This window comes from Centropristis striata, chromosome 16 (genome assembly GCF_030273125.1).
Source record: "Centropristis striata isolate RG_2023a ecotype Rhode Island chromosome 16, C.striata_1.0, whole genome shotgun sequence".
In the NCBI taxonomy this organism is placed as follows: domain Eukaryota; kingdom Metazoa; phylum Chordata; class Actinopteri; order Perciformes; family Serranidae; genus Centropristis; species Centropristis striata.
The window spans coordinates 32,099,035-32,329,957 of NC_081532.1; the positions used below are offsets into that span (position 1 = coordinate 32,099,035).

Consider the following 230,923-nt stretch of genomic DNA (forward strand, 5'->3'; position numbering starts at 1 on the left):
GGACACACATGGAATTCATCTGGGTTGTATTTAAGGGCCCGGATATAACACTGGGGCTGCTAGAAGTGGGACCTACATGGGACCTTCAAGCCACACAGGTGGGGCTACATGAGTCTCAGATAAGTGCCCAGTTGGGCCCCACCTCGAGCCTGGTCTGATCCCACTCCATGCCCATATGGGCAACTATATGGGGCTTACATGAGTCTTATATAAATCACTGACCTGGGCCCCACCTTAAACCCAGTTTAACCCATATAACACAAGGGCCACCATGGAACTCATGGACAAACCCTTTTGGGACCAATATTTGCACCCCACAATTAACCCATATGGGGCCCACATGGACATGTTTGCTGGGCTGAGCCACTATCAGACCTAGAGGGAAACAGCAAAATAGATCGATAGATGAACTTTATTGATCCCAAAGTGGGAAATGACTGTGTTACTGCAGCAAAGATTTAAAACACCAAGCACACCATACAAAAAATAGAAAAGTATTTAAAAAATATAGAAAAACAAACTATCCAAAAACAACTAACAAACAAGTGTACATACTAAAAATAAATAAGTTTCAGTTAGTGCAGTTGTATCAGGGTCAAGTGCCATCTGTCAGACAGAGGTGGAGTGTTATACAGCGAAACCTGTTAACCCATTGAGGCCTGAAAAACCGCTGGGCGATTTTAAAATAACCCTCTAATTTTCTGGAAATTCTGGATAAAAAAGTGTGAACTCTTCTACTAAATAATAGATTTTTCAGCCTCTGTAGCAGATAGAAATGAAATTCAAAAAGTATTTGAGAGCTTATACAAATACTACAAAACGACGTAAACACTTTCCAGGCTTCAGTGGGTTAAATAAAAAACAATTGAGCTGCTCTCTCCCGGCCACCTGATGTCTGCTTGCCTCTCAGTCCACATCCTCTATCTCCTTCATACCTGTCCTCACATCCTTCACATTGTTCTGCTGAAGTTTGGCCCCCAGCTTCCTCCTGTAGGAATCTTAACACTCCCTCAGCTCATGCTGCACCCTCCTGAGTTCTTGTCTGTCCCCTAACCTGAAGCCTTTCTCCTTCTTGCTCAGAATAACCTTCAGGTCACTGGTAGTCCACCGCTTATTGTTTGGTTAAGCAGCGTTCAGTCCGGGTGTGCATGGTAGTGTCCTCATAGAACTTTATGTGATCTGTGATACAGTCAGACATGTTGTTGATGTCCTCCCTGTGTGGTTTACATTGCACGTTCCTCTCTGTTGACTCAAAGCAGTCCTGCAGTGCCTCTACGGCGTCCTGAGACCACCTTTTCACAGTCCTTGTATGGACAAGAGGAACATACTCTGGAGTCAGCAGGATGAGGTTGTGGTCAGATCTACCAAGTGCGGGGAGGGCAGCGGCACTGTATGCATCCTTAGCATTAGCATACAGGAGGTCCAGTGTGTTATTGTCTCCAGTGGGGGAACCGACATACTGGTGAAAGTCAGGTAATGTTTTCTCCAGTGTGACACGCTGAAAACATTAGACTGATGTGTCTGTATCCCCACAACAGAAGCATGTATGACGTCAGCAGCCAACCTGGTCTCACAGAAATCCGTGAAATAGCCACGGATTTCGCTTAACTCAAAATCCGTGAAATAGCCACGGAATCGCTCAAATTTCCGTGAAACTGTCACGGATTTCGCTACAATGCAAGTTAATGACAGTCATATCCCGTGGCTATTCCATGGATATTTGTTCCTATTGGTTTGTTCCAAGTCACGTGACTTTCAAGGTTCCGGCGGTCAGAACAAAAAACATGGCGGACAGTTCTCTCATTTTTAGTGATTAAAATAATATTTTGACTTTGTTTCTGCATAAAAATGGATTTTGATCACATTTCTAGCGAGAAATATATGTTTTATTTTCTAAATATTCACTCAGTGAATGTTCATAATCACTCTGTGGTGAAGATCTCGCCAGAAAAATATGACTGTCATTAACTTGCATTGTAGCGAAATCCGTGTCAGTTTCACGGAAATTTGAGCGAATCCGTGGCTATTCCACGGATTTTGAGTTAAGCGAAATCCGTGGCTATTTCACGGATTTCTGTGAGACCATGTTGCAGCAGCTGGAGGGGAGAGACTCGATCTTGATTGTTCCAATCAAAGGACTGACCTGCCCTTGAGCAAGGCACCTAACCCCCCCACACAGCTCCCCGGGCACAGTAATGTGCTGCCCCCTGCTCCTAAGCATGGTGTGTTCACTGGTGTGTAAAAACGATGGGTTAAATGCAAAGGTTGAATTTCCCCATTGAGAAACTAATAAGGGAATCTTAATGTTTGGTTTAAAATAGTTAGAAAATGTTAAAACATGCTATTTATTAATTATTTACAGGAAATACGGGAGGAAATATCTGCTGTTGGTAATTTGGTATTAATATGAATTAAGTTAACAGGAATACTTTATTCATTATTAAAATGTGTATTAAAAAATGAAGAGCAAGATGTAATCTATTAAGAGCTTGAGCCAAAATTATATGATTGCAAAATTTCAGATACAAGGCCCCGTGTTGTCTGCTTTTCTGTATTCTCCTTTGTGAAACTGCAGCATATTGGAGAGTAAAATGTTCCATTTGAAGCCCGATTTGGTCATTATTTGAACAACATACTCAAAGCCGCCTCTTTGTACTCCCTACAAGGATCACTCTTCTACTCCCCATACAAACACACAAGGGTATTCAAAAATTCATAATGATCTTTGAATAATGCAACTGAGGCAAATTTCCACATGTTTGAAGCCACATGTAGAATAATTAAGAGGAGGAGGAAGCCAGGAAGAGTTCAATGTTAAAATAAAATAAAGAAAATGTTTTTCAAATTGTCATACCCAGGGGCAGGCAGGCTGGCAAACAGAGAGCAGGTAATCTGAAACACAGAGGACACTGAACACCAGGAAACCACGGCTGTAACAAAAGGCAGTGGGTGAGACGATGAAATGACAATGAAACAGAGGGAACCCAAGTACCAAATATACAAGGAGAGCAGGGTAACTAGGAACGGGCAAAATAATAAGAATCACTAAGGCGGGAAGGCAGACATGAATGGGAAGTAAAACAAGACATGACAAATGAGCTGTGTACTACAAAGAAAGGCTGGACTGATAAAAACAACTTGATAAATACTGATAAATCATAGCCACAGGCCACAGTACAGGGTAGTGATAGCTCCACAGTTCAGAATAAAACGAAATAATTTTAAGAGCAGAACTATAGCATTTTCAATCGAATAAAACAGTTTAGAAATTATAAATGGTGGTAAAATATGAGGGGCCATAGAGGCTATAATTCATTCTTCCCTCTTAAACTAAATTTAATTCACAGTTTTACCTCTCACATACACAAAAAATACCTCTCACATTCACAAAAAATACCTCTCATATTCACAATTTTACCTCTCACATTCACAAAAAATACCTCTCACATTCACAATTTTACCTCTCACATTCACAAAAATACCTCTCACATTCACAGTTTTACCTCTCATACACAAAAAATCTTCTCACATACACAAGAATACCTCTCACATTCACAAAAATACTTCACATCCACAAAAAATACCTCTCACATCCACAATTTTACCGCTCACATTCACAGTTTTACCTCTCACATTCACGAAAAAATCCTCTCACATTTACAAAAATGCCTCTCACTTTCACAATTTGACTTCTTAGAAACACAATTTTACCTCTCACATTCACAATTTTACCTCTCACATTCACAATTTTAACTCTCACATTCACAATTTTACCTCTCACATTCATAATTGACCTCTCACATACACAATTTTACCTCTCACATTCACAACTTTACCTCTCAGATACACAATTTTGCCTCTCACATTCACAATTTTGCCTTTCACATACACAAAAAATGTTTTTTTTATTACAGTGCTGTGAAATATACACCACAAAGCTGTAGGGGGAACTCCAGGAGCTCCAAACTACCAAGTATGGCTTTAACATGGGAAGACGATCCCAAAAGGAAAGATAAAGAATGATCTGATGAATTGTTAATACATAATTTAAAATAAAGTGTATGAATGTGATTTTCACAATCAGGGAAATTGGCAAATGACCTCATAACAAGGTTAGCCATATCTCAACTTATATTTAATTTCCTTATCATACTCCCACATACACCCACACTGTAACATGTGCACCTGGCCTGAACTGTATGCAAGGTGTGCACATTCTCACTGCATGTTCTTTCTTCAACGTGAGTCTTGTCCCTTTTTGCAATTTTCTCCGAGCAAAGTCACACTGATAAATCCACATAGGGATTGCACAGCTTTGACAGACACTAAACCTGCACAAATGGATAAAAATAAACTGTGTAATTCTCAAATGAAATGTAGCCCTAACTGCTAACTGCATAGCTAACATCATTATGGTGCTCGTATGCCATTTTCATGTGCTCACTTGTTTACATTATCATTATTTCGTTTGCCAGTCAGTGGTCAGTCGCAGCAGACCATTGCAAAAGATAACCTTGAAGGACACGTTGACCAGACGTAAAATCAAATAAATCTCATTCACACAAAATAAATAAAAAGATCTCTGCTGTTGATTTCCTGTCTGCCTTATAGCTCTGTGTTGTTTCTATTTATTTGGGTGTTTGCTGTCTGTCTGTCCTTGCAGACGGGTCAATACTCCTCTCATACTCTCTGCCAGTGACCTAGCCAAACAGTGTAGATCATGTGATTTTTTTTTTCCTTTTGCATGCCGACCTCTAGCATAATCACAGCCTCATGAAGCTTTACAACCGCAAACTAGAGACCTAGAGCATTCAGAGGCTGGATGGCTTTCCATATATAGTGACAAAAAGGGGCAGTTTAGAGTACAGAAGTGCTTGCTATCCAATTGCCAAAAAGAGAAAATCTCTGTCAAAAGTTCATGAAACCAAATGGATTTTCTATGATGTTGCAAATGTTTGAGTATATTAAAGAATATTCTGGAGGGGTTTTTGACCATTTTTATCCATTCTTAATATAAAAAAATGTCTTATTCTGAGATGTTTGATTATTAATTAATTGCAATTATTAATGGAAGCATGATATCTTTTTTTGCAGGTGGACACATTACAGAGGGTAAAGAGTTCTTCTCTCTAAGAACCGACTGTCAACAACCTCCAAGTCTGTACAAAAAGGGGCGGCATGTTAAAACGTTAGGGTTCATTTAGATGTTTTTTTTGGCGTAACATTGGGTTCTTTTGTGAGGGAAGATTGCTGCTTTCGTAGAATATTATTGTTACGTTATGTATCTGGCCACTGTGCCCTTCATCTCTCTCTTCTCCAAATCCCAATGCTCTTTTAGCTTGGACACATTTTACATTGTACCTAAGTTATGGTTAGTCAAAATTTGGGTCAGAGAGGTATAGCTTTAGCTGGAACGCCAAGGGATTAATCAATCAAGCTGTGTTTTTCTCATTTGAAGGGGCGGAGCAGGAAACACACCAGCGGGTGAATGATCATATGAGGCTTTGTAAACCCTGGATAGGGCAGGTTTTTCATTCAAATGTCAATAGCAAGGCCAGGGGTACAGCAAGAGTTAATTCTCAGCTCAACGGATAATATCAGACCCTGGGGGGCGCTAAATTATAGTAAGTGGGATGCTGTTTCAGACTGGAGTGGTACTGGCCAATATCCACACACCAAACTGGGATAGTTTCATAACCTTCCCTGCATCCTGTTTACCTAACCTGGACACACGCCGCTGCATCACTATCTACCATCAGGAATCAGATTGGCTGCGTTGACCCATGGCAGTTTCACAAAGCTCAGCCTCCCCTTAGTCAAATTAACTGAATATTTGGTCTCTGCAATCTGTGAAACACTTTCACCAAACCTAATACTAATTGCAACAGTTTTTTTTATGATTCAACTCATGAAACCTTTCCATTTAACATACTAAAAGTCCATAAAAATCCAACAACAACATTGTCAAAATTGGCATTATTTGTGCGTGGGTCACAACTCGTAAAGCTGTACATTTTAATCATACACAACAGTTTATTTGTTCTGAACTCCAAATCATTCCCTATATTATAAGGTAAGCTGAAACAAGAAATACATATTTATTTGTATAAATCTGTAGTTTAACTTTGTAACTATTTTCTAATGAGGGGTTTTCATCACAACATGAAATGACAGGACATCACCAATTTGGATCTATCTTTTCAGGGCAGACAGTTCAAGCCAGGTAATCCAGCAAATTCCATGGTATGGGCATCATAGCTGGAGTTACTCTAGGGACCAAAGGGACCAAACCAGTGCCTTGGATAGCTGTGAAATCAGATGACATAGCAGCAGTTGGTTGCATCAGTATCAACATTTGGAAATCAGAGACTCCTGACCTTTAATCTATGATTAATGGGAGGTTTGAGAATGCTACTTATGTCGATACCTCATATAACCTACAACTAACTCACAAGCACCCAACTGAGCACCGCTGTGTTGGAGTTCTCCCAGAGGAACGAGAGGGTCGCCTCCATGCATCTGTAAGTCGCAAGAAGGTTTCTCACTGTTGTCTGTGCTTAGGCAGCACACAGCAGTTAGGAGTACGCGGCCTTCTTGGAGTCTTTAGGAACCATCTTGGAAAGGGTACCACCCAGGCGGCAATCTCCGTGTCTAAGCATGGAGGCCAACCAGGAAGTGCCTTAAGCCTGCAATCCACTGAAAATTCCAGCAGGGGGTGCTAAGCTTGGCTGCAAAAAGAATCTGCCCATTCATTTCAGTGCAAAATTTGAAAACTTCTCACTTGATTTATTACCTCAGAAATTTTTTTCAGGACAACATTATGGTCTCAATCGCTAGTAAAAAATCATCTTCAAGACAATTTGATGACAATAGTTCTATTAATGGCCCCATTTAGAGGAAAATAGAAGATAAAGAATCGTATGATTTGGGTCGTTTCTAGCTTTGATTGACAGGTTACTGACAAGGCGAGCCGTCACCAGGAGAGAAGCAGAGCAATGCGTATCCACGGCAACGAGTCCATAAAGTTATATATAACATTATATAGATAGAAAAGAGAACGTTTACCGATTTGGTCTCATAACTTCGACCCTTTCACTGTATTTTCACTTAATGACAGTTTATTTGAATGTTTTGTTCAGTAAAAATGTCTTGTTCAGCGTTTGGTTGGACTAACAGACACTCCAAGGAGTCACTGCTGAGTTTTCTGAGGTCAGTAACATACATTTTGTTTTTGTTTTTTGCTAGCCAAAACAAACATCCCAGTTAATGCTCCAATTAATGCTAACATGAATTAGCAGCGGCTTCTCTCAGTCAGGTTGAGGTGTAGAGAGGCTGTAGTCAGTGATCAGATCCTTCTCCTCCTCCACAGTCCAGATATGGTCTGCTCCGCGTATCGGAAACAAGATGGCGACGAGTGTAACGCTGAACTCGAGGCTTCCAACGGGCCACAAACCAATGGGTGACGTCATGGTGACTACGTCCATTATTTATATACAGTCTATGGTACCACCTGGGGACTCTATAGTTCTTCTGGGAGACTTCAACGCTCACATGGGCAATGATGGTGTAACCTGGAGGAGGGTGATTGGGAGGAACGGCGCACCTGATCTGAACCCGAGGAGTGTTTTGTTATTGGACTTCTGTGCTAGTCACCGATTGGCCGTAACAAACACCATGTTCGAACATAGAGTTGTTCATTAGTGTGCTTGGTACCAGAGCACTCCAGGCCAAAGATCGATGATCGATTTCATTATCGTATCGTCAGATCTGCGGCCGCATGTCTTGGACACTCGGGTGAAGAGAGGAGCAGAGCTGTCAACTGATCACCAGCTGGTGGTGAGTTGGATCAGGTCCCCGTCTGCAGGATCTTCATCTCCCACCTCTGGAAGAATTTCCCCTGCATCCTGGGTGAGGTTGGGGAAATGGAGTCCAAGTGGGCCATGTTCAAAGCCTCTATTGTGGACGCGGCTGGCAGGAGCTGTGGTCTGAAGGTCATCAGTGCCTGTCGTGGCAGAAACCTGAGAATCCACTGCTGGACACCAGTGGTGAGGGAGGTTGTCAAGCTGAAGAAGGAGGTCTTTTGGACTCGGTTGCCTGAGGGGTCTTCGGAAGCGGCTGATGGGTACCATTCAGCTAGAGGGTCAAAGTTCAACACTCAATGTGACTGAGATATCTGAATAACAGAGTCCCCTCACAAGATGGCCACAGATAAACAGGACTGCCTTGCTCTTTTTTTTGTTGCTTTTGACAAGTACGTCTGTCTGTGTCTGGGGCTGGTTAGAATGATCTAGAATGAGCTTATCTCCTGTCTAAAGGGTGAAAACAAGTCTTTGCCCCTGACGCATGCCCTCTGTGCCAGCAGAATGGTGGCCATTCAAGTGTCAATGTCTTTGTGCTTGCATGTGTAACAGATGAAATTTCTCATACATCATTTATTTTTCACTAAATTATTTTTCATCTGTATGATTATTATTTTGACTATGGTTCAGACCAGAAGGAAACAAACTGAGTCATTATCACAGATGGCTGTCTATATAGCCTTCATTCTGTTTTGAAACATCTAAATGTATTGGTTATATCATTGTTGTTACCTTAAGCAACATATATTTCTGGTAAAAAACTGATGGATGCCTCTGCCTATAAATAAAACATTTTGTGGAACATCACCACAGGCCAACAAGCTTTTATCCACTTTTTTCCGCTTTCACAGTTCCTGCCATCATTGTGCAGCATGCAGAAGAATATTCTTCTATATCTTGGTGAAGATACCATGGAATATTATCTTTGAGGAGCATATGGTTAGTGTTGTTTAGAACAACTGTTCCATGACTTGTTTTGTCCCTGGAGACCAACATACATATCAAGCACAACATGCATGCCTAGATTCTTCTCAAGCCTTCCTTCAAGAGATTTCCTTGTATATAAACTGTATATGCTATATAAACGGTTCCATGCATGGCTCATACTGGCATTGCATGCTACATTTGGTTGGCATTTGAATGGACAGCAACCTCTGAAGGGGACCAGACACTTGTGACTGTGAGTTCAGGGCCTGGATTATAGGTGAGGGGCTAGGCACTCCAACCACTTGTCCCAATGGCTGAAGATGTGAAGAAGGGTTTTTTCCCCCACCCTTTGTTTTTGATTCTACTTATATCCTGGTACTTTTAAAGCTCACTGCTTTTCTGTATAATTGCTGTTGCATTCTTACAACCTGTTTGTACGGAAGAGGATTGGGGCCAGGTAGGAGAAAAAAAAATATGAGAGGAGGATTTCTTTTTTCATTAGGCAGTTTGAGAATGAAGTCGATATGTCGAGAAAATAGTTGAAATACAATTTTAAGAAAATGGATGGTAAATGGTCTGCACTTATATAGCGCTTTATCCAAAGTGTTTACACTACAGACTGCACTCATTCACCCGTTCACACACACATTCATACTGGTGGCAGAGGCTACCCTACAGCGGTCCCACCTGCCACCATTGGGAATTCATTCACACACCGATGAACGCAGCATCGGGAGCCATTTGGGGTTCAGTATCTTGTTCAAGGATCCTTCGATATGTAGGCTGCCACGGTCAGGGATCGAACCACCGACCTTCCAATCAATTAGCGACCACTCTACCAACTGAGCCACAGCCGCCCATGGAAACTTTTTTGTGTTTGGCAAAGTAGAAAGATCTTAACAGATTCATCGTTCCTGTGTCAATAAGTCATGAGAGGATAATTGTTTTCAGAGAAACGGACAGTTAGGTAGACTGCAAGCTACAAACCTGTCATGTCATAAAATGAGCAATAACCACAATATTTAAGGTGTAGTAGTACTAAAATCTACAGAAGAGGATCAGTGCCAGGTAAGAGAAAAAAATAAATCATTAAGTTTGAGAAAAAAGTTAAATTGACGAGAATAAAGTCCAAATACAAGAAAAATCTGTATAAATATAATATATAAAATACAATTTTTGTCAAAAAAAATTCACATAAATTACACAAAAGCTGATTTTTCCCAAAACAACAGTTATAGTAGCCTACTACCAAGAATAGCTCATTTATGTGTTTACTCTATACTTTTTTTCTCAAAATCGTATTTCAACTTTATTCTCGAAATCTTGAATTTATTCTCATTATTTTGACTTTTTTCTCAAACTGCATAATTAAAAAAAACCCTTCTCATTTTTTTTCCCTACCTGGCCCCAACCCTCTTCTGAAAAAATCCCCCGACATATTAATGAGCTGTTTTAGTAGTAGGTTACTACAACTATTGTTTGCGGGAAAATCTGCTATTATGTAATTTATATTAATATTTTAGACAGATCTTAGATGTATTGAGGAAAATCAGATGGTAGCTAACAGTCTATTTTACTGAACTGAAAAAGTTGACTTTATTCTCGACATTTTGACTTTTTTCTCGAAATGCATAATAGATTTTTTCCCCTCCTCTCATTAATTTGTTTTCTCCTACATGGCCCTAAAACTCTTCCGTATGTTTGTTATGTTCAGCTTTCTTATACTGACGTGTTTTATGGTAGCAAACAAACAATGAATTGACCGACTAACCTTTATACCTTGTCATTTTTATATAACAATGTTATAAAATCTCTGACAGCCAAACTACCAGCAAGGTCAAAAACACACAGCAAACCTTTCATGGATGAACTCTCTAAATCCAACCCAGCTCTTTCGTAACATTATATAAGGTTATGCCAACTGCAGAGAGTTACTCATTGTTACATATTTGCCCAGTTGAGGGTTGGGGTGATGGGGGTGGAAATAGAGTCCAGCACACTGTGTTACATTTATTGATCGCTCCTCTTCCAAGCACAATCTATCATAAACACACTGATCTCTTCCCATAGTATTCTGTTGGGTAGTGGACAAAAAACACAATATCCCAATTTACTTTTAAACTTTTTTTTCCTGCAATAATCATATTTAATTGACATAATTGCACACATTGTTAACACCTATTGTTATTTTTTCATTAGAATTGCATCAGGTTCAACTTAATTTTGAAAATGTTTTGGTTGGAATTTGAATTTTAGTTCAAAGGTGCCTGTTATTACAACCTTAATAATCACCATGGAGTTGAAGCGACACGTCTCTGTGTTCAAGGATAACCTCATCTAACATTGCATAATCCCACTCTGTCAACAAATCTTGCTGCATGTTGCCTCTGGCTCTTGTGAGGGAAGACCAGTCAGCTGCAGCCCTCTTGAAAATGTGCAGGAATCAACACATAATAATGAATTTAGTTAATAAACTTCAAGTGCTTGTCAGAATTTAGGGATATGAATTTTTCAAAATCACACAATTAAGAATACTAGCAAAATGAATGTGTAAATCAAGGTTGTACTTGTCCTAAAATTCAGGTTGGAGGCAACCAGAGGTGGAAAAAGTATCCAGGTCCCTTACTTAAGTAAAAGTACTAATACCACACTGTTAAAATACTCCACTACTAGTAAAAGTTCTGCATGCGAAACTTCCTGAAGTAAAAGTACAAAAGTATCAGCATCAAAATGTACTTAAAGTATCAAAAGTAAAAGTACTTGTTTTGCAGAATGGACCCAGTCAGATATATAGTCTAAATATTTTTATTAGAGTTTTTGTTGTGATATATTTTCATGTAAGCATCGTTTTAATTGTGTAAAGATAGGGCTCCTTTAAACTATTTTTAAACATGTCTAATCATATTAAATTGATCATGTTTTTATGTTAAATCTCAACCTGAAAAGTAACTAAAGCTGACAGCTAAATGTAGTGGAGTAGAAGTATAAAGTTACATAAACTAGAAATACTCAAGTAAAGTACTTCAAAATTGTACTTAAATACAGTACTTAGTGCAGTAGTAAATGCACTTTCCACCACTGGAGGAAAAAGTAACTAAAAGGTTTTATACACCACACCAAAATGCTCTGATTTGTGCCCAAACAAGCTGCATGAGGTGTTCAGGTGCCGTGAGAGTAGAGAACCAGATAGCCCAATAAGCACGTCCAGCTGTTGGTTGCCGTAGTTAAATAATTGATGCTTATTAAAGTTTAAGGATTAACAGCTCAGAAATAAAAACATCAAAGAGTTTTAAGTTCTACATGCGTAAGCAGGGCTTGTGTTTTTCAAAATTAAGAGCATTTTTTAACTAAACCCATTGCTCTAGGTACTTTCTCCCACTTTTTTCCCACCTTTTGGCACACATGTAAAATTCAGTTAAGATGTTGGCATACAGTGCCAGTCTTCCTGGTGATGGTACCTTATACATCAGCACACTCAAAGTCTGTTATTAGACTGATAGGGCCTGTTTACTGAGTACACATCTGGCATTGGTGTGTGCTGTGGAAAATTCCAGTTAAGCCATTCACAGAATATATGGCATACTGAGAAGTTGAGCCATACCTGGAAAGGAAAGTTGGCACAAAGTGAAAGGATTGTCATCTTTGATATGAGGCACATTAGAAAACATGCTCTAGGCAGGATTTGATAGTAATCTGTCATCTGACTTTTTTTTTTGTTTGATAGTGGGATGCTTCTTGGGTGAAACCTGAAGCTCTTTTGTACATGCATGGGGCTTCCCGGGGTGCAGCTGGTAACATATTTTCCCTCACGGATTGCTGATCAACCTCAATTTTGCCTCAAACCTAATTTAACCGTGTCATGTGATATTCTTCTTTAGTACACTGATACCCTGGCAAGTGCTGGCTATGACCAGTGGTGGAAAGTACATTTACTAAAGTACTGTACTTAAGTACAATTTTGAGGTTCTTGTACTTTACTTGAGTATGTCCATTCTATGTAACTTTATACTTCTACTTCACTACATTTTGAGGCAAATATTGTACGTTTTACTCCACTACATTTAGCTGACAGCTTTAGTTACTTTTTAGGACATTTAACATAAAAAACATGATACATTTACATTTTAATTAAACCTCATAACATCATATTAAGTAGATAAAATGATCTACCTCTTTACCCCTCTTTACAAAATGATAACACTGTTTACATAAATGCATCAATAAAAATAGTCTAATAATATATTTAGTGTATATATATATATATATATATATATATATTCTCTCAATTCTCTGACTCAGACGTGTAGACTTGCGTACACGAGCTGAGAGCAGACTGAGATCTGATCGTACCCTCCACTCACGTCCAAATTGATAAATGCCGAGGCTTGCATAGAAATGATCTTACGCCCACTTTATGCTCACTTTCTGTCGTACGCTCGTTTGATAAATGAGGGCCAATGTCTGCTCCAAGGTCCTACCGGGACCTTTGCTGCATTTTCACACCTTCTCTCACTCATGATTTCCCGTCTAGCGTCTAGCTCTGCATTATCAGCTGGAGGTTTTGAACTTTTCCTCCAGGCTACTCCCACAGTCCAAACACATGCAGCTTTTGTTAACTGGTGACTCTAAATTGTCCATAGGAGTGAATGAGAATGTGAATAGTTGTCTGTCTCTATGTGTCTACCTTGTTATATCTGGAGACCTGTCCAGGGTGACCCAGCCTCTCGACCGATGTCAGCTGGAATTGGCCCCAGCCCCCCACAACCCGAGTTTCAATAAGCAGTTGTGGATAATAAACAAATGCTGCTGCGGTCTCAGTTTAGGTTGGAACAAAAGCAAAAATGCAAACCTTACTCCTTGCCTCAAGAATTGAAGGCAGGATAGATCATGCACATAACTCCAAACACTGTTACTATGGGTTCTTTGTTCTTTGTTTTTTGGGGGTTTTTTTTAATTAAAGAGAAATCTGAATTCTCATTAAAACGACCAATACTAAGACTGTAAAACTACACCTCCTACTGTAAGAAAACAACACCTACATCAGGACGGCTGTCAGGGAATCTTCATTGAAGTGGTTCCTTTTCCATTAGTGCAGTAAATATTTTTGATTTTACCATCTGGTTACACCTATAACATATCTATCTATGATGAGTTCTCAAAATTCTGTTGCACAAATCATAGAGAAATTAATTATATCAAATTAAAAATGGCATAATGAGAGAGAGGAGAGAGAGAGAAAACTCACATGAGCTCTGCTGTGGGTATGCAATTTTAAGCATTTTATGATATGGTGAGTATTGTTATACAATAAGAGAAAATTCTCAGTCTATTCATCTCAGTCTTTTTATTTCTCCACAATAAGAGTCAAACCCACAGACTGACCAACAAAGTATTCAGTCAAACTGAACTGATATCAAACATGTATGGACGACAACAACTGCAGCATTTTATCAAACTGTCCTCAACTTTAAGCTTCACTGCTCTGAATTTTTTTTAATGAAACATTAATAAGGCTAACTTTGCAGAGTTATTTCAACAACTTCCCGACACGATATCCTGACATGCATGATGCCTATAGATTCCTTAGATCTTAGTATCTCCAGTATATTCCAAAAAGTGAGCCTGCTATGGCCTCCAAGAAAAAAAAAGAAATAAGGGAAAATACTGACAGCCCATCGACCGTCAGAATGCTAAATATCGATACTTGGCAGCCATGAATCGATATAATATTGCCATGTAAAATATCGCGATACTATGCTGTATCGATTTTCCGCCCACCTCTTTGTGGCAAACAGTCCGTCATGTAGATCAGGTATGCAAATTATTTGCGATAATTTGCATGCATTGAATTATATTCAAATAAAACCAGTCAAACTGAGGCCCTTGTTATTTCCAACACATCTAACATGCTCTGAAATTTTACATTAAGTCAATTGCACCAAAAGCTGTAATGTCAGTGGTTAAAATAATTTCATAAGTTCTTTTTGTAAAGATTTTTTTTTTTTTGGGCATTTTCTGTCCTTATAATATTGTACAGAGAGAGTGGTATTTGGAAAGAGAGAGAACAACATGCAACAAAGGGCCGCAGGTCGGTATCCAACCCACCACCTGTTGTCACTCCTTGGCGCAGCATGGGGCTAAGCCTAAAAAAGACCCAGGTAGCTCAGTCACATGTCCTGAATGCTGGTCAGTGATCGCAGCAGAGGAGGGAGGAAGATAAGTAAAGAGGGATTAGAGGGGAGGTCTTCACCAGCTAGTGACTGCACACCACACCCACATGTCTGACCCCAACACACTGCAAAAAAGCCATCTTGTATTTTTTGGCCTAAAACAGTGATTTAAGTTGGTAAAACTTGGAAATATAAATTATTGATATTTAGGACAATAATGTAAGTTAGCACAACCAAGGAAGCCAGTTGTATGCTTAAAAACAAGTTTGTGAGTTGTTGTTACTTATATCTTTAAGTTGGGGTTCAAAACAAGGGACAATAGATCTGCTAACTCTTATTTCTTTGTTGTGAAATGCGGGAAAGCGGTGAAATTCGATCATTAGCGAAAGCTATGCGCTAACTGATGCTAATGGCTAATTGATGCTAGCCGCACTGCTTGTTACAGCTACAAGAGTAGCCATTAGCGTATCAAAGCTAACTCAAAAGTGTGGTCGCAACATTAGCTGACATTTCATAGCGGCGTTACAATCGTGCCAATTCAGGACGTTGCAGAAGTAAGGATTAAAAGTTATTACAATGTAAAATTATAAGTTAGTACCACTTACAATTGAGTTGACAAAAACCTGAATTCAGAGTTGAGCAAACTCAAAAACAAAACTTGAAATGTTTAGTTTAATTGTCCAACTTAAAATTTTATCGAAGTTTGTTGCCTTGAAATTTTGAGTTCACCCAACTTTTCTTTTTTTGCAGTGCACCATGGGGAAGATACATCTTCTGTCTGCCACAAACCAAGTAGGGGTCAAATAGCATCATAATGTAAGGGTAACGGAAGCTGCTATGTTGGAGGGTTATAGTACATGGTGCATGGATTCGGCCCAGGTGCTCATTGACTGTGCTCGGCCTGACAGAACCAAGATGTTCAATGATCCTAAACCCTGTATTGAGTCTATCAGCAGGTGCAGACCAGAGTTCACGGTGCATCAATAATATGATGCCATTTGACCCTTTGACAGCTACTATTTCTCCTCTGTTTTCATTTATATGTAACGACTAGATTACACACCCAAACATGGAGATTTCTCAGTCCAATGAGAATTTCTTGCTAGCATATACACCAAAAATGCTTTTGGACTTCCGATTTACTTTACTAAACATGTGCAGTATTGTTTCTCCCACTCTCCCTACCAGCAAGGTTCCACTCAGCCAATAGACCTCACATTGCAATGACATCACAGATTTTAAGTCTATGAACTTTCATGGATCACAAATTCATAATAAAGAGTCATAATTCACCTTTTTTTGAGGTGTCCTGTCAACAGCTTTATAGACGTGTGTACTCCTCATGTGGTCTGAGGAGAAAATGCTTTCTAGGCCGTAGGGGGGTTTCTAGCCACAATACTACTGCCCTTTCCACTTATTATTATACTTTCATGCATCTTTGCCATAAAATACACAAACAAACTTTCAGACACACTTGTTCCCACAAGTTGACTGGTATAAGACATTCCAATAAAATGATCACCGTGTTCATGTCTGGACATAACACCAAATGCACTCATAGCCAGGCAGCAACCTGAGCAGTGAGGCAAACCAAGACGTGCCTTAATTCCACCAGAAAATCCAACGGGGGGGTGGGGGGGTGTTCTGTGACGGCGGTTGCAGAAGCATTTGGGTCCTATCTATCCTCCTACAGAACAATCTTCTTGATCCAAATCAATCTGGTTTCAAAGCGGTCACTCAACTGAAACTGCTCTGTTGTCTGTGACAGAAGCCTTAAAAGAAGCAACAGCAGCAAAGTCCTCGGTTCTCATTCTGCTTGACTTGTCAGCTGCGTTTGACACAGTTAACCACCGCATCCTCCTCTCTACTCTCTCTAAAATGGGCATCTCTGGCTTGGCTCTGTCCTGGTTTGATTCCTACCTGAAAGGACGCTCATTCAGTGTATCCTGGCATGGACAGTTGTCTACTTTGCATTGCCTCTCCACAGGGGTTCCCCAGGGCTCAGTGCTGGGACCCCTGCTGTTCGCTATCTACACCATCTCTCTGGGTCAGGTTATCCGCTCACATGGCTTTTCCTATCACTGCTATGCAGATGACACTCAGCTCTATCTGTCATTTTCTCCTGATGTCCCATTGGTCTCTGCTCGGGTCTCTGACTGCCTCTGAGACATCAACACTTGGATGAAGGCACATCACCTCCAGCTGAACCTTTCAAAAACTGAACTGGTGGTCCTCCCTGCTAAACCTACAATACACCACAACATCAATATCAACATTGACTCCCTGTGTCTTGCCCCCACCAAGGTGGTGAGAAACTTAGGTGTGATGATTGATGACCAACTCACCTTTTCCAGTCATGTCGCCTCAGTTACCCGGTCATGCCGCTTTGCACTTTACAACATCAGAAAAATCAGACCTTACCTAACTCAACATGCCACTCAACTCTTGACACAAGCTGTTGTCATCTCAAAACTTGACTACTGTAACGCCCTCCTGGCAGGCCTGCCAGTCTGCACAATAAAACTGCTTCAGATGATTCAGAACGCGGTGGCGCGCCTGGTCTACAACCAGCCTAAAAGGTCACATGTCACTCCGCTGCTCATTGAGCTCCAATGGCTACCTGTTGCAGCCCGCATCAAATTCAAATCTCTAATGCTGCCTATAAGGTTGTCTCTGGTACTGCTCCTACCTACCTGAACGCCCTGATTCAGACATATGCTACCTCACGACCGCTGCGCTCTTCCAATGAACGGCGCCTGGCTCTATCCCCTGTTGGTCCAAGGCAATCCAGACTCTTTGCATTTCTTGTTCCCCGCTGGTGGAACACACTACCAGTTCCAACCAGAGCAGCGGCGTCCCTCTCTACCTTTAAAAACCTCCTGAAGACCCAGCTCTTCAGAGAGCATCTTCTCTCCTAGCACCACATGACAACTCTACTCCTTAAAGAATTGTCACTAGCACTTATTGATGCACTAATAGCTCTTATTGCACTATACCTTGATTGTTTGCTTTTATTCTTCCTGTAAATCGCTTTGGATAAAAGCGTCTGCTAAATGACTAAATGTAAATGTAAATGTACATGATGCCACTTTCAAATGTCAGCAGGAGGCATGGCATTAGTTTCCACAGCTCTGCTGATGACATGCAGGGTTACATTGCATTTTAGATATCAAGTTATGGATGGGGGCTACACCGTGGTGTAGTGGTCTTGCCAGCAAGAGGTTCGCCGGTTCGCCTACGGCCTGCAGCTCTTCTGTGTAGTTTGCATGTGTCAGCGTGGTTCTCACTGGGTACTCTGGCTTCCTCCCACAGTCCAAAAAACATGCATTTTTATATGTCAACCCCTGGATAGTTTGGCGATCTGTCCAGGGTGTACCCCGCTTCTCGCTGGGATCGTCTCCCGGTTAACGATAATGAATGAAGTTATGGCAGAGAACTTCTGCAGCTCAACCAGGAAAACAATTGTTGTGGGCAGTGGGCGTTTGTGTGAAGCCCTTTGTGTTACATTTATTTCTATGAAAAGTGCTATATATATGAATATATATGGAATGATCATACATAGCAACTCTCTGCTTTGGTATCGAGTTGGAGACTGTTTCCTCATTCATTTTTATTTACCCTTACCTGAACCTGAACTCAACCAGTTCTCTCTGCAGTCCCATTACATTCTTAACAGTCAGTAACCTAGATATTGGGGATAGTGGGAATCAACTTTGGAAGCATAGGTATAAGTCATGAATTTCTTTATCACAAATAATGGGCTCCACAACTGGAGATTTTTTTCTTTAAAGCCTTTTCCTTGTGTGTATTTTCCCCACAAATCCCAGTAGATTAAGTAAAGTTAAATATATTTTTCAATTATGGCCAAATGAGGTTGTGTGAAAGTGGGATGTACAATGAGGTGTAATATTCTTGCGTAGTGTTAATATACAAAGTGTATATTGGGTAATACATCGTTGTACATTGAGATATAAAGAGACACAGAAATAGTTATTTTAAGAAAAAGAAACTTAATCCTTCAACATGGTTAGACATACACAGACACAGATATATGCAGACCACTACAATGTCTGCAACTCCATAAAACACTTACTTTTCAGAAGGTACGCACACCATCCAGCACATACACATTGAACATTGATATTCGCTGGAAATTATTTGAATATTTTTGGAAAATCAAACCTTGTAGCGCACTTTAAAACTCCGAAAGATAGGTAGGCTTAATAGACTTCCAGATGAGATGAGTCAGTCAGTTAATTACACAAAAATTGGCAAAAAATGTCATTTAACTTCTTGAATCACAACACAAATATAAATGCAGTTGAACTACCACAAAGCTACTGCAAAATGTTGTATCGTAGTATAGTAATGTAGTATGTAGTATCATTCACCACTTTTTGTTTCAAATGTTGATGTATGGTGATTTTATAGCAGTTGTTGTGTGCGTGGACGTTTTTGGCCACGAGGGTGGCGAGAGCGCAGTAAATGTTTTATCATTCACCACTTTTTGTTTCAAATGTTGCATCACTTACTCCACATAAAATCCAACCATTACACAAATTTTTATGCTAGATAACAGTTTGCTTATTTAATATTCTACAAAATGCTTTTCACAGGACTTTTATTATGCATCCAATATCCAGTGTTGGGGAGTAATGAACTACATGCTATTGAACTAGTAGTTTAAACATGCTGCTGTCCTGCATCTGGCATGTGGCTACTAATGGCAACTAATGGCTGTGGTGGTTATGGTCGAGGAAAGAATGAAGTTGCATCTAGACTGGGATTATTATAATTTTTTTGTTAAATATTGAATTGATTTTTTGATTTAACCATGTAACCAACCATTGTATTACTTGTTGTTAATTTAAAGGTCATTATTATAATGGCATAATATTATTCAGATTATTCATTCTCCATTAAAAAAAGTAATAAATAATACAGGGCAGTGGTGGGATGTTACTAAGTACTTTAATAAAACTCAAGTACTGTACTTAAGTACAATTTAGGGGTACTTGTACTTTACTTGAGTATTTCCATTTTATGTAACTTTATACTTCTACTTACATTACTACTCTACATTTTGAGGCATATATTGTACTTTTTACTACATTTAGCTGACAGCTTTAGTTACTTTTCAGGTCAAGATTTAACATAAAAAAACATGATCAACTTAAAGTGATTTTTTAAAATTAAATCTTATAACAGTATATTAAGTAATTAAATGAGCCCTGTCTTTACAAAATTAAAACTATGCTTATATAAAAGCATCAATACAAATAATGTAATAATATATTTAGGATATATGTAACAGTCTGAGTGGGTCCATTCTGTAAAACGAGAGTACTTTTACTTTTGATACTAGAAGTACATTTTGATGTTGATACTTTTGTACTTTTACTTCAGTAAGTTTTGAGTACAGGACTTTTACTTGTAGTGGAGTAATTTCACAGTGTGGTATTAATATTTGTGCTTGAGTAACGGATCTGAATACATTTTCCACCACTTATAGAGGGTGGCACACAAAAAGGAGGAGGCAAAAAGTAACAAAAAAAACTGCAGCTTGGTGAGGAGAGGAGGGAGGGGGCAGAGGGTGGTCACTAAATCTGACGTCAAATTCTTCAAACATAGCCCGTGAGGCTTGATATGAAGTTTAATGTTAGTCCTTTAAGAAAGAGTGATGCACTCCAGCTGCCACGTGTAGGTGCGCGCACCGCACCTGGAGGGTAACACAACAGACAAGATACGAGATCTGATACACCTCCCACATTTTCTGCACAGATTCTGGAGCTATCCGAAGGGGCAGAGCAGAGCAGAAACTATGAAGGGAGCGACTGAGACTTACAATAGATCCACGGCGCTGCGCGTAATGAAGGGCAGTCTCAAATAGTTCGCCCGCGGTCGTATAAACGCAGAAAGACAAAATGGGAATAGCGAGCGAGGAGCTGCTCGTGACACTCCAGATAATACCTGGATTCTTTTCAAACTGTCTCTTCCTTGCCCTATACGACTCCGTGGTGCTGGTGAAACGCGCCGTGTCGCTGCTCAGCTGCTCCAGGCTCGCCGGGTCCGGAGAGTGGCGCCGTATGTTGACCTCAGCGGGCCTGCGCGCAATCTGGAATAGCTTTCTGCTAGACGCCTATAAACAGGTAAGGCGCTGCCAGTGGAACCTGGTCGAGGAATGTGGAATAAAGTGCTTTGAACCATCCCTTGATACATTACCAACAACCCACTGAACTCTATAGACATGCATACATTTAGGTGGGTTTTTTCCTCTGTATCGTTTAGTTGGTGTGTGTGTGTGTGTGTGTGTGTGTGTGTGTGTGCGCGCGCGAGAGAGAGAGAGAGAGAGAGAGAGTATGCGCGCATGTGTGTGTGTGTGTGTGTGTGTGTGTGTGTGTGTGTGTTCTGCTCTCTGTGATCACCTACACTGTGCTTGAACGAGGCAGCTGAATTAACGACATCGTTTATTCATATTTCAACCTTTTCAGTCTTTATTGTCAGACCATTGTATGAGTATGAAAAGTTTATGACAACTACACACAGATATATGACAAATATATGATTTAGCTTTTGTTATACGGTCGGGTAATCCCCCTGGGCGTGCATAGCCAGAGCAAAGGCGACCAGACATTCTACTGATTAACCAACTCATGAACCAAACAACAAAGAGAGTAAAGTTTTTATTTTCAAATATTTTTATTTACGTTAAATCAATGTCAAACTGTCAGTAAACTATTTTATTGGAGGATTATTACAGAGTTGATAGTTTTTTTTTATTATTAACAATAACTACATACAAGTATGTCAATATAACTGATCCTTCAGTGATGATTGTTAGAGCCCCTCTGGCACACCCATTCAGCTCGTCCTCAATTTTATTGCACCTGCTCGGGCAAAAATCTTGACAATTCTATTAAGTTCATGGAGTTTGGCGATGTCATCGAAGTCCCATCTCAATGCTGCATTCATGCACTGTCAGCAAGAAAAGAGAGAAACAACTTGGCTGTTATTACCACTTGGGAGGTTTTAGGCTTCATCCCAAGGTGGTGAGCCAAACTGCTAACGTTGTAGCCACTAATCCTTAGTTAGTGTATTACATATGGTAGATTGTGGTCAGCAGACAGAGACAGAAGTGCTGTCACAGAGGCAGAGCAATGCACTGCTGTGGATGGGGCTGCAGCAAAAACCATTGAACCACCTTAAAATTATATTACTTTAAATGTACTCTGTATTATGAATATTCTACCACATTCTCCTTCCCATCAGACAGTCCTGACCCTTGGCACTAAATTTTGTAAAACCAAGAACATGGTTATTGCTACACATGATTGCAACTGTGCCAGACACAGCTTTAGACTGCAGGTCAGCTGTTTAGGTTTAGTTTCTGCAGTGTATGAAAGAGCAGTGAACACAGGAAAGAGAAGGAGATTATAACATCAGTGATAAAATGCTGTTCACTGTGGAGAGAAGAGGATACCTTTAAAAACCTGAGTATACAGAAGAACTTTTGCACTAAAGAGAGAGAGAGGGAAGACTTGAGTTGAAACTGGAGGCAGAGAAATAGGCAAAGTGATGAATGATTTTTGATTGATTCAGGTTGGCCTTTCTTTCTGTGTCTCTGAATACATTTTACTACTGCCCCATCTACAGCAGTACATTTCTTAGCTACTGTGCTGGTAGGTCTGCTTGCTTCTTTAAACTGGGGGCATGCCAACTGCCATCTACTTTTTAATTTTATTTTAAATCGCTTTTAAATGTCTTCTAATGTGTTTTATGTATTTTAATCTTGCCCCTGTAAAGCACTTTGAATGGCCCTGTGTCCGAATTGTGCTATATAAATAAACTTGCCTTGCCTTACTGTGTCGGTAATACACTGACTATTGATAAGTATACAACCTCACTTTAAAAAATCTAAAAACTATCTTTTATATATTGATTTGATTGTCATATAAGTGCCAGCTGTGGTGTATTTGTTTGAAACTTAAATGGAGTCTGTAAAAAGGAAAAAGCAAAGCCCACTTTTTTTATTCTTTGATATGTGTGAGTCAATATTAATCCCTGTTTTTTTCTCCTTAGGTGAAACTTGGCTGCGAAGCACCAAACTCGAAAGTGGTGAAGGTTCCTGATGGCTCTCAATGGAGCAGCAATCTCAGTAACATGACCAATGTGCCACCTGGTGCCACCAGCAGAAATGGAGATGAGTGCCGTCTTCTGGATTTTGAGTCATCAGACCGCCCTCTGGTGGTCAACTTTGGCTCAGCCACCTGACCCCCCTTCATCAGCCACCTGCCAGTTTTCCGGCAGATGGTTGAGGACTTCAGTGATGTAGCTGATTTCCTGTTAGTGTACATTGATGAGGCTCACCCGTCTGACGGCTGGGTGGCCCCTCCTATGGGCTCTCGCTCTTTCGACGTCCGGAAACACCAGAACCTGGAGGAGAGGTTGGCAGCAGCACGCAACCTCATTGAACACTTTTCCCTGCCGCCTCAGTGTCAGCTGGTGGCAGACTGCATGGACAACAATGCTAATGTGGCTTATGGTGTGTCCAATGAACGAGTGTGTATAGTACAAAAGAGAAAGATTGCCTACCTGGGCGGTAAGGGGCCTTTTTTTTACAATCTGAAGGATGTGCAGCAGTGGCTGGAACAGAGCTACGGTAAACGGTAGGGGGAGGCTACTGGAGGACAAGTACAGAGGAGGATACGTCCCGTGTTTCAATAAGGAAATAAGAGATCATTTGGTTTTGTATAAGCATAAATGTCAAAATTAAAATGTGTATTATGGTGATCTGCCAAAAAGATGTAATTCATTAACGTCCAGAATTGTGTTCTTCATTTCTTTTTCTTTTAAATCGAGCAAACTTTTTGCACACCAATTCATTCAGACTGTGATGAAAACATGTTAAGACCTGTGTTGGTAACTAGGCAGAGAAAGTTTAGGACGCAACATATGAAGTTGACAATGTATGTGCTTCATCTGTATTTATGCCCACTTTTGCTGCTAAAATAATGTTTTATATGTTTTCCATTGAAACACAGACAGACAGACAGACAGACACACACATGCAAGCACACACACACAAACACACACACATATGCAGTGGTGGAAAAAGTAAAAGTACTAATACCACACTGTGAAATTACTTCAATACAAGTCCTGCATTCAAAACTTACTGAAGTAAAAGTATCAGCATCAAAATGTACTTAAAGTATCAATAGTGAAAGTACTCATTATGCAAAATGTACCCACTCAGATTGATTTATATATTCGAAATATATAATTGGATTAGTATTTTTTTCATGCATTTCTGCAAGCAGCATTTTACTTATTGTCAGGGTAAGGCTGATTTTAACTACTTATAGTATACTGTCATCTGGTTTAATTTATAAACATAGTGTAATAATTTTCAATTGATCATATTTTTTCATGTTAAATCTTAAACCTGTAAAGTAACTAGTGACTGAAATTGTCAGCTAAGTGTAGTGGAGTAAGAAGTACAATATTTGTCCCTAAAATGTAGTGAAGTAGAAGTATAAAGTTAAATACGTCGAAATATGTAGAAAAAGTACAAGTACCCCAATATATATATATATATATATATATATATATATATAGTATAGTATGTATATATATATATATATATATATATATATATATATACACACACACACACACACACACACACACATAGATACAATACACAGAATACAAGTACATTTTGATCTTGATTTTTTGTCATTGTGGTCAAATGTTTTTATGCACTATGTCAACAACTTAATTTTATGTATGAATATGCTTATATACCCTCCCTGGATAAATGTCCATTCATACAGTACATACTGGCCATTGCTCTCCATCTGACAGCTCTCTCTTTCTCCATATATATGTTTGCCTTTCCATTCTGCAGTCTGCATCCCCTTGAAAGTGTTCGTTTTTACATGATTGAATCAAAGTAGATTGAATGTTGCCCTTTTTGAGATTCTGATCAACAGAAAAAGACCATTTAATGTTAAAGTGAAAACTCATCTTTCCAATGTGATCTAAGTAGTATTCACCCCTCTCTAAGTCAGTATTTAGTAAATGCACCCTTAAGAGAGAGCCCTTACAGCCCTGAGTCAGCGTGGCTAGGTCTTGGTATGTTATGCTTTGCACATCTCTGACAACAAAATGTTGTCTTTGGTGGAGTGCTGGGAAACTGATAACCATTATCAAGTCTAATGCTGTGAAGAATAATATAAGAAATTTGCCAAATCTAATTTAAATCTAATGTTTTGTCATTGCTTCTGCCCTTGTCAGTGTGTCTGACTGTATCATCTGTCAATTATTTGTGTAACCGGATCGATCTGGACCTGGGCAGAGTGTTTTTATATGGGTCAAAGTTCATGGGCTGCTTTCAAGTGTTGTTTTGTAGGTTTGTGCATAATTATGTGTGTGGATTTGGAATTCACCTGCTGACACGTTGTCACTCTGTCATCTTTTCTGCCAAGTAAAGCTGTGTATCCCCTCTTTCCATCAGCATGCAGTAAAGCCTGCCTCTTTCTGATCAGTTTCCTTCTTTATGTCAGTCAAGATTTCTGAATAACACCCTCCCATAACGATATTTTCACACATTAACGGGTAGAAATAGGGCCAAATTCATCTCATGAAGTGGTGAGTTTGTAATACTTGTGATTAGAGATGGCGATAACTTAAACTCTCTCTCTTATTCTCTCTCTCGCTCTCTCTTCCTCCGTCAACTTTAACTACTCTCAGGTGATCTCAATTTTACAAAAACTGCTGCACCACTGATGATTCAGGTGTGTCCAAAAGGGGGTAGGGCTTGATACAAGTGGATAAAACTCTATGTTGCAGTTTTTATTTAGATCATTTTGTAGATACCTGTTTTCACTTTGACACCAAAGAGTCTTAAAAACCCCACATTAAATCATCTTTGATGTCCTTTTTGCTCTGGGTCTTGACCTGACTTGTAAAATAACACGTGTAAAGAATGCCTCGGTTTTTCTTAGAACTACACAGATCAGGACCCTTCTCAGAGTCAAGTACCTGGAACATAATTTTGGGTCGAGGTGATAGGGACAAAATGGACCTGTGACCAATGCTTTTCATATTTTATAAAGAAGGTTTAATATACTTTCAGATGTGTTTTATGTCTTAAAACTTAGTTTAATGTAGAATTCAGCTCAGGTTCATGACATCATTAAATAACCTTAAATATTTAAATATTCTCAGCATGTTAAGGTCAGAAAATGTTGAAAGTCAGTTGGTTTGTGTTGTAAGTGTGGTTCAGATGGGTGCAGAATATGTTGAAAGGTTGTGTTGGTCATTATGCTGAAGCGATTTGAAGCATTTTAGCTCCACAGGACTCGCAGATGGTTTGTTCTGGTTGCATGGACGAAGGTGTGCTAATGAAAACCTTTGACGAAAGAGTCCCTGACTCGGTCTCTGGTTGGATAGTGAACACCTAGTCGACTTCACACAGAACCATTGCATCTGTTTTAACTTCAAATTGTGCTAAAACGACTTATGTGTCAATATCTTTGTTTTCCATGTCATCTACTGCACTTTTTCACAACTGTTTAGTGCAATGTGTATTTTTCTAACATGTAAAAAAAAAAAGAGAGAAATACAGTGGAAAATAAAGGATTATGTGTGCTGCTGAAACTGCTTTATATGTTATCTTTATGTCCAGAGGGCATCTTGGGTCTAGAAAGAAAATGCATGGCTACCCAAAAGATGGGGAAAGGGTGCTTTTCATACAAATAATCTTGTAAGCCCCCAAAGCTGTAAAAGCTGCTTGTGTTTTGTGTCATAACTACAGCCAAGGGCATAAATTCCCACCAGGCATGTCACTTCCACTTTGCAAAATCGTGTTCTCGTCTTTTTTTTTGTACTTTATGTTGATATTTTTACTAACATCTCGATCAACATTGTTCTCTTACTATCCAGTCACCACAATCTAGATCAGAGAAGAAAGGAAGTGATGAAAAAATATTGATTTAAAAAAAAATCTAAACCTGTTATTACCCTTCATTTAAAGCAGTAAATGTCAAGGAGGTAGCACAGAAGGCAAGACTCAACTGCACAACAAGGATCTGGTTAATCCTCAAAAGATGTTCATTTGAAAAAGGGTTGGTACACAGGCAAAGGTATCCAAAATGAGAGGCAAAAGGCAGAATCAAAAAAGCGAGCAAGGTTTCAAAAACGACTATGGGCCTGTTTACACGACAACGCTCCCGGAAGAAAACGACAAAATATTTTATCAAATGTGCCTTTTGGTTAGAAAATGATGACTTTTTTGGGGCTTAAAAATGCAAAAAAATTAACCCACCCTACAGAGTGGAAATTTTAGAAATGCTCCACCATTGCGTTTCCGTCTAAGGGGTTTAAACGCAGAAGTGTCTCTGATCAGCTCACGCTTATGTAACATCCATGTGCAGTCCAGGCAAACAACAACAAACATGTTGACATTCAAGTCGCCCCTATCATTCAGGAGTCATTTCAGCAGTTAAGCAGAATTATCACAGATAATTGAACAGAGAAGGTGCATTAATTACCTAGGGCAATTTTTTCCATTAATATTTCTATTTTGCGCTCCTCGGAAGAGAAGTAGGAGAGGAGAGAAGAGAAGTATCCTTACTGCGTGAGCTCTTGGTGGTGTTGTGTGGCAGTGCTTCATAGTACCACCTAGCCACCTGGCGTGCATACTACATTGAATTTCACAGACTTTTGGTCAATGTATCTTATGGACGCAGATTTCCCCCTAAAAACACTCATCTAAACACAGAATAAAAAGTGAGAACGCAACGCCACTTTTGCGTTTTCTGTCCAGATTGTCTCCATCTAAACAGGGCCTATGACTATGAAATGCTGGAAGGTGAGCTTGGAAGAAGAACAAACTGGCAATGAGACAAGACACAAAGAGGGTTATATACAGGGCTATGGGAGCGATGAGGAACAGATGGGAGAAACAATCAGGGATCAGGTGCACACAGACGACAGGAACCTGAAACAGAGACAGGGGTGAGTGATCACAAAATAAAACAGGAAACACCAGACATGATACATGAAGGGAAAATAAAACACTGAACAGACAGTGGAATCATGACAGTATGAATATCAAGCAGCAGCGAGTGGGAAAGCATCAAACTTGAAGACTTATTTTGCCCTGTGCGTAGCCTGCCAGGCTACAAACAGACACCGTATGGAGCTTGCAAAGAAGCCCCAATTGTTTGTTTTTTGGATTAAAAAATGTAATCATCTCTCTTTTTACCTCACATGAATGGGGGTAGGGATAACTGCTTCAGCAGGTGGGCACCCTCCTTCCTTGGCGTTTTGATGAGGATGGGCCCACAGCACCTCCAGAGGGCTCATCAGTGACACCTGTTATCCCAGGTGCACCCACTTCTGACTTTACCCCCGTTGTTGCACAGTAATCATCTTGCCAGTCCAGTTTGGGTCCATTCTTCCTAATTAGATTAGACATTTTTATAATTTAAGAGGGTCTGTGTGCACAGAGTAAGTGTTATAAAAAAGAACATGGAGAGGATTTACTCTTAGCTGATGGTGACTTTAAGCTGTGTCATTTTTCAATGTAAGGGTAAAAAAATCCTGTTTACAGAAATGACTGACTATGCATAAAAGTTTGTGTGTTACAAACTAATATCAGATAGTATCATGTCATATCACAGACAGTATACCTCTGCTAATTAATTCACTTTGATACATGCCGTGTGTTAATAAGGCCAATGAAGCTGGCCCTAACCCTAACCCTTAGAGCAGTGATTCCCAACAGGGGGGGCCCGACCCCCCCAGGGGGGCGCCAAAGATCCACGGGGAGTCGCAAAGCCCTCATGATTTTAAGGGATGTAATCTAATGTGTTAAATATAGATGAGTCAGCATTTAATTCATAAGTGGGACAAAAATAAGGGCTACATTAAACGTTTATTCATTTATTTTAATAGAAAAAAAAGGCTATATCGTGAGAATAAGGACATGTGTAACATCCCTCCTGCAGTATACACAGGTAACCTCACCTAGAGGTAACCTCACCTAGCGGTAACCTCACCTAGCTGTAAACTCACCTAGAGGTAACCTCACCTAGCGGTAACCTCACCTAGTGATAACCTCAAAAAGCGGTAAACTCACCTAGCTGTAAACTCACCTAGCTGTAAACTCACCTAATGGTAACCTCACCTAGAGGTAACCTCACCTAGAGGTGACCTCACCTAGCGGTAACCTCACCTAGTGATAACCTCACCTAGCGGTAACCTCACCTAGTGATAACCTCACCTAGCGGTAAACTCACCTAGAGGTACCCTCACCTAGAGGTAACCTCACCTAGCGGTAACCTCACCTAGCGGTAAACTCACCTAGCGGTAACTTCACCTAGAGGTAACCTCACCTAGTGATAACCTCAAAAAGCGGTAAACTCACCTAGCTGTAAACTCACCTAGCTGTAAACTCACCTAATGGTAACCTCACCTAGAGGTAACCTCACCTAGAGGTGACCTCACCTAGCGGTAACCTCACCTAGTGATAACCTCACCTAGCGGTAACCTCACCTAACAACAGAAACACAGGGCTAATGGAAAAATGGCGAAGCGTCAGGGATACGAGAATGCTGAATATCTCAAAAAGAAAAAGAGAGGGTACCATGAAAGTCACATTGAGTTCGGCTTCATAGAAGCAATGGACAATGGGAGGCTTACAATGGTAAAAATGTGGGTCCCTCAAGAAAAAGGTTGGGAACCACTGCCTTAGAGTACCAACACCCACCTGTAACTGCTAACACATAGCTAACATTAGCTTGCCTCTGCAGTAGGAATAGACAATGACCTCATCCTCAACATAGACAAAACCAAGAAACTGGTCCTGGACTTTAGGAGGAGAGCCTCTTATCATCAGGTGAACTGAGGTGTAGTGGGCTGACAGCAAGTTCTCTACATGTCTGAAAATCTCAACTGGGCTAAAAACACTGCAACAGCAGTGAAAAAGACTTGGCTGAGAGGACTTTTATCTATCTTCTCTTTTTTTGTATACTTTTATATTTATTATTTTTTGTCATTTGTCATTTTGATTAAGCCTTACATCAGAAATGGTGGTATTGTATTCTAATCTATTTTTTTTTTAAATATATCATCTTTATATTGATGCCCTCATTGCTATTGCTATCATTTTTCTCACCGCTTTCACTTACATAGTTTAGAAATCCACCCATTAATCCTTTAGCACAACATGCAGGATACAACCCAACCCTATGCACCCACCCTGTAAAAACATATTGTTATCAGTCCAGTATATCTGAGTAGAAATTAAATATGCTGAAGTAATTAATCTTATCTCACTGCCTCTATATCTCTCCCCATATGTGCTTTTCCTGGGTGGCAGCAGTGCTTTGCGTGGCTTGTGCTGGAACACATTAGACAAATTCCTGTGTTTGCAGAATCATTCAATGCCGTCGGAAGAAATGTTTTCTTCCGGCAACTATACTCTTTTTTGCAGCTCAGGTTTTGTAAGGATAGGCCTTAGGGTTCATGTAACATAAAAGTTTGTGAAAGTCTGCTCTGGCTGACCCTCTGTTCATCCAGGCTGAACTTTTGTTCATTCCGATTTACCGATTAATTCAAAGAGAAAGAGCATGGCTGAAGGAGGACAAAGAGTAGTAAAGAATACATTCACGAAAGGGGGGTAGGGGGGGGGGCACACTCTGGGCAATCACCCTCAATCTTTGTATTAACGTGTCCTTTTACACTCGAAAAGCACACAAAGTCCAGCCAGACAATCAGTAATGCTGGAAAGTGCAACAGCATATGACTGTGGAAGGGAAGAGACTAATTAGCTACACAAGTTAAAGCACCAAAGACCAGAGGGGAGCTGGTGTGTGTGTGTGTGTGTGTGTGTGTGTATTTTCAATCCTGTCTCCTATAAATTACATTCCCATACACCAAACTGCATTCTCAATTATGTTTTGAGGAATACATATTTTCTTCTGAGATAGGAAGATGCTACAGTATCACTAGGATGAACTATAGTACTAATAAACTGACCTGCAACTCATGATGGTTTACATGTCCATGAATAAGCAAAAAACTGGTCAAAATATATATATTATGTATATTATATAAAATGCACAGAGGAGTCAGACTGTCTCAAGGCAACTGCAAGGTTTTTCCAGGTTATTCCAGAGCAAAGGAGCGCCATCAGGCAGCCAGCTTCTTTTTAATTTTGCGGACAGACAGGAGCCCTGTATGATGAGAGTGGAGAGCATATGATGGAATATAATGCTAAAGGAAATCAAACAGGTATGAAGAGGCGTGCCCATTTATATATTTATTAATGTTTATATATACACTACTGGTCAAAAGTTTTAGAACACACCAACTTTTCCAGAATTTAATTGAAAATTATGCAGTTTAATGTCTCAGTGTACTCTGAAATTAATGCACATTTATGCCCATTTATGCCCATTATGTTGGACTAAAGGACTAAAAAGAGACACAAAATGACAAAAAAAGACACCAAAAGACACAAAATGACAAAAAAAAAAGACGCAAAATGACTAAAAAAGACACAAAATGACTTACAAAGACATGAAAAGAATTCAAAAATGGACAAAATAGCCCAAGACTCCATAGAGTTAAGTTGTTAACCCATTTCTTGTTCCCTGAAAAAGGCCTACTTGTATAATTCTGAAATGTACATTATTTTTCAGTTTTGGTTAAGCTTACCTTTTTTTATTTACCTCTGGCAGTTCACCACTTACCTTTGTACCCTTTCAAGCTGTTCATTTGACTTGAACTGCTTGAATTTCAATAAAAAACTGGAAAAATTGGGGTGTTCTAAAACTTTTGACCGGTAGTGTATATTTTGCAACCCTAACCCTTTCAGCAAGTCACAAAGAGGGCCAGTAATCACCAAAGCCTACTCCCTGTTGAATCAGACAGCCAGCTCATTAGCGCGGTACTGTAGCTGTGGGTGACTATAAAGGCTATAGGTTTAGCTTCAGGCCCTTTCGGACTGTGTTTCCACAAAGTCCTGCTATATTGCCGTAATGGCTATTCGTCTTAGGACATTCATAGTGATACTGTGACAGTGTAATATAAGCGTCCATTCACATCGCTTTGCAGAACAGTAGCACACTACAGTATGTATGTGCGACAGTAAGCGCGGCAGTTTGTTTACAATAAGAGGCAGCTGTATCTGTACAATAAGCCAATCAGCCAAACAGCTGGCGACTCCCACCCTGCGTGGGTCAACTTCCCTCAGAACCACTTCCAGACTTTTCTCTGTCTTGGCTCCCAAATGGTGGAACGAGCTCCCCACCGACATCAGGACCTCAGACAGCCTGTACATCTTCCGCCGCAGGCTGAAGACCTACCTCTTCCAACAATACCTCGGTTAAGCCATGGTCACCTAACACATATATATATTAAAAAAATAATAATAATTGCTCTTCTTCTTCTTCTTCTTTTCTATTCTTTTCTCTTTAACATATAGCACTCCTGTAGCGATGACAGTTCGCTCTTAAAGTTATGTACTTACTTGATTCCTATGGTCTATGTCTAGTACCATCAGGTTGAATGCACTTATTGTAAGTTGCTTTGGACAAAAGCGTCTGCTAAATGACATGTAATGTAATGTAATAAGCGGTGCAAGTGCATTCAAAACAATAATGGCTAAGAGCTGCCCATCTTGCTGTTTATCGCTGTAGAAATTCTACACACTCAAGCAAAGTTGCATGAACCGTCGGACTCAAGGTAGAGGTGTGTTTCTGATGGTACGTCATGTACTTTCCGTCTTGCCTGCTCCGCCAGTTCACGTTGATCCCGCCTCAAACAGTCTCACCAATTTAATGCCTCTGTTACAACCTGCATAGATACAGTATTTTCACACACAACACCTATCCTCCGCTCCCTCCACTGGCTACCAGTGGCTGCGCGGATACGCTTCAAGACTCTAGCTCTGGCGTACACTGCTGCTAACGGTTCAGGTCCTACTTACATCCAGGACCTTTCAAACCCTACACTCCTGCCCGTCCTCTCCGCTCTGCATCAGCCAAACAGCTGGCAACCCCCACCCTGCGTGGGTCAACTTCCCTCAGAACCACTTCCAGACTTTTCTCTGTCTTGGCTCCCAAATGGTGGAACGAGCTCCCCATGGACATCAGGACCTCAGACAGTCTGTACATCTTCCGCCGCAGGCTGAAGACCTACCTCTTCCATACCTCAGTTAAGCCATGGTCAACTAACACATATATATATTTAAAAAAAAAATTAAAAAAATTGCTCTTCTTCTTCTTCTTTTCTATTCTTTTCTTCTTTAACATATAGCACTCCTGTAGCGATGACAGTTAGCTCTTAAAGTTCTGTACTTACTTGATTCCTATGGTCTATGTCTAGTACCTTCAGGTTGAATGCACTTATTGTAAGTCGCTTTGGACAAAAGCATCTGCTAAATGACATGTAATGTAATGTAATGTAATGTATGTAATGTATTTAGGCCCCGCCTCCCACCATAGCAGAGAAATCCAATCCATTGCTCTCCATTGACTTTGTATTGAAAGAAGGTGCCTCCTTGTCAACTCTGTGTCTTAAAGCTGCTACCAACAGAGTAAAGAACCCATAAGTATGTTTCAAATGGACAAACGTGGATACAGACATATACGGACATGAAGTCATATATCCAGGCTAACTACATTTCTTAGATAAATCAGAAAGCTATGCAGAATTACGTATGGTTGCAAACTTGGACATGATTAGTCTGGCCACAGGTTTTTTCTTCAGCTGTCTGCTCTTAGAGATGCCTTCTCACTTACATCACCGAGCACATAAAGAACTTGACCTTGTCCATTTTTAAGTTGATGAATTCCATCAGATTTTTCAGTGACCTTGTGTTTTTATCAGATTTCCTACAAAATACATTAATGATACAATCTACTACTCTGATGCAGCTGCCTGCGATGTGATTGTGACCACATGTGCAGAAACCCCGGAACGATTCATTTCACTTGTTTTGTGACTTAAAAGCAGATCACAATTATTACATTGTGAAATTAACTGAGCCTATTTAGGCAGAAAAAGATGAATGGGTTTGTATTTCATTTATTTCTTTGACTGTCATTCATTTCTGTTAAAGTGGATGACATATGCTGAACAGTCACTGAGTCTCTCAGTCTTCTTTTTGTCTGTTTTTCTTTTTGCTGCTATTTCCCTAAATGGATAATTCATGGTTGAAGAAATATCCCATTCTTTAAGGCGTAAGAATGTGTGGTTTCTGGGAGTTGGCTCTGGAGGGGTGAAATCTACACAACTGTCCCTCAAAGAGTGTGTGGAATCTGCCCAAAGTCCTCAAGCTCACTGTCCTCACTATCAACTAGAAAAGAGCCCACTTGATCAGTTTACTTTTGTCTCTTTGGAACATAAAATGTGCTCGGTCCATTACTGCCCGTGAGTATTGGTAGATAGCAAAGGAAGTGAGAGGCCGTCTGGATGTGGGCGAAAGATGTGTTATGGATCATGGATGTGAGAGATCCATGACCAGATTATCACAGTTTATGAAAATATAGTGCTGTAACTATACATTAATATCATACACCAGATGTACATTAGTATACTGCAGACCTGCCAGTGTGCATTCACATGAGACTTCAGTCTGCAGTGTAGTTGATACAGTTCACTGATAAGCCAGAGAATTGCAGAAGTTTATACAATAGACTGTACACTCAAAAAAAGAACTTGTTCCCAGAACGAAATAAAATTATGGAAATAATTTCCACCTAAATAAAATGCTTTAATTTAGCGAGAAACAGTTTTGTTGAGTGAACAAAATGTAAATATGTCGGGTCAACATGATGTATTTGCATTACTGTTAATTAATTACCAGTGGTCAGTCCAACTAGATTTGTAAGGGTAATTGTAACATACTAACATAATTTTCTTGGGCCATTTAAACATATATGACATTATTAAGAGTTACTTTATTTAATAGGGTAGTTACAACTACTTTTTAAAATAGTGAAGTACAGGAATTAATTGTGCTGAACCAACAAAACAAAGTTAGGTTGAAGTGGTTTAGCCTAAAAGATTACCTTTATCATATGAAAATTAACATAATAGTAATTATTCAGGAAATAAATCATTTTAAAACAGAGTATTATATTCAGCAATTTAATTAGGTTGTTTTAACATAAAGCATTCTAGTAAATTTTAAAGTGTTGCATTTTATGCTAAAACTACATGTTTTAAAACTGTTCAACCACAAAACATCATTTTATTTAGAAGAAGCTACTTCTAGATTAGAGATTATCTCGTTAGACTAAGGAGAAGGTAACAGACACCCAGTTTGCTTTTTTGAGTGTATGTAATGATGGATCGCATGATATCTCCCCACAAGTGAGGCCAACGAATCTCGATCGCCCCCTGGTGGCTGGCTGCAGTATAGCTTATAAATCCTTCCCCTCCATGTTCGTGGATGAGCCAAAGTAAAACTCACGAGATAAATAAAGTTTTCCAAAACATGTTTCTGTCATTTTAGGTAGTTCTTAAATTTTAACTAGTTACTAAAAATCTATAAAACAGGTTGTACATGACAACAATATGCGCATACTCTGGCTCCAAATTGCATCATCACAAGATGGCAGCACCTGTGTCCTGGAGATTTTGGCTTCAGTGGGAGGAAGAGGAGACACGTCATCCATACCATATACAGTCTATGGTTTCCTACTCACTGTACACCAGCAGCGATATGGTTCCCTTATGTAAGTAACCCTATGGCGGACTAGACCGAACCCTCTCCTGGAGTCTCTCTGGATTTAGTGGGAGTCTTCCAAAACTTCACTTCAGTGTTGCTGTGTGAACGTAATACTGCCTTTCCACACATGCAAGACCTCAAAGAAAAGCAAGCGAAAACATGACAAATTGCCCCTAACTCTGCCCATTATACACCTTTGTTTTCATCGATGAAACGGATGAATTTTAGATCCTGCACGGATGCCGAACCCTTCACTGCATTCATTGAAATAACCATGCTGCTATTGCATAATTTGGGTAGGAAATAAAGAATATTTGCAAGTAGACACTGTGTCAAAAAAAGACTGTCCTTCTCAAGAAAGTTACCACAGTATTTGTGCAAACAGCTAATTTGGACCCACATCTCCTGTAACTCATGTACATCAGTTAACTTTTCATTTGCTCTGTTCTCCTTAACACAAAATGTGAATAGTCTCACACTACAGTGCACTTACTTGAAACTTTTCTCTTTAATTTGTCGCTTTTGCTTCAAAACTTTCAACCTCTGTAGCACCATTGCCATTTGCAAATCATATTTATTGTTCAGCCCTGCTGTAGAGGTTTTCAGTCAGTGGGGTTTTGGTTCCACTTACACAGTTTGGTATCCTTTGATGTCAGTTCACTTTGCACTAGAGGTGTGAATCAGCAGAGGCCCCATGTTATGATACTTGAGTCACTATACGATATTATTGCGATTTTAAGCATTTTGTGCTATGGTGAGTATTGCGGTACATTATATTGTGATTTAACTGTTTAATTGCATTTTCTCAAACTTCCCTCAACTTTAAGCTTCACTGCTCTGTATAGCTTTGATGCGGCTGCGTCCCTAAAATAATGTTGCAGCAGAGTCACAAACCTGGCTTCCAGTGTCTTTACCATGTAGCTAAAACCATCGTAACTTTGAAGCGTTATTATCGACAACTTCCTGACACAATATCCTGACGTACATGGTGCCTTTAGATTCCCTAGATGTTCTATTTTCATACGATACCAGTATCTCCAGTTTATTCCTAAAAGTGAGCCCGCTACGGACCCCGTAAAAACAGAAACGGCAAAAATACTGCTGCAAAATAATCGCTAAAAAACCTAACGGCCATGAATCGATATATTACCATCAACATGGTCTCACAGGAATCCGTAAAATAGCCACGGATTCGCTTAACTCAAAATCCGTGGAATAGCCACGGAATCGCTCAAATTTCCGTGAAACTGACACGAATTTCGCTACAATGCAAGTTAATGACAGTCATATCCCGTGGCTATTCCAACATACAAAGTGATTATGTACATTCACTGAGTGAATATTTAGAAAATAAAACATATATTTCTCGCTAGAAATGTGATAAAAATCCATTTTTATGCAGAAACTAAGTCAAAATATTGATTCTTTCACTAAAAATGAGAGAACTGCCCGCCATGTTTTTTGTTCTGACCGCCGGGACCTTAAAAGTCACGTGACTTAGAACAAACCAATAGGAAAAATATCCATGGAATAGCCACGGGATATGACATCATTAACATATGGGTCATTAACTTGCATTGTAGTGAAATCCGTGTCAGTTTCACGGATATTTGAGGGATTCCGTGGCTATTCCACGGATTTTGAGTTAAGCGAATCCGTGGCTATTTCACGGATTCCTGTGAGACCAGGTTCATTGCCATGCAAAATATCCCGATACTATGATGTGTCGATTTTGTCCCCCACTGCGACTTTTCACAAGTATCCCCACTGAAGAAGCCTCTAGCTTGCAGAGAAGACAAAACCAACCTCATCTGGAATCATCTGCCTATTAATGTTTGACACATTTATGCAAAGGGAGTTATGTAGGCAGGATAATGGTATGGTCACAGGGTCACCCATCTCCTTCATTGTAGATGGAACATTTTGAACAGATTTCCCCGACAACGGCCTCACTCCCACTTGACATCTGGTACAAGTATGTGTTACATGTTCACTCAGCTGCACTATTCCAGTATGAACAGCTTCATATTGATCCAACACATCAGTAACATCAAGCCACACAACTCATCAAGCCTCGACTTGAGCTGCTGTTGCTATACATCATGTCAGTGAGGAGGAGGGGTAAAGACACAGCAGCAATGCCTTATCGTTGAGTCTAGAGAAAATTTGAACACAACAATACCTCATGATAAAAAATAATAGACATGTGACATTAATTAAGCAATATTTGAATCAAAATATGATGACAGTTGCAGTTGTTTGCTCATGTTGCTCTAGGCCACTGTCACACCACACCCAATCGGCCCTGATGGAACAATAATTAGCTGAACATTATTCATTTAGTCATTCATATTTAATATTGTAAAGAAAAACTAAAGATTTGAAACCAAGTTTTCAAAGTCTGAATTATTCTATGGTGAGAATGAGTGCAAATATTAATTTTGGTACAGTATGACCATGAGTAATTGCATAACTGGATTTATCCAAAGACTACAGTATAATTTCAGAGAAAAAGAGAATGTTTTATTTGTTATCAAACTGATGAAAAAAAGTTATGAAAAGTAACAATTATAACACAAAAAATGTGAATTTCAGGCAAGAAAAAGACTGCACCTCCACATCATTAAATGACGCTTGGCAGATAATGTAAACGTAAATGGACAGGTAAATATTGTTAACAAATGATAAAAAAAAATGTGACGAGACAATGATTTGAGGTGACCAGTCCCACTTAAAAAACAAAACAAAAATATACCATTTTTAGCTCTTTTAAACTACCCCATCCATTATAGCCTCGTTGTCTTTCTGTAATAACTCTGACTTTATTCTCTTCCAAAAAGAAAATATCACTAGTGTAACCCAGAACAAGAAAGCCATGATACAGAAGGAAGGGCACCTTGTATTTGTTGGACAACTGCAAGTAGTTAAATATTCATGCAACTTTAGAAACATCTCTGGTTAGATCTCTAGGCTAACAATACATTTTTATTCTTTATGAAATATCAATATGATTCTCCACATTCCGATTAAAGTTTTTCTCCATGTAAATTAACAGTTAATAGATTCTGTCATGAAATACGCTGATAAACCATATGCTCAGTCTGTACAATAGAGGTACTAAAAATTACAACTGTCATGGTATATGTACAATTTCCTACCTACAAAGTACAACAGCTAGCATGTAATAAAATATGTAAACAAATTTCTTGTTTTTTGACACAGTTTACTGTGACAGAAGATATAATTCACACTTTCAACATTTGATTTATTTCTGTATACACATTTGTTAACAGTGTTGTAGTACTGCATTTGTCTTCCTCCTGACACCTTCATAGAAAAAGAGAACGACAGGCAATGAACCAACATACAGTTTTCTAAAAGATAAAACCACCTCCGGCTGTGCATCGATGATAGACCTTTTTTTAAGAGATGCTTTTTTAATGCTTAACATTTCCGAGGGGTTCGGAGGAGGAGAGGGGCTAAGTTCTGATCTGATAAAGAAGAACAGTTTGGCCTTGATTAAAATAAGTCGGTCCAAGTTAAACACTGTATACTGGACTTTTACTGTACTGGACTTTACTGTAGAATTAGGATGGCATGCATTTTACAATCAGTTGCTTTTTACCTAGAGAACCAGCCACTTCTTTCCACAAAGTGAGACACTCTGCCAGTCGAAGAATGAGAATAATTTAGATGAATCAGATGCCAGAGCAAAAACAGATTTTAGGAGAATTGCTGTCAGCAATTTACTCACTTGGTATCATTTTATACACAGAAATAGTTTTCTTTTCTTGCTGTCTTTTTGTCATTTTTTTCCCTTTTGCTTAAAGCAAAAATAAGTTAGACACCACACCTGTATTATGTATAAACCATAAAAATTTGTCATACTCTGATACAACAAGAGTCCTTTTTTACTTTTACAATGACGGTGTGCCTGACCCCCTCTTGTTAAGCACTACATGTTGCTTACATGCTGAAAATGTGTAAGATTATGAGCCTTTTGTAATTAAGAATTTTACAAAAAAGTTTTTTGTTTAATGCCAAGGATCACATAGCTCTAAAAGTCACTTGGGAGAATGATGTAGTTGTGAAATATTCTATACTGATAACGTCTCTGACCAGATAGAAGAGTAAGGTCTCTAAAGTTTCTATTTAGCCTTGTCTTTATGCTTACAATAGTAAGTGTGCTTTATATTACAGTACATATCATCAGTTCAACTACTCAGCACAGTATAAGATTATTCAAGTTCCATGTTATACCATCATTTGTCATAGCTCCTCGCAAGGAAACAGATAAGTAAATGTTCTCTCAGTGCTTTATTTCTTTCTTTCTTTCTTTCTTTCTTCACTCTCTCATGTTCACGAAAGTCTCACAGTCACACATAATACTCCTTATCCTTATTTTTCTGTTTCTTGTTGCTGCCTTTCAAGCTCTGCTGTTTGTCCTTCATGACAGCCCCGTTGCTCTGCACAGCTGAGTTGGTTATGTAGTTTCTGCTCTCGTCCACTTGGTAGGAGCCTTCATCCCTGTTCCTGTACTTATACATGGCATACAGAAGGATGAGGATGCAGAGGGCAGCGGCCGCCACTATTCCGATGACCATCCCGGTGGTGCTGCTAGATTCACGGACCACTTCCGAGGGCCCTGGAACTCGCCTGACGCCCGGCTCTGTAGGGAGTGCTGTGGGTATATTACGGAACATTGGGGAGGTTATTAATGGGCCCCTCAGCTTGGTTCTGTCTACCTCAAAGGATGTGGGCAATGGAAGCAACACTAGGTCGGGCTGGGGTTTTAGCTCGCGGTTATTCATTTTGCCAGCCGGCTCTTTAGCCGGAGCATTGTGGAGGGTTGCGGTGGAGGCAGAGGTGGCGGTGGTGCGGCTCTGGTCGGCGGTTAGTAGTATGGCGGTAGTGGTAGTCCTACCACGTCTGAAGATTGAAGGTTTGTTAGGTCTAAAAGTCTTGGGCGCGTGAGCTTTGTAGCCACCTTCAAAGCCTGATGTGGATAAGGTCTTATCTGTTACCAAGGAGAAGGTCGTGTAAAAATCTTCATCATCAGTAGGGGGGCAGGTTAGACTTGAACGCTTCCCCAGAGCCATACCCCGATATCACCAAGCCATCATCATCACAATCATCGCTGCCTCGGTCCGACAAGCAAGGTACCCCCGCCTCAGTGGCCTTGGACAGGGACTCTTTGGTGGTCTCAATAATGGTGAGGAGTGGGTGGTGGGTTGAGGGAGTGGGAATGAAGGGTGCACGAGGAGCTACAGAGGGGTGCGCTAATGGATCCTGAAGTACTGGGATGACTAACTCAGCTCCTGGGGTCAGAGACAGACAGGCAGGCATGTTAGAGAGCAGCATGGGTGGATTATTAAATATATTCAATTAAATACAGTACCAGGCAAAATTTTTGGCTCACCTTCTCATTTAATGTTTTTTATATATTGTTAACATTATAGATTAATACTGAAGACATCAAAACTATGAAAGAACACATATGGAATTATTAGAGGTGTGAATCAGCAGAGGCTCCAGGGTACGATTTTATCCCGATACTTGAGTCACGATACGATATTATTGCGATTTTAAGCATTTTTCCATATGGTGAGTATTGCGATAAAATATATTGTGATTTAACTGTTAACTTCATTTTTTCCCCACAAAATTAAATTCAATCAAGAATTGTTTTGTCAAATAAAAGCCTAACTTTGCAGCTTTATTTCGACAACTTCCCAACACGATATCCTGATGCCTGGATATTCATAAAAGTGAGAAATAACGGCGAAAATACTGACGGGCCATCAACCGTTGGAGCGATATCGATACTTGGCAGTCATGAATCGATAGAATATCGCAAAATATCACGATACTACTCAGTATAAATTTTCCCCTCACCTCTAGGAATTATGAAGTTTAAAAAAAGTGTTAAACAAACCAGAATATGTTTTAGATTTTAGATTCTTGGAAGTATCCACCTCTTGTTCTGATGACAGCTTTGCACTCTTCTGTTATTCTCTCAATCAGCTTCATGAGCTGATCACCTGGATGGTTTTCAGTTAACAGGTGCGCCTCGTCAAGACTTAATTAATAGGATTTTTTGCCGTCTTAGGCCCTGTTCACACGAGGACGCTCGCGGGTAAAAACAACAAAATATTTTATCGGAAGTGCCTTTCGTTTAGACGGTGACGGCGTTTTTGAGGCTTAAAGACGCAAAAATCTAAAACCACCTTCCAAAGTGGAAAAGTTAAATACGCTCCGCCATAGCGTGTCCGTCTACACTGACAAGACGCAAAACTCTGATCTGATCTGCTCACGTCACGTATGTGTTTACGTCACATACATGCTCCAGTACAGGAAAATAAACAAACGTGGGATTATTTCCATGCGTCGGACCTTCAAGCTGCTCTGGCAGCTCTAATAAACTTACAGGAGTCTTTCCACCAAATGTACAGGATCTGTACAGATAGTATTAGTGAACAGAGAAGGATCTGTAAAAACCTCTATCACATTTTGGATGCAGCAATTCGTCGGAGGCGAGCCAGACGGCTGTGAACGAGACCTGGGAGATCTAGTGGATGGTGGAGAACTTTGTGGAAGGAGAAGCTGATGAAAATGTGTGGCGTGAAAACTTCTGCATGCCCAAAGATGCTCTTATCGCTTTAAGTGATGCCGCCTGGCTGCATACAATCCAATTTCACACACTTTTGCGTCACCGTATTCACGCAGATTTCCTCCCGAAAACGCTCGTCTAAACGAGGAACAAAAAGTGAAGACGCGACGCCACTTTTGCGTCTTCTGTTCAGACCGTCCTCGTGTGAACGGGGCCTGTGGCCGCGTTCAGACTGCCAGCCAAAATCCGATTTTTAGCCCATCCAGATTGGAACTGGATGGCTCTTTTGAAGTCTGAACAGTCACAAATCACATGAAATCCGATTTTTGCAAACCGGATCGAAACCACCATCGGGAGGTAGTCTCAGATCGCATTTGGACAGATGCGTCTCAGTCTGAACCTCCAAACACTCAGATCGGTTTTGACTGTCCGTGACGTCACTCTACGCGGCACGCGTAGCGCCGGTAGCGCAGAGACGAGGTGTCCACCGACAGCCGCGCCCGACTCATGCGGCCCGACGGGGGCGTCCATCCGCCCGGTTTCTCCCCTGGTGCGTCTCAGATGTTCTGCACCTCTACTGGACAGTGATAAGGCCAATATACTGAGGTGAGGTTTGTTGTTGTTGTTCTTGTCGCTGTCGCAATTATATGACTCTCTGACGCCGTTACTATGGCAACCTGTCAGATCAGTCAACAATGTGGCCCAATCTGAACAGAGCCATATCCGATTTGGACACTTTCTTAAAATAGTGTGGACAGTCAGCCCTAAAAATCGGATTTGAGTAGGAATCTGATTTGAATCAGATTCGCCTGCAGTCTGAACGCAGCCTTTATGTGTTTGAGAGCATCAAAGCAAAAGGTTAAAGGATACTCTGAGGTATCTAAAACATAAAACTGGTTTGTTTGTCACTTTTTTGTTCACTCCATAATTCCATATGTGTTCCATCATAGTTTGGATATTTTTATACCATTGAATGAGAATGTGTGTCCAAACTTTACCTCTGGAAAGAACAATACAACAGGCAACAACTCAACCCAGATCCATGACAATAAAGTTAGCATATCATTTTAAGACTACTAAACTAAAACAAAAGAAAGGAAAATCAACATTAAATATTTCAAAAGGCTTAAGACAAGGATGAGCCAGGAAAATCAAGCATTAAATTCAGTGTGCTCGCTGCAGTAAAGTAGACTTCCTCATTTAAATTGCTAAATTCAAATAAATTAAAATGTATTGAGTCAAAATAAACATTAATAACCTTTCAGTTCACAGCAGTGAAATGATGCAGTATAATTAATTTAGATCAAATCAAAGGTATTATCCAAACTACAGGTTGCTATAGCAACGTCAGCCTTGCTGCTTAACGGCTCTCCAACCTTCTTAAACCTGTTGCTTTATTACAATAGTACAGAAAATTGTAGTTATAGTTCTACAGGAATTTCTTAGCTGCAGAGCTGGTCTGGACGTAAAAGTGATCTTAAAATTATATTTCAGTGAGTGGAAACAAACAACCTGTTTGGGCACAAGTTTTAGCCACCCTGAAGACAGAACTATGAAACCTGAATGAGATAAAAATAGATATCTCCTCCATCAGTGACTTCGATGCAAATAAACTGTGTCAACAAGGATCAGATTTATGCAAATTTCATGACATTTACCATTTCCGTTTCATTATGCTGCCATTCAAATGTTCTTTTTTCAACAAGGGACGATGATTCTATGGTAAAAGAAGCTCTGTGACCAAGAAAAAGCTGTCGAACTATAATAACTTTATGTTTATAATCTGACAATGGAAGTCAAAGTCCCCTGAATGTTCACCCCTTGTAAATACTAATAACTGTAACATATCAAGTAGTTCTTCAATAGTTTGCCAATCACTGGCAGTACTCTATTTCCAACATGGTCTCACAGGAATCAGTGAAATAGCCACGGATTTGCTTAACTCAAAATCCGTGGAATAGCCACGGAATCACTCAAATTTCCGTGAAACTGTCACGGATTTCGCTACAATGCAAGTTAATGACAGTCATATCCCGTGGCTATTCCAACATACAAAGTGATTATGTACATTCACTGAGTGAATATTTAGAAAATAAATCATATATTTCTCACTAGAAATGTGATCAAAATCCATTTTTATGCAGAAACTAAGTCAAAATATTGATTTTTTCACTAAAAAGGAGAGAACTGTCCGCCATGTTTTTTGTTCTGACCGCCAGGACCTTAAAAGTCACGTGACTTGGAACAAACCAATAGGAAAAAATATCCATGTCATTAACTTGCATTGTAGCCAAATCCGTGTCAGTTTCACGGAAATTTGAGTGATTCCGTGGCTATTCCACGAATTTTGAGTTAAGCGAATCCGTGGCTATTTCACGGATTCCTGTGAGACCAGGCAGCCTGTTAAACATGAAAGTATCACTGTATTTTCCATATTTGCTAAAATAAAGAGGATGTAACATCGAGGTGTGGCTGCTTCTAGCCCTTTACATACTCCACAAGAACAGAGGAATTTGTTTTTGTTCTTGAGGTAGTAAGAACAAGAAAAAAGTTCTTTCTGGCCAGGACACTTCACACTTCATAAGAAACTCCACTGCAGAACTCCTGGAAAGTTCTCATAGGGCCCTCTCACTGCAGTGCAAGTCTCATTCAAATTAAAATTTCTGACCAATCAAATCATAGTTCTTGGACACCACAGAAGAACAAAGTTCTGCCCAGATGATGTGTCAAGAACAGATAAATTGGTTCTCTCTCTGCTGCTCTGCACTTTATATATTTATATAATTACAGTATTGTTTTTAATGCATACAATGGCACTAAATTGATGGTACAGTGAATGAATGACATGAATATATTAAGTGCTGAGAGAATGAGAATGTATCTTTTCTATTTACTATTTATTGAGATGAGATGATAAGAATGTATCTTGTTATTTACTATTTATTATGCTTTTTTTATATGAGTCCAGTACCTGAGTGCATTGAATTTCGTTGTATTTCTGTGCAATGACAAATAAAATCTAATCTAATCTAATCTAATCTAATCTAATCTAATCTAATCTCCAGGGCCCTGGGAGAGAGAACCAATTTCTCTGTTCTTGCAAAATATGTATTAGCCTTTAGAATTTAAATGCGCTTTGACAGAGCTGGGCATAGTAACCTACCCAACAGAGATTATTTATGATTAACAGTACATTAACAGTACATTTCAGCACAAACAAACAACAAGAGAAGTAGATGTTGTGACATGGGAACTTCTTTTACTTTTAGGGAGAGCAGCAAGTATCACTGGAGTGAACATTCAAAGTGCCATTGACATGAAAAGTATCCACATTCTGAATCTTTGATGCATATTTGTTCAAGCAAACTGTTATCACAAACACCAACATATACATTCACAAGCACACATAAGATATATAATCAAGGCAATGTTACTCTATTGTTTCATCACACACACACAATTAAAAACGCATTCAGTTTTTCCTCAACTTTATTGGAAATGCAGTTTGTAAGATAAAAGGTAGATCGTACATGTAGCAGTTTAGTGAACCATACGATACCTTAGGTAGTCGTTTATTGTTTTGAATGTATTTAATGTAGTTAAAAGAATGAGCAACATAAGCATATGTGCAGTGGTGGAAAGTAACTGAGTCAATTTACTCAAGTAGTGTACTTAAGTACAATTTTAAAGTACTTGTACTTTACTTGAGTATTTCCATTTTGCATAACTTTATACTTCTACTCCGCTACAATTTTAGGCGAATATTGTACTGTTTACTCCACTACAGTTAGCTGACAGCTATAGTTACTTTTCACATCAAGATTTAGCATGAAAACATGATAAATTAAAAGTTTTTAGACTTTTTTTAATGTAATCTTATAACAGTATATTAATTTACAGAAGTAAAATGCTGCTCACATAAATGCATCGCTAAAAATAATCTAACATTACTTTTTGAATATATAAAACAATCTGAGTGGCTCCATTCTGCATAACAAGTACTTTTACTTTTGATACTTTAAGTACATTTTAATGCTGATACTTTTGTACTTTTACTTCAGTAAGTTTTGAATGCAGGACTTTTACTTGCAGTGGAGTAATTCTGCAGTGTAGTATTAGTACTTTTACTTAAATAAAGAATCTGAATACTTTTTCCACCACTGCATATGTGGCAGATGTTAGCTTAATGGACAGAAATCTAAAATCCAAATTAAGATTATTTATTTAGCACCTACCTGTTTACAAATGACCGTTTCCTGTAATGTGAAATTGCTAAAAATTGCTACATGTAGCATCTACCCACTTAGGATTGTTTTCAGTTTGAGATAAACAAGACTAAACATTTTGAGATCCTTTATTCTTCACATTTTACAAACTGCATCTTCAAAAAAAAAAGAATTTTCCAAAGAGAGTGTAAACATACATATTGTATTGTGTCAACTTACATCAACAAATTGCCCGCATGATTTAGGCATGAAGAAAAGAATTTATAAAGGAAAAGTTGTGTAAGAATGTTGAATAGCCACTTGGTACCGTTAAATATCATTTTTATCCATTGTAGATTGTGTTCTATCTTAAACACGACGGTACAGGGAGGCAACAACACATACATCCACAACACATAACATAAAAAATAAACACCATAATTCTGTTTTTTTATGTTTTGTTTTTTCCTGGTAAATCATTTGTTTTTACAAAAAAATGTGTTATCTACATTTTTTTCATTTGCAATAGACTTCAGTAGTATCTAAAATCTATTCATGTTACAGTTTTTGCTTAAATTGTAATTTGATCTTTAGTGTAGAATGAATGGATGACTTTATACTTTAATATCTCTAAAGACAAGGGAGAAGGTGAAGAAGGGGCGGGACCTATGAACATACTACATAGGAAATGAGGGTGATGAGGGTGACAGTGTAAGTCAGTTGCCATGTCCATGTAAAGGCAGTACGGAGCGGTCGGGCGGCATTAGAGCTTTTGGCTGTAAGGAAGGGATGGGGATATACAAACAATGAGCAATATACATGCCCATCTACAGAAAAGAACAGAAGAACTCTAACAGTGACAAGTCTGACAAACCCTAAACTGCAACTTCTTAGCCATGCAATTCATTTGTTTTTGTCTCACAGTCAAAATATTATTCAGCAAAGATGAATTTGTTTGGTCAAAATAGAAAAAATCTGAAAAATGGAAGATATGTGAGAAGTGGATCTGGAACTAAACCTACTAATTTGTGGGCTTTTGCATAAACATTTCCAAAATGCTTGAAGTTGCTTGTGCAACTTTTGAACATTTACTGTTTTTATTTGCCAGGAAAGAATACCAATTGAAAACACACAAGTTAGTCACTGAAGTAGTTCCAAATTTAACAAAAAAAGTCTAATTATATATATAAAAAAAGTTCACACTGATTGAAATAATTATCTGATTGCTAAAAAAAAACAAAAAAAACAAACATACTTAATAAGCCAAAAACCAGAACCAAAATGCCAGTGATCAATTGGATCAATACGAAAAAAATATGACCAGTTAAAATTATCAAATGAAAAATGTTAAGATGAAAGAACAAAGTCATAATTTTGCACACATTACAACCAGATGCACACAATATAAAACAGACACTGTTGAGAGAGGCACTCGACTGGAGGTAGGGCTCCTCTCTCATGACAATCTATCTGTAATGTTAGTCTTTAAACATGAACCGGCCGTGCAGTCTGGGTGTACATCAGAGAGAGACGGTACTGGCTGAGAATGGGTTATTGTTATCATTTTTTGGTTTTGTTTTAGTCGTACTGCAGGATGTTGATGCATGCTTAAAGTAAGTTGCATTTAGGGAAAGTAGAAAAGAAACAACACAGCAAAATAGGAGCAGGTAAGACTGACCAATGTTAGAAAAATAGGAAACGGACACTGTGTCCCAATCCCTTACTATATCAAAAAATAGTGAATTAAGTTAACGTGACAGTTTGTACTGGCAAGGAACAACATGTGATACTTATGATACAACATGTGTGCAGACAAATGTCAGTCAAACTGCAACTTTGTAAAGCTACAGCCAATTCTCCTCTATTTCTGTTGTGCATTGCATTGCAATGTGCATCACCACACTCAACATCAAGTGAAGTCAGTATGCAAACTGGCATGTTTGAGTATGCATCATTTTGTCACTTTTCCCTTGTGAACAAACACCCTGCCCACCTCCCACCAAAAGCAAAACAAACAAAACAAACAAAATAAAACAAAAAACGGTTAATATTAGTGTGTAGTATGCAATTGGGACACAGCTCAAGTTTAACTGATAGCATTGGGGAAGAGGAACAAAATAAAAACACAAAACATATATCAATAGTATTTTATCGTGTGCTATATGTGAAGTGCAATTTAATTAGGATTCAAGTATGATAAAGAGTCAAAAAACAAGTTTGAAGCTGATATCCATAACACTGTGCATGTTCTCACCCTTTGCAGTGGTGGGAGCTGCAGTTTGTATGAAAGCTTGCAGTTGATTCTAAACCTGCCAAAGTAAAAGTTTTTCCAGCTAATGACATCACATACAGATGGATTTAAAATGTTGAATTTGATGAATTAAAATACACCTTATAGTATGTGACACCTCCATTGTTGGCATTGATGATCATGACAGGCGTGCACTGACTTAATAGCAGTTTATAGTGGGTCCAAGGGTTCTTTCACATGGCATATTAGGGACAAGTATGAGAAGAAAAAAATACGGACTGGGGGACGGGGTAATATTTCAAGAAAATAGTTGCAAATTTATGAGATTAAAGTGACAAATTAAATGACAATTAAAGTGGCAAATCTAGGAGAAAAAAGTCACAGATTTATGAGATTAAAAGTGGCAAATCTAGGAGAAAAAATTAGCAGATTCATGAGATTAAAAGTGGCAAATCTACATGAGAAAACAGTAGCAGATTTATGAGATTAAAAGTGGCAAATCTAGGACAAAAAAGGGGCAGATTCATGAGAAAAAAGTGGCAAATCTATGAAAAAAGTAGCACAATTATGAGATTAAAAGTGGTAAATATACGAGAAAAAAGTAGCTCTATAACCCTTTAGTGTTGTACTGCCAGAGCCTACGACACTGAGCTCTTCAAAGCTCCACACCATGAATATCTATTAATTTGATGATCTGTTGTATTGTATCCTGCTGGACCACAAATCCCATTTAAATTGCCCGTAGACGTAACCAGCGATATCACTGTATCTGTCCATTGCGTTGTAGTTCTTGATGCAGAAAAGCTCTCACCTCATCCACATTAGTACGGTATTTTCTTCTGAATAGGCCCAATTCACGGCAATGTGCTTCAAAATCTTTCCGAATTATTTTCTCATGAAACTGCTACTTTTTTCTCTTAGATTTGCCGCTTTTTTCTCTAAATATTACACCCCTCCCCCAGGTCTGTTTTTTTTTGTCATACTGGGCCCTAATAGGCCGTCATAGTTTTTTCTTTATATCTCACTAACATAAGAACTTAGAATTACTCTCAAGCCCAACTTGATAGCACTCAATGTTTTTTTTTTTTTTACCTAGGCACGTAGTAAAAAGGGGGCACTTGCTTTATATGTATTTGGAGGGTTGGGTAAGTTGTGCACACATTGCTCTGCCCATATACATACACCAAAACAGCCACCAATGGTAGTAAATATCTGCACTTTGAGGAAAATGCACAAATGCACCATCAGAACAATTAACCAGATATTGCAGCTACTGAAACTAACAACCCCAGTGTGTAAACAGCGCACTCCACCACTCAGAAGGATGATGACTGATAAATATTACGGATACCAGCTTAAACCTCATGAAGTCTTTTGACATATGAATCAATATTTTGCCTAATGCAACCCACATGTATTTTCCATGTGGGTGTAAGATAACTGAAGAGGATTTCCATAAGATGGCACATGTCTTACTAGTCAATGCTCAAGAGAAAATTAATGGAAACCAGTCGTTGCCATGAGGGCAAGAAAATGGTTTGAAAACATATAGAAAAAGGCGATTTGTGGTTAATTTTTAGAACTTTTGGTCTGTTCATTAATTGTGATTGTGAGTTTTCCCACAGTTTTTTTTTTTGGATTTTCATTGTGGTCAGATATCTTTATAAATTGTGGATGGACTTTTCAGAATTATAGCTGGTTAAGTGTGGACAAAATCTATGTCTAATAGATTATGTTCTCTATACTTAATAACTTTCTGACTTGTAAAGGGTGAATTTTGACTAAGAAACTGAAGATCTAGAAGTTTAGCTAAACACAATTGTAAGAGTATGGTTTGGGGATTTATGAGTGAAACTTTGAGCTTTAAGGCATTATCTGGACATTAGTGGGAAATATATATACATTTATATGATTAATCAGTAGTTTTGTACCAATATCATGTTGTATCAGTGAGAATATTTATGGTCTCCATGGAAAAACGGTAAATATGTTTCTTGCCAAATACCTAACAGTTATTCATAAAACCTTTTTAATTGCCATCTTATGAAATGGATTGAAAGTCAAGGAGACAGGATAGATTTACAACAGAGAACAGAATCACTTGATAACTTCTCCAAACAAACCAGACAGACAACAGCCACACTGACAAAATAAAGACGGTGTGGGGTAAGATAGACGACATTCGATGGTGTTGCAACCGTAAAAATGCTTTCCAACTTCAACACAAATGCAGACAAAGCAACCAAGTTAGTCTAAATACAGGGGCATGGAGTCAAGGATCAATGAGAAAGCATGCAAATAAATGATCAAAGGTCAACCCTGGAGAATGATTTGAAGAGTCTGCTAAACTATGTTACAAATGATTGCTTACGAGAAAAAAATAAATTGTCAAGTACTAGAATGTGTGGCAAAAAAAATCTTTTTATACCTTCTTTAATCAAAAATAGTTACAAATTCACTACAGGACTAGGTTGGGAAAGGCACTGGAAGGCTGACTAAAGAATCAAGACAGTTACATATGTAACTTTTCCTGTTCAAGATAAAAAAGTTTATGGTAAGAAAAGATTTTTTTTGCCTTTTCATTTGCTTTCAAATCAAAATAGGGATCTTTTTTATCAAAAGCTGCATGGTACAAAGCCACATGGTACCCTCCATATATACATATATGTGGAAACAATTATCACCCACCAAAACGTCATGCCACACATGATGAGGCCAAAATACAGTAGTGTATTTTTGGATGATTGGCGAATAGACGAGAATGATGTCTCAATAAAGAAAAAAAAAATAGGAAAGACAATACAAAACAGGAAATAGCATTGACTCCTAAAATAAATACAGAAAAGGAAATTTGAAATAAAAGCATGCCGCTGTAAACGTCTAAGTGATGTTCGTGTTAGGATGGTGTGAATTTCTGTGTAAACACATGATTGGATGACTGGGGCCCTGTCTTTGTCTTTCTTCACAAATCCCCATGAATCTCAGGCTACACAGCACAGCGTTAAACCCAGTTACACCACAACCTTTCACATACTTTTTGAAAAAATTTGGGAATGACCTTCAAAAGTTAGAACCTACTAATCCTCACCAACCATGCTTGTAAATGTTACCATTTGGCATTAGACTACAGATTTTTCCCATCCTGATATTTGTTTTTTTAATGAAATGTCATCACTCAAACTCAGTTCACCCAGGTTTTTATTTGCATAATAGCACATCATCATTTTAGATGAAAAGACTCTTGAGTAGGGATGGGAATAATTAACCGATGATCGATTAATGGACGTTAAGAATTTGGTCGATCACATGGAATTTCTTTTTTTTAATCTATGACTGCGTATCAGTACTCACTGAGTACTGTTCTGCAGCCGTATGTCAATAAGCCAATGAGCTGAGAATGAAGTTGGATAAAGCTACAGTTTGCAAACTGAAAGTTGCAATAACAAGTATAAAACACACATAAATACAAGAGTATTAATTTGAGCTTACTGTATTAAACCTTGCTAGCATGAATTACTGAGTTAAAATTTTTTCCAAAACTAAACTTAAACACAAAACACATTTAAATATGAAGATTACTGTAAAAACTAACTTCATGCCTCTTCGGGGGCTGAAACATAAAACATTGAACTCCTGGTAACACTTTACAATAACCATCTAAGTGATGTTTATAGATGGTTTAAAAACCAATTATTATTAACCATTTACAAAATTCTATATTTAATCTTTAAATGTTTTCAAGCAATTTATGGTAAAGTAATCTATTTGGCATAATTTAAATTATAGTTCAACATTATTACATTTTCTATTCACCATTCTAAACGGCCTATACGGTTTATAAATGATGATTAAACATTAATAAACTATCTGTTTACCATTTATAAATGGTCTATTTACCATCTATAAATGATGGTTATTGTAAAGTGTTACCGAACTCCTTGATGTTATCTTTACAGTTTAATCTCACTTGAGTTAGTTTTACGATCGACAGGAATTTAGTCCTTTTTTTAGTCCTTTCAAAGTAATAGTGTCCAAGTTCAAACAGGCTTTTGCCCATATATGCTGGAGTATGTATTACAACATAGCGATTTATCTATTAATTGATAGTTAACAGTATAGATGCTAGAGTTGGCAGATATCTTCCAAACACCCATCCCTACTCTTGAGATAAATGTATGATTGTATGGTGAAAAGGCCTTAATAGAAGAAATACAATGATTTGCTGACAATGTATTGTGCATGTTTGTTAATCAGAGTCATTTACTGTGTTAATTGTGGTTTGTATAATATTCCATACCCCCCTATGTAACTTAATTGGAGTGGAATGTGAGTAATAACTGTAGCAGAAAGGGTTTTTTTTCCTACATGACTTGGAAAGCTTTTTTTTCCTCCCCAACATGAAGACAATACTGAAGCTGACGTCATTTACACCCAACAGCAGCACTTCTGTTTGCTGTCGGGTTGGATTATAAAGGTAGTGTTGTATTGCTTTGCATGGTAATACATATCAACACAAACATGTTATGAACATGTTCAAACTAAGACCCTTTAGAAAAACAATCCATCTAAAATATGGAAATTCCCAAATTCTTTCAAAACCGATTCTCTGAGTTACCACAAGGCTTAAACATTTTGGAATTTTTAATATTTAGATACAAAAAAGACAGAATAACAAGTACACCTAAAAGCAAAAGTATGACCCAAACAAAGAAAAAGAAAAACTCGTACACAGAAATTCAATGATATCTGTTCTCTATTACATGTATGAACGTAAGCCAATATGGAAAAAACACAAATGGAAACAAATGAAAACCAAACAACACACATTTTAAACAAATTTAAAAATAAAGAGTGTTAAAATGTTTCAAAATTAAGTGAATGGCAGGAGCAGTGAACACGATGTGATACATTTTGCAGCATCAGTGCAGAGAACATGGTTCACCATCATACAAATTTTGCACATTTGTGATGACATGTACTAACCCTTATTATTCCTCTCAACAGACAGAATTTGTATTTATATTGGTGAACATGTTACCCACTTTGGAAGACCCCATGTGCAAGTGTAGCTCATCATATTAATGGTTACTGAATGAAAACTAAATGAACTTTCTGTATGACTGATGCACCAGTTCAACCTTTTTCAATTTGAATTTGAACTTTGCATTTAATGATACAGCTTTCCTTGTATTGGGTATTGTGTAGTGCAGCTCTACTTACTGTTATACTACATTGTTTATGAAGTTACACTTTGTTTCACCATGGGGATATGATGCTTTGAGGACACCTTGATCCTCTGCTGCAGATGAGTGAAAGCACAAAAAAGCAAGCAAATGCTAACTAACCTAGCCCACCTGCATGGCTAGTTTCACACTCCTCCAGGTCTTCGTCATCACTCGAACACTCTGCAGATGACACAATGTCTTCTGTGTGCTTCTTTGGAAGAATGTTGGTCGTCAGGGGTCACAGCCACAGCAAAGATATCCATAATACAAAAAGAAAAGACACAAAAAAACAAAAACAAAGTTGACACAAAAAGACAAGGAAAAACGTACAAAACAAGTAAGAAGATCAGAAGAAAAGTTAATTTTTGACCTTGGAAACAGTAGTTTGACAAAAAGGTCTTAACTCAACGTTCGCTTGTTCACTTTTTTTGTCAGTGCGTGTGTGTGTGTGCGCGCATGTGCGTGTGTGTGTGTGTGTGTGTGTTTACGACTCTACAGCATGAACGACTCTAGTTCAGTATGACCCTTATTCAGCCAATGTCCTGGAGCCCACTTTCAGCAACTAGAGTCTCTTTCTCTAACTAGAACTCCTGTCAACGGGATTTCACCCAGAGAGCCATTTCTACTTTCCAGGTTCTTCTGGAGACATCATCACTGAAATGCCGACACTCAACTTTCCTTCACAGCCCTCACGGCAACAAGTCCTTTCCAGAGTTTACTACGGTCTTCCCGTTCAACCCATTCTAACCCAGCAGGCAAGCAACTTCACCCAGTCTGATCCCAAGTGGCTTAGGGGTTGATATTAGTGAGAGGTAGCAGACGACCATTTCTGATTGACAGGTTGGGGACGCTGCTTGGTCCTTTCCAAGAAGGACAAGCATGATGGCCAGGCCACGAACTTTCTAAAATTACAGGTAAACAGTCACTAAAATGTGTTCCTTAAAACATTTGAGGCGAGGGACAGGCTACGCAGTAACATAATCTTGATTCATATTTGAAGAAGCGCTGCCTAGTTTGACAGTTTAATCGGCGATTCATGAGTTGTGCTGGATGTCAGTCTTCCTATTAAACCTGATTGTCTCAGCGATGGCTAAATACAGATGAGCAAAGCAAATTCCTCTGGTTCCCAGCTTACTTAAATTCAGGTACCAGCAAACTCCAAAACTTGAAATATCGTGTCTCTGTACTTTATTCCAATTAGTGTTGGTTGCAATTGTTTAAAAATCATTGCATTCTGTTTTTATTAAAACATTTTTTTACAGCGACCCATTTTTGTGGTATCGCAGTTGTATAAAAATATAGTGGAATATAATGACTTGTGCATTCTGTGTTGCTATTAAATATTTATTCCCCTATAGCCTATTTACAAAGTGCGCCTGAATGCACCACGAAGTCCCACTGCACACTGTGAGTTCTAAAGAAATGGTGGACAGAAATAGAATTTACCAAAACAAAAGAAAGTGACGTAACTAGGGTTAGGGTAGGGTAGGGTAGGATTATGATATGGTTAGGGTTAGGGGTAGTGTTTCACACCACTTAATTAATTGGGAACATAACATGATCATTTATATTAGTAGTTAATGTGAAATATGCAGTATTTATTGATGTAATTTTTACTTCATTGGATATAATGAGTATGTCTTCTGTTTCCGATGTGTATAGTTATTATAGAAGTCTATATATCCATACCTGTACAGTCGAGGGGGATCTGTGTTTCCGTGTGGTAGTGGTGGACATCATGGTGGTAGTCTCAATGAAGGTGGTGGACATCTCTGGAGACAAGGCGGTGGTCTTGGCTGAGTCTGCCACACTAGGCACATCACCTACCAACCTCACACTTCCATTAATTATGATTTTGTGGTGGCCCTCAGCAGCCATGTTCAACACTTTGAGGCCGTTGTAATAAAGGCCAGACAGCTGACCCTGAAAAGGCCGGGAGCGGTCACTTCCACCGATAGCGACTGTTGCTTGAGTGTTAAAAATTGTTAGCTGCCGTCCTAGAGGAGGAGATAAATTTAAACAGAGAAAAGCACCTTTAAATGTATCATTTTAGCTGCATTATTGATTTATAACAAAAGTAAGGTTGTTTTTTTTGTGGTGGAGGAATGACCAGTGCACTTTATATTAATTAATATTTATGAAAACACCAAACTTTACCAGTTTGGTATTTTCCTGATCTTTACATTTTCTATCTAATATATTTCTGGTGAAATATGACTCTCCTTAATTTCTCCTGAAGAATTTATTTATCATTTTTAGCACACCTGGATTTTACTTTGAATGTTCCATGTGTAAGTTTTCATTCATGCTAATGCTAGAGTTTTGCTAGTGGTAATCTCTTTAAAGGTACTGTTAGAAATGTAAACTACAATTTTGGTGTGATATCTTTAAAATACAGTTATGAGTATCTTATGACCTGAATTGAAGTGGTATCTTCAGAATTGATGTTTCACAGAAGAAACCCGTAAATAAAATGTTTCATTGTTCTTTAAACTCAATCACACATTTCATTTAAGACATAGCTGGAGGAAAACAACAATAGTTGAATCTTCTCACTATGGTGCAGATGGCATTTTTCACATTTTATCAAAATGGTAAAAACACATAAGCATAGAAACAATTTTGTTTGGAATTACCTTTCTCTTGTAGCCACTCTTCTACTGGTCTGGCGTATTTGAAAGGAATTTTCTTATTTGCCACTGCATAGCGTTCAATGTCACTGATCCCTTTAAAGTTTAAAAAGACATTCATAAAGACATTTATTGATCATCAGGAAATATCACTTTACTACTGAATATTTACAATGTGTTTAAATGATTTTAGCTGAAGATTACATTTTTATTAAACTTGTTTTAGTTACAGCATAACTAATATAACATTTACTATCTTGCCAGGATTATTGTTATATACAAATATATAACATCAACCCTGTTATTGGACACATGAGACAAAACAGACAGAGTGTAACAATTTCAAACATCACAACAAAAAGTTTTGCATCGTGTTATATGTTGGCACAGCAAATGTCTCAACTCAGAAGCTCCAGCTAAAGACTGGAACCTGACTCCACTTTTGCTTCAGCGCACCATTATAGTTCGGTTATGTTTTGTCAGTTTGTATGTTCAACGTAATAATTGCCCACTGAATATACGTGAACTGAATAGTAAAGTATATTTTAATTATTACTTGAGAATGCACTATTTAAATTTGTGAGTAGTGAATTAACATATTTACTGTATGAAAGTGAGAATTAATGTAATAGATATGAATGTAATAACTTATTCGGAATGATTTCTGATGACGTATATAATAATGTCTACAATGTTTAATTGTTAAGTGATTTTTGTTTTGTCTTGTGGACCCCAGGAAGACTAGCTCGTCCCACTTTTGGTGACAGCTAATGGGGATCTTTTTAACAATAAACAATAAACATCAGGTCATAAATGTGATCCCTCACTCACAAGTTGTATTGGAGACCAGCGACTGTTTTTAACTGGCTGGTTTGGGAAGGAGGTGGACCATTCTGGCCCTGTCCCCAAACCAGAGACACAACAAATCCACAAAAAGAGTGCTCAGCACGCTCTGTCAGGATCTGTGCCTGGCAGCTCCTCCTTCCCCTTCTGTTTGCTGTTGTCTTCCCTGTTTGTCTGATCCTCCTGTGTCTCCTCCCCTGTCTGTTTTCTGTGTTTGTGAGTAAATGGCCGTGACTTTATTCACAGGCAGGACCCAGTGTACCAGATCCAGCAATCAACCCTCACAGTATAAAACCCCGGTCTTCTCTTCACTCGTTTCCAGATCGTTTCGTCACCCATTGTGGTAGAGCCTTATACCTTGGCCTTTTTAGTGTATTTGTTATCTCCACATGTTCATTAGCTTGTGTGCTAACCATTTCTGTGTTTTTTTTTTGCATTGCTTGAGATCTGTCGCTTGCTACCATGTGCTCCTCAGTCACGTGAGTTTACTGCAAGATCAGTTCTCTCTACGTCAGGGGTGTCAAACTCAAATACACAATGGACCAAAATGTAAAACTTGAATAAAATCGCGGGCCAACATTGAACAAATAAACCTTTTAATATATACCAAACATGTTTTGCTTTAACATTAAATATGGAACCAGCAATGCTTATAAACATACAATATATAACTAAATAGTGCAGACATGCAAACTCAAATTTCAAATAAAAAACACATCAATGTCATTAATTTATAAATAAAAATTAAATAAAAATCCAATGCCTCTTTTCTATTTGCATCCTTCTGATTTAAATATCAAAATAAACTTTTTCAACAGGTTAATAAATTCTGCCTTTCTTTTCGCCATTTTTGGGAAGGGGTAGCTCGGAGACAGCTCTAGCTTGAGGTTGCTATGACGACTGTCTCTGAGGAGCGCGTTTCTGGGTCCTGTTCCTGATTGACACGCCAAAACAACAGCAGGGCATTGTGGGATTTGTAGTATTAGCTGTAAATGCGCCGTATAATACTGGCGGGTCAGCTTTTATAGTACAATATAAGAATTTGGTATTGCCTCGTGGGCCAAATAAAATTACACTGCGGGCCAAATTTGGCCCGCGGGCCAGAGTTTGACACCTGCTCTACGTGCTGAAGCAGCCTCGCCATTACCACATGGAGGACGCCAAACAAAAGACTTTGTTTTCCTGAGCTCTTGTCACCTCATCTGCCACAGTTGGATCGTGGGAAGACACTCCACCCATTCCTCCTGCACATTACCTCAATATCAATAAAGACTGGTTAAACTGTTACCTGCCTTCTGAGTTGTGCATTTGGATGGCTGAATCAACAACCATTATGAAGCTGTTTTTCAAATAGTTAAGCTACAAACCGAGGCTGGACAGAAGGGGACAGACAAAGAGCCCTGTGAACAACTTGAAGTTCCAAGGAGGGTAAGAGAGGTCGCTTAGGAACTTCCGGTATGGCGACGTGATGGGTGGTCATGTGTCTCGCTCCTCAGCAAAACCTTTTAAAAACAATTCTACAACAACCTAAAAATGTTGTCACTAAAATGAGCAACAGCATCGCTGAGGACACTCTGATGGTGTCTAGTGTGGACAGACAGAGTAAAAGTCATGGCAGACCTTCACAGTTGAAAATTGAATTCAGTTTAACCAAAGGAGGAGAAGCTAAAACTAATGTGGCTCAATGGAGGAGGAGACTGCTAATAACACAGAAGATGAAGGAAAAAACTACGGTCTGATTCTTGAGGCAATCGGAGATTTGAAAACTAGCTTCTCCAAGAAGTTTAATGGAGTTTTGACAGCAATTGGAGAAATGACAGAGTGTAAAAAGTGTCCTTCCCACTTATCTCTGCACTAGTCTCAAAACACCTTCCACTTTCTGCTGTAGTATAGTAGGCAGGCCTTCAGGAAATCCTGTTCTTGTAATACATGACAAAGTAATGCATTGACTCTTCCAAGCACTGAGGTGAGCAATTCAAAAAGCTTGGATCGCAGGTTCTGTCTCAAACCTCTCTCAAGTTTTCAGAAATTCAGAACTGTTCCATAAAAACATGGATGGTGACGCCTGCCACACCTCTCTGGGGTATTGTATTTGCCCCCTGAGCCTCAACCAGTGAAACATCTACTGCAGACCGGAGGACCTCACCAGGAGTTAGTCTGGTCTCCAAGATGGCTGCCCATGCATCTGCCAATCAATACTTGTGCTAATGAATTACCCAGAACCTCTTGCATCCTGGTACTAGTACTGTTTCTTCCTTTGAACCAAAACACACTGATGAACATTCAAAATGCTGTAACATCAGTCATATACTGTCCAGAAAGGGATTTAAAATGGACCAGACCGGAATATATGACAATTTGCCTCAGAAACCCAACACTGTCTACCTGCTGAAGACCAACTGAGGTCCACAGAATTCACAGTTCACATAATTACCCTTTACACAGGCGAAATTATGTCTCATGCATATTTAAGTCACTCTATAGCTCAGAAAAAGAAGAGTACACAAAGTAGAGAAGTAAAGACCTGAGTGTGCCTACTCCCAGTGTGTGTGTGTGTGTGTGTGTGTGTGTGTGTGTGTGTGTGCTCCTTTTAAGGCACAAGGTGTGAAAACAGTAGGAGTTGAACAAAGATTGAATAATGTTGCTCTTGTGTTGGAAGCACATGCTGCCCATTGACCATGTCAACTATTTTTTATAATGACACAGTTCCATTGCCTTAGTGCATTTCAATTTAGCAATAAATCCATTGTTAATTGCCATATTTGTTAATAATTATCATTGCTAACATGTTTGTACAGTAAAGATTATTAGTTTGAGATGAGATTGATGACTCAGTGTCGTACCTGATGGGAAGTGTTCGTTGATCGACCAGTTATCCACCTGCAGCGTAGCATTGCCACCATTCCTGGTGAAGCGAACAACATGATACTTCCCATCATTCACTGGCGTACTGTTCTCCTGCACACTGATATCCACTGTGCCAATGTTGAATGTCACTCCAATTTTGCCTTGTTGCTGAAATGAGAACACAATTATTCAATTATATCACTCAAACTTTGAAACATTTGAACTTGTGAGCCAAACAAACCTTGCTATCACTGTTTAAATTAAATTGTCCTGATCGAAGAATCCACAGTGTGGTATGATTCAATTATTGAATGAACTGTGATTACTGTGTGGGAATCTGATGTTTTACAACATACAACAATTATCATGTCAGATGCCAGTGAAGGCTTTCACTGATGGCTACTCTCCTGCTGGACTGGACTGTATGTTAGTGTCAACATGGTCTCACAGAAATCCGTGGAATAGCCACGGAATCGCTCAAATTTCCGTGAAACTGACACGGATTTCGCTACAATGCAAGTTAATGACAGTCATATCCCGTGGCTAATCCAACATACAAAGTGGTTATGTACATTCACTGAGTGAATATTTAGAAAATAAAACATATATTTCTCACTAGAAATGTGATCAAAATCCATTTTTATGCAGAAACAAAGTCAAAATATTAATTTTTTCACTAAAAATGAGAGAACTGTCCGCCATGTTTTTTGTTCTGACCGCCGGGACCTTGAAAGTCACGTGATTTGGAACAAACCAATAGGAAAAAATATCCATGGGATGGCCACGGGATATGACTGTCATTAACTTGCATTGTAGCGAAATCCGTGTCAGTTTCACGGAAATTTGAGCGATTCCATGGCTATTCCACGGATTTTGAGTTAAGCGAAATCCGTGGCTATTTCACGGATTTCTGTGAGACAAGGTTTGTTAGTGTAGGTGTCAGTGTTGCCAACTCTTTTCCAATGAAAGTAGCTGACACTAGCTCCAAAAGTCACACACACTTGGATAAAAGGGACTCCAAGGCGTGCATGAGTTTGAATGAATCCTTTACTTTGTTACTGGAAATACAGAAATACAAGCACATCAACTAACGTGGCTGCACGTCAGGATCCGTCTACTGTGTGAAACGCACTATCACTCTTCAGTTTTACTCATTAACATGCATGTAAATACTAATTATAGGCTTACAATATGCTTCTCCAAAATACAACTACACTGACGATATCTTGCACCCTTAAACAACAGATACTTCAGTAGGCTACAGGTGGTTACATTGCAAATTTTCCTTAATGGTGAATAACAAGGCAGATATCATTTAATTAAATTAACTTGCAGACTCCGTGTTAAACTCATATTTAAATTACGAACAGTCTATTACTCTTAAGCACACACAATATGTCTGTGTTGCTGTGTATACACCACTTTTGCTCACCTGGAAATACAGAAAATACAAGCACATCAACAAATGTGGCTGCATACATCAGGTTCCATCTACTGTGTGAAACCTGGACCCACTTGTATCTTAATGACAAACCCCTTAGCTGCAGAAACCTAAATGTATGTCCATAAGCACTAACTTGAGACTTTTAGTCTCTATCTGCACACAGGTGCATCTCAATAAATTAGAATATCATAGAAAAGTGTATTTATGTCAGTAATTCAATTCAAAATGTGGAAATAACAAATTATATAGATCCATTACACACAGAATGAAACATTCATGTCTTAATTCATTTAATTTCTTCTAATTATAATGATTATAGCTTACATTTAATGAAGACCTAAAATTCAGTGCCTCAAAGAAGGGGCTATTTGACTTGAACTACTGGAAATGGAACCTTCCATGATATTCTAATGTATTGAGATGCACCTGTATAAGTAACAGCACATAGTGGAGATGCTGTGGGAAAACATAAAAATAATTGATTGTGAATGAAGCATACTGGGGCCCAAAACACATGCAAAATGCATATGCCGCTATGGGAACTGTGCAAATAAAAAGTGAATTGAATATGGCAGAAGCACAGCCCTATCCTCATAGCCAGAACAAGGATTTTAAGGATTTTCTCGTATGCCCTTTTTCTAACTACTTATCTCTGCTACATTTCAATATTACTGGTAGTGAACCAAGGTTATAATAGTTTTGGATTTTTCATTAGTTTTAGTTTTAATTTTGTTGTGAATTTTTGTTTTCAAATTCAGTTAGTTTTAGTTAGTTTTAAGAGTGAGTTTTCTAGTTTTAGTTTAGTTTTTGAAAATGCTTAGTTTTAGTTTAGTTTTTATTAGTTTTAGTGTTAGTTTTTTTGTAATGGGCTATGTGTTGGGTGCGAGATTCAAAGAGGTCATAATAAATTTTGCCTTTATTTCCTTTGGTTTATCATCTCAGCCCCAATAAGGTTAATAACTGTTTTGAATTTTGGTTCTAGTGTAGACATCCCAGTCTCAGTAAACATATTCACCATGTGTTGCATGTTCCAATAGAAACACTGAATTATGAATGAAAAAAGTTGACAAAAACGAAAACTAAGGACATTTCCACTATAATTTTAGTTAGTTTTAGTTAGTTTTGTAACCACGCAATACAGTTTCAGTTAGTTATCGTTTTTTTAAAAACTCTAGTTTTTATTTTTATTTCAGTTAACGAAGATGTTTTTTCAATTCTAGTTTTCGTTATTTCGTTAGTTTTCGTTAACTATAATAACCTTGTAGTGAACTCCATCTTTCAACTGACACTGTAAAGATAGAGCAGTTAGACAAAACAAAGGAAAGATTGCACTTTGACAAACATAAATGAGACAAAAAGAAGAGTGTGAGAACTTACTATGTGCAACATGAGATAGTCCCCAAGACCAGCTGCACTGTCAATCCTGACCAGGATACCATCTTTCAGGGAAGTGCTAAAACCAACCGTCAGCCTGTCTGTCCTGGTGCTCGGTCTCTCATTGGTTGGCCAGTTGAATGTAATGAGTCCTCCTCCTTTCCCAAAGATGTACGTCGTCCCAGCTGAAAAAAGCAACAGGAAGAGGTATGAAGCATGAAATAAGAAGCACAACAGTGAGCTCATGTCAGTCACGGATGTCATGTAGCGGTAAGGTGTTGTAACAGCTCAGTCATACAAGGATACTGTAATAAAAATTACAATAATAGTATTCATAAGTATTCATCAAGTTATGAAATGTCAGTGTTTAGGTCATTAATATGCATATTATTGTCATTCATCTTTGCAGCTTAGGATAACATGCATTGGCAGGTTAAATGGGAATATTAAATGTTTTTAGACTTTTTAGACTTTCTGCAAATAAATCAAATGCTACCTTGAAAAAATCGAAAGCCGAAGGAAGACAAGGACCCTGGATTATTTTGGAACTTAATATCTTACTACTACTACTACTACTACTACTAATAATAATAATAATAATAATAATAATAATAATAATAATAGGTAGCACTTTACAATAATCAACTAAGTGATGTTTATAGATGGTTTATAAACCAATTATTAGCCATTTACAAAGTGCTTTACATATTTAATATTTAAATGTGTTTTCTTAAAGGTATATGAATCATTTCAAAATCATTAACATACTTAATATGGTGATAAAAATTTTAAAATGAGTGCAACTAAAACTATTAATAAACTATTAATTATAATGTATTGTTTTCTTAATGGTAAAGTAACTATAAACTTACATTAATATACCATCTATTTGTAATTTATGAATGATGGAGTTAGTTAGACATTAAGAAATTATGTATTTACCATTCTAAATGGTCTATATACAGTTTATAAATGCTGATTAAACATTAATAAACTATCTGTTTACCATTTATAAATGATGGTTATTGTAAAGTGTTACCTAATAATAATAATAAGTCTCTTCAGTAGGAGTGATAAACCATGGGCTAAATTGTCACACAGAGAAGATAGTGATAGAAAAAGATGAGAACACATAGACAGTTGATGATAATAGGCCAGGTCATGACCCATAATGCTGAATCCAATAACGGTAAAGAATGTCTATTTAAGAATTTTACCCCAAACAATTCTGTCTTTGTGTTTGGCCTGATTAAAGCACCCTGGCTCACTCTCTGGTCCAGATTCCAGTTTCACTGCAACAGTAGCAGCAGTTATGATCTGCTTCTCTTCCCATTGATTATCCTTTTAGGCAGTTCCATCATTTTCATACCATTTAAAACCATGTATTCTTGCATGCTTGCTAAAAAAAAAAAAACATGTTAAAAAAACCCATGCAGTACTTTTAACAATAGAAATACCCCCCTTCTTTTGAAAGTAAACCAATTATGATAGGTGTGCTGTAACAAAAAACGAATGGATTCCACTTATTAAATATGTTTTTCCTGCACTGTAAGCCTGTATACCTCGATATTCACCTCGATATGACATGTTGTTTCTTTATGAAAAATAGATTTGGGTTTTAAAATTCAATCAAGCTGCTTTATTAAAGGGGTTTAGTAAATGCGGGTCATTTTTAACTTTTAGAATAAGTGGTGCAGAAATGTTGCCGGAAAGAGATGCCTATTTGAAAAACCCCACTTAGCCACAGATTATATATACTGTCTACTCTGCCTGTTGTCATAATTATCAATACTTCTGACATTTTATTTCTTTGATTGTCTAAATATTCAACTATTTATTTTTTATTTATTTACAAGATTAACACTAACTTTCTAACTATGTTATGTCAGAAATACTTATTCCTGTATTTAATTTATTTATTGTAATGTCTTAACACTTTTTTCTTGTATGATGCTCAGGATGTTTATTGTGATGTCTCTTACTTCAAATTCTGTCAGGAAATGTTCTGTAAAATTATTAAAATGGTTAAATAAAAAGTAAAAAAAAAAAAGAATAAGTGGTGCATACAGAAAGTTAAGTTAAGGGTTAAATGTAGTCTAAGGTTATTTTAAGAATGTGCTACCTAACATAAAGACAAGAAGTAATGTTGGAGAAGTAATGCCCTCTAAAGCGAGGTAAGAGCAGGTATTTTAACCCTTTTGATGGCATGTCCCGAGTAAAAGAGGTTAAAAGCCAATACAGAGGTTCCATGATGCCGGCATAGCAGTCCACATCATTGAACTTTGCGCCACAGCATTGAAAGTTTCAGTTATTATCACACCCTCTACATTGTAATAAATTATTCTGTAGTCATTTAATTTTACTTAATATATTTGATAAAATGTATTAAATATAAATGCGTCCTTGATTTTGAGGCAGTTGTTTAAGTAAATTTAATATAAAAATGTTTGAGATTGAATCTACTTATTTTGAACACATTAAATATAATCTTTATGTGTATGTAATTCTAAATCAAGAGAATTCTGAATGAATCCAACAAAATAGAATTAGTCCGTTTTTAATTGACAGGCACTTCCTGTTAAGTTGTTATTAACTCAACTTGTAATGTAGTTAGATTTAATTAATAATACTGCTTGCAATCTGTTGCCTCAATTTTATTGAGTAGCTAATATTTATCTTTTTTTACACTCTAGGGTACTCTCTAGTGTTTCTGTGGCACATATTGAGCATGAGGATCGATAAATGCACCGCAAGCTCGGCTAGCTAACCGAGTGATTGACCAAGAGATTCAAGAAAAGTAAGTGATGAAAAGCTGAGCCCTCTATACCAGCTGCTTCAGGCTTACTCGCTGGAGCTGCAAAACTGTTTACAAACCCTTAAAAATACACATATATCCTCCGGCCTGCAGGTAATTCTATTACAGTCCGGAAGGAGAGATCACTCCTGTCTCGTCTTCTGCACAGGACTCATAGCTCAGCTAGTGCAGCCATTTACCAGCTCACTAGCTGCTCCTCATCCTCCTTATCTCGTCTTTGTCTCTGTTTTCTCTTTAAATAAAACAGAACTTTAAAGCTACATGCAAAGAAAGACATTTTAAAGCCACAGAGAGATGGATGTTGTCTTATCCTGTGCAACTTGCAGACTGTCTTGGTGTCAGTGATGTTATGAAAAAAAAAACGCTGTAGATTTTTGAAGTATCCATTGAAATCACACTATGCCAGCAACAAGAAAAATCATATCCTTTGGTGTCTGAAAAACCCTCCTTTGACGACGTCCAATCTTGCCACAAGCACATAAACACAAGACGGCAGACGCCAATGGTCTGGACCCCAGAGCCGCCAGAGAGAGAGAGAGAGAGAGAGAGAGAGAGAGAGAGAGAGAGAGAGAGAGAGTGAGAGGGAGGAAAGAGGGAGGGAGTGTAAGATCTGGTTAAAGCGGCTGTACTATTAACTAATGTGTAACTATTAACTATGTAAAGATATAGTGAAGTGATGTGTTTTAATCTGAGCTTCAAATTGTTGTGGTAGTATTCCCCCACTTGTGAATTTTTAAGGTTTTACGTGTCCTTGAAAAGGTGGTTGGTGCTCTTGTAAACTCTTTGTAGATTGTAGATTATGTAAATTAGGCTACGGCTTCGCTAGCTTGTCAAAACCGCTGGTTAGCTTGTTAGAGAGCGTCTGAAGCAAAACGGCTGTGACGTTGAAGTCATGTGACCGCAGTGTAGTTCTCTATAGCATAACGTTAGCTTTTACTTCTGTCAGCTGCATTAACACTCCAACAATCATAAAAGTGGCATTCATTTGTGAAGATTATGTTCATGAACAAAATGCAGAAGTGTCAATGTGTGTTTGCCACTTGTGAATTTTTAAGGTTTTACGTGTCCTTGAAAAGGTGGTTGCTGACAAGTGGCTAAATGAGACTACAGTGGTTGTCGGGGACATTAAACGCCATCACGCCGGACACGGACAGGAACTCTCTCAGTAGTCCACCTCACAGCCTCTAGTCTGGTTTTCAGTGCTCTTGTAAACTCTTGTAGATTGTAGATTATGTAAATAAACAATTAATTAGGCTACGGCTTCGCTAGCTTGTCAAAACCGCTGGTTAGCTTGTTAGAGAGAGTCTGAAGCAAAACAGCTGTGACGTTGAAGTCATGTGACCGCAGTGTAGTTCTCTATAGCATAACGTTAGCTTTTACTTCTGTCAGCTGCATTAACACTCCAACAATCATAAAAGTGGCATTCATTTGTGAAGATTATGTTCATGAACAAAATGCATAAGTGTCAATGTGTGTTTGCCACAGAGCTTATTTTACAATGATCCAAAATCCAATGCAAAAACCCCATAGGTGGATTCTCAATAGACCCCATGGCGATGCTACTTCTGGCTTGGCCTGCAAAAATATGTCATTTTGTTTGCTCTCTATTGTGGGCAAAGGCTAATCTACTGCTCCACACTCCAGTCTGGTAGGCACCTGCACCTATACACTGGTTTGCCAACCGCCAAAAAGCCCAAAGACGAAGAAGATTGCATTATGCGTTCCATAAAGCATATTGGGTGCACAAAGCGAACGGATGGTACACACTAGCATCCTTGGAAATTCCCTGAAAGAAGGACTCGGCTGATTTCTGAGGATCCTTCACATTGTAACAGTCCTTGCAGATGTCGATTTACACCTTCCTGACCCACGGAGCTGTGGAAGATTAACCCCCATCCGCCAGGTCTCCCTCAGGTTAGATACACTGTTCAATAACAACTTCTTCTAAGGCTACTTTTCTTCTTAGAAATTGGTCTCTTAAACCCATCTGCTGCTGTAACTCTTTTGTAACTTTCTGATTGCGGTGACCTCATATTACCCATGACGCCTCTGTGTGCTGAGAGTCTTTTGATTCATCACCAGAGTGGCAAACAGGACTGCAAAGAAGAACTGAGTTATCCAAACAAGTGCTGTGGAAATTGATTTGGCCATTGAACCATGGAGGCCTGGCTCTGTGATTTAAGATAAAAACCTGAGAGCGGAGGAAATACTGAACTAGGGTCTGTGTTGCTCAAAAGAAAACAGAGTGAGATACTCAAATGTTTCAAGTAAGCAATCTTTTTTTTTTTTTTAGACCTATCCATCAAAAAATACTTAGACCTGGTCCTTTTTTTTGGGAAATTCCTACATCTCAAGAGGAATTACAATTGTTAACATATTTCACTATGACTCTCACAGTTTCTGTCACAGTCCTGTCCACTGTGATGCATCACTGTTTCCCCCGACCTACAGAAGAACATCAGCCTCTCCTGCCCCCACCCCAACCATTCTGTTTCTTTCTTGCTTTTTATTTTGCTTCACTTGCTTTCACTTTTTTTTAACCTCCTGCAATTGATTCATGCAAGGACAGAGACATACCCAAAGTAAATTGAAAGCTGTTCTTGAGTTTGGAGTAAATCTGTGGTTTTGGTCATGTTTGAAAGGTAACACATTCTGGAGATATTTTACAAAGAGTCAGAATAACTTTAAGTGCTACTGTTATTAAGTGATGGAAGTTGAAACACGTTATGCACATATCTTTTTTATTGTTCGCCTGAATATTTTTGGCAAATACAGCCTTGCAGATCATTACAGCTGGGACTTATGGGCTTATATATATTATATGTATATATGTATAATGAACATCCATGGTAACTTATGCACCACAGCTTTCGTGAAACCAATTCACAGCTACATATCATAGGTAATATCATAGAAAAGTTAATTCATGTCAGTAACTCAATTCAAAAAGAGGAAATAACACATTATATAGACATTTCATGTCTTAGTTTATTTAATTTTCTTCTAATTATGGAAATGTTGTATATGTCCAACTATATGACTCAAAACTTGGTTGGGGCTAATTGACTTGAACTACTGGAAATGGACTTTTCTATGATATTCTAATTTATTGAGAAGCACCTGTAAATTCAGCCATGTTAATGTAAAATCTTGTCTTAATCAGCAGTCTAGCTAATGTTAGGCAGCTCTCAAGTGGCCCTGGAATGGCAGGAGTTATGTTGATCGTCTCACGTGAGTGTGAAAGTGAGAGGGATCCTGTGGAACTGTGACAAATTGTCTGATACACATTTGATCACAAATGGAGCAAAGTGCTATTTCATTCAGCACACACCCCTCATTGCACTTGCAATCTGCTCCATCATTCATGCTTTACTCCAGGGCTCATTGACCCTCTATTAACATCCCATCACTGCTGCATGGACAGAGAAGACTATAAGAGCAATCCAAATAAATAAGACAATTAATCAATACATCTCTAGTGGGTACCTCCTCTCCCTTTGCATACACATGATGGATTCTCCCAGAACCACCCACTCACAGCTGTCATATTCTCAGTGTTGTATTGAATCCATTTCCCAGTGGCTATACCAATCTGTTATGGGAGGTTTGTTTACTCTCTTTATGGACCACTTCCTCTGTTTTTCAGCCTCCTCATCATAATCCCTGTGTCAGACTTGTGATAGGTGTAAGCTCCAGCTCCAAGAGCACCCTCACTCACTCAGACCTTTTACAGTCAGTGCACCAATATGGCAATATCATGTCAGACTTTTACTGACATTGACAGTTACATGTTCATCTGTACCCCTCTTTCAGAAACTCCAAATACTTACTGTTCATGACATCAATATTTCTCAAATATGTGTTTTTATTTTTAAGGTACATTCAGATCATGAAAACTTTCCAAAGCACTTTAAGACTTATTTTAAATTTAATTCTCAGATTCACTGTTATTCAACGCGTCAATCTTTAGATCTTCATCCTCCAAGATTTCTGACATGCAGAGGTCAATTTATTGTTCAATTTAGGGGGACCAAATTATGGAATACCTTTTCCCATCTGGCAAAGGACTCCATCTCTGTAAAATGCTTCAAAAGATGTCTAAAAGCTAATTTTTAACTGCTGTTTTAAAATTCTAATTAACACACAAATACACTTTTTTAACATGTTCATTTTTGTTTTTGTTTTTGTTATTGTCATTATAACTTGTTGATGTTATACATGTGTTTTTTCTATTATCAGTTTATTTCTTTCTAATAATTATGAAATTTTAGGTGGAGGCTTTAAATAAGCCCATCTGGGTTTTCTGCCTCCCCCTGCACTTTACATTATATGTTATCTTTGTCATTTTATGTAATTCTAACTGTGCAAATGAATAAATAAAATAAATAAATGTTTATTATTAAACTTATGGGTGTTCTAAAAGAGCTGGAAACAGCACAACCACTCAGTCTTGATGTCAATTTCTCCCAGAGGCAAGTATTGGTGTTACAAAAAAAAAAAAAACTCCGCTGTGCAGAATTTATTTTCTGAAAGACATGTAAAACTGCAAATAAGGTAAATTATTAGACTGTCTGTCATGGCCGTTTAAAAAAAAAAAAGTTTTATACTTCTAAAATCTGTCCTAACGTGAGGGTGGAGTCAGCAGATCAATGGGTGCAGATGAGTTCCTTATATTTAGTTTATATATTGTTGAAATAATAGGTATAAATAGAACAACACATTTGTGTCTTAGCATGCCGTTGAAGTGCTCTCTTTAAGCATGAGATGTTGATGTTGCTTTGCCCTCTAGTGGTGAATGAAGTAAATGCATTCAGGTCAAGGCAAGCACGTTATCCACTGTATTGCACTTGCACTGTGACATTCTTAACACCAGGTGTCAGTATGAAAACATCAATAGCAATACATACACCATTGCAATGTCATGTATTGCGTATAAAAGTCCATGTTTCCAGTTTAGATGTTGGATTAATGTAAATAAACTTATGACCATTAATGAGAGGGACCCACATTTCTCAGTAGAAGTAAGTAAAAAGGAAGAACACCATTAAAAAATGATGCTCATTCAGTATCATATTGTTATTTTGCCATGGAACGGTGATGACTTAGTGTAAGAAGGATACTCACTGGTACTCTCTAAGATACTGAAACTTGCTTTCAAGCATCGTTAACACTGATGAAACTTTCAGTGCAACAGCCTTTATTACTTGACATCACACATAATCACACACACAAAGAAGTGCAATCAACTTTTTTGCATAGAAGGAAGTTATGGATTATATACACTTTAAAAAAAAAATGTTGTTTTTACGGTAAAAACAGCAGCTGTGGTTGCCAGAACTTTACCGTAACAAATACGGTGCAACTTTTTGTAAAAATACCGTAAAATTATATTAGCACTGTTGATTTCACCTTTAAGATTGCCATTTTATTCCATATTTTACCGTAAAAAATAAAACGTTTTTCCATTAAAAGAAACACTGCCATATAATTGACAAGAAAATACTTGAATTAAAGCCACATGAATTAAATGAATTTCACACATAGGGTGATTACATTTAACAGTGAGAAAAAGTATTTTTACAAAAAATAAGTGCAAAAATTATGGCTTGTATATATATTACAGCCATTATATTTTATTTATCATTTATATTTTTTTAAATGAAAAGAAAATACTGTTTTGGCTGATATATACATTTACAGTGTTTCATTGTTACTGAAACCTAATTAACCCGTTTATCATTTTACGGCCTTCTACTGTCATGGTTTAGCAGTTTTCCACTGTAAAATCTACAGATATTTTTTACAGTGTAGATGGGTGCAAATATCCACAGTTCACTTGTAAGTCTTGTCTCTATTTTCAAGTGTGCATTAGGTGTACGGCTGTTGGTGCAGGCTACAGAAGTGCATTAGTTTAAAGCTGCAGCCATTTGTAATGCTAGTGGTATTTAGTGGGTCTGATAATCTCTACTCTCTCTGTTAAACATGTGTAACCTAGGTTAAAAAGTAAGGTAGGTACTCACGGTCGTTGCATTGTGTTCCAGTGTAGGAGGTCATGGAGCAGTCACACGTGTAGTTCTCCCACTGCTGGATGCAAATACCCATGTTGGCACAGGAGTCCTCCTGACAGGTGGTGCTGGGACCTGTGGAAACCCAGCCATCCCCAGGCACACACACACACACACACACACACACACACACACACACACACCGAGTGTAATATCATACAAACACACTGAAGGCGTTAACCCTGATAACTGATTCTCTAAAATGCTTAGTAATAACATTTTGTTTGCTTTAAGATGCTGTAAGAGCTGCAGCTTGTTTGCATCATCCACACTCATATAATAATGCTATTGGTTTCTCACCACACAAAATGCTTTGGATTTATGAGCTATTCATCACTTACACTTCTACAATGGTTTCATTAGGGTTAGACAACAGAAATGCATCTAGGGGGCTGTACCTATTTAATCTGGCAGGCTCTCAAAACACAAAGAATGGGTCATATATGGGAAGCAGCTGAATAATCATTTTTGCTTAAGTGGGTTCCTAACTGAGTAAAACGACCCAGAACTATCTAGGTTGCAGCCATGGGAAGAGCTGGTTGAATTCTCTAAATGCTGAGTAAAAGTCCTTCAGTGATTCCTTTTCTATTTTCCCTAGTATAGGGTGAGCTGGAACATTCTCTGTGAAAAAAGGAGATAATGTGTTCCCACAATTCCTTGCAGCAGCAACATTGAAAGCACCATGCCATTTGGCTGTTCATAGATACAAACAAATGATAATATGTAGAGTAATAGATTCATAGGTATACATTATGCCCATGATGCATAAACATGAACATTATTTTAATAAATAATAATGAATAAATATAAGTTGACAGGAGGGTAAGCGTGAGCAGCTGTTCTCAATGTGATTTTGTTTCACTTTTTGACTGGAAACCCTAAACCCTTTTTAAATTTGCATTAAAGCAAATGGCAAGAACACACAGGTTGAAGTATGTACAACCCTAAAAAGTTTTTGACGCAGTGTAAAATGTCAATAAAAACAAAATGCATCAAATTGAGAGAGTATATATTTAAAAAACCAAAAGTTTACCGGTTTGAACATTAAATATACTGTATTTGTACAGTTTTCAATTGAATATATTTCCAAAAGGATTAGTAAGTATCACATTCGGTTTGAGCAATGTCGCGTTTGGAACATTGTGGCAGACCCACATCAATAACACCCCCCATCACTTTATTACAGAGCTTATAATATATATTATATATAGTATAAGTGCAGTTGGATTATCTCAGTACAGAGTTGTCCTTCTGCTCAAGAAAACATGTCAAAGCATCACTATTACTATTCAACCACAGCCATGGTGTCACACATCCCTCTACCTCTCCTGCCTGTAGCTACATGACCATATATAAAGCTCCATACCTACCCTATTCAAATGTTATTTTAATGTGTGTCATTATGACCTGATAAAAGCTGAAGGCCAAAACATGTTGTTTGAACAATCACTACTGCATACTACCCATCACTACTGGCCTATGGTGGTTGTTTTTAGCTTTTGTTGGCAACAGTTCAATAGAGAAAAAGGGTTTGAGAAATGAAGAAACCTCTATCTACTCTATTCAACTCTGTTGATCTGTACAAGGACATCTATTGCATGTCTGTCCGTCCTGGGAGATGGATCGCTCCTCTGTTTCTCTCTCTGAGGTTTCTTCTTTTTTTTTTCCTGTTAAAAGGGTTTTAGAGGAGTTTTTCCGTGGCCGCTGTGAGGGTCTAAGGACAGAGGATGTCTTACCATGTACAGTCTGTAAAGCCCTTTGAGGCAAATCTGTGATTTGTGATTTTGGGCTATATAAATAAAATTGACTTGACTAACAATAAAGTTGTATTGCATCCTAAAGTTATTGTTTTTGTCAAGGGAGTGTGGTGTCTTTTACTAGAAGGGCTTCAATAACCTTGTGTGTTAATTTAAAAAGGGCAGGTGGGCAGAGACAATATTCTAAATATAGTGTAGTCATATGACATATGGATATCAATGGGTTGTTTTTATTTTAACCCATTGACGCCTAAAACGCCTGTAAAACCTCTGGGCGATTTTAAAATAAGCCCCTAAAACCTGAAGTTTTTCTGGAAATTCAACAGAAGTGTCAACGCTTCTACTAAATAATAGATTTTTCAGCCTCTGTAGCAGATAGAAATGAAATTCAAAAAGTATTTGAGAGCTTATACAAATACTACAAAACAACGTATCCGCTTTCCAGGCTTCAATGGGTTAAGTGGACCTTTATTCTGGTGTCTAAAACATGGTGGCTCACTCGTAGAGTGCATTCCACTCAGGCTGAGTCCTTGGTGTGGCAGACCTGGGTGTGAATCTGGTCCAAGGTCCCTTAGCCGCATGTCTCCCCCTTCCATTCTCTGTCTACTGGGGTTATACATTTTTAAACTTTGGAAGAGTTGGACACCTTGGAAGTACATGACATTGTATCCAAAATCCATACTCTCTTTTGTAATTGTTGTGAGAAATTTGTAAACATATCTCCTTCAATGACAACAGCAGCATCAACTCATCTAACTGTAAACAGGTCAGTGTGTTGAGAGGAGACTTACCTGGTGAACTGGAGCCGTTCAGGACCAAGTGAACTGATGGTGAGTTAGAGGAGGGGATGGAGTTTTGAACAGACAGTGGCTTACAATGCAGTAATATCCTGCAGCTGATCCGCCGATCTGGTTCATGACTTTATGATGTAACAACTGTGAAAAGCTGATGTTCCTTCTGCTGATACTGTTCTGTTAAATGTTCAATGCAATATCACCCTCTAGTGAAAGTTTGATGTATTGCCGACTCACTAACCGTTACCAGACTTTGATTAGGGCTTACTGGCTGAAGAAACACAATTTTATGTGATGAAAGCTTGTAATGAAAAGCAGGCAGTACATGGCAATATAGCTTAAATGACTAATCAACTGATCATGATACATCAGCAAAAAAAAAAGAAATAAAGTAAAGAAATCACACAGGCACACATAAAAATGAGACAGAATGCCATGGACAACACCAACAAACTGTGATTGATGACACTTTATTTTGAAAAATAAATAGTCAACCATTGCTTTCTTGCAGTACACACAGTACAATGAATAACATTGTTTTCAAACCCCATTCAGCTTGACACAGCGAGGACATACAGTACACAAAGTTAGTGTCTCTTTTGATTAAAATGATACATGAACTAACAAATTTGTTTGTCTAACATGGTGCTCTGTAACTAAAAAAAACAACAACAACAAAAAACATACAGTACACTCAGTGTCCGACTGAATGATATGGCAGGCATATAAAAAAAAACAGCTGTACAGAAAATGATTTCCATGCAAAAGGTTGTGGAGGCCCAGAACCTTAAGAGGATGACAAAAACAACTACAAAAGAATGCACAACTTGCACAGGAAGATGGAAACATTTTGTCCACGGTGACATTTGCTTTCTCATGCAAAATGTTTCAACAGCCCATTTTGATGTAGCTACATAATATGCATGAAGAATTGGAAATCAACACGAAACAAATTAAACCCTTAGGTAAGTTTTGTTTTGTCAGCAAACTGCATAGACTGGGGTCCAGGTTTAGACTGACACAGATTACTAATGCTGCTGTGATGTCATCGCCTGCTGTAAAACTGCACATCCAAAGTCATTGACCTAAAGTATCTTTTTGTTCTTTGTACTCCCTTGTAATTGACCGTTCGCTAAACCCAACCCAAACACTGATAGGCCAGTCAAAGCTTAGTGACCACAAATAAGCACTGGTTACTTCCTAAACAATGTATTCCAATGAGCAGCTTCATGTCTCTGTCAATAGGGTTCATATGTACAACGGCGTATTAGGGCCAAGTCTGAAAAAGAAAAAAAAATACAGACCCGAGGGATCAGGGGTAACATTTTAGCATAACATAGCAGATTTATTAAATTAAAAGTGGCAAATTTACAAGAAAAAAGTAGCAGATTTTTGAGTAAAAAAAAGTCTGAAAAATAGGCTAGTGTTTTGTTTTCCAAGGAATTACATCACCACAGAAGATGCTGCAGGACGTGTACTATGTCTTCAGGAAGAGACTTAATCAAATTATACTTTGCAATCAAATTTAGCAATAAGGAAATATTTGTGGTTTTAGCCCAGAATCACCATATTATCATACGTATCTGGACATTGAAGAGACATTGCTATCAATTGGGCCTATTCAGAAGAAAACACTGTACTGATTTGGATGCGGTGAGAGCTTTTCTGCATCAGGAACTACAACGCAATGGCCAGATGCAAGGATGTCGCTGGTGACATCTATGCCACTTTTTTTATCATACATCTGCTACTTTTTTCTTGTAGATTTGCCACTTTAATCTCATAAATCTGCAACTTTTTTCTTGAAGTATTACCCCCCTCCCCCGGGTCCGCATTTTTATTTTTTACATACTTGGCCCTAATACGCCATCATATCCTAAGAAATAAGGCTGTTTTAAACATATTGGTATCGTTGTGATATACAACTTAAGGTTACGCAACAAAACCACTCAAAGGTTTGGCTTAAAATCACTGAACTAATGGATGCAGTTATGTTGGTGACCTAGAACAAAAGTAAAGAAGTTTCCAAAGTGACATAAATTTCGTCTCCTGGGTTTGTACCATTCACTTAACCTAAATTTATAATTTATAGGATACATAAAAAATCATTACATTTATTTAATACGATAGCTAGGGAATTCAGTGCATTACTTTCCTGGTAATATCTACTAACTGTTGAGTGAGTAGCCTAGCATCACTTCCAATGTTAAGGCTCTAAATAAGGCATTTGTCTTATGTGTAAAAGAAAAAATATATACTTGTGTTTCACGTTACTACAGCTGTTTACATTAGTTGCGTGACAGCTCACATTTTACTTTCCTATACATGCCTCAGTATGTGTATATTTACTCATAAAGCTCATTTATATATTTGAGATGTAGTGTGTGGAAGACATTAAAGGGATGGTTCTGATGTTTAGCGTGGCTGAATGAGTTGTTTATCCATTGTCACTGTTTTACATAAGGTCGATGGCAGTGGGCACATCCCCAGTTTGGAGAAGCAGTGTGGATGAGGCTGCAGCTAAACATATAGCCATCTAAAAAAGGCTGTCTGTCATATGTATGAGGGCCCTGGCAAGGTCCACCCATAGGCTAATCAAATGAGAGTCCTACAGCATGTATGGGTGTGTGGCTTCCATTGGTATATCGAGGTGTTTCTAAACGTTTTCGAGAACACCAGTGCTGGCCATCAAATCACTGAATGATATTCTTACAGAATTCTCAGCATGGATTTTTAAGTGGTACTTCCTCCCACCCCGAAACATTCACCAATATTAGAATATACCCTGAAACTTTACAAAAGTATAAAAGATAAAAATGGAGCACCTGGCAGTGTTTGTATATGACTGCACTGGCAAAAACTGCTCTGATTGTGATTGCAACGGCACTGTTGGTGGGCGACCAATGTGGCCAATAACATGTGGTAGTGTAGGTGAGGAGGTGTTGGATGTTTGGCCTGATATTAGCAGTGGGTAAGTGAGGCAACAAGAACAGTTAATAGAATGGAGGGGCTTCCATATGGATGCAGGGCTGTAGAGCTACTGTTTGCATTGAGCAGGAAGAATGGGCTGCTGGAGCTGGAGTTGGAGTTGAAGTTTGTGTTGTAGTATCTTAAATCAGGCTCAGATTTGAGGGACGGTGTACCTTCGCATCCACGCTCAATCTGCCCACTGCGAAACAAAGCGTCATTGAGGAGATCAGGCAGGCGACCGTTGAGATCCACTGATGCCAGACAGCCCTGGAAGCCTTCTCTGGAAGCCACCAGTTTAGGCAGGCTGCCATACATGCCTGGACCCAGTCCTGCGATGAACAGATCACCTGGGGTGTAGAAAACACAAGGCCACTGCAGGAGAAGTACAGGAGGATCTTATCTCATGTTCTTAGAGACTGTGCCATTGTCATTTTTTTTATCAAGTAAAGAGAAAATGTAATTAGCTGCATCATACAACTGCAAAGCACACCCTCACAACACATTTTTGTTTTGCAGTGGCAAATGTTTTCAGGACCACTAACCCTCAAGAAGTTGGAAGTTTCACAGCACTGGAAGTAACCTGCCAACTTGAGCATCTATGACGTTAATGATCAATTAATCAATGAATCGCTATGTTTTATATATGTTCCAGTATGTATAAATGATGCATACATGGGCAAACTAAAAAGATATATATACAGGTCTATGCAAAAGCCTGTTAATATACGGACGCTTTTATTTTGAAAGGGCATAAAGAGACTTCTTGTCGATCAGATATTCTTGTCAATAAAGATAATGTCAATGAGTGCAATGTTTTATGTTTTAGCCCCTGAAGAGGCATGAGGTTAATTTTCACAGTAATCTTGCATATTTAAGTGTGTTTTGTGTTTACATAAGGTTTGGATCAAATTAAACCTAGTAATTCATGCTAGCAAGGTTTGATACAGTAAGCTAGTTTTGCTCAAATGAATACTCTTGCATTTTGTATTTTTAACTTACAGTAATTCTCAGCTCATTGGTTTATTGACATACGGCCACAGAACTGAACGCTCGTCTGTGTTTCAGTTCAGTGAGTACTGATATGCAGTCATAGATAAAATGAAAATGAAAAAATACACAGACTGATAAAAATTCCACGTGACCAAACAAATTCTTAACAGCCATCAATTATATCATTCCCATCCCACAATGTAAACAGGCATGTTTTGGCAGTTCAATACAACCCAAAACCAGTGTTAAACTGTTGCAGCTTATTTCTCTTTTACAAGATATCCCGCTCCTCCTGATGCACAGAACAAGCTCTCACTACCACTTACCAGACCTTATGTCAAGTATTTTGAACCATCTCCTGAATGATATAGCAGAAAATCAATCACAATAATTGTTTGCATGATAAATAACACTGTAGGAAGACTGACCTTAGCCTTAGTGAAATAAAAAAGGAATTACAGAAAAATAATGCAGAAAGACAGATTTTAAAGCACATCAACATCGATTGCAAGTTCTTTAATTGTTGAGTGTTACACTGGACACACAAGGAGAAACATGTAACAGGTGTTGTGTCCTTTACATACCTTTCAGGTCCAGGTTCTTGGCCCCATTGATACTCTGACTAGTGGCTGTAGCGTCTACTTTCAGTGTGTGGGTGTTGCTGTTGTCCCGGGTGATGGCCACATTGTGCCACTGGTTGTCATTCAGTGCCCTGTCACTTTTGCCCTTGATGAGGTTGGGCCCATTTCCAAGATCAAAAACATAATGGATGTATCTGCAAGAGAAACGTTATTGAGAGTTACAGACTGTTGAAAGCAGCAAGAGTTTTCAACTAGTTAAAACAGTCTCAATTTCATACTGATGCCTATGATGACCGGCATTAGTAAGGAGACGATGATAGAAGATTGGCTATTTCTATGTAGTTAACCTTAATGCCTGTGACCAATGTGGGATAAAAGAGAAGATCTTTTTTCCCAGTTTAGTGAATAAAAACATGACAGGTTGGACGAGACTATAAACACCCACTCGTACCTAAACCCTTCGGGAATTTACATTTTATTTACTTATTTAAAAAAATATATTATTAGGACACAATGCCACTCCAGATAGGATTCAGGGTTAGAAATGGACAAAAAAATGACTGGAGAGAGAGGAAATGAATAAAAGCTGTCCTGCAGTGTCTCTAGTTTTTCCCCCTCTGTGTTCTCTGTTTCCCCGTGTCTCCACCTCCGCTGTCTGCAATCAACTCATCAACTCACAGTTAAAGAATACCAGCTGTCTTTCCACTTATCACCAGATTGATTCAGCCTTCACAGTGGTAACTACTCTCCCCTGCTCAGTATTATTTACTTTACTTAGTTTTTTCCTTGTGCTATTCCCCAGTGCAACCTGATCGACCATGTTTTTCTTTGTGCTCAGAGCTCCAATGCTGCTTGATCATCAAAAGCTATTCACCTAGTTATCACCCAGACTCCATCCACTCGTCTGCCCCTTCATTCAGCTTCCTTTTTTGCAACATGATCTCACAGAAATCCGTGGAATAGCCACGGAATCGCTCAAATTTCCATGAAACTGACACGGATTTCGCTACAATGCAAGTTAATGACAGTCATATCCCGTGGCTATTCCAACATACAAAGTGATTATGTACATTCACTGAGTGAATATTTAGAAAATAAAACATATATTTCTCGCTAGAAATGTGATCAAAATCCATTTTTATGCAGAAACAAAGTCAAAATATTAATTTTTTCACTAAAAATGAGAGAACTGTCCGCCATGTTTTTTGTTCTGACTGCCGGAACCTTGAAAGTCACGTGACTTGGAACAAACCAATAGGAAAAAATATCAATGGGATGGCCATGGGATATGACTGTCTTTAACTTGCATTGTAGCGAAATCCGTGTCAGTTTCACGGAAATTTGAGCAATTCCGTGGCTATTCCACGGATTTTGAGTTAAGCGAAATTCGTGGCTATTTCACGGATTTCTGTGAGACCAGGTTCCTTTTTTGCTAAAATAACCTTAACTCTGTGAAGTTATGGATTCTCTGCATAACCCAACTCACCAGACCAATTCTCTGCAGCAGCCTCAGCCCACCTCCCCCCAAGTTTTGTCCCCACCCTCTATTCAGAGTGCTCATCCCCAAACAGCCACATATTCCTACCCCAGCACGTTATTGTGGTGAGTTGGGATTTTGTGGGCATTTTCTTCTTCAGTGTTCTCTAATGTTTCAGCACCAGCCTGTCACATATACAAATACATGTATACACAGATTGAATTCTGGGGTTTATTATATTTGATTAGCTCAGATAGCCAATTTAGCTCTACAGTAGCATTTCCCATTCTCACAGGCCTGAGAAAGCACAGATTGTGTTCTCACAGAAGTAAGACTACAAGCTGTATTCTATCATGTTTAGGCTTTGTAACTCATAGATACGCACCTGTAGGAACAACACACACACACACACACACACACACACACACACACTGTGTATAACAAACATAGGTAACTGGCCCATAGTGTTGCGTGCAAGTTGAACGTCTCTGCACAGGGTTGGCCTAACTCAAAAAAGAATAAATGTGAATTATTATAGAAATTGAGGCTCATTCTGACTGGGATCCAATCTACAAACCTGAGATCCTTCATAGGTTACTCTCAGGTAAAGGTGTAAAATGGGCTAGGATGCTTTGGGAAAGGGGATCTACTATTTATCACTACGATCTTAGTTTTACTGCAGAGTAAAGAAAAATGTTAGACCATCCGGTTTAAGAATAGTAAGCGGCCAGTAAATGTCTCTCCCTTCATCAGGGCTCCAGTTCAATCACTGAGGACTCAGTTGAGTTGAGGATTTCGTCAGCAGAGAGTGGCTGAGTTGAGACATCATCAAGTGTTTATCCATGTGTTAGGCTGGGGTCACATATATGCAAATGCAGGCGAGTGACCATCACCTGTCAAGGCGATATGGGGCAGTGTAGAATGTGACACACAAGGATATCAGTTGCTGGTTTGAACTCGGTTTTAAATCCAGTTAGATCAGCCACACACACATGCTCTGTTATTGGTTGGGACTGCAACTTCACTGTTGGTTTATTCTGATTCAAATTTGGCTGGGCCTTCAATAACAAATTTTTTCTGTGGAGTGGAAAACTCAGATCACATATATTAGCTTTTCCCGGACTTTAATAATTGCAACCCAATAATTGCAACCCAAGCAGGCATCACCCCGGAAGCAAGTCACATCAGGTAATCACAGTGAATTAATCAGTCTGCTCATTATTCCCCTAGTGTCCCTTGCACCGCAGCTAATTTTTCCACCAATCATGGTTTTCATACACTTGCAAAAAAATGCATAGCTTTATGTCTTTGAGATGCTTTTATTTTAGAAACAAAACTATACACCGCAGGAACATTGTTAAAGAAGCAAGTGGCATTTGTTGATGCTGCATCACTGGGATGTCATGAAGCAGAAGGAGCAGGAGAACCTGAAGCTGTGGACGAGACAGCAAAACCTGAGATTTCATTGCTGGGTTCATCTGTGGTTGATGCTGCATCACTACAGTGTGCTAGCCTGGCTAATTTCCCAGGTTGGGATAAATAAAGTATATCTATCTATCTATCTATCTATCTATCTATCTATCTATCTATCTATCTATCTAACACCAGACCAAATCTCATTGGAGATTAGGTCTGGACACTTGCCGTTCATTTTTCCGTAGAGGAGGTGTGGTTTACGATCCTCCGGAGCCGTTTATTGGGAGCTTAGAATGTCCATCAAAAGCGTCTGTAGGTAGCTCTTAGCCAATCAGATCAGTTATACCAGATGACGTAGTAGAGCAACAGAAATGGATGTTTGTTGTGTGAGGTCTGTGAGAGTGTTGTTTGCTGCTTTGCTTCTCCAGTTCTCACTTTCTGCAAGATTATTTATTTTCACGCTTTATTCCCCCTCATGTCATTCTGCCACACACATCCACTGATTTTATGGTCGATAAACAAGCTGCTGCGGGCCTCTCGGCGGCCCCGCTGTCCCCCGGCTCGGAGCCAGATCACCGGCAGGGACCGATGGTCTCGGCGGGACAGCGGAGCCGCCGAGAGACCTTTCGTCTTTCAACTTTCGCTCTTAACTATTTAAAACACCATCTACAGCTAAAGAGAGTTTTGTGTCTGCAGCAGCCATGTTGGATCCGGAAAGCTTCCAAGTGCCGAGTAGTACGCGTCATCGTCTCGCCGTCCCTCCCCGCTCTGTGATTGGATCCCTAAAACAGGGCTAAGAAATCCCTCTAGTGTCCAGACTCCGCCGCAGTTCGAAATTAAATTCGAGCGCGCAAGGCAGTCTGGGTATACCCAGGCTAACAATGTGCTGCAGGTGGCCCAGGAATTCCAGGGTTGGGACTAAAATATTTTAGAAATGCATCTGAAGAGAGAAGAAGAGTTTATGAGACCATCGGGTGTTTAAAGAAAGCTGCTGAACACAGACTGTAACATTCTAAAACAAAAAAAGTGAGTAATATCATGCCCAAATAATTAAAAATACACAGGCTTAAAAAAGCGAAATGGAAAAGGAAAACAATGCTAATTTACCATTAGAAGCAGGGCTAACTAGCCCAAGATGTAATATGCCTGGTCTCTTTAGGCAGACAGTAAATTACTTATTCAGTGTATTTCTCAAAGTTATGTGGTAGGTTATTCCCCTGAACAGGCTCTCCGACTTTCCCATATAAATTCAAGGTGGGAGTAACTGACGTTAACTCCAGCTATTTTTGTTAAATTAGCAAATGTTACTATTGTAAGTAAGTAAGCTAACTGTGCAGCTCACCTTAAAAAAAACTCTGTATTTCGTAAAAAAATATGTTGAGGGTTTTCACTCAAACACCTGAATGGTCATGGTAACTTTCCTTAATCAATATGAGATGTTAACTCATGTTAAATAGCTAGCTATTTATTGATGTAGTGAAGGTTATTATCGTCCATACTCAGCTAGATGCACTCTGTTTCAACAGTAACTACCTGCTATGCATAAGATAAACTATTGATTCATCATTACGTTACCTTTGTTTTTTTCGTGTTTTCCTCCTCTTCTTCAAAGTTAAATTATGGGCGGTTTGGGGGGAGAGGGTGATGCTGGGGGCAAAGATGCTATGTAATGATGGTGTTTTGTGGGTTCTTTTCTTGTCATTTTCTTTTCCCAAAATAAAAATTTTAATGAAAAATAGAATGGAGTGGCACCTGCGAGCTAGATCAGGCAGGCAACTCGAGATGTGCTGCCATACACATGACATGCCCCACTCCTCATACATCCTCCACCAGAACACACCCTCTATCCAATCTGGCCGTCTATTTAAGATGAGAACAATCCTCAGCTCTCCCTCTGCCTGCCAATGCTGCTGCCACTGCTGTATCTGTATTGCAACTTGCTTTCTCAGCCGCACCACCACCCAGCATCCACCCATAGGCTCCAACGTCTTTTTTCTACTACATCACTCCTCAATACGTCATGTAACTGCCTTGAGGAGTGATGAGGTCGGATCCTAGACGCCAATTCTAACATGTTCTACTGTTGCAACAAACACATGCTGCATAAAGTGAGTTGTCTGACTGAACTTCCTTCATTTGGGGCAGCTCTATGGGTGGATGGCCCCCATACTATTCACCCATACTGCCTATGCCATGGACTGACTCAGTTCCTAGGGTTCATCTACTTCTACGACGCTTTGTCCCTGATTACAGTGGTGTGGACTGAACGACTCAACTTCTGTCGGGCCAGGTGGGCCTTGTCTTTGGGAAGATTAAACTTCTATCTCACCTATTGACCTGGCTACTGTAATACAAAACCTGATGCCCCCCTCCTGTGCATCCCTAGCAGCTGTGTAGGAACACACACAGTACACTCAACCAGACCCAGGTAGCCACCTCCCTAACTGTATTTTGATACCCACGTCTGGTGCTTTACAGGTTCTGCAATAGGGACATTCTTCTAAGCTTGCAGGTCATCATGGTATATTAATTGCATCCTCACTTTCATTAAGCAATGTTTGATGAAGACGATGGAGAGGCTCATATTGAACCACCTCAGAGCATTGGTGAGCCCAACAATGGTTCCTCCTCCTGGATCCTGTGGAGGATGCTGTCATCTACCTGCTGCACAGATCACCTCCTCTCTCACCAGGAGAACTCAGGGAGTGCTGTAAGGGTCATGTTCTTTGACTTCTCCAACACCTACAACACCATACAGCCATTACTGCTGAGGGGGAAGCTGGAGGGAGCAGGAGTAAATGGCCCCCTGACTGCATGGCCTATTGACTATCTCACCAACAGACCACAGTGCGACATGTTAGGCACGTGTTATAAGGAAGAGTGGTGATATTGGAGTTGGAGGTGAAATGTGGGTGATTATCAGAGGGAGATAATTGGGTCTTATACAGTATGTACAGTACGTGGTTGTAATGTGATGCAAGTTACTTGTTTGTACGTGCACGTGTTGCATGACTGACGTTTGTTGGCCTGCCTCAGTCACATGTAAAGAAAGACAGAAAGATTGGAAAAAGAGAAATAATAGGTTTGCTGATGCAGTACAAAAAGAAACTACATACAAGTTATAACAAGAGCAAAAAAAACAAACGAATAAATGGGCATGGAGATAAAAGCCAGAGGAATTAATATATAAATGAACAAAATTAAAAAACACAACAAATAAGCAACAAGTGGTACTGTAGTATTAATACAAAATAAAAAAGAGAAAGACAGAGGCCTTGGAGTCTTAGCTGTTCCCAGGACTGCAGGATCTCTTGGACTCTCCCAGTTTGGGGGTCACAGCCCCCAGCTCTCTTTTACCATGGGGGTCACTTCAGTTTTGACCTTCCATATCACTGCCAGCTGTTCCTTCAACCCTTGGTACTCCTTAATCTTTTTGTGTTCCTTCTTCCTGATGTTGTTATCAGCTGGTATCACAACATCCGCTATCACTGCTCTCTTCTGCTGTTTGTCGACCACCACGATGTTTGGTTGGTTAGCCAGAAACTGTTTGTCAGTCTAGAATCCGAATCCCACCGGATCTTAGTGCTGTTCTCAACCAACTTTAGTGATATGTTCCATCTGGATTTGGGTTATAATAATACTGGGTGCATGTGTTCCTGTACATTATCCCAGCTTTGTTGTTGTGCCTCTCCATGTACACTGTTCCATCTTGCATCTTACACCCTGTTATTGTGTTCTGAACTGTCTCAGGGGCATCGTTGCACAGTCCAGCATTCTCTAGGTATTGGTAGTTCTTCTTGATGTGAGCCACTTCCTCTATCTGATGTTAGAACATACCATGTAGGAGCTTGTCCTTCCATGCTGCTGCTTGCTCTTCATTGTCCTTTTCACCTTTGTCAGGTTTGAGGCATTCACTTGATGTATTCAGATCTTTGATGTCTCATCCTGGAAAGTGGCTTTGACACTCACTAGTCCTCTGCCTCCTTATTTCCACTTGCTGGAGTTGAGGTGAAATCCTCCATGCATGGTGAGGAGCGTTCCTGTCTTGATATCTGTGGCTCCTCTTTTGGCCAGTTTATGATGCCAGCTGGGTATCTGATGACTGGTAGTGTGTACATGTTGATGGCTCGGATCTTGTTCTTGCCATTCAGCTGATTTTTCAAGACTTTCAGGACCTTCTGAAGGCATTTTGCTTTGGTTGACTTCCTTGCAGCCTCCTAATGATTGGCATTTGCCTGTGGGATCAAGGGATATGTAGCTGTCCTGAACGTCTCCCGTTCTGACCTCTCCCTCTTTTTGATACCATCCAACCGCACTCGTCTCATTTGAATGACATGCCTATCTCGTTGCTGTAGATCCTGGCGGTGTGGATCAGTGAGACGATTTCTCGCTCATTCCTTGCATACATCTTGATATGATCCTTGCAGCGTAGATGGCTGATTGTTACCCCATTTTGAAATCGGTATCCCTATCCACATTGAGCAGCTCCACACCTATTTTCAACTACGTCCGCAGAGCATGTTTGTCTTCAACCACTTGTTGTCATTGGCCTCTTAAGGATAGTGTTTTTACTTCCCTCATTTATATTCAAAGGTAATTATTAAGGCCCAAGCACCAAGTGGTGCAAAAGCGATATAAGACGTGAACAATATGTGAGCAGTGCATATTATGTTCTATCATCCAATCCACACTGACACACTGTCTTCCGTCTGGTTAAGTGAGGCTTAATCTGCACAGACTGTCTGGATTCCCTCTTTGACAGATAGAGGGAGACAAAACAAATTGTCCGAGTTATGACGGTTCTGGACTTTGTTTTGCTTATACAGCCATGTGTTTTAGTCATGTGCCCGGGCCTCGCCCATGTCCTTGTTTGGTACGTCCTGCCTTTGTTCTTTTCCCGCCATTTTCTCTGTTTCACCTGTCTCTCATTTGTGACAATCAGTGTGAGTATTTGAAACCTGTCTTTTCAGTTTAGTTTGTCAGATCGTCACAGTGTGTACCGCATGTTGTGAGCGAAACTAGAGTTTAGTTAAAGTTTATATGAGAGTGATTTTGAAAGTTTTTGTTTGGTTTAGTATCCTGCCTGTTTTTTGAAGTACTCTTCCTGCCTGTTAAAAAACCCTACCTGTACCTGGACTTTCTCCTTCTGGACTGTCCTGTTTTTTCAATAAAACCAAATCACTGCAAGTTATTCGGATGTGCTCTTGATTCCCCATCTGAATCCTGACACAGCTGTTTAAATCACACAGTTATCCTGTTATTAACCGCATGTTAATTGATGCATCAAGCCCCCCAGTCTGTCTTTGAGCTTCATGTCGGCTTCATGGGAAGAAATCAACAGTTTGTAAATATCGATTGTTTGAATCCCCTACCTCAGCTTAAGTCTCCGTTCCATCTGCCCTACTCGGCCTGCCTTGCCTTACTGCCTCGGGCCTTTCCAATCCTAGATTCCCCTTCAGTCCCATCTGCCTTCAGCTGCAAGTCTTTACCAAGGGTCTACCAGGGTCCCTTCATGAGCATTTCAAATGCAGTGTTTCCCCTGTGATGTTATGTGATGTGATGTATTGAATTTTGTAGTTGCACTCGTTTTAAGTTAATGTTACTTTACAATATTATTGCAGTTTCTAAATAGCTGTTAGCGGACTCTTTGACCCTGTAACTTTGCAAATCACTGAAAGTCGAAGCAAAGCAGCCAGAAGATATCAGAGGGAAAACCAGAATAATTTTCACCCTGTAATAAGATAGTTTTACCAATTCCTTTGTTATAGCCCCTTAAGTCTTAACTTGTCCTTTGCATCTCCCAACAGAACATAATGGTTGAATTTCAGCCTGCATGCAGTTTTTTTTCAACTAGAGCAACAGTAATTTAGTAGACTGCCCTCAAGTGCTTTAATGCCTTCTTCTGGAGACACACACACACACACACACACACACACACACACAAAGCCACAGAGAGGAGAAAAAGTGTGCCTGGAAATGAAAGCAAATGCAGTAAAGTCTGAGCTGAAATCAAAGGTGTGCCGTGCAAATTATTGGTAAATAAAACAATTTCCATGGCGTCATATTTGAGTCAAAAGTTGCGCAAGCGACAACACATCTGCAAATTATTTAATGTCACGCGTGCAGATTTCAACTGCCGCACGCACTTGTTTGATCTTCGCGCACATATTCAGCAACCGAGTGAAGCAGAGGTAGGTGTGAGCGAGTAAAAAACAACAGCAACACGCATAACAACACCCTCTCTCTCTCCTGTGCTCGCTTGCGGTGGAGCTCTGCTCCCTCGAACCAAGGACTTACTCACATTGGGGGCGGAGACCAAGGCTGACCCCAGGCATCTTATGATTGGTCATTTTCCAGCCCTCCATGTGGGTGCCTTTTAAGTTTACTGCTGATAGCTGGTAGCGGCGGCATCATGTAAACAACAACAACGGTTGTTTCATGACGTCCACAACCACAACTCTACGCTTCATCACTGGTAATAAAAAGGTTAAAAAGTGCTGTTCCGGCCTTTATTTGTTCATGTAAACATTTAGCCATTAGCCATTAGCTATATGAGACCGGCTACTTATTGAGGAAATACGGTAAATAACCATCACAATTAATGATGTAAAATTAAAAAAAACATAGCAGTCAGAAATACTTAAGAATCAATGAATCAATAAAGGCCTGATCCAAGCACAGGCCGGATCAAAACATAAAAAAAAAAAAGAAAACTGGACAAGGATATGATCAGAAAGTCTCCCGATTTTTGTGGGCTGTCTGAGAAGAGTGACGTAAATTAAGACGGCCGCCATCCTCTGCTTCAGAGAGACAGCCTGCACCGCTGGACTGCAGGTCTCTGTTCCGTGTCACGGCAAACCCATGGATCTAACACTTTAACTACTGTATGATCATTTAGAAACAAGAAACAGCGTTTTTTAACCTTTTTATTACCAGTGATGAAGCGTAGAGTTGTGGTCGTGAACGTCATGAAACAACCGTTGTTGTTGTTTAGATGATGCCGCCGCTACCAGCTGTCAGCAGAAAACTGAAAAGGCACCCACATGGAGGGCTGGAAAAATGACCAATCATAAGAGGCCTGGGGTCAGCCTTGGTCTCCGCCCCCACTGTGTCAAAAGTCCTCGCTCCGCGCGAGCAGAGCTTCACCGCGAGCAGAGCTCCACCGCGAGCGAGCACGGGGGAGAGAGAAAGAGAGTTGTTGTGCATGTTGCTGTTGTTTGTTTACTTGCGCGCACCTGAATCTGCTTCACTCGGTTGCTGAATATGTGCGCGAAGATCAAACAAGTGCGCGCGGCAGTTGAAATCTGCGCGCGTGACATGAAATAATTTACGTGCAGATGTGTTATTGCTCGCGCGACTTTTGACTCAAATATGACGCCATCAATTTCGTTCTCTTCTTCAGGAGGGGTGGGATAAAAGTAGGGGAAAGTCCAACAGCATAACTGATGCAGCACATCAGATAAACATTGGTCACTGCTATTGGTGTATGCCAACTTATTTGCCAATAGGTTGATTGCAAGAGCGAAATATCAGTGCACCTCTGTTATTTACACATGCAGTAGTTTCACAGCAACATTCATTTTCCATCAGATAAATGTTTTTTTTGTTGTTTGCAGCTGAGCAGGTAGAGTGGATTTTAAGATCCTTCTTACTGAAAGGCATGATGCTAAGAGAGCAGTGAGAGTGAACCACAACAGTAAAATAGCATGAAGCAAACAATGAACTGTAACATGTATAAGAGCTTTACATTGGTAAACAAATAGTGCTACTATGAAACCATCACATTTTCATTTATAAAAAAGCTGGCAGGCATCCTTTCAAACTAAAACTTACCCTTTAACCAGTTCTACAGCAATAAAATCATTGCCATCTCCAGAGTTGAAGATTATGAAGCCGTCTGGTGAGGTGGTCTTGAACTGGAAGAAGAGGTGCATGGATGCGTAGGCCTGCAGGGTGGCCAGGCTCAGATAGCTGCTCTTGGATTTGAAGGTGACAGGGTCGGCGATAATAGAACGAATCCCAAAGCGGGCATTGAGCTCGCAATAATCAATGTCACCATTCTTGCACAGGTCGATGTAGAGCATGCCGTTAAATCTGAGGACAGGACAGGAACAGGCCTTGAAGTTATATATACTCCGATTAAACATAAGGCCCTACTAGTGTCTACTGAACCGACATAGGTCAAGGATAATTGAAAGTAAAGAATCGAAACTTTGAATATGGGAGACCCTTCACTAAATAAATGTCTAGTTAATGTATTGTTCGCTTCCTGATAAAAAAAAACAGATGAAAACATTGACTTTTTGGGGCAGAAGAAATACACAATAAGCTAGAAAATACTGTCTGATCAAGCATGTTTAAACTGACACTGATTTTATCTTGTGTTTTACCCAGCAAGTTCTCCAACATAAACGGCAGAAGAGGTCGTGTGTCAGTACCACAAATTATGGCACATATGTACGTATCGCGGCACGCAGTACAATGGCACATTTTAAAAACAGCACACACGTACGTAAACTTACTGGTAAGGTGTTATAAAAGACAGTTTAAACAGTAAATAAATGTATGTAATGCCGAAAGTGAAGTAGTTACGTAAGTTCCGTAAAATAACGTAAGTTACGTTCAAAAGCGTGATTCACGTAACTTACTTAAACACTGTGCTTAAATTAAAAGCCTCACCTAAGCCTCCTACCGAATGCTGAAATCCGCCTTTTTAAATTTGCTTTGCCGTCAATCGCTACTACGACAGCGATATGGCGGTGAAATACGCCAATGTCACTCATTTTTCGCTGCCTGTACACACGACCTATATTGACGTTTTTGATGGGAGAACAGGCTGGTTTTACCCATTGGATGAGCACAGATCCAACAAAACCATGACACTATGATTCGGTAACTACTAAAGAAAATATCTGGCTCTTTGATTGCTCAAAGTTCTTCACTATTGCTAATGTGAAAACAGTTATTAGTAAGAAATTAAACGTACATTCAAAAAGTAAAGTAAAAGTAAGTGTTCTGAGTACCTAAGGCTCTGCAGATGACCAATGAAGCTGGAGGGTATGCTGGAAACAAATCGACGTTCTGTCATGATGCCTGTTTCGATGTTATGGAACTCCAGGCGAGTGTGGTCGCCCACCATTTGGCCTGAAGACGGGGAGGGTGAAGGGGATGGGTTGAAAAGAAAGACAAAAAACGAAAAGAAAAGAGAACACTGTCTGACACTAACACAAAAGGGCTGATTTAAGGAGAAAATTACATTAACAGTATTAGATGGATGCAAACTGTCACTAAAGGTTACATATCTATATGCTTTCTTTGTAGCAGAATGACATACTTATTCTATCATTCCCTAAGGAAACACACCACAGCATGGTATTACACCACTGACAATTTCTTCAAGCATGAACCGAGTTGATGCAGGTAAGTACCTTCTGCTACATCATCGTCAACAGTTAGCTTGTAGGTTTTGCCACGGCGCACCACTCGCACTGTATGCCATTCATTATCATTGAGCTTTTGCCCGGCATACAGGGTCTCTGGTCCCTTGCCTGAGAACAATGGTCAATCACAAAGTTAAAGACATTCTGAGCCTGAAACCAAACCTTTGTTTTCCCACCTGTCACCTGTAATCATTGGCAGATTCTTCAAGCAGCTTAGTAGCTTAACAATGTCTTTTAATGCAGTTTTCAAACTAATTCTTATACCTTTGGGAAACAAAGGTTTGGTTTACTCAGTGAAATACACAGAGAAAAAATACAAGATACTGGACATCTGTAATGCTCATAGAATACACCTGACCACGATGCTGCAGAAGAGATTCATGGCTCTCAAATAGTTTGAACGGAGAACAGGCAACCATAATAAGAAAAATAGCCTTTACTTATCATAGGTTTATAGAATAAATAACTTTCACTTCCCTTCCTTCTATGCTTTCATTTCTGTCTTTCTCTCTTTATACCTTTTTTTCCCCAACGTGGTCTCATCAATCTGTACAAATAACATGACTTTAAACTTTAACTTTTACATGCAATGCATACACCGAAATCCAATTTTGCATGCATATGATACACACAGGAGCATTTATAAAAATAGCGACCCTACCGGTTGTAGGAGATCGTAGGGTTTGTTGCAGTTTTGTTGAATTTCCATCAAAATCAAATTTATCTACAAAATCACTTCTTTAGGTATAGGGCAAAAACGTCCTTGTTAAGTGTTAGGGTTGCGGTTAGAGTAGGACCCAGAGTTCGACAGTAAAGGGTTAGGGATAGGGTTGGACCTAGGTTTAGTCAGTAAAGGGTTAGGGTTAGACAGTAAAGGGTTAGGGTTAGGGTTGGACCTAAGGTTAGACAGTAAAGGGTTAGGGATAGGGTTGGACCTAGGGTTAGACAGTAAAGGGTTAGGGATAGGGTTGGACCTAGGGTTAGACAGTAAGGGGTTAGGGATAGGGTTGGACCTAGGGTTAGACAGTAAAAGGTTAGGGTTAGATCAAGGGTATGGGTTAGGGTTAGACCTCAGGTTAGACTGTAAAATGACCCATCCACCTCCCCTCCCTCACTCCGTAAACACTCCATAAACATGTGGAAACTGTCGTGTCATATGCACGCAAAATTCAACTTTGGTGTATGCATTGCACGTAATTTGAAGGTCTAAAGTCGTGTTATTTGTTTGCAGATTGAAGAGATCGGGCTGCTTTTTTCTGCTTTGCTGTATTTTAGTGCCCTCAAGAATCAAAAGAACTCTTGTCTGGGACATTTTAACATTCTGTTACAGTAGATGTTATAACTGAAAAGTCCACCTGACATACATTTCTTACTATTAGATTTTCCCATGGTTTCAGTTTTAACATTTATTTAGTTCAGAAAGAAAAACGTTTTCAAAACTATATGAACATAAAGATTAAAGCTAAATTAACATAAGGTCTATGGGTTGGAACAATTGATGCATTGGTGGTCAGTTTAGCCATACCCATATTCAATATTAATATACTAAGTAGTCATAAACAATAGTCTCGACATAACTGTATGATCGAGATGATTAACTTATATATGGAATCATGTCAAATGAATGTTAAACTTTCCCTTAATTTCCTCAAGAATGTGTCCACATTATGCTTCTTCTTCTCTGCTATTCTCTAATTAGGATCATATTGACAATAGCATCATGTCACTGGTGTTGCATCTGTATTGTTTTAGCCATGTTACTAAGAACAAAGCTTTACAGCTGGGATAAAATTATCTTGCAGTAATTACATTCACATATAGGCTGTTTTAATAAAATTACTTTGGCTATATTCATAGTGTATGTTGCCTTTTCACCTGAATTCAACAGCCATCTAAACAACTGCACTTACATTCTGGTAGATATTTTTGATCTAATGGAATGATGTGGGTTCTTGAAGCATGAAGGAAGTAACTACTGCATGCACTACTCACCATTTTTTTAGTGCAATTTAATGAAATAAATATATTATTTACACCAATTATCCATTACTGGAAGGACTTATGTTACATGTTTGTCTTAGAATAAGGATGTTCTGCAGGATTTAAAATGGGATTAGGTTTAAGGTTAAATGGTGAGCTGGACAGTGGTGCCCATTTACACCTAAATGTCATTAGACTTTACTTATTAAGTGTGTCAGTTACTGGGACCAAAGGTGTTACAGTATAAAAGATATTTGTTGACAATCACTCTTTTTGGACTTGATGTAGCCTCAGAGGTTGGATAATGAACCTAAGTAGCACTCAACTAAAACTAACCTGTGCTTCATCTCACTTAATGTCATAACTTCTCATAAAAGGTGATTAATAGGCACTTACCTAAAAACTGTGGCAAAGTATAATACAAAATATATATGTGTATAACACTATGACTACGGTATACAGGGCAAAATGGTATGAGTATGAGAATATTTTTGGTAGCAAATATATAATGGGGACGTGTACTCATAAAGTGGTTGATTCAAATATTAAAAGAAATCACCACTAATTTGATATGACTGCACTACTTCTGTTGGTGGTCCAACCGACTGAACAAAGAGAAAGTGGAGGGCGGCGCAGGACTTACATTTGAAAAAAAACAAACAAACATTTCCTTTTAAAAGAAAACAACATTAATATACCATCAACATAGAAAGCAAAATGAAACTTGAGTGTTAACTTACTGGAGTTACAGTTTATCCTGATACAGTCTAGATGGGGAAGAATAAATGACAGATGAAATTGCATCCTTCAAGGTTACTGCTGCAGACATCCAAAAACAAAAAGTCCACCCTTCCGGGGACGTACACATGCAGAAAGGCAGCCATTTTATACATTTAGAATTCATACTTAACTTTTTGCTAAATTACCATTCTATATATATATATTTTAAAGATTTTCAAAAAAACAAAACTTTAATAGTAAATAAGATAATGCATGGATTTGCCATAGAAATGTGCTGATTGTAAAAAGCTGCATTAGAGCTTGTGCTCTCCATTACCCATAGTACCAGTTTAAATTTATTAATTGTTTAGGCACAGTATTTACAGTAAAATGGCCACTTGGAGTACCAGCTACATGAGTTTTCCAACCCAACACCAATGGTTTACACTTTAGGTTTGAATATTCGGATTAGAAAAATTGGAGTCTCTGGCTCTGAAGCCTTTGCACCAGCAGAGTGGTTGCAGCCATCCAGCCATCCATGTTAGAGCCATGGAAGAAATACAAACTGATTTGCTATTAAAACAGCAAAAAGGTTGAATTTGTAAGACAATGGTGTGATCGCCAATGAGAATCTTAAGTGTCACTGAGGCCAGATTAACTGCTGTAGTTGCAGTTGTAAAGACAGTGAGGGTTGGTCACCATGTGGCTGGTGGTATCATGTGTCGTCAACCGCAACAGAAAAGTGGGAGCAAACAGCCACGATCCAATCAGCACCAGCACCATGCAGAGGCACAGGAACCCCAACCGTGAGATCTGGAGTTCTATCCTATGCCTACATGTGTCACTATTCTAGATCAGATAGATGTAAAAATATTTACACTTTTACAAACTTTCTGTATAAGTTCCATAGGTTAAGATATCATATAATCTCTGACCATTTAGAGCTGCACAACATGAACATTTTGACTGAAATCTGGATTTACATGTATTCATATAATCAATGAATATGTTGTAGCTTGGCAAAACCAGCTAACATCTGCTAATATTGCCATTAATCTTATGATTTTTAATTAACATGTTGTATATGCAAGCTATAAATTGAGGTATGTGACTCAGTTTTTAGGATTTACAAATTCTGATTGGTAGTACTTGGGGTCGCAGCCAGCTGTAGGTTTTGCTGGGCTCTGTTCTCGGGCTGTTCGCCTGACGGGCCGCAGGCTTAAGGCCTTTGAAGGGGTGAATACCATCTTTTCACAAAGCATGATGGGAAATGGAGTTGACGGGTAAACATAAAAACAAAGAACTGAAAAAGGCATAGACTTTCAGAAAAGACACCATCATTAGCAAAGAAAAAAACAAAACAACCAACCAGTAGAACAGGAAGGTGAAACAGAAATAACTTGATGTCAGACAGAGAAATTAGGTTATTGAGAAAGTCAAGAAAAGTTTCTTCTAATGTCCTGTTCAGTGATGATCAGTCAACAGGACATCAGTCTGAGGATCAGTGGGCATACTTGGTGAAAGTCACTGCTTAGAAAGCCTCAGCATTTTTTAAAATGTTATGAGAGTGAGACCAGACTTTAAAGCCTTTTCTCTACATTATAATCTATATTCTGCATATTGTGCTGTGACTGTCTCAAAAGTTCCGTAAACAAGAATATGGATATGACTATGGTTTGTGTTTCAAAGATGGGCCAAACATGTTTACCATTAAAATAACACAAGTTACAATGTGTAACCTAAGATATTATGCAGTAAAAAGCTATATTCAGCAGTTCATGGTTAGCTGTGTGAACCAACTGCATTAACACCCATGCATAAATTAAAAACAAATCTAAAGTTGGTAGAAACCTTTAGAGGATCATAGTGATTAGTAACTGATGAAAAGACAAAAAGATAAGTGAAAGGAGAGGAGAGGTCACCAATCAATGGTGAACTGTCTTACGGTGGAGGTGGAGGTGTGGAGGCAGATGGGGTGGGGGTGGGGGGCAGGGCATACGATACCTAGGTTGACAGTGAGTTTAACGCGACCCCCGTCCAACTCCAGCCTGAGCGTGTCGGCTGAGTCTCGGGAGGTGGTGGCCATGAGAAGGCCATAGGCCCGCTGGGAGCGGAAACGAAGGGAGACATCCTCAGCTTCAGTGTGCATGATGTTTGGCATCACCACCTTCATGTACATGCTGCCATCATAGGAAAGGATGGACGCCTCTGTGTGAGAAAGGGCAGGAACATAGATACATGTTAGCCATATTTTATGTTAAATTATCACAGTTGTGTATTTCACGCGTCTCCAAGGTTGTCCATCTGACCATTTGTGTTCGGATTTCATTACTGCCTACGCCACTAGTGCTAAAAGCCGAAATTTTCCCATTCACATTATAACATCGGATAACAATAACAACTGGAGTCCCCAGTTGAAGTAGTAATGATATGAGTCGTCAGTTTTTCACTGGACTGAATCTTCTTCCCAGTCGAGATTAGACATCTGGTTTCGATGTGACCTGTTACCAAAATGACCATCAAACAGCCCGTGATGATGACATCTTATCCTGTTACGTCCTTGTACGGGAAGCATCAGGATGCATTGGCGTTTACACTACAAAATAAATGTGGTCAAATGAGTCCTAGACCACCTCTGCAAGTGGTTTGAGAGATCTGATCACGGTCCGTCTTGGACCCTGTTTATACTTGTATTTACCGATAAGCACATGTGATTCGATCGCACAAGATGCATTTCAAAACTAAGTGTTACAGTTTCAAAGTTGCTGGAAATTACAGAGGTCAGTTTAAGAATAAAACAATTACATATAGGAATGAAAGAATCCAAGGCCCCACTAAGTGGTTTCAAACAGTAATACCAAGTATGTCATCTTGCAGCACCTTGGACACCAGACACTTGATTCTAATGAGAGAAACTAAATGTTCATTTATCATATCTTTAAACACATCAACAGTCTTCCTTGCCTTATTTTGCACTTCCTGATGCACATATCTCCAATGGCAAACAGGTCAGTCTAATGGGTTTTGCATTGCATGGTAGAATCTTAGCTTGTATTCGTAGATGCAGCAACAATCTGTCTGGTTTCCCAAAGCGTGTTCAACACATGTAGTATTGTCTGTAATATAATTAGAGGATCTCTCCTGGTGCTTGCATGTCTCTAAGCTGTCCATGAAGGCCCAGCAGTATCTCCACTTCCTGCAGCATCACCATCTGGCACGAGAATCGCAAGGCATCTGACAGCAAATCCCTACAGCTGATAGTAAAGACAGCTAAAAAAAATCATAAGAACTGCTCTCCCATCCATCCAGGCCATCTATGATTCAAGGTGCACAAGAAAAGCCCTCAGCATCATGAAGGACCCCACCACCAGCACTGTGGTCCCTGTGTAACAAAAGTTTGTTCCCCTCTATGTATGTATGTATTTATGAGTCATGCATATGCAGAGATTACAATAACAGTCTAAGTCTAATGTGGGTTTTTAATGCAGTGCCACCTGAGGGATCGAAGGTCACGGGCATCCATTGTAATAGTCTGCTTGTCTTTTGTGTGTACTTCCTGTTTTATTTTGTAGCTTTGGTTCTTGTATGTTGTGTAACGATTTACTTCCTCTTTCCCCACACACCTGTGTCTCATTTGTAATCAGGCTTCCCCTTGTTATACCCTGTGTTTCCTCCTACCCCTTGTCAATTGTCTTTGTCTCCCCTGTGAGCACATGCCTGTATTTTGCCTGCCTGTTTTGGTGATTTTTTTCTGTGTATAACCATTGTGTCATTTTGGATTGTTTTTCCAATGGGATATACAAATAGCCTGAGTCCCTGTATTGAATCGTTTCATCCATTGTTTTTGCCTTAACTTGCAGAGATTTCTCTGGATTCTGTGACTTTTAATTGTGTTATGGATTGTAGGTGATGATTTATCGAATCCAATTATGCCTTGAGAAATGTTCTAAAACTGTTGGATTATTTGTCCTTGCAGATTTTCACAAAGTGATGAAGTTTGCCCCATCCTTTGTCTGTTATCTGTATTCTGAAATTGTATTACTGTACTGTTGTTAAATATATAAAATACAAAAATGATTGGGAAATTATGGCATCCTGATTTAGTCCAGTTTCACACAGCATCTTAACTTTTCAATTGGGGTTGTAGTAGTAGCAGAAAGAGTGTGGTACTATTACACAAAAGCTGCTTCCACTGCCAATAACACCTAATCCCTGCCAAACATGAAGTCGTACAGTGTACGCCTCATTTATTTGGCTGCAGGAGTTGCTGTTGACCATCCCACATGGCTCTTTTTAGTCCATGTCCTCATCTGACTGCAAACTGCTTCCACTTCCCTGTCCTTCAGATTGGCTGTTATCGTGTGGTTGTGTGCTGATTTTGCCCTGAGTTGTAAATGGGGTGTTATCAAAGACGTGGATAGTGGTAATGGAAGGCAAAATATAGTACTCAAACTCAAAAATACACACTCAAAGAACACACGGACACATAAGAAACACACAATGTGTGTTTATGTGTGTGAGTATGTTTCTAATATACATCTGTCCTATGGATGAAATCCTAAAAGCTGAACTTGAATGCGGAGGTCAAAGAAATACAGAGATACTGTAATTCTGCAATCTGCAATTTTTCCCCTCTAAGAGTCGGTAGCGGGCCATAAAAAATATACTGATGTTATATGAAACTAGGCGATAGAAGGATTCCATTGGAACCACTCACGTTATGATATCTTGTGGGGAAGATATTTCAATAAAAATGGGCCCTATGGGTACCCACAAGTCTCCTCTTACATACATTTGGGGTTCAGTATCTTGCCCAAGGATACTCCAACACATAGGCTGCCGCGGTCAGGGATCGACCCCTCGATCTGTGGGTGACCGCTCTACCAACAGAACCACTGCCATTGAGTATTTAAGTATAAGTGTAAAGGTATACTTCAGTATTTTCAGCACTATAACCAATGCAACTTGTGAGAGCAGCAACAGAGTGAGTTACCCTTTTCTTTTGTACACATTATTCTCCTGTTTTAAGTTGAAGTAGGTAAGAATTCTCTCGTTTTGTTAAATTCCTTTTCTGTGCAGGGTAAGATTGGGGCTCATAGAATCGTCTTGTTTGTTGTTTTGGGTACTGCTCCTCTGGGTTTTTTTGCGCTTGGTCTATTTTTGCAGGCAAACATGGCGACCAGGTCAAAAACGTCCTCATATTACAGCTAAACAGTACACTAAAACTGTTTCTTAAACATTTGAGGCAAGAAATGATTCGGTAGGCAATAACAGAATCCTTTTCATTCATTCATTACCATTAACCGCTTATCCGCATTCGGGGGGCTGGAGCCTATCCCAGCTGTCATTGGGCGAGAGGCGGGGTACACCCTGGACAGGACGCCAGACTATCGCAGGGCTGACAATCACACTCTCATTCACACCTATGGGCAATTTAGAGTCACCAATTAAACCTAAGTGCATGTTTTTTGGACTGTGGGAGGAAGCCGGAGTACCCGGTGAGAACCCACGCTGACACGGGGAGAACATGCAAACTCCACACAGAAGAGCCGCAGGCGGGAGGCGAACCGGCGACCCTCTAGCTGTGAGGCGAGAGCGCTAACCACCGTGTAGCCCCCAATAACAGAATGTTCATTAAAAATAGGTATTATCTGTTACTCAGTTGGTAAAAGAATTGTGCTGGTCCTCACTATGTAGAAAGTACAAGTAGACACAAAAATGCATGCAGTGTGGAGCAAAGAGACAGGTGCATCCACGGCTTCGCTGTTGCCTCGCTCATCTTTTGTGTTCTTCATGTAAAGTGAGAGAAGAGTTGTGCTTGTTTTTTTCCTTCCAACTGGTCCCACCTCAAACACTACTCTGTGTCCTCTTACCACGCCCCCATAAAGCTGTGCTGTAAAAACCACCGAGTGCTCCTAGTGAAAACAAATGACCCAATGAGCAGACTGCGGTCAGCACATTCATCTCCATGACGTGCCGATACAGTTGTAAGCTCTAGAAAATGCTAAGTGGACCTTGACTTGGGATAGTTTTGAAAACTGAAACATCAGTTTGTTGCTTATGCTGTTCTTTGGCATTATAAATTCTAATCAACATTGAAGCATTTAGAGGAAAATAGAGTGGTTTTAAATGTCTCTGCCTCTTTCAAGCTTTCAGGCATGCACTATTATCACTAGTATGATCTTTAAACACTAAATATATCTACTAGTAAAGGTTGGGAGTAGGATCAGCTGCATGTCTCTTCTCATTCTTGCAAAATACATTAATATTAAATATTAGATTTTAATGTTTTGCTTGACTGAGTGAAATTTACTTTCTATTATGACCATTTTGAATTTGACATGCTACTCTTGTCCAGTCAACATATATTTAACTATCCAAGTTTTGGAGTCAACAGTTTCAGTGTTACCTTTTCAGCAGTTTACTTAGATCCTCTTTAAAAAAGAAGCATCAACATTTGGAGTTGCAGCTGCTTTCTCTTGAATCTATCTTTGAATAATAAACCAACTGAATGCAGACCATTAAAATGGCTCGGCCTTTGCCAGTATTCCTGTCAAAACTAGGAAACTTTTTATCGTTGAGATCAAGCCCCTTCACAATAAGTTTATTACCTATGCAAGGTGTTGCCCATGTGCTGTCTCCTTTATTCTTTATAGCTCTGGGATATCACTAGGTCAAATCTTTGGGTGAGTTGCAGTTAGCCATGTTATTTACTCTGGACACATAAGAAACAACCCAATTTCTCCACTGTCAGCATGTCGTGTTTACAGAGTTGGTCGTTTTCAAGCCAAAGTGTAACTAGAAAACAGCTTAAACTGTATCTACCGCTATTACAACATGTTATTTCTCGTCAGCGGCGAGATCTTCACCACAAAGTGATTATGTACATTCACTGAGTGAATATTTAGAAAATAAAACATATATTTCTCGCTAGAAATGTGATCAAAATCCATTTTTATGCAGAAACAAAGTCAAAATGTTAATTTTTTCACTAAAAATGAGAGAACTGTCCGCCATGTTTTTTGTTCTGACCGCCGGAACCTTGAAAGTCACGTGATTTGGAACAAACCAATAGGAAAACTTATTAACTGTCTTTAACTTGCATTGTAGCGAAATCCGTGTCAGTTTCACGGAAATTTGAGCGATTCCGTGGCTATTCCACGGATTTTGAATTAAGCGAAATCCGTGGCTATTTCACGGATTTCTGTGAGACCAGGTTGGAAGAGAGCTACTATACTATAGCTACATTACATTAGTATAGTATAGATTAAAGCTATTCTTTTTCTTGCCCAGTCTCTGTTCCACTTCAACTTATATTCATTCATATGACTGCTTACAATGATACATGAACTAATAACATGCTAAAACATTATGTGTCCTCTAAATGCCCTTTGTTCCATTTTACTGGTACACTGTAGTTCTACCAGCTGCCCACAGAGTGGAGACACAGCCCGTCTGTCTGCTGGAAGTGAAGAAGGAAGAGAGGTGAGGAGATTAAGGATAGATAGCAAAAAGGAGGAACAATGTCTGGAACCAAGAGCAGCAGTGTGTTAAACAGTGTTTTATCAGACTGGTGGCTAATGACAAACATGTAACAACAATGAAAGGTGTGTGATAGAAACTGAAAAAGGACGAAACGCTTTACGCAGTAAAAATAAAGACATAAGGGCAGAGATAAATCTACATAAAGGAAGTGTATGCCTTGAAATTGAGCATAGAGTGTACCGACACAAAATGTAAGTGTCTATATGTTTAATTCATAGGTGAATAGAACATTTTAGAGGTTAAATCAATTAATTGAGATTGTATTTAAAATCTATGAATGAAAATGAACAATATCATGACACATGCCGCTCAACAGGGCTCCAGGTTAACTTTCATTTTAAAATGTATTTATTTATTTTAAATATAACACATAAATTGTATACATAACTAAAACATTTTACTTGAAAGCATTTTCTTACACAAAATACCATTTACTGAAAAAAGCCTTGAATTTCATTGTTTTTTTTTTTCTTTTTCAAATTGAGTGGCAAAAACCATTTTAAAAAAGTTTTTTGCATTTTCCAACTTTTGTTTCAGAACAGGAAACTACACAGATTGACCTTGATAAACAAATACCAACTTCCATGTACTTGTCTGTTTGTTTAGGTCTTAGAGTGCAGTACATCACTATCAAAACAGTGCAGCCTGACAGCACTCATAAACAACAACAGTTACACCTAACAACACCTTACACAAACCCCAGCCTGACATTTTTAGCTCTCTTTGACGCGCATCCACCCACACACACACACACACACACACATACACACACACAATACAAAGAAGAGAAGTATATTTATTACCAGCCTCCAACATAACAGTGCCACTGACAATCATGCCCACAGAAGATATAGCCTAGTGAGGCCTACGTCTCATGATTGTAGCAAATAATATGAAGATTTATGGCCTAACTGTCTTTTTCATGTGAAGCAACTTATAGAAACTGCAGAACAGAGTTTAAATAACTCTTCACCAAGTTAAAATACTAGTAAATCCATTGTATCCACTGTCAATTGTCCCAGAAAAAATGCTAGTAGGTGTATTTTGTGCTTAGACTTTTATGTCATAAATGTAACAAAGTAGGTCTGCTTCACAAAATAGTTAAAGCTGGCTGTTACTGCACTAAAACGGTCATTTCAGTATTATTTTAAAGGTAATGGCAGAATAACAGTGGTCTAACATCATGGCAAACTCAGAGCACAGCTGTGTGACCAACCTGGTCTCACAGGAATCCGTGAAATAGCCACGGATTTGCTTAACAATAGTTAAGCATTACATTAGTGTCTCCCGATGCAACAGAATGATATGTTGATCAGCAAATCAACCTCAGACACAAGGCATGCAATGGGCGAAGGTTTGATCCGTTAAATACACAGAGGATCAGGGAGATTTCAAAATAAAACACAGCAGATCGTCTTTTTCTGGCGAGATCTTCACCACAAAGTGATTATGTACATTCACTGAGTGAATATTTAGAAAATAAAACATATATTTCTCGCTAAAAATGTAGTCAAAATCCATTTTTATGCAGAAACTAAGTCAAAATATTGATTTTCTTTTTCACTAAAAATGAGATAACTGTTCGCCATGTTTCTTGTTCTGACCGCCGGAACATTGAAAGTCACGTGACTTGGACACAAACCATGTAATCCATGGAATAGCCACGGGATATGACTGTCATTAACTTGCATTGTAGCGAAATCCGTGTCAGTTTCACAGAAATTGGAGTGGTTCCGTGGCTATTCCACGGATTTTGAGTTAAGCAAATCCGTGGCTATTTCACGGATTTCTGTGAGACCATGTTGGTGCGTTCAAATACTGTAGGGCTGCAGAAAATAAAACTTTATCATCCTCTCATTCATAACTTAATATACCTTAAAACTTTCAAATTTATGTTAAGGTGTCTAAATCAGTGTCATTGTGTGTTCTTTGTTCACCTCGTTTTCCACATGCTCTACATGGGTCTGTGCCCAACTGTACATAAAAATAAAAATAAATGGCTGTGATTGGTCACAGGCATGCCTAGGACTAATGTCTAATTGACAAGGTGTCAGATTACAGCATGGTGTAACATGCAATTTAAACCTTCATTACAGCTCTGGGCTGGGCTGTCAGATTAACTCTGACATGTCATATTTCTTGGACATAATTGCATGTGTTAGTGTGTGTATGCATGCATGTGTGCAATCGAGTGAGATGGTCTCAATAGAGTCCATCCAAAAGATTGATAACCTTTTATCTGACCATGCCACATTAAAACTGCTGAGAAGAAGATTGATTATTTGTTTTTGTTTTTTTCACTGAACACTGTTCAGCACAGTGAAGTAGCAGAAATAATTGTTTATGCTGAATAGCTACACTGCCATGCTAGCAGGATGAATTTGAAATAGGAATTGTTTGAAAAGTAGGATTGGTTGAATGTGAATGCAATGAAAAGTTGAATAACACCGATAATGCATAAAAAACAGAATATTTTAAGTTAACTAAAGAGCTGTTGCTACACCACATCAGCTCAATGGTGGCTTAAATGTTACATAAGAAGTTAAAGTAGTAGGGGTAGTTGGAAAATGGGGATTAGGTGGAATTAATTTGAATGTCATTGAAAAGTTGAACAATACCAATAATGTATGCAAAATGTTAGAGCTGATGTTAAACTGCAAAGGTGGCTTAAAGAGGTATGGTGAAGGTGAAATAGTAGGAAAAGTGCTGAGTCATGGTTGAGTAGAACTGGTGATAAAACACAATGGTAGTATGTGGAGACAGAGGTCCCAAAACAGCTTAAGAGTAATACACACATTTTTTTCTTCTTTTTTCTTTCCACTTTCACTCTCTCCCATTTATTTCAGTTGAATATGTGTCCACTTTCAGCAGATGATATACAGGTATACTGTACATATTGCTTTTTGTGTTTTTTATTTTTTTATTTTCCAAAGGATCAAAGTATAGTATTGTTCTCATAAACTGATAGCTCCATGTTCAGGGTCGGGGGGAGGGAGGGAAGTTGTTTGAAGACTTGAAAGATGTAACAGAACATTTTTGTACAAATTTTGAAGTTTAAAAATCAATAAAGATATGTGGGTTTTTTAAAGGATGTGGTTCTGAACACAGTTCAGGCAAATCTGGACCTGCTCCAATTTGCTTACAGGTGAAGCAGGTGTGTGCTACACTAATGCAATGGGCACCCTATTTAACATGATTCTGTCACACCTAGCATAATCTTTTGCAAGACTACTTTTTATTGATTTCTCCTGAGCTTTTAATTGTATACAGCCTCACATTTGAGCAGAATGGTTCGAGAGCATTCACAACATTGATCCTGGCCTAATATGTTGGTTGATGGATTTGTTAACTGAAAGGTCACAATGTGTGAAAGTTAATGCAGTTTTAGATGACATTCTTTTCTCATCCGCCTGATTGCCCGAGGGGTGCGTCCTGACACCTCTTTTACATGATTTGTATGCTAATGCTATCACTAAATATACTGATGATTCTGACATAGTGTCTCTTCCCAGCAATGCTGGCCCTGATGATGGCCCTGTAGCTACAGAATTCAAAGACTGGTACAAGCCATCGGACATGAATGCATCCAAAACCAATGAGATGAAAATAATTGTAATAATAATCCTACAGACATCTCTCCTGTATTGATTAATGACCACGCTGAATCTGTGATGCAGTACAAATATATTGGCACTGTAATTGATGACAAGCTGACCTTCAAGTTTTCGATGGCTGCAGTGTGAATTGTAATGACAAGCTTTGTATTCTGTGTATCTATGTATTATCATTCCCTTATATGGTCGAGCTGAAGACTCTACTACTTGATAGAACTCCGCTGTTCAGTGAATTTCACTTGACATTAATATGGCCCTCAGTCATTTTCCACTGTTCATGCATGCATCTGACCTTACAGCCAGACAGCTGCACCCACACACCGAACCACAGAAATGATCTAAACCAGTTCTGCTCATGACCCCTTACACACCTCTCACTTTTAGGCTAGGGCAGAGTTCCTTTTTCAGTCTGATTTCCTCAAATTTCTGTGAAACTGACACGGATTTCGCTACAATGCAAGTTAATGACAGTCATATCCCGTGGCTATTGGTTTGTTCCAAGTCACGTGACTTTCAAGGTCCCAGCAGTCAGAACAAAAAACATGGCGGACAGTTCTCTCATTTTTAGTGAAAAATCAATATTTTGACTTAGTCTCTGCATAAAAATGGATTTTGATCACATTAATAGCGAGAAATATATGTTTTATTTTCTAAATCTTCACTCAGTGAATGTACATAATCACTTTGTGGTGAAGATCTCGCCAGAAAAATATGACTGTCATTAACTTGCATTGTAGCGAAATCCGTGTCAGTTTCACGGATATTTGAGCGATTCCGTGGCTATTCCACGGATTTTGAGTTAAGCGAAATCCGTGGCTATTCCACGGATTTTGAGTTAAGCGAAATCCGTGGCTATTTCACGGATTTCTGTGAGACCATGTTGGCTAGGGCACAGGTTACTTTTTCAGTCTGATTTCCTCTGTCTGGTCATTTATTTCTTCTTACTTCGTCAGACACTTTGAACAAACTCCTTGTGAGTTTCGCCACCACACTGTCTTTTCAATTGAAAATACTCTGCAAATAAAACTTTTGAATACTTTTGCTCACCTTGAATTGTTTTGTTTAAGATAGAAACACCATTTCAGCCCACACACCAATCAGCACATGTACTCTTATCTGAAATTTTGAAGTTTTAACGTCGGCAGTGGGGTCTGCTGCGGCTCAGTTGGTAGAGTGATTGCCCACTGATCCCTGACCACAGCAGTCTACATGTCATCTTTTGGCAAGATGCTTAACCCCAAATGCCCCCAATGCTGCAATATAGGTCGTATGAACGGTTTACTGGCAACGTGTATCGGCCATGAATGTGTGTGTGAATGGATGAATGATGATCCTTAGTGTAAAATTGCTTTGAGTGATCGCTCTGACTAGAAAAGCACTATACAAGTGCAGTCCATTTACCACATACAATACCTTCATGGAAGTGTTTTATTCCTGCGTTGTTTGAATCAGTCCTCACATTCTCCTTTGTCAGCTGGTATGGGTTACTTACCCTCAATAATAGGAACAGACTACGAGGTATCATCAAAGTGTGCTGCAAAATTGAAGTCACAACCATGAATGACCTTCTTCATCTGTTGAATTCTATGACTTTGTAGAAGGCTCAATCAATTCAGGCTGATCTTAGCTGCCCCCTGTCCAAGAACTTCATGCTAGCTCTGTCTGGATGCAGATACAATCTTCCCAGGTCCAGGATCTGTAGGCTTAAAATCTCATTTGACCCTGCTGCCTTTAAGTTACTCAATGTCATCTTATAATGTGCACTGCATTTATGGTTTATTGTGTGTGTGATTGTCAGATCTGCTGGCTGTACAACAAATTGCCCCTCTGAGAAAACAAAAATCTACTTGATCTGTGATCCAATAGCACACTTTGATGTGTGTTCACCTCACGTTTGTTTGAAAATGCCGTCATGCGTCTAAGAGGAGAATGATGGAGACATAATTCAGCAAAAAGATGCACATGACTAGGTTCTATTGAGTCTGCAATGTGGTGATGATGAAAAAAATGATGATTTTAATCTTTTATGTTGTTAAAGAGTGGAGAACTTTGCACAATAGCTTTAGTTGTAAATTACGCAGTGTGGTCAGAAAGCACATTATCTCATGACACTGTCTCAGTGTCTGCGTTGACTGTCAGCAATCATTAGTTATGCCTGCCTATGTTATGGCACAGAACAACACTCCAACAAGCATAACACTGTGCAGTCATATAGCAGTCCATGCTACGGCTGTACAATGACAATATCAACCGCTAAACATTGCCAGGGAGAATTAGGTGTGTGTGCGTGTGTGTCCTGTAGGCTGCCTTTCTGGCAGTAGAAGATAATGGATTTGGACAGCTCACTAGCAAGGACATGCCTAGTTTTGGCTGCAGAAAACAAGCTCACTCTTATCCCTTCCCCTCTCTATTTTATCTTGTTCCCTTCCAATAACTCAATGCCCCCTACTTTCCTTTTTTCACTATTTTTTCCTATCCTTAGTAGATGAGAAAAAACCATCATGGCAAAAATGATAACACAACAAAATGATAACGAAAGTATCTTCAAACAAACCTGGAAACTTAAAGCATTCCGTATTGTTTATTTTCTTCCTGTTTCTCTTTCTCTCTTTTGCCCTCTCTCACTCTCTAACTATCCATCACTATCTCTTTTTATGTATGCTTTTGATCCATGTACCTCATCCCTTATAGCAATCATTCCAAGAGACTCAGCTGTGACACATGTGGAGATTTTATTTGGGTCCCGAAATAAATTAGCATAATTCCTTCCATAGTGCAATAAAAGGCAAGCACATAGGCAAAGTGCAGGGCCCCAAGATCTAAGCAGTGGATCCTGGTGAGGTTTTGGCTCTTAGGAAATAGGTCTGCCTATCAAACATTACATTAAATCATGTACCAGTGGAGCATGAAAGCTAGCTAGCTGGTTAGCTAGCTTGCTAATTTTGCCATGCCTTTATCCTACACTACTTACAAAAAATAAGCCAAACAGAGTTGTCACTGTCACTATCGGTGATAGCAATGTTCTTTACTACAATGTGACAAGAGTTTGTGGATGAAGGAAAAAGTAAATTAAATTTTAATTATTCAGTAGCTGGCTAGTTCCACAATGTTTTTCATGCTACATTGGATGAGGTGGAAATCTGGGCTCTGTTCATGTTCATCCGCATTTCATTTTATATTGTATTTTTATTGTCCCTTGAACTCTCTAATTTTGCACATTATGACTAGTTTTTAACTTAATTGTATTCTATTTTATTGTATTGGTGTTGTGCTGCTGCTGGAACTTATCTATCTATCTATCTATCTATCTATCTATCTATCTATCTATCTATCTATCTATCCATCCATCCATCCATCCATCCATCCATCCATCGACCCATCGACTGTGCTGCAGTGACACAAAATGTGCAAATGCTTCCCTACAAATATTTAAACACAGCAAGACTTGTCCAAGTAGTCTATTACTCAAATTAAAGCTCAAACTCCACCACTCAAACTCAAGTAAAACAACAGCCACACTCAGCCTCTACTCTACTCACTCATAGGAATCAAACTGTCTCATTTCAAGGGCAGCCTTATCATTACTGCATTTCAAGATGGCAACGTATGTCATCAAGACTAATCTTGTCCAAATTGGTTTTATTCTCTGTGGTGGGACATTACGACGACATGAATCAACCTTGGGGAGTATGCACCGATTCGACCTATTGAGCTGCTTCCTCTAAAGGAATTGATTTCTTGAATGGGACACAATTGGTATGTGTCTCCTAATAATACAGTCAGCGTGTAATCAAGACTTTCTTAAATGTTGCAATGACTGTTTCTCTCCTGTCCTCCAGTGTGTCTGTCGATTTACACACTACTGCCTCTTCCCTAGCTCGTATCAGTATGGTCTAAGGTTTATGCAAGAGAAAAAAGCATTTACCTCTCTCACAGGTGCGTGACCAGTAGCCAGTGCCGGTGCAATCACAGATGAATCGATTCCAGCCTTCTTTGCAGACACCTCGGTTCTTGCACGGGTAGCTCTCACACTGCTTGCCTGGTTGCTTGTTGCATGACGGTTTGATGCCAGCGCCATTTTGTGCCTCAGCAATCTGACGGATATCTTTGCTTCGACCATCAATGAAAAGATCACGGATACAGCCCACATAGCCGTAGTTGAGCATTGCCGTCCATAGCTCGGTGGGCAGGATGAGGTTGGTGCGGTCATTGGGAAGCCCCCCCAAGTACATGTCGCCCTCCAAGTCCAGAATCTCGCTCTCACCACTGGCTGTGAATGGAGTCCGTCTGCTGTTTACAGAGATGGTTCCTGTGTTGGGGATGGAGGGAGTACAGGTCAGATGATGTGTTGCAACAGTGGTACAAGATGGGTGATGATGTCAGGAAGAAATCATGCTGTTAACATAATGATAGCGATGAATCATTAGTCATCTTGAATTAGTCAGTTGTTGCACCATATCACTCAAATATGTTCAGTATTTACCATTTTTCATAATACTTTTTTTTATCACTTTGATTTTATTTTGATATTGACAACAGCAAGAAATACAAAAACAGAGTTCTCAAGTCAGGAAATACAAATCATATTATCTTTCAATTATAAATCATAAGTTGCTTTTTTTTCCCCAAAGAAAATGTAAAATGAGGAGGTGAAACCATCAGCCAAGTCCTTTATTCCTTCCAGTGTGATGTCCATTTTTCCCATTTGGCGATATATAAATCTTTTTCCAGTCTCAGGAGGAAAGCCAGTCTCTCCAACTCATGAATCTCTCTGCAGATTTCTGGCCAATTGTCCACTGTGGGTGGATCAGTTTGTAACCACTTACGAGTGATTGCTTTTTTTTATTGCTAAAGTCAGTATTTTAAAAAAAAACTTTTTAAGAAACTTTGTTTCTGGTTGTTTCTTCTGGCAGGTCCCCCAAATATAGATCTATACATGTAAATGGGATATGCTGTCCAAAAATCTGCTGCATAATTTTCCTAATACTATCCCAAAACTGATGTAACTTTGGGCTGCTCCAAAAAATATGGTGTTGATTTGCCTCCCCATCCCCAAAACCCTCCCAACACGTGTGGTCTGATGAAGATAGATATGTCTTCATTTTAGGACTGCATAATGCCCTTTTTATACAATTATGGAAGTTATTAGTAAATAAATACAATTTAAAAAATATTTAGTAAAATCTTGTACTGAAGTGCTTTTAAAAAAAAGTGTTTTTTTAATGTACTTTAGAACAAGAACCTCACTGATTCACCAACTGACCTGAGCGTCCATCTCTCTGGATGTCCACATGATACCAGGCGCCATCATTGACCTTCGTCTGGGTGGCCTTCACCTTGATAGTCCCTGAGCCCATGTCCAATAGAAGGTACAGACTGCCATCCAGTAGCTCTACTGCAAAGAAATCCACCTGGACAAGAACAAAAGAACACATAAACAGTGTTTGTAATCTGTGGAAAAGGCCCGATGACTGCTCCTTTGAATGGTTCCAGCTGCAACAACATTTATGCAGCTACAACAACAGGGCAGATACTAGGTTAGATGTAGTTTTGATTATCAATGAATGAGTCTTTATTTTTCTTTTGCCTGTAGGTACCAGGCAATATGAAGGTTCTCAGTCATGCAGGTCATAGGATAAGTATCAAGTAAATGCAACTGGATTTGCTGTTTTGCAAGTCAGGGTTCATCAGTCCTTCCAAACAGCAAGTGTAGTTATCTATTATTTGCAGACATAATCAGGATAGCATTTCATAAAGCAGAGTTGAAATTATGAACTGACCTTGGTGTTCTTCTGGCTGCGGGCAGCGTCTTTGCGCTCCTGAGGTTTGCCGTGGGTGAAGAGGATGAGGCCGTTGGGCTCGGTTGTGCGGAAATCGAAAGAAATGGATCCCATCCGTTTGGTGTTCCACTTTGGGAGGCTGATGTAGGCCTCTGGAGTCTCGAAAGAAATGGGGTCCAGAGTGGCGACATTCTCACACTTGTAGGACACGTCACCCTGGATCTTCATCTTCGGGTCCACAATGCGAGCCAGACGGGACAACTCGAGGCGGATGTCATTATTCTTATACACCACCTGTGAGAGGGCAAGAAGAGCATCACAATTATTATTTTAAAGATGGATGTTTACTCTTGTGACATAACAAAGTACCTCTGCTTACACTTACAATGATATGAGTAACAACAATGGTTAATACACCAACTTTTTTTCTCATCAAACCAGAGGGCTCTACTACGAAGCAAGATTTGTGTGTTTGCAAGGTATGAGAGTTTTCTATATCCCAGAGGTGGTTCTCTTTTAACTTGATCACCATGGAAACCTAATGGTTCTGGGCTATATTTGTAGGTAGTTTGCCGTTTCCCATAAAATACTGTAATATACCATAAATAGCATTGAATTCTGGGAGTTGTGGTCGAATCAACAGCGGTGAGGCTGAGAAAATACGGAAAGCTACTGTATTTCTAGAGGAGACATTCAGCCAACTCTGGTCTTTCCTTTCTTGGAACATCCATTTTAATCCTGCATTTCTTGAGCAAATCACAGGGTAAGTTGAACTATTATTTGTTAGATGATGTTTGCAGTGTCAGTATTTTACTGTCAAATCAAGGAGATACAGGATTGTACTGTAATTCAGTATGTGGTTTTATCAAAGTAACATACTGTAAAGTAAATAACAGTAAGGGAACTGTACAATTAACAGTAGAATGCTGGCAACCCTGCTGCCAGTATTCTACTGTTAATTTACAAGACAATTGTTTACAGTGTACAATATTTCACAAGGAAGGAAAAATGTTCCCGCTGACCTCAGTGAAGCAGGAGGATTTTAAAGTTCTGTTGTTTCTGGTTCATCTCTGAATTCAGTCATGGTTCTGTTGGTTGGAAGTTTTTGCTGCATGCTACCTGTAAGCTTTCTTTTCGTTCAGTGTGGTGTAAACAGGGACAATTTAGTGTTTTCCAGATGTATGTTGCGACACCCATCCTGAAACTGCTCTAATCCCAGACAAACGTCTCTGAGTATGTGATTTAGACGGTGGCTGCAGAGCAAACAACAGCTGTGTTGGCAATCAAAGCTGAGAAGGGAACTTGTGGACCGACTCATGTGCTTGCAACTTTTATTAATCCTCTCATGTTGCCCAAACAAAACAAGATCTATTGCTTGATGCAAAATGTTGAAATGTGATTCAACACTTAGACAGATGCTTACTTTTAAACTTCTCTACATACCACTGTTCTTTAGTGACTCAGCACCTATATAATGCAGATAAAGCCATATATTAAAATAAGTTTTCCTGGAAACTTTTTGTAGTGTTGCTAGTAAAAAACACAAAAAACATATTTTGCCAATAAGTCCACTTTTTTACGCTTATTAGTAGATGTTAGATTTTTTTCAATGCCTCAATAATATATGTATATGTTTATATGTCTGCAACTTCTCATAAACTCTCGCCCAGCAAACATTAATTCATTAATTATTAAAAAAATGACTGACCCTTTGTCACATGGAATAAATGTTGAGTTGCAATAACAGCAAATTAAAACTGGAGCAGACACATATCAACTGCTATGTTAACGCTTTTTGTCATTCCAGCGAGCTGAGACGGGACTGATTAGGTACTGGGCAAAGGCGGGTCTCAGGCTTACACATTCAAACGCCAACATATACACAGACATGTATACAGCAGTTGTGCTGTATTTCTTTTCTTTCATCTCTGTCTTCCTGTCCTGTCCACCTTTGTCATACTGTATGTGTGTTTTATACGTTTCGGATGGGTTGATGGCAAATCTCGTTGTACTAGTACTTGTTACTCTGTGCAATGACAATAAAGGCTTCTGATCTGATCAGGAGAATATCAGAGGAGAAAGATTTCCATATATATATATATATATAGTGTCAGTGTACTCTGAAATTAATGCACATTTGCAACATTTAAAATTCTTAATTAAGCATGATAGTGTTTTGAAAGTAAAAAAAAAAGATTCAAAATCACATTTTATGTTGGACTAAAGGACTAAAAAAAGACACAAAATGACACAAAATGACAAAAAAAGACACCAAAAAGGCCTACTTGTATAATTCTGAAATGTACATTATTTTCCAGTTTTGGTTAAGCTTACCTTTTTTTATTTACCTCTGGCAGTTCACCACTTACCTTTGTACCCTTTCAAGCTGTTCATTTGACTTGAACTGCTTGAATTTCAATAAAAAAACGGAAAAATTGGGGTGTTCTAAAACTTTTGACCAGTAGTGTGTATATATATATATATATATATATATATATATATATATATATATATATATATATATATATATATATATATATATATATATATATATATATATATATATATATATATATATATATATATATATATATATACATATATATATATATTATTTAGTACCTAACATGTGGGTAAGTGATGGATGGCTTATCTAAATTGGTCAATTCTTTTCTCAAACATGTGATAGCATTGCTAATATGTAATAAAAAAAGAGCAATATGTGGTTGCAGTGTATCAGCCTCCATCTTCTCCTCTCCTCCACTGAATTAACCCCACAGACAAAGCACAGATCTGTCTGAGCTGCATTCATACTCAGATATCCTGTTTCTATCCCTCGTCACAAAGCCGGCTTGTAACAGACACAGTCCTGTATGAGCAACCAGCCTGTCAAAGATGGAAAACAAATGAATGAAAACACTAAGTGGCCAATCTTTTATCACAGCCGCCCCAAATGCTATCAATAACAACGGGAGGACAGAGTCACAGAGGGGGATGTGTGTGTAAATTGAAATCTGCTCAAGTGGAAAATTGAAGGCCTTTTTTTTCTCTAATTCTTTTCGGCACATACATACACAAAGCAAACACACCCTCTCCTCCTTTTCACACTCTTTCATATTAATGTATCTGCTCCTGCTCCTTGCCCAGGGTTCTGTCTGAAAATGCAGCAATGGCTGAGTGGGTAGATTGAGGGGCCTGGCTGAGATTATCGATAATCCACCAGCAGATTTGACAGTAAATCAACTCATCCCTTAAGGTGCTTGGGGACTGGATGGAAAATTGTCTTTTCCTCTGCTTCTTTCTCCTCTCACTCTCGTTCTTTGTTGCCTTTCATTCTCTTTTGTTACATCCATCCTCCTCTTGCTCCCTCCATCATCTATATCATTCCCCCACAACTCTGCAAGAAGCAGCCGTTGCTTCTCCTATTCTGACTGCACATAAATACCCTAAGCCTCTCCAGCAGCTCCATTGCACTCATCCAAAATAAAGCCTAAATAAAAATGGGATGCAAGTAATAGTATAAGAATGTTATCATATAGTATAGTATAGTATAGTATAGTATATATATATATATATAGTATAGTATGGTACAGCGACTGTAGTTTTGTATTGTATAGTGTAGTGTAGTATAGTATACTGCAAAATAGTATAGTTTAGTATAGTATAGTATAGTATAGTATAGTATATGACAGCATAGTGTAGTACAGTATATTATAGTATAATATATTATTATAGAGTGTAGTATAGTATAGTATATTATAATATAGTATAGTTAAACTATACATATTGAACTCAATCCAACTTGTCAATCAATCCATGCACACATAATTAACAATCTGTAGTATACATATATATATATATATATATATATATATATATATATATATATATATATATATATATATATATATATATATATATATGTATATGTGTGTATATATATATATGTGTGTGTGTGTGTGTGTGTGTGTGTGTGTGTGTGGGTATATATATATATATGTATATATATATGTATATATATGTATATATATGTAATAAATTAAAAATAATTATAAAATATAATTTAATTGAATTGAATTAATTAATAATATAAATACATAATCATTTTTTAAAAATTAAAAAAATACAAAAAAAGGAAATTTAAAAAAAGTTTAAAAGATTTATGGAAAAATTTGGAACAAATTGATATTGATTCAAGTTCAGATGTTTTTATTTGTAAATTAGTTTTACAGTTCGATTGTTTAGTATTTATTTGTGCATTGTTTAACACCATACATTTTCATCTCATCATACAGATGCCTACATTTTCATGTGTAGATGATGTAAATGCATGGTGCTTTTATTTTGTTGACATCATTTTTTTATAAGCATTACTGTCACCAAAAAGAAAATAGTCACTTTTGTGGGAAATGACCATAAGGATTTGCTGCATTAACACGAATACACACGGCATTTGATGTGGTTACTGTCCACATTTGCCCCTGTTACATGCTTTCTAATAAAAGAGAGCATAAATTATATGAAATGTTGCTCTAGACGTGGAGGGGAAGGCAGGAGTGGCTGGGAGGTGGAGGTAGAACGGTGGGTATAGCTGACAATTTGACAAGTCACTTTCAGGCACCTGCCACCTCTGAACAATAATAGCAAAAGGGCCTTTCAACATGCAAAGGGAGCTTTATCAGCACGCTGCAGACACAGGCTGCAGGTTAACATGAGAATGAAGCATTAGCAGAGACTGATAGCAGGCTGAGGGATGCCCAACACACAATCCACATCAACACGCACACAGAGCATACATACATGCACACACACAAGGACATGTGTGTGTTGGTGTGTGTGTGTGTGAGTGAGTGAGAGTTAGAATAACAGAAAGCAATTGAAAATGTTTGACAATGGCCAGAAGATAGAAATCCATCACTGCATTATCTCCTCAACCAGGCCTCCACGATCCACACACACACATACACACATACACACACAATCACACACACACACACACACAGACACACACACACACACAGTCTTATCAGCGTGTTAGAATGAGCAATGTAACACAATATGACTCTGGCTTGAAATGAGGTTTTTTAAGCTTGCCAGCCAATAGTCGCTACCAGATTCTAATGCCACTACTCACTCAGAACTTCCTCAAGATCAAATCAAACTTGTTCAGCCCCACAGAATACAAAATGTATTTTTAGAGCCTAACAAGCAGAGGTAATCTACTATATATATGATGCCCATTGCATTTTGATATTTCTTCTGTGGAAGGGGGGATTTTCACATGGCCCAAAAGCCATAATTATTTGACAAATTTGCTTTTATTATGAGTATTTAGGTGTGAAGTTTATATACAACTAATTTACAATGGTGTGTGTGTGTGTGTGTGTGTGTGTCTGTCTGTCTGTGTGTGTGTCTGTGTGTGTGTGTGTGTGTGTCTGTCTGTCTGTCTGTCTGTCTGTCTGTCTGTCTGTCTGTCTGTCTGTGTGTGTGTGTGTGTGTGTGTGTGTGTCTGTGTGTCTGTCTGTGTGTCTGTCTGTCTGTCTGTCTGTCTGTCTGTCTATCTGTCTGTGTTTCTATGTGTGTGTGTGTGTGTGTGTGTGTGTGTGTGTGTGTGTGTGTGTGTGTGTGTGTATGTGTGTGTGTGTGTGTGTGTGGCTGTGTAGGCACTGTGGGACACAAACATTTATCATGCCGAGATATCTGTCTTGCCCATTAATCCCACTGACAGAGTATAGTTTGTGTGTGTGTGTGTGTGTGTATGTGTTTGTGTGTGTGCGCGCTGCATGTATGGCTATGTAGAAATCGGCCATGTAACAGAGGATTGTCCAAATTCCATAAACAAACCAGGGAAGGCATCTACTGCATCTATACCACAGACTCTGACAACATGCAGGCCCTTATTTGCAACTACAATATATTTAAATCAAACAGAGTTGAAGGCTGGTAACAGGCAAACAAACTAGACTACAATATCATATAGTATCCATTTTTGGTGTAAATATGTAGACACACATGCCATGAGCGGTTTTCCTGTATTGTAGTAAAATCAGTCACATGGTCTTGCCATGAGACGCTCCATGGAGCTTTTTGCTAGATCAGAGCTTCTGCAGTGTGTGGTCTTGTCCACAGGGTGGCATCATTTACTCTTCCAGAAAAAAAACATGAGCTGGAGTCAGTTTAGTGAAATATGTGAAGGCTCCTCTTACTGAGGCAACGGCACTTTTATACACTGACTGATTAGATAAAGACAAGCTGTAACTTGGTGAGGTGTAAAGACATGTCAGTGAGCGGTGTGCATGGTTGGAAAAAGTTGGCCCTGGCAATTTTGTCTGGACTAGTTCATGATTCCTCTCTTACCTCCTGTTCGTTTGGTTTGGTTGCATGTACTGCATATGAGGGAAGAATTAGGTACAAGAGGCCAAATGCTTAGTGGGTATACTGTCGCTATTCTGCAATGCTAAGATGCTAATGACAGAAAGCGATAGAGGAGTTATGACAAGGAGGTAACGTCACAAACTGTGAACCGCAGAAGGGCAGCCTTCTGTTTGTTTTTTTCTAATCTTTATTGAAACAGTGCCTGACAATTATGCATGGAAGTTGTTTTTTTTCAACCCAAACCCTGATTTTTTTTCCCCTAACCATAACCAATTCATTTTGGTACCTAAAGGTAACCAAGTAGTTTTTGTTTGAACTCACAAAGCTAAGCATGTGTTTAAACTATGGTTTAGAATCATAGAATTCAGTGTTTTGCAGAAACGTAAAAGGCCAAATTTATTCTGGCAACTGGGTGGACAAGCAGCTCAGTTGCAAGGATCTTAAAACCTTATATTAGCGAAATTAAATGTTTGCAAAACTATGCGATGGTGTTGGTGTGGAGACAAATTTAGTGGAGCAAAATGTTCAATGGCTACATGGTGGTGTGGTGATCGGCATGTCAAATTGTAAAATGAAACACTTTTTATGGTACATTGTAAAAAAATATAGCAATTAATAACATATAACAAAAAGAGGTTACAATTGCTGAAAAAACAAATAGTTGAATAAAAAGAACAATATTTGCATTTGGATGTATAACCAAAGAAAAGTGTTTTAAATTAAGGGGGAAAAGAATCAGACGCACGAAACTGAGAACAGCAGTCAGTGCTGCTTTGCTCATCCTCAATGTTCAGTCTGTGAACTCGTTCTTTTTGTTTCTTTGTTGGTTACAGTAACACTGGTGCAGCCAGAAGGCTCCATGTGAGTGGTTGATGGAGGTGTAATGACAATGACAATTATAGCAATTATGTGTTATTGTAGGCCATTACGTTTTTTTTTTCTTGTAGGTTTTGAGATGTAGGCTTTCTCTGTAATTGCTGGCTTATAAAAGGCATAATAATCATGGGCCAGGCAGCCACAGGGGCTACCAGGGGCGACCAGTACCATGGTAACAAAACATTTATCCATAATGCTGCTCAGTAGATGGCGAGGACAAGAGCAATGGCAGCCGGCAAATTAGCCTTAATGGCAGGGATTGGAGGATGAGAGGGTGCTGGACAGCAGACGGAGGGAGAGGTGGGTGGTGCTGCAGATGTGTGGGTGGGTGGGTGGGCCTGTGGTGAGGAAGTGGGCAGAATGTGTGTGTGACTTTATGAGGGAGAGGTATGTTGACAAGCTTTCAGACAGTAGGTGCTTTCTGATCACCTAGTACTTCTCTGAGAAGTGGACAGCACTGGGTATTCAGACATAATAACATTTCAGACTGCAGGGAGCAAAAAAAAGCTTAGATACAAGGTAACTGTTAAACTGAGAGGGGAAGCACTGAACGTTTCATCAGTTAGCTGCAAGCTGACAAGCAATAGTACCCATTGTTCATTGGAGGATCCGCCATTTTTGTTTATTTTACCTCAGAAGTGTTAAGGTAGACAATGGTGTACAACAGTCGGGTTTATGGGACCTGACATTGTTTCATGCACCATCATAATTATTAAGGATAACAATCGTAATCCGTAGCCAAGTGGCTGTAGGTGCACTATGATGTTTTTCACCAGTTCTTTCCATTTTGATCAATCTTTTGCAGTTCTTATTGCATTAAACTGTATTTGAGAGCCAGTTCTTTCTAGGACTTACTCTTTCTCGTTTTCCAGGTACTCTGCCATGTGATATAGTATGACCCAAGTTGAATTTATCACCATGACGAGTGATGTGTCCAAACCATCTCGGTTTTCTTTGTTTGATGGTGGACAGTATGGTTATGTGGTTTCCACTTTTCTCCACAATTTCATCTTTTAAGATCTTTCTAAAGCACATCATTTCAACTGCATTCACTCGTCTTTCAGTATCTTCATCCAATGTCCATGCTTCACAACCATATGTCATCGTTGATATCACAAATTCTTTGTCTTGGTTGAGATAGCTTTACATTTTCAAATGGGATTCAGCTTGATCAATGCCACTGTAGTTATTTGAATACGACATTTCACTTCTTTGACTGAGTACATGTGTGCTGATTTGACTTCCGAGATCTTTAAAGGCCTCTACTTGTTCAAGAGCTTGGTTTGAAACAACTGTTGGTTGTTGGAGCTTGATATTTTTCTCAGCAGTAACCATGATTTAACTTTTCCCAGTATTAATCTCCATCCCATATTTTGAAATTGTATCTCCCACTCGCCGTGTCAAATCTCTCATAGGATAACAATAACCAACATATATATCACATGATGATCAGAAAACAATGTGTACAATATCATTTAACTGATTTTTCTTGAACATGAAACCAGGAGTAGGGAGTAGGGGAGTAAGTTGTAGTCGATGATGGTTGAGTCTTTTCTCTCTATCTCTCTCTCTCTCTCTCTCTCTCTCTCTCTCTCTCTCTCTCTCTCTCTCTCTCTCTCCTTGCGGTGCTGTCTCTGTCTTTCTGGCATGATGGAGCTCTTTTCCATGATGTTGCAGTTGTTTGATGAGATGTGGAAAGACGTGTGATCTTCCTTGAGTGGGAATATAGGATCTGCTTGGGAAGATGTGTGTTGAACATGCGGATGATCTGGCCTGTCCATTAGAGTTGCTACTGGAGATTTGTGGTAATGATGCTGATCATGTTGCTTTTGTCCAGAACAATGGTGTTTGTGCATCTTCCCTCCCACCTTGCCCTCAGAATCTTGTAACAAGGATCTTTCATGGTATTGTTCCAGGCCTCTCAGGTGCACAATGGTCGTGGTCCATGTTTCGGCTCCATACAGCAGGCTGGAGAGGACAAAGGCTCTGTAGACCGGGAGTTTTGTTTTGCCCCGTAGGTTCTGGTCCTCAGAGACTCTTTTTCTAAGTGTGGCAAAGGCTCCAATGTGGTACTGCTTCTTTTCATGGCATATTTTCTGGAGTTGGTGTGCTGTGAATATTATCGTTACTGTACCTCTGGATGGGCTGAAGCCACACTGTGCTTCTTAGAGTACTGTGATCACAGTCGGTTTGCAATTGAGCAAGTATTTTGCCTGTTGTTGAGTGGAGCGAGCTTCCCCCTTTAGTCTCTACATTCAGCCTTGTCCACCTTCTTGATCACTATCTCTGAAATCTGAGGGAAGTTCTTCTTTTTCCCAGACCCTTTGCCCTTTTTCTTCTTTTTCCTAGACTTTGAGGAATGACGCTTGAATGTGGCACAGGACCTCTGCACCAACATCCCTTAAGATCTCAACTAAGATCCCATCTGAACTGGCGGTCTTGGTGTTTGTTTTTTAGACTCCTAGTGGTATCTTGTACTTGACTTGTACCTATTTCATGGAGGGAAGTTCCCCCATGTCTTCTCTGATATGTTTCTGAGGAATGTGGGTGGTAATATTGGGTTTGCTTGTGCTGTGACTGTTGAGGAGTTCACCTTCCATCAGGTGTTAATGGATTTGTCAACAGCTTCTACCTGTTGTAAAGGTTTCAGGTTTGTTGAAGCCCAAGAGTAAACACAACTGGAGAAAAAAGTCTGGTCTCAATGCCAGCTTTGTTTAGGTCACAGGTAAAGTAATGCATATGGACTCAGACTGACATAGGTCTCGCAGGATCCCAGTCAAGATGAGCCCTGATTTCTGTAATAATTAACATTTTATCTTCTTGGGCTGGGCCTGCTCCGTACAGAAACAGGACTTACACGCAACGCAACAGAGTTCAATTGGCCAGTTACCAATGACAACAGCTGTTCACATTGGCTATCTGAGCTATTCAAATATAACACTGTCCTTTGACAACAGGGGGTTTAAGCCACAGTAGCTTGGACCATACATGAAATAAAATCCTCTGGTGACCAGGACTCTACCAGTCTCTGGATTGAGCCACCATTTTTCTGCCATACAAAAAAAAAAAAAAAAACAGCTTTTATTTGAAATTCATGAATTCATATGTGACATATGCTGGAACACTGTTATCATATCCCTGCGGTGCTAGATTTTCAGATAACTGAATTCATAAAACAACAATGGAACTTTATCAGCTTCAAATCGTTGTTCAGACTTGTGATGCCTGAATGCCTGTTCTTGTCTTTTATAACTTGGGGTATTTCAGGTACTCTCTCAACTCTGATTTACCGAGTTTTGTGATGGACGGAAACATTTACTTGTTGCTAATGTAATGCTAACTGCTAAAAGACTGCTAACTGTGGCTGCAGTCAGTTAGCTCAGTTAGCCGTGCTGCTAACACAAGAGCTCTGGACAGCTGGCAGGAGATTTTCAACTGAAGCCAGGTGATCGGTCACAAGGTTCAGCAGCCTCTAGGGACATTCTGTCAGAGGCGAAAAAGACAAAAGAGGGAGTTGATGGAGAAAGTTAAGAAGAAAAAAGGAGAGTCACTAGGCAAGATGCAAACAGACAAAAGTTCCTCTCTGACAGGCTACAAGACTGCAAATCAGATGCCGCATTGTCAAGGAGTTTTTGATCATAATTTATGTAATCCTAAGAAATGGACATTTTCAGTCGTTCATATTTCTGACAGTGGTGTATAAGAATTTCACTCAAAATCTAAATTGGTAAAGAAATCGCAAGAAATACAGATTCTACGAGTGTATCTCCTATTTATGTGACACCACCCTTTATGCTTGATAGCTTTGTGTGTCACGATCGAGGAGGAAATAATAGCCTCAAACCTAATGTGCACGCTTGAGTGTGCACGTCTGTGTTTGTGGGTGTGTGTGGGTGTGTGTGTGTGTGTGTGTGTGTGTGTGTGTGTGTGTCCATATGTGTGTGAGAGGTCGGTTGTACAAGGGACTGCAAACCTGCCCAGCATGGCACAGAGCAGGAAGTAGGCCAGAGGGGGATTAAATGGCTAGTGCGCCACTTCCTCCCTCTCCCTTCAGCCCATATGATGCTGTGTACTCGTCTGTGTGTGTGTGTGTGTGTGTGTGTATGTGTGTATTTTGTTTTCGACCCGTGGCAGCAGCCAGGTCCCTGCTGCCGTGCCATGGAGCCCCTGGCTGCAGTCAATAGCCTGAAAGCCACACAGACCTCTACACACACCAGCCTGCTGGGTCATGACTCAGAGCCTCTTATCCAACTTTCTTTTTAGTTAAAGTATCATCTCATGTTTTATCCTTGAAATGAACTGCAGTGCAAACGCTGTTAAGCAACATTAATTGCTATTATGTGAACCAGTAAAAGATGAGATACATTAGAATTATTGCTAAAAACAGCATCAGTCCAAAAAATATAAACATTTAAACCCAATCGATTTCTTAATTTTCTTTTCTATCATTATTTTATTAAAAAGACTAGTCTTGTGGTGATGTGTCTGTGCAACTGACATGTGTGGAGCTAAAGCTTTCATGCACACACACACACACACACACACACACACACACACACACACGCACGCATCTGCATGGCTGAATTAAATTTAAACCACAAAAATCCAGATTTTAAGGAATTCTGAATTTTACTCAAGCTGGAGATCATGGAGAACATGGTCTAAAGGTCTAAAATGTATACATTTTTAAGTTTTAAATTTAAGGTTACTACACCATCAGTACAATTAGCCCAAAAAGCCAGATGAGCACATCTGGCACATGACTGGACCTGTATTCAAAGTTTGGTTTATTTCCATGCATGGTAAGGATGACAATAATAATTAGGCCCCTAATAAGTTCCATTTAAAGTAACTTTCATAATTTGTTCTGCTTAGTCTCAAATGGTATTACTGAAATTACAAAAGCATTAAAATCACAATAGCAAAGAATCCCTTTTTTGTCTGTTCTATAGACTTTTACAGTAATCCTGACTGAAATGAGTGTTACATGGTAAATGGTCAATGGACTACATTTGTATGGGGCGGCTGTGGCTCAGTTGGTAGAGCGAGTCGCCTACTGATCGGAGGGTTGGTGGTTCGCTCCCTGACCATGGAAGCACACTACATGTCAAAGTATCCTTGAGCAAGATTCCAAATTGCTCCCGATGCTGCTTTCATCGGTGTGTGAATGGAGTAGGGTAGTAGGGTAGGCTAGCCTCTGCCACCAGTATGAATGTGTGTGTGAAAGGGTGAATGAGCGCCATCTGTCGTGTAAAGCGCTTTGAGTGGTCGCAAAGCGACTAGAAAAGCGTTAAATAAGTGCAGGTCCATTTACCAAGTGCAGGTCCACTTAAAGTGCTTTGAATTACTGATCATTGAACCATTCACACACACTTCCATACAGGTGCCACCTGCCACCTTGCTAATCACCACATTCACACACCGATGACGCAGCATCGGGAGCAGTTTGGGGCTCAGACTGTTGCCCAAGGATACTTCAATATGTAGAATTTGGTTATTTACCTCCTTGAGACAGCCCATGAAGTTGTTGCTGACTGGAGATCCAGGCAGGTCAGCTGTGCTCGGGCTTCCACCCACATAGAAGAAGTCATCTGAGCCTAACATGGTGTAGTCCTCCTGGGTGTAACCCGTGGTGGTCAGAATCCCGTCCACTGATATTGTCACCTAACAGTGAGGAAAAAACAGTGAGTGTGGAAAGAAAATGTATGTTTTTCTTGACTTTTTAGGATAAAAAGTGGTGTGGTGTTTTAGTAGAACTCATTCAGGTCTGGCTGGATTGTAAATGTCAGACCCGGTGATGTGTTTCAGTGATATGGATCAGACAGGACAAGATCTGACAGCCAATATTTCTCCTTTGATAAGTTAGTAGAGCATCATCCAGGTATGAAGGGTAGTAAAATGACAAGAAGGAGAATTTGGATCGAGACAGTTACAAACATGCATTGATACCCATCTTCATGGAACACTGATAAGGCAAAATCATATGGTGTTTGTTGTTTTGATTTGATAACAGAAGTAACATGCAGGAGCAGAAAAGAAACCAACTCTGAGAAAAGAGGAGTTAGTCTGACACCAACAAAGACTGAATGCAAACATGCAGGAGTGCAGACCAGCATTGCAGAACATCTATGTCATGTAGTAAAAACCTTAGCCTGGCTAACACCAGACCAAATCTCATTGGAGATTAGGTCTGGAATCCAACCGTTCATTTCTCCATAGAGGAGGTGTGGTTTACGATCCTCCAGAGCTGTTTATTGGACACTTAGAATGTCTATCAAAGCGTCTGTAGGTAGCTCTTAGCCAATCAGATCAGTTATACCAGATGACGTAGTAGAGCAACAGAGATGGATGTTTGTTGTGTGTGTGTCTGTGAGAGAGTGTTGCTTGCTGCTTTGCTTCTCCAGTTCTCACTTTCTGCAAGATTATTTATTTTCACGCTTTATTCCCCCTCATGTCATTCAGCCACACACATCCACTGATTTTATGGGCAATAAACAAGCTGCTGCGGGCCTCTCGCCGGCTCCGCTGTCCGTGGTAGCGTGGCTATTAGCCGCTAGCGACGCTAATAGCTATTAGCCGCTAGCGGCGCTTATAGCCGCTAGCGACGCTAATAGCCCCGCCACCATAATGCCGGTGATCTCAGCGGAGCCGCCGAGAGACCTTTCGCCTTTCAACTTTCGCTCTAAACTATATAAAACACCATCTGCAGCTATAGAGAGTTTCGCGTCTGCAGCAGCCATGTTGGATCCGGAAAGCTTCCAAGTGACGAGTAGTACGCGTCATCGTCTCACCGTCCCTCCCCGCTCTGTGATTGGATCCCTAAAACAGGGCTACGAAACTGGCTTGGTTGCCAGACCGTCTGGAGGTTCGAAATTAAATTTGAGCGCGCAAGGCAGTCTGGGTATACCCAGGCTATAAAAACCTCCAATCATTGACAACATTTGTATTAGAAAAAAAGTCTCACCATCAGAGGTGAAAGGTAACCAAGTACATTGATTCAATTACTCTACCTTAGTACACTATATAGTAGAGGTGAGGGTAAAAATCTATACATCAAAGTATCACAATATTTTTCGTGGCAATATTATAGTGATTCATGGCTGCCAAGTATCAATATTTAGCGTTCGACGGCCGGCAGTAATTTTGCCCTTTTTGGTCGTAGCGGGCTCACTTCTATTATACTGGAGATACTGGTATAATAAAACTAGAAGATCTAAGGAATCTATAGGCTCCAGGATGCGTCAGGATATCGTGTCGGAAAGTTGTTGAAATAACTTTTTTTATGTTTATGTTTAAATCGCAATATATTGTATTGCAATACTCACCACATCACAAAATGCATAAAACCCCAGTAATATCTTATCATGACTCTGCTGATTCCCACCTGTATAAACTTCAGTCTCTAAGTGGAATTATTTTGTGCACTGTCAAGCCTCAATTACATGACAAAGCTGCTAGGAACATGTTGTGCAACCATCAGATTGTTCTAGACCTTTGCTTATGTGCACATCATTGTTTGACAATTTTTTCTACACGGTATCTTCCGCATCAAGACATATTAAAAAACACTTCACACACAACAATTGTGAATCAAAACTCTCTCTCTGTCTTGCATCATCATTTTTTAAGTTTAAGTTTAAAAATAATTCTCCATCCAAGATACGAATATGTACTCGGACCACATCTCTCGACAGGATTCCTAAACTGTCAGTGTGTATGACGGGGAGAGCTCTGTGACTGAAGGGGTGAAAGTCTTGAATGTGATTAGCCATGATTATCACAGCTGTGCCAGGGGAGCCTTCCCACGAGAAAATATCTGGCTTAGACATTACCTCTTGAGTTCTACCTGAGCTCTACTCATGTTACAGTATCACACATCAAAGACCAAAATCATATTATATGTTTTTTATTCTAATTTCATATGCTTAATTGGTATCGTACCATCTAAAACATTTATTTATTTTCAATGGTGAAGGTCTGTTCATACTGCTCTGTGATCTTCCCAAGTGTGTCAGTCTGTGCATAATTATTGTATTTTCAAAATACTTCAAAATTAACATACACATCTAGGGTAGTGCAGGTAAACTGAGCTATGAATGGAGCTTAATTCTGCACGTAACCCAGGGCTGAAAACTCTCATGAACTTAATCTGAGACTTGTGCAACTGATCCGCTCTCACGCCACACTTTCCATGTTCTCATGCAATGAAAACAACTTTATATCTGATACGGTAAGGCTGTGAAAAGGGAACACTGACAGTGGCAGACCTGGTCAAGCCAGCCGCCACTTGGATGGTGCTGCGTGTCTATTCCTACTTTTAATAAACTAAATAAAACTGTCAGCAGTCCTAATTTGATAAAATGGTTTCCATAATAGCATTCCTAAGAAGCACAGTGGATTTGTGCTCAGAATATGTCTGACTCTGACCAAATGATATTGCAACACACCGAAATACCCTACTTTTTTGTTCTGTGACCATGTCCAATTTTAAGCAATTTTACTGTACAGTGCTGCAGCAGTCAATGTCAGATTTCTTTTTGATCAGATCTGGCCATGGCTATAGCAGAACTGTGAAGGAAGAAGGACAAAAGTACTAATGGTACAGTAAAATAACCTTTTGGTGCAGGTAATTTTATATATAATAAACAATTCTGAGTCCTGGGGGAATTAGTAATTTTTTTCACTTTTTTTACTTCAACATGGCATGCGTTGTATCTTCACTTGTTCAGAAATGTAAGAGTCTGGTTGTAGGGAGGATAGAGTGTTGCAGTAATGGATCCTAAAACCTAGAAACGAGTTAGCATATTAACACTTGAGTATTTAATTAGATGCCCAAAATAAGCCCTGTACACAACTTTAAAAAAAATGTCACTGTTCTTTCCATAACATAACATAACATAACATAACATAACATAACATAACATAACATAACATAACATAACATATGTCAGTGAATACTCCATTCATAATTTTTTGAAGCTTTTATGTGTCTTAAAAAGTTGGTTACTAACTAGTGGCTAAATGAGACTACAGCAGTTATCGCAGATCTTACTGCAACTTAGTGTAATGGTCTGCTTGTCCTGTGTGACCACTTCCTGTTTTATTTTGTAGTTTTGGGCCTTATGTTGTGTCTAGTTTTTCTTCCTCTTTTTCCCCACATACCTGTGTCTTATTTGTAATTAGGCTTCCCCTTGTTATACCCTGTGTTTCCTCCTACCCCTGGTCAGTTGTCTTTGTCTCCTCTGTGAGCACATGCCTGTATTTTGCCTGCCTGTTTTGGGATTGTTTCTGTGGATAACCGTTGTGTCATTCTGGATTGTTTTTCCAGTTGGATCTACAATTAAAAGCTTGAATTTTTTGTACACCAGTCCTGGCCTCAGCCACTTTCTTCTGCGTCAGAGTCCTTGTTTTGAATCGTTTCACTCAGTGGTGGTGAAGTTTGTTTATGGCCTAAAGTTACATTTTTACTCCTATAAATTGCATTTTTGTTGGAGTTCCATTGTAGATTTTGTCTCACTCTTTTTTAGTTGATACACTTCCAGAAGTTTCCACCAAAAACATTTAAAATTAAAGCATAATGACTAAAACCTGTAACAAACAAAGGTTATGAGTGACTGGAAAAAAGGCGAAAATATTACAAAAAGAAAGGCAAGAAAAGTAAAGGAAACATGAAACCTGGGAAATGTAAAACCCAAAACCTTCCTTTTCCCGAAGGAAAGTCCAGAAGTCCAAAAAAAGGAAAGGAAGAAGTACACAGCAAACCAACAAATGACAAATACAGTGATATCTACCATGAAATGGAGTGTGTTTGCCATAGCGTATCCAATGCCTGTTTGCTTTGCAGAGACGGGGGTAGGTAAAAAACAAAATTTGTACAAGTGAACACTGAGTCATGCATTAAAGTAAATAAAATGAAACAAAATACAATAAAATGATGATAAACAAAGGTTCATTTCATTCCTAAGTCACCACTTATTTACAGGCAAGTGTAGAGATAAACAGGTGGAAAAGACACAAGGCTAAAAGGATTCTAAACAAATCAGGGCAGATTTGGCCTTTTTTCCCCAAAGGCACCTTAAAAGTTAAGATGTCTGTGATGTCATCTTATCGAAGCTGTGTAATTGTGAGCTAGAAGGCTCATCTTATTATGACCCATATAGATATTATTGTTAGGGAGAGACCTCTAGAGACCTTAGTCATTATATAGTATGTGAAGCAGTAAGTGATGAATGTTTGTGTCCCCTGGAAAACCAAAAGTCAACGTTCCTAGTCATAAGTTAATCTGTAAATTTAAGTTGAAAGTGCAATCACTGGAGCTTTCACAGTGTGCCATTTATGTTTCTCGACCATTTTTAAAATGTGAATTTTCTTTCTACAATGAAAACTATTACTATTTTTAATTTACATGCAAATAGACTTTTGTAGTTTTATTATTTATTATTGTTTTTGTGTGTATAAATGGTTTTTAAAAAATGGTAAATTTACATAGATACCTGTGTCTTTTGTTTGTATTTTCGGTTCCGGGCAGCTTTATACTTTGTTAATTAAAATAAAATGAAAAATCTGACTGATACAAGTTTGTGTGGAGAAAAAGGAGCCATGCATGTGATGTAAGGACAGACTGAGAGATGCTAAACAGAGACAGAAACGAATGCATAGGAAGTTGACAAATTTGAACCAACATCTCCTGGACTTCAGAGGTTCAAGACAGATTTGTTGCTCCACCTCTGCACCTTACCTGCCGAAGGTTGCGGGTCACTTTGACATCGTGCCACGTGTTGTCATTAAACTTTCCATTGACTGGTTCAACGATGGCCTCGAAGGCTCCGGAGCCCAGGTTGATAACGAGGGAGACAGCGCCGTCCTTCAGCGCCAGGTTGACATAGTCAGCTGATTTGCCGGTGTGAAGGATAAGGCCGTTGCGCTGCCACGTCTTGAAGGACAGCGTGATCTCATCACTGCTGCTCTGGATGGGGTTCTGGGAGAGATCGTAGCAGAAGTACTCCGAGCCACGGAAGGTAGCCACGTTCTCTTCCCTCGCTGTGGTGAGAAGAGAAAAGAGGAGTTCAGTCAAACAGCATGACATATTCAAATGATGTCTATTTAATAAAAAGGACACCAATCAAAATGAGCAGTTTAGATTGAAACATCTTCCTCAGCACCATGGAAGCCAAGAAACATGAGCTTTTCATTTAGGTGAAAGTCCTGATCAAGACTCAACTATTTTTTGTCCAGGTCAGGTCACAAGTCTTGACAACATGACATCAATTCATGTATTCTTCTGAAATTTATCAGGACAAAAGCTACTGGATCAACATTAAAAGGAAAACAAACAGGTCCATGAGGTAAAATAAGCCCACTTATGAAAACATAGTAAAATAAACAGTAAGCAAATAATGATCACTGTGCCTTTTTTTTTAGCTGACTCAGTCACATAAATTCAGTCTTTTTGAGCTCCCATCTACATAAATATTACATGAAAATGACATTAAATCTCTAGAATCCTGTATGTACAAATTTAATTATTAATCACAGTTTTTTAAAAATGTACTTTAAAATGTGTCTGTACTTTAAGCTACCTAACTGTGTGATTAATGATGTTCTACGTGAAGGATAGGGATATTTAGCTTAGCTTAGTTTAGCTGTAACTGAAGTGTTAAAAATATTATTTGTCAGTGACTTTGCAGAAGAGTGCTCAACGAAATGTTTGTTCCCCTTTTGAACTGCAAGTCAAGGGGGCACATCCTGCCCTCATCCTGAGCAAGGCTCACTTCTTCTATTTGGCCATAGGTTAAAGAGAGCACATTGTTGACACATTATTGAACCTTTCCTGAAAACCGGTTAGAACTAGGTCAGGGTGCAGCTATTTCAGTAAGAAACATACACATGAAACATACATGCATGACACCATAGTTATGAAAAGACATAAACCACAAGGTGCCAGTATGAGTTGGCTACTGGCATCACCATCCTAAATTGACCAATCGTGATAAAGTCCAGCCTGTTGTCGGGGTGGGGCCCACATCCAGTAGATCAGTAGTTCTCAACCTTTTTGAGTCGCGATCCCCAATTTAACATGCATGTTGTCCGCGACCCCCGCTCACTGAACACAATCTCACACGCACAGTTCAGATCATATAAAAAAGAAACAAAATGACCAAAAAAATACACAAAATGACTAAAAAAAGACACAAAATGACCAAAAAAGACACAAAATGACCAAAAATAGACACAAATAACCAAAAAGACACAAAATGACCAAAAAAAGACACAAAATTACCAGGAAAAGACACAAAATGACAAAAAAAGACACAAAATGACAAAAAAAAAGACACAAAATGACCAGAAAAAGACACAAAATGACTTAAAAAAAAGGCACAAATTGAGCAAAAAAGACACAAAATGACCAAACAGGGTAAAACACATGAACACTTTAACACAGTGGCGACAGAGCTGACTCCCAAAATGATTTGGCGACCCCCAGAAATCATCTCGCGACCCCAATTGGGGTCGGGACCCCAAGGTTGAGAACAGCTGCAGTAGATAACTGTGAATTGAGGAACTTGTTGGCACTCTGACTGGTGATCCCGGCATTGACACAGCAGGGTCCAGTGCTGGTCATTGCATTTGGCTATTATTCTTTTAATAAATTGTGAACTGTATTCAGTTATTTTGAGTCTTTTGTAAAAGCCAAGTATAGAACAAAAGAACCGGGGCAGAGTGCGGGACGCTTTAAGAGCCCCGGCTCTAACAGATGCAAGACCTCCTTAATATCTGTAAGCAATAAATGAAGTGGCAAAGACCAAATGTAAATGTATGGACAGTGTAATTGGTTTGTACATCACGCATCAGTTAAGTTTGCTCACATCTGCATCTCAGTCAATCATTGGAAAGTCCCTACACACTATGTATTTAAGACCTTTCTGAACAGAGCCTCCCTGTCCACAGGATAACAATCTTCCAAAAGGAATCATGGAATGTAAGTAATTAAGACGTAAAGGGAGCCTGCAGATAGCTTTTATCCAACAACATCAAGGTCTAATATTGCAGATGAAATTGCCATTTCCTTGCAAATAGCTGGTTTGTAACACAGTGGTTATGCTTTTGCTTTTTGGTGTACTGACTGTATTATACAGGCAGGAATGACGGAAGTGCTGAAGGAAAGGGAGGACAGGGCCCACGGAGCTGAGGGATAACAGAGAAAAATGGTCCAGTCAGGAGTTGTTATCTGTGAGATCATCTTCAATTAACTCACTGTCATTTAGGAAAAACTACCAGACTGTGAGCTCAGCCACAACACACTATTATCTGTCAGCCACCAAGACATTATGACGATCTGCATGATTGCCGCCTTCATGCTCTCTGCAACAAAGCATATGCATTGAACTGTGTCAACACCCTTCAGATTTAGGATTGAAATACTTATACAGGATAATATAAATTTAAACTGAAAATTAACAGTTGCACCAATAATTGCAGTAATTTGGAGCTCCCTCTTGTACTGGAAAAATTTCTCATTTTGCTTATATGTCTTATATGAATTTCCGATATGATTACAGGTCATGTATTGTATCTCATGTAATCATGACTGAACACCATGTCCTGTCCTGACGAAGGCAACAGATCTGTGTTACGCCTTGGAACATAATAATAATGATGTGTTCTCTTACATGGTCTCCTCTTATGAACTGTGAACAACTAATCTCTTGTTCTTGTCTTTTGCTCATATAATCCTGTGATTATTTTTCACTTTTTGTGTATAAAAACACCCTGATTCTTGATGACCGCTGCTCATTTGTGCATCTCATTCTTGTGGTGTGCTGTGAGTCCTCTGCAGAGCTTGGATTAAATTTAACAGAAAGACGTTTTGACCCTGTGTTTTATTCAACAGAAATTGCCACCACTCCCTAAATTTCTAAAATGAGGCTTTCTGGGTTAAGGTAAAGCAACAAACCGGATACGCACAATGACACTGAAAGTAATTCACAGTTGGGGGGGCTGAGAAACGCTCTGATGACGTCATATTGCGAAAGGGCAACATAAATAAATAAAGTTCTCGATAGTCTGTTACACTTGGATATTTTACCTATGCCTAGTAATCATGTGATACAGGCTATAATTTACAATGAGATGTCATCACAACCAACCCATATTAGACCTACAGAGGTTTTTGAACCTGTAGAGTAGAAATACATCATAAGAAGGCCAACTTGACGGCAACGTGATGCTCAACTCAGGAATGTGAATGTGCTTCATTGAATAACACATAGCAGAACAGCACACAAAACACACCGCTCTGTCCGTGTCTTTAAGGTAATGTAACCATGGCCATTTCAAAAAAACCACCCTGCCTTGAAAGATCTTGAAAAGTTTTCGTTTGCAAAACACCTGGCTGGGAAAGAAAAATCTTTTGGCTGAAAAGGCTCCTCAATACTCAGACTGTAGCTAGTGCTAGCTTCCCCACGAGTAGCATTAGCAGAATCCACCGACGGCGCCGCAGCAGTTAGCATCGCCGGCTCATCCAAGCTCTCCTCCTCCGGGCTGATAGGAGGGTGATCAGTTGATGCTAGTGGTATGGGTAAAGACCCTTGAATGCCGACACATTCCACATTCGCAGTTTCCCGCTGTTTGGCGTCATGACCCACAGGATCTTTGAAAAATTCGGAAATTCTTTTCTGACTCATAGCTACTCATAGCTCGCTCTGTTCAAAATGCTATCGCTAACCTAGTTGTGACGTCCAGAGTAGAAAGCTACGCCATGCTGTGTTTGTGGTACATACTTTTGTGAATCAAATCGTGCTTGTGACATTTATAGTCAAATATGTTGTTTATAATAGTATAATAATAGTGTCATTTTTTTTTTAAATGTTTTTTTTGCATGTTCAGCCTCTCGCCACCAGGGGGGCTGCAGCAGCCCCACATTCCAGCGTCCCTGGATACGCAGCAGCAACAAGTAGAGCAGATTATTAATTACAAAGGCAAGGACGTTAAAGCAGAAACACTGTTGTCGACCCATTGTGAAAGAGCAATGGTCGATAGAAAAATTTAGACTTAACTAACCAATGGTGTAACTTAATTACTCAACAACTCTAGTGACAGACTTTTGTGTTCATAAGGCTTGCACCCAGTTCAACAAGTTCTCCAACCTAAACGACAGAAGAGGTCGTGTGTTAGTACCACCCATTATAACACGCATCTGCGTATTGCGGCTCGCGGTACAGCACCACATTCTTAAAGGTACAGCCCGCGGTTGTGAAAAAAGGCTAGGTTTTTATTGTAAAACCACTGACCTAGGTTTAGAGCAAAAAAAAAGTCCTAGTAAGGCGTTATAAAAGAAAGTTCAACAGCAAATAAATGTACGTAAATGCTGGAAGTGAAGTAGGTTCAAGGGTCACGTGACTACCGCAAGTTGTGTAAAAAAACATAAGTGAAGTTTAAAAACATGATTCACATAACTTTAGTTAAAAATTGTTCACTTTTGTTTTCATACAGGATGCGGACCCTGCTCTTCCATTAGTGAAAGTCCACCATTTGTTTGACCCATCCACCCACCGAAGGTGAACATTTTTAAATATCCTTCATTGCAATCACTACTACGTCCGCAAGATGTCGGCAGGCACATTGCAGTGGTCAGTGAAATACGTCAGTATAGCTTGTTTTTTGCTGCCTGTACACACAACCTATACTGACGTTTATGAAGGGAGAACAGGCTGCCTGGTTTGGTGCCACCCAGCCAATAACAACATGATCTCACAGGAATCCGTGAAATAGCCACGGATTTGCTTAACTCAAAATCCGTGGAATAGCCACGGAATCACTCAAATTTCCGTGAAACTGACACGGATTTCGCTACAATGCAAGTTAATGACAGTCATATCCCGTGGCTATTCCAACATACAAAGTGATTATGTACATTCACTGAGTGAATATTTAGATAATATATTATATTAGATATAATAAAAAACATATATTTCTCGCAAGAAATGTGATCAAAATCCATTTTTATGCAGAAACTAAGTCAAAATATTGATTTTTTCACTAAAAATGAGAGAACTGTCCGCCATGTTTTTGGACTTGGAACACCAATAGCCACGGGATATGACTGTCATTAACTTGCATTGTAGTGAAATCCGTGTCAGTTTCACGGAAATTTGAGTTCATCCGTGGCTATTTCACAGATTTTGAGTTAAGTGAATCCGTGGCTATTTCACGGATTCCTGTGAGACCAGGTTAGCCAATAAATAGAAGAAGGAGGAAGAAATTGAACAACTTCTTAACACAGCCCCTCACGCATCTATTCCCTGAAGAAGGATCATACCACACAACACACACCATGGATGAAGAGTGAATGCTTTAGAATGTTGTTTTTAAAAAGGAAAATATGAAAATCAATTGGTGGTTATTTCTGCAAGACCCACTTATAACGCACAACAGATGAAAGCATGTGACTCTTACTCACATTGCAAATGAGCAAACACACTTCCTTTAAGGTATGACACGGGCCAAAGTGAGAGACGGTTGTCCTGTCTCTCACAGTTTGCCCTTGGTTAATCAGCCGTTTATAAATCATAGGCTGCATATCTCAGAGACCAGAGCTTCCCCAAACCCCCATGGGAGAGCTCACACATTCCTTCTAACAACACCCTGACATGTTATCTCACTTCTGGTATGACAATCTGACATTGCAGTTAATCTGACTCCCAAAACACCTCCAATGATGGGACAATGATCAATTTTTAATTAACGAGAAAGCCCCCTTCCAGACCTTTCCCCATCAGCTCTTTAATACATGACACTGGGAAATACACTCTGTGAATAAGCTGTGTCCTCATTGGCTGTGCAGGTGGGGTGGGTGTGGTTAAGTCTTTAGGTCCAACATTTAGCGAGACATTTCTGGGTGACCAAAATGTTTCATTGAACCACAATGAACGGGAGGGAGGGTATAAGCTAAGGGGACAGCTAAACTTCAAGGTCCACCGCACACGCACAACCAAAAAGAGCTTTTGTATCAGCATCTACGGAGTCAAATTGTGGAATAAGTTAAGTGTGGAAGTACAGAACAGTTTAAAAACAAATATAAAGACATCATCTTTACAAAGTACAGAAATTTAGAAAAGCCTTTGTAATATGGACATATGTAGACTGTATTTCTGTAATATACAAAGTAATTGTATTTATGTTTATAATATTTATATATATATATAGTAATTTACAATATACATGTATAGGTATTCACAATGTAATAGAATTTGTTTATAGTATATGTATATATATAATTATTTATAATACTTGTATGTGACTATATTGATTATTCACATATGTATGTATATACTGACCCGTTAAGGGGTAGGACTAGATACGTTTTTTTACTTCTTCCTACCCCCTTTCGAGCTTGCAGAAAGTGTCTGTTTTTTCCAATTTTTTTTGCTTTTTTGTATGTTATAATCTGAAACTTGAACATCATGCTGCATTAAAGAAGACATGAAACTACCAATTGAGACCATCAACTCATTAGGAGAATGTTTACTGAGGTAATAAATGAACTGAGAAGGTCATTTTCCTATTGACTTCCATACAAACAGACAACCTGTGGGCTCGCCATTATAAAGAATGCAGGTTTAAGGCACTTCTGCATTTGGGTTCACTTTTTCACATTGCAGAGAGGAGAATGTTAGTTATTAGAGGTGGGGGGGATCGATACAGCAGAGTATTGCGATATACTTCCTGGCAATATTTAGGGATCGTACACCTTTTCCAAGGTCAAAGCACTTTTCAAGCACTTTCAAGGTCCATTTGGTCAAGCTTTTCCAGCACCTTACAGCTGTGGTAAATTACTTCGTCAAATACATGCATAATGAAAATTATTATTAAACATTTTCATTTCAGGCTCTCCAACTAATTTTGTTTCTATTCGATAGGTTTTTGTTGTGAAAGAAGAAGAAAGATACAATTTTAAGCACTTTATCCAAAATTCAAAATGCTTAAAATCGCAATAATATCATATCGTGACTCAAATATTTGGATACAATCGTATCGTGGGGCCTCTGCTGATTCACACCTCTAGTAGTTATAGGAGATGGGTTTGAATAGTATTTGACTGGATTCTGAACAGAATTTACTGTAACTTACTGATGGTTCAAACCAGTAACTAGTCTGTTAATTTCAGTTTGCTCGGCTGTTGGAATTGATATATCAATGTATAAAATATTACAGAAACAATACTGTCAGGCAAGACAAATAATTCACACAAACACATTTTGTCTTCTCAGAGTAAAGTTTTCCAGGTTCCTTTTGGGCTAACTGCTCCATGTCTCCAACATGGCTCCCCTGTTGTGAGAGAGAATCCCTGTGTCTCTCTCCATCTACAACCCACTGCAAGGAAAAAGCAGCTTAATCTCTGTGCAAAAGGAACCATGCTATTTCATCCACGAGGAAGTTTACCTGCAGGGCTGGAATAAGAACACTGCCCTACTTCAGATGGCAGGCATGCAAATAAAAATCTGAGGAAAGGCAGAATTTTACCAGAAAAACACATCAGTATTGACAGGTTTTAAATGAGTTGTGATGTACAGAAACACAAAACTACAGACACGATATCCATTTGGCAGAATTATTGAATGTTAATAATCTGAGAACTACAAAAATGCACGCATTGCAGATTTCTAACAGTTGTGAACAGCGTAATGTTATTGTAATCATGCGTCCTGGGTTCATCTAACTGTATAAATTGAATGGCTCATATCATATTTTGTGTGGAATTATTCTGCAGACGCCCCGGTCCAAAATGAATCCAAAGTTATTATGGATGCTAGAAGGGATGGGTGTTTGGAAGAAACCTGCCAACTCAGCATCTATAACATTAACGATCAATTAATCACATTGTTTTTATACATACTCCAGTTATATATATTATCTCCTATAACTATTAGAGGTGTGAATATATATATATATATATATATATATATATATATATATATATATACACACATATATATATATATATTCACACCTCTAGTCGTTATAGGAGATGGGTTTGATATCATATATTCATAAATAGTACTATATAAAAGCCTGTTTTGATAACAACACTTTTATTTTGAAAGGACAAGAAGAGACTTCCTGTCGAGTAATACTAACTCACGTGAGGTGATACTGTAAAGATAACATCAAGGAGTTCAATGTTTTTATGTTTTAGCCCCCGAAGAGGCATGAGGTTCATTTTCACAGTAATCTTCCTATTTAAGTGTGTTTTGTGTTTTAATAAGTTTTGGATCAATTTAAACCTAGTAATTCATGCTAGCAAGGTTTGATACAGTGAGCTAGTTGTGCTTAAATGAATACTCTTGTATTTCTGTGTGTTTTATAATTGTTATTGCAACTTTCAGTTTGCAAACTGTAGCTTTATCCAACTTAATTATCAGCTCATTGGTTCATAGAATTTAAATGATATAACGAAATGATGATGAATGATCGATTAATTTTTTACCATTTCACCATACCAGTTTTTGAGGGATAGAATAGTTATGGCTCATTTTTAGCCTGGCTGATTGCTGGTGTTTTGACGTAACAAGTTTCCGTGTTAATTCTCCGCTGAATGTGTCACGGTTGCAGCTATTAAAAACATGAAAAGACCCTTTAGTTGTCCTCATAATCGCCTTCAATTTTTAATCGTTTTATATACACCAACTGTGTTTTGCTGTCCGATTTTGTCAATAATAATGTATTTCAATAATTGTGAACCTCCGCAAACACGGGAGGTCTTTGAGCATATAGAGTCACGATGTGCACAAAAATTAATATGAGACTATCAGCAAAATTGTATGTGAGATTAGCCACGTACGCACACAGACACACCTGGAGGAGATAATAAGTGAAACTTTTTTATGACTGAAATGAGGATGAAGTTAAAAGATTGTTATCAGCTCATAATGGTTTTAATGGCGTCCATAAGCCGTTCCTTTCAGAGGCCTCATTTGATGAATGGGCTTGGAAAAGTCCTGCAATGGGTCATCCATAAAAATGTCAGAAGGAGAAGTGGAATCAGGAAAAGTTATGGCCACAGTAAATCTCCCTTACACTGTATTGGGAAGGTGAGGAGAACTTGCATGTTTCCGGTGGCAATGAATAAAATCTGTGCTTTTCTCCAACTTTTCAGCAGAATCCACCATAAATTATGACCCAGTGTAATAAACAATTGTTTATAGTGTATATATATATATATATATATAATTGTTTATAATATTTGTATATGACTATATTGATTATTCATATATATATATATATATATGTATATAGATATAGAGACCTGTTAAGGGGTAGGACTCGATAAGTTCTTTTACTTCTTCCTACTCCCTTTCGAGCTTGCAGAAAGTGTCTGTCTTCTCAATTTTTTTTTTGTTTTGTTTTTTATTTATTCATCTATTAATATTTTTATACTTGTTGGTTTTTTTTGTTGTTGTTTTTTTACTTGCTTGCATGTTCGAAATAGAGACAATCAATCAATCAATCAATCAATTAGTGTGTCCATGTAAAACATTAACATTCTTCTTTTGTTGTTGTTGTTGTTGTTGTTGTTGTTGTAATATTTAGGTTCGGTTTGTCAGTTTGAAGAAGATTCCCAAAGGATCTTTAAACAGCTTTTTGTGTGTGCTACAGATGTTTTTTTTAGTATGACTGTAATCCAGCTCCATATTTTGTAATTACTGTGAAAATTTTAAAAATGTGTAGTTGATCTTTCCTCAAACATTCGTCAGATATCTCATCATTTTACTGGCAGACATTTTCACAGTTGGCCAATCTTGTGAGTTGTACTATTTCAAATACTATACTATCAACCTACAGATATGAATATAAAGTTAAACCCAGCTTTGTTTGTTTAAATCCTGACAACCTTAAGTCACTGTTTAGTGTATGTGTGTGATAAATGATTGAAAAGCTCTTACAAATGAATAATATGGATTGTTTTGTATAAATCATTAATATTGCGACAGGCTTCACTGACACCATGCTAATGGTTATAGTGTGAATTTGAATCTGCAATAAATAAGTAATCGTCTCATCCATAACTGAGTGACATTATGATTTATGATGTGTGGGTTTTCTGGCTGACTATGCTAATGTCATGTAATGTCTGTGTCCATGTGTCTGTTCAGCACAGAGACAAGGAGCATTATGGGTAGAAACCTCACCACTGATTTAGGAAATAGCAGCATTGTGGTTCATTTATGTAACAAACTGATTTTTATTATTTTTCTTTGTGACTAGATTTCTGGCAGGTTTCAAATGACTTTTACCTGACTGCTGGTAACTTGTCAAACTGTACATCATAATATATTATCCTGGGGGAAAAAATTCAACTAATATGTCTGATTTTCCCAAAAAAAATAAAAAAAATAGTTTTTTATAAATACAGTATATAATGCAAGTTACTACTTTTAATTCCCACTATCCACACTGTAAAAAATGTCTGTAGATTTTACGGTGAAAAACTGCTAAACCACGAAAGTAAAGTGAAAGACCGTAAAATTATGAATGGGTTAATTCAGTTTCACTAACAATGAAACACCATAAATGTATATATCAGCCAAAACAGTATTTTTTTATAGTTTCGTTTTTTGAAACATACATTACTCCACTGTAAAATACTTTATTCATACAGTAAAAAATATAATAAACTGGCAATCTTGAATGTAAAATCAACAGTGCTAATATCTTTTTACCATAATATTTTAAAAAGTTGCACCGTATTTATTACGGTAAAATTCTGGCAACCACAGCTGCCGTTTTTTTTACCGTAAAAACAACAGGGTTTTTTTTTACAGTGCAGTCATGCAAACATTATAATTCAAGGTCAGGGTTAACCCATAAAACATTAACAAGACATTACTCAGGGTGACCTCATTCTTTCTGGCTCAATGTAGAAAACGTTGCCATGGCTCCGCATGTGAGGCTTCTTTACAAAGAAGAAAAACCTGTTAATGTTAAGTTACCTTGTTCATAACAAGGTAACATTAGCTAGCCAGTAGAGGTGTGAACCAGACATTTTATCCCAATACTTGAGTCACGATATGATATTATTGCGATTTTAAGCATTTTGCGATATGGTGAGTATTGATACAATATATTGCGTTTTAACTGTTTAACTGCATTTTGTGTCTACAAAATTAAATCATCCAAGGATTGTTTTATCAAACAAGAGATTCTCAGTCTATTCATCTCACTTCATGAGAGTCAAACCCACAGACTGACCAACAAAGTATTCAGTCAAACTGAACTGAACTGATATCAAACATGTATGGATGACAACAACTGCAGCATTTTATCAAACTTTCCTCAACTCCAACTTTCCTCAGCTTCACTGCTGTTTATTTTGAATGAAACATAAAAAAGCCAAACTTTGCAGTGATATTTCTACAACTTCCCGACACAATATCCTGATGCACATGGTGCCTATAGAGTCCTTAAATCTTCTAGTTTTATAATACCAGTATCTTCAGTATATTCCTAAAAGTGAGCTTGCTACAGCCTCCGGAAAAAAACGAAAACATTGAATATACTGACAGCCCGTCGGAACGCTAAATATCAATACTTGGCGGCCATGAATCGAAAGAATATTGCAACGCAAAATATCGTGATACTATGCTGTATCGATTTTTTCCGCCACCTCTGATTCTGAGTGTGTAATATTCTATATATATATATATATATCGTTAGCCTCATAGCATATTTACCTAAGTCATATTTGAACGTTTTCGGGAAACAAGAAAATACACAATTTTTAGTAAGCCCATTGGTATTCTTAATTGATATTGCAACAGTAAGTTCAAATAGAAGTGTGAACAAGTTTGCATAAAAAAATAAACACATCGATTTCATAACAGATAAAAGTGTCTTAGGCAGAATATGCCCTGACTAAGGCAATTTTTTCTCTTACATATAAATAATGTAGTTTGGTTTGTATGTAGCCGCAAAAATGCCTAAGTCAAGGAGATGACTAAGGCAGAAAGTGATTTTGGACTCTAACAAGTGTTCTGATAGGTTGAGAACATAGGCAATAAGGCAGAAAGATACAGCAGTGGTAGGAGAGTAAAGTTAGGCAGATATCACAATTTGGCCAAAAAATGACTTAGGCAATTATGCTATGAGGCTAACGATATATTAGTATCATGCAGATCCTTCATATCTTGGACACAATTCAGAACACCATCTACCAAAACTACCAGAAACAAAAAGTTGATTTTCTTGCAGGCCATCACTTGGTGAACATCAAACAAACAATCCCTGCGCTATGACACAATGACACTAACCATAGCCACACACACACACACACACACACACACACACACACACACACATAATGCAAAGATTGAGGGAGAGCAGTGATGAACATGCTGGGGGGAGAAAGGAGGAAACGGGAAAAGAGCAGTGAGCAGAGTGAGGGGTGCATTATCTCGGGTTCTGTTGAATATGAATGTGATTGCTGGATTCTCCCTACTCTCAAAATAGGGACTGTAAATTAGAACTGAGTTAGACAGCACGTACGCTTTCAACTGCACACCAGCATATCAAATGGAGCCATGCACCCACACCATCAAAGAAGAAGGCTGAAGCAACACCAGAGGATAGAAAGTGGACATATTGGAAAAGAACAAAATGGCTGCAGTGTTCAACCGTTTGTAGCTGTCTAGATTAAAGCTTCAGTTTTAAGTTATGTTTAAAGCATTAAGGAGGAGACTGCATTATGGGAATGGCAGTTTCTGGTTAAGATCTCCAACCTGAATGACAGAATACCACCCATAATGACACATATGAGCGTTTGTTAAAATGAGCGTTTTGTGGCTCATGGTACCACGGAGCGTTCTAAAATTAGCACACACGTCATTTTACATACACGTTGGGTTTGTGGTTGTAAAAGAGGCTGCAGTTCCGGTGAATTTAGGCTAAAAAAAACACTGACAAAACCACCGCTTTAGCACTTTAGGGCACAAAACTTCCTGGTAAGGCGTTATAAAAGACAGTTTAATACAACAGCTTATTAGGGCCAAGTATAAATAAAAAAAAAAACGGACCTGGGGTATGGGGGGTATTATTGCAAGAAAAAGTCCAATGAGATTAAAGTGGCAAATCTACGACAATAAGTCGCAGATTTATGATAAAAAAGTGGTATAGATATATCCTTGCATCTGTCCATTGTGTTGTAGTTCCTGATGCAGAAAAGCTATCACCTCATCATAATTAGTACAGTGTTTTCTTCTGAATAGGCCCAATTCACAACAATGTATCTTCAAAGTCCGGATACTTGATAATATGGTGATTCTGGTCACTCCCTGCAGACCAGGCGGCAATCTCCGTGCCTGAGCATGGAAGCCACCAGGAAGTGCATAAAGCCTGCAATTCACCGAAAATTCCAGTAGGGGGTGCTAAGTTTGGCTGTAAAAGAAATCCGCCCATTCATTTCAGTGCTAAATTTGAAAACTTCTCACTTGATTTATTACCTCAGAAAAAAATTTCAGGGACAACATTATGGTCTCAATCGCTAGTAAAAAATCTTCTTCAAGACAATTTGATGTCAATAGTTCTAATAATGGCCCCATTTAGAAGAAAATAGAAGATAAAGAATCGTATGATTTGGGTCGTTTCTAGCTTTGATTGACAGGTCACTGACAAGGCGAGCCGTCACCAGGAGAGAAGCAGAGCAATGCGTATCCACGGCAACGTGTCAATAAAGTTATATATAACGTTATATAGACAGATAAGAGGACATTTACCGATTTGGTCTGATAACTTTGACCCTTTCACTGTATTTTCACTTAATGACAGTTTATTTGAACGTTTTGTTCAGTTAAAATGTCTTGTTCAGCGTTTGGTTGGACTAACAGACACTCCAAGGAGTCGCTGCTCAGTTTTCTGAGGTAAGAAAGATACATTTTGTTTTTGTTTTTTGCTAGCCAAAACTAACGTCCCAGTTAATGCTCCAATTAATGCTAACATGAATTAGCAGCGGCTTCTCTCAGTCGGGTTGCCGGTGTAGAGAGGCTGTAGTCAGTGTCGTCAGATCCCTCGCGCTCCGCCACAGTCCAATTATGGTCTGCTCCGCGTATCGGAAACAAGATGGCGACGCAAGATGGCGACGAGTATAACGCTGAACTCGATGCTTCCAACAGGCAGTCCACAAACCAATGGGTGACGTCACGGTGACTATGTCCATTATTTATATACAGTCTATGCTGCAGACGTAGCAGACGGCATGCGGCAGCTTCCGTGTTGATGAAGTTCCTTGGTAAACAAATCACGAGCCTATTTTTCAGACTTTTTTTCTCATATATCTGCTACTTTTTTCTCAAAATATTAACCCCCTCCCCCGGGTCCATATATTTTTGAGGGGCACCCACTGCTCGTTAAGAAGAGTAGGAACGAGTCTCCCAAAGTCTCCAATAACACCAGAAAATGCCGCTAAGTTTGTCGCTAGTCGCTTTTAAAAAAAAAGAGTCGCTACAGGGGTCTGAATACTCGCTAAATATAGCAACAAAGTTGCTAAGTAGGCAACACAGGTCATGGCGCTCTCTCACCAGTATGTTCAATATATGTAAATTATATGCAAATCACACCCTCCTTGTCCTGCCCCTCAAGCCCCTCTTGAACCTGAAAACCAGTGACTTCGTAAAAATTTAATCGTACGTCATTGAAAAAAGATAGACATCAAGATCAAATGTTATATATAAGATTGAAATTGAAAACCCAATCATAATGCATAAAAATATAAAAAAAATTACATGACATAACATGATTGTGATATTGTAATTTTTGTTTTTATCAGTTGACCATTTTTCAGTGCCAAAACTTGCAATTTTTATTTTCAATACCTCAGTCACTGTTCGAGCTCCGTACAAACTCAATGAAAATTGCGCATTTGTTACAAAATTCAGTTTTCTCCTGACTTGAGTACCAAATTCCCTTTTCATGTTCCCCCATGTAATACATCCCTGGCAGTCACATGCAGGTTTGGGTTTTCTTGTGTGTGTTTTTTTTCTTGCCATGACACAGCATCAACAAGAAACCTGCAAGTGACCACTGGGTCATCAAATCATACCCACAATCTGTGTTGATAACATCTATAGGAATATAACTGAGTTTTCTTGAGGACTGTTTCATTTTCATTGTTGAAAAGCAGAAATAAGGTTCCTGGTTAAAAAAGGGCCAGCTAATAATATGGAGAGTAATCCAAGGCAGACAGCTGAGCATGACCAGTTTCCCACATCAATACATTCCACACAAAGAGAAAACTAAAGCCATGATCCACGAAAGCAGCTTCGCATTAGACGATGTAGATCAATAGCACACACACACACACACACACACACACACACGGAGCATGGACACACTAAATAAGTTATTACACGCCCCAGTGAGTGCATTATGATCTTACACCTACTGCATGATGGCCTCTGGTGCTCAGATGGCAAAAAACGAAATCAGGAGATGTACAATAGTCAAGCCACAAATTAAGCATGGGATGTCGAAGTAGAAATTGGTTCTGCATGTGCACTCACACACATACAGATTATGAGAATATAAAGTGAAATTTGAAAATCTAAGATAAAACATACTCCCTAAAACCTGAATATTATTAGCTGAGGATGTTTATGTGTATGTAATGTATGATTTAGTTTGATCCTCTGCGGTAAAGACCATGCATCTCTATTGTAATAGCTGTGAATCAACGTAATCATCCAGTTATCAGCAGCTGGAGATGGAAGATAAATGGAGAGGGAATAAACAATAAGATGGCAAAGTGAAAAAACAGTAAATCCTCAGTCCTCTCTGCACTGAGAAGCCTGTATTCTGAGGGGAAGCTGATTGGAGGATGGCTGAAGGAGACAGGAGCACAAGAAAAGGGGCTGAAGGGAGGGAGTCACTAAAAACGGTGGGAGTGTGTGTGTGTGCGTGTGTGTGTGTGTGTGTGTATGTTTGTGGGGCGGGGGAGTTGTTGGGGGGGGGGGGGGGGGGGGGTTGATAGCCATCAGTAATTTCAGCGTGCTGGCGGATTTCCATTTGTTTGGTGGCTTGACCAATGATGCGTTGAGATGTCTGCACCAAACGGCGGTGTGGACAGAAACCCAGAGTGGTGGAAGGGGGGATGGAGCCACTGAGGCATTCGTTCAGAGGAATAAAAGGAGGAGGTGCTGCCATTTTGGTGGCTCCAAAAGAGTGGAGGCTGAGCTGTTTAGGCAATGGCTTCTTCACAACCTCTTTCTCTCTCTCACACACACACAACCGCAAAGATTGATAAACTAAGTTAGTTATCGTGTCCACTGACATCGTTCAGGGTCAGACGAAGCATTAACCCTATGAAAACAGACGTCCTGCAAGCGACTGTTTATTGCAGAAAGAGTAGTTTCGCTGCGGGTCAGTGTGTATGTGTGTAGTTGGATCTCAATAGGCGCATTTCCATTAGGTACCTTTCCCTCTAGTGAGCCGCTATGGGTGTGGCTTGGGAGAGAGGATCCGCCCCAAGATCTGTCCAACTTCACCGGTTAGCGGCTAAGGTAGCAGCTCAGAAAGTACCAGCCTCGGGTAGGTACTTTCTGAGCTGCTACTGAGCAGCAATTTCGCGCATGCGTGATTCATTTGCAGACTGGTGCAAACTGGACGCTGGGGGGTTAACAGCTCCTGCTCTGCTGACTGCAGCTGGGAGAGACTGCAGCTGGGAGAGACTGCAGCGGGAAGACTGGGCCGCTTGTGAGTGCTTTGGGCCGGCGCCTGCAATTCGTTAAGAAGTAGGAAGTAGGAACAAGTCTCCAAAAGTCTCCAATAACACCAGAAAAAGTCGCTACAGTTGCTGCTAGTCGCTTGTTTGAAAAAGAGTTGCTAGAGGGGTCTGATTAGTCGCTAAATATAGCCGAAAAAGTCGAAAAGTTGGCAATACTGCTTGCCGCGACGGCCTGTTACATTCAAACTCTGTTGGTTAGCCGCTACAAAAGTTTGTGTATGGGAACAGAGGGCGAGGGGAACTAACTAGTGGGCGGAGCCAAAACACACAGAAAGAACTCAGTGGAAACACGCCTAATGTGTCCTCAATGCGTTTTGGGTGCATTCACACCCGTACTTAGAGCTGTCCACATGTGATCTCAGATCACCCAAGACACATGTTAACACCATTAAACTCACCTTTTAAAATATCTCAGTGCAGAAATCTGCTTATGTTCAAATAATGGGTAAAACCTGAATTCTGAGATATGGTAGTCTATTAATGAACATGCGAACTACCTCTTGACTAAATCATAGAAGAAGAAGAGTTTTGAGACAGCAAGTGAGACATGACAAACAATGGGGTAAAAGCACCAAAAAAAATTCTAAAGTTTAATTAAAACAAGCCAATGTACTACGGCGTATTAGGGCCAAGTATGAAAGAATAATAAAATATGCACCCGGGGGAGGGGGGTAATATCTCGAGAAAAAAGTGGCAAATCTACAAGAAAAAAAGTAGCAGATTTATAAAAAAAAAAGTTGGAGAAATAGGCTAGTGTTTTGTTTTTCAAGGTACTACATCACCACAGAAGCTGTCGCATGCCGTGTACTGTGTCTGCAGGGAGTGACGTAATCTAATTATACTTTGCAATCAAATTTAGCAATTAGGAATTACTTACTCATGCATGATGTGTGTTTCAGTCTTTTATTTGCTGCAGACATTACGTTATGATACTGTACATTTCATTGTGATGGTAACACTTTGACCATAGGGGCCTGGTTACACTGCTGATTAATACTATGCTGGAATGATCTGTACAATAGAATAGAGTGACATGGAGCCGACTTCCACTTCAAGAATGATGGGATGTCATTACACACTGATACTGATGCTGAGCAGGTCTAGACGTTCCTCCTGCAACTATAACTACTGCCATCTGTGACACCAGATCAATTTGTTTGGGCTAAAGCCCTGAATGTTTTAAGTGTAGCCCTGAATATAATCTTGAATGTAAACCCCGTGTGAAGCTTGACAAAAAACATGATGTGTCCTTAAATCTGAGAAAGGCCCCTGCTTCAAATACAACTTTAAAGCTTGTATCAGAATTGACTTTGACTTGTGTGTGTGTGTGTGTGTGTGTGTGTGTGTGTGTGTGTGTGTGTGTGTGTGTGTGTGTGTGCATATGCACAAGAGGCATGTGCTTACATTCACACGTTCAAAACTTCCCACATATGAAAAGGGGAAAGATGACCCCGTTCACTCTCTCTCACACACACACACACACACACACACACACACACTGCCATAATTCTCTGAGGCATGACAGTGAGGTTGGCTTTATCCCTGGGGGGTTTTCATTTACTTCCCAACATAATGCCACATCCCCAAACTCCCCATCCGCATCCGAAATACACACACACACACACACACACATACACACACACACACACACACACACACACACACACACACACACACACGCCTTATTGGCTATTATCTGGGCTGTTGGAGCTGATGTTGATTTCTAATGAAGGGCCATGGTTGCCATTTCTCAGCTGACGGTCACCATGGTTACGGAAGAAGAGAGGAGGGGGGGGAGAGGGAGGAGGAGGATTTAAAAAAGAGAATAGTGAAATCTGATGAAGAGAGAAGGGGGAGAGGTAGTTTTGGGTGCTTTTGTTTTTACCTCTTGCCGAATAAGATATACAAACTGTTTTCCTGATTTAATAATAAAAAATAAAAAAACGAAATGTAAAGTTGTGAATATAAAATGTAATTCAACCAGTTTGCTTCATAACAAAATAAATACTTTCCTAGGACAACTAAAACTAAAAAAAGTTATACAGAAATATACAATATATATAAAGTATGTATACAATGTATAAATAGTGTATATAGAGGAATATTTGCTTTGGTTATTTTGCTTGTTGTTGAAAATCCTAATTGTTTACAGTTTTATTTGGCCTCCAAAACTATAGATGTCACACAATTTTTGTTTTTTTCCTTTCTCACTATTCTCTCTTTCACTGTCCAATTTTATTTTTTTTTCTTCCATTCTCTATTGCCTTTGTGTCTTATACACATTCCTCTCTGGCTCTCTTGTACTGTAATAATAAATATATATCTATGTAATCCCCCGGCTCATCTCTCACTGCCAGTCACCATTTCTTTATGATTTGTTGTCATGCTCGTCTGATGGACGGTTTGTCCTTTACCTCGGAGACATAATTGCGTTTTGAGAGGGGCAAAGGACAAGAAGGGCCAAATTAATCACAACACTCGACTCATTTCTGAAGGGCAGCTGTAAGTTGGTGGGCAATGATTCCACACACTGCCTCTTGTGTGAGTGTACGTCAACAACAATGAGATGTGGCAGGGCTAATACTGCATGCACACTGTGGCCTAATGAGAAGACACAGGATGATGAGATGCCTGTCAGCCTCCTCGGAGCAGCAACAGGCTCTGTCAGCGTGTGTGTGTGTGTGTGTGTGTGTGTGTCTGTCTGTCTGTCTGTTCGTGTGTCTGTCAGTGTGTGTGTGTGTGTGTGTCTGTCTGTCTGTGTGTGTCTGTGTGTGTGTGTGTGTGTGTGTGTGTGTGTCTGTCTGTCTGTGTGTGTGTGTGTGTGTGTGTCTGTCTGTGTGTGTGTGTCTGTGTGTGTGTGTGTGTCTGTCTGTCTGTGTGTGTGTGTCTGTCTGTCTGTGTGTGTCTGTGTGTGTGTGTCTGTGTGTGTGTGTGTGTGTGTGTGTCTGTCTGTGTGTGTGTGTGTGTCTGTCTGTCTGTGTGTGTCTGTGTGTGTGTGTGTGTGTGTGTGTCTGTCTGTCTGTCTGTCTGTGTGTGTCTGTGTGTCTGTGTGTGTGTGTTTGTGTCTGTGTGTCTGTGTGTCTGTCCGTGTGTGTGTGTGTGTGTGTGTGTGTGTGTGTGTGTGTGTCTGTCTGTCTGTCCGTGTGTGTGTGTGTGTGTGTCTGTGTGTGTGTGTGTCTGTCCGTGTGTGTGTGTGTGTGTCTGTCTATCTGTCTGTCTGTGTGTGTCTGTGTGTCTGTGTGTGTGTGTTTGTGTCTGTCTGTCTGTGTGTGTGTGTGTGTCTGTCTGTCTGTCTGTGTGTGTCTGTGTGTGTCTGTGTGTCTGTCCGTGTGTGTGTGTGTGTGTGTGTGTCTGTCTGTCTGTTTGTTCAGGGGTTCTTGATGAATGTGGCAGGATTTCAAATTAAGCATTTTAAAAAAGGTTGCTTTCCTCTGTTCTAACTAGGCCCTGTTCCCCAACATTAAAAGTGTGTTTGTGTATGTTTAATTATTCATTTAAGTTTATTCCATAAATGATAATTCACAAAATGACACAAGCTTGTTTTTACAGCACTGTTTGTTCCACCAGGTCACTTTACTGGTTTATTTGCACTATATCTGTTTATATCCGACCACATTAGCCCTATAATAGGCCTCTGTATTTTTTCTATATCATATACGTCACATGCCACTTACATATTTAGATATTTATTAATTGATGTTCATACTACTACATACAACAAACTATTTAACCTATTTAACATGCTGCAATATATTTTCTCCAATGTGCACTGTCTGTAAAACGCAAAGTAATTTCAGGAAATCAAACAAACACCAAAAATATATATTAATAATAAATGCCAAATAGCAGAATGTATGTATATAATGTGTATAGAATGAATGCATATGTCTTATTTTTTATATTCTTTATTCTTAGTACCTAGTTTCTTGTACTTATTTGTTTCACACATCGTCACTATGACAATCAATTAGAAATCCCCCCTACCCTGACGAGGTATCTGCAGCCAATCAAAAAATCTACACTGTAAAAAAATGTTTGTAGAAATTACAGTAAAACACTGTCAAATTGCAACAGAAACAGAACATCAAATCTAAAATTGTAGGCCTATATTACCGTAGTAGACAGATTTAATTACCATAAATCATGAAACAGTGAAACTTTAATTTTTATTGTCATAAAACGTAGAAAACAACATAGTTTTACTGTAAAAAAAAAACACATTTTGGTCGAATTAACAAAGAAATGTCACAAGCACTGGATTATTCTGTCTAAATTACAAATTTACATTTCACTTTACAGTATAAAACCATCACCATACCGTCACCATACAGCGAAAGTGTACCGTAATGTTTTATATATTCTCACTGGATTTTTCACGGTGAAGTTCTGGCAACCACAGCTGCCAGTATTTTACTGTAAATTACAAAGATTTTTTTTTAAAGTGTAGAAATATACCTGGTATCATAAAAGGTCTAACTGTCCCCTGCAGTAGAAATGAGGCATTCGACACGTACACAAAATGTGATTCACTCAAGTTTTCACAGAAGGTGAAGGTGAAACTTTGGCTGAAACATGACATGTTCTACTGCAAACATTTGCATTTTATATCTTTGTTTATCTACACACTAATGTAATCCTTTGTGTCAGTATGAAGCTGCCAGGGGCAGGGGGTGGAAGACTTGAAGAAAATAGTAAGTGATTTTGGATCGCAGCAGGGAAGCCCATCACTCAAACACACCCGCGAGCTACACACACACACACACACACACACACACAATGGGCCTTGGCAGGCCTTCCTGAAGCTAAGTGGCGTTAACCTCTTTTCCTCATGGGGCCCAGACAAAAGCCCCAGAGGAGCGCTAATAATCACCTCTCTATCTGCCCCCTCCCCCACAATACACCCGCTCCAGTCCGCACGTCTGGGCTCTACAAAATGGGATATTTTTATTCCTAGGTGGGCAAAGGCATGACCCGCTCCTGCCGTCACACTTTTTTATCCAGTCATATGTTTTTTTTTTAGTGGTGCCACCCTAAACCGTAGAAAAGAGAGTAGTCAACTTTTAGGATGCATTTCTGTTTCTAAAAAAGTTAAAGAATATTTATCATGCAAAAACAAAAAACAAAAAAAAAAAAACACATTATCTGTATTTACTTTAATAAAGTTTGTCAAAAGTGTTACTGAGTTCACATTGACTATAACAAGGCTCATTGCTGCTCCAACATTAATAAGATTAACAGTGTTTTATGGCTCAGCCAGGGAGTGGGAGGATCTTGCCTTTACCCACCTAGGAAAAAAAATCGAAGCGAAAATCTGAAAAAAAGAAACATCTGAGGAAATACATGATGTCAAAACTGCTTATCTCCAAAAAATATTGTAAAATGGTGTTGCATGTTTAGGTCAAATTGAACCCTTTTGTTTAGTTAGAGAGACACTGGTCAAGGTAAAAATATAAAATGAGGCAGAAAGACATAAGTACATATCAAAGGACAACACATGAAAGACTTGGCACTGACCACTCAGGAGGTCGATCAGTCATCACAAAAGAATAAAAAAACACATGACAAATAAGATTCATAGCTGAAATGTTTGCACGTGTGTAGATGATAGCTAAACTATTTAATTGGTAGTCCGTATTTGAAGCCCACTGTGTTTTTGTGTGTGTGATGGAGGGAACGGAGCAGCTGAGGGTGGGGGAGGTATTGAAGAGGGAATCGTTGGTGTGTAACGGCACACACGCTCCACCTTGATTGCCTCCCCGAACCCCGCGCCCGCCCCCAGCTATCTCCTATTTTCCCATTGAAACAACGCTTTCATTTCATTGGACCCTCGCGGACAAGAGCAAATGACAACATTTATATCATCTGACCCGAGCGGACCCTTGCGGACACAAACAGGGATGTGGAAAGTGTGAAGCTCACTTCACTCCCTCTGTGACTGGAGGGACAGCAGAGAGGGGAGACATTTTACCAGATAACAGATTTGTTAAAAAAATAAAAAATAAAAAAAAGCAGTTAAAGAAGTTTTCTTTTTCATTTAACACAAAAAAGTAACATGGAGTGAAACACATTTTAATGCTAGATGACAAAATGTGAGGATTTTCAGGAAAGTATGATGACATATTGAATTAATGACATAACAGCTTGATAATGTAAGTATAAAAACAATGAAAATCAAGTTTTTAACCTCATTAACATGTCCATATGCCTTTTTTTTTGTTCGTTACAAAACACGTCACACACCTTACAAACCAATCTCATCAACTTGCGGGCCTTATCATCAAAAGCTTCACTGTTTTCAAACTGACAGCAGAGGCGTGATGTTGTTTTATATTGTTATACATTTATGACCACACTTCAACATCGTAGCGACGTGTGAGCAACTGCCACTTACAAGCTAACAAGCTTACAGATGCTAACTACACCTACTAGAGGTGTGAATCACCAGAGGCCCCACAATACGATTTTATCCCGATACTTGAGTCACGATACGATATTATTGCGATTTTAAGCATTTTGCGATATGGTGAGTATTGCGGTACAATAAATTGCAATTTAACTGTCTAACTGCATTTTGTGTCCACAAAATCAAATTCAATCAAGAACTGTTTTGTCAAATAAGAGAAAATTCTTTTAATTTCTCCACAATGAGAGTCAAACCCACAGACTGACCAACAAAGTATTCGGTCAAACTGAACTGAACTGATATCAAACATGTATGGACGACAACAACTGCAGCATTTTATCAAACTTTCCTCAACTTTAAGCTTCACTGCACTGACATTTTTTTAATGAAACATAAAAAAAGCTTAACTTTGCAGCGTTATTTCGACAGTGAGCCCGATATGGCCTCCGGAATACTGACGCTAAATATCGATACTTGGCGGCCATGAATCGATTTAATATTACCACCCAAAATATCGAGATACAATGCTGTATTGATTTTTCCCCCACCTCTAACACCTACTAGTCTACGGCGCCTCCTGTGCTTCTTATGTAGACATGCATTGTTGAATCTCTTCAATGCTTCCTCTAATGGAGAAAATAGTCAGGTGTCCCCTAAAAAACATCAGTATAAGGCATTTGTACATGCAGCAAAATACGACTCGTATTTACATTTTAACTGTCCTCCACCACCATCTTGCTGATGTAGTTTACGTAGCTTCCATATCTCCTGTGGCTCACATCGCCCTTGTAACTACTTCACTTTGGGCATTTACGTACATTTATTTACTTACTGCATTAACGCATTACAATTACTTTTTCTTACACTTAACCTTGCTCAGTGGTTTTGTAGCCTAAATTCACAGAAACTTCAGCCTTTTTTCAAAGCATTAACCGTATGTGTATGTATAATGACGTGTGTGCTATTTTTGGAACGATCCGAAGTACTGTGAGCCGTGGAACGCTCATTTTGTGTCGTTTTGGTGTTGATAAACGGTCTATTCTGTCCTTTAGGTTGGAGATCTTGTTGGAAATTAGACTAGATGTAGATACACACATACTATAAAATGTCTGGATCAATCTACACAATAAAGTAGGCATCACTACAGCTTAAAGTGACTTTTAAAATTATCTTTAAATCTTGATATGACACTGTTGTGATTAAATCACTGAGCCCTACAGATTTATACTAAAGCAATCCAGTGAAATAAGTGGGGAGACAGAGGAAAGGAAATAATGTGTAGGGGCAATAGGGTGAGGGGGGAGGGGGTGGGGGAGGTAAGGGTGCAGGATCTGGAGGGAGAGAGATAACAGCGCTCTCTCTTACTGAGTTGTCATGCGAGTGGCTTGTCACAGTGAGCGACTGGCCGACAGAGATAGGGCCAGGGCACACCACAATAATCTGCTCTACAAACACACACACGCACATATACTCAAATCCACAAAAACACACCTTATCAATGATCAAATTTACTCAGGCGAGGTGTTCATCAAAACCTGTATGCTCAGTAAACCTCCACTATTTAGCCAACATAGCACCATTTGAGAAAATGAGCTCTGTGGGTGTGTCAGTATATATGTTTGCATGGAAGTTACTGCAACTAAATGGTAAATGTGCTTTACATAGAGTGCTTTTCTACCGTAAATGGTCAAAGCCATTTACATTTTGAAACTCACAATGTTCCTGTTCATGCACAAACTCTCACATTGATACCTCTGACTGACAAATCTGGGGTGCAGGGACAAGGACACTTCAACATGTCAACAGGACAAACCAGGACATGGACCACTGGAGTTGACGGACAAACCACTCCACCTCCTGTGGGACCTACACTGCTTTATCATGATGGCTGGTTCTCATCAACCCTCTCCCTGCCGACAAGATCTCCATCCTGGACAACAGAATAGACCGTTTGTGAGATACTATGCAACATCTGAAGCTAGAAAAAAGAACAAACACAGGAGGCTTCATATATCTTTTTTTTCCACTACTCAGGTGAGTTAATTCTTCTACACCTTGGAAATAGTCAAAATAATTTTGGCTCAAGAACAATTTTCCTCTTAATGTCACTTTACCCAGGTTCTCATCGGTTTAGTTTAGAGTTTAGTTTTTATGCACCAAATCTCTGGAACAAACTCCCAGAGAACTTGAGGTCTGCTGCAACTCTCAGCTCTTTCAAATCAAGTCTGAAGACTTTTCTGTTTCCATTTTAACCTGTAATTTTTTTTCATTCGCTCTTAAATGTTTTATTCATTCACTTTTTTTTTTTTTTTTTTTTTTAAATTCGCTTTTAAATGTCTTCTAATGTGTTTTATGTATTTCAATCTTGCCCCTGTAAAGCACTTTGAATATCCCTGTGTCCGAATTGTGCTATACAAATAAACTTGCCTTGCCTTTATTAATTTAAACAGATAACAGTGCTGAACACCAGACCAAAACTGGTCACTGCATCAACTAGACAGAGCTCAAAGATCATCATGGTGACATGGTGACATCTGAGCCAACTGATGGAGACAGTGGGACAGCCTAAACCCTCACAGATGGGTGGGGAAAAGCCTCAAAGTCTGTGAGTGTGGATTTTGATCAACAGGCTTCTTTAAAATGAGAAAACAGTGCCACGGCTCTGCATATGAGCACATCCCCCAATAGCTCCCCACAAACACACAAGGCTTCATCACACTCATAATTGCAACAACCTAGGAGATGAAGGAGGGGAGAGTGGATGAACACTGATTACAGATTGCCCTCTGCAATTGGGCTAATTTGGCTCCTTATTCTGTGTTCTTCCATCAACCTTATAAAGACAACCTACCACACAACACACACACATCACAGTGCATTGCAGCATCATGGAAATCTGACTCCCCTCTTCTTATTGATAGGTGGTTTGTTGAGATGAATAGTTGTATCCCTCTGGAAAAAATCACCTATTGTCTCAGAAAACGATATAACACCTTTCTGAAAATTTGGCAGCCATATTTAGACCATATCGGTACATCTCTTACACCAAGTGCTTAATGTAATCGTTTGTATTGACCTTGAACATTGACCTTTTCTTTTTTATTTATTTATTTTTTTGTTAGATTAGGGGGCTTTGTTATGTCTCTATACTGTTGGTATATTGTATGTTTATATGTTTATATTTGTACACATTACATGTATAAAACTGAAAATAAAATATTTAAAAAAAAAACTCTACTCTGCCATGTGTGTGTCCAGCAGCTGCGTACACATACAGGAAGTATGTGAGCACAAGCTCAACAAAGATCCCAGAGCTCCTTTACAGAAAACCACACAAATGTAGACAAGTAAATTCAGCTCAGCAGCGTCATGACATGTGGATGATGTCTGGACAGCGTCTGCCCTCGCCACTGCTCCCTGAAGCGGGGCTTTGACGACAGATGAAGCCACTGATACGGTCCACAGAAGCTCCACTGAGGACAGAATATTGTAAGATCAATGAAGTGGGGTTGTGCTGTGAGGATGATGGCTGACACTGCATGTCTGTCATATACAGCGCAAACTGGACCAAAAACTGGAAGAATAGCCGTTAAACTGGAGCTGGCTTTGTTGCAAGCTCAGCAAAAATTAAAGAAAAAATTATTGAAAGCAAGTAATTGGATGCTGTTCTTGAGACGATAACAAAATTAAAATAAAACAAGAACAAACAAATGACATAGCAAGCAACTGGGTCTATTACACAACCTAACCTAAAGACCTTTACACATGAGGACATGATAGAATGTAATTTTATTGTTTTTTTATTCATGCAGGCAGGGGATCAATGAACTGGCATCATTCTGTTGACTCAGAGCAGGGTCAGCCTAAACTACTGAGTTTCCTTGTAGCAAAAATATAATAATATATAATAATTATAATTAGAGTTCCTTCTGGTAAACATACATCCGATGCCATTTTAAAGAATTTCTGTAAGACCAGTGGCATAAATATGTGGAGGTAAGTCATGTACGGTTCAGTATTGTGAAACTTCACAGAATCTTTTTTACATGTAAATTTATAGTGGGCCAATACTGAATTGCACAATGCACAATAATTTTGCAGATGGATGCCGATGCAATCCCACACGACTTGGTCTTCATGAGGTTCAAGATGACAAAAGTGAGATTAAGAAGGCGAACCATCATTGGCTAGAGCTACTTTGAATGTTCCAGGCCAATGTGGTGGTGACATCACATCACATCTCATTTTGGACCAGTGAAGTGGACCAGAATACCAAATTTTACCACAAGTTGTCACACATGACTCAGCAGCCACTCCAGAGTGGAACATAATGAGACTGAGAGATCCCATCCATGATAATGCACCTCTAGGGTGGTTTGCCAACTGCCAACAAACACAGAATAAGGAGAAATATCAGGGAGTGAGGATCACTTCTTTCATCAGCTTCAAATCCAAAATAAGACCATACTGTTTTTTAAAGACTAACTCTATCATAACTGTCTCGTCACCCCCAAAAACACAAGCATGCAAATGTATCAGCAACCTGTCGGCACAGGTTGCTTTCTAATTTGGCAGGATATGCTATAATGATAGTTGCTGGGTTAGTTGATTTGCAGCCAAAATCAAACAATTTAAGCTCTTACACTGCTACAGTCTTGCAACACCGAAAATCTACCCAACTTTTAGTGCATGGTTATGAGAGCTGTGTGTATGTGGCAGTAAATGAATAGATTATTAATTATCATAGTATCACTTTATTCCTTAGAAATAAAAGATCACTTTCATGTATTAAAGGTGTAGTATGTGATCTGAAGTCTCATTCCCAGGTTGACAAATATAGACACTTTGGACTTGGAAATATGACAGCAGAATTTAATAGAATGTGTTATTTTTTATGAAATATTAATTCCAACAATAAAAAAAGCATTGCGTAATAACTCAGGCCTATGCTAACCTCTTCAGGAGCCGGCATTATTTTTTAGAGCAGACAGACACACACATGTAGTGTGGCCAGCAGTTCCTCCCAAGACCTCAGATTGTTCATTTCAAATGCCTAGAGCCTGGCAAGATGGATTTGCAATCTCGTAACCATGTGATTCTTGGATGATTTTGTGATATCGCGAGAATTGCCTTGCCCCTGTGGCTCCTCAGGCCACACCATCTGGCTACTTTTGTTGTGGTTCAAACATAAGTGCCACAGTGCTGTCTTTCTTTCTACACTGAGTTTGTCTTTCAAGATGATAATGTGAGTTGGGTGCAGAATAATATCAGGCTGATTGGTCCAGAAGTACACATATGAGAAATGAGAAACAAACAGACGGACAGATTAACACACAAACACATGATCCCCTCCAGGCATATGCCCGGTGGAGATAATGACTGTATTAGATAAATAATATTTCCTCTGAACATGTGTTTTTACAAATACCTTACTCGTCCTGTTAACCAGCTGTCCATGAAGTCAGCCTAATACAAATTACAATAATGCAGCTTAACAACAACAAGCTCAAACCTCCCAACAGAGGATTGCTTTATTTATTTGTTATGAATACCGCAGATATGAGTCAGGAAGGGGCCACCTTCTGTTTGGTGGGGTTCCCAGAAGGACATAGAGACTGTGCATATGTGTGTGCGCGCGCGTGTGTGTGCATATGTGTGTGCGCGCATGTGTGTGTGTGTGTGTGTGGCTTTGGAAATGGTCCCAGGATTTTGCCAGTTCCAGTTCTTATGTTCACGCCGTATTACCTCACCAACCGTGACATACACCCACACTAGAGCAACACAGTACAGATTTCTACCAGGCGCACACACCAAACAGCTCCGTGGCACCTCAAATAAGCAGACAGACTACAGCCTGTCTGTGTCAGTCAGACACCACATGGCAGCAGGGTGCAAGTGTGTGAATGTGAATGTAGCTGGTTAATTTGTATGTGTCTGTTGGTCATTTTTCTATTGTTCGTAGGGCATTTTCCCCCATTTTCCTCCCAGAGTTAAAAGCAAATTCCCTTTGCAGTGTAGCCATTGCAACTCTAATTCTGTCCTGGGGAGGGTACAGACCATGGGTGTCAAACATAGGGCCGCACCAAAGGGTGTAATCTGGCCAGCTGAATGGCTTTGCAAAGTTTAAAAATAACAGAGAAGTCATTATCATGAAATTAATTATTCCTGTTTGCCCCCACTGGGGGTCACGCTGTCCTAATAGAAATAACGGGCCCAATGCTGGTTATGATATTCTTTATATATTATATATATGTTATAAATCCTGTAAGCTTACATGCTGAGGCTGTTCATGCTGAAGCCACCATTGGAAAATGCATCAAAATAAGAGCACATGGATGTGTAAGCAGAGTCCACCACACAACCCTTATTCTCCTTTACAATAATTCTCTAAAATATGCAATGATTAAGATGGAATAGATGGAATAAGAATGTGCGAGAGGCACCGAATTTAGGCTTTTAGGGCAAAAATGTTCTCCGGGGGCATACTTATTTATTTAAGTTGCTGTTGCCCTACTGTTTTGCATGCTGTTTTATTTAAAAATAAATGTAAAAAATAAATGGCTTGAATCTGCTCTATTCATTCATGTTTTACAAAGGGTTTAACCTGAGCCAGGCCTTACCACAATGATAATCATATCACAGTCATGCAGGTGTAGGATGATATTTTCTTTTATAACATACTGGTATCGAATCGGTACTCGGTATCGGCTGATACCCACAGCATTAATACATTATTGCTAACAAAGTAGCATCAGCATCACAGTCATACTCTAATGGTGAGTTTGTTAAAACGTGCATAAGGAGGCAGAAATCCTGTATCCCTAGCACAAACTGTATAAAGAATGGAAGATGCATCTCCACTTTCTCCCACAGCGAAGCCAAAATGTCCCAAATACAGGCGCCGCCATCTTGCACTGGTGATGCAGTTGGAACCAGAGTTGGCACAGTAGGGTCAAACAGTAGAGCCAGCAGTCTTGAGTTCCCACCCAAACACCCGCCGGACCAATTGCGAGTCTGCTAAAAAAAATTATTTCTCATCTGCATTTGTCAATAAGAGTTCAATATAGATTGACATAAATCCTTGTTTATCCAGAAATGATTCGCTTCGACATCTGACTGATTTTGATAGAGCATGCCACATATGACACCACACCTGCATTAGAAAATAACAACTCTATTAGAAGCCAGAAGCACAGTGCAACCAGACATGGAGAGCCTATCCATCACATCACCCACCTCCCTCTGCAAATTACTGTTGTTATTGTGCTGGGGAGAGTGCAGAAATCTCAGCCCCTTTTCAAAGTATTTTCCTGGAACAGGTACTGCCTGGGATGGAGGTGAGATAGTGGAACGTGGAATGCAATAAACATCCTAATGCAGCATTTTGCGATTCTGTTTTGATATATTCTTAAGTGATTTGCACAGTCAGAAAATGAGTCTCAATTGTGGATTTTTACCGCAATTTGTGACACCTGGCCTCCTGCCCATATACAGTCAGCGAGAGGGGGAGCAGACGGTGCAGGCCGCTGTTCTCTCAATGGGCCCACTATAGGCACAATTGAACATATATTTTTGTTCTTTAGTTAAATATTTCGAAATAGCATTTGTTTGTGTATTGTATTGTATTGTCATTGAGTACGTTTACATGACACTTGAAAAAAAACAAATTATTACCTTAATCTGACTATAACTGGACAGCTGAAGTGCATGTAAACGTGTTAGCCCGACTAATGTCGTAGTTCTGCAACTCCGAGTAGGACACCCAGATAATGTGATTGGAATAGGATTTTCGCCCACATATATGAAAAGACAACGTATGTGCGCTAGCCGCTCGCACATTAACCGGTTGCATTAGCCAGTTGCATTAGCCAGTCCCACATTAACCAGTCGTTCATTAGCCGGTCGTTCATTAGCCGGCCACATTAGCCGGTCAGTAGCGACTGCACAAAGTGTTGAACTGAGTTCAACCAGAAAGGAGCCATATTAACCCACTGAAACGATGCATATCGCCACCTAGTGTTGAGGAGGAGGAAACATTCCCGTCAGTTATCCGATTTTCTCAATTGCATGTAAACTGGGACAAGGACAGAAGTCCTATTAGACACCAATATTGATTTTTAAGCATAGATAAACGCAGTCATTGATTCCACCCCTCACTACCCCTTAGCACCCCTTTTACTTGGGCTTGCACTGCCGGGAGTTCTTCAAAACCAAGCCGTCTGGCTGCGTTTGTTCTATTTCCCTCGTTGTTTTTAATAACAATAAAAGTATAAAAACGAAATAAACATCATTAGTAATAATTTTTATCATTATTTGTGATGACGCTTGTCATAGATGCTTGCCTTTTGTTGTGGCTGACCATCCAGCTGGGTCCTATGTAATCATATGCTCCATGATGATGTAGTTCATCTTGTAACACACCTAGGCACTATTTCTGGAAATAAGTTGCAATACTGTATCTGTCCAGCAGGTAGAGCAATGATCATAAAGCGAGAATGGTACACTGAAATCAGCTGTTCTTATCATATTTGATGAGCATGTATGAGGGAGTGTTCTTCCCACACAGAGCATCCTGTTGAAACTATGCAGCAAGATGGCTGAAGGAGAAGCCCCACTGCCAACTGAGCATGTTGAATTGAACCACTGACGAGGCTACAGACACTGCAGCAGAGAGAAAATGGGGTAAAATACTATCAATGTCGCCTAAACTCCTTCATCTCAAGCTTAAAATCATCTTAGACCACTTACAATGCTTGAAAAACAATTTCTGCTTTCAACTCTCTGCTGAATCCGCCATCCCCTCCTACCTCCACTCTGCCTACTCCAGACATGTTTGCCTCCTTCTTTACTCATAAGGTATCTGCCATCAGTGACCAATTCTCGGAGCCTGACCAACTCTACAGCAGCACAAAAGCACAAAAACAAAGTGATCGTAGCCTATAGTCAATAGTCTTTAGTCTTCCAAAACTACTTGAAGATGATAATGGGCACCTTCTGCAGTTACAGAACTCCCTTTATCCATCAGATGGTGGCAGAAGAGGAAAATGTGTCCGATCAACACATCTAATGATTTGCGTGATGTGGTGTGCTATTTCAAATTGATGCACTCCTCCTATCTTAAGTGTTAATTCCTCCCTGGGGGTTGAATGCTTTCAATAGCATCTGGTCAGACTTTAAGACTATCAAAGAGCAGGGAAATTCTAAAGCATGTCTCTCTTCCAAAAGGCCAGTATTTCTCTGTCACAGCTTTATGATTGCTGCAGTAATGGTTGAGTAAAAGCGATCAGATCATCATTGGGACTCAGCCATGCGGAACAATGCGAAAGCTGAAAAAGATGGGGAAGGCATCTGACTAACAGTCAGGTATGGAGCACAGAAGAACAATTATGCAAACCCTATTCTGACGCATTGGCACTGAATAGGGCTACTTTTAATCTCTGATGAGCATAAACTCAGTGGAAATTATTATATAAATTTACAACTGAAAACACTTCAAGAACTGACTAGCTCCTTCAGCTCTACTGTTGCAATCGTCATTTCCTGTCACATATTCATAAAGCTCTTTTTCTAAAAGAAGGAAAAAAGTCTGCTATGAAGTAACAAATACACTGGTGCACATTTTGTGCAGATTACTGAGGTCCAGTGCAGCACTCATCAAACTGGGGATTGTTATATAATCCCACACTGCACATCCAACACGCACCCAGCAGATAGACAATAGATGGAGAGCAAATATGCAGATCAACTATGGAACAATAATGAATCCATTTTCTTGTTATAGTCAAAGGGAGGAAATAAGCACAGATATGCCCCGGGGTTGGTCAGAGTGGATGAACAAAGATCAGCAAAATTCATTCATTCATTCATTCATTATCCTTAACCGATTATCCGCACTCGGGTCGCGGGGGGCTGGAGCCGATCCCAGCTGACATTGGGCGAGAGGCGGGGTACACCCTGGACGCCAGACTATCGCAGGGTCAGCAAAATTTGTTTTGGTTAAAAAGTCAACATATCCTGTCTATTGCTTACTTGATTTTCATTCTATATATATATTTTTTTGTTTTATTTTCAACAGAGATGAACCTCTCTGCTGCATGTCCTTGTTTCATACTTCCTGACTTTGTTCTTTTCCCGCTTTTTTCTCTGTTCACCTGTCTCGAATTTGGGCCAATCAATGTGAGTATTTAAACCCTGTCTGTCCAGTTGAGTTTGTCATATAGTCACAGAGTGTGTACCGCATGTTGTCTGACTTCCACTTGAGTGAGAGTAGAGTTTATTTAAAGTTTATATTAGAGTGATTTTGGAAAGTTTTTCTTCGGTTTTGTATCCTGCCTGTTTTTTTAGTTCTCTTCCTGCCGTGTTTTGATCATCTGTTTTCACCTGTTAAGAACCCTGCCTGTACCTGCATTCTGTTTTTGCCTTCGGGACTGTTCTGTTATTTTAGGGTGACCAAGCGTCCTCTTTTGCCCGGACATGTCCACTTTTTACGTCCTGTCCGGGGCGTCCGGCCGGGTTTTATAAATTCACGTTCACTGTTTTTCATAGGACCAGTACACGTGCACGTAAATTGACCGGCGCTTTGCACACAATTTTGCGAGACGTAATTATCAAGAGGCTGCCTAGTGGGCGGGTCAGCGCCGCGCACACACACACACAGAGCAGAGCAGACAGAGGGCAGATCGAACAGCGGAGCAACATTGCACGGGAAATGCCGAAGCGTAAGTGCAGCTTCACAGATGAACTGCAAAAAAAAATTCTGACGTACTGTCCCGGTCGGGACAGGTGTGAGGCAGAGTGCACCGTGTGCAATGCTGGCACATAATGTCTCAGTGTCTAATAAAGGTGCTGGAGATCTCAAAGCTCAAAGCTCAAAGACAACTAAAGATGAAAAATATAGATCCTTTTTGTTTGTTAAGTTAGTATCTTTGTGAGACTCTTCTATTATTTATCTTATTACAGTTATTAAGAGATATATTGTTGAAGCTAGATTTTCTAACAGAAGAGTTCATATTTAGAACATTATTTCATATTATTTATTCATTTATTTGAAAAGAGTCTATGAGAGCTATTATTTTGTTACAAGTTTTTACAGATTTCATTTTATTTTATTACAGAAGTTAATTTTGCACCATTGAAGCATAATAAAGCATGTTCATCAACCTCCGAGAAGCCTGTCTGAATTTGTGTCTCGAGGCCGTGCCGATTGTCCTCTTTTTTGGAAATCAAAATATGGTCACCCTATGTTATTTTAATAAAAACCAAATCACTGCAAGTTATCCAGATCTGCTCTTGAGTCTTGACACATTTAGTAATAAATCTGTGTTAAAAATGTTACTAATTCTAAAGCTGCTGCCACAACTTATGAGACCAAATTGCGTATGAGAATGGCGATCATATTGTTCAATCATGGTTCTAGGCCTCCATATACTAACTTTCAAAATTTAAAAAGACTCCTAATCGAAACACATTTTTTTATTAAAGATTTATGGCTAGAAGACACAAAGTGCAGAGTTACAGCTCAATATAATCTTCCAGTTCCCAGTTTAACATGATGTATACAACTTCTATTTTGCATCTACTGTTGACCTGCTACCTCCCCCAATGATCTCCTGTCCTGACTAGAAAGACAAAAAATGCTCTACGGAATTCATGTTATTTTGACATACACTACCGGTCAAAAGTTTTAGAACACCCCAATTTTTCCAGTTTTTTATTGAAATTCAAGCAGTTCAAGTCAAATGAACAGCTTGAAAGGGTACAAAGGTAAGTGGTGAACTGCCAGAGGTAAATAAAAAAGGTAAGCTTAACAAAAACTGAAAAATAATGTACATTTCAGAATTATACAAGAAGGCCTTTTTCAGGGAACAAGAAATGGGTTAACAGCTTAACTCTATGGAGTCTTGGGCTATTTTGTCCATTTTTGAATTCTTTTCATGTCTTTGTAAGTCATTTTGTGTCTTTTTGTGTCTTTTTTGGTCATTTTGTGTATTTTTTTTAAGTCATTTTGTGTCTTTTGGTGTCTTTTTTGTCATTTTGTGTCTTTTTTTAGTCCTTTAGTCCAACATAAAATGTGATTTTGAATCTTTTTTTTATTTTCAAAACACTATCATGCTCAATAAAGAATTTTAAATGTGCATTAATTTCAGACTACACTGAGACATTAAACTGCATCATTTTCAATTAAATTCTGGAAAAGTTGGTGTGTTCTAAAACGTTCGACCAGTAGTGTATATGTGTGCAAACATGCATACTCCATGCCACCTCTGCTCAAGTCAGTGTCCCACCTGTGCCACTTGTCAAAAAAGTGTGAATACGCCACTGCAGGTTTTTTATTTTTAATGAATGCTGAACAATGTATGGGGTTGATGCACCATGCAGACCCACCCTCATAGTTTACACTTTGACATTGTCACTCTTTTAAGTATCAAGGAATACACTTGACACAATAACCTTTAACCCAAAACATGCCACTTAGAAAAGTGTATGTATTAGACAGGTGTGGCTTCACCTGCTGCCCAGTGGGCCTTGTATTTCTTTATGGCTGCTCCCTAAACACTCATAAAAGATCATTTCCTTCAAATGTGACAGCTTCACCATGATTCAGTCCTGTAAAGTCCTCACTAAGTGAAGGCCATTGAAAGGCCAATAAAACATCATTTATTTCTAAAAAAAAAAAAAAAAAGCCCGGGATGTACATACCTTTCACACGCACAAGCAAAAACAAAGGCAACTGTGTGTGTGTGTGTGAGACAGACACACATTACCCGTCTGGTGTCCTTTGTTCCTGTCCTTTCTTTTTATTTCTATTTCTACACACACAGTCAAACATCATCCATGCAAACAGACACCTTTGCAAATATGCATTAGTCTTTAATGCATATCATATGTCGTCAATGTGTGAATGTAGCTCTGCTGCATTAAAGCGATGGCCAAATTGAGTCACAGCCACCATGAGTTAAAAATACAGCCTCCAAACCAGCATTACTGAGCAGACTTTCCCTTTGAAATACACATACTGCCCCTGGCAGAAATCAATAGGAGGAGGACAAAATGCACTTCCATTTAATTAAGATAACCAGCACATTCTCGCTCATAATCTCTCTTTCCCTCTCCATCTCTCTGTCCCCCCGTCTTTCCTTCTGCGCCGCTACCCGTGTCATTCCCCTCAGGGGTGTGTGTGTGTGTGTGTGTGTGTGTGTGTGTGGTGTCTGTGTGTGTGTGTGTTTTGGGGGGGGTGTTGGGGTGTCAGTAGGAATCTGGAAGTAATCATTTCCCAGATCAACGCCATGTTTTTCTTACCCTGAAGCATATTCTTACATCTCTACCCCCACAACCTCCTCCCCGAAATGTCTTCTAGAGAGGGTGCTGATGCTGTGTGTGTGTGTGTGTGTGTGTGTGTGTGTGTGTGTGTGTGTGTGTGTGTGTGTGTGTGTGTGTGTGTGTGTGTGTCTCTCTCTCTCTGTGTGTGTTTGCTCCGGGCGATTGGACTATTGGGGTTGACATTCTCAGCTGAAAGGGTTACAATTCATTGCATAGGTCTGTCTGACAATGTAGCAGCACTCTAACTGCTTTCAGCTGCATTTTGTGACAAATAAATGTTGTTTTGCTTCTGAAGATTGATATTTTAACATCACACACTACAGACAAAACGATACAAAGGAAGGTGCTTATCTTAGTGTTTATACTATGCATTAAAGCCTACAGTATAATCAAGATAAGATACACTTCCGGACCTTTATACTCCACTGGTTCAGGTTTACACGTATCATAAACTGGTATGGTGATTTTGAGTTTTTAGCCTATACACTGGGATTGGTTACACACTATGAGAAAAATGCACCTCTCACAGCAGTCGTTGTGAAGTGTGTGGCCAGGCTCATGACAGGTGGAGCATGTGACAGTGGGAAGATGTGATGCAGAACTAATGCTTTGATGGAACAAATGTTTTGACGTCAGAATCTTTTTCATGGTGGAGCAGTAGTGTGTGATGCACGGGTCGACCCTCCTGGAGGATGACAAAGCAGCACGTCGAGTTATTAATAAGTCACAGAAACATTGTGTATCCCTCTTCCTCTCTCCCTCAAACACACACACACAAACACACACACACACACACACACACACACACACACACACCATCTGACAAAGCACTTTGTCTGCCTCTATCTTTGTCTCGTTCTTCCGTAGGTCACCAATACTTCTAAAACTGTTTAGCTTTTCATTTAAAAACATACACTACCGGTCAAAAGTTTTAGAACACCCCAATGTTTCCAGTTTTTTATTGAAATTCAAGAAGTTCAAGTCAAATGAACAGCTTGAAAGGGTACAAAGGTAAATGGCGAACTGCCAGAGGTAAATAAAAAAAGGTAAGGTTAACCAAAACTGGAAAATAATGTACATTTCAGAATTATACAAGTAGGCCTTTTTCAGAGAACAAGAAATGGGTTAACAACTTAACTCTATGGAGTCTTGGGCTATTTTGTCCATTTTTGAATTATTCTCACGTCTTTGTAAGTCATTTGTGTCTTTTTAGTCATTTTGTGTCTTTTTGTGTCTTTTTTTGGTCATTTTGTGTCTTTTTTTAGTCATTTTGTGTCTTTTTTTTAGTCCTTTAGTCCAACATAAAATGTGATTTTGAGTCTTTTTTTTTTACTTTCAAAACACTATCATGCTCAACAAAGAATTTTAAATGTTACAAATGTGCATTAATTTCAGAGTACACTGAGACATTAAACTGCATCATTTTCAGTTAAATTCTGGAAAAGTTGGCGTGTTCTAAAACTTTTGACCAGTAGTGTATGTTTTATCAAATCTGCCTACAAACAATTACTTTTATTTTCTTTAATCTTTTTTTATTTTTGTATTATATATAATAATAATAACAAAAACAAAAACAACAACAACAATAATAATACTAACAACAACAACAATCATAATAATAGTGATAAAAAGAATTCCGATCAGATCAGGCTACAAATACGACAGTCATTGTTTATATTTAATATTTAATACAGTTATATCGTAAAAAGTGATGGGTTGAATTCAGAGTTGAAATTTCCCCGCTGTGGGACTAATAACTTAATCTTAATATATAATACATATATTATATTATGTGTCTTGATTTTGGGGAGGGGTACAAATACGAGCTATATTGGCCAACACATTTTTTTCTTTGTGGCCTTCTTCACACAGGGATATCAGTGCTAGTAGTCCTATTGTCATAAATATGGTTCTAATGCTATAGCAATTTTCAAATAAGTCTAATAATAAGTCTTTTAATTTAGTGATATTTACAATGAACATGTTGCTTGCACTATAACTTCTGTGCTGCTGTTTACGCAAGCCCTACGATGAGCAGTGTTTTAAATCCTGAGAGTCTTTAATAAAGCCGTCTTTGCCTCCAGGCAGCTTGACTCAGAGATGACATTTGAAGCCAGAGTGTGCACAGTGAACAGGCACTAGAGCCATTAAGGTCCTGTCTAAACACCAACATGACTCAACTGTGAGTCATTGACATTTGTCAATCGTCACACCACCTTTTTATAGCATAAAGTACCTGAAATGTACTGACCTAAAATGACAAAACACATGCTGAGGTGAACATTGTTTTTTTTAGTTTGGCCCTTACAATAACATGCAGGGAGTAAGATTTCTGACCAACCAGGGGGCTCTTGAGATTTTTGGCTTCACTTTTGGTCAGCTGTCATGTCTTCAATCTTTATATACAGTCTGTGTCTTTCAGGACATAAAGTGTCATCCAAAGAATAAATGCAGCTGGGGTTTTTTTTTGACATAGCTGTAGAAAAAAATATATATATACGATGAACATTCTTATCTTATATTATTTGGCAATATATATTGGATATATATATATATATATATATGTATATATATATATATATATATATATGGTAACACTTTACAATAACCATCATTTATAGATGGTAAATAGACCATTTATAAATGGTAAACAGATAGTTTATTAATGTTTAATCATCATTTATAAACCATATATAGGTCATTTAGAATGGTGAATAGAAAATGTAATACGGTTGAACTATAATTTATAAATGCCAAATAAATTACTTTACCATAAACAAACATAATTATTAGTTTATTAATAGCTTTACACTCATTATAACATTTTTAACACCATATTAAGTATGTAAATGATTTCAAAATTATTCTTATACCTTTAAGAAATTGCTTGAAACCATTTAAAGATTAAATATGTATAGAATTTTGAAAATGGTTAATAATAATTGGTTTATAAACCATCTATAAACATCACTTAGATGGTTATTGTAAAGTGTTACCATATATATATAATAGCAGGTCGCCTTCAAAATAAGAGCACATGGATGTGTTTTCAGAGTCCACCACAGAATGTACAAGAAGACTGTCAAAATATGATGCATTAAATAAAACAGAACCCTTATTCTCCTTTACAATAATTAAATAATTTAAATAATTCATTAAAATATACAATGATTATAATGATTAAGATGAAATCGTGGCATTAGAATGTGCGAGAGGCCACAAAATTTAGGCTTTTAGGGCAAAATTTTTCTCGAGGGGACCATGCCCCCGAACCCCCCTACTTTGTTCAGGTCCCCCCATCACAGTCTCAGAAAATCCTGTGCGAAACACTGGCTCTAAAGCTTGTTTTGCAGAGTCTAATTTTTATACTTTCTAAATTGCTGATTGATATTTACATGCACACACCATCCAGGGGACAAATAACACTTTCCCCCTGTCTCTCGGCTGAAGTGGTCTATAAGGTTGATGAGCCCAGGACTGTCAAAAGCCGAACCATAATGAATCCCCAGGTCTGCAGAGATCATTATGCCTGGTGTTTACACAGCCAGTGTCAACTTTGGATCCATTACATCCGCCCATCTGCCCTCATATTTGTTCACCTTTTTTAAAACAATTGAATGTTCACCAAAACCTAAATTAAAAGTCAAGCAAATGACTCACGATGTGACAGCAAATTAAGGCACAGAAAGACTGGAAAGACCTGAATATATAATATATCATATATAGTGAGGCAGCTTAGCTTACCTATTGTTGATTTTGTGATAAAAGCCCCAGATTTGGTACATATACAGTATAGCTTAATATATCAAGGAAAAGATTGGATAATAGATAGGACCTGGGCCACCTTCAAGCTGTTGTTCACATGTTTTCAACACCACCATTATTCATTACATAAAAGTTCAAGTGAAAATTTGTTTCATGACAATGTAAAACAACATTCCCTTTTTACAGAGTACATTAACAAGTAATACTGAACAATGAAATGAGATTAGAAAAATCAAACCAATATATAAAATTTATAAATATTTCCACGTAACAATGTTGAGTCTTCAAATTTTAGATATAAATAAATGACTTAAATTATTATTTTCTCCCCCTTGTCCCATTGGCCCTGGCTCCCTAGTATGTATCAGTGTGTGTGTGTGTGTGTGTGTGTGTGTGTGTGTGTGTGTGTGTGTGTGTGTGTGTGTGTGTGTGTATGTGTGTGTGTACTTGTTCTTCCTACATAGTGAGGACCGGACACGTTTTTAACCAACAGAGTGAGAGCATTTTTGCAAAGTGAGGACATTTCGGCCGGTCCTCACAAAACGAACTAAAATCATAGTGAAAATGTCCTTTGTTTTCGTCTTTGTCAACTTTTTTCATACATAATGAAGATTGATGAACCAAAGGAAATAAAGGCAAAATTTACTCTGACCTCTTTTAATCTCCCACCCAACAAATAACCCATTACAAAAAAATTAAACTAACTACTAAACTAAAACTATAGCATTTCAAAAAAATAAATACTAAACTAAAACTAATAAACTCACTCGAAAACTCATAAAAACTGAATTTGAAAACAAAAAAATCACAACGAAATTAAAACTAAAACTAATGAATAATTCAAAACAATTATAACCTTGCAAGGGAATTCACTATTCCAATGAGGACCCTCACAAAGATAGAAGTACAAGAATGTGTGTGTGTGTGTGTGTGTGTGTGTGTGTGTGTGTGTGTGTGAGACAGAGAGAGAGACATGTTCCTGGTAAGAAGCAGTGTATTCCCAGTGCTCATCATCTCCTGATTATCGAAGTCTCCTCATCGTTTTCAGGAGCACACACCCCTGTCATGTAATCACACCTGATTAGCTGACAGCGTACTACTTGCATAATGGCGCCACAATTCATTAACCATTGAGTGAGTTCATCGCCACTCCTCAAGAAACAATGATCCTTCACTCTACACTCTCATGCACACATTGCATACATACAGTGACAAGAAAAAGTATGTGAACCCTTTGAAATGACCTAGTTTTCTGCATTAATTTGTCAGAAAATGTGATCTGATCTGCATCTAAGTCCCAAGTATAGACAAACACAATGTGCTTAACCTAATACAACACAAACAATTATAATATTTTATGTTTTTATTAAACACATCCATTAAATATTCAAAGTGATGGTGGAAAAAGTAAGTGAACCCTTGATTTAATAACTGGTCGAACCTCCTTTGGCAGCAATAACTTCAACCAAACACTTCTGATAGCTGCTGATCCAACATGATCTCACAGAAATCCGTGAAATAGCCACGGATTTTGCTTAACTCAAAATCCGTGGAATAGCCACGGAATCGCTCAAATTTCCGTGAAACTGACACAGATTTCGCTACGATGCAAGTTAATAACAGTCATATCCCGTGGCTATTCCAACATACAAAGTGATTATGTACATTCACTGAGTGAATATTTAGAAAATAAAACATATATTTCTCGCTAAAAATGTGATCAAAATCCATTTTTATGCAGAAACGAAGTCAAAATATTGATTTTTCACTAAAAATGAGAGAACTGTCCGCCATGTTTTTTGTTCTGACCGCCAGGACCTTGAAAGTCACGTGACTTGGAACAAACCAATAGCCACGGGATATGACTGTCATTAACTTGCATTGTAGCGAAATCCGTGTCAGTTTCACGGAAATTTGAGCGATTCCGTGGCTATTCCACGGATTTTGAGTTAAGCGAAATCCGTGGCTATTTCACGGATTTCTGTGAGACCAGGTTGGCTGATCAGACCTGCACAACGTTCAGGAGGAAGTTTGGACCATTCTTACTTTCAGAACTGCTTCAGCTCAGCCATGTGGATATGGTGTCTGGTGTGAACGGCTCTTCAGCTCTGAAGACCTTCAACCAATTAGAGCAACGAAACATGACTCCCAAACAATCGGAGCAAAGAAGGGTGTGACGTAGCACTGATGCAAGTTTGGGGAAGTGTTTGATCTTTTTTTCTATCAAAACACACATGGCAGCCAGATCAAAAACTTTCTCAAATTACAGGTGAGCAGTACAATAAAATCATCATCTGGTAAAAACACATACAGCCCTAGATAAAACCATAAACTGGAGAATTTTTCACACATGGTTGTCTGAAAAAATATTAAGATTAAAATATTGAAGCAGCCAGAGGCTAAAAAAGGGTCCAGACACTAGACTGATGTGATTTTTATACACTAAGTGGTTGGTATTATAGTTTCAAAAGCAACAAACTGTAATTATCCATAATTATCTGCCTTTACAGCAATAGCAATACAGTCAGATTGTGATTCATAGTGTCAGTTCTTGAAGAGTCTCACTGTTCCTGATAATGCATGCTACCACTTGGTAAGTGAAACTAAAATCCCAGCTACAGGTAGGACTAAAGACGACAATGTCAGCCAGCTGGTCTGTCCATCCCTGTGAAGCTTAAACAAAAAAAGATTGGGCAAATCCCACATCAAAACAGTTTTCACCAGGGGTATAAAGATACATTGATATAGATATATGTTTATATGGATTCGTCGGTGAGCGATCCAACTGCATGGATGCAATGCCAAAACCTAGATGCATATCACCGTCTTTAATATACGCTTTTATGTTGACAGCCCCCCCGTTTTGTTTTGAGAAGTAAACTGAGCATGAAGACAGAACCTGGTCCGGTGACAACCAAAGCTTTTATCAAGTCTGGCATGATTGTTAACTTTTGTGTTTCCTGTGTGTGTGTGTGTGTGTGTGTGTGTGTGTGTGTGTGTGTTCTTGTACTTCCTACATAGTGAGGACCAGAACACGTTTTTAACCAACAGAGTGAGGACATTTTTGCAAAGTGAGGACATTTCGGCCGGTCCTCACTTCTTTAAAGGCTTTTTTGAGGTTTCAGACTTTGTTTTAAGGGTTAAAGGTTACATGATAATGATAATTAACTGAAACTGTATTGTGTGGTTACAAAACTAACTAAAATTATAGTGAAAATGTCCTTCATTTTCGTCTTTGTCAACTTTTTGTATACATAATGAAGATGGATAAGACAAAGGAAATAAAGGCAAAATTTACTGTGACCTCTTTTAATCTCCCAGCCAACAAAACCCCATTACAAAAAACTAAAACTAATAAAAACTAAACTAAAACTAGCAAACTCATTAAAAACTCATTAAAACTAACTGAATTTGAAAAGAAAAATTCACAACGGAATTAAAACTAAAACTATTGAAAAATCCCAAACTATTATAACCTTGTAAGGGAATTCACTGTTCCAATGAGGGCCCTCACAAAGATAGAAGTACAGGAGTGTGTGTGTGTGTGTGTGTGTGTGTGTGTGTGTGTGTGTGTGTGTGTGTGTGCGTGTGTGTGTGTGTGTGTGTGTGTGTGTGTGTGTGTAAAACTCTGACACATGGAGTAGACGAGGGGACAGAATCAGTGTGACCAGAAATGACAGTAAAATATGACTCATCAAATCTTTCCTGTTAATTCAGCTTATAGGCACCGTGAAAAAAACACTTAGGCACTGAGCCCAAGTCTTAAAATGGTAGAAAAACTAACTGCTGTTTTTATGGCATCATGTTGGCTAAATTCTCAGTGAGATTTTTATTTCAACAAATATGCATGGGCACACAATGGAGGATATTGTAGATTTTTTAAACATGACCCTGATAACTTCTGTTTTGTGTTTTGCAGTTTTGTCATCATGATATTGTAAAAAATTGCATTAAATGGGCAATGGATTAAATCAGCCCAAAATATCTTTATTCTCTTAGTTCTTCTGAAGGCTGATGCTCCATCAGTTAAATTATTAATCCTGTAGCTAATAAAATAGAAATATAGAGAAGAAGAGACACATGCACACAGCGACTCGACAGTCTTTCTTTTTTTTTGGTATTTTTTATATGCTTAGATAAGCTCTTTTGAATGCACCGACAGGACCATACTCAATTTAGTTATACACTCTGCAATAACAATAGAAGGCATTCTATTCTATTCTAGACAGGGAAGGACATGGGGAACAAATTATAAGTGTATTTTTTGTCAGTGCTGTTCTGTCTGGGTCTGTTGTTTTTGTTGTCACTGCTGTTGGTTGGCAAATGCTCTCTGCCAGCACAGGGCACGGCACAGTATGGGAGCGCAGGAACAGCCTGGGTGTGAGCGGCTCACCAGGCATGACAAGGTGTTGGCGTGGTGAATTTTCTCCATTTCCTGTGTCATGTTTAGATAGTATTTGATACCATATAGTGAGTACAGTAAATCATAGATGTACAGTACAAATAGTATACCTTCACATTTATCTCTAGAGATCAGTTTCATCTATACAAACAGCCACTAATCTCAATAAACAGTATCAACACACACACGTGGGGTGCTCTCGTAGTTAAAATGGTAGAAGAGCATGTGCACCAATACTGTCCTCCAGGGTTTGATTCCAACCCACACTGCAAAAAAGCCAACTTGTATTTTTTGGCCTAAAACAGTGATTTAAGTTGGTAAAACTTGGAAATATAAATTATTGACATTTAGGGCCATAATGTAAGTTAGCACAACAAAGGAAGCCAATTGTCTGCTCAAAAACAAGTTTGTGAGTTGTTGTTACTTATATCTTTAAGTTGGGGTTCACAACAAGGGACAATAGTTCTGCTAACTCTTATTTCTTTGTTGTGAAATGCTGGAAAGTGGTGAAATTCGGTCATTAGCGAAAGCTAGCGGCTAACTGACGCTTGCGGCTAACTGATGCTAGCGGCGCTGCTTGTTACAGCTACAAGAGTAGCCTTTAGCGTGTCAATGCTAACTCAAAATTGTGGTCGCAACATTAGCTGACATTAGCGGTGTTACAATCGTGTTGAGTTGACAAAAATCTGAATTCAGAGTTGAGCAAACTCAAAAACCAAACTTAAAATATTGAGTTTAATTGTCCAACTTAAAATTTTATCGAAGTTTGTTGCCTTGAAATTTAGAGTTCACCCAACTTTTCTTTTTTTAAAGTGCACAGGCTTTCTCTACATGTCACCAACATAACTAGACTCATATACCTTGGGGGGTAATAATAACACAATCAACAATAAATTAAATAGGTTCCAAGCAAACCCCAGTTACCAAATGAAATAAAGAAATCTAACTCCTGTTATTCCCTGTTAGTAGCCTATATGTCTGTGAGACTGCTGTCAAATCAGATCTCAAATTAAGTTCACATCTAAATTTTATAAGAACTTTTAACAATAATGGCCAAAATTATAAACAAAACCAAAATTGTCCCTTTGAAGGTGCAACATGTAAGATACAGAAGAGGCCCTAGTGCTTGTTCTACATCAGTTTATGTTGGAAATGTGTAAAGGAAAACGTGAAAATTCAAGGTATGAAATTACAGCCTGATGCAGTAAAGCTCTCTGCGGGGGACAGAATTACAATTGTTTATGACAAAAGAAAATAACTAAGAATTACAGAAACAAGGAGCCCATCAAAACCATATTTCTTTCCATGGCAACACAACTGTGTCGTTAGCTGACAGGAAGCTAACTGCTTAAAGTGAAGTACAAGCACTGGGCCGCTAGTAAATGCTAACGCTGTCTTTGTCTTGTGATGCCAATGCAAAGCTAGTGGACTGTCCATTGTTTAGCAGGTAGTCACACAAACACAAGTGAAATAAACATGGTGTTATTACATTATTCCCCAGCAGCATAGTGGTGGCGTTAGCCGACGGCTAACTGCTTGCTTCGCCTTCACTTCATCGGCCAACTCTGCCTGAGAAAATGTGGTACTTACTTTGTTGTTTATTTGGTTTTAATTGATTTCTGAGTGATCGGCATCCTGTCACTGCTCTAGTGGAGAGAAAAAGCGGAGGACCCTTGTTTGACTACCGCGGACCAGACACCTCAATAGAGTGCTATACAGTTAATGGCAGTGTCATGTTAACGGTCAAGTTCTGAAGTAGCAGCTGCAATAGTCTTGTGGCCAACCTGGTGGCTATTCCAACATACAAAGTGATTATGTACATTCACTGAGTGAATATTTAGAAAATAAAACATATATTTCTCGCTAGAAATGTAATCAAAATCCATTTTTATGCAGAAACTAAGTCAAAATATTGATTTTTTTCACAAAAAATGAGAGAACTGTCCAACATGTTTTTTCTTCTGACCGCTGGAACCTTGAAAGTCACGTGACTTGAAACAAACCAATAGGAAAACATATCCATGGAATAGCCACGGGATATGACTGTCATTAACTTGCATTGTAGCTAAATCCGTGTCAGTTTCACGGAAATTTGAGTGATTCCGTGGCTATTCCACGGATTTTGAGTTAAGCGAATCCGTGGCTATTTCACGGATTCCTTGTGGCAGTGGGCAGTGCAAACACTGTAGTAAGTCATGAAAGTCTTGCACAAGGTGAAATACTACCACATTTTTGGCGCATGTGCCAGTAATAACACAATACCCTTTTAAGGCAAACCACTATCAGTCAACAAAAGTGACATTAAAACAGTCATTTCCCACATGAAACCCAGTATCCTATACATGATGTCTTAAACTGCAGCGTTGCTTTGTTCTTAAGCAACTGATCAAACCAAAACAAAGCCTATGCAGGGTTCACATGAACTGCATTTCAACTGGACACACCCACCCACCAACGCCCCTCTGTCACTAATGCTGGGCTGCCCCCCATGCCTGGATCACTTGCCAGCACTTAGTCAAGCATAAGAAACACAAGTGGTTACAGTTGGGAGGGATCAGATATACCTTCTGGCTGACTAGCAATCCTAGACATGTATTTGAACTTAAACCAAATAATCAAAAGCCTTCTCTCACCACAGCGATGCATGATCATGTATCATTGCTGGCAGCTCATTTTAGCTTACTTCAGGAGACAAACAAACATACTTCTGTTCGTCCCATGAGCAAGTTTGTCCACTCTTTGCCCAAGAAAGTGAAATGTTTTATTGCATGAATCTCAAATGCACACCTGATAAGTATTTTGTAATTTAGCAAAATATAAATAAAAAACTTGATCAAAGCAGGACAGTGTATCAAATGTGCAGCAGTGACACATTTGTGCAGAAGTCCTGATCTTGCAACAACCTGACGACCTTTTGCATCAACGTAGAACACTCCTGCTCCATAAACGCTCTGCCGTATCAAAAATATGTTACTAAAGCCACTGTGTAGGCTGTAAACTGCTGCTGCAGTCATTTGTTGGCAAAATATCTGAGAAGTGTTTGAGGTGCTCAAGATATCTGAACATCTGCAATTCCATGATGAGGATAATTTCACTAGCAAGACTACACCATCAACAGAATGTGTTGAAACATCTGATCGGAGAAACGTGATTAAAGCGTTAGAATGGTCATTTTAATTTGCCGTCTGCATGTGAGCAAGCTTCAGCAGGTAGTCCAACGTAGCTCCCAGGCACCATGGACCCACAAAGCCTGTCTCTAGGTGCAGAGTTTCAGTTTTCAGCTATTGTTGCTGTGTCTAATGGCGTGGCTGGTGAACACTTTGGACATGGTCCAATAGTCATGCCAGTTTTGCCCACACCTGAGATAAGTGAGGTTTTCTGAATGCTCTCAAGACAGTGTTACATGGTTTCAGTTCTGGCACGGAGGAAAGATGAGAAAACGATTACGTGGGTTTATAAAGGAAAGCTGGAAGTGGCGCAGTTGAGGTGTGGTCCTGCTCCTGAAACTATACAGCATAACATTTTGTAATTGAAAGCTGAAATGGAATTTGAGCTGAAATTGTTTTTGTTTTGTACTCATGCCTCACAGCGGCTCTTCTGTGTGGAGTTTGCATGTTCTCCCTGTGTCGGCGTGGGTTCTCACTGGGTTCTCCAGCTTCCTCCCACAGTCCAAAAGCATGCACTCAGGTTTAACTGGTGACTCTAAATTGCCCGTACACCCAATGTCAGCTGGGATCGGCTCCATTGACCAGGTTAAGGATAGGGGTCTAACCAGGAACCTTCTAGTTATTAGACGACCGTCCACCTTCTGAGCCATGCTGTCCCAAATATAAACCAACCTGATTGTACATCATTACATGCATGAAAATTAGGCTGCAAAAATGATGTACCCAATATAAACATGCTGTTCACATTACACAGCTATCTACCAGGAATGTGCGACTACAGATAATTCACTAGCCAATAATAACGCATTGTGTTATCACACCATGGCTTCTTCCTTGTATGTATTCACACTAAAATGGTAGACGGGCAAAATTGCATGAAGACAGTATGCCTGTACATGGAATGAAATTCATAAAAATGGACAAGATTGGAAACTGGTAGTCATTTTAGAAAGAGTTGAGAGGGGAGAAAGGCAAAAAAAGATGGTAGAGTTAATAGGGAGTGGATGAAGAGTGAAAATGACAAAGACAACAGAGACAGGAGGGGAAGGTAAAGTGTTTACATACATAACAGAAGTAGTGGGGGCAATTGACCTAGAGAATATTACCATAGAGAGAGAAAAATGAGTATAGTTGCATACTGTTTCAGCCCATGACAGTAAAATATGACTCCTCCACGGAGAAGACACAGTTACCTATTATCCCCATCCCTCTCTGTCTGCCTGCCTGCCTGCCACCAGTGAGCTGCAATGCAAATAGAGCCAGAATGGAGCCTCTTGTCTGCCTAACGTGAGGCGACAGGGAGCCTGATGCCTAATAATGTCTACCATCTCGCTCAGGGATTAGACACAGCAACAAGAACTAGAGGCAGGTGGTAAGGGGAGAGGAATCTCCTGGAGCTCACAAGCTTTGTTTTGAGAATAGGGGGAAGCCATTGCATGTGTATTGTGCAATTTTTGCCATAAAAGCCCAAATTTGGTGGGCTATAGCATATTGTCATGCCACTGTTCCAATTATTGTATTAATTATTGGAATTATTGTAGAGGAGAATAAGGCTTCGTATATCTTTTATTTAAGGCATCATATTTTGACAGCCTTCTTGTAAATTCTTTGGTGGATTCTGTTAACACGTCCAATGTGCTCTTATTTTGAAAGCTTCATGTGTTGAGCGACAGGAAGTAAATCATACGGTTAGTAATTTATACTAACAGTGTACAGAGTTTTTATCTTTTGGGGATTAAAACAACTTTCATTGTTTGGTAACAAACGGCGTATGTTCCTCTGACCGGCCTCTAGGGGTTGCTAGTAATTAGTTCGGCGCACACACACACACACACACACACACACACACACAAGAGACCATGTGGGGGCGGGACTGATATGGACACATTGTGAATGTGTGTGCATGCACAATAACTTTATATTATGAATAGTGTAAAAGCTTGAAATGTGACATTAGAGCACCAATTTGACTACATGCACCACATCAAGTTGACAACATACTAAAACTTTTTCTTGGAGACACACACAAAACATTACGTTGACAACACGTATGTGCAGTATTTAAAAAATGCGCTGCTAGAAGCTCACAACACAATGAAACTGTTGGCTTGGACACAGCAATATTGAATGCAGCTTGCAGATCTGCTGATGAATCTAGCATTGCCTGTTGCTTGTAATTAGCCTCTTAAATCAAACAAATCCATGGCAATTTAGGAATTCAGTTTGCCAGATGCAGGTGTTCCTCAGTTTTCTTTCCACCACTTGACAATATCCCTAATTCTTCTCCCTTGCTGAACACTGCTTGAGCCAAGCTCTTTCCCCTTCCTGAGCCGTCAAACAGCTTGCTAGAACTTCCTTGAGGCCAGCCGAAAGTCCTTCTCCATGGTCTCACCAAATTCCTTCCACGCCCGAGTTTTTGCTTCGGCAAACCACTGCAGCTGCAGCCCTTCTGGCCAACCGGTACCTGCCTGCTGCTTCCGGAGACCCCTGGGCCAACCAAACCTTTAGCCTGAAGGCCTCCTTCAGTTCTCAGGTTACCTCCAGGACAGGCACCGATAACCATCCGACCACAACTCGGAGCTGACCAAGTACACTAATGAACCACCAAATGCTCGAACATGGTGTTTGTTATAGCCAATCCATGACTAGCACAGAAGTTCAGCAACAAAACACAACTTGGGCAGGCCATCCCTTCAGGCCTCTTCCACCATTGCCCACACGAGCGTTGAAGTATCCCAGAAGAACTACAGAGTCCCCAGCTGGCTCCCTTTCCAAGATGCCACCCAGAGACTCTGAGCTGCTGTTCAGTGCAAAAGCAGAGACACCTGTCAGACACTTCCTCTCTTCAACCTGCAGGTGCATGTTCACCACAGTTGAGCGAATATTTTCACATCTGTGCTGGAAGAATGAAAGTGAATGGGACGACAACGCTACATCTGTAGATGTGTGTCGGCAGCCTGACACACGGGATGAGTATTGATTATCTACTATTGTCCTGTCATTGATTTATTTGACTAATGACAATGACAACGGTGTGCACTGTGGAAAACAATTACAACAAGAACTCAAACGGCAGTCTGGCTGTATTTATTCACTAACCACCTTGCTATTTGGTGCTTAATTGGTGTGGTAATGATCATTTCAACAGTGCTTAGTATTGCGTATTAAACAACCAATTTCATCCTGACATTCAACAGAATCACCAGTAGATGATTATGCACTGCTTCTGCAGGATCTGAATGTCCTTGAATGTTTGGGAGCAGGGATGGGTGTTTGGAAGAAACCTGCCAACTCAAGCATCTATAACATTAACGATCAGTTAATCACTATGTTTTATACATAATACAGTTTGTATTAAAACATGAATACATGGGCAAAATAAAAGGGTAACACTTTACAATAACCATCTAAGTGATGTTTATAGATGGTTTATAAACCAATTATTAACCATTTACAAAATTCTATACATATTTAATCTTTAAATGTTTTCAAACAACAGGTATAAGAATCATTTTGAAATCATTTACATACTTCATATGGTGTTAAAAATGTTATAATGAGTGCAAAACTATTAATAAACTAATAATTATAATGTAATTGTTTGTTTATGGTAAAGTAACTATCAATTTACATTAATATACCATCTATTAAAAACATAAATTATAGTTCAACATTAATACATTTTCTATTTACCATTCTAAATGGCCTATATATGGTTTATAAATGATGATTAAACATTAATAAACTATCTGTTTACCATTTATAAATGGTCTATTTACCATCTATAAATGATGGTTATTGTAAAGTGTTACCAATAAAAGATATATATACAGCACTATGCAAAAGCCTGTTTTTATAACTGACGCTTTTATTTTGAAAGGACAAAAAGAGACTTCCTGACGATCGTAAAACTAAATCAAGTGAGATTAAACTGTAAAGATAACGTCAAGGAGTTCAATGTTTTATGTTTTAGCACCCGAAGAGGCATGAAGTTAGTTTTCACAGTAATCTGCATATTAAATGTGTTTGGAGTTTGAATAAGTTTAGGATAAAATTAAACTCAGTAATTCATGCTAGCAAGGTTTGATACAGTAAGCTAGTTTTGCTCAAATTAATACTCTTGTATTTCTGTGTGTTTTATAATTGTTATTGCAACTTTCATTTGCAAACTGAAAGAACTGAATGCTCGGCGTGTTTTCAGTTCAGTTCAGTTCAGTTCAGTTCAGTTAATTAAAATTTAAAAATACACAGATTGATTAAAAATTCCATGTGATCGACCATATTCTTAACGACCATTAATCGATCATCAATTAATTATTCCCATCCCTATTTTGGAGTCAACTTAGTGGTAACTCATTTGTATAATAGGAAGCATTCTCGCCATTACAAATAAACCAAAATTTTCTAACACCACAACAAACAGGTAAGGTGTAAATGAAGCTCATGAATCATAGTTTAGGACAGTACTTTTGCCAAAAAAATGTCCTGGTCTGTCATTTCTGAATTATAAAATTATAAATGTCAGTATTTGAACATCAGCAATGAGTACAAACCCTGGTTTACTGAGGAAGAGGAAGGAGAGGCTTGTTCTTGTGAAAACATGCCCAGCCTGCACACACTGTATGACATTCTAAGAAATTATAACCACACATATGCACAGTTAAAAAAGAAGCGTCAGACTCTCTCTTCCTTCAATTAAGGTTGGCATAACAATGTGCTTAATCCGAGCAGCCTTTGTGAAAAACCATTACAGAGGAGGCACTGAACACAGACAAACACACACATTAGAGCATCAAACACATTCCACTGCACTGCTCTCAACACTCACAGAGCAAGCGTCGCATTTCATAGAGGCGGAAAGTGAAAGATTTCGAAAAAGCTGTACCTTTGCTTTTAGCTAGAAGAGCAGGGGGAGGCGAAGACAGAACAGATGATCCACAGCCAAGAGACCGCAGACAGGAAGGAAGAAGAGGCAAAAAATACATCAAGTCAAATTCTAGCAGAAACACATTGTATCAGTGTATATTTGAATACATGATGTACGTGAGGATAAATCGATGTACAATAGCAACTGTAATGCAACTGTACATCATAAAACACTTACAACATGCAACCACAACAGACATCACAGGATCTTTGAATGTCACAACAACCCTGCCCTACAAAGGCAAAGAGCACAAACTGCGCAAATGGTTATTGCTTACTTAGTTGGTTATTGTAAAGTGTTACCGAAACTTGCTATTTGACTCAATATTCTAGGTTAAAATGACTTTTTGCACAAATCTTTGTTGTATTGAAAAAGAAAAAATAGTTATGATAACAAACATGCAACTTTGGCTTTTACAGGTGCAGTTTGTTGTTGGAATAAAACCACAAGCTTTTCTTTATTGCTGAATCCGATTCCAAAGTATAATTTGATTAAGTCACTCCTTGCGGACGTAGTACACGGAATACAGCAGTTTCTGATGTAGTCCCTTGAAAAACAAAACACTAGCCTATTTTTTTTCTCCAAGACTTGCAACTTTTAATTTCATAAAATATGCTATTTTTTCTCCTAGATTTGCCACAATTAATCTCATTAATCTGCCACTTTTTTCTTGTAGATTTGCCACTTTTTATCTCATAAATCTGCAACTTTTTTCTCATAAATCTGCAACTTTTTTCTCATAAATCTGCAAAATTTTTCTCATAGATTCGCCACTTTTTTTTATCATAAACCTGTGCATTTTCTTGTAGATCTGGCACCTTTAATCTCATAAAGCTGCAACTTTTTTCTCAAAATATTACCCCCCTCCCCTGGGTCCATATTTTTTTTTTCTTTTCAATACTTGTCCCTAATTCGCCGTCGTAGTTTTAGCCTTGTAGGGCAGTTCAGCAGAATGATTAAATCACACTCTATATCACAATGTATGTAGAAAACCATGCACAAACATTTATTCCACACCAACACCAAAATGTGCATCTCCACACTACAATCACAAACAAAAGAAGGACATGATGAAGAAGAGGGAAAGAGAGGCATACCTTGTTCTGCCATCATATGTGCAAGGCCTTGGGAAGATAAAAACAGGGAGAAAACAGAAGGGAAGGGAAAGAAGTAAAGAGAACACTTGAGAAAAGAGCACACTTGGTTTCAAATACTCAATAATTTGGTATTGTGATGGTATGTTTCCCAGGTGGGAATACATGAGATCTGAACACACTGAGCGGTCACACACACAAAGCTTCCTGTGGTTTTCTTCATGAGAAATACCAGCAATTTAGTAAAAGTGAGACTGACAAGCTTGGAACACTGATATACAAACGTTTAAGTTGATAATGATATATAACATGATATTAACTGGAGCTCTCGTTGCAGTGTGGGGGGAACGGAGCGTCAGATGGGCAGCGGTCCGCAGTGATGCAGGAGCAAGAAGGAGCCTATCTGGAAGGAAAGGCTCTTTATTTACTGGGCCGTCTACACACTGAACTTTACGTGTGGTTATAAGTTTTGGGTAGTGAACAGAAGACTTAAATCACAGATACAACCAGCCAAAAACAGTCTCCTTCGTAGAGTGAATGGGCTCATTTTAGATAGGTTGACAAACTTGGACATCATTTAATTTTTTTTCGAAAACTGCATTACTTTACATTTTCTTTGGCCAATATTCTAGAAATCTGGTAAAATTCAATACACATTTGGACGGAAAAGTGATACTTTCTAGTATAATCTGTTGTATTAAGTAACTTAAAATCGATTTAATAGCCTGTCAGGACACTTTCTGAATATAAGAAACATTTAATCCAAATGGCTATAATTTAATGGTTTGATTCTGCAAACTGTCTTTTTAATTTAATTTAATTAAAAAATTAACTCTTCATTTCACAAATTTAGTTTCACACAAGACACAAAGCCCTGGTTTCCTGGGTCCTGTGTTGAAGAAACTATTGCTGTCATCATAATTACTTAAGCCACTTTTTAATTGGCCTCCTGGACCTACTAGTGGGTGGAGCAGGCCTGTTTAAGCCCATATCTATGAAGCTGATTTCCACTGATCACGCCAATTCAATCCTATGAGAACACTGTAACCGGGGGTGACGGATTTTGAATTCATGTCTTTGACAGTTAACAGCTGTTTACAGTTAAGGTCGTTGTGCAATTTCAAAATCAGACTGTAAGATAAGAATAATTGTTTGATTAAGTAATCTATTACGGTGAACAGGAGGCTTTTGCGTGTGAAGTTATGTTATGGCAACATATGGCAAGTACTGCAACTGATAGCTGATTTTCATTGTATGTTTAAATTACCTGAAGTAAAGCTATCTCAGAACATCTCAGAAAAATAGCTTTATGCACTGAAATATTATTGATTTTTCTACTTCAAGAGATAATATATTGTCACAGTTTTATATACTGTTATACGTGTCTAGCCAGTTTCCTGTTACATCTTTATATAGCATGATGTCCCAGTGAATCACCTTCAGGCTGGAACGATTTAATAGATACAGACGCTGTTTGTACTGCCCAAGCATGTATGGAAATCTGCAGCTACACAAATATTAGCTATGGTTGCCATATATTTACATTTTCTTCTTTTTCAAACTCACCTGGCATATTGTTGTTGACCTCTGGAATACAGGGAGACAGAGAGAGAAAACAAGCAAACAAAGCCAGCATTAGAAACACTCTTATTACTTGCATGTTGACTGTCATGCAAAATATTACACACTTTCATTGTCCATACAGAGGGCTGGCAGTGGGCACAGCCATGTGTATGTCATGGACATTCCAGAACGTTTTAGTAACGAGTTATTAAAGAAACGACATTTGGTATGAACACATTAGTCAGTTGAGTTAGATGAAGTTCAGAGAGAAGTAGCCTCTGTGAAGAAAAAGGCATCTCTTCCTTCCTTGTATAAACACACTGATGAAACAGACTTTTCCATTATCTTTCAGTGCAGACACACAACCTCATTTGATCTGTATCCTCAGGTACTGTTATAAAGAAATGCAATGAGGAAACACAAAACCCAAAGTAAGTATATCCAACCATCCATCCATCCATTATTTGTAACAGATTATCCCATTCAAGTTCCAGTCCTACACTGCAATTCCTGCAGGAGGAAATGTGTAAAGTGTTTTTTTAGAGCCACTGTGGTATAAAAGACTTTGTTTGTTCAGAATATGGGGCCACAGACATAAATGTAACAGGTTAGTCTATATCATAAAGGTTCACACGGCCCCCACATCCTGTAATCTGATGAATAATACATAATTTTTTCCACCAAAGTTTATTTATTATTCTTTAGTTGAGAGTTGGTCAAACTAAACTACTGCTCAAGTAAGAAATAATTCCTATATCAATCATTTAAAATGGCAATATTACAACAAAAAGTGTGTGTGCGTGTGTGTGTGTCTGTGTGTGTGTGTGTGTGTGTGTGTGTGTGTGTGTGTGTGTGTGTGTGTGTGTGTGTGTGTGTGTGTGTGTTTGTAGAGAGAGAGAGGACACATACACATACGTTCTGTATCAGGGAGCTCTGAAATATGTATTTTTGTCGTGAATGTAACACATCTGTATCCCCCAGCTCTCCTCTGAAGTTTCTCCCAAAAAATAAAATTCAAACAGATTACCATTCTCTGGGGGTTGACTCACCGGTGCTTTGAAAACGTATTTATTCATCGATGGACACATAATCTAGGTAAGAGTATGACTCTCTCTTTTAATTCAATACTCCAAAGGTGACGCGAGGATAGCGGGGGATTAGAGCTCAAAGTGGATTACTTAAAAGGATGATTCATGATGTGTTGGATAAAGTGGGAGAGCACAGTGATTAATGAGGTATTTCAAATTCTGCCTTCTTTCACCAGTACTGGCTTAACTGATTGTTTCCTGCATGTTATTAACATGGAAGGTAAATCACCAAATGCACGGTATGTACACATTCCCACAGGATAAAGGATTGACTCTTTACACTGCTGATTGTTACAGTTTTCATCATTAATATCGTAACAGCCATAATCCCCTCATTGACTGATTTCACCAGCAGCCATGTTTCATGTTCATACGGACATATGGGTGGCTGGAGAAACAGCCAGGAAGGGCGGCTGAAGCCATCTGCTCCTGTTGGCATGTCAACTGCTCAGCTGTTGGGCTCACACAACAGCCGTAGCTGGTATTAGTGAGTAAGTGGCAAGAAACACTTGGTAGGTGTATATGTATAGTCTTTCCCCGCTCTGGCCAAATGCTGAGGGTTCCTGCCCCCCATCGTGCTCTGAGCTCATCTTCCTTCCTCAGCACAGGGCAGCTCCCTCCTCTCACATCCCCCGGTCCAAAAAGGAATTTGCATTATCGTGAAGGCTGATGAGACGACATTTATCCTACTTTTAGACCACTGAACTACCAGTTTACAGTGTTATATTAAACACGTCTACTTTTCAATTGACTTTGGCTTCATGTTTATGCATCCAGCAACCTGGTCTCACAGGAATCCGTGAAATAGCCACGGATTCGCTTAACTCAAAATCCGTGGAATAGCCACGGAATCACTCAAATTTCCGTGAAACTGACATGGACTTCGCTACAATGCAAGTTAATGACAGTCATATCCCGTGGCTATTCCATGGATAATTTTTCCTATTGGTTTGTGTCCAAGTCACGTGACTTTTAAGGTTCCGGCGGTCAGAATAAAAAACATGGCGGACAGTTCTCTTATTTTTAGTGAAAAAAAACAATATTTTGACTTAGTTTCTGCATAAAAATGGATTTTGATCACATTTCTAGCGAGAAATATATGTTTTATTTTCTAAATCTTCACTCAGTGAATGTACATAATCACTTTGTATGTTGGAATAGCCCATGATTTGACTGACATTAACTTGCATTGTTGCTAAATCCGTGTCAGTTTCACGGAAATTTGAGTGATTCCGTGGCTATTCCACGGATTTTGAGTTAAGCGAATCCGTGGCTATTTCACGGATTTCTGTGAGACCATGTTGCATCCAGAGCTGTTTAATTACGTTTCGACTGCCCAATTTTTTTTGCCGTTGTTGCTTTTTTTCCAGAGGCCGTAACTGGTTCAATTTTAGGAATATACTGGAGATCCAGGTATCATTTGAAACTAGAAGACCTATGGAATCTTTAGGCACCATGTGTCAGGATATCGTGTCGGGAAGTTGTCGAAACTAACGCTGCAGAGTCAGGCTATTTTTTTAAGTTTCATGGTGATTTTCAAAGTGGTCATGTGACCTCTGACATCATGCTACCTGAATGAAATTAGGCTCTCTGTGTTCCCACAAGTCTCCTCTTTACATGCCTATTATGCTGATGACATGCAATTTAAGGCAAAAAAACACATCCCTAAACATGAATATATTATAAATAACATACATTGGGTATTCCTGGGAAGCTGAGACTCCACTCCACACTTTCTTCATGTGGGATGATGTTAGCCATCAGCAGTAGCCAGTTAATTGCAGTGAGGGCATTTCTTGAGTCTTGACCTCACTGTATAAAATGAGCAGCTGTGACCTCTAGGATAATCACACCTCATGAAAGTTTACAACCACAGACTAGAGATCTGGAGCATTCAGAGGATGTGCAGCTTTCCTAGGTATATTGACAGTTAGAGGGTTTCTCAGCAGTTTGTAGAACAGAAATGCTCGTCATCCAATCGCTGAAAATACAGAAATCTCCAAAATGACCAAAGATTTTGAACCCACATCTCAGTATGGATTCTTCTGGGTTGTTCCAAAGGTCTTTGCATATTGATGTTATATTCTGGAGTTTTTTTGGACAATTTTTTTCCATTCTCAGCAGGAATAAAACTGCATTATTGAGCACCAAATGTGTGTAACAAATGCTACACCTGAATAGGTTGAAAATAAATAGATAATTAAGTCATTTTTATTAGATATTTTTGACCAGAACAACTTGACACACAGTGCTGAGCTGCATCTCAAATTAATCTTCTGGTTCACAGCTTTCAGATGATGTCACCACTTCTATGCAGCATTATTGTTGACCTGCTATCTCCCCCTAAAGATCTGCTGGAGCTTTATGATTGCCTTTCTCTTATATCACCAAATATAGAAATCCTGTCAGTTTCTAGTTCCCTCTGACTTCATCAACTATAAATAAAATGGAGCAGGACTATATTATATTATATTATTAACTATATTGGCAGTCATGGACAGCAGTGTACCATACAGAGTGTGTTTTCTACAGGTATGTAAACAGCTGGAAGGTCTAAACTCTTTGTTTCTGAATGCACAACAGTTTATGTGGCAACAGGCTTTTAAAAAAAGAGAACACTGTTCAGATATTTTGAGGGGAATGTGTGTGGGAGGAATATGTCAAAAAATAACCAAAGCCTGTGAAGTTAACCTGTACTTCTACTACAGCACTTTCTATTCATAGCTTTTAATCACAAGAATGCTAGGGAAACCTGTTCCAGCTATCCATATTCCATTGAGCTACTGAAAATGAACAGTTCACACGTGTTTACAGCAGCATACAGTAAGTTTAAGACATGCACCTACACAACACCTACCATGGTATTCAAGCTACATACCTGCCCAGGCTATACTTTGGCCATGTTTACATGCTGTATATCTGTAGAGCAGGGATTCCCAAAGTGTGGTGCACGGACCCCCAGGGGTGCACGGGCTGCCGCTAGGGGGTGCGCGAGATGAAAAATGTAATGGCGGTCTGATAATTACACAACTAAATTTTTTTCCACACACACAATAAAGACGTGTAAATAACCATTTCCTTTGTAAAACTTAAAATTTAAAACTGTAATATTAATTAATTAATAAATGCAAGCATAGAAGTTATCTTCTTCCATTTTTCCAACCTGTGTTATGATGACGGGGTTGTGTAACCTCCACGCTCATTTAAACTTGCTGCAATTTTTGTTCAAAGCGGCTCAAAATGTTACGACATTTTCCCCGACTTATGTGCTTTCTGCCTCTGATCCTGAGCCTGTCATCATCCTCTTTGCTCTTAAAAGTCGAAGGTTGCGCGTAACTTTGTTGCATTATATTGAAACTGTGTTAAGGTGTTTCAGATTAATTCAAATGCGAGAGCGATCGTTGTGATCGTGATTAGATTATTACGTGTGTGTTCTAGTCATTTGAGCATGATTAAACATGCCGCCTTTAATATGGCTATAAAAAAGCTTATTGCATTTTTTTTTTTTTTTGAAGGTGTGGGGGATTGGGGGTGCGTCAACCCGGTTGGGACATAGAAGGGGGTGCGCGGCTAAAAACGTTTGGGAAACGCTGCTGTAGAGAATCCAACGCTTTATACTGCTCTATTACCTTTCTGAGAACCATTGGATTTGGTTAAGAGGCAAACTATTAGAAACTTGTTTTCTCCATCTCTGAAACTCTCTATGACCCATAGTTATAGTGCATGTCTTGTCAAAGTAACTTTAAGCCTGCTAGGATGATGACGCCTGAAGTCGCAGTGGAGTGATAGGTCAAAAAGGTTTATTTATGCCAGTCTAAAGGCTCTCCTGACTGTTCAGAGCAATGCATACTCCCTGGAAAATACACAGAACTGTCTTTTTTACAGTTTGGTTCTAAGGGTGGGCAATATGGCCCTAAAAGAATATCACGATATTTCATGCTATTTTTGCAATAACGATATACTTGACGATATTACGAAATACTTAAAAAGATATAGAAAATATGTTTTTTTTAGTCTGTATAAATAAATAAAAATCTAAAATGTAGTGTGAAGTGCAAATCTCAACAGTTGCCAAATAAATAAAAAAATGTATGAGAAAATAATAAAAATAACCATTTAGGGGTTCCGGGGGCATATTTTAATGCCATTTTGTAAAGGAAAATAAAAGGTTCTTGTATGTTTTATTTAAGGCATCTTATTTTGACAGTCTTCTTGTAAGTTCTGTGGTGGATTCTGTTAACACACTGTGCTCTTATTTTGAAAGCTGCATGTGTTTAGCGACAGAGAGTAAGTAGCTTTTGCGATTAAAACAACTTTAATTGTTAACCTTACGCCACTACATCAAGAAGTAGGAATGTTGCCAATATCACGATATGCATTTTTTTTAACCATGGAAAAAAAAAAAACGATATTATCGTGAACGATACGATTTGGCACACCCCTATTTGGTTCCTCTATGTGCTTTACTGCACTGACAAAAAAGTCTCTCTGATCTAATAACTTAGCCTTGAATAAGCAGTAGCAGCCTGAAAATCACAGTGTGTCACCTCAAAGAGCAAAGAACACAATAACTCTCTTAGTAATGCTGCTATATAATGGCATCAGATAATTAACTCCTACAGGTTACTGTATGAAGTGTGTGGAAATGCACATGGCCATGCATAGTGATCTGCTGGGTGGGACTTAGGACAGAGAGGGGAGAGGGGAGAGATGCCGGAGGAGAGCTTTATTTTCAAATGTTTTTTGCAAAAGACATTTTTGTGTATTGATGCCAAATATTTACTTTTAAAAGCAGCAATAAAAAAGCAAAATATACTATATTATAAGGTGCTCTAAAAGTGTATATATCCATCCATCCACCTTTCCATTGTCTTCCACTTATGTGTGCTTTCCTCTCTGTCTTGTTGAGATGCAGCTTTATCATAAATATGTGGGACATAAAGCTGGGGTCTTTAAACATTAATGGGACAAGAACGGGTGTCAAGAAAGCTCCTAGTTAGTTTGGCTAAGGTTTAGAAACTGAATTCCTGCAATTCAGACTGAAACATGGAAAACAGAGGCAAGATACAGGCCAAAATATCACCAGGAGCTCCACAGTTTCATTCCAATAGCCTGGATGTATGGCTGCCATGATGTGATATTGTTCAGGTTCAAAGCTTAATAATTTCCATCCTGAGTCCAAGAAAACAAAAGTTTCTCTGAAGAAAATTCTACAGTCTTCCCAAACTGTCTGAAATGTTATTCTGGGCTAAAGTGAGTATTATAAAGTATAAATGAGTATTTCCTTATTTCTAAATTTAATTTAGTGGTATAGTTCAATTAGGTGATCCATCGTATCTTGGCCTGGGTGACAGTTTATAACTCACTCAGGACGGTCCATTCCTGTCAGTCTGAGCGTCATTTTAAATGGGTCACAGTTTTTGCTTGGAGCTGTGACAAGTGTTTTCAATGTTTCAGTCTCCAAGCCTGTTGATTTGCCTTTTTTTTCTTTTTCTTTTTTTAAAAACTCCAGAATTCCACAGACATAGACACAGAGATTTCTCTTCTGGAAACTGCTTGTAAACTCCCTTATTGCCAATATATATAGGAAAGCTGTACATCATCTGAATACCATAGATTTAGTTTCATGAGGCTGTGATTATCCTAGAGGTCACAGCAGCTTATGTTAAACACCGAGGTCGAGACTCAAGAAATGCCCTCACTGCAATAAAATGTCTACTTCAAAGACTAACATCATCACACAAGAATAAAACTGGGTTCATTGAATCCACAAGAGTGTCAGCTTTCCAGTGCAGTCCAATTTATGCAACACAAAGCCTCTTTAGGGACCTCAGTGTGTAGAATAATTCTAACGCAATAGGCAAAAACACAAATAGTCACATTTTAATGCATGAGATAGAAATGAGGTTTTGCCTTAACCCCTGTAAAATCTCCTTTAAGAAGACTTTTCAGATTTATTTTTTTCGTAGTTTGTAGCAAACACTAACTGCACGGCGGTGTAGTGGTGAGTACTTTCACCTGACAGCAAGAGGGTTGCAGGTTCAAAAAACATTTATACACAGGCTATGAAACAGGCTTCTTTTTGCAGCTAGCAGTGTCGCACCCTGCTGGCCATTGGAAAGAACGCAGGTTTAAGGTTTCACTGCCCTGGCACAGATGTGCAGAGCTTAGTTGTCAGATGATTAAAGTCCCTGTGAAATCAAAGTTAGAGCATCTGTGGTTTCTGTCCTGTGACATAATCCCAGTAAAATGGATTATTTGAGTGGTGCATAGTTACAAGAGGGATCTGACACATCTAGGTCAACAAAGTGGAACTCAAAAGTCCAGGGTTGGCAGGTCAGCAACCCTTTGAATATCTTAAATTACAACAATATTCGCATGCTACATCTGTCCACTACATTTTGTTTGTCTACGTGATACCTCGCCATTGGGTTCCACTCCAATGAAATTTTGCAGGGGGCTCTACTAATCCATTTTTGCCACACCCACTCACAAGACCCATAAAACATCTGCATTTTCAGTATGTTAAAAACCCCCAAAAGGCAATTCATTTTGCATAAGTAAGCCCTTCAATTCCAAAAGGGGGTCCTCTTCGACCCTTGGTCAGTGCTCTGGCCCTTTTGAACAAATATGCCCTATGATTCAGCTGAATACTGTCAATGTAAATTACCTTTAGCAAGGTTATTTGTAGTGTTTTTGTATATTATGCAGCTTGTTTTTCTTGTTTGGATATTTTCGAGGTGTTTTACAATGTTGTGATGCTTTTATTTTGAAAAGGTGCCGTCCAGTGTGAAACGGGTGCTTTTATTTTGAAAGGTTGTGACAGGAAATAAATGAAAAACAAACGATAAATAATAACGAGTACTTCGTAATTGATATAAAGTAGATATAAAGTATCAAAAGGCTTCTATAGTGCCTGACTGACAGGAGCACAAGGTTTGTTAAAGTTTATTTTCTTCTGTCATATATATTGGTGGCTGTTTTTGTTGTCTTAAATATTGTAAAGGTGTTTATTTGCTAAGTAGCTAATGCTAATGTTTGCTATTGTTTTCCAATCGTGTAGCTCTTATGGTGAATTCACAAGGTGGTCGAGAAATGTCCTATTTTTATTTTAATGGAAGACAGTTGTGAATCAATCTTGTGAACTATCAGTAAAAAAGTCATTCAGCCAGGGATGCTACAGTCAATCTTTAAAGACTCACAGATAAAATAATGGGTCTGAAGAAATATAAATAGTGATGAGAGAGATGCTAAACTATTGTGATCCATAATCAGCCTTCAACAGATAAGATTGGACTGGATCAAAGCAGCTAGTGGATCTTAGAGGTCTGGGTGAAGGGGCAGATGCCAGATCATGTTATGCTTTAATAACAAAAACAGAGCTTTGTCATATATACAGGAGCATCTCAATACATTAGAATATGGTGGAAAAGACCTTTACCTTTTTAACATATGCCTTTAATATTGCTTTTGTTAGAATATAATATGTTACTATAGTATTATTTCCTACATACCCTTATAATATTGGTTAACTTGTTTTTATAGCTTTTATATTTCTTTTCTACCTCTTTAGTCCTTTGTTTTTTTTAATTCTCTATATAGTGTATTTTTCTATTCACGGGCACTTTGTAATCCCTTCGTTAACTATGGTCAATCTTTGTTTTTTTGTTTTCTGTAGTATCGTTTTATTGGACAATTTTTATCATATAATGATGTGAATATTCTTAAAAAGGTTTCATATGCAGTATTAATATCACTTTCATTATATACCTTTTCCCAATTTTGTGCAAGTAAATCATTCTTAAATGTACTCATAGTTTCCTCTGTCCTCACACGTCTGTATTTTAGTTTTTCCTCTGGCTGATTTCTCTGGTAGTTACTGTTATAAACTGTCGTTAATTAATAGTCCGCTCATTGAATTTATTTTCAATATCATTGGTAAATATGTTATCGATTAAAGTGGCACAATGGGATGTGATACTAGGTCTGGTGATTTTTAAACTACATATATATATATATATATATAGTACTCATACTGTACATTGTACTGATGAATTACATTTTTTTGAGACACTGAATTTTAGCTCTTCATTAAATGTAATCCATAATCATTATAATTAAAAGAAATTAAATAAACGAAGACATGAAATGTTTCATTCTGTGTGTAATGGATCTATATAATGTGTCATTTCCACTTTTTGAATTGCTGACAAAAATAAACTTTTCTATGATATTCTAATTTATTAAGATGCACCTGTATATTTGACTGGTACTCATAGCAAAGAGGGCCGTGTAGAGGAAGTGTGGTTTATCTACCTACAGCTAGTCCTCCACTCGCCTGATGTGGTGACAAAGCATTGATTGAGCTCACAGATTTTGTTTAATACTTTACAAGACAGTAAGTATTTTATTGTTCTTGATTTTATTTTTAAAGTGGAACAAAATCAATATTTCTGCCCTCAAAGCCCACCTTCCCAGATAAATGCTCCATCCCCAACCCCATCCGACACACCCTCCCCCATTCCCCCCCCCCTCCAAAAAAAAGCAGCAGACATAGATAAAATACAAAACAAAAAAAACCTAATCTCTAAATTCCAGATTCCCTGGCCTTTTGTCTGTGTGCTGGAGATTTGGCACCAGCCCAAATGAGATGTAAATTCCATATTTGGTAGTGGTTAAGAAGAGCACTTGAAAGTCAGGATGGAGAAAAAAACAGCTGAACAAATGTATTAAAAACAAATTACCTGTGATTTGAATTAATTGAATGGACGAAAGACTTTCTTATTTAAGTGTTATTGATTATCTCATAAAGAGCCAGATTATCGTGTACTCCTCAGCGGCTGGATGCTGCTGGTTTGGAGCCTGAAGAATGTGTATTGATTGTGAATAATTAAGTACATGACTAGAGTTTTTCAGAGCACAGGAAAAAGGGGGTATGGTATGGGGATGTAAAGGGCTTTCTGTTATTTATTTCTTTTATTAGAAATCAAGTTTTATTGTATCCAGATGTAGAGCGATAGGAAAATTATCAGCACAAAAGGATTTGTTATAAAACACCTGCCATCTTGGGGATTGGTGGAGAAGAAAAAAAGGCTCAGGAGGCCCCATTCTCTCTATAGGTGTCCTTATCACTGCCTGCAGGACTGATGCCATTAACCTGGGCCTCCCTGGCTAACTGTGCTTAGATTAGCTTTCTGATTTTACAGCTCAGTCACAGACACACGTACGCACAGGGATAAAAGCAATCATTGGGAGAGCTAAGCAAGCCTACAATGTCAAACTGCCTCCATGACACACTATAATAGCAAAAACATCCCTCAGGGCTGGATCACACAGAGCACGTTTTAGCTGCCTGGGCTAAAATAAATCATTTTGCCCCATCATTTGATCAGATTAATTAAGAGGAAACACCGTACCCAACTCATCCTGAAATAAGTCTCGAACTGACCACCGTCCAGACAAAGTTCCTGATTGTTTTCTTATTTTTCTGAAGGTGTCATCTAACCACAACAATGTCCGTTTCCCTGTGTGTAATTTAAAATCAGCCTCTCACCCTCAATCAGAGCCGGAGCAAGTGCCCTCACCCTTCAATTTGTCATGCAAAAAATAAAAAGCTGCATTTCTGTGAGCTTACTTCAGAGCCAAACAAAGGTTAGCCTAAAAATAAAATAAAAAGATGCTCTGTGTGATCGGGCATCTTGCAACAAGACAGCCAGAGTCTACAAAGCACGCTCTGTCTGATGGGGCCTTCGTCTACAATATATATATATATATATATATATAAACCATATTAACACACAGAAAATACACTGAAAGCTTCAAGGTGATGTTTTTTTAACATACCTGTAAGGTAACATGAAAATGTATATCATGACAAATGAGGTCATAATGCAAAGGTGATCAGATGGATTATTGCACAAGAGGAAATCAAAAAAGCTGCATGTGAATTTTTTTTTCCAAGCTGAACTGCAGTTCTCCAAATGTGAAAGAACTCTCAATTATTTTTTCACAAAATTTTACTGGCATTGGTCCCAGACCTCTGAATTAGTGGCCACATCCTCAACTTGTTCAGTAATTCAAATCAAGCCTCCAAGAACAACAGTAATAGTAAATTGTAAGAATTTTGGCCTGATGCAATAAATACAAGTTGGAATTGCAATAAATAAAAATCTAAAATTATTAGAATACAATGACAAGATTAGCTAGTCGAGAGTCTTTTTCACAGTTGGAGTCCTGCCATAGTCCATCAGGGTGAACAGAAGTGTTTAAAGAAGACTTTAAAAGCATGCATTACCTTCATTGCAGAAGCGGCCCTTGTATTCGGTTTTGGAGCAGTCACAGACCAGCTCTCCATCCACTACTGTGCATGTTCCGCCATTCTCACACGGGTTCACCGTGCACCAACCTTCTGATTCGAGGGGCACCTTAAGGCTTCCCAGAAACTGGGGCTGTGAAGTGCCATATTTGAGGTCTGTAATTGTTCCCCTGAAGGGCTGCATGTTTCGCACCGTAGGCAGTGTGAGTGCACCGTTGCGGATATCCTGAGGCACTCCGCCCAGGAACAGATCACTGACTATTTTCATGAACAAACGCTGAGGCCGCACCTCGTCTGCTTTGGCCTGGCCGTCCAGTACGAGCACTGTGCGCAGGTTATACCTGCTCAGAGTGGCAAAGTGCCAGCTGCCGTCATCCACCCGTCTGTCTGATACGACCGTGGTCTCGGCACAGTCGATGCTGAAACTTAGCTGCAGTCGGCCCTCGACCACTGACAGCTGCAAAAAGTCACAGTAGCCTCCATCGTCAAAGTACAGCAGGAGCGCCTCCGAGGCCTCCGTCTTGAACTGAAAGCTGAGGTCACCGCGGGTGCTGGCGTCCCAGCGGAGGTAGCGTGCCCACTGACCTGGTGTGCCTAAAAATTCCAGTCCCCGACAGGTGCTGAGGAACACTTGCAGCCACATAGAAATACCTACAAGACCCATAGTTGCAAAGAATATATTAATCCAAGTGAGGCGAATCAATCAGATTGAATCCTTGGAGGGTCGGGCTGAATTCCAGGGATCCACAGTTTAATACAAACTTTATACACTACACATGTGCAGAGATATATTCTGATAAATATTTCTGATAGAAATATGTTTTTAAAGGGAAAGGGGCAGTAGCAGGAGAACAGTCATTGTGGTTAACAGTCTTCGGGTCAGTAAATTGTCCGGTAGTTGCAGGGCAGTGGTTGTATGGGGGAGTTGTTGTTTTTTTCCCTCCTGAGGCTTGAAGACAGGAGGGCAGGGAGAGAAGGGGGGAGTAGGAAAAGTTTTGAAGTGTTTTTTTACACTTCAGTACAGATGTTATCAAGACTCATGGTGCAAGGTCTGATGGAATAGACTTCTCTGACTATCAGTGCGGGTAGAATTTCCTCCTTCATGTTGACCACTGGGAAATAGAGCTGATGAGGGATCCACTGGTCTCTCTTAGTTCCATCACTGTCAGAAAAAGAGAAGCAGAGTGTTACAATGGGTCCATCCGCATCAATTTCACTACTACTAATACTACAACACACATCCTGCTGTGTTTCTTGCATCTAAATCCAGGATGGCAGCACTCACATGCCATCATGAAGTTAAATTTAAGAAGGTGCCTTGAGAGAAAAGACCTATCAGTACTGTTGCTATTGGTTACTCATACTTTAACTATTGTACTCTGTGGTAGAAAGTAACTAAGCACATTTACTCAAGTACTTACCTTACAGAAAATAATCTTGACATTCTCAAATGCAATGCATTGATATACAGTCATGGAAAAAAATTATATAAAATTTGACCATTGTTCAATTTCTTGTTAATTTTAATGCCTGGTACAACTAAAGGTACGTTTTTTGGGGCAAATATAATGATAACAACAACACAGCTCAAATAGATCATGGTTTTCTTGATAATAACCAAAATCATTATCAAGAAAACCATGGAAAATGGCTAGATATCAGCTCTTAAATTAAACTCTTATGAGCTAGTTTTGTTGTTATCATTATATTTGTCCATACAAATGTACCTTTAGTTGTACCAGGCATTAAAATGAACAAGAGATTGAAGAAAACAATGGTCTAATATGTTTTTCCATGACTTTATGTCAGACAGCGGAGGCCTTTACCATAAGGCAATGTTTAGATGTTTGTATATGCATAATTATATATGCAAACATATGCAATTATCTTACTGTTCTAATCCATATATACAGTGCCATAATAGATGCATGCTCTCAAAGCAGTTTTAAGAGTGTCTGTAAACTGTATTTCCCAGTGCCTGTGATATTGCTGCATTTTTCTCTCCTCCACAAAGGTTGTTTGGAGTTATCGGTCATCTGCTGGGTAAATTAGCCCCATTATTCTCATGGCAGTGCATAACTATCAGTCAGCCCGGCAGACTGCCCTTATCTGATGAACGGCCTGGAGAGAAAGCTTTCTGCTGAATCCTGTTAAATACCAAGATGGACAGAAAAACACACGCAGGTACTGATCATAGGTACTGATGCATCCGTATGTATTTTCAATATTTATTTAGCTGTTTTTTTAAAATCTGGTGTAGGGGTGGGCAATATGGCCCTAAAAGAATATCACTGTATTTCAGGGTATTTTGCAATAATGATATTCTTGACGATATGACAAAATACTGAAAAACATATAGAAAATATGATTTTTTAAATTATTATTTTTGAGTGTGTTTCAATAAAAATCATACCACAAAATAAAAATCAACCACAAATCTAAATTGTAGTGTTAAGTGCAAATCTCATCACTTGCCAAATACAAAACATTTACTCTTGACTCTTCAGTGCAAAATGGAAGTATTCGGAAAAAATAATACTGCGAATGTAATTAAGTACATTTACTCAAATAGTGTATTTATGTAAAATTTAGAGGCACGTCTATTTAATATGCGTATTTCCATTAATGTGAATTTATACTCCTAATCCACAACATTTTGAAGGCAAATATTCACTACATTTAGCTGCCAGCTTTAGTCACTTTTTATCAAGATTTAATGTTTTTATAAATGAAAACACATAAAAGTATATTAAGTAGTTAAATTACCCCTACCTTTCTGATAATTGGATCAAAAATAATCATCCAACAATAGAGAATATATAAAACAAACTGGTGTCAATCTGCATAACCAGAACTTTTACTTAGTTACTTTATGTACATTTTGTTGCTGGTGCTTTTGTGCTCTAACTTCAGTAAGTTTTGAATGTAATGATTTGATACTAAACAGTATTCCCTTGAAATCTTGTGTTTTATTATGTCATATTGGCAGTTAACAATCCAGGAAAAACCTCTTACAGCGTATCACAGCACAGCTGATTCTGGAGTGTGGCATACCTGGGGAGGTACAGTATGTGTTGTGAGGAGACGATAATCTAATGCTGCATAAAGTGCTGAGGGAGACAGTCTACAACATGCGGGATCAGCACTGACTGCTACCAAAATACATTCTTTACAAATAACAGACATACAGTCAGTGAACAGTTTTATAACTTGCATTAGAGAGGAACAAAGCAACCTTCTTCTGAGATTGCTGTGCTTTGTAATTAAAATTATTAGACCTTTTATTTTCTTCCTTTTCTTGTTCATTTTAATGCCTGGTACAACTTAAGGTACATTTGTTTGGACACATTTAATAACAACAAAAATAGCTCATAAGAGTTTAATTTAAGAGCTGATATCTAGACATTTTCCATGGTTTTCTTGGCAATAACCAAAATCATTATCAAGAAAAAATGTAAAATGGATAGCTCTTAAATTAAACTCTTATGAGCTATTTTATTGTTATCATTATATTTGTCCAAATAAATATATCTTATGTTGTACCAGGTATTAAAATGAGCAAGAAATTTAAGAAAACAATGGTGGGCTAATAGTTATTTCCATGACTGTATGTATATATATTGTATATATATATATATATATATATATATACACAGTACAGGCCAAAAGTTTGGACACACACCTTCTCATTCAATGCGTTTTCTTTATTTTCATGACTATTTACATTGTAGATTCTCACTGAAGGCATCAAAACTATGAATGAACACATATGGAATTATGTACTTTACAAAAAAAGTGTGAAATAACTGAAAACATGTCTTGTATTTTAGATTCCTCAAATTAACCACCTTTTGCTTACTAGAATATAGTTTTCAGTTTTTTAATTGTGTGTTAAGTGTTTCAATTTTTGTTAAGTACATAATTCCACATGTGTTCTTTAATAGTTTTGATCAATCTACAATGTAAATAGTCATGAAAATAAAGGAAACGCATTGAATGAGAAGGTGTGTCCAAACTTTTGGCCTGTACTATATATATATATATATATATATATATATATATATATATATATATATATATATATATATATATATATACAGTCCTTCCTGTGCAGGAAGCTCTCAGATGAAGCAGCAAGAAGGAGTAGAAGTAGCAGCAGTGAGCAAGCAGTGGAGGAGCAGGCAAAAAAAGTAGTGAGAGCCCTCCACTCTCTCTCCTTATCCCCAGAACCAGCTTCTCCTTTACTTTACGTCACTACTGAGCTACGTGCGTCCCCACACATCCTCAGATTCTTGCACAAGAGATTTGTAACAATAACAGTACATTTCCAGGTGTTTTTGGCCTGGTTTCTTCAAATGTGTGTGTGTAATAAAAGGTGAAGCTGAGAACTCTTTGTAGCTTTGTGCAAGTCATTACTCCTTCTGATATTTGTAAAATCACTGATTTAATATAGACTTAATGATATAGCTTTCCTTACACAATAAGTAAAGAAGAAAAGTTACTGTTTGTTCGGAACAACAATGGCAGCTCCTGAAGATGTTAGCATAGACACTGAAATAGCATCAGTTGAAGAGTGAGTGCACTTCTTTTTTACACAGTCCAGCATTAATTGTTGATGAGTTAATGCCACAAAGAAAATTTGATACCCACTGGCTGCTCTTTTGTTTGTTACTGGCAACACAGTTGTTAATGTACAGTGTGGTACACTGTAAAAAATAATCTGTTTAATTTACGGTAAAATACCGGCAGCTGTGGTTGCCAGAACTTCACCGTAAAAATTACAGTGAGTGGATTTTCTACTGTAAATTTAAATGTAAATATCAGCAAAAACTGTAATTTAGACTGAATAATCCTGTTATTTTTAGGGTTAATGTGTCATTCATTTACACATCATGGTATTTCTCCATAAATTTTGCATGAAAATGTTATATTTTTACAGCAAAACTGTGTTTCTTCCAGTCGATGACAGAAAAAAGTAAAAGTTTTGTGCTATCCTTTGATTTACGGTAATTAAAAGTGTCTAGTGTCTATTTACGCCCTGTTTCTGATGTATTTGACAGTGTTTTACTGTTATTTCTACAAACATTTTTTACAGTGTATGCAACACATTAAGCAGATCATCCAATTTATTTCCTCAATTTAAGATTGAATTGTTGCTGTGTTTGTGTCAGCTATGTAGTTGACTCCACCTACTCGGCGCATGGCGGTCATTAGCCAGCTTGGTAATGGTGCAGATACAGTATTTCTTCATTGAAAGTGGAGTAAAGAACTGAAGTGAAAGCGTGTGAGTGGGATTTGAAAGTGTCGGGCCTTTTCCAAACAGTGTTCAATTTCTAATGGACAAATGTCCAGCTCTGATGGTTCTGTGTAACAAACCATCTGCTGCATCAGGTTACAACACTGCAGGTAACCTCTATTGTTGTCGCTGGCAGTCGAGGTATTAAATGCTGTGGCCTGTTTGTGTAGCTGCTACAGCCAAAAGGCTCATCCATGTTGAAGGCCTACAGCATTCAGTCTTCTGGAAATTATGACATCACACTCTCACTTTTTGCAATTACGAATTCAGTAAATTAATCTAGTGTTCGGCCATGAGTTAGAGATCCCCTGAAGCTGTACAAGGAACGGTTCACTGGTAGAAGAAGTATTCACATCCCTTACTTAAGTAAAAGTACTCATACCACACTGTGGTATGAGTACCACATGACCATTATTAGCGCCGCTAGCGGCTAATAGCTAATAGCCGCTAGCAGCTAATAGCCCCGCTACCGCGGACAGCGGAGCCGCCGAGAGGCCCGCAGCAGCTTGTTTATTGCCCATAAAATCAGTGGATGTGTGTGGCTGAATGACATGAGGGGTAATAAAGTGGAAAATAAATAATCTTGCAGAAAGCGAGAACTGGAGAAGCAAAGCAGCAAGCAACACTCTCTCACAGACGCACACACAACAAACATCCATTTCTGTTGCTCTACTACGTCATCTGGTATAACTGATCTGATTGGCTAAGAGCTACCTACAGACGCTTTTGATAGACATTCTAAGCGCCCAATAAACGGTTCTGGAGGATCGTAAACCACACCTCCTCTACGGAGAAATACATTGCTCGTTGCCAGACTAGACCTCATTTGAGAATAGTCTGGTGTTAGCCAGGCTAACAGCTGTCTATATTCCAAATGAAAACACTTGCACGGCTCTGGCTCATCTACATGGTGTTAAAAACAAACAGCAACAAGTCCATCCTGAAGGTGTTCATAGCTGGAGACTTCAATAAAGCATGCTTAAAAATTGTACTTCCCAATATGTGAAACGTGCTACCAGGGGGAGTAATGCACTCGATCATGTGTATTCACTGGTTCATGAAGCATGTCTACGGAGCTGTCCCCCTTCCACATCTGGGACTGTCGATCATCTCTCACTAGTCCTCATCCCACCATACACCCCCCTCAGGAAAAAAGCAAAACCCATCACAAAGACCATCAAAACATGGCCTGAGGAATCTGTCTGTCAGCTGCAGGACTGCTCTACACACACTATATGGGATTTATTTGAGCATTGAGACTTGGAAACAGACACACAGACTGTACTATGTTTCATCACACACTGCACTGACACTGTGACTGTAAATAAACAGGTTTCTGGTTAGGGTTTTTCTTTACCAGAAACGTTGACAAAGGAAGTCCAGACAGGAAAATGATCTATGTTTAGTATGACAGGGCATTCAGCACATCACAAACTATAAGGGCAGCAGTATCACATCCACCAACACAAACGCCTCACTGGCTGAGGAGCTGAACTGCTTTTTTGCTTGTTTTGAGGCAAAAAACACCCAACCTGAACTCACCAACTGACCACTGGCTCTCCCGTAGAGCAAGATGAAGTAAGACGTATACTTGTATCAGTGAACCCGAAGAAGGCTGTTGGTCCAAGGGAAAAGTACTCAAAGCATGTCCTGACCAGCTCTCCACTGTTTTCACCAACATCTTCAACTTGTCCCGAGCACAAGCCGTCATTTCTGCCTGCCTAAAATCATCCTTGTCCCCAAGAAACCTGCTGACGTCTGAATGATTAACAGCACTAACACCCATTGTTATGAAGTGGAGGTTCTAAAGCACCTCCAACCAGTTTACCAACAGACAGAGAAGATCTAAGAACCATGTGAGGATGCTCTTCATCGACTATAGCTCTGCATTCAGCACAATTATCCCAAATATACTGATCAGCAAGCTCTCTGACCTTGGCCTCCCCACTTGCACCTGCATTAAAGACTTTCTAACAAACTCCCCACAGACTGTCATGCTTGGACCACACCTCTCCCCTCACTACAAGGCTGCATGCTGAGCCCAACACTGGACACATATGACTGTACACCAGCCCATTCAACAAATACCACTATCATAAAATGTGCAGATGAAACTTCTAACAGTAGTTGGGGTTGTGTCAGGGGAAGGTGAGTCTGCATACAGGGACTCAGCTAACAGGTGGTGTCGCCTCACAGCAAGAGGGTCGCCAGTCGCCTCCCACCTGCGGCTCTTCTGTGTGGAGTTTGCATGTTCTCCCCGTGTCAGCGTGGGTTCTCACCGGGTACTCTGGCTTCCCCCCACAGTCCAGAAACCAACATGGTCTCACAGGAATCCATGAAATAGCCACGGATTCGCTTAACTCAAAATCCGTGGAATAGCCACGGAATCACTCAAATTTCCGTGAAACTGACACGGATTTGGCTACAATGCAAGTTAATGACAGTCATATCCCGTGGCTATTCCAACATACAAAGTGATTATGTACATTCACTGAGTGAATATTTAGAAAATAAAACATATATTTCTCGCTAGAAATGTGATCAAAATCCATTTTTATGCAGAAACTAAGTCAAAATATTGATTTTTTCACTAAAAATGAGAGAACTGTCCGCCATGTTTTTTGTTCTGACCGCCGGGACCTTGAAAGTCACGTGACTTGGAACAAACCAATAGGAAAAAATATCCATGGAATAGCCACGGGATATGACTGTCATTAACTTGCATTGTAGCGAAATCCGTGTCAGTTTCGCGGAAATTTGAGTGATTCTGTGGCTATTCCACGGATTTTGAGTTAAGCGAATCCGTGGCTATTTCACGGATTCCTGTGAGACCAGGTTCCCAGAAACACACACTTGGGTTTAATTGGTGACTCTAAATTGCCCGTGTGATTGTCTGTATCTATATGTCAGTCTGGCTGGCAGGGTGAACCCTCCCCATCGCCCAATGTCAGCTGGGATGGGCTCCAGCCTCCCCGCAACCCGAGTGTGGAAAAGCGGTTAAGGATAATGAATGATTTCAGAAAGCGCAGTACAGACCCCCCATCCCTATTTACATGATGAATGTGTTGGAAGGGTTCAAAACTTTAAACTGCTTGGTACTTGCTCATAACAACAGGCAAGGCAGGCAACTGCTTGGGGCACCCCAGGGCCGACAAACTTTAAACTAAAGCAGTGGCAATGCGCAGCGCAAAGTTTGCAGTGACTGTAGGAGATCCCCTTAAAGGGGCCCCACCTGCATGATTCTATGTAAACAAACAAAGTCAATGGCAGGAATGAAAGCCAGTCAAACACATTTAAGAGGAGTTATCCTTCTGAGAGCAAAAAAAGCAAGACAGTGGTAGTGGATCAGATAATAACTATTAAATATTTGTGGTGTGAATCAGCAGAGGCCCCACCCTACAAAGTTATCCTGATACTTGAGTCGCGATACAATATTATTGTGATTTTAAGCATTTTGCGATACGGTGAGTATTGTGAAACAATATATTGCGATTTATCTGTTTGACTGCATTTGTGTCCACAAAATTAAATTCAGTCAAGAATTGTTTTGTCAAACAAGAGAAACTCTCAGTTCTGAATTGGGAGCCATGTATGTAAAGAGGAGACTTGTGGGAACACAGAGAGCCTATTTTCATTGAGATAGCATGACATCAGAGGTCACATGACCACTTTGAAAATCACCATTGAAAGAAAGAATTAAAAAATAGTATCACTTTGCAGTATTATTTCGACAACTTCCCGACACGATATCTTGACATGGTGCCTATAGATTTGTTAGATATTGCTCTTGTTCTATATGACACCAGTATCTCCAGTATATCCCTAAAAGCTTTCTGACAGCCCAACGTAAATATTGATACTTGGAAGCCATGAATCATTATAGTATTGCCGTGCAAAATATCGCAATACTATGCTGTATCGATTGTTTCCCCCACCTCTATTAAATATAATACTATAGAACTACATGCTGCTAGTCTAGCTTTAACTGTGGGTGATAGACACTTTAACCTAACTTACAGTGTTATATCATATTATTTATTTTGTTACCTTTTACCTTCTGCTGGCTGTGGGTCAGAACACTGCCAGTAGACTTGTTGGCTTAGTTGAAAGAAAGAATTTGGAAGCTAGTAGTTACAATATTAACATTTCATAACCAGTCAACATGCTGTAGTGCATTGTTACCAGAATAAACATGGTTTCTGACTGTCATGTTTTAGCTAAGTCATCTGTCGTTTTATGGAGTGATTTCAGAGGGGGAAATCGGCTAACTTCGATAATACTATTCAGTTTAATCTTCTGCATTGAGACTATGTTAAAACACATTGACCCTATCAAGTCAATGTACATAATAATCTATACATAATTAAAACGATGCCCAAGAAGAACATTCAAAAGTTGAATTTGAGGAATTCTAGCTATATAACATGAAAGTATTTTAACTTGACATTATTGACATGCTACTGTTAACAGAAGCAGCAGAAGAGAAGGATAAGGTGTCCCAGCACGGAGAGGGTGAGCAGCACCAAGTTCCTGGGTGTGCACATCTCTGAAGACCTCTCCTGGAGCCTAAACACTGCATCACTGGCCAAAAAAGCACATCAACGCCTCTACTTCCTCCGGAAATTGAGAAGAGCTGGAGCCTCCCCCCCTATCATGCTCACCTTCTACAAAGGAACCATAGAGAGCATTCTGACCAGCTGTATCACCGTGTGGTACGGCGCCTGCACCATGTCCTGTCGGAAGTCCCTGCAGCGTGTCGTGAGAGCAGCCGAGAGGATCATCGGTGTCTCTCTCCCCCCGCTAAAGGACACTTAAAACACCCGCCTCACCAGCAGAGCCAGCAGAATTGCAGGCAACCCCACCCACCCATCTCACAGCCTCTTCAACCTTCTGCCGTCGGGGAGGAGACTGCGGAGTCTCCGGGCCAGAACCAGCAGACTCAGAGACAGTTTTTTCCACCAGGCGGTCCGGAGGCTCAACTCCCTCCCTGCTCTGCCCCCTGCCACATCTCCCTCCCACCACTACTCACAACACTGACTCAGGGAGTGCACATTTCACTTTATTATATTATTTTTGCATTATCTACCTCACTTTGTTTGCACTATTGAATGTCTGTATTGTTGTTTTTGCTTGTTTGCATCGTGGGTACGAGAGGACTGCAATTTCATCTGTGTCATGTGTTTACATGTGGCATACTTGACAATAAAGTTGACTGAACTGAACTGAACCATCCAAATGCTGATCATGGTAACTGCAAGTTCAACATTCCACTTTAACTGATTATACTGTATATTCATTGCATTCCTTGTGCCATGATGTGCCATGTGTCTTTTTTGACAGCCAACATCTACTCCAGCGGACTAACAGACACTCCATCTCCTGCAGGAAGATACAACACCAACACAGGCAGATGAAGCAGGATTTCCAACTGCCTCAAATGACATCTGGGAGTTCAAAGAACTCCACATTACTTGCTAACAAACCTTGTTCTCTTAAGACTTTTTTATGATGATATAAGGCTCCTTTTTTGTCATTTCAGTTAAGTCAACGTCCACCTCCAGTGAGACTGCAACATCTTCACATCATGAAGATAACTTGTCACCCTCTACCTCTAGCAGTAGCATCACCACCACAACAAAAGGTTTGATCACATCACATGCCCTGCACAACGTCCAAATGTACCGAAACATGCACAATCATAACAAGAGATTCACAAAACTATGAGATGGTCATGCAAAATGGGGAAAGATATAGCATCATGGCTTCAAAAATCAATTATAACAGACTCAGTCTTCTGTTTTGCGTGCATACTTTTTGGAAATCAGGACAATGCACTTACCAAAGGGGGATTGAAAATGGTAAGGATTTAGCCAGTCATTTAAAGGAATATGGATATTCGAAGACACACATTACCAATATGAGGCTCAGAACTAAAACAGCCTTTGACCAGATCATCTGAGATTTGTTGCACCTTGAGATACATCACTGGAGAGGAGTAACACAAAGAGTGATTGACATTATATGTCACCTGGCTGAAAGGAATCAAGCATGAAAAAGGTATACAAATGTACTTTATGGCCCACAGAATGGCAATGTCCTACCACAGGTAGAATTAATAGCACAATTTGATCCTGTCATAAACAAGCATTTGAGGACGATTCAAAACAAATTAGTGGAGACAAAATACTTGTGAAGATAGTCAGAAGGATGAAAAAAGAAAAGTACTTTTCCATCATAATGGGCTCTACTCCAGCCACACGGAACAACTTTCTGTTGTCTCGAGAGTGGTAGCAGTCAGTTGGTGCATCAACCTCTGGACATTTTGTCGGATTTGTTAATTTTCAAGACACGACTGGAAAAGGTCTGTGTGATACACTCCTGGAGAAGTTCAACTTGAGCATTAGAGACTGCCATGGACAATCTTATGATAATGGGAGCAACACGATGGGACGTAAGCAAGAATATTGCAACTCAATGAGAAGGAACTGTGTCCCATGCAGCAGTCACACTCTCCATCTGGTTGTAGCAGATGCAACCAAATCTTCAGTGATCTCCATCTCCTTCTTTGGTGTTTTCCAGAGGTTGTCAAACAGTTTAGCTCCTCTGATTCTAACGCTGGTCACTGCGACAAGGACTCTGCCTGTAGCCTTTTACATACGAAACAAGAACAGAGAAATTTGTTCTTGTTCTTGAGGAGGCAAGAACAAGAAAAAAGTTATTTCTGGCCAGGACATTTCATATTTCACGAGAAACTCCACTGCAGAAGTCCTGGGAAGTCATCACAGGGCCCTCCCACTGCAGCACATGTCTCATTCAAATTCAAATTTCGGACCAATCAAACAATAGTTCTTGCACAGCACAGAAGAACAAAGTTCAGCCCTGATGATGTGTGAAGAACAGAGAAATTTGTTGTCTCTCCCAGGTCTGCAAGAACAAAATGACATCATTCTGTTCTGACAACTAATTTCTCTGTTCTTGCGGAGTATGCAGTGGTATGCACTCTACCAGGGAGCCAATGGGACACCAGTTTTTTGTAAATATACACTTATTCTGAATTTGATGCCTGCAACATGTTGTAATAGGGGGATTTTAACAACTCAGCTTTTTCTCTTAACATTGTCAGTTATTAAGGAACTGAGGACACTAATTGTTGAAGTGAAATCTTTTTCCATTCTTACTTGATGTACGACTTCAGTTCCTAAACAGTCCATTCAGTACAACAGGGCGTCTGTTGTCATATTAGGCCTTTAAAAATGTGCACATTTGCACATCTGCACACATTTGCAAAGGTTAGACAGTTCTGGACTGCAGGAGGGCCAGTCTTTACCTTGCGCAGCAGCTGGATTCTTGCGATATCACAGGATCAGATGAGAATCACAGGATCATAACATCACACACTTGATTAGGCCAGTCTAGTAAATGCACTCTTATACTTCGAAATCATGCAGGGAAATGTGGCTTGGCATGGTCTGGCTGAAAGAAGCAGGGACATCCCTGAAAGAGTTGTCTGCATGGGAGCATATGTTGCTCCAGAACCTGTATGTACCTTCCAGCATTAATGGTGCCTTCACAGATGTGCAAGTTATCGATGCCATACAATCACAGATGCTGCCTTTTGAACTTTGCACTGGAAACAATCTGGATGGTCCTTGTCCTCTTTTAACTGGATGATACGACATGCGTAATTTCCGAAAAACTATTTGAAATGTGGAATTGAAAGTCCATGGATTTCTGTTGTTTTTTTAATGCAGTGATGCCTGAGGGATCGAAGGTCAGGCACCCAATATTGGGTTTTGGCCTTTGTCCTTATGTGCAGAGATTTCCCCAGATGATCTGAATCTCTAATGGTGTTATGCATCGTAGATTGTGTAATCCCTAAATCCCTTGCAATTGTGCATTGAGGAACATTGGTTTTAACCTGCTGGATTATTTGCCACTGCAGGTTTTTACAAAGTGTTGAATGTCGCTACATCCTCGCTTGTGAACAACTGAGCCTTTAGAAGATGTCCCTTACACACAATCATAAAACTATCCCCTTATATTAATTTATCTGTTTACCTGTGTTAATGTACCAAAAATGTGTTTTAAGGGTGCCACAACTTTCCCAGTATTTTGTCGCACCTTTGCCAGCCTTTTGGCAACTTTGCCAACCCACAAACAATAATGAACGGCGGGTTTTTGCGCTAACTTTGGTGTGTTATTTCACCCTTTCTGTGATATCATGACATGGTTGGTACCAATGGATTGCTCAGATCTTCTAATTTCATAAAAAATCAGTACCTTTTCCATAGCCTGAGCTTGCTGAACCAGCAAAAAAATCTGATGTAATTGTACTACCTTCAAAACGTTGTTGTTCTAGATTACTCATATAAAGTTTTATTGTCCTATGTCGGCCACTGTATGTGCTATAGCTACATCTGAAGTACAGTTTGGGAACCGTACAAAGTATGGAACATTCCTCACGTTGCTGCAAATGTTTCACAATAAAAGCCTTTCTACAAAATGAAGGGATTTGTTCAAGTGAAATTTTTGAATTGAAACAAAAAGTATTGAGCTTTTATTAACAGGATAAGGCCATGGTCACACATGCACAAAGGCATGTGAGTGACCGTCTCAGTGGCAAAAGCAGTTTGCCTTCAATTGAGCAAATACTTTAAAACGAGTGATAGTTTGGGTATTTAAAGTAGGGTTGTATGAGGTATCTATTATCCATAGTCAGTGTATTGACTACTGGAGAAGCAGACAGAAGCTCAGCAGTATGCTGCTGTGGATGGCTGCAGCAGCTAAACATATTTTAGAAACCTAAAAAAAAAGGAGAACATAAAAAAATATATATAATCTAACGCTATATTTGGGATATTTTCTCCACTTTACCTCGCCTTGGATTTGCAACTGTGTAACATTCACAGTTATTTCATTTATCAGCTGAATATGCTTGTGTGTGGTATCTGAGGCCACTAATTCATATCATAAATATCAGTTCCTGAATTTTGTGTATTAATACATTTCCAACTTTTACACTATGGAAGAATTGATCACTGTCTTTTGTAAGATTAGTTGCAAATCGTTTCACCACAAGAAGCAACACAAGTAGCTAAAAAAGTAGTTGCATGTTATTTGAGGCCATTTTTTTCAATTGCCGGAAAATGCAGTTTTCCTTTACCACTTGCAAAGAAAGAAAGTGAACGAGAGGGGAATATATGAAAAAAAAAATGAACTAATCAAACAAAGAATCAGCTCCACATATGTTTATTTTAAGTAGCTAATCAGAAAAGCTGGATGGAATTGACAAAATTCAATTAAACGTACACAATATTTATAATTTAACACTTGCTTGAGGTGCTTTTCCTTTCGTCAATGTAGTTGATGCCACAAATAGTGGATGGAAAGTTTTTGGTGAGTAAAGAACAATGTAGCAAATACTAGATGACAGATCAGTCGCTGGTCCAATTATGGACTCTCTGTAAATGATCCTCAGCAGTTAAACCCACTGCTGCTGTAGGGTGAGTCTGCACTGTAAATCAAGACACCTGTTATTGCCACCTCTATGTCATCATCTTGCTTCAGAAAGGAAGACGTATGGGCCCTGCATTACAAAGCCAGTTTTCTGCAGCGGCCAAAAACCCAAATGACGGCAGGCCTCAAACCAAAGGGTGATGTCACAGTCTGAGGGAGAGTTTATAATAATTAGCTTCATGATGTCACTGCACACTGACTGACACAACAGCACACTGTTCTACAGAGGACAGACAGGAGGACTGATCGGCTTTACTACACTGAACCAACTAATAACCGTGAGCACAAACAACTAGAGATGTGAATCAGCTTATCGGCCTTATGATAAGATTTTATCGCGATACGATATTATTGTGATTTTTTTTTTTTTACGATTTTTTCATGCTTTTTTTTATTGAAAGTGACAGATAGAAAGGGGGAGACAGAGAGGAGGACATGCGGCAAAGGGAGCTCAGGCCGGATTCGAACCCGGCTCCGCCGCAGAAAGGACTCAGCCTTAATGGTAAGCGCTCTACCAGTGTGAGCCACCGGGACGCCCCATTATTGTGATTTTAAGCATTCTGTGATACTGTTAGTATTGCGATACAACGTATTGCGATTTTAACTGTTTAACTGCATTTTTTGTCCAGAAAATGAAATTCAATCAAGAATTGTGTTGTCAAAGAAGAGAAAATTCTTAGTCTATTCACTCACTTCAGTCAAACCCACAGACTGACCAACAAAGTATTCAGTCAAACTGAACTCAACTGATATCAAACATGTATGGACGACAACAACTGCAGCACTTTATCAAACTTTCCTCAACTTTAAACTTTACTGCTCTGATTTTTTGGAGTGAAACATAAGTATATTCAGTATATTCCTAAATGAGCCTGCTACGGCCTCTTTAACCCATTGAAGCCTGGAAAGCGGATACGTCGTTTTGTGGTATTTGTATAAGCTCTCAAATACTTTTTGAATTTCATTTCTATCTGCTACAGAGGCTGAAAAATCTATTATTTAGTAGAAGCGTTGACACTTCTGTTGAATTTCCAGAAAAACTTCAGGTTTTAGGGGCTGATTTTAAAATCGCCCAGAGGTTTTACAGGCAGTTTTAGGCGTCAGTGGGTTAAAAAGAAACGACGGTGAAAATACTCCTGGTCCGCCGGCCATTGGAGCGCTAAATATCGATACTTGGCAGCCATGAATCGATACAATATCACAACGCAAAATATCCCGATACTATGCTGTATCGATTTTTTTCCCACCTCTAGGTGGTTAGCAACTCAGTAAGCTGACCCAGGGTCTCCCAACGTAGTTATGAGCATGTTCACATACTGTATAAAGGAGTGATGTTGACAGCATATGACTGATCTCAAACATAGACAAGTCTACTACAATTTACAAATGAAGAGAAAACTCTACTATTTAACAAATGTGAAGAAGTTAAAAACATAATCCAGGCAAAGCAATTCATTTGCAGCTGCTAAATGTAGGAAGGACAGCTGGAAAGAACACCAACTGTGTAAATATGTAAATTGTTGGCCTATTATATCACTGCAATAAAGGTAACAAAGGCACATCCATTCAGACAAACATGGACAAAACAACATGTAAAAGACAGAAAGAAATCTGAAATTACATTTACATTACACATTACATTTGTGTATTTGGTGAATTGAATGTGTTGCTTGGATGTATTCTGCTAAACAGACAGGAGAAACCTCATTCAAAGTGATAATGGACCTCACTTAAATACACTGTAAAAAAAATCTGTTTAATTTACGGTAAAATACCGGCAGCTGTGGTTGCCAGAACATCACCGTAAAAAATACAGTGAGCGTATGTAAATGTAAATATCAGCAAAAACTGTAATTTATACTGAATAATCCCATTACTTTTAAGATAATTGTGTCATCGTGGTATTTCTCCATTAACTTTACATGAAAAATGTATATTTTTACAGCAAAACTGTGTGTTTTCTACAGTTTATGGCGGTAGAATTGAAAGTTTTTTACTATTCTTTGATTGACAGTAATTAAAAGTATCTGCTACGGTGATGTACAATGTTTAAGTTTACACCCTATTTCTGATGCAAATTGACAGTGTTTTACTGTAATTTCTACAAACATTTTTTACAGTGTATGTTATAAGTGCAAGTATGAGGCCTTAGTGCTTCAATCAGTCTCTGTTGTAGGATGATGTTGGCATGAAAACACAATAAAACAACTTTGACACACAGTCCATGGGACAAATAACAACGGGATTCTATAGGATTATTCACTTTTTTAATAGAAATGATGGTTAAGTAGGCAGTGATAATATCAAACATGCTGACTCCAGAGCAACATACGTTAATATGGTGACCAGTCAGATCTTAACTGCCAAGCTCCTGTTATCATGTTTTTGTTTTTAACCCCTGACAGGCTATCTAACAGGGTTCAGAAATTGAATACCTTTAGTTATTTTAATCTGTCCAAAATGAACATATGCATTCTCTCCACCATTATTGAAAACATACCATTTCCTTTTCTTTATTGTGAACTGTTATCAAACCTCTGCAGAAGCTTATCTGCAGTGCCTTGGGGTTAGAGCTATACACACTGAGCTGCTTATCAATCATCTGTTTAATGAAAGGTATTGGACAAAAATGGTGTCCAACTCTGACATCACAGTTTCCCTCTCATCCATTAGTTAAGATTAAATTCTATATACAATATACAGTATATTGGAAATAATATAAATATTCTATTATGTATTATAATTATGTATTACTATTATAGCTCTGATTTTTTGGGGGGAAGATTGTGTGTCTATATTTTATTAATTAGTGTCATAAATTTAGATACTGATCATTTTACGCTCAGTAAAATATCTAAAATTAGGCTGCTTTATCCTGCAACTCAGTGAAAAATATCAGTTAACTGCAACACAGTTCAAAAAGGTTTAAATCAAAAGAGTCTGATATTCTCTTGACATTTTTCAATATATTTTCTGTTTTACAGCTACCGAATAATAGCTTTGTATTGAAAACCAAACTGTCTAAAAATAATTTTGACACTTGACACACTTGTAAATTTCTGAATTATTTGTGTGTTTCTCTGCAGCAGCAGCAGCCTTTTTAGAACAATCCTTTTAATTAAGTATTTAATTAAATATATGTACTACTTTAGTGTTATCTGTTGATGTGTCAGCTCATCAGATATGTATCACCACCTTGGCATACAAACAAGTTCTCATCCTACTCTGCATTCACACTTAAGGGTATAAATACCGCACTGCTTGTTTACAAATGTAGACTTGTCCTGGCATCAGTGAGTGTCTGTGTGTGTGTGACAGAGAGAGCGTGCATGTAGCTGTGCGTGTGCATGTGTGTGTGTCTTTTGTTGCAGTGTGGGGAGCGGGTTAAAAGGCTAAACGGCATGGATCATTGTTCTCGCTGAAAGGCTCCTTTGACGAACCCCACAGGGACAGTCCACATACACACACTGACAAAAAGGCAGCAGCACTCTGGATCCTATTAACAACCACATGGACTCGGGTGGAGGGCGTGTGTGTGTGTGTGTGTGTGGTGTGTGTGTAAATGCAAATAAAAGCAGCCCACCGGTAGGCCTATTGCATCTGAATTGCCAGTAATTTTACAGCAGGTGTCCTGATCACACACACTCTTCACACAAAAACACACATGCAGTATTGCTGTCCAGACGCAGTGACAAAATGTCCTCCACGGCTTGCAGATGATATCTCAAAGGACAGGCTGCAGTTTCTCTGATTTGCTCGTTGCTCACATCGAGGCCTTCCAAATATGCACAGACACTGACACTGACGTTTACATCTCACAATAGATATCAAAAGGTGCCATTTTCTTTTTTCCCTGCCTTTGCTGCTGCAGTGGTAGACTCTGAAATCGTCTGACCAGGACATGCAACATGACAGCTTTCAACATGGAAACGGGGAGAGAGGGAGAGGGAGAGGGAGGGAGCAACAGAGACAGAAAGAGAACGACGTTCCACCTCATCCACTCCCACTCATGCATCACATGAAACATCCTGACACCACTCTTCCTCTTCTCTCTTCATCACATTGCAAACACACTCTGAAAGTCAATCACAAACCTTTCTAGGTACACAGAATCAGACTGATTATACGTTTGGACTCATTTAGTCTATAACAGGACCCAGGGATGGCTGATATGATAACATTTTCTATTAGACTGTTATATTTGATCAATGTTGTATACATTGATTGTGCAAAGGCTGTTAAAAAGCTACTAAGACTTCTTTTATGGATGCATAACAGACAGGAATGCAACAGTCTCATGCAGTCAGACGTTTATACGGGAAAACACCACGTTATATACATATAGCAAAATCTGAAAATACAAATTTATATTATCTGTATGGTATCACCATGCCGTCAACCTACAAAGAATTTTAAATACCATGTGTTCAGTCGGGACAAAAATACCCCAGCAAGGCGAGACAAAATCGCATTCATCAGCAAAGGGCATGCAGAAGCTGAATTTTCAATTAAAATTTCCAAATTTAGGGGATCTATCCTTTGCTTTTCTTTTTCTTTTTTTTTGCAGGAGGATTTATACCAGTAGTCCTCTTTTTTGTATTCTGCACGATTTGCTGTGTACAGCTCCTGACTGTAAATATACAGAAAGAAAAAAAATCCAACTAAAATGTGAAGATAAGTCGAACCCACGGATGGAAGGTGGTGTGTGTATTTTTATTTTTATTTTTTTGGTGTTGGCTGACGCGGGTGCAGCATGGTCACCGTGTTGTTATCCAGCTACTCCGCAGGCAGGACACGCCTTCTCTGGGCTCTGTGGTTCTGCTGCAGCACCCTTCACGGCATTACATCACCCAGTTAGAGCACCCCTCAAACGCCTGCATACACACCGTGCGCGCCCCACACACACACACACACACACACACACGACGAAGACGACGATGCACGTACCATACAGACATTTGTGCACACACCACACCAAAGTCTGCATACACACATTACACAACACATTCCCACACACATTCCCATCATGCAAAACATAAAATGACAGCAATATACAACACACGTTTTGTATTACACACATGCACAAATGACTGCAGACTCGAAAACATCACACATACGTGCCAACAATCAAAGCATGGATATATACATCTCCATCAGCCACACACACACACACACACACACACACACACCACCGGCGAACACACCCACAAATGCCTTACCTCTTCTCTCACCACCACCAGCAGTTTATATAACAAAACACTCCCTTTCTCACTGTAGCGTTGCTTTTTTTCTTCCTGACTGATCTGTTTTTCCTTTTTTTTTTTTTTAGTCGCGTTGCTTTTTCACAATATTTTAATTGGTCCAGTCATCAGAAATTAAGCAGTATATAATAGAACATGCCTGCGCATTCTTAGGCCTGAATAAATCTTTAGAAATTGCAAAAAAAAAAAAAAAAAAAAAAAATCCCTTTCCATTCCATTTTATTTGAACACATTATGTAAAAGGGGGTATATAAAGATGCCACAGCAGATATTTTTCGATAGGGAGTAGATCATATTAAGCACTGATAATGTGCCCAAGTGCATCGATACGGAATAGATAATATTTATGGCCGAGCAATGTCACACTCTATTGCACCTTTGGAAAATAGAAAAACAAAAAAGGCGGGGGGAGAGAGACACCGTCTGATCGCAGAAAAACGACCAAATTAAAGAAAAGAACATTCGGTAAAATCCGGCATAATATTTGACACAACCCGCCCAGAGGGATTAGTGTTACCTTGAGAGCCCTTGGCTTTTTGCGCCTGATTTGTCAGCGCAGTTAATCGGCTGCCAACCAGAAAAAAAAAAGCAGGACAGCCAAATTACCCAAAACAGCCTCCATCCTAACCCGAACACCCCCCACCCATCCTGCCTTAAAATGGGGGGTAAGAAAACGAGAAGGGAAATTCAATCGAGAGGGCGTCTTATATTTTGCAGAAAATACGCACCGTCCGTGTAGGCGACACAAGACTTATAGAAGATTTACATCAGAAGTATCTCTGCATATATAAAATGTCATAGTTAAAATTCACTGCTAAACAGCTGTCAATAGTGATCGCACATTTACAATCACATTAAATCCAGCATGCTTATTTTAATTCCCAGCAATGCACCAAAAAGTATTCTAGAAAAGAAGGGTTAAATAACAGCATCAAAATCGTTTGGACCAGTCGAAAAGGAAATTTTGTTTTATTTCTCCAAACATGACATGTCGGTGCTTTAATGTTGGGATAATTGTCTTAAACAGTTAAGGAACCGGTGATTTAGCACCTATGGGCCCTGTGCAGGGAAAAGAGACGCATTCTCTGGGTGGGTCACGCCCATTATGAAGCCAGTTTTGGAAAAGCCTGATTAGGAATTCCCCCTGCATAAATACACAAGAATCATTTAATCCTATTAACTCTTGAAATCCGACACATCGAAATGTGTGCTGCAGCGATGAATATAAATATAACTGTCATCCTCTTGCTTTTGTGAATTCGCACCAATTTAGACTATGTTAGCCTGCATCACTTTAAATTGTTTGCTGGTAATTTATTAGACAAGTGTGTAGATATTACAGTAGAGCGCGTTAGATAGACAGTAGAGTGGGGCCTGGACACTTTACTGCCTTTTTTTCGTGGCAGGTAGTGGATTTCAATGGCGCACTGCATTAGGCCTCGTATTTCCCTGCAATTAAATGGCCAGATCTGCTGCATAAATGGGATATCTTGCATTCGTCGCAGCCTCGGTAAACGAAAAACGTGCAGTGTTCATTTTAAATAAATAAAAAAAAATCACGTTTATAAATGGATTCAAGCCTAATCAAAAAAAATATGGAGCTCAACGTGCAGAATAAAAAATAGTTTATTGGGAGCAGAGCCGTAACATTTGAGCCCTGACGCCATTTGATCCACCAGCGAAGTGAAATTATTCAAATCATCATAATCACCCCCCCCCCCCCCCCCCCCCTCCACACACACACACACACGCACACACACACACCATCATTCTAACGTCACCTTTTACAAATTACTAAGGGATTTTTTTCGATATTTCGAGCGAATTTTAATTAAAAAAATATGTTTCCATGATTATATTTTTAATGTTGTAGTTCAATGGTGCTTTGAAATGCAACAAACACCGAAACCGTTTGGTTCATGTGGTAAACGTGTGTTACAGCAGCCAGCAGCTGGATTTGGAAAACCAGACAGAGAGAGAGAGGAAGAGGGATAATGGAGGAATGTGATGGTTATTACATGGCGAAGACGTGTGCAGCCTGCTGCTGCGTGCTGTCCATCTCCGTTAACACAGAAGGTCATGTATCCAACTGCATGTCATGCTGCTTGAATTACATCAAAATATGCATCTATATTTAAAGAGAGTACTCGCCGTGTTTGCTGGGCGGAGACGGGTGTGCGCTGTGTGTCACAGGGTGCATTTGTTTGACATTTTAACATGAAGCTGCAGATGAGAACAATACGTGGACACCGGACACCTGGCGTTCATGCTATTTATTATTCATCAACCTAAAAACAAGGTGAAGGAAATCCGCTGAAGACGTGCTTTTAAATGTGCGATACACAAGCGTGTTTTAATCTCTACATGGTCGTAAAGCCTATTTGTAAGTATATATAAAACACAATAGTATAGGCCTTTGTATCAAACAAAATATAAAACATCGCTTCAGAGAAACGTGTGTAATTCTATACCCCTCGTCACGGTGCCTCACGGTGCCTCTTTTCCACCGGGAGAATTTAGAGGCCACAGGCAAGTAATTCGCATTTTGAATCCCCAAACCCCGCTGTTCGTTCAAGGAGACTCACACCTGCTCCGGTTGCATTATCCAATCGTACAAACTGGAAAAAGTCCTGTAAAAGTGGTAAGTTCCGTGATATCTATGCGTTGGGAGTGAAAACTTAAGCCTTTTATGCCTCATATTTCCTCTGGCACCAGGTCCCGTTTCACTATATTCACTGCCTAAGGTTTTTCTAAGCGGACAAGCATCATGAACAGGTTGGAGTTAAAAAAAAAAAATCGACGCTACTGACCTTAGTTAAACACATCGACAAGAGTATCCAACTGCTAAAATCCAGCTGTAAACTCCACAGAGCCGTTATTATTAACATCCAGGATCGTGTTAAAAGCAGCACTGTCTCCGCTGCTGATGGTGCTGGTGCGGTGCGCCGGGGCGGTGAACACCAGGCGGTACCGGGCTGGATTTATCGTTCCTCACAGGTGCGTCGACCACGGTGCCACATACGCACAAAAGCCGCTGTGCGACTTGCAGCGGCCGCAGGCAAGAGGCGCGCGCACGCACACAAACGCGCACACGCGCGGCACTCAGGTCCGCCCTCTTCTCAGCACACGCCATTTAAAGGCGTACGGCTCGTAACCAGGGCCGACACACACACACACACACACACACACACACGTGACTCTATGCATGCTTCAGTGCGCTTTAGGCTCCTAAATTAAAAGTGTTACCATGATTTGCGCACAAGAGTCTGTGTACCAATTCAGTTTCACTATTTGTGGAAAAAAATTCCGAATGTGTTTCTAAATGTCTAATTTAATTTTCCTTTAATTAAAATAATATCATAATAATTATTATCATTATATGATAATGATAATAATAATAATTATTATTATTATTATTATTATTTTACTTACAGATCACCCATGAAGTTGGAATAATTTTGTTTTCAGACACAATCCTCTGTTAATTGTGGTTTCATTTCCATTGTGATATGTCTGGAAGAGATTGATAAATAAAGTTTTGAGAAGATATACACTTTATCTGTCAATAATAAATCACATCATCACAGTCATATCATGGAAATAGGTTAAAAAAAAACATATTTTATTCCAACTTTATGAGCAACTGTGTATGTAGCACATTCACGCTAGAGCCACAAAGTTCTTCACATAGACAGCATACAATCACAATCAATGAGGCTATATAAACAAAGACAGCAGGTAAAAGCAGTTACAAAGAAATTAAATGAAAGACATGATAATAAAACAAGTGAGCATAACAAAATAGGCTTACAATTAGATGACTGCACAATAAGTAATAAGTAAACAGATAAAAATGAGTTAGACAAAAATGCAAGTGTGTAATCTGTGTCTTAAGCCTGGATTTAAAAGCAGAGACAGTAGATCAGCAGATCTAACATGAACAGGAAGACTAGTCCACTAGTCCATCAGCCTTTGACCTTAGTCTGGACCCTGGAACTGCTCCGAGGCCTGACCCAGCAGATCTCCGAGGCCTTGAGGAGCAGGAAGGAGTGAGGAGTTCACTTAAGTAGTCTGTACATTTCTCTGTTTTACAAAACATAATATTGGTCTGACTTTATAAATGATCCTGAGTTGTAGTAAAGCTATTTCAATCAACCGGTGAGGTCATTTTTAAAAAAATAACACATTTATTAACAATAACATATGGAATTATATTAGCACAGATATAGGCTTACATATTGTCCACAGCCTGTAACTTTTTTTTTTTACTGCAGGACATTGTTTACAGTCTAATATGAAAAATGAATAAGTAACAAAAACAAGTTGTGGTGTCTAATAGGTGTGTCACTCAGGTTGAAATAATTAAATATATAATAATTAAATTAAATTAACTTAAAATGAATAAGATACATAAACAAGCATACCCACATTAACTGGCTTCAAAATTGAACTTGAGGGAGTTGCTATGTTTCCACCTGTACCAAGAACTCTCTCTGATGTAGGGTTTTGCCATGCTTGGGTTTTTCCACAACATTAGTGCATCCTCCTCACTGCCAATAAGATCCTGCTGCAGATATCTTCAGATCTCTGACGCAGCCCTTAGTGGTGAGGGAAGCCTGTAGCCCAGCAGGCTTTCAACCACCACCTGAGCTTGGGCTTGCTTGGTGTTAATAGGACGTATGATTGGATGGTGGGAAATTTGTTTTCACCTGGTCGGAATCAGTGCTGGAAAGTAACTAAGTACATTTACTCAAGTACTGTACTTAAGTACAATTTTGAGGAACTTGTACTTTACTTGAGTATTTCCATTTCAGGTAACTTTTTACTTCTACTCCACTACATTTAGCTGACAGCTTTAGTTACTCTGCAGGTCAAGATTTAACTTTAAAATATGATCAATTTAAAGTGATTATGCATTTTTTTTTTAAATCAAACCACACAAAGTATATTAAATAGTTAAAATGAGCCCTACCTTTACAGCAGTAAATCACTGCTTACATAAATGCATCAATAATATTATTCTAAACATACATTTAGAACACATAAAACAATCTGAGTGGGACCATTCGGCATAACAAGTAATTTTACTTTTGATACTTTAAGTACATTTTGATGCTGATACTTTTGTACTTTTACTTCAGTAAGTTTTGAATGTAGGACATTTACTTGTAGTGGAGTAATTTCACACTGTGGTATTAGTACTTTTACTTAAGTAACGGATCTGAATACTTTTATAGTGAGATTTTAAGTCATTGGCAAGCCAAATCAGACTTTACTGTCAGAACCTTGGTATCCCATCACAGCTTTAGAAGAGCATTTAAAACATTATTATTGACTGTGTTGGCCCACACACACATAGCAAGTCCAGTAATACATTTCTTTAAACTATCATGTGTGCAATAACAACAGCATGCAGATATTATCATAGATTTGATTTTGTCACAAAATGGTCATACATCATGAAACAGCAGCTTATGTAACAAATTCAAATCTACTGAATCTGCACGCTGAGCATCAGGCAAGTGAGCCAAATGAGAATCAATTCAGCTCTGTGACCAACCCAGTACCACTGCTTCAGGCATAACAACAAAATCATCCTGCTCCCAACAGAGTCAGCCCCTCAAATGCCTCGGCTGCTTTCTTTCAGCACTGGACAGCTCCACACAGAGGCAGAGACAGACCTAAGATCAGCACTGGACAGCTCCAGAGGGCCTGACTGACACAGGAGCTGTATCCCAATGTCAAGGTTCCTTCCTTGATTGATTGATTGATTGATTGATTTTATTTGAATATTTTTTTATATAAAAAATATGAAACAGCAACCTGTGTCATACATAATATAAATAAATAAAAAAAATAGTCAGGGATGACACAATAAAGCCCTAAGGCTTATTTCCATTGTGGTCCCTATAAGGCAGGAGACAGGGGCAAGTAGCAGCATATCTTACATAAATCAAACAAGTACCATTCTTACATACATACATACATACATACATGCATCAATCATTCATAAGTCACATAAGAGTCAGGTCCTCCAGAGACAGGTCAGAGTCCTTCCTTTCACTGGTGTAACGCACAAATGGAGCAGCCTTCCCAGTGTGCAGGTGTGCGTCATTGTGTAATTGGACGTCCTGCTTAAATTCAGCGCAGCCATTTCAAATCCAGTTCAGACATGGATGTGTCTTTGGCATCAGCACTCTTCCACATATTTGTGGAAATGGAAGAAGATGCTTTAAGGTTGAATCTCCACGATTTAGCAAAAAAAAAAAAAAAAAAGCCACAAAGTGGATTAAACCTGATTATTTCATTGATCCTGGCTGAATTTGGCCGCTATTCAGTTTCATAAAAGCAGCGGCGCATAATTCACCATGGAGATGTGTTCTGGGATTTTTTTTCCATTTTATTTTACAGTACAGTACAATAATACTTATTTATAAATAACAATAACGGATAATATCGGACTGTCGGTCCCTTTTAACACAGTTTAAAAAAGTATAACCTTCTGAATGGCATTGCTACATATATTTTTCACATAGAACATCATCAGACTGACGTAGGCCTATATATGAATTAACAATTTATAACGTTAGCCGATTGAGACGGCATCAATTTAACTTAACTGGCAATGTATCAAGATTATATTTATTATCTTTTAGCTAAATATTCTGGCATTTGTTTGTGCATATGTTTTGCTTGACTTTGAACACAAGTTTTGTACGTTATGTGATAACAAATATTCAGTGTAAACTGAAAATACTTTTTTTAAATTCATATTGCACCGGCGGCGTCGCTGTTTCTTCGCTCGCAGCTTTTAAATCTCCCGGTAGACCGGTGTGCGCAAGGCTTTATGGGTACTCGGGGCTGACGGAGGATACCCACATGAGTCCTTGGAATTTCGACATAAGAAGGACTCTGTCCTCTGGAGGATCCTGGACATTGGGACAGTCCTTCGGCGGATGTTGATGACGTAGTATCCTTCAAATCCAGCCGTTTGAGGATGGAGCAGGGAAAGGCCAAAATTTGTGCCAAAACAGCTCATTTTACCATGACAATGATTTCTAAACTGTTTTATTAAGTTGAATATGTTGCATGGTTCTGCTTTAAATTTTAAGTTAAGACAATAAATGGATTGGCATATCGAATTATGACATGTGGCTTCTGGACAATGTTTCTTCAGTGGGTGACAGGGGTGGAAGAAGTATTCAGGTCTCTTACTTAGGTAAAAGTACTAATACCACACTGTTAAATTACTCCACTACATAAGTTGTGAGTAAAAGTCCTGCATTCAAAACTTACTGAAGTAAAAGTACAAAATTATCAGCATCAAAATGTACTTAAAGTATGAAAAGTTTAAGTATTCCCTATGCAGAATGGGCCCTCTCAGATTGTTTTACATATTCCAAATATATCATTAGATTATTCATTTTTGATGCATTTATTAATGATGTCAAGGAAGGGCTCATTTATCTACTTAATACACTGTTATGCGGTTTAATTTATAAACCTGAGTAATCATTTTGAATTGATATATTTCTTCAAGTTAAATCTCGACCTGAAAAGTAGTGGAGTAGTGGTATAGAGTTACATAAAATGTAAATACCAAAGTAAAGTAAAAGTCCCTCCAAATTGTACTTAAGCACAGTACTTGAGTAAATGTACTTAGTTACATTCCACCATTGGCGGGTTACAGACGAAGAAGAGGAACAAAGACCCAGTCTACTTTAGCCACCAGTGCATAACTATAACCCACCGTTATGGTGCGTCAACAATGTTATATTTGTAATGATCTGCTTTGTGTGCATGTCATTAGTTGAAAACACAATTTCAAACTGCTGGAGATGCAAATCCCTGCCATTCTGGGCTGGCGGGCCAAGTCAACCCAAGTTAAGCAAGGACATGTGGAAAGGGGCTGCAAAATAATGCCTGCAAAAGCTACAGTACAGGCCAAAAGTTTGGACACACCTTCTCATTCAATGCGTTTCCTTTATTTTCATGACTATTTACATTGTAGATTCATCAAAACTATTAATGAACACATGTGGAATTATGTACTTAACAAAAAAGTGTGAAATAACTGAAAACATGTCTTATATTCTAGTAAGCAAAGGGTGGCTACTTTGAGGAATCTAAAATACAAGACATGTTTTCAGTTATGTCACACTTTTTTTGTTAAGTACATAATTCCATATGTGTTCATTCATAGTTTTGATGCCTTCAGTGAGAATCTACAATGTAAATAGTCATGAAAATAAAGAAAAACGCATTGAATGAGAAGGTGTGTGTCCAAACTTTTGGCCTGTAGTGTATGTACTATGGAAAGCTTAATTGAAGACTGCAGTTTGAGCATTCTTTCCCTCCTCAAAGTCATTTCCAGCTTCCTCATTCATGCCGCATCATACAAGACCGTGTGAAAACGCTTCTCCTGCTGTGCCAGGTTCAACTCCTGCTGCACCAAATCTGCAGCCTTCATCTCCCTCAGGACAGTCAGATGTTTGTGCTCCCATTCCCTCTTTGCCTGGACAGCAGTCAATAAAAAACAAAGGTAGAAATGGGAGGTGGTTCATCAAAACACATGTATCAGATATTTTTTGGTAAATACCAGATTGTACCAGAATGTAATAAGGTTATTTTATCAGCATTTAATAGAATCAAACCAATGGAAAAACTTTTTAGGTGTGAAGTATTTGTCTTTTTTTATTTCACTTTATGCTTCAACACTTTTACATGTGACAGAGAATTTTTTGCACTGTTGTATTACTATTTTAATTTAAGATTAATCATAGTTTAAAATAAAATGGTACACTTCTATGCATTTTGCCATGCCTTTTGTTTTGTTTTGTGTTTTCTTTTTTGCCATGCCTGTTTCTTTTTTCAATTTGGGATACAGTATCTTTGCACATACAAAGTGATCTTACCGAAGTGATTTCCATTTCACTTTCAATACTTACTAAATTGTTTGCTTAGCAGCGATCTAAAGCTGTATGGCTGGATACCTGGGGAATACAGTCCTAGCACCTGAGTCCATCTGATAATAATAACAACAATAATAATGGGGCGGCTGTGGCTCAGTTGGTAGAGTTGGTTGGCCCCCAACCGAAGGGTTGGTGGTTCAATCCCTGACCGTCGCAGCCTACATGTCGAAGTATCCTTGAGCAAGATACTGAACCCCAAATTGCTCCGGATGCTGCGTTCATTGGTGTGTGAATGAATTCCCAATGGTGGCAGGTGGCACCGTTTAGGGTAGCCTCTGCCACCAGTATGAATGTGTGTGTGAAAGGGTGAATGAGCGCAGTCTGTAGTGTAAAGTGCTTTGAGTGGTCGCAAAGCGAATAGAAAAGCGCTATATAAGTGCAGGTCCATTTTACCTTTTTTTTTTTTTTATAATAATAATAATACATTGTATTTATATGCACCTTTCTGATCACTCAAGGTCACCGTACAGTGACAACAACAAAAAACAACAGCTAAAAAATAACAACTAATAAATGAACATTACATAACACTATTAATTTAACAGAATGGGGATGTGATATGAGATGTTAAGGTACAATATGCCAGTTTAAACAGATGGGTTTTGAGCTGGGTCACCCTAATCATAATTAATGAGGAAACATTTTATTTTGCGAACATGCACACATTAATACTAATAAAAGAAAAATGCCTTTATTGCTTTATTGTATTTATTAATTAAGTCATTTTATGACTAGAACAATGTGAGCTCCATGTGGCATCTACTATTGCTGCTGCCATCTCCCCCTAAAAATCCATGCCCACAATCCCCAATTCTTTATCAAGGGGGGCCGATCGCTTAGAGGATAACTCTTTTTTGCAAATGCCTTTACTCCTAATCAAACAATACACACACACACACACACTCACACATACTCACACTCACACACCTCATTATTTGATTTGTCACCAGGAGTACACTGCAGCCTTCCAGTAAGTGTCTCCTGTTATCTTCCTCGCTGACTGATACACATGCTAATAACCTTGTTGTGGCACTTCCTCTCTGCCTTTACGGCCCTTATCTCCTCTCAAACACTTCCAGGTTTCTCACTCTTTTTCATTGGATCATTTATGAAACCTTTGACATGTAATCTTGTTTGCTTTGGAGATTGAATTCTGTTTAATAAGATGCAGTATTTTAGTTGTTACTTTGTTTTTTGTTTCTATGAAAGTCACTCAAAATATCTGTTTTAAGAGGATTTTTTTTAAGGAAATTACGTTTTTTTAGATGTATTTTCTTATATCTATAAGCTGGTGTGAAACATAACAACAAAGATCCCTGACTTGTCCCCAGGAATTGGATTTTCTACAGCCTTTTGTTTTCTGGAGTTAACTAGATAATTCATTTTGTTAACACTAGAAACAAGTTTGAACTTAAAATGTCAAATCCTCTTGAATTTCCATATGTGGACATTTTTATAAATCATGGTATGTGCATTGACAAATAGTTTCTCATTGCATATCCCCCAATTCGATACTCTAACCACATCATGCACATGTACTTGCTGACACATCTATAATGACAAATTGATCCATTTCATAGTCTAAGAGCTCTGAGTGAATCTTTCTGGAGGATTTTCTTTGAAAAAGATAGTAGCTGTTAGAAAGACAGATATGTCACAGTAGGAATGCAGCTCTGAAGGACAGTGAAGGTAATAAAGACAAGGTAAAATAAAGACAGAGGAAGAAGAAAGGTCAATCCATTAGGAGTTTTACTGCCCTCGGAGAGTATAATTCTTTTGGGCACAGTGGCGGGGAATGGTTTTCACCAAAGTGCTATTGATCTCATCAATGTGTTATCTTCTCCACTTCAGAGTATATAAGTCATTCCGGCCTGCAGGAAGCATCAGTGTGTGTTTGTGTGTTACAGCTTGTATCAGCTGCATGCATGTGCGGATGGGTGAAAAACATATTGACAGAAGCAGCTCAACATGCCAATGACCTGCAGTGTCAAGTTCCAGTGATTAGGCAGCAATGTTATTTCCTTCAAGTCGGTCCAATAAGCTACACACAGTGTCACTCCTACAAAGAGTGTGTGGATTCTAAGATTTTCCCTATTCGCTTACTAACGTCAGACAAACATTGAAACTCTTTTTTTTGTGATCATTTTTTTAAATGTACTTTCACAATTCAAGAAAGCCATACAAAGCATCAAAAATGCACATGATATAAAATAGACACAGACACATGTAAAAGTAAGAAAATTAAGAGTTAGAAAACGAATAATTATAATAAAATACATATAATATAATACTGTAATGATTTTTGGACATCTCAAAAAATTGTGTTTTTCTGTTATTTCTGGAAAATATGTATCAACAGACTATAATAAGACCATTTTGAGAGTATCGGGCATTTAAAAAATGTATGATGAAAAAAATTGTTGTCAAAATTGTTAGGCCTTATTCTAAAAAAAATTTAGAATACTTTTTTTTGGGACAAACTACAAAATAATTTGTTTTTTACATATTTTTGGACATTTCACGCTGTTTCTATGACCAGCGAAGTATTGAAATGTGTCACTTCAGATAGCTCAGTTTGATAGGAGACTGACTAGAAAACAGAAGGTTGTTGGTTTGAACCTCGTGATGGAAACTCAAGTTTTAAAGTCTAACACCACAATGAAGAAGTCAAATACGACCATGTGTCAGAATAGACAGCTCAGGGAGACAGAAGACTGCCTAAAAGACAGAAGCTTTTAGGTTTCATCCTTGTAAGCTGCAGTGAGTTTTCCCTACTACATGTATCATCAAACTATAATAAGATGATTTTGAGAGTGTTGGGGCATTTTAAAATTGTATGTTTTTTTTTCATGAAAAATTTCAACAAAAAAATTTCAACTAATTATCATATTTTGACTTTTTTTGTATTTTATTTTATTTTTTAGACATACTAACAAATTGTTTGTTTTTTTATATATTTTCGGCTGTTCACGCTGTTACTATGACCAACAAAGTATTGAAATGTGTCACCTCAGATAGCTCAGTTTGATAGCCGACTGACTAGAAGACAGAAGGTTGTTGGTTTGAATCTTTTGGTTTGAGTCTTGAAAATGTTATTGTATACTGATAGTAGATAGTAGATAGTAGATACCTGCCTCTTTTTAGACATTTCTGTACTAACAATAGAATGACCATATTTTGACTTTTTTTAGTATGACTTTTTTTTCTTCAAATTTTAGACTTCTCAAAATATGGTGTTTTTCTGTTTCTGAAAAAGCCACCCTACTACATGTATCAACAAACTATAATAAGACCATTTTGAGAGTATTGGGGCATTTAAAAATTTTAAAAGTTTTTCAAGAAAAATTTCGACATGCTATACTATGACTTTTTTTGTTCAAATTTCAAATTTTGGACATCTCAAAATATGGTGTTTTTCTGTTATTTCTGGAAAAGCCACCCTAATTCATATAACAACAGACAGATAATGAGACAGTTTTGAGAGTATCAGGCTATTTAAAGATTTTAGGATTTTTTTTCACAAAAAATTTCGACATTTTTTCCCCAATTTTGGATATCTCAAAATATTATGTTTTTCTGTTATTTCTGGGCTTTCTCAGATTCATTTGAGATATTTTCACATTGTCTGCCTTCCTGCAGCTGAGATGAAATCAAGATGGGGTAAAACTAAAGGAGGACCAATACAATGAGTCAATAGAGTTTCAGCTTCAATCGCAGACCTCTTTCCTTTGTCTCTTCCTATCAGTGTCTGTGGCAAAGTGCTCCGTGTCAGCATATTGATTAAACATTGTCCATTGCTGCTGGAGACATAGAGAGCCCACATGGCCAAAATATTAATGATCTCCACTAAAATTCAGAGAGGTGATAGAGAACACTCACATGGTGACGAATATACTTCTCATGTGCATGATGTGTGTAACTTACATTCAAAGCACACATAATGTAATTTTAGTACATTAAGGGTGTCATGGTATACAAAATGCATTGCTTGGTATGTACTGAGCTGCAGCTTGTGCTTGTTAAAACTAAGCAGGCACCACCAACTGACTGAAATGCACACATGAAGGCATTTTGTAGTAGGTCTAAAGGCTTATATGCTTTAATTTGGCATTCTCTAAGACATACAGCATATGCAAGTGTGGTTGCATATGTGCAGCAATAAACACACCATAGCATTAATGACTACAGCAAAATTTGCAGTGGAAGAATACTTTAACACTGTGGGAAGGACTTGCCTTTCAGTCTGTTTTTGGCTCATTCTGCTAATTGACACAGTGTAGGCATACAGTTTGACACAATTCCTTGCCCATGGAGCTTGACGAAACATGCTAACCATGCTAAGCCAACTAGCTATATTTCCAATAATAGCTCATGCACTGCCAAAACCTGGATAAACCTCACGCTCCAGAATCCCTGTTCCGCACATGGTAGTAGTAGACTATTTAAACAGTGATTGTTTAGATTACAGGGCCTGTACCAAAAAGTTGAGAATTAATACATTTATCTTCATACCCCTTATTATTACAGTATGCATCAAAATGCAAGGACTATGCAGGGATGTTTTACAAGTATGGTCCTCTTCAAGTCTGAAGTCATGAAAAGGAAAAACTCATACATCGAGAATGACGCACAGGATGTTAGTATGCGTGAAATAAGAGAAAAAAATAATGGTTTCCCTTCAACATAAGAAAAAACAATGTTCATTTTTGGTATCTAAATTACATATTTGGCACATATCACAGAATCAATGATAAATGTCAGGATAACTTCCATTTCCACAAAGGTACACATGTTGTGTTTGATTGCATTATATAATAATGACATCCATCCATCCATCCATCCATCCATCCATCCACCCATCCATCCATCCATCCATCCATCCATCCATCCACCCACCCACCCATCCATCCATCCACCCACCCACCCACCCATCCATCCATCCATCCATCCATCCAATTAATTCACCCACCCACCCATCCATCCATCCATCCACCCACCCACCCACCCATCCATCCATCCATCCATCCATCCACCCACCCACCCACCCATCCATCCATCCATCCATCCACCCATCCACCCACCCACCCATCCCTCCATCCATCCATCCATCCATCCATCCATCCATCCGTTCCACCCTCCCTCCCTCCCTCCATCCATCCATCTATCCATCCATCCATCCATTTTTTCCAGGGCCAGGTAGTAGGGTCAGTAGGCTAAGCATGGTATTCTAGACGTCCGCGACCGAAGCAACGTTCTCCAGCTCTTCCTGGGGGCCTCGGGGCAATCCCAGGCCAGACGAGCTATGTAAAGTGGGCCTCCCTCAGGGCCTCTTATCACTTAAACATATCATAAAAACCTCCATCAGGAGGCTCCCAGGAGGCATAATGATCAAATGCCCCAACCACGTCAATTGGCCCCTTTTGATGCAAAGGAGCAGTGGTTCTACTCCAAACTCCCTCCGGCTGTCCGAGCCCGGCTGCTCTGCAATACAAGCAGCCAGAATGTCTTGACTATGATGTTTCTTTTAATGAATGCTTTTTATGTGGTTATGGAATAAACTAGACCACAAAGATGTCTGACTGTTTGAAAATGTAAGACACCTCAATGTAAAATAACTTTTTTTCAATGAACCGTGGACTAAAATACATTCAAAACTCATCTCTAAGCCAAACTATTAAATGCATACATTTTAACTTTTTTTTTTAAAACCATATTTACAGTAGCAATGGAATT

The 230,923-nt window shown here is 38.9% G+C and overlaps 2 protein-coding genes across 3 annotated transcripts; one reads left to right on the forward strand and one right to left on the reverse strand.

The window, feature by feature from the left end:
* The first annotated feature begins 20,602 nt into the window (after positions 1–20,602).
* dio2 (iodothyronine deiodinase 2) lies at positions 20,603–25,474 on the forward strand. Of its 2 annotated transcripts, XR_009395842.1 has the most exons (3): positions 20,603–21,105; positions 23,036–25,035; positions 25,068–25,474. XR_009395842.1 is itself a non-coding variant. In XM_059352893.1 (2 exons), exons 1-2 carry the CDS (start codon positions 20,881–20,883, stop codon positions 23,624–23,626), a joined length of 816 nt encoding a protein of 271 aa, XP_059208876.1. In that variant the 5' UTR covers positions 20,603–20,880; the 3' UTR covers positions 23,627–25,474. The 2 variants fall into 2 exon arrangements, 1 of the variants encoding a protein (XP_059208876.1); XM_059352893.1 differs by having other exon boundaries at positions 23,036–25,474.
* A 12,636-nt stretch (positions 25,475–38,110) lies between these two features.
* On the reverse strand, positions 38,111–219,237 carry nrxn3a (neurexin 3a). The gene is made up of 23 exons (XM_059352887.1): positions 219,029–219,237; positions 196,125–197,307; positions 184,746–184,766; positions 129,071–129,372; positions 123,835–123,996; positions 111,082–111,375; positions 110,565–110,712; positions 109,227–109,610; positions 96,147–96,350; positions 94,163–94,189; positions 91,431–91,550; positions 91,026–91,146; positions 89,836–90,096; positions 79,113–79,303; positions 77,712–77,885; positions 71,973–72,092; positions 63,141–63,322; positions 63,022–63,051; positions 60,316–60,487; positions 56,636–56,725; positions 55,689–55,996; positions 54,129–54,210; positions 38,111–40,389 (listed from the first exon to the last, which is right to left on the reverse strand). The coding sequence occupies exons 2-23, from the start codon at positions 196,807–196,809 to the stop codon at positions 40,085–40,087; spliced, it is 4,383 nt and encodes a 1,460-aa protein (XP_059208870.1). The 5' UTR covers positions 196,810–197,307; positions 219,029–219,237; the 3' UTR covers positions 38,111–40,084.
* Positions 219,238–230,923: the final 11,686 nt, after the last annotated feature.

Coding starts and splice junctions, on each gene's coding strand:
- nrxn3a (XM_059352887.1), bottom strand. CDS start 196,809: ATGGGTCTTGTAGGTATTTCTATGTGGCTGCAAGTGTTCCTCAGCACC. Junction 111,376..123,834: donor TCATGGGCTGTCTCAAGGAG/GTAAATAACCAA, acceptor GCCCTCTCACAG/GTGGTGTATAAGAATAATGA. Junction 109,611..110,564: donor CCAGAGAGATGGACGCTCAG/GTCAGTTGGTGA, acceptor TCCCCAACACAG/GAACCATCTCTGTAAACAGC.